Below are 288,358 nucleotides of genomic sequence, written 5' to 3' on the forward strand. Positions count from 1 at the left end.
GCAGTCAATAGAGCCTGCATCGAAACCAAAGCAGCAGGACTTGCCTGAAAACATATCAGATGGAAAATTTGAGGAAGCCATCTAGATAGGCAGACAGATCTGAAAGAAAGAGGACACAGAACCAGTTAGGAAGAAGGAGGATGCCCTGCAAAGGAGTGAGTAAGGTGTTGGAGAGAGGCTGGGAGTGTTCCTTTTTCCTCTGAGTGAGGCAATGTAACTCCCTACCCAATATGGAAACGTGAAGAGTGAAAAATAAGTGTCTCCATGCTCCCGCTTCAAGCCAATCTCTAGCTTTATTTTGTCTGTACTTCAAAAAGAAGTGAAGTCATTTCTGGCCATCTTCACTTGGAAACACCATATGCAACTAAAAGACCACAAAATGAAATCTCACTTTGCCCCCTTCAACATGCTCATCTTCCTATAGTTTTCTTGAGGAATGACATCATTGTTGAACCACGGACCCAAGGCAGTCACCTGGAGTTATCTCACTTTCTCTTTCTTTCTGTCTACTTGTAGTCCTCTTAAATGGTTTGTGGATTCCTCTTAAATGGCTCCTGAATCAGTTTCCCCTACTCCAACCTCATGGTCAGTGTTTTGCTACAACCCTTCATCACCTTCCCTCTGGATTCCAGCCCAATCTTCTTAACTGACCTCTCCACCATGTGCCATTCTCCTACATTGTCACCAGAGGGAACCTTCTAAAACCCCAATATCATCACAACAGGTCATAAATTCAAATCTTTTGAGCTCCTTATGCAGTCACTAGGAAATCTGCCTGTCTGGCTTCCTCTATGTCTTCATTGAGTCAAAATCAGGGAAAGTCAGAGTCCAGAAGCCATCATGAATTGGGGATACTAGGCTTAGACGACGAAGAAACAGAAGGCAAGTTCTGCACATGATTACAAGAAAGTCCCACTGTCAGTGAGAACAAAACCTCAGGTCTGTCTCTACCCCTCTCACCCATTCCTCCAGGGGGAGAGGAAGGACCTACTGGTGAAGAAAAGAAATGGGCCTGTATGTCTCTCTTTTCTCTCTGGGACCTACCTGCCCATAGAGAAAGGGCCATTCTCTTAGGACACGGTGTAAGTCTTCATTCAGAGGCTCTGTCCCCACAGGAGAAAGCCTGCATCCCAAGGAGTGACTGTGTATCAGTCAGTTGTTTTAATTGGGCAATCTAAAGAAGTCCATTTGACCCACATTCTCCTATGGTTTTCTCAGTACTAGAGATAATATTTTGATCTCCATCTACTGAGTCTAGAGTTTCAAATCTGAACCTGCTTAGGGAAAAAATGGATGTCATTCCAACCCATTCAAACCCCCCACACTTCTGAAGGCGCATGATTCTGCCCCTGGGTTATGGCTCTGTGATGTTAAGAGCTAATGAATCGACACGGTAAAAAAGGTCAGAGTTAACTACTTTTGCTTGTAAAAGAGGTGACTTATAGCAGAGGAGCCCTTTGCTTTTCAAGCAATTAAGGATCAACTGGCACAGGGGCAGGCAGTCTTATGGCTCCCTTCCTGTGGAGGTTCTTGCTCAGCAAAACACCTCCCATTTTAGAGTTCTCCATTTTCATGAATGATACCACTGTCTTGCTAATCACGGTCACATCAGAGCTCTGTGTCACTACTAATCCTCCTCCTTTAGCCCTTTACAACCTATTTATTAGCAAGCCAGGAAGATCCCACTATGTTAAGTCTCTCATGCCCACCATCTCCTCCCACTTCTTGACTGCCACCCTCCTTCATCATTTTCATCAGAATACTACAATAGCCTCCTAACTGCTCTCCATGAATTGTGTCTCTCTCTGCTACAATTCGTCCAATTCACTCCTGGCAGATTAATATTTCCAGCAGGCATATTTGGTTATATCTTTCCTCTATTCAAAACCTGTCAATGGCTCCCCTTTGGTTTCTAAATTAAATATGACTCCTCCTGCTGGAATTCAAGGAAAGTCCTACACAATAAGCTTCCAGCTTCCCTTTTCAGCTGCCTTCCACTGTTTTGTATTGTAGTCATGCTGCATTAATTAGTGTCACCATTGCACAACTCTACAGTTTTCTGCCTCCTTCCTTTTGCTGCTGTGTTCCTACTTCAAAGGATGTCTTTTTTTCCCCCTCTCTACAATGGACCTATAAGGATAAGTAGGAATCAATACGCAAACTACAACTATTTAATGAAATCTTTTATTTCCCCAACCTGACAAAAGATTGAGCCTTTCTCTCTTTGATACCATAGCATCATAGCACTTTGTGCTTATCTTCCTGCATTTTGTTTACTCTACACTGTGGACATACATTGATTCACCTTTTCCCTTGAAGAGCACCCACATTTTTCCTGGGACAATTGTTCCTGTCCTATTCTCAGCCATACGACTTGGGTGGACTTTACTCCTCTTTTGTTTTCAAGTGGAACATAAACCATCCACCAGTCCCACCCAAGTCTGAATCTTAATATTTTCTTTAGAAGAGAAGACATGATCTAATTAAGGTCCAGGAGGCATAAGAGCTATTTGCTGGGGCTTTGAGAATAGAAGTCTCCCTTATCTTCTGAAGGAACTCCAAGAAGACATATTCTTTCTTTCTCAGATGGTGTGCTGAGGGTGTGATATCTAGAATTGCAGAAGTCATTTTTCTAACATGAGGGGAGCCAGCCTGAAGATAAATCTGGCACAAAGAGGAGGGACAACTAAAAGAATCATGAAGAAAATGTGATATTTTGAAACTCTGGGAAGACAGTGCTTGGAGCCAGGCCTAATTTTATACTTTTCAGTTAAGTCAATAAATTTCTAAATTTGTTTAAGCCTATCTGAGTTTGGTTTTCTGACTCCAGCAATAAATTCTTCTCCCTCATACTAAACATATGGTATCTTCTTCTTGGGCCAGGTTTAAAGTTATAGTAGTGGATCCCATAGAACCTCACACAGCAGGTTTTTAATAGACATCTTTTAATGAGATAGATTTGTGCAATGGGAAAAAAATGTTCCCATGAATTTCCTGAGACAGAATTTTGAAAGACAAAATAGAACAAATATTCATTAAAGGTTTGCTGAACTAAACTGGATACACTGATATTTATCAAGCCCACGTTTTATCAAGGCTAGGGAAAGCTATGGAAAACAACTTTCAAAACCACTTTTTAAATTTCTGGTTGTTTAGGAAAGTAATCAGCAGGCTCTTTTGGTTAAACTAGAAATTTTTTAAATGAAAGATAATTCACAGACCTAGGGTACAAACACTAGCCAATTTTTTAAATCTGATTATCTATAGCTGAAAGTTTGTGCCCTTTTTTTTTTAAATTTTTTTAATGTTTATTCATTATAAACAGAGACAGAGTGTGAGTGGGGGAGGGGCAGGGACAGAGGGTTACACAGAATCTGAAGCAGGCTCCAGGCTTTGAACTGACAGCCCAAAGCCCAACGCGGGGTTCAAACTTACAAACCATGAGATCGTGACCTGAGCCTAAGTCAGACACTCAACCGACTGAGCCACCTAGGTGGTAAGTTTGTACCCGTTTACCAACTTCTCGTTATTTTCCCCACAACCACCCCAACCCCTGGCAACCATTTTTCTACTCTTTGTTTCTATGAGTTTGACTTCTTCGCCCCCCCCCCGCCCCGCCCCGATTCGACATGTAAGTAAGACCATGCAGTATTTGTCCTTCTCTGGTTTGTTTCACTTAACACAATACCCTCAGGTTCCATGTTATCCCAAATGGAGGAAATGTCTTTCTTTCTCCTGGTTGAAGAATATCCCATGGTATAGATATACCACATCTTCTTTATACATTCATCCACTGATGGACAATCAGGTTGCTGATTACCTCACAACTTTTGAGGCAAGAAATCTAAAATGGAACAACAGTACTGTGCTCCTGCTGGAGGCTCTAGGGCAGAATCCATTCCTGCCTTTTCCAGCATCTAGGGGCCACCCATCTGCACTTTGTCTGGTGGCACCTTCCTTGCATCACTCTGACCTCTGCTTCCATCATCACCCTTCTTTCTCTTACCCTCTCTCCCTTCCCTCCTCCAGGGACCCTTGTCATTACACAGAACCCACCCAGATAATCCAGATCCTTCATGTAATCACATCTGCAAATCTCTTGCCTTGTAAGGTAATATATTCACAGATTTGGGGGATTAGGATTTAAATATTTTTGTGGGGGGGGTTCATTATAATACTGCCTACCACACTCCCTTTTTTTTTCATTATAATGACTTTATATCCCAAAACATACTAAATAAATAAACCATAAGAAGTGATATTTTGAAATTATACTTTCAGGCAAAGACACATTCACTAATTTACTCAGGCCAACAGCTTCTGGTTAGAGAATATCATCTGGAACACATTTGAATTGCATACACATTGGAAGCTCAGATGCTTTGCTGTGTGCCTACATGGAGCAAGAAGATGGAAAGGTGGAAAGATTAGCCTTTATTTCTCCCTACAGATAATCATCGGTGCTTAAATTTATTTCTCAATATTGTTTGAGTTCCAGATAACCATGGGTTCTAAAATGGTTGAAAGATTGGTGAAGAAAACAGTATAAGAGAAAAAAAGCAAAATAAACCTCCATTACACTACATTTTGTGTGAAAATTCTGTTTTATGATTGTTGTTTATTAACTATTGAATTTCATTTTCATTATCCAATTGATATATTTCTCTCTTTGATAAAATTGGGAACCTCAGGTGAGGACGGAATTCATTACAACTAGTGGAAATATTTTCCATGTAGCAGCTTTTCACGTAATGGCAGGGGTTTCAGGAAAGAATTCAAATCAATAGAAAAGGATTAGGTATATTTGCGCTTAGTTGACTAGGGCAGCCCATTCAGGTGGTTCACCCAGAACAAAAGAACCATCTTGTTCAGAAAGGAGTTTCGACACCTCCATTGAACTAGACAACTGCTGGCAGTTTTTAAATGACAGGTTTTCCAACTCCTACCCATCAAGACTTCAAAAATCCTAGGGTTGAATTTCAACCAAAGCACCCTGATGTAGGTATAAAATATGTGTATGGAGCTTGATTTTGATTAAATCTCTTTCTGTATTGTCAGCTGTGAATAAGCGCTTTCCTAGGTGGTCAAATGAACGGCCAGAAAGCAAAGGCCAGTTTTCAGGTATTGCATTCTAGCGAAAGCAATCTGCCCCAGTGCTTCCAGGATGCTGTTATTGGGAAAGCAAAATTGCACTGTTAGAGGTCAGAAGTTCCCATTCACCTCTCTGTAGCCACATGAATAGAATTTTTCTTTGGTGGGACCATAATATAGTTGTGAACAGCATGATTATACCCTAAGGTGTCATGGGTTGAAATCAATTTTAAAAAACAAATCTTAGCTCATTCTCTGATTTTCAAGAGTTTCTACAAATCCTTTCAGGAAATTTGCCTGGCTGAACATTTTAATTAATCACACTAATTGTTGTTACCAGCCATAAATCAACTTGAACTGATTTGGGATCCAAATATATATAACCCTTACTTGCTTCTTCAGATTTTAAGAGAATGAACTTGATAGAATGTTGAAAATGCTTCTTTGCATATATTGTCTGAAGAAGTAATCAGGAGATGTCATTCACATCACTAATTCACCTTTCCCAGAATATTTCTCTACTCTTATGGCTCCATCAGCCCAAAAATAATAACGAAGGTTATTGGCCCGAGTTATCAGTACAAAAGTTACCCAAACTGGGAAAAAAAAAAAAAAAAGAGTGGTTTTGATGTAATTGTACAGAGGTCATGTGCTCAACGCTACAAGGCTTTGCTGGTCTGTTTCCTAGACCCCTATGAAGTCTCAGTCCTTTGTTCCAGGAGCTGTGTTTCCACACGGGTCAAATGACCACTGATTTTAGTCCTGACCCTCTGGCCCCTGTCTGTCAGTCCTCTGTCTATGTGGGGCCATGGATGAAGTAGGGGAAACAGAGAGTGTAACAGACTTACTTCTGAGGCCTCTAATTGGGCTCCGAGGATCCGATATGAAGGCCAAGTGAGAAAAAGATGATTAGTGGGCTAGAGTGCAAGCTAAATCCAATACGAGTGTGTGTGGTGGGGGGGGGGGGGGGTGCACACGCCCATGCGCACCTGTATTTATGCCTTAGAAACTGCTCCTAGTACATCTCACACAAGACCATTCAAATTCCACAATTATTATCTCACAGCTCCAACTGCTATGACACAACCTTTGATACAATCTCTCTCACAGTAACTGTTTTGAAAAGACTCCCTATCTAAGCTTCACATGTATTTGTCCTCCTCTTCTGTTTCCTGACTCATAATATCCATTTCCTAGTAGCCGGGTGGTTGCCGTATTTACCCATATAATATCCATTTCCTAGTGGCCGGGTGGTTGCCGTATTTACCCATACAGTCTAGGAATTCTTGCAGGGCTCTGCAAAGCCATTTTCTAGAGCATGATATTCCATATTCTTAGAAAACTTAAGTGTACTTTTATCTTTATTTTTTATTTATTTTTTCATTTGAGTGTAGTTGACACACAATGTTACATAAGTTTCAGGTGTATAACATAGTGATTCAACACCTCTGTATGTTATGCTAAACTCACCACAAGTGTAGCTACCATCCATCACCATACAACACCATCGATTGTATTTCCTATGCTGCTTTTATCTTTTGAATATATATTCTATTAGCATATACTGCTACAGCATATAGCACAAACACTCACAGGTTCATGATTATTTTTTATTTAGTTTAATTTATATCAAAGTAAAATGAGTATGTTGTAAGAATAAAAATCAAGTAGTAGAGCACAAATAATTATGAAAAGAAAGTCTTCTGCTTATCCCTAGTCCCTCTCCCAAGAAACAATTCTTTTTTATTCCTATACTTGTTACCTTCAAAACTAAACATGACTATGAAGTTTCTGAATGTATCAAATTTATATTTAGCGTATTGTCTTCCAGAAATGAAAGATGAGGATTTAATTAACTTTTACAACCATCCTCTCTCCTCTCCCACCTCTTCCTCCTTATAATATTTGATGTGCTATCATTTTTATTTATTTGCTTGTTTATCTGTAATTACTTTAAATAATATGCTTCAGTTTCTTATGTAGCAGTTTTGATTTTCTCAAGCCACGTTCTTAAACATAAAAAGGATTAACTTCATTTCTATAACTAAGAGATCCCATTGCACCAGCTGGCAGAAACCTTACTCATTACCAATTAATTCCAAGCAAACTCAGTCATTTTGCATGTAATCTCTTATATGGTCAGATTTAACTCCCCCCTTCTCCACATTCGCGGGAGTGCAGGTTGTTTCCCAGGTATTTATGTGGTGCCAGATCTCTGGGAATAGGTAGGCTTCTATCTATGGTTGACCTCCGTCCTCCTTGGCATCTCCTGACTTTTGGTCATCAGAATCTCTTTTGACATCCACTGAGCTGATCCAGGCACCAGCATGATCTCTGATTACTAGTTCACATGGACTGCATCATCCATGTTCCAATAAGAGATCCCTTTAGATCCACTAGCCATCCTGATCCTTTTTAGGGCCATGACCAGTTTTCTAACTCTCCTCTATGATGTATGAGGACACAGCAAACTCAGCAAGGCTGTGTCAGGCCTTCTTTACCTTGGCCTGTCCCCCTACAATTCCCACTCGCTAAGGCGTCATTCTGTTAGGCACTGGGGGGGACTTCTGTGAGGTCTGCTGTTTGGCTTGCTGCCTTCCAGGAGATGAATGCATAAAGGAATGCATTGCTCCTTTTCACTCTTAACATTTTCAAACCTCACCCTCTCCTGCCCCAGGACTCAGTGAAGAGCTCCGGGCAGAACACAACCAACTTCCTAAGTACAGTACTTGCTTTCCCTCTAATTCCCTGAACCTCTGGCCTTCTTCCTCACTTCAGACACACCTTCCTTTATGGCTTGATTCCTGCAGACATTTTTCTTCAGATTCTTAAAACCCAGCTTTTGGAATTTAATGACATATTCTTTCTCAAGAAGCCTGGCTCTTGCAAATTGAAAATCTTTGGATTTCAAGAAAATGAATTTCAAAAGCATACTTAGAATCTCAAAAGGCAAGAACTTGATTGATGCATATGGTTATGCCAGCCTCCTCCAGGTACTAAACTCAGAATAGGGAAAGGATCTTGAGATTAAAAACCAAAAACAACAACAACAAAAGGTGAGAGTAGATAAGGAACTACTAAATATTATCATGGACCAGGTTTCAAAGACAGAAGTCATTATTTCAGTTCCACTACATATAAGGCAAGGCTATTAGCATTCCTATCCTTCATTCCACCCTTTCTCCTTTACTCAACATTCTTTTACGTTGTTAATCAGTTCCTGTTCAACTTCAAATGACAGAATACCTGACTTATAAATTGCTCAGTTATCAGTAAGTCCAGAGTACTTATCAACAAACCAGAACTGATAGAGAGGTAATGAGGTGATGGAAATCCCAGACTCTGTCTTCCCATTGTGCCATTCCAAGCATGTTGACTCGCTGTCCCATGGCTGCAACATGACTGTAAAGCCAGGAATCAAATTTGGGATCCAGGCAGGAGGAAGAGGAAAAGGGAAGAAAGAGCTGGGCCAGCTGCATTTGTTTCCTTTATCAACAAAGCAAATGCTTCCTTAGAACAGTCTCCTCCATAAACTTCTGTTCGTGTCTCCCCGATCAGAACTGTGTCATGTGGCTACCACTAGCTGTGTGGGTGACTGGGTAAGTATGTACATTTACAACCTCTATAGTGAAATGTGTAAAGTGAAGGAAGTTGGAAATAGATGTTGAGTAATCCAATTTACAGTGTCTGCCAAAGTCCTCCCTTTGGCTCGTCAATACCCACATACACTAGCAGAACACACTCATCCCTTCACCAAGGGAGGCACACACACAGTCTCACTCAGATGCTTGAAGTTCTTAGTCTGTGAGTGATTATCCTCTGCCAGGTGTAGATGGTTCTCCCTGGGGTTAGATGGTGTATGCTAAGAAACAACACATCTGATATACAAGGGGGGAGAAGACACAGAATAACTGAAAAACAACCCAGCAAACCAAAAAAACAAGACAAAACAGGATGAACACCACTCATCTGGGAAATAGCAGAACAGGAAATGTACACAGGTCAGTGTTTTGCTGCATATATCAAATCCCACTATAGCAAAGCTGATCTTTGACTCTGCTTTCTATATGCAGCCCCAATGGTCCTTTTCCTACCCCTGGTTCTGCTCTCTAGGAAACTCATTGTTGTCCATTGTCTTTCATGGCCTACTGGAGACTGATCGAGAGGATACTCCTCTAGAATTCTATAGGACTTTGCAGTTCACTTCCTCTTGGTGTAAAATCAAAGGTCTGAGAATTACTGTCAAGTAGTGGTTTTGCCCCCCAGAGGACATTTGGCAATGTCCGAAGATATTTTTGGTTGTTGCAACAGGGTAGAGGTATTACTAGAATCTAGTGAGTAGAGGCCAGGGATGCTCCTAAACATTATACAATGTCCAGGACAACCCTCCATGGCAAAGAATTGTCTGTTCCAAAATGTCAATAGTGCCAAGGTTGGGAGACCCTGGTCTAGGCCATTCTCAACAGTCTCCTTCCCATTTCTAGTGATTTTATAGACATAGGTGTGAGACCCAATTCATGAGATCCAATGTGATCCTAGGGAAAATCTCCTGCAACATTTATGGGAAAGGTATAATCACTAATAATAAGTAACACATGGTAAAAAAAAAAAAAACAATTAAGAACTTTTAAAAAAAAATTTTTTTTTAACGTTTATTTATTTTTGAGACAGAGAGAGACAGAGCATGAATGGGGGAGGGTCAGAGAGAGGGAGACACAGAATCTGAAACAGGCTCCAGGCTCTGAGCTGTCAGTACAGAGCCCGACGCGGGGCTCGAACTCACGGACCGCGAGATCATGACCTGAGCCGAAGTCGGCCACTTAACCGACTGAGCCACCCAGGCGCCCCAAAAAACAATTAAGAACTTTCAAAAGCAATTTTATTCATATAATACCTCCTGCTGGCCATAACCATGAGGAAAGAAATCACTAACATGCTGAGGAGAGTGGAATAAAAAGATGAAGGCCCTAAGTCCTTGAAGACATTGTGGAGCTGCTCCATTTAAAAACCCTCCCATCCTGGGGCACCTGGGTGGTTTAGTCGGTTGAGTGTCCAACTTTGGCTCAGGTCATGATCTCGTGGTTCATGAGCTCGAACCCCTGCGTCAGGCTTTTCACTGGAAGCACTGAGCCTGTCTGTCTCCCTCTGTCTCTCTCTCTGCCCCTCTCTGGCTCACTTTCCCTCAAAAATAAATAAGCATTAAAAAAAAATTTAGGGGTACCTGGGTGGTTCATTCAGTGAAGAAGTCGACTTCGGCTCAGGTATTTGTCTCATGGTTCCTGGATTTGAAGCGCGTGTCATGCTCTCTGCTGCCAGTGCAGAGCCTGTTTGGGATTTTCTCTTTCTCCCTCTCTCTCTGCCCCTCCCCAACTTGTGCTCACTCTCTCAAAATAAATAAATAAACTTAAAAAAAAAAAACTTAAAAAAAAGAATCTTCCCATCTCCAGATTTTTCTTTATATGAGAAAATAAATATCCTCCTTGCTCAAGTCCATTTTAGTTGGGTTTTCTGTCACTCACACTTGAATGCATTCTAGCTGATACAGGTTACTTGGTCTTTCTTTTCCATGCAACTGGTTTTTGTCCTATGACTGATAGCTCATCCTATTTTGTCCTATGACTCATAATGTAAATTCATATTTGACAACAGAAACCAGAGTGGCTGGTGTGGCTTTCCTTTGTTGTTGCTTAAGTAGATCTATATCCTCAAAGGCCCTCTCCTTTTCTGAGGAATTCTGATTGGGAAGTCTGTTCACATGGATGACATGAGTCAGCTGCCAGTTTTACTTTACAATGAGTGAAAGGTCAGCTTCTGTTAGGCTGTAAGTCAGCCAAAGGCCGAATGAAGAGAGGTCTACTCTAGGCACCAACACAGCTGGGACCTTGACTTTTTCTCAGAGTTCATATTTGTTTTAGAAAATAGCCCTCTGCTTTTACTGATTGCTTGGTTGGTTTGGATTGGATGGTTGGTTGGTTGGTTGGTTTGGCTTACAGGTAAGTCCTAGCCTACATACAGAACTGTGGGACCCACCTGTGCAGTTGTTCCATAAGATTATCTTTGACTAGTGGCCTTTACTCCTGTTTTAACTCATGGTTTGATGCAGAACCTGGAGTCTCTTCAAGGTTCTTGGCTCCCATTTGCACTGCTACCTCCCATGGCATGTTCTGGGCTTCCTTCATTCCTCATAGTTTCATTCCTAGAAATTCACTGAACTTGATTATCCATTGGTGACCCACCCCTTTTTCCCCTTATCTTGGTCTTCTCACTATGGGTTAACTACTTCTGTCCTTTTTTCCCCAGTGGTTTTTGGGAATTGTGAAAAGACAAACATGTGTTAAATATTCCATCTTAAAACTGAAGCGCATAACTTCACAGAGTATATCCTATCATACTCCGGCATATCGTTTCCAAAAGAATGCATCACACACTAACTAGTAATATCAAACTGAGAATGGGGTCAAAGTCAAAATCTGAGATTGGGATTTAATTTACCAAAGCTCCAGAAATTTGAATGTATAATTTTTTTCTGGACTGGGGAGTTTTATGGCATCTGTCTTTATATCATGGCTAAGGGCAGGATTTGGAAAAATTTGGCCCCAAGAGCTTATATGAACTCAACAAAGAAAATACTGACTGTGTACAATAATGACGATGATCTTTCTAATTTGCCCCATATAGATAGCCTATCTGTCATAGTATTTTATTAACTTTTCATCCAGCTACATAGTTTGATGCCTGCCTGGAAGTTGCCTGGAAGTTTGATGCCAACAGGAAGTTGCAGAGGAGGAATAGCGTTGAAGTATATTTCAACTTGAAATATACTTGAAAGCTGAAGTTGAAGCTTCAACTATGAAGCTATGAAGCTTATATGTTGAAGCTATGAAGCTTATAAATCCAGCCCTTGTAATTGAACAGAGTTTGACAAATGGATCTCATGGAAACTCCCTTTCATTAGCAATGTTACTACAGCAACATGAACATTAGGACTGATTTTAGGAGAAACTCTAAATATGAATTCCCATGACATTCAGATAGATAGAGGCGATGTAAGAGATTTTCTGAATATTATTTTTAAGTTTCTGGGACTGTAATCTGAGTTATTCCAGCTTCCAAAGTCCATTTCACAAATTTAACTAGGAAGGAATGTGAGTATTGGACACTAACCATGGAACATGGAGGTCAGAGAATGGCACAGACCATGTGGCAACTCTATAGGACACTTACAGAGGAAGCAAAGAATGTTGTCTGGAATTGTAGGTGGACCGTTCTACCTCCTACTCTAATGAAGCACCGCCTGACAACACAGGATGTAGAAAGCCCAGCCGGCAGTCGGCCTCATCCCTTATACCAAACACTGCACAGTGAGCCACAGATGCATTCCTCCCACCCTAGAGGGTCAGGTCCCGGGTAGGGGCTACACACCCTCCTTCCTGCAATAAAAGCCCAGGGAGTGTCTGCTGCCCTGGTGGCTGCAGCAGACAGCTCTTCTAGTCAGAGCACCTCTGCCTTCAACCACCATTCCTCAGGGCTCTGAGCTGAGTGGCTGGTTTCCCCTTCAGAAATCTAGCATCTCTAGTCATTTCTGTGTTTTACAACCTGCCTGAAACATGCCCAACAGGAAAATCATTTCATATTCACTTTCTTTCTTCTATAAACACCCACGTATATTCATGATAAGTAGAGTTTTAACAAAGCTCCTATGAGAACAGTATAGATGCAGTACTAAGTAAAGATTTTTTTTTTAAGTCAGCCCTTTAAAATGTCTCCAGCATGGACATATTTTAAAGCTCTCCAGGTGAGAGAGCAACTACTTATTTGCAAGGTTGCGCTAGGCACTTATTCCCTGTAGTAACTTGATGGCACCTATTTATCTCATTACTCTTTAATGGATAATAAGACATATCTAAAAGAGAAAAGACCACAGAAGAGGAAATTCTGCATGAGACTGTCACAAAGCAACCTAGGCGGAAAATAACAGACTATTAGTGAAACGCTAAACTGGAAAATAACTACCTGAACACCACGTTTGCAATGTACATAGAGGACAACACTGAACTGTTTAAGCTCTAATCAATCTAAAAAGAACACTGAAAATATCCAAAACAAGGCTGGAGACCCATTAGAGTTTAAAAGTGTTTGCTTTCAGTTAGTTGAAGTATTTTCCAGTCAGGCTTAGATTTCTTCCTTCCTTCCTTCCTTCCTTCCTTCCTTCCTTCCTTCCTTCCTTCCTTCCTTCCTTCCTTCCTTCCTCTCTCTTTCTTTTTCTTTCTTTCTCTTTCTTTCTTTCTTTCTTTTTCTTTTTTTTGCAGATTCTTGTTGTAAGTTAGTTTTCACAGCAACTGATAATTATTCTGAAAGAGTGGTGTTTGTGTGTGTGTGTGTGTGTGTGTGTGTGTGTGTGTCTGCAAAGTGAAGAGCTTGTTGTAGTTCATGGCCCTGCTTAGACATGATCAGGATGGCAACAGCACATTCCTGGAAGGTCTCTGCTAACTATTGCCTTTTCACACTCATGATTCAAACTGTTCAGTCAGCTAAAATGGATAACAAGTGACCTGGTGCAAATTACAGGAATTTGCAGGACAAGCTCCAGAAAGCGCCGGGCCAAATGCCTGTGCAGTTCTATTAGACAACCCACAAATTCTTCTGGGAACGGTCCAGAGGCCACTTTGACAATGAGCATTTCTGATTCAGGGCATCTTTAAGCCCATCTTGAAGCAAACGCAGAGCATTACTTGAGAAGTGAGTCACTTCCAGGGCTGAGGAGTGGCTGTGTTTTTAATTTATCTATTGAACTTCAGTCATGATGAGTAATAATCCTATAAAAAATACCAGTTCTTCACAGGAATGTCAATACTTGAAGCAGAGTGAGTGGTTTGTGGGCTTCCTCGTAGGACTCAGAAACACCAGATTTTAAATGCCAAACAAAAAATACCCATAGACATTTTACAGCCAGGACAATACAAGAGAAGAGTGAGATTTTGTACCTGCATTTTGTTTGTTATTTTCATTTTCTCTGGCAAGCACGCTAAAATATAATTCATAAATATGTTCTTGATTTATAACAGCAAGGAAAGTTGAGTGTTCCTTGATTGCCTTTCTTCTCCCATAATTGAATTTCTGCTTGTAGTGATGCTCACAGGAAAAGGAGGGAGGGATCTGAAGTCCTCTGAACACTTAACTTTGTCTGATCATATGTACAGGGCTTCCCATATTTTATCTCATTTAATTCATAAGCCACCCTAGGAGATAGTTGGCATTATTGCCTCAGTTTTACAAAGAAGCTGAAGTTGAAAGAAGCCATTTAGCTTTCCAAGGTTACAGCATTAGCAAGTTTTATATAATCTATCTGACTTCAAAGACAATGCTACTCCCATGCCCGTATTTCTTTGAATCAACTCAAAGTATTAACCAAAAATGGTGACTTTTCTTCTTGACCTTCCTTAAAAATGAAACCAACATTGGTTGTACTCTTACAGATGACATTATATGACATTAAGTGGTGAAAAAAATCAAAGAAACTCATTTTCTTTTTTTTGTAGGTGCAGTTTGCTTGTTTTATAGATTGAATTCAAGATTAATTCTCAGTCTACTTCTGAGATAACCCAAAGTAATTTACAAGCTGAAGCATAATGTAAAATATGACACTTATTGCAGAAACAGGACTGAGTTGATCAAAAGGAACTAATCCATTCATTCAGTAATTCACCAAGTATATATTACCAAGCACTTCTCTAGAAGTCACCTTCCTAGGACTAAGATTAAACCATACTACAATTAAGTATCAAGTAATGCTCTAGCAATAAGAGGAAAGCGGAAAGAGGTTATATTACAAAGTTTGTATTTCCTAAAAAGTTAAAAGTATATATTTCACACTAGAAATAAAATATTCCCAGAACAAAAATCAAGTAAATGAGTCATGTGGATCTTTATATAGAGAACACTGAGTAGTGGAGAAAAGAAAAACTACCATCTTGCCAAAAAAAAAAGACATGTCGATCAAATAGACAATGCTTAAATCAACCCTCCACACACTTACGCTTTATAGAAATCGAGCCTTGGTCATCAAACAATGTGAATATGTAACTGGCACTGAGAAGCTTTTCTGAACTATCAGACAATAGTGTAAGTTTCTAGTGCCAACATGACACAGGGAAAGGTATCTTCAACTAGAAAATACATTTTTCAAAAATGAATTCAATAAAAGATGATATCAATCATCTATTTTTTTTAATGCTATCATCATCATTCAAGAGCAAATATACAGTAGTAGGTCTAAAATATCTAATATAAAGTACATGCATTACGTACTATTTAGTTTTTCTTTTGTGGGATTTGAGTGACAACTTCTCAAGACACAGAAAAGAAAAAAATGCCTCAGACATACACAAATAGGGGTGCCTGGGTGGCTCAGTCGGTTGAGCGACCAACTCTTGATTTTAGCTCAGGACATGATCTCACAGTTTGTGGGATCAAGCCCATGTTGGGCTCTGCACTGACACTGTGGTGCCTGCTTGGGATTCCCAACCTCTCTCTCTGCCCCCTCCCCACTTGCGCACTCTCTCTCTCAGAATAAATAAACTTAAAGAAGAACACCATTCATTTTAGGGGGATAAAACCTGATTCTTCTAGCCTCCTTCCTGACTGTACCCACTTTATTCTGGTTTAGAGTTGAGAAGGGATTGAATGTCATGAACAGTTCTTCACAAAAATGCAGAGATACCAAACACAGAGCTAATATAGTGATAACACGAGGTCTCTATTCCATGATTCTTTTCTTCTTAAAATATGACTCTCTTCCTTGGACCTCTTCCAGCTTGATATTCTGGTAGTATTGGGCATTTTTGACAACACCACTATTTTTTAGAGCCTGTCCTCACTGCTTTTAGGATACAAGTTCTTTAGTGATTATCTCCTTCCCTTTTGGACCACTCCTTTTCACTCTTACCCTGGCTTCTCTCAACCATGTGTGAGGACAATTATAGCTCAATACCTCCATCTAAAACAAAAACATTTGACCCTCTGCTCTGTTCAATCTACATTCTTCCTGAAGGAAACTCATTTGTGTCTCTTGTTTCCATTGTCACTTCAGTTATTACATGAACACTGTCTTTCAGAGAGTTAAGCTGAGCCTGTGCCACGTGAGACTTCTGCTTACTCAACAGATATTGAATGGGCTCTCAATAGCATCTCAAACACAACGTGGCAGAAACAACACATTTTCTTGCACTGTGCCTCATCCTGCACATCATGCATTAGGCAATGGCACCACCATTCTCCTAGTATGCAGAAAATTACCTGCATATATTATTAGCTTTACCTCAAAATGTTCTAAAAGGTAATGTTTTAACCCTATTTTAGTATGAACCTCCTTGGGAATCCAATAAAGGCTGTGTGCCTTGGTGATGGTCTTAAGAATGAACCTCTCAGGTCTCCAGCTGCAGAAGTGCCAGTGAAAAGCACCACAGCTTCTGTGCTTGGAAACAGAGCTGTTGCATTTGTGCCCCAGCTATGCTTCTGACAGGCCGTTCACAGAAAATTACTAAGCATGGCAGGGATACTCAGGCACAGCCATTCCTGGGAGAGTAGGGACTCCTCTCTCCAGTAAGTTGGCTGGAGGATTTGTCCATGGCTTTGCTGAACCTTCTTTCAATGGCAGGGCATTCTATAAGTCTTCCACCAAAACTTTCTTCCTGCTTTCCTTCGCTGAGGGCTCTCCCAGCCTCTGTCAATTCCCTCCCAGCTTTCTCCCACAGGCATTTTCCCTACAAAAATTCTTAAATGTTTAACAGCATGTTGGCATCTGCTTGTTAAGGGATATGGGCTAACAGAATCCTCTCCCCAGTCAAATTCACACTTGCACTCCCACAAAACTTGACACACAGCTTTTGAGGTTCATGCATCCCCTTAGGTCACCTGTAGGGCTTGTAGAAGCCCCTCGGCCACTATATTAAAAACTCTGCCCTGAAACCTGCCTTTTTCCTTCTACTCCCACTGTATTCCCTTTATATCTGTAGTTCAGGCTTTTCTCCATCTTTCACCTGATACATAACACAGTCTTATAATGTATATTTCTCTTCCCAAATGTCCTTTTCAAATTCATTATTCATAATCCTTTAACTTTTTTCTAAAATAAATAAAATCCATTTGTATCACTTGTCTGGTCACAAACCACCATTACAAGATAGCCCATTAGTCAAGGTCATCTCTGCTTCACCCAACCTTTCTCCTCTCGATATTCATCACCCATCTTCAGACACGAGGGGTTTTTGTCATTTCTTATGTTGCTCCCATATCTTAAAATGGCCTTTCCCTTAGTTCTGCCAGCTAAAGTTATCCCTCCTCTTTTAGGCCCAGTTTGAATGCCACTTCCTTCCTGAAGTCTACTTTCTACCTTTATCTGAAATGTTCATCATAAATGGTTTTGTGAGGAGCTGCCTTCCCTACTATACCATGGATTCCACAGAGACTATTAATTGAGGCTTTCCTCCCCCAAGGAGCATGCCTCTCCCAAAGCAAGTGCTCAGTAAGCATTCACTAATCTGAACCACACCCAAATGCCTACAGAATAAACTCAATACTCATCACAATGGCACTTAAGACCCTTCATAGTCATGCTGCACACAGCACTTACTCAACCATGGCAAGGTTATCCTCAAGAAACCTCACACAAAGATATTTTTGTGCCAGCAAATTGACCACCTTCCAGCATCTGATAGCCTCAGAAACCAAAAGTGGATCTTTTCCATTAGCCAAACTCATGAGTATAATGTAGGAAACAAGAAGATTTATTTTACAGTGGAAATTCTTGTGGTAGAGGCTAAAATACTTAAGATGTCTATGATCAGTCATTGTCTCTTTGCAGGCAAATATAAAAGAAGTGCTAAGTTATAATCAAAAGAATCCTTGGTGAGTATGAAAAGAGAAAAAAAAGAGAAGAATCAGATTAATTGAATATTTAATAAGATCATTTAATCATTTATTTGTTCATCTAATTGAATAGCTACTCAAGCCTTCTGATGCTGACATCTGCCCATGTGATGCTCTTACCAATAAGACCAGAAGACTAGAAATCATTTGGGTACAAAACTCAGACAGACTTTGATGAGGATGTCCAAATCTCATTTGTTTGGCTAACTCTCCTTTTTCTGATTGTTTTCTTTATATGTGTTAACTTTATATATTTTATCTTGTTACAGTACAATCCTCTAGGCCAAAAATACAGCTTGATGTTTAAGGTAACCTGGCATATCTAAGCTCTGGCACATTATGTATTGACAGCCTTCTTTCCTCCATGTTCTTGGAAGGGTACATCACTGTGGCCTCCTTGCTATCCAAGCATCTTTCATTTCCCCCCTTCATATAGTTTCCACCCTGGCTAGCCTACTGTATTTTTCCTGATAAAATGCCTTCCTCAACTCTGCCATAGTATATTCTTCCCACCTAAAACCCCTCTCTTCCAACGACTACCTCTCCAAGGCTTGCCCCTTACTTCAATATTCAGATCAAATTCCAGTTTCTCCATGTTGCCCCCTCCAATCACTCCATCTCATTTGTGAACTCTTTCTTTTTAGAACATCCATTCATTCTGAATACCATGTCACTTTATTCTGTACTGCTAGGTTTTTATTTAACCCTCCATTGAGTGAACATGATATATCATCAGCTGAATCGTAAACTCTTTGAAAACAAGGATTTTGCCTTATGAGTAACAGTTCGGATAGCTATTATGCACTTAGAGAGAGAGGGTAGAGGATAAATCCCCACCTAATATTACAGCAGGGGTCCCACCTGGCCAGCTAGAATTTATAGAGGCTGCCAAAAGCAGCTCTTCTCCTATGGGAGGAGATGCCCTCAAATGGCTTTTTTTTTTTTTTCCTTTCTGCTGTTTCCTTTCCCCAATTGTCCCTCCCTGGGACTCTCTGTCATGTATTATATTGCAAAATCTCAAAGATTCTTCCTAGCCAAGTACTCCACTCCCAGCCCTGATGCTTCTCCTAGTCACTATAGGTTTTTCTGCCATAGTCCAGGATTAAACCCTACTGGCCCCATCCCCTGACCCCTGTCTTCCACCTCTGCCTTATCCCATCCTTTAGCCTCTTTTGCTGCCTTGGTAGTCTCTATGGTCCTTCCCAACCAACTGTCTCCTGAACCTTAACCCCAAGCTCCTCATCCTCCACCTCATCCTACCCAAAATAAAACTGCTCTTGCTGAATGTGTTGCCTTTAAAGCACTTATCCCCCTCTCTCCCTCCCCAATCCCAGCTGAAGAGGGAATTGCCACTGGAGACCCCAGAAATGTAGTGATAACTGCCCCTCCCAAGTAGCAGGATGTTACTGGCTCATCCAATCAGGACAAGTTTCCAGCTCCATTCCCTTGCAGGAGTTGCATTGGCAGGAAGACTGGAGTTCTGCCTCCCACATGATCAGCACCTTGGCCAGCAACAAAGGAGCCACTTGCTAAGCACTGTGACACCATGATTTTCCATGGCCAAAGTCATGGGGTCAGACCAGAGATGACCGGGTCATCAGACGTGAGTTCCAGGATGTGAACAGAGTCATGGCAAACCACCAGGCGTTCCCCAGGAATGGAGAGGCTCTAGGAAGCCCAGATTCTCACACGTCCATCCACTGGTAGGAGCTGAAGACTGTGTCTGACTGGGTCTGAAAGGCCCAACTGCCTCCTGTTTCTGTTGATTCTGGCAGCAGCATTCAAGATTATGGACAATGAAAGGACAGATGAACTCAAAGAACATGGAGGCAGAAGGCAAAGTGGAGGCCCTATAGACCCCATCATGGAAGAAGAGAAACAGAGTAGGAGGTTGTCCACTTTCAGCCTTACTTACCTCAAGAAACACTCTCAGCCACGCCTACTCTCCAAACAGCTTTACTCTGAGAATCTAGGTGTGGCTGAATTAATGGGAAATCAACAGGAAATGGTCTTTATTTCTCATGCAGCTTGAGGTCTCTCTGAGTATAATTGTTGTGCTTTCTGGCCTTTTCCTTGGAAAGCCGAGACTGAGAGAGGATGAGAATTCTGAGAAACAGCAGAAAGAAACAATGTCTTCTGCCCACAGGAGAAGAGTTGCTTTGGCAGCCTCTGTAAATCCCATGGTCAGGTGGGGACTTATCTTCTGCTTCTCCTAACTCTGTCCCCTCCTTCAGGATTCAGATCAAATTCCAGTTTCTTCATTGCTCCCTCCAATTACTCCATCTCATTTGTGAACTCTCCCCCACAAGTTAGATGAGCAATGGGAAGGACATGACATGAGTCCTAACCATGAGTCTTCAGAATCATAGAAATTGGCAAATGATGGGGTCACTAGTGATGCCCCTCAAGTGGGACACAGGTATTCTCAACCACACCTCTGCCAATGGTATTTGTCATTTTGATATGTTCTGTTTCTTATTTTTTTTAAAGATAAGGTATTTAAAACTTGCCTGGGGTCATGCAGCTAGTAAAGGTATTTAAAATTTGCCTGGGGTCATATAGCTAATAAGAAGCAAAGCCAGAACTTGAACTTGTTTTGTCAGAAATATAACCACTATACAGTATTACCTCTGTAAAGATCAAATTTTATTATTTTAGATGTATTTTAATGAAAATCTTTCAGAAATGGAGCATACATTTCCAGATTCAAAAACAGAGAAAACTGAACGTGGCCCCTGATTTCTACTCTCTCATCACAGAGCAAAAACAGTGGCTGTCAGTTGTGATCCCAATTTAACTCTTACACCTTCAAATGAACTCCTCTAGCCCTTGCTGATGCGTGAACATGAGAAGGAGGAAGAAGAGGCTTTGTCTACCTGCACTGCTTTCCTTATGCTGACTTGGTTCCCCTCTAAATGTTCACAAACACGTATACTTGATCTTGTATATTTATACAACTGGTTTCCACTCAGCACACCCCCAGCACATCCTGTACCACCCCCAGGCAATTCCATGGTGCTGCTGGCTTCATGCCCATGTTTCACTTGTGCAGGCCCCTCTTCGCACAAATACATCTTTCCAAGAGCGGTGTTGTGTCCCGAGCTTCCTGGTTTGTGGCCTGGCAGTTACTCCTTGGTGAAAACCCTAATGCCAGTGATCTCTTCTAAGTAATGTGTGCAAACCACTTTGAGCTTCTGTGATCCAGATTTGTGAGAAGCCTGATGTTTGCTTTCTGTAACATCTGATGGAAAGTGGTTCCTGTTAAACCAATATTTTTTTCATTTTTCATTATTCTCTTATTTTTTGGTCTATCTTTGGTGCAAACTTATTTTCCTTCATATGGTAAAATCTGCTTCATGCTAAAATATTATTTTATTTTGAGCTTACAAATACATTTTATGGTCAATTTTAACATTTATTATTTTATGCCCTGGAAAATGGCATTTTGGTCAGGTCTCAATTCAGAATTATTATCATGAATACACAACAATTTATTCTTATATAAAATATGGTTCCATGTCTAGAATTGGATTTTTTATTATTACTCTGAACTTAACATTTCAACGGCTCTGACCACATCTCCAGCTATTATTGAGACATTCTCTTTCTCTTCCTGCCATAGTACACTGCTTCTCATCTGAAGAGCAGGATAAGCCAGATTCATGTATTTGTTAAGAATCTTACCCAGAAGAGCCAATAAATCTGAGAGAACTGAGGAAGCAAATACATGGCTTCATCTGGGGCAGAGTTTCCTAAGTGAGGCTTTTTAATACTTCTGAGTCAGAGCTGTATTTTGAAGTTGATATTTTGAAGTGGAAGATGTAAGGCAGATAAGTGGAATATTACATTCTTTTGGTAACCCCACAGCCTTCTAAAGGACAAAGACAACATTTGTTTATTGACGACAGAGTTTCCTGAAGGCTGCCATCTACCTGAGGCCCTTCCTTGATAAGCTCTCACTTCTAGTGCCTGAAGGGTGTCTAGTCTGAAAAGACTCTCATTTCTACTTATGTGACTGGTATCTTCACTGGGCGAAGATGTGTGAACAAAAGGGGCAGAAAAATAATATGTTGCCATTACAACCTTACTCTCAAAACTAGGTTCCCATCAGCAGAGTGGTTATTGACTTATTTGTGAAGCCGGATACTTCTGGACTTACTAATGTGGCATTCCAGTTCATTTGGGTAATGCTGGGCCTGGGACATGTTCCTTCACATTTGTGTGTGTGCGTGTGTGTGTGTGTGTGTGTGTGTGTGTGTGTGTGTTTCAGTTACCCCTTATGGCTTTTTGCACTGGTCCTGTCCATGAATGCTTGTCATTCAAACTAAAGACAAGGGTTCCATTTAGGGTCCTCTCCTATATATAGCAACTCCCGCTCTAAAACACCCTGACGGGGGGGCGGGGGGGGGGGTGTTTGGGTGGTTCAGTCAGTTAAGTGTCTGACTCTTGACGTCAGCTCAGGTCATGATCTCATGGTTCCTGAGTTTGAGCCCCACATCAGGCTTATCAGGCTTGGCCCACACAGAGTCTGTTTGGGATTCTTTCTCTCTCTCTCTGCCCCTCCCCCACCCATGCTCTTTCTCCAAATAAATAAACTTTAAAAAGAAAAAAAAGCCAAGGATTTGTGGCCAAAAATTCCTCCAAATTATATCTGATAACAAACAAACCCTTCTGATTCAGAGGGCCTCCAGTTAATTAATTATAGGACCCAACTAAAATCATTTTTGGCAGATATTGTCCAAAGTCTAATTGGTTCATATTCAATTATCTCATAAAATAGGTACATTTATTTAGAAGCTAAAGCAAGTACATCTTTAAATTAATTCAACCTGGCAGTTTCACCAGAACACTGCTTTGATCAAAACTGTGTTATCTGTCCAGGTTTTATATGGTCATTGAAGGGAACTAGTAACAACTGCTCCAACAGTTTACAGGCTCAAAGCTTCTTCTCATGCTCTATAGTGTAAAATTTTCAGGACTTAATCATTTTTTTCAAGTACCAGAAAAGCCCCAGAACTAGTTCCTAAGATATATGCTAGTTTTCTGCATTTGGCCACCACGTGATGGTCCAATGACTATCAATCCAAGTAGACAGCATATTTTGCCTACTCACATTTCATAAAATAGTATAAAATTGCCATCTGTTTATTTTTTATTTCCAAAGAACACAATTCCATCCTCAATTGCCAAACTCTCTTTAAAAGAACACATTGTCTAAAAATACAACACCAAACTGTCAACTGTCCAATTCTTATCAAAGCTTCAGGCTTAGAAAAGTGATGTTGATGGACAGTTATTTAGAATATATGACCCAGTGGCACATAAAGTCTATCATTTGATCGAACGACATCAGAAGGCACAGAACTGAACCAAGTGGTCTTGGCTTCTGCCGAACTCTTCCCAAGCTGTACTGTAGGTGCCAAGCCCTTGGCTTTGATCAAGAGACCCTAGAGGGAAAAGCTTATGAGACCAGATGCCACATTTGCTGTAGGAATATCGCCTGAAGACACTGCACTCTCAGTCACTCAGTGCCCCTTTTATGAACCTACCACGAAATGCATTTTGGAATCCATGCTAACATAATCTATAGCCACCTGAAGAGATATAAACCTTGTTAAAATCACGGGTGTCATTGACTCTGGGCTGCAATAATGGGTAGGTTCCTCCAGTCCAGTTATCAATATGATGGTGCCTAGAGGAGCTCCTTAACTCAGGACTTTATGGATCTATTAAAAAGACCAGTGGGAACTATATACTGTATACTATATAGTAAACTTGAACTTCATTTATTTATGATGACTGGGAATTCTGGACAACGGAGTAGTGGTATCAGTTACCAGGCCTTAATAAAAGGCTTGGCTGGTTGGGACTTTGAGAATCATTTTGTTTTCCTCCTCCTCTTGCCTTGTTCCCTTCCTGCTGATGAACAGGCTCTGCATTGCTCTTGGCCCATCCAGACCTGAGCGGAAATTTTCTCTTGTTTCTGAGCACTTTCTTATGAGATTCTGTGCTCTTGCTCATGTTTGTCACACGAGCCTTCAGCAAATGCTGACTGAGGAGGACACCTCTGCAAGTGCCCTCTACCAAATCCACTTATGAGCCCAAGGATAGCAAATTGCCCCTTACCTTGGGGCCCCCAGTCCATGCCCTCCATGAAAACTGGTTCTGCTGGCCCAGCAATGATGCAACAAGAAGGTTTGCTTTTGCATATTTTGCCTTGCACAAGTAATTTTCTGCAGAATCACACGTTGAGCAGAAAGTTGGGGCACCAAGACAGTCTCCAGCTAATTCTCTAGGAAACAGCATCCTTGGCTACTACAGCCCAGGAAGGCTCCTGTGGAACAATTTTACTTATAGTACAGTGGAGGGAGCAAGAGCTTTGGTGCCTTTGGACTTGAACTTTAATCCTGACCTTGCCTCCTCCTAGCTGTGTGATCTCAGGCAAGATAGCTAATAATGTCTCTGAGCCTTGGTTTATTCATTTATAAATAGTACTTACCTTGACAAGGTTGTAATAAAGGTTGCAAATTACTGCTTCCCTTGAAGAATGGAAGTGGGAGGGGAGAGGAAGAGAGGAAGGACAGGAGAAGGCAAGAAAGAGATTTTTTTTTTTTTTGATAAATCACCTCTCCTCTTTTCCCCCTCTGACTCTCAGAAAACTTAAGAGATAAATTGCATATTCAGTTTGAATTGTAGATAAAAAACTGACCTATAATTTTGAATGTTTATTTCCTACTTTTACCCATTCCTGGGTCCTCAGTCCTCATTTTTAAGTCATGTTTATGGTTCATTATTTTGTGTGGATTCTTTTTATTGATGTGGGTTTTGAGCCTTGCTTAAGGTTTGTAGAACGTCTCAAATCTTTTATGGAACAAGATGTGGGGTGTGTGTGTATAAACATTCTGTGTTTAGAGATGTTGCCATGAACACTTTGTGAAACTCTATAATAATATATGACGCAATCTCGCATCCCATCTTACTTAATCCTCCCGATGACCCCGTAAAATAGATATTAGTAACTCCATTTCTGAGATGAGGCAACTAAGACTCTGAGAGTGGCTTTCCTCAGATTACTTAACCTCTTGCAAGGGTCGGAATTTGACGTGCAACCCAGGTCTTTGGAATCTCAGCCCAGTGTTCTTTCTTCTGCCTCTGAGCTGCCTCTCCAGAGTCATTAGCCATTTCAGGTTTGCTGTTGGGCCTAATAAATAACACCCATAACAATAGTGCACATTTATTGTGCACCTGCTATGTGCCAGGCATTTTATTTGCATCATCTCATTTAATGCCCCCCACAAGCCAATGATGTAGCTACTGTATCATCCTCCCTTATAAACTATGAACAACACAGAGGCAAGCTCCCCAAGGTCAAGACCAGTAAGGGGAGGACTGAGGATTTGAACCCAGCCCTAGTGCAAGTTCAGAGCTCTCACTCTTAACCAGTACCCTCTAAATGCATCAGTTCTGTCTCCAAGTGACACTTCCTGAGGGCAGTGTTCAAAGGACTTTGGACTTGTGTGATGTCACCACGTGGCTGTGATAGAAGCAGACAGCAGCAGCAGGCTGTCCCTGCTTCCTTGACCTCTCTCCAGAAGGGAGCCAGCTATAAGTGGGCAGCCGGACAGCCTATATCACTAACCTGCCGCGGCTCATTAAAGTCTCTGGCTCTGTGATCTCATTCAGATCTGTGAGAAAGGGTCATGATCATTGCCTTTGTGTCCCCTGATTTATGCTTTCCTTTAGGGTCAACCTGTTCTCTGTGATTTTCTTAACATTCTCTTTGCTGCCTGCTTTAAGACTAACATATATGGTAATAACAAAACACACGTTCTAGGGACTGGCCCCCAGAAGCACCCTGGGAGTGTGTTTGGAAGTATAATTATTACCTTGAAGACTGTTCTTTTTATCTTTTGAATTTATTGTTTTAATTTTTTTTTTCAACGTTTTTAATTTATTTTTGGGACAGAGAGAGACAGAGCATGAACGGGGGAGGGGCAGAGAGAGAGGGAGACACAGAATCGGAAACAGGCTCCAGGCTCCCAGCCATCAGCCCAGAGCCTGACGCGGGGCTCGAACTCACGGACCGCGAGATCATGACCTGGCTGAAGTCGGACGCTCAACCGACTGCGCCACCCAGGCGCCCCATGAATTTATTCAGTTTTAGAGCTTTTTGCCTTCAGATATGCTTCTATGTTATAATAAACAAGGTTAAATATTTCTGGAAATATTCAGAGGGAGTGTTTTTGTTTTTTTTTTTTTCATCTTAATATATGTGTACCACCGCTTCTAACATTAGGAGGATTATTTTCTCTGTTGCTGTGGCCCTCTCAGCTGAACCTCCAACTTTGTGCTTGTCATTCTGTCCTCTGCTCCCGGCAACACCTGAGGTCTGATCCCTGCCCACTACCGGATGACTGATCTCAGGTAGCTGCACAACTTCTTGAAGACTTGTGTTTTTTTAGGTTCTTTTCAATCATAAAATGAGGATAATCACCCTTTCTACCCTTGGGTTGTTAAGATCTGATGAGATATTTTAAGTTAAAGTGCTCTGAAAACCATACATTATTGCCATAAAAATGTAAGCCCACCACCATGTCAAGCACCATGGCTGACAAAGGCCATGTACGTAAGGGACATGCCAGCATTCATTACAAAGGCATTTGGGCCTGTGGTGATTATCTGGAAGGAGACTAGAAGTTCTATAACTCTGTCCATTTGCCTACCTGTCATGAATCATAGGCAATGATTTTGGAACCGAGGTTCTGATGACCAACGTTTTTGCCCAGATCATCACAAACAAGTCTATATAGAGACAGAACAGGGTGTTTGAGTACAGCTTCCTTTTTAGTGACACTTCTCATAATGGGGGTCAGCAAACCACAGCCAGTGGGCCAAATCTACCCCATGACCTGTTATTATACATCCCACAAGCTAAGAATAGATTTTACAATATTAAATAATTGGAAAAATATCAAGAATAATGTTCGTGCCATGTGAAAATTATATGGAATTCAAATTTCAGTGTCTACAGTTTTTAATTTTACCAATAACAAATTTTGTAAAAATGTATTCTACAAGTACCTACCTAATATTCTTGATTTTTGGCTGTTGGCCTGTGAAGCCTGAAATTCGTACTATTTGGCCCTTTACACAGAAAGTCTGCTGGCTCCTGTCTTAAAGCATTCATTCTGCTTTTGAATCCAAGGGACTCAAAAGTCCTCATCAATTTGAATGCTTCCATGCCACTCAGGGACTTTATTTGTGCTGAGACCCTAAGGGAGAGATGTTCTGTAGGCAGAGAAGACTAAGGTTTGCTTGGGGACTGAAAGAGCAGATGGGTCCATTTAGGACTTGATCAGGATGGGAATGGCCAAACAAAGGAATGTGACAGAGAGAAGAAGAGATGTAAAATGCTAGCAGTGGAAGAAACTGGTTCCTCAGTCCCCTTGGAGATGTGACCTGGATACAGTGCGGCCCCATGTGTGGTCTCATTGCCCTGTGTGGGACGTCTGGGCATTGGACTCAACACTATTCATTCTATTGCCCTCCTCCATTACTGAGCAATAGGTATAAACGGAGCGAGCAATCGAGGGTTCTGATGCTCTGGGGGCGGGCGGGGAGAGAAGGGAGTCTGCGATGCGGAACACACAGCACTTGGGACCTCCTATGCCCTAGCGGATTTTCCTCCGGCCCCATCCCCATCCCTCTCTGCCCCTCCTCTGCTCAGCTGCCATCTTCCTTTCTCAGGTCAGGTTGCTCCCAGCCTCTGAGAACCACAGGCCCCATCAGCCTCACCTTCCTTCCAGGCCTTCGATTTCTCTCCTCCTGTATGACTTAGCTTTGTCCAGACCATCTCACATCTCTGCACTCACCACTGGACTCTTCCTTGAGGTCTACCAGCAGGTGCCCTCTAGGGGGCAGGGGTGGGGGTGGCGGCGTGGGTGGGGCTAGAAAGGACCTATGAGCTTTCCTGGCCCGTGGGACACTGGGGACTGTTGTGGTGCCATGTCCCCACTGGCAGTACTGACAAGCACCGTGTCTCTGTGTGGATTTCTAACACATGGGAAAGTGGAGCCAGGCCCATGACAGAGACAAGAGATCAAAGCAAGAGGAACAACCTTCTTTGCACTGGCCAAGACCCAGTGCATGGAGCTGAGCTCTGCAAAAACTGAAAAGGCGAGGCAGGAGTGTCCGTCTCCGAGCCAGGCTGGATAAAAACAGACTTGCTGTGGTTCCAGAGGGGACTGTCCAGTCATTATCAGGGCTTTCCCTAGTCTGCGGCTTACTTTTGCTGGGTATGTTGTGTGCACCGTTGCAACATCAATAAAGCTATTTAACGTAGCTCTGCAAAGAGCGATGGGTCCAGAACTGAGGAAGTGGAGGGCGCAGCTAATGACCTGCATCGAACAACCCTTTGATTAAGGAGGAATGGACTCTCCGGGGGAATGGGGGGATGACCGAGCCACCTGTGGAACCAAGGACAGAATGTCACTGAAGACTTCCTGACAAGTGCCCTTTCCTGGGAACACTCTACTGGAAGAAAACGAAAGCTTATTTCGCCACCAACTCCTTTAAGCAGAAATGAAGTCTTAGCGAGTAAAATAACCCTGATTAGCACAACACTGCAGAAAAGCCTCAAGGGTCTGATTTCACTGCCCCTCTGGACTTTCTCTTCAGGCAGTTAAGCGTTCACAAGAAAATCCCTTCTCTTTATGTGGCTTCTTCAGCCGCATCACTTTGTGAAACAATTTTTAAAAGACGAAACACAATAACCCCCCACACTTGTATTGCTCTTATCTGTGATGCCTCTTTCAAGTTCCAACTAATCTTTAATGGCTTAATTTCTCCCCACCCCCAAGCCTCAACCATTAAATTTAAAAAAATAATAATAATAAAGAGGGAGAGGGGGAAAAACAGACGTCCCTTGTGTTACTCAGCAAGAGTGTGTGATTTGTGAGATTTTAAAAATCCTTCCAGCCCTGCTTATTTTGACAAAACTACTTAACACTTCAAGCAATGAACTACAGGGCATAAAAGTATAATCTGCAGAGAAAACCTTAATCCTCTACAGTAACCTATTTGAATCTCCTCAAACACATTTCCGTGTGTAGGCCTGGAGAATTAAGTCAATTGTTTGATCTGAGAAGAAAGGCAATTAGGGCTCTCTCTTGATCTTTCTGGTTGAATTCTAGTCAGGGGCAGTCACTGTTCTCAACAGCTCCATTTGAGACCCCTATTATTATAATAATAGAGGTGAGCATTAGAATCGCTACAGTTAAGGGTCTTGCTGCATTTTCATTATGAGTTGTTTTATCTGGGAGTTTTCTATTGTGATGGGCTAATATTCAGCATACAAATGATTAGCTAGCTGTGGATTTTTGTTTGTTTTTGTTTTGTTTTGTTTTTTAAACTCCATTTAAAGCTTCCTCCTTAACCAGACAAGTATTTCAGGACAAATGGGAGAACATTTGGAGAAGCAGCTATTTGAGTGATGGGACAGCTGTGTTCACTCACCACCGGGTTACTGGCAGAGATCTGACAGGGGTCTCTTCAAAGGGACATCTCTGGGGCCTCTGAGGGTGCAAGACAGAGAGGTAGAATGTAGTTGGGGGGGGAATGTAGTTGAGGGAAAAGTAGGGGTTCTGCCCTCGTTTGCTTATAGCCGCTCCCAAATTCCCAAATAGAAGCCGCAATCTAGCTGGAGGTGCCTACCGGAGCGATGTTTACATAGCGCAATGATATGAGATGGAGTAAGATCATTAGACCACAGCAAAGAATATTGGAGAGGGAGTTGCTGCTGGAGATTATAAGGTCAGGTGACTAAAGCCTGTCCCAAGCCACCATCACTGATGACCACACCTCGGGCTTCTGTGGCTCTATCTCATGATCTAGAACAAAGCTCCTGGAGCTATTCTTTGTCTTGTCCACATATGTGAGCTGCCCGCCTTGGAGAGCAGTGAGAACATCAGCTCCGGGAAGACAAGAGGGGTCGAGCTGGTTCCTCTGCTTCCTGCAGGATCCCCGTGGGCTTGTGTTGTCCTGTTCTGGCCTCCAGCTCCTGACCAAGTCCAAGTGTAGGAGGTCCCAAGAGGGTACAGATGCCGTCTCCTATGTGTCATTCTTGTTGCCTCAGCCTCAGAGTTCCTGCAGGAGGGTGCTTGGAACAAGCTGGAGTTGTGCTTTAAGGTAGCTGAGGCTTGTGGAAGAATGGCAAGGAGGAGGCTGGTTATTTTCATTCAGTCGACAGTGACGGAGAGCCCACGGTTCAAAGGTAATTTCTGATGGTCCTGCCAGCCAGGAGCTGGTGGTCCAAGGGGGGCAAGATTGGCAAGTCAAGACATAGTAACAAGATGGCGTGACAAAGAAGATGAGGAAAGAGCCCAAGGATGTACACTTAAATTTAAGGTTCAAGGAAAGGCTTACAGGACACAGTTCCTGAGTTGGTGCCCAAAAAATGAGTAAGCCGTAATTAGCAAGGAGGTGGCCTATTCAGGCAGCACAAAATCCCGGAGGGAAACGTAAAATGTGTTTGAACATCTGCAACCTGTTCAGTCAGGATGCAGTCGGGGGGCGGCAGTGGGTGAGAGAGAGGAGGTAGCAGAGGCGCTAATGTCCAGTTGTTAGGAAATTTAATTCCCTGGTAAGGAATCTGGTCTTTATCTTATAGGCAATGAGGAACCCATGAAATATTTTAAACAGGATAGTAACATGAAGAGATTACCCTTTAGATAAAGAGAATATATTTGTTTTCTACTGCTATATAACCAATGTCCACAAACTTAGCTGCTTAAAAAATACCCCTCGCCTAGCCAAACTGAGACATAAAATGAACCACCACAGCCATCTATTACCCAAAAGAATTTGAGAACTGGCACTATTAAAATAATTATTATTGGGAAGGGAGGGCTAAAATTACATTTGCCACAAATTTTGAACCTAAATTTAAAATCAAGCCTTTAGATCTAATACGGAGGATAAAGGGAAAAAGCAAGCAAAACCACAAGAAAGCTTGTTATCACATCCAGAAGGTGGGGGATTCTATGGAACAGCTGACTAGGTTTCTTCAACTAGTTATGAAGAGAAAGAGGACTGGCAGGGTGTTCTAGATTAAAAGTGACTTAAGAGACATAAAAACCAAAGGCAATGTATGGATCCTGCTCAAATAATTGCTTGGACAAACCCAGCTGTACGTTTGAATATGGACTGGTTACTAGGAATTATTAAGGAGTTCTTGATAATTTTGTTAGGTGTCATGATGATGTCGTAGTTGAAAAAGAAAACAATACATTTGACCTGAAAAAAGGCTTTTTTGTCATGGGGAAGAGAGTCAACAGACATGGGGGCTGACATCATCTCCCAAGATCAAACTGAGGTTTGACGTCCTCTGATTCCATCCTTCCTCCAGAAGGAATGAGCCTCTCCCTCTCTCGGATCCTCTTTATGGTACCTTACATACACGGGTGTATGTGTTTCCTTTTCTAAAGAGCGAGCTTCTTGAGGACAAGGACTCTGCTTAAATCTTCCATGCCCAGGACATAGTAGATGCTACAAACACTAATAAATCTCAGAATGAATGCTCTCCAAACCCTAAGTCATAGATATGAATTTACTCTATTTCATGGTCATTACATTTTAACATTTTAAAATATGAGTTGGGCATTTATGACCCATAAATAAAACATATCAAAAGTAAATAAGGAACATTATCTAGTTCAGTATAGCATCTAGTAACAGGTGGGTGAACATGTTCTTTTTTATGTGATTGGGCTGGCAAATATTTAATTTGGGTTGTTCAGTGCCTGCCTCAGAAGTAGTTGTGTTAGTTAAGGTGACGCTAGCTGCTATAATAGATAAGCCCCCAAATCTCAAGTAGCTTAACACAGAGCTATTTGTTTTTCACTTACATAAAGTCCAAGTAGGAGCCCCCTATCAAAGGAGGGCAAGTGGTGGGATAGGGATAAAGGCTCTGTTCCATGCAGCCATTCACATTCTCACTGAAGGTGGCTTTCAAAGTCCCCCTCCCTGGATACCAAAATCTAGTCAGTAAATTGGAGAGGAGCTATTGACATTCAACGCATGGGAACTAGCCACTAAACCTCACTTCAATGCAAAGAAGCTGGAATGTTGGGCAGGGACTTCCTGAACACAACTCTACAGAGCAAAAACCCTTTGTGGCCAGTTATCTCCTCCACAGGTTGTTCTCTTAAATGTTCTGACATTTATGCAAAATAAATTATTATAACATCTAATTATACTTATTTCATCCCTCATAAGATAGAATAAGTAATAAGGGTCCAGTGAAGAATCTGGGGCTAATAGCTATAGGGAACTTGTGTGCCACGCTTTAGTAAATACATTGTTACTCCCAGTTGAGAACACTCTCATGTGAAACCTGCGTAATTCACAAAGGGTCTTCTTCACTTTGTGGAAGGTCATTGCAGAGAAATGTCACAAAACATTACAAAACTTAAGACGATTGAAATAATTCTCAAACAGCCCATTGGTTTAAGAAAATCTTATCTAAAGATGAAATAGCTCAGATGAGAGCGGAGTTCCTTCTCTGGTATACATGTACCGAATGTGTGACATCTATAGTTTCAAAGTGCTGCATCACTGGAATGGTGTCCTGTCTCCAACATAGGAAAACCAGTGTTCTCCTTTGCAGATGTACAAATGGCACTGAAGGTTTTAAGTCCATTTCTAATCTGTACTTCGGCTCAAATATCCTTATTGGGCTGCAAAACCATGTATCCAACTGTTTATTCAACATCTCCAGAGACATCCCTCAGGCCCCTCAAGTTCAACAGCAAACTCAACTCAACACCTTTCTTTCTAATTCTGCTTTTCCATAAATGGTCTGTAATCTGATTGTATAAAATTTAGCCTGGTGTTCCCTCACTTCACTTCTCCTACCTCAGTGGTTCTCAACCTGGGGTGATTTTGCATCTAGGGGATATTTAGCAATGTCCAGAGACTTTCAGTTGTCACAACCAGGGGAAAGGATGCTACTGGCATAATGGGTAGAGACTAGGAATGTAACTAAATACCTAAATACGGTCCCTCCTGCCCCCAAGGAAGAATTATCTAGCCCCAAAGGTCAACAGTGCCAAGATAGACACCTTGCTCTACTCCACGTCCTGAAAGCTCTACAGCCTATCTTTCAAATCTCTTCTATCCCAGCACCCCCATTCCCAATGTCTTGTTACAGGCCTTCATTACATCTCCCATGGTATACAGTGGGATCCTAACCCATTTTCTTGTTACCCAATCCTGTTGCTCCTTTGGAAAGACCTGTCCTCCCCCACCTTGCAAGTAGTCTCTCATCTTTAAGGTTCAGTTAACTCCCCAAATATTAAACCTTAATGCGAACATTCCCAGTGTGGCCTACTCTCCCTCCTTCCCCTCCAGTCTCAGTTGGAGACCCTCTGTCTATAGACACACCATTACCTGTTTCCCAAACTAGACCCAAGTGATTTATGAGAAGGAACTTTCATATTCAGCCTTCATAAATAATAATGCAGTTGAAATAATATATGAATGTACTCTCACTGGCACTTCTCATGATCAGAATAAGGTGAGAAGGCTGGGCTGGCTTGGGTAGGAGGCAGGGTGGACGCTGTGGTCACAGTGGCCTGCTATGTTGAGTTGGTCAACGTGCCTAGTCACAGAATGTGTCTGCTGGCCTCGTTATTGCTCTACAGAGCCCCTGGAGCTAAACTGCCCTGATGGTGTGTTTGATGTGTTTCACTGTTAGGTACTCTAATGGACTTCTTCAGGTTTCAAGAACTATTAATATGGAGAGAGTAAATGAAAAAGGCCAGAATATTAGAGAAAAAGTCAAAGTCCATTAAAAAGTCCCAAGCAGCATGTGGCTCTGGCATCATTTTAATGCATAAAGACTAGTCAAAGTACTTGTATAAAAATTTCAAATATCTTCCCTTGTAACAGTCTCAAGGCCACTGATGAATCCAGCATTCCTTCCCGTCCAGTCTTGCTATCTGTGTGGAGGGGGAGCACGAGGACACCCTTTTCTTACAGATACCATCTTACATTTTATGATTAACAAATTAAGAAGCCCTAGACAGGTCTTCTCTCACAATATGTGTGTGAATGTGTGTTTGTGTGTGCATATGTGCGTGCAACATTTACGACAACAGATTGCTTACAACCTACACATCTTTCATTAGTCAATAAATTACAGTGTATCTACAATTGGTACTTAAGATATGCATTAATATGCAGCCATCAATGTAAATGTAAATGTGGGTTCAACACAGAGATATGCATGATGTATTAGTTAATGAAAAAGGAAGTCTATGGAAACCATATGTATGGTATCTAATTGTTAAGGCATACTTGAGTGCATATGTGTACATGTGTTTATATACAGAAGGTCTGACAGTATACAAAAGTTCTTGGTGATGGAATCATGGGTGATTTATTTTTCTGCCTATGTTTCCTACTTTCTCCACAGAATTTCCAAAATAGCATATGTTTTTTTCTCCTGCTAATAAAAGTAATATATTCCCCAAATTTTCAATCTTGCATATGTAACATTTAATAGTTGTAAGTAAGAAACTCTCCGGATACCTGAAAAGCTCACTCACTCTCCTCCTTCAGATCTTAACTCAAATGCAACCGTTTAGGGGTCTCATGAACCACCTGATTGAAAACAGCACCCATCCCACCACCCTGCTTTATTTTTGGCCATCATCTACACCACCATGTGACCTATGTTTTATTTTCTTGTCTATTGTGTGTATTCCTTACTAGTACATTAGCTCCCTGAGGGCAGGGAGTTTTACTTTGTTCACTGCTGTAGCCCCAGAGCCTAGAACAATACCTGATACACAGTAGTCATTCACTATGTATTTGCCAAAATAATGAATGAAAACACATTTGTTTTAAAGAAGAGATTTTGCCTTTATTAATAAAAAACAAGTGATATTCAGTTTAAAATAACATTTTTTTAAAAATGTCATGCCTTTTAATGTAACGTTAGCCCATTATTGCAGGGACCGCTTTAAGCTGATGAAAGCCACAAGGTCCTCATCCTGACCCCCGCCCACTCCCAACTCCCCCCGATAGACACAAAATCCAATACAATTTCAGGAGCTTCTGAGACTTCCTTTAAGTCCATCTATAAACTTCTTAAAGCATCCACTGACCCCAGAGTTAGAGTATCTGATTTAAAGTGTCATCTGGCTTAGAGTCGTGATCTCTCCCCTATTCTGATGACTCAAAGAATATATGTCTATCCCCACTCCCACTAACCAGTTAAACATTAAAGGGATCCCTTCTACAAAGAATTCACTGCTTAATGAGGGGTAAGTTCAATTTCTGCAGTTGAGAAGACGATAAACATCCAGATGAAAGCTGAAAAATCTAGTTAATAATCCAGCGATTTCCAAAAGTATAGATGTTAATAGAGTGTAGCCCAAATATCTAGTGAGGCGAATTTTTCACTTGTCAGCTGAAAGTCTTGTGACACAATCTCAGACAGACATAGAAAAACATGATCTATTCCACATAGAATATGCTTTTCAAATTTTATTGTTTAAAGAACAAAATAAAAGGGAATATGCACATCCACCAAAGTAAGGTTTTCCATTAAACAGAAGAGAAACCAAATACTTTGTAATAAAGACCATCCAGCTAAAAACAGCGTATTAGATCAGTAAAACAACAAGAGCGATTTTGACTTTGTGTTTTATTTCAATGGGCACACTTCATTCATTGTCTGTAGGAAAACTAGGCTAGATCTCAATGGGCAACAGTCACAGTTATTAAGCAAGTAAATACGCCACCACTTCCGTGCCCGCCTTTATTTCTTTATGTCTTCAGTCTCATCTGGCTCTTTCTCTTGATGCTCTCTTTCCCACCTCATTTCTTTTAACTCTTGTCTGTACTTCCGTTCAATGAACCGCTTCTGATGGGCCATCTGGGGAAAGTTATCTGACACGAGGAGATACATTTTATACTCAATAAAGGGTAGCCTCTAGTGCAAAGAATGATGTAAACTAACCACACACACATTCAAGGGAAATGGAGACCTGCATATTCTAAGGCAAGAGGCAAGCAACTGCTCGGTGGGCTCCCTTAGTCTTTTATCATTCAGAAACACAGTGGAAGTCTGCACCAGGACCCCTAATTCTAGATTGCAATATCTGAGATGAACTTGAGTATAAAAGGCACCAAAACATATAGAAATGTTAGAACACAGACATGTGGTTTCAGAATGGTTCCAGGTAGGCAGGAGATGTTTTAACACAGTTCTCCTAGTAAGAAGTGATTGTCAGGGAGAGATTACAGAATACAGTCAAATGGACCTGTGTATTTTTGCAAAGTTAAAACCAAAAGCTTCATACAAATAAAGGTATTATCACACCATTAGTTACCAAGAATTAAAATTTCTGAAAAGAAGAAAAAGATTTGGTGGACAAACGGCGTTAAGTCATTATTTCTGATAATTCTATTTTTAAAAGTTTACCACGAGATACCCAAAGTTATGTCAGCAACAGCAACACAGGTAGAGCATTTTTATTTAGTTAAAGGAAACAGGTCACTCAGTGGTATAGTTTAAGCTACAAGTGGTTTGATATTTGACGCTGTGCAAGAGTGTCAGACACAGTGTAAACCTTGGTTAAGATTTAAAAATTTTATGACTCAGCTGTCATTTGTGGTATATAACAAGTGTAGAGATAGGATAAGAAATCAAGGATGGAATAAGGAAAAAGTCACTTTATACACGCAGTCAACAAACACTTATATGCTTCAACAACAAACATCACAAACGGATGCGTGCATGAATGAGAGCCACCCAAGATACCTGGTAACACAGAGGGAAAATGGCACTGTCCTGCCTAACTGAGTAAGGGGTCGTTCTATACAAGAGCTCCTACGTCACATTTAAAAATATGAAGATTCAGAGATGTGGGAGAGAGAGCACGGCATGTTTGGGGAAGAGCAAGTTTATTTTTTGTTAAAGTTGAAGCTTAATTAAAGTGGATACAAATAGACAGCAAATTCCTAAATTATTTCCCCCCCTTTTTTATATAGTGTTTCATCCTCAGCCCCAGGTGGGAGAAGGGACAGGAACACAGTGGTAGGAAAAACATCTGAGTGGCAAGCAGTGAATCAGATGTTGTATATCTAAGTCACTGGCTGATTTTGAACAAAAGACATATATAATGACATCTGTATTTTAGAAATAAAGCAGGAATAAAATCCAATTCCCTAAATGATATCAAGATGACCTTCTGTATTATATAAAACACAGGTTTCACACGCTGTAAGGACTTTAAAAAAAGATAGATAGATAGATAGATAGATAAAATAAATAAAAGTAAGCTATAAAGCATGTTTCTACAAAATGAGTCCTACCTTCCTCAGTAAATTCTATTCTAAAACTTAATTTGCATTAAAAAGATCCCACCACTCAGATGTAACCATTGATAAACTTTTAGAATATATCTTTAAGTTCCCTAAGAAGTAAAGTTATGCTACACACATACATACACAGTGCAAATGTGTATATATTACATAAACACATGAAGACTTCATCATTTCCCCACCCACCCTTACTTTGGGAGAGAACACCATAGGTACGTTTTTATGGGTACACTTTTGTTTTTAAATGTATCCTAGTATAAGCATTTCTCTATACCATTACTCTTCAAAAATACTGCTGTAATGATTGCAAAATATTACATTTGGGTAAAGCAAGAATGGGTCAACTACTGCCCATAGGCCAAATACAGCCCACCACCTGTTTTTGTAAATAAGGTTTTATTAGAACACAGACACATCCACTCATTTGCATATGATTCATTCCTGCCCACTACAATGGCAGAGTTGAGTAATTATGACAGGACGTTATGGCCAGCAAAGTTTAAAATATTTACTATCTGGTTCTTTACAGAAAAAGGTTGCCAATCCCTGGGATATACCATAATTTATTTAAACATTTCCCTACTGTTAAACATGCAGTTTGATTTACTTTTTTATTTTCTGACTATTATAAATCAAGTTGTCATTATCATCATGGCATGTGAACTTTAGCTCATAACTCCAGTTGTTTCCTTAGGTTTGATTCCTAGAAATGAAGTCTCCGGATCAAAGATCCTCTTTAAGGACCAGATACAGATGGTCAAATTGCTTTCCGGCTATTAAACAATTCACTTCTACCAGTACATGTGTAGAGGTCAGTCTCAGAACAGACCATCTCTCTAATACCGTGCTATTGTTAAAAGCAAACAAAAAGCTCCAAAGACAACCTTTAACAGTCTTATAGGTAGAAAACAGAATCTTACTTTTATCTCAATATGTGATTGTACGTTTGTATATAACAAATGAAAAAATTCCCAACAGAGTTAACTTAAAACTTTCAATGAAGATTCCATGGACACTGGAACCTGGAAATACTAGCTACTGCCCCGACTTCTCCTCCCTCCCCACATTGAGGAAGCTACTGTCTGCTGATTTCCACTTGGCTCTTGGCCCTCTTGCCTTTCCTGGAATGTCGCACAGCTGAGAACCCTGGGCCTCTTTACTTCTAGCTTCCCCCACTTTGCGCTCTCTCTCCCACACTTAGCAGGTACCAGTACTTGAAGCGTAATAGAATTGCACTGTCATGTTTAGCTCACAGGTTCTGCTGGGCAGCACAGTAAGTATATGTACCTCAGAAGAAAATCCTCTGCATTTAAGCCTTCAATTTACAAAAGACTATGCAATTTCCTACATGGCCAATTATGTAATTGCAGTGTCTTCAACCCAGCCATCCCACTCTTGGGAATCTATCTCACAGAACTAAAAGGACCAATATATAGTCATTTATCGTCAACAGTGATTCAAAAAAGAAACCAGAAAGAGTGTCCACCAAAACTAAAAAAGGTGAATAAAATATGGCAAATCCATAGCACAAAATACTGCACAGCTATTAAGAAAGAATGAACTGGGGAGAGTGCCTGGATGGCTCAGTCAGTTAAGCATCCGACTTCGGTTCAGGTCATGATCTCACGGTTCGTGAGTTCAAGTCCTGCATCAGGCTCTGTGCCAACAGCTCAGAGCCTGGATCCTGCTTGGGATTCTGTGTGTCCCTCCCTCTCTCTCTCTCCCTCCCTCCTCCCCTCATGCTTGGTCTCTCTCTCTCTCAAAAATAAACATGAAAGAAAGAGAGAAAGAAAAGAAAGAAACAAAGAAAGAAACAAAGAAAGAAAGAACTGGGGCTACACCCTACCACCTATAGAGCTGCCCATGATATGTTACTGAGTAAGAACAGAAAGATGCAGAAAAGTATGTAAATGTATCATTCTACTAAAACAGTGGCCAAAAACTAAAAAGAAAAAACTTTCACTTATATGAGATTTTAGAAATATAGAGAAATATGCAGAAAAAAATACACTAGGTTGTTCACACGGGCTCCCTGGGTCAAGAGTGGAACTCCACACAAAGAAGGAAAATGAAAATCAAAAAGCATTTGGAAATACTTAAAAAAAAAATTCTTCACCCATTTTATACATATCTTATATTCTACTACACTCTATGTGGAGAATAATTATGAAGAAAAGAAGATCACATTTTATCAGTACTTACCATTTTTACATTTCCTCATTTTCTCTCTATAAAATATACATTATGAACATACAATTATAGAAAAAGGGACAGGCTTACATTTTTCAAGTGCATCCATTGCTGCTCCCATTTCCGCTTGCTGAATACTATTAAATAAAATAAAGGTAAGGTGCAGTTTAAAGATTTTTTTCAGACACACGAGCTACGGCTACAAATTGTTCAGGCTGATTTTCATGTTCACTGCATAAAATTTTATCAGATTACTTCTGTCACATACTGAATTGTACAAGTCAGGAATATACACAAGGGCGTGCAGGAACATTATTTATTTGCACAAAGCCTATTTAAGTTATTTGTTCCCCATCTTTAATACTTAATACTGTAATAAAATGCCTTCCATATTAGGTCTGAAGTATTTCTTACTTAAGTTTAAACATCCTTAGCATGAAGTTTAAAGAAGCAAAGAGAAAAAAATATATGTATAGACAGACTTCTAATCACTTCTCAATTTAAGATATAAATTAGGTGGTTCAAAGAAAGATGATAATATACATAACTCTTTTTACCTGAGAGATGTAAGCATTTCCAACAAAGCTCAAATGAATAACGATAAGAAATCAAATGTCTAATGGCTGTTATCATGCACGATGTGTCCCATAAAATACTTGCAACAATGTTGGGTACCCAGCAATGTTGGGTAACTAAAACTGGACACAACTTACCTGCGCACCAGGTAATGTGGCTTTCTCAAGGTAGCCAAAGTCCCTTATCCAACGGTATTCGCACTGTCCAAGGCCAATCTCAAGTTTGGGGCTGAGCTCGGTGGGGACACTAATCCTTGGGATTCACTTTGCTATTACCCTTTAACATTCTATAATCGGAGTTTAGAAAGACAGACTGCAGAGAGCTTGGAAGTACCAAGTAAGGACTTCGCAGACACACAGGATGTTCATTCAAAGAAATTAAAAGTATCTTCTCTCGTACCTTGGTCCTTTCCCGCAGCCTATTCTTTCTCCCTTGAAGTACACTGCCACAGTGTAGGTTCTAGCATGGGAGGGTCCTACTGTCTGCAGAGTCCTGAAAGGAAAAAAAGGAACTTTAATTAGGGTACAGTGTTATTTAATTGTTACTGGTAATATATAACTCTAGGAAAAAACATGTACTTACCACTCAGAGAAAGGTAAAAATAACAAGAAAATTCAAGGAGTAAGTTTATTTGCTAACCTAACAAATATAGAGAGAGCTTTAAAGTAGGAAATTTTTTAAAATTCTACACTGGATTTTCATATTTTTTTTCCCCAAAGCATTATAAACAGTATCTAAAGGCTAGCACCAAAGTGTAAGATATTTTGAACAATTTCTAAGTGTGTATACTCCAAGTATCATAAAACTAACAAACTTTCAGCAGTGAAAAGGTAACTATTTCAGTCTGTTCACTGTTCTTCAGTGCTAATCACAACTGAAAATGATAAGTATCTGGGCAATACACCTCAAGCCACATCTGTATGGTTTCATCCTTTATGAATTCTTCCCAATGTCTGGTATCTTATCTAAAAGATCAGAAGATGTATTTAATTTCTGAAACACCTGAGATCATTTCAGAGGTTTGCTATGATGCCAATTATACAACACAACTGCCAAAACACAAAATGCCAGGTACTCTGGGTTTTAATGACATGGTGCAGATTTCTAACGCAGTAAAACCGATAACTTTATGGAAAAGGGAAATTGAAAGTAGCCAACAAAGATAATGGAATGAACACAGTAATCTTGAAAAAAATATGTAAAACAACCCCATCATCTTGATGAAAAAGAACAAGATCACTATGTACTTGCATCCGGGGGATTTATGAGAAGGGAGCAGTCATTTCCTTTGTGTTTCTACACTCTGTGGGATGAAAGCACACGGATGGCTTCTTCAAGGTGGCACTTATTATAGTAATCAGGCCTGGGCTACGAGTTTATCGTCTTCATTTTATTTATTGAACCTTAATTATCACTTTGATGAGGAAATAGCTTCAGCCTTTCATGTAATATGGTTTGGATATTCATTATGCTTATTAGGTACATATTAAAGTGCTATTTCTAAACATTTGGGGATTTTTCCCAACAAGGAAAGGAAACATTGTTTGGCGGTGACAGCTTCTTGGGACAATTTATAGTGGCTTGCTGTGGGGTGACTCAAACTTCTCTTGGCCTCAGTTCTTTTAGCGAAAAAGCCTGTAACGTGTTGTGACTATTAAATAAAGACATAAGAAAGGATTAAAATTCCCCCTGCCACTCTGGTGTTTCTCCTTTTGAAGTCTGAGAGAGCCCACAGAGAGGGGTTTTTATTCCATATGGAACATTCGCACCAACGTGCGTGCTTGCAACCATGTGTGTCCACGGACAGGAGGTAAACCAGTACTGAAATTCGATTTTTAAACATCCTTCAAAACATACACCCACGTAATACCTGGGGAGGCAATCCACCTATTTTGATAATTCTCCCCTTTTGCAATTCTTCTTTGAAAACACCTTCTGAATCAATGTATGAGAGTCTCAAGATAATTACTCTACGTCAGAGTCAAATCTCCTGTTTTCATCAAAACCAGTATCTTGTGTGTAGTGATCTGCATTCTTTCTGAATGACTTTTGGCTACCATTCAAAGGATAACGATTTGTCACTAAAGATATTCAAAATTACACAGCAGTGTGTGACACACATTCTAAGAAGAAAAACTCCAAACGTGAATAACGCAGTGGCAGTGAAGAGTCGCCTGTTTCTCACAGCGACTGCCCGACAGAGTGCATAGCTGTCAGGCAACAGGGACAAAGGCCAACAGGGCTTCAAAGCGGAGTGGGGACCGACACCCAAATACCGTGAGAAAGAAGCACAACCTTCTAATCTAGATGCATGGCCCCGCAGAGGTTACAAGAAAGAAAACAAACAAAGCACCGATAATCAAAGGTGACCTACTTTACTTAGAACGAAAACACGGAGATGCCCAGAGAGACTCCGTGTTGGGCCCAGAGTCAGTGTAAAGAAGTCCCAGTGCAGGACCCTTGTCATGATCACCCCGGAGCATCCAACGCCTGCAGGAACGAGTACTTACTTGTACAGAGGAATGTCTGGCTCCTTTCCTTCTGTCCTGAGTGTCAAACAGCACTGCTGAAGCTGGGATTTAGGGTCATTCCAGTCCTGATTCAAAATAAACTCCTGCAGCAAGTCCCCAGAAAGTATTTAGTAATGGGCTCTGGAATCACCGAGCGTAAAGCATAGAACTAATATATATTTTATATGAGCTTACTTTTAATCGTGGAAAGAAGCAAACATTCATGAAAGTATGAACATATTCCAAATCCTTATCAATGTACAGCGCGGCAATAAAGGCTGAGAAGGAGAACATTAAAAAATAAAACCACAATGTTATCGCCATTCCCCAGAAAGATCAGGAGACCCAGACTTTTAAGAAATGTTGTAATGAGGTTTTCAACTGCCAGACACTATTTTTTAGAATTATCATATCCTCTTTCTTAAAACAAGAATCACCCTTCATCACTGGTATTAGAAGCAATAGTATAGATGTGACTAAAATGCAAAAATCAGAGGGTACAAAGACCAAATTACATTTGGTTAAAGGCTAAATAAATAGTTAAAATGATACACAAAATGCTACTATATGGCAGGGAAAAAATGGTATCTGGGAACACAACTGTGTTAATAACAAATCAGAAGAAAACCTGAAGATCAGATAGGACATCAGAATGAGCACATTCTTGGGGCCTGCCATCCTCAACACCAATCCTGAGAAGACTAGCCATTTACAATGGTCTATGTTACCTTTCATGAACAGAAATGAAATAATTTATAGACTCAATCTGCCCAGAAAAAAACTTAATACTGGGCTTAATGACAATACAACAATATATCAAACTTTGGATTAATAAATGGTGACCCCAAAGATAACTTCATTAAAAGGTACTGTAACCAAGTAAAGAAACAGTGAGTTTTTAAAGGAAGGTATAAAAGTAGCTTTCATTGAGGAAAAAAAAAAATTCCAGTAAAACTGATTACTCAATTTTTTTTGTAATTTTAATCTTTAAGTTACTTTTCTTTAGTTGAAAAAGTTCTTTTAAGTTCCTTAGACTGCCTTTGCACTTTGTAAATGAGCTGGTTTTGCATGGTAGACTTTTTAATATATGTATATAATTCCAACTGTCAAGAATACTATAATATTTAAAAAAAAAAAAAAAAGGTCCAAGGCCCAGTGATTGGTCCACTTATTTTAAAGTAGTATCAGAAACAATAAAATGATGTGTAAAATCCTTTAGTTAGCTATAATAGGATTATTTATGATGCTTCCAGACCATATCAGAAACTGCCAAAGATGACAACATTTGTCCGTAGAGCTTTGAGCTCATTCAAAACAACAGATAATAGTTTTAGTATTTAGTGAATAAATTACCCTTCTTTCTTCTATGCCGCTATATGAAGGCTGCTGGGTGGCAAAAAAAAGCTGTGATTCACTATTACCCATCTCCACACTCTGCTACTGTTTCACACAAAGAATGTGATGGCTGAACAGTAGAATGGAGGGGTGTAGGGGCAGGGATGGGGGTGATACCACTGAACAAAGACTGAATATAAAATTCATTATTCACTTATCTTAATTCCAAATTATCCTCCTTCTAATTAACTTTGGAGAAATACATAAATAAAAATTAAAATGGAAGAGAGGTTTCTTTCGTTAGAACATAATAATAATGAGCAGTAAGATAAATGTGGGTGCATCTGATTTAAACTCTGAATCTGCAGGTTAAGAGAAAAGCTCTATTCCTAAGACTCACATTCCAAAAGGTCTGCCAAGGTCTTGGTCCTAAGGGCCACAGGTCTCTTGGTCTTGTCATTGGTGATGGCATATTCCTGCATGCCCAGCTCCTCTGCTACCTTGGCTTGAGTTCTGTTATTCACCAAAGAGCTTCGCAACAACTGGCCAAAAGAAAGTGAGATACGTTTAGAAACCATCTCACTGTGGTCTCTCTCCTGCTCCTGTGTTGGGCCCAACTAGCCTGAGACCCCTTCGCAGGCAGGGGCACCAAGGTAAGCAATGGTTGAAGTCCTCAACTGCTATCCCCAGGCTGCCGTGACAAACTCCATATGCTTCTAGCTTCCCCTTAATAGCTTACTCTGCTCCTGGATTTTACCTGACAATTTAAACAGTTTATTTAGTTTAGTAGCAGTAAGCTATGTTGGGGGGGAGGATACTGTACTATGATTAAAGAGCACAGCATCCATTAAATGTAATGCTACTAAGTGAAGGAGTATTAAAAAAATTTTAAGTCAACTTCACTGCAGCATAGTTTACAGACAGTAAAATGTACCCATTTTAAGTATAGTTAGATGAGTTTTGACAACATTCTACATTTCTGTCACCTGAAATAGGTTCCACGTGCCCCTCTGCAATCAATCAGTCCAATGCACCACCTACCAGGCAAACTTGACCTGCTTTCTGTCACTGTACATTAGTTTTAAGGGAGTATTTTTAGAAGCCTAAAATAAACTTCACATTTCACAGCACTGATGTTAAATTATATATTACAGGATTTGGGGAAGTAATGTTTTAGTAAGTATTATTTAAAAATCTTTCAATTATTTATTTATATTTTTACTTTTATTATTTTAAAAATGTATACAATATATCCTGAGTTATAGTTTATCAAATTGAGACTGTCTCTAATTATATTAAAATATGACTTTCATATTTCAACTTCAAGAATTCAAAACAAAAATTCTAGCAGAAATTTTAGTCAGCAAAGAGTCCTCTAAGCACCATCCTAAGCAATAACATTAAACAGTGCATGAAAATTATACAACAAACCCTTCACAGAGGTGCCCATAAAACAAGCATGGTTTAGGATTTCAGCATTCACTAACCACTCACTAGAGGAAGGTGGGGAGGGTGGCTAGGGAAGCAGGTAGAAGCCAAGATGGACCAAACAGAAGCTGAAAGTAATTATTATCCCCAAATCTAAGATTTCGGGGAATAACATACCTAAAGCTAGAACTCTTCTTACAACAGCTAGAACAAATTCTTGGTCTATTACAACAATCCCTTCCTGCTAAGGAAAACCGGTGACACCAGGGCCAAGGAGCAGGAAGCAGCTGTGGGCTGTGCTAGTATCACACCCCTACCATTCCACATCGCACTTTATTAGATGCAAGTTTTATGCTCTGTGGCTCCACAGTGTCAACTGAGCTTATGAAAATCAAGATTTATTCTCAATGCCTGAGATTGCATCCTTGACAATAGATAAATAAGAAACAATATGTTCTTAATTTGCCTGACAGTGATGCATGAAGTAGAAATACAACTTGATCTTCATAAGCCATGCTTGCTGCTGAGTTACAGACTATTATTCTTTGCCTGTCTCTGCCCCCTTCCTCCTCCTATTTCCCCCAACTCTATCTTTTTTCTCAATATAGTAAATGTTTCATTAAAATTAATATCCACAGAGAAGCTCAAAATTAAAAAGGTTTACCATATAATGTTAATAAAAGACCCAACCAATAGAAGCCCACTAGCCTAATATCTTGTAATTACAGAATAACTGAACTGGAAGAGAGAGATCTTTTTTCATTTGGATTCCCAGTTGGGAGGTGGAGGGGAGGCAGTTCTCAAAGTAGAGGACAGTGGGGAATAGAAGGGCTATTTTGAGAATACGGTTGTGCTGAGCAAGTTGGGTTCTCTCTCAGTATATGCTTTGGTGAGAAGACAAAACTCTAATTTAGGTTGCCTATACGGAGATTTCAGGCCTCAAAATCAACAAGCCTAATGAACACATGAGCATACACAAAACACCATACATCTCAGGTTACCAGACTGCCACGGCTGCCTTCCAGAGTCAGGGCTCATTCTTCACTATTATACAGTAATGCTGTCTGATGGATAAGGAGGAAAATAGTGAGGATGCTAACAAGTGCTTCTGGTTTCACCTAACATACGCCCTGACAGGTCTTGAAGCAGTAGGGTGGCCAGCAGAAAGTGATCTTCAAGTTCTTGCCAAAACTAAGAGCCTAAACCAGAACTCAGTGTGGAAGAAGGAAGCTATAAACCATCCATATTTTTAGAGTCAATTTAAATTTAGAAGATGAGAAGGACTTTCTCTTTACCTAAACCACAAAGTCTGAATGGCAGTTCTTTAAATGATAGCTTGTATCCTTGGCCTCTGCTGAACCCTACTTCAGAATGAATCATGCCGTTTGCCAACAAGTGGAATCAAGATGGGGTCACAAGGCAGAAAACCACCTGGAGTTATGGCAGTTCAGTGTTAACAGCTGTGGAGCCCAATTCTGTGCCAGGCACTATGCTGACAGCTAAAGACCCCAAGATGATTGACACACCATTGCTGCTACTATCCAGGGAAGCCACGCGAACTGGCCATTGTGATGCACTGTGGTAGCTGCTGGGACAGCACAGAGGTCACGGTGCATGGAGGCACTCCTTTCTACCTCAGCCTAAAGGCCTCCTGGAGGACCTGACCCCTGAGTAAAAACACTGCAGAGGCTCGCTGACCTGGCTGTTATATCAGAATCATAAGGTGCTTCTGAGATACTGGTGCTCAGGCCCCTTCCAAGAACCAAGGAATTAGTATTTCTGGGGATACAACTTGGCCATGTGCACGTAGGTGGATTCTGACAAACACAAAATCAGAACTGAACAAAGGAAAGAGTCTGCCAGAGGGTGGGTGCTACGGTCTGAATGTCCGTGCCCCCTAAAAATTCCTATGTTGAAATCCTAACCCCTAAAGATGATGGCATTAGGAGGTGGGGCCTGTGAGGTGATTACGTTATGAGGGTGGAGCCCTCACTGATGGATCAATGCGCTTATAAAAGAAGCCTCAGAGAGATCTGTAGCCCCTTCTCCCCTGTGAGAACACAAGGAGGAGTCTGTGACCTGGAAGAGGGCCCTCACTTCACCATGCTGGCACTCTGATCTTGGACTTCCAGTCTCCAGAACCGTGAGCAATAGATTTCTATTGTTCATAAGTGGTTCAAAATACCACTAGTCTGTGGTATTTTGTTGTAACAGCCTGAACAGACTGAGACGCTGGGAAAGGGTTTTCCAGGAAGAGGGAACAGCTTTGGCAAAACAAGGCACCATGACACAGCAAGGTGATCACTGGGTGGGACTGGAGGAGAGGTCAGAGCTTCCAGAGCGGAGTCGGGAAGCACTGATGCAGGTGAGGCCAGCTGGTCTCTGGGGAAGTCTTGCAGGTCATATAAGGAAGTCTGTACTTTCCTGTAGGGGAGGAGGAATCCCAAAAAGTGTCAAATGGGAACAGGGGCAAGGTAATTTTTTGATTTTAGAAAGACTGTTCTGATGAACAGATTTGAATGGGGCAAGATACGAGGTTGGAAAACCTGCCAACATCGATGCTATAGATCATTATTTTACAAAGAGGAAATATCTGCTTTTTATTTTTTAGTAGAATGCTAGAAAATTATATTAAATACCCAATTAAGCTTGAGACAGTTATTAGAGTGTTTTGTGAACAATGCCTTGCATTAGATGTGGTAGTGAAAAGCAAAACATTTGGCACCAAGTTTCCTGGGTTCCAACTGTGGCCCTACCACTTCCTGGCTCAGTGACCCTGTATAAATTACTACATCTCTCTGAGTTTGTTTCCTCATCTATAAAATGGAGCAAGGAGGCACCTGGGTGGCTCAGTCGGTTGGGCGTCCGACTTCAGCTCAGGTCATGATCTCACGGCTCGTGAGTTCGAGCCCTGCGTCGGGCTCTGTGCTGACAGCTCGGAGCCTGGAGCCTGCTTCGGATTCTGTGTCTCCCTGTCTCTGCCCCTTCCCTGCTCATGCTCTGTCTCTCAAAAATGAATAAACGTTAAAAAAAATATATTAAATGGAGCAAGTAGTACCTACTGCACATGGTTGTAATGAATCACAGTGCAATGGCTGACATGCAATAAACACACAAGAAATTTGTGTTAGCCGCTATTATTACCCACAGTAGCATCATCATTATTAGGAAAGATAAGCTCACTCTTTGGTTACAAGAAAAGGGTTCTATAAAGTTCTAGAAATTCCTCTGGATTTTTCTTCAACACAGTTGTTCTAGATACCTGTCTACTTATTGTCTTCAAAGCTTTCCATTTTAGCAAGTGCTAGGCTGCCCTTAAAAACTATTTCTTTAAACCCCACCCACAAAAGACAAAATTTTACTTGAAAAAAATTTTTAAGTTTATTTATCTTGAGAGAGAACGAGCGTGTGTGCACCTGTAAGCCAGCAGGGGAGGGGCAGAGGGAGAGAGAATCCCAGGCAGGCTCCACGCTGTCATCACAGAGCCTGACTTGGGGCTCGAACTCACAAACCACAGATCATGACCTGAGCCAAGATCAAGAGTCAGATGCTTAACCAACCAACTGAGCCACCCAGGTGCCCCACAAATTATACTTGAGATCAAGAGAAAAAATGAAGATGGAGTTAGGACTCTCTGTGAAGCTGAGAAGATGGCTGAGTTCCTGATGCAATGGCAGGCCCAGTATAAATATCACACACCTTGAATTCTGATTTTGAGAATCCAGGATGTTTTTTATTATCTCAGCACAGCAGTCTTTCATAATTAAACTTAACTTTTAATAGGAAAAAGGTTTACTGCTTTAAAACAAACAAAGAAACATATTGGCATTCTTCCTTCAACTTCTCTATTCACTCTCGATTCTAAAGAGGAAGCGACAGCTGTGGGACATGAGCAACCAAAGAGGGCCACCTAGTGTAAAATAAGTAGACTGTGATTTATTATTTTACGGGCTTTAATATAAGAGCATGGGTGAACGCAGAATATATTATTAAAAGTGACAGTGATGTGCCACACAGGTCTATTTTACCAAGAGTGGTAGCCAGATGGTCTCCATTTCCTATGATAACTAAAGAAAAGGTACACAAATGCTAGCAGGCAAAATGCAGGTCAGATACAAAGAGGCAAATTATGTCAGTGACAGAGAAATTCTCAAATAGGAGGCTGTGGAATCTATCCTCTCAAAGAGATCTTGTACATAAGATCCGTGTTTGTCCAAATGATTTATGTTTAGTGCTGTCTGGAGGCAGCAGAGAGGGATTAGATCACTGTTTCTCAAACTTTTTATTTGTAATCCTTGCTTTCTCATTATTGCAAAGCATTCCTCTAAAAGCAAACAGAATTTTCTGCACATTCACCTCACTGACACACACAAATGAGCACAGTACCTTGCACATAGTAGGTATGGGGTTAACCACTATTTTTAGCTCAGGAGCACAGAGGAAAGGCTAAGAGGGAGGAATGATCTAGAGGGAAGAACAACATGCAGGTTTGAAACTTGCAAGTGGGACAAGACAGGCATCTGGTCTGAGTTAATGCTCTTTGTTACCCTCTCACTACTTACCTAATCCCTACCCTGAAAAACAAATACTTCAGTCTATGAAATGACTCAGTCATCCTAGTACAACTATATATGCCTGATATTCCTTCCCACGCAGGACTTTTTGAATATCCAACTCCTACAACACTATGTTTTTCCCCATCAGCATCCAAAACTTCCCATTTCATTTGCTCAGCTGTCCTTCTTCTCTGTAAAACAAGTGTACAAAGAAATGGTTCAAAGCTAATGAATGCCTCCCAGTGTAAATTAATGTAGTTGTATGTTCTTTAATCCAATAATGAATAATTTGCTATTTCCCTCATACAAATGCAACTGTAGCAAGTAATCTTCAACAAAATTTTAAACGAATTTTAATCTTTAGACATTCATAAATAAGTTTTCAGCCTCCTTCTTTACACATAAGACAACATGCCACTTTTCCCTCCAGTGCCACTGCTACTTCCCTCTCTGTACAACTTAGCTGCCCACAAAACTCTCTTTTATTTACTCATCAAATATGTATGGAAAGCCTACCGTATGGCTTGGGCACACAGTGATAAATAAAAACATGCTCTCCCAGAACTTCCAGGCTAGTGGGACAGGCAAACTGAAAAAAAGTGCCAGGAAAGAAAAGAACGTGGAATTCTGAGTGGGCAGGAGGGCATCCAGGAAGGCTCTCCTTGCATCCAGAAGTCAAGCCAGAACTGACATCTAAGGGAAGAGTAGGAGAGACCACGCAGATGGGAATAAGGGCTGGAAGCAGAATATTCTCCAGAACAAGAACAGTACATGCAAAGCCTGATGGCAGGAGGGGGCTTGGAGGAACACAAAACAGGCCAGCATAGAGGTGCACAATGAAAAGAAGAATATGTGACATGAGGTGGACAGCTGGGCAGGCACCCTGGGCCTTGCTTACTCTTTAGTTACTATCCAAAGAATAAACAAAAACCGCTGGACTGGGATATGACAATCATTCATTGAGCATATTTGCAGAACAATGATATACCAACTCCCAAGGACCCAGGGAATCAGGAATGAAGAAAACAGACAAAAACTCTTGCCCTCAAGGAGTTTATACTCTGATGAGAGAAGACAGTAAACAAGTAAAATACATAGAAAATGCCAAGGATTAGGGTTAGGGTTAGGGTTAGGGTTACGGTTAGGGTTGGAAATGAGGTTTCAGGCTGGGAGACAGGGACTAGGGACAAGGGGAAGAGGTCACTATAAGTTAAAGGCATCACTAGTAAGATAGCATTTGAACCAAGACCTGAAGCAGATGGGGGATTTAGCCACAGCATGTGCAAAGACCCTGAGGCAAAGGCTTGCTTAGTGTCCTGCAGAATGGCACAGAAGCCAATGTGAAGAGTCTAGGAGAGACAGAGACAGCATCAGAGAGGCAGGTCATAGGGTCTTGTAGGTAACAAGGAGGTTGTAATCTGACTTCCTTTTAAAACAGTCCCTGTAGGGGCGCCTGGGTGGCGCAGTCGGTTAAGCGTCCGACTTCAGCCAGGTCACGATCTCGCGGTCTGTGAGTTCGAGCCCCGCGTCAGGCTCTGGGCCGATGGCTCAGAGCCTGGAGCCTGTTTCCGATTCTGTGTCTCCCTCTCTCTCTGCCCCTCCCCCGTTCATGCTCTGTCTCTCTCTGTCCCAAAAATAAATAAAAAACGTTGAAAAAAAAAATTAAAAAAAAAAATAAATAAAACAGTCCCTGTAGATGATGTGCTAAACACAGACCGAGGGCTGGGGGGCGGGGGGCGGTGGGGAGCGAGAGGGGGGATGGACCAGTTGGGAGGCTATGGTTATAATTTAGGGAAAAGGTATTAGTAGCCTGGTCCAGGGAGTTAACAGTTGAGCTGGTAAAAAGTAGTCACGTTCTGGACAGAATTTTAAAGTAAAATCAACAGGACGCTAGTGGCTAATAGGTATAGCATGAAGAAAAGAGGACAGTTATGGATGACTTCAAGGTTTTCCCCCTGAGCAAATACAGAATGAAACAGTCCTTACTGATATGGAGCACAGCTAGAGAAAAGCAGGTTTTGGGGTGAAAAATCAGTTTTGTTTTGGCCATGGAGATGGCCTAAGAGAAATCCAACTAGGGATTCCAGTATATCTTTACATCTAGGTAGTCAAGTGTATTTGGAGATATAAAGACCTGAGTGGAGTTAGGGGGAGAGGTACAGGCAGAAGTATTCAAAGCTATGAGATTACTCAGAAAAGAAACCAAGAGAAAAGAGAGGAGGTCTGAGAACAGGGGCACTCCAACATTTAGAGGCTGGGGAGATAACAGAAATGACCAAAGTGAACTGAAGATGAACAGCAAGCACGGTCACAGGAGGTCTGCTGTGAAAAGACGCCAGCCACCGCTACAGCATGAGAATGCATCACTGAGTGGGGGCAGGAGTGGATACAGGAAGGATACAGGATAAGGAAGCTATGACACTGTCAACAGGCCTGAAACCTGGGCTGACTGAAGGATTTCCTCTGAGACAACACGCACCGTGGGGGAGCACACAGCTGCAAAGGCCAGTTCTGCAGACAGCTGTGAACATCTCAGGGAAATCTGTACATGCTGCACCGCCTAGTGCTTGGTATAAACACACCCTTAAGATCATATCCTTTGTGGGGCACCTGGGTGGCTCAGTCAGTTAGGCATCTGACTTCGGCTCAGGTCATGACCTCACGGTTCGTGGGTTGGAGCCCCACACTGGGCTCTGTGCTGGCAGCTGGGAGCTCGGAGCCTGCTTTGGATTCTGTCTCCCCCTCTTTCTGCTCCTCCCCTGCTCATGCTCTGTCTCTCAAAAATGAATAAATGTTAAAAAAAAAAAAAAAAAAAAAAGATTGTATCCTTTGCAATTTAATAAATGCCACCTCTTCTAATGGGGTTTTCTTTGTCAAGCATATTCCTATACCATTTTGCTAGTGATGCAGAAGTTGCTACAGTGGTCCAGGTGACAGGCTGGTTGAGAGAATTTAAGTGATGAAGACGAGGTGGCTACTCAGGAAGTAACGACATCAGGACTCGTGATTGGTCTAGAATATAGGCAAATGGGTGGAGGGAGGAATCAAAGATGATCCCTAGGTTCCTGACTTGCAACACCAGCTGGCTGATGCTGCCATTCGGTTACTCAGCAAATACTAGAAGAGGACCCAGGTGCAAGAAGACCACACATTCTGTCTTGGACATGTGGAGACGCTGAGAGGGCAGCCACAACAGCTTAGACCAAAAAAACCAAAAAAATAGGACGAAAGAGGTCCCTGTGGACATCACTGCCCCTAGGGGGGACCTGATGGTGTGGACACAGAAAAGACTGTCTGGGAGAGACTCTCATGAGAAGAGACATGGCCTGGGAGGGAGCCTTTCAGATGCTGGAATATCCATCAGCTGCACAGGAGGCTAACAGAGTATGGCTAAGGAGGTGAGAGGAAAACCAGGAAATGCAGTGTCACAGAAGCCAGCAAAGGGCAGTGTTTCAAGCAGGGGCGGGGGGGGGGGGGAGCAACTGCAGCAGCACTGATGAGAGTTAATATCTTTTAAAATATGTACTCAACTGATGACAGATCATCTTTGTTTTGCCAGCAGATCTGTCAGTCCTATCGATTTCTACCAAAGCTTTCTGTGAATATAGTTAATAAAACCGTCATATCATAATTTTGTCATTTAACATCTTTCTAATAAGCTATTCAAAAATTCTCTAATTTTAAGACAGCAAGGCTGATAAACACACTTTGGATAAAACTATAGTTATGGCACTGAAGCACTTCGGGAAAGAACATAAAACTGGAGTCTTTAGTTCTGGTTTTACCTTCATCTAGACCTTGGGCAGGACTTGTGCCTTTCTGAGTTTTGGTTTTATCATATGTTCAATGTGTACATGTGTGCAATGACCAAGATAGGAAGCAGTAAACTGGTCTATAGCATCCCACTGCCACAAAACCCAAGAGTTCACAGTTAATTCTGCAGGAATACAAGGGTAAATGCGTGTGTTGAAGTCATACATTTTCTACATTTTGGCCTCTATGTGGCCAAAAAATGAATTACTACTTCAAGCCATTTGGCTTGGTTTGGTAATTTCTCAGACCGACCAGATACTCTGACAGCTATGAAGTCTATTCCCTAATGGAAGACACTGAACAAGCAGTTATTGACTCCCTAATGTAGAACAAGACACTAAACACTAGTTTATTTCTGCTAAATACTCCTATGTTCTTCAGAATTTAATATTAATTCAAGAGGAAAATACTTCCTTGTCCATCCAAAAGTAGTTAACTTCAAATGGTCATCAGACTGTTATTTTTTATATGTTTATATATTTATTTTGAGAGAGAGAGTGAGCGTGTAAGCATGAGTGGGGGAGGGGCAGAGAGAGGGAGACAGAAGCTCAGAAGTGGGCTCTGCATTGATAGCAGAGAGCCTGATGCAGGGCTCAAACTCACAAACCGTGAGCTGATGACCTGAGCCAAAACCAAGAGTCAGATGCTTAACCAAGTAAGCAACCCAGGAGCCCCTTAAGTTAAATTTAAAAGAAGTGTATTGCTGATTTCCCATATAATAGTACATGGGGCATAGTAAGAACACAATGCTCACTGAGTGAGTGAATAAAAGACCACATTTTGTTAGGCTTAGAAATTTCACTGAGAAATTATATCTAAACACAGTTAAATCACCATATTCTCCCTAATTCCAATATTTGTGTCTCACATAAACTATTTCCAGTGTTCACAGTCGCAAAGATAAGATCCAATTCTATTCAAAGCAAAACATGCATAAAAATTGTTGAGATGCAAACTATGAAAGACTTATTATTTCTTCAATATAATAAAGAAGAAAATCTACACTAACAAAATATCTTAGAGCATACTACTGTTTTTCTTGGCCCAGGAATATATTTGTTTTCTCAATGCCCAACTCTAGAGGGGCTTCCAGATATGCTTTGTTCACCATTCCAGCTATATTATTGATCAGTTTCATAGAGTAAAAACAGTATGCAACAAATAAAAAAGCTCAATACAATTTTATAAAATAAAATAAAAATGAGAGAAATGGGGGCTGTTTCACTTTGTTCATTAAATCAAACCTTGCCTATGTCCCTTTCAACTCCACCCTGGATCCAGCCAAACTCATTCCCTACTGTGTCTCTATCTTCTGGTTTTTCAGGTTGTGCCCTTATTTCAGTACGCCCATGTTGTGGCATGTCTTTGCACAGAAATTTCTTCCCACTAACTCCTAATGGCCCAATCCTATTCGTATTTAAAGGCTCAAAGATCATCATATCCACAAAGCCTTCTTAGAAATCACAGATACAAGGAAGCTTATCTTTTCCTAAACAGCACAAGTGCAGCAGTTTACCTATGCTCTTCATAATATTTCATATGGTTCTTTCCTGCATTTAGTTACAATTACTTACTTCTATTTTTCATAGTGCACATGTATGGGTATGCATACACATATAACACACATATACATCACGTATACACACATACACACACACACACACACACACACAGAAAGAGAAAGACAATTTGCAGTTATTGCCTTACATTTTTCATTGCTGCTACCAGTTTTTAAACTCCTTATGGATAGATTGGTGTCAACTAATATTTGCTCTTCCCATGAAGCCTAGCTCAATGTCTTGCACAGAGTAGGTAACCATTAATGAAGACGTATAAAATGAGTTCTTCTCGTAAACTGCTTTGTATACAATTTGCATAACGAAATGAACAAAGCCATATACTATGCTAACGTCACCAAGAATTAAGTAATCAATTACAGAAATATATATCTGGCTCTTCCAATCTTCACTTTATTATATAGCAATCTTACTGGAGGGAATGATTTAACACAAACTCACAGTTAAGTGTCCTTCATGATGATCTGGGAAATGAATAAACAAGTACTCAGTGGCTACCAGTTGCATTATGGAATCACCTAGGAATTCCATCCTCTGATTGTGGCCTCTGGAAAAAACAACATCAATGCAGAAGAGATCAATAGGCATTTGTATTATTAAAAAAAGAAACAGAATTTTTAAAAAGACATGATTGTAAAAGGCAATGTATTCACCTTGCTTTAAAGCACAAAATTAAATACAAGTCCCTAAGGCTTCTCAATTGAGGAGAGATCTGAGTCAATATAGATTGGGTCTTGAAGAAGAAAGTGAGCACCATTTTAGGATTACAAAACTGCTAAAATAAAGATTGGTAAATGGTGTCTGGTCAGAGGTTAAGGAATATCAACTGAAAAATATAGTACAGATTGTTATCTGCACAGAAAACCCCCATTCAGACGAAATAAAGCAAAAAGGTCCAGAAAAGATTTTTGTTAAATCTTTACTTCTTTATTGAAATATATACTCTATCTGGAATCCAGTTTAAGGACACTAAAAAAAACATCTATGACAAGAATCTTAAATCTTTACACTTTAAAGATAGCTGTGAATATTTGATTTGGGGGAGAGAAGCCAAAAACAGAATGAAAAACAACATGCAAAAAAATAACATTTTGGTTATTTTCCTAATTATTACATTAGCTTATCTCCAAATCACTCATCTAGAGCTAGGGTGGAGGGCCAATTTCAGCCCTTGGTCTGTTTTTGCAAATTTAATTGGGACACAGCCACGCTCATTCATTTACATTTTCTCTATGGCTGCTTTTATGCTACTAGAGCAGAGCTGAATCACTGAAACAGAGACCACATGGCCTGCAAAGCCTAAAATACTTAATATCTATCCCTTTACAGATAAAATTTTTACTTCCTTCATGCTTCTCTTCTACTCTACGAAGAAATAAGATGCACGACAACGAAACCAAAAATATTGTATTGGAACATATCCCAGTGTCTGGCTACTCATCATCTCCTGATGTGACCTTCCTGGAAATATGTTTGAAATCCCAATTCCTTTGAAAGGCATGCAGCAAAGGTTTGGGACTTCCTGTCTAAATGGTCACACTGGGATTACACGAGCAATTCTAACTTACAGGGTCAGATGGTTAAATCCCACAGTTCTCAATGTGAATGCTCTTGCCAGAAGTCGAACATGAGTAAAAATTACTCCAATTGCTTCTTCAAACTCAGTAAGTTTCTGTAGAACTGGAGAAGTCTCAATAAGTTGTCGATCAGTATTTGGCTCTTGTAGCTGCATGAGAAGAAAATAAATAAAAAACTATGTGCAGTGTTTGATTACAAAAGTAATTATCAATTCTAGGATAGTGTTTTATAAAATTCCTTCTCCTATGGGCAGAAATTTCTGAAATGCCAATAAAACATGGAAGCTTCTTTCTCAACCCTTAGAATGGCAAACAAACCTAATATTTAAAGAAGGCTCAAAAAATATTTTCCAATCTTCTATCAAATTTCAAGGCCAAGTACTGTACACAGATAGTTCAAAATCCCAAGTATTATACTAACTCCCCAAGGAAGAGGCTAAAGGAAGGCTGCTGGTGGAGAATATGTATATCTAGTAACACAGTGCTTCTCAAACTCTCATGTTCATCGGAGCTCTTGCAGGGCTTATTACATCCAGATGGCTGAGCTCTACCCCCCGAGTTTCTGATTCAGTACGTCTGGAGAAAGGACTGAGAGTCTGCCTGTCAAGCAAGTTCCCAGGAGAAAGAGACACAGTTGCTGCTGGTCTGGGAACTGCCCTCTGAGAACCACTGTATTAGAGGAACATGACCTCTGTGTGTCTTCTAGGGACCACCTATTTTGGTAAATGAACACCACTAAAACTAGATTCAGCTTACACTGGAGATTATCATACCACTAGGCAGGTGGCTCCACATAACAATGAGCCTTTAACAACTGGCAGAGAGCAAACACGAAAAGCATAATTAAAGTGAACATTTTCAACAACTTTGGACAATTTCATAGTCATGTTTCTGAAGTTCTTTGAATTAATGCCATTTATTACCATACCATAAAGCCTCTCATGAAAGTTCAGCCACTAGTGATTATTCTTATATATGTATAATGTACATATACACACATGCATATATAAAAGTATGTAGGTATATACATACATGTATACATACATTTGTATATCTCTAAGTAAAATAGAAATACAAGCAAATACAAAGAATTTTTAAACTGGGAAAAAGAGGGTTACCATACACACATCTTTTAAATACCAAAATCTTGAGCAAAAAGTCATCACATTGTACTAAAATTTTAATTTACAATGTTTTATGCAGTTTGAGTCAAAGCCTTCAATTTCCAAGATCCAAAGTAGGTTACAATTTAACAAGGTTCATTTAGTATTTGTTCTTTTTACTAAGCCCAGACTTGACTCCATATTACTTTCTCTACAATAGCATGCAGGAAGATATACTGCAATCAACACATTAAGCTTTGAATATCACTTTTTTGGGGGAGAGAGGGCACCAAACCACAACCACACAAGGAGATCCTCCTGATTTGAAGGAAGACGACTCCCAGGGCTTTCCCCACCCCATCCCAGAGCACAAATGTAACACAAATGGGTTCATTTTACTATTTGTTCCAAAGTTTTCCAATTCTGCCTAACACCCAGCCTAAAGTCATAGTGCCACTGAAGGGAATCAAAGGTTTATAAAAGCAGGAGGGGAAACAGGCAAGCTAAAATAACGTGAACCCCCACATTTCTAAAGCTCACTGCAGACAGGAAGGTCACACTTACTTGGAGTGGGTGGAGAGGATAATTGAGCCAGACTTCACGTAGGTCCTGGAAAACAGAGTGATGCCTTTAATGCTCGAGGGAGCCATTTAACACACTCTGGAGTACTAAATAAAATGCCATTATTTGAAATAGTGAACTATTTCAGATGCTGACTCCACTTATTGCAAATTCAATAGTGCTAGCAAACTAATTTTTTTAAAGTGTATTCACCACTCAAACCGCCTGTAGTGACTCTAATTAGCCTATTAAGCTGGGGAGGAAAAGAGCCACCTCCACCCCCAGAAGTCAAAGATACCTTTTAAAAGTCAGTTACACATTTGCTTAATCTAATACATGGGATTAAGCTGCTGTTTTAATCATATTTTTTAGTTTATCATTCCCTAGAAATGTGCATCAGCTGTGCCTTTTGTAATTAAAACTCATCTCAGATGTCTTTTATTTTAGGCACTCGTTCATTATCATTTGAGCTGCTTTAAGATGGAGTGGAAAACATCCATATCTAGTGCCTAAACTCTCAGATCTATAAGACCACACTTTTACTGTGGGTCACTACAAATGTTCTCTTGAAATATGGAAATGAGTGGATTTTACGGAGAAGCCCAGTACATTATTTTATCCACTGAGCTAAATCTAGAGGCAGTTATAATTAGAACTTCCTCAGGATTAAAGCGTTTTTCCTTCAGTTTTAGACTCTAGGGAGCCTCTGACTGAATCTACTTTCTGGCCTTGATGTTAGGTTTTTCAAACAAGTAACAAAAGATTTTTAAAAAGAGGGGAAAATATTTTTTAAAAACTGGGGGGGGGGGGGGGGGGCAGAGAAGAATAGGAAAATTTAGTATCACTGTGACACACATGATGACCATGTGAAATAAAATATTCAGTGTTTTTTTGGGCAACTTGCATCCCAGTAAAATACACTTAAGAGGTTTTGGGTTTGTGTTTTGTTGCCAATATTTAAAAAAAAAGAAAGCTTAAATATCAAACTGTTTTAAGGCACTTTAGAGAGCTTCTCTTAACCAATAACTTTTCCCTTGAGTTCTCTGTACCACGAATTACGCAGAATGTCACTCCCTTCTTACAACTTTCTCACGTTCTCTCATGCTTTTTTCCTCCTCAAAGCAACAGGCCCAGTGCTGGCACACAGAAGATGCTACTACTAATGTTGATCATATCAACAGTAACAATCAACAGCTAGCTCTTCTAACCGACTCTCGTCTCCAATATTCGAAACTCTCAGGAACTTAATTCTAATTCCTCTTTCCCCCCTTTCTCCTGTTTTTCACTCAGTGACACTGTGATTTCTCCTGAGATGTCTTAGATGTATAACCACTTAACACCTCACACCTAAATTATTTCCACTGCCTCCATTTCCTTTCATCTACCCTACTCAGAGATCAGGTTCTGCCATCCCTTGGTGTGAGAGAAAATAGCCTGTAAAATAAAAACTCCAGACTGGAATTCTAGCTCTACCATCTATTCAAGGCAAAAACCTCTTCCTTCAGTGTGTTCCAGAAAATGCTCACTGACTGCTGAGACATTTATTAATGCAACATTTTTTTTTATTTTGTTCATCGTGCTAAGTGTACTCTTCAATCTTCATCACCTATTTGACCCATCCCTTTACTCACCTCTGGTAACCATCAGTTTGTTCTCTATAGTTAAGAGTCTGTTTCTCAGTTTATCTTTTTGTTTTTCCTTTGCTCATTTGTTTTGTTTCTTAAATTCCACATATAAGTGAGATCTTATGGTATATGTCTTTCTCTGACTTATTTTGCTTAGCATTATACTCTTTAGCTCCATCCATCATTGCAAATGGCAAGATTTCATTCTTTTTTATGGCTGAGTAATATTCTTCTCTTTGTGTGCGTGTGTGTGTGTGTGTGTGTGTGTGTGTGTCTTTATCCATTCATCTATCAATAGACACTTGGGCTGCTTCCATAGTTTGGCTATTGTAAATAATGCAATAACATATGCAATAATGCAATAAACATAAAATAATGCAATAAACATAAAAGTACATGATTTACACTGATCCCTCCTTTGTCATTTTCACTTCCCTGACTCTATTTAAAATGCCCAGTCATTCTGTCCAAATCAAAGTTGGATCAGTTCACACTAGACCTTCTTTCTTATCACAATAGTATATTACTGATTAAAATCTGTCCTTACCCATTAAAAAAAAGATAGGGGTGCATGTATCTTTTACAATTAGTGTTTTTGTATTTTTTGGGTAAACACCCAGTAGTGTAATTAGTGGACTGTAGGGTAATTCTATTTTTAATTTTCTGAGGAACCTCCATACTGTTTTCCAGAATGGATGTACCAGTTTTCATTCTGACCAACAGTACAAGAGAATTTTTCTCCACATCCTCACCAACGCTTGTTGTTTAGCAACATATTTTTATCAAATACCTATTATGTATTAGCTTACTAAAACAAATGAGACACTATTCCTGTCCTCAAAGGAGCCTAGTGGGGGAAAATGAAGGTAAATAAGTATAATTTAATGAACTGAGATCAGTTCTATAATAGTGATATAAATCAATGCAAGGAAAATTCTGCTTGGGGGTATCAGATAAAGCTTCAAAGAAGAGCTAACTCTTCGGATATATCCTGAATGACATGAGGAATTTGGCAAATCAGCAGAGAGTGGCAATCAAAAGCAGGGCACCGTATATGCATAAATAATATGTCTCAAAGAAAACAGGCACAAAAAGGTAACTCCTAATAGGTAGAACATAGGATTTTAGGACAGTGAAAATACTCCATATGGTATTATAATGGATACATGGCATTACACATTTGTCCAAACCCACAGAATGTATAATACCAAGAGTGAACCCTAAGGTAAACTACGGGACCTTGAGAGATGATGATGTATCAATGTAGGTTCATCAACTGTAATAAATGTACCACTCTGATGGGTGATGTTGATAAAATGGGAGAGGCTAGGAACGTGTGGGGGAGGAGGGGGAGTATGGGAAATTTTTACTCTCAATATGTCTGTGAGCCTAAAACTGCTCTAAAAAATCAAGTCTAAAAGAAATTTTTAATTAAAAAAGGGAATTCCTAGAATGGCACAAAGGGGGAGAAGAAAAGAAACAAAAAATAGATGGGAATTAGATATGAAAACTATTAAATGCTCTGTTGTATAATATAGGCCTTGGCAGACAGTAAAGAAATCAAAGATCTTAAGCAAGAAAGAAAATAGTCAAATCCATACACTAAAAAGAAGACAACTCTAAATGTAGTGTGAATGATAGACTGGAATGGTTAAATACTTCATGTGAGAAATGAGGAGGGCAAACATTAAACCAAACAGGAACCAATTCAAGCCATATTAGACACAGGGGTGCCTGGGTGGCTCAGTCAGTTAAGCATCCCACTCTCGATTTCAGTTCAGGTCATGATCTCATGGTTCATGAGATTGAGCCTCGCATAGGGCTGCACGCTAACAGTGCGGGGCCAGCTTGGGATTCTTTCTCTCCCTCTCTCTTTGTCCCACCCCCAATCATGCCTTTGCACACACTCTCTCTCTCAAAATAAATAAACATTAAAAAAAAAAAAAAGACATACTAGGGACAGAACTGATAGAAGAGTCTGCAACTCATAGAGATGGGAAGGAAAAAGCTTCAGGACGAAAGAAGATCGTAAGGTTTTCGGTTTAGATGATAAAAATAAAAGAGGTGAAATACGTTTTAGTATTAAGGTGATGAGTTCAAACACTAAAAATGTTGAAACGAGGTATGTACCCACATGAAGTAGCCCAGGGGCAATTTGAAAAGACATCCCAATCTCTGGGGCTCCAGAGAAAGGCCAGGGAAGGAGATATTGGGACAGACACGTAAAGACAAAAAGGGGGTGGGAAGGGAATAGGAGAATATGAAAGATTACATAGTAATCTCTCCCTATCTTTCCAAGAAGCCATTGGGACGATCAGATTGCAACAATGGATCTGAATGTATTGAGAAACCATGAAGGGCTACACAAAGATGAAAACATGGAGCCAGGAAAAACAGTCTGGGATGAAAGAGTGAATGAACATCAGACCAGGCTGAGAATGCAGAAACAGTCCCGCTGTCAACAGGGCTAGGGGGGACGACAGACATCAAGCCTACTGCAAAGATGGCAGGAAACTATGTTTCCCTCAAGGTCTTACAGCCGCTGTAAAATGCCAGAAAAGACACCCTCTTTGAGGGACCACTGCTTTTCTGCCGATGTTGCCCTCTAACCTGCTTTGCTATGTCTTCTCCTCTGAATAAACATTACTGGGGACACTATGTTAACTTGCCCTTAGCTCCTGACAGCACCCAATCCCAAATTAATCCGTGGCTGCCTTTTTTTTTTTTTTTTGAAAGAGAGAGAGAGAGAGAGAGAGAGAGAGAGAGAGAGAGAGAGAGAGAGAGGTGGGGGAGAGAGGGGGAGGGGGAGAGGGGGATGGGGGAGGGAGGGAGGGGGAGAGAGAGAGAGAGAGAGAGAATGAATCTCAAGCAGGCTCCACACTCAGTGCAGTACCTGACGAGGGGCTCAATCCCACCACCATGGGATCATGACCTGAGCCAAAACCAAGAGGTGGTCATTCAATCAACTGAGGCACCCAGGCACCCCAACCCATGGCTTCTTCTAACTCAGCTTCAGAAAAGACTACCAACCAAGAACTGATCCCTGCTTCCCTGGCTCCTCCTTACAATCCACCAGCACCAGCCCTCCCGCCTCCCTCACTACATGGATTCAATAACTCTGTTTTGTGAGCCTACAGGTTTGTGTCTGGCTGCCTGTGGCTGATTAGACTTTCACAGTATCATTACTCAAGAAAAAATTCAACGGTTCACCCCCGTCTCTCACACATTACACCTAATAGATGTGAACCAATATGGAGATGTCAAATGAGTCAGAATGGCCTGGTGTGTGCACTTGAAAATGGTGAAACAGAAAGACCATGTATTACTAAGCACTGCTCAGTTTCATAAAGACACACTAAGATGAATTCTGAATCTCGGCCTTCCCATTTGTAAGATCATGTTCAGACTCTGCTTTTTCATTGAATCACTTATTCATTTTATTCTGTTAACAAATATTTATTAAATACTGCGCTTGCCAGCACTGCACTCGGTACTGGAAATATAAGATAAGCTTACTAAGTAGACAAGTGGGAGAAAGAAGCAGTTTAAAAAGAGAAACGAATCTAAACAAAAAACGATGCAATGAAAAGCACATGGTGTAAACCTGCACATAATTCAGGAAACCAGGAACACAGCATAGATTTGCGGGGGGGGGGGGGGACAGCAGGTACGATGGGAGAAGGGGACAGGGAGTAGCTGGGAGTGAGGGGACTAGTGTAAGGCAAGACTGGAAGGAGGAAGAAAGTAAAGAAGTTGCTGAAATTGCCAACAAAAGATAAAGGCCAAAACAAAGATATTTTAAGATTTGAGAAAAAGACTTAAAATACATGCCATCTGCTACAGATATAAATCAAGATGCACACTCATTTGTATGTGTAGGACAAAATGGGGGACATGGAACATCTGTAGATAACTTCCCCATCAGGAGAAAATTCACAAACATAAAATCATCACAAATCTCTATAAAAACAAATATAAAAAAATCAAATCCTCAAATATGAACATTATTGAGGTTACATTTTTCAAAACTATTGATTTTTTTTTTTTAAATATCCTAAGTAATTCAGTAATAACATCTGACAGCCATTTAAGCTGAAGGTTTCACAAAGGCTTAAAACACTGGCTTCCTATGTTCTTTATTGCTCCATGAGGGCTATTTCACTCAATTATAATGACATTTCAATTTGGAATACAGAGTTGCGTCTCCCTTTAAATGTTAAATTGACTTGTTTTGGTACAAAAAGCATCCAGTATGCTCTATTACATGCAGGATTTTAAAAAGTGGCTCTAGCAATATTAATAGCTTAATACTTTAGTAACAATAGGGACTATTTTAGAATCTATCATTTGTTCTTAAACTATAACTTGTTTAAGGAAGAAAAAAAAAAGTACCTTCATACTCTTTATTCATAGCCCTGTCAGAAACTCCCTATGAACTGACTTTCTAAAATAAATATACATTTATCTAGTCTACATAGTTTATATAAAAATAAATCCTAAACAGAAAAGCCAAAAGGCTATAGCTTCAAGTAAGCTTGCATGGTATAGGTACCCAACCATTATAAAACAGAAAATCATAATCAACTTCAAGATACTTGAAAATAAAGCAAAGTATTATTATTGAATTTGTTAAGTGGCCATGGGAGAAATGGGGTCTCAGGTAGAAGGCAAATTCCTAGTGCAAATGCCCACAGGACTTTCCCATTTGCAACAGGGTTGAGTAAGTTATTTTTGTTGTACTGAAACCTACCATCCATGGCATATTCGGGAACTTTGTTTCTCCTACACTCTCTTTAAACACAAACACTAATTGATATAAAATCTTCTATAATGATACTTGAGAAAAATCAAATGATTCAAGATAAATACCGGATCATTAAAGAGTAAGCGTCCAAATAACTGTTTGGCTTCCTCCAGGCTTCCCTCCAAGTAAACAGCTCCTAGATAAAAGGAAGAGAATGCCAAAAGGAAGGCTGCATTAATATTCAAAGAAAATTATATGTCTCTATAAATAAAGCAAAAAGGCAAGCCAAAACTCACTCACATTAAAGAAAAAAAACTGACAAGACCAGAGCAACTATTTTAAAGGTAGCATCTTCCCTCTCTTAGCCAGGATTTGTACTATAAATTAGACTGAAATGTGAAATTCAAGTTACTAAAACCTAAATCCAATATTTTAAGTAAAAAGAGGCCTACTATGAACTATCATGCGAGGTATGGGTATGAACTTACTAAGGGAACTATGCACAAATACCGACTTTACGAGCATGTTAGGTTTTATTTTATATTTATAGTTTATGTTTTAGACCATAAAAAGACCTGATAAAACTTGAGCTCAGATCAATGAAGGCTTCTGCAAATAAAAATCAGGACAATCTCAGGGGCACCTGGATGGCTCAGTTGGCTGAGCTTCCAACTTTTTTGGGGGGGGAGGGGGAGAATTCTATCTTTTTATTTTTTAATATATGAAATTTATTGTCAAATTGGTTTCCATACAACACCCAGTTCTCATCCCAAAGGATGCCCTCTTCAATACCCATCACCTACCCTCCCCTCCCTTCCACCCCCCATCAACCCTCAGTTTGTTCTCAGTTTTTAAGGGTCTCTTATGCTTTGGCTCTCTCCCACTCTAACCTCTTTTTTTTTTTTTTTTCCTTCCCCTCCCCCATGGGTTTCTGTTAAGCTTCTCAGGATCCACATAAGAGTGAAAACATATGGTATCTGTCTTTCTCGGTATGACTTATTTCACTTAGTATAAGACTCTCCAGTTCCATCCACGTTCCTACAAAAGGCCATATTTCATTCTTTCTCACTGCCACGTAGTATTCCATTGTGTATATAAACCACAATTTCTTTATCCATTCGTCAGTTGATGGACACTTAGGCTGTTTCCATAATTTGGCTATTGTTGAGAGTGCTGCTATAAACACTGGGGTACAAGTGCCCCTATGCATCAGCACTCCTGTATCCCTTGGGTAAATTCCCAGCAGTGCTATTGCTGGGTCAGAAGGTAGGTCTATTTTTAATTTTTTGAGGAACCTCCACACTGTTTTCCAGAGTGGCTGCACCAGTTTGCATTCCCACCAATAGTGCAAGAGGGTTCCTGTTTCTCCACATCCTCTCCAGCATCTATAGTCTCCTGATTTGTTCATTTTGGCCAGTCTGACTGGCATGAGGTGATATCTGAGTGTGGTTTTGATTTGTATTTCCCTGATGAAGAGCGATGTTGAGCCTCTTTTCATGTGCCTGTTGGCCATCTGGATGTCTTCTTTACAGAAGTGTCTATTCATGTTTTCTGCCCATTTCTTCACTGGATTATTTGGTTTTGGGTGTGGAGTTTGGTGATGAGCTTCCAACTTTTAACCCCAGCTCAGGTCATGATCTCACGGTTCATGGGACTGAGCCCCAGGTCGGGATCTACACTGACAGCGCAGAGCCTGCTTGTCTGTCTCTCTCTGTCTCTCTCTGTCTCTCTCTCTCTCTCTCTCTCTGTCTCTCTCATAAAAAATAAATAAATTTTAAAAAATCAGGACAACCTTTTTCTTTAATTTGAAATAACTAACATTTAAACTGGGTATCAAATCAAATTAACATTTTAATTGGGTATCAAATAACTCTGGAGTAAGATAGTCCTATATTTTTGAAATCATATTTTTATATCTGTCTTCAGAAAGGCATTTTTTAAGTAAAACATTAAGACACTTAGTCACCAGGACTTTTGATGAATAAATACATTTATTATTTGTCCATAGTTATAATAATAATAATGAGGAGGATAGTAAAATAATAACAATGAGGAGGATAGTAAAAGTAGCAGTAGTGGTTTGGGGACTACTCAGGCCCTAGGCAAAGTGCAAAGCATTTTTGCATTCTTATCTTCACCTTCATAGGACACCTCAGTAAAGAGTGTTACAAAAGATTTATAGGACTTGGGCTTATAGTAGGTGATTTGGGGAAGGTTTAAGGAAATGGAACTCTGAAGGGGTGGCTGCCAGGATTGCATATTAAGATTCTCACAATTCTGTGAGATAAGTGATCCTATCTCCATGTCACAGATGGGGAAACTGAGGCTCAAAGAGACTCAGTAACTTGGTGAAGACACAGTGCTGATAAATAAAGCAAAAAGGAATTGAATCATGTCTGCCTGGCCTGGGAGCCAACTGTAACACTGTCAAAATTATTATGTGTACAGAGCACAGTAATTCCATGTGACACATTCTCTGAAAATAGACATATTTGTGCAAAACAGACATAGCTGTGAAAAGACTGTGGATACTAATTATTAAACATTCTCTTGTTACCATCATCAGTACAAAACTATAATGCGATGCTTTTATACTCATTTTCAAAGGAAGAAGGAAAAATTGATAAGGAAGCACAAAGGCCTTTGAAACATAAAATGTACTCAATCATTTACCTAAAAAAAAAAAAAAAAAAAAATCAAGGAATTGTCAATCTACTGTTATATTTCACTGTAAAGCATACTTGCAATCACGAGCTCATTAACTCTTCCTAACTTTCCTGTGCCAATAGCTAACTATATTCTGGTTATAGTAAAAAAGAAACCGAGGAAGTAAAGTGTCTGCATCAGTCTTGCTTCAAGTGAGTAAGTAATAGTTACATAGACTCAAGCCCTGGGATTTAAAAAATGCAGTGTTTTCAAGATGTTGAAGTCAGAAAATCTTGTAAATAGTTTAAAATGTGATTAAAAACAGTGTTAGGGCCTCAGAAGCAACCTACTTACTGTTTATTTATGCATGTGGTCCTGAATCAAATCTGGAAAGTAATCCATCTACATATTAACTTACTTCAGTTCAATTCAGTATATACTAACCATGCACGTACATGACATCAGACACCAGTTCAGGCATGGGGAATGCAAGAAAAGAAAGCAAGACTGCTGCTCTGGAAGAGCTACAATAACCACAATACGTGAAGTTAGTGTTCTACTAGGGACCTCACATGCTTCGGAAACAACTAACTTTGTCCCAAGTTTCCACACTGAATTTTATATGGTCTCCAAACATTTTAAGCATACAAGAAATTAGATTATAAAAAGAGAAATTACCTATTAATGCTTCAAAACAATTAGCCATTGCATGTCGAAGGTCTGATTCCCTACAAAGGTCAGGTCCATGAGCATAAAGCATAAAACGATCCAGTTCAAGTTTCTACAAAATTCAAAATGACAATAAGAAAGAAAGAATCTGACGAAGTCATAACTGCAACAACTCAACATCTCCTGGGGGTAAGGGGTTATGGATACAAATTAATTGGTCTTATGTCAATAAAGAGAGTTTAGCTTGCCATTCATTAGGAGTCCTTACATATGGTTCAGATCTGACTAATCTCAACCTTTCCCCACCTAGGCTTCTATGAACTCTGATGTTTCAACTCTGATGGTTCAGAACTGATCAGATCTGAGTCTAATTCCAAGTTCAGACCAAGCACTAGCCAAAGCTGGAAAAAGACTATGCTATAAGACCATGGGCCTTTGGGGTCACCCAACATGTCTAGAGACACAAATCTAACCCAAAGTCAACCTCTTTGATTCCCAATTTATATGGTATTGATGTCTGTACTATACAGAACAAATTTGTATGTGGCAGAACCAATGGGAAGCCTTGGAAGATTTCAAAATGCCTTGTATCTCTCAATCTTTTTTTTTTTTTTTTTTTTTTTTTTTTGTAGTTTGGATTAAGGATTTCTGTGCCCCTTTATCTCTGTACTTGTGTCCACTCTGTGAGGTCTCTGTACTCATCTTTCAGAAGGCTCAGTGAAATCTGAGCAACAGGGTTGGATTCACCTTAAGGGCTCCTGGACTATTGTTTGTAATGAATTATGCTTCTTTTTTTTTAATTTGGCCTCAGAAAAGTTTAGAACCAAATTTGTGGCCAAGATCTGGAAATTGTGTAGGACTTATGAATATATCTGTGTAGAGTAACTTCACTTCTGGCTTCATTTATTTTCCTGCATATTTTCTCTTTACTTTGAGTTAAGTCCTACTGATTTCTTACCCTATTGTATTATAAGACACAAATCAAGTCCTTTTAGAACTAGACACAGTATGATTTTTTAAAATAAAACTCCTGAAACTGAATAAATGGAAATCACAATTCTTCCCATAAAAGGAGAAAAATACAAACATTGCATATGCATGCAATAAATCTGTTTCCATTACCCTATAATTCAGTTCAATAAATTCTTACTAAACAGGAACATGCTATGTACTATGGAACAAGTCACAAGTTAATGAACCAACTAGGACAATATAAGTCTTATCAGTCCTCAAATAGGATACTCAGATTTCGTGTGTCTCAGTGTATTTTAATATCCATATCCATTTACACTGGAAAAAGAGACAATACAAATCAGATATATGTGCTATCAGTATTCTGTACTGCTACGAATTCATGAGTACAAAATATATTCAAATGAGTTTCGACTACCACAAATGCAACAGCAGAAAACACATCTTTTAAAAAATTGATCCCTAAGTGCAAGAGCTTATGCTAGAATATGTAAATTTCACCTGTTGCACAACTTCACTGGGAAAATCCAATTGTCTGCTAATCTCTGGAGCCCTGTTTGAGAATAGACTGCAAGTCATGTTTTATATTACAAACAAGTCTGGAATGCTATGAATTTTCCAACTTTTCATAATCCCTGCTCTACATCTTTACTTTTTCCCGTAGGCATTAGTGGAACTTTTAAAAAGGAGAGTGGTGTTCAACTGGTGCTTGTGTTAAAAGTTCATCTGTCTGTGGAGAGCTGACCTGAGCTTTCATTAGATTCTCAGAGATTCTCAGCAATCCTCTGTCAAGTACTTCCCTCCCAAATGGTTCAAACCACTGGTCTAGACAGAGGGCAAGGCCACCACTGCCTTCTGGTGGAGCAGATGAATGTTGAATGCTATGGGAGTGTCAGTACTTGGGCATACAGAAGAGTATGTATGTATGTATGAAGAGTATGTATGAAGAGCATACAGAAAAGTGAAGGGAGAAACTGGGCAAATTAACTCACAGGTTTGTACATACCCCAGGTGTCACATAACAGTTTCTGTTTTCCTGCTATGGCAATTTTTCAAACTTTGTAAATATCCTGCCTACAACTGTTTGAAAAACAATCCATTATATCTTAAACTGAAAAAAAAAATTGGGAGGGGGTTGATAACTACTTATTAACATTTATTTCCAGTGGACATTTATGTGCCCTGTCAGGAAACATTTTGACAATTAAAGCAACGAAACACTGAAGTAGTTGTACGTAGGGTTGTAGAATTTCACTCATTGTGAAGCTCCTAAAACCAAGTTGGCATACATGTCGCCTATAGTTTTTCATTAATGTGTCATTACTTGCATTCTCAAATGCCATCATTATGATGATGGTGTTACATAAAATTAAATAATACACTCTTGCTAACATAAAAACCAGAGGCTAAAATTAACCATTTTGAATATATTAAATGCCTTGGCAAGATCAAATTAAGAACCAGGATGGGTTTAATCCAGTCTTTTCTATAAAATGAAGAAAAAAAAAAAAGAAAAAGAAAGCAAAAATCAAGGGAAACTCAGAAAAGTTTTTCCAGTGAATCAATGATTGGTGTTTGGAGATTTAAAAGCCACAGTTTCCCCTACTACTGAATAAACACACAGGTCTTTAAAATGTCGTAATTTATAATGAAAACAGTGGTAGCAACAATAAAAACAACAAACTCCTACTAATTTATTTACCTCTTTCTGTGATTACTACGAAAAAGGATTATGCCAAGTACTTTACAAAGTGAATTCTTCAAACTCAAACGATAATATTGGGGCACCTGGGTGGCTCAGTTGGTTAAGTGTTTGACTTCAGCTCAGGTCACGATCTCATGGTGTGAGTTCGAGCCCTGCATAAGGGCTCTCAACTAATGGTGTGGAGCCTGTTTGGCATTCTCTCTCTCTCTCTCTCTCTCTCTCCCTCTCTCTCTCTCTCTCAGAATAACTAAAGAAACTTAAAAAAACAAAACCACTCAAATAATTTCCTTTCTTACAACCACCCTGAGTGGCAGGCACTGATGCCATCTCCACTTTACAGATGAGAGAGCAGAGGCTTGGTGGAAAGACAACAACCTGCCTAGGTCCCCCTCACCCCACTGTTTGTAAGAGGGGCGTGGACTGGAATCCTGGTGGCCAATTCCAGAGCCTGAATTGGTTTGCTCTAATTTACTGTCCTAAGACACCATATAGAGACAGGAAGATCAGATAAGATAATGTAAATAAGTAAAATGTCCACCATGAATCTAAACTGAAAAGAGTCAAACAATGAAGTCAATGTGGCTGGCTGGACAACCTAAACCCTAAATCTTAATTACTGGGATTTGTGATATCTGGGAATTCTCAAACATCTAGAAAGTATCCCTTGTGGGTATAAATGGGCAGGCATATTTCATTCAAAGCTATAATGCTGCTTATTAGCGTAAAAACAAATGCCATACAGAAATTTTACACAAAGGGAAGATACAAAATATTTCATTTCTTTGCTCTGTTCTTGTTCTTTTTCCCCAAATGTTTAACTCTATTCACGCACATCTGTCAAATTTTTCCTCTTCTGTTATCAAGTTACTTCACCATGGAGTTCATTAGTTGCTGGTGAACTCACAAAGGTAACAGAACTAATAAAACTGAATCTTTAAAACCCAAACAAAAAAAAAATCCTTCCCAGTCTATAAAATATTAAACTCTTAATATACCCTAAAGAGTTACTTATTCAAATGCAAAATTATGCATGGAATGAAGAAGAAAACTTCCGACTTTACCACAAATGCTTCAGATGTTTGACATACCTTTGCTAACATGGCAAGGTGCTGATTCTGAACAATGGCGGTCCGGTAAGTTGCTAATCCTCCTTCTTCCAGACTAGGAAACAAGTAGTACAAATGGACACTGCAAAAAAAAAAAAAAAAAAAAGGTACATAAATAAATATGCATCACAACCTTCTGTCTGTAGCTCCAAGTTACAAAAACAGGCCTGGCACACAATATCTGCACAACAGATATCAGCTGTGCTGAACCAAACTGAAGGGTTTGATTAAAAGTCTATGAAAGTTAAATAGGAAGCACAGTATATCTGAATGTACTAAAACCCAAACAGCACCATTCACTCCTATTTTCACATCTACTTGTGTTAAAAGACTTCTCTGACAAATCTGATGACAACAAAGACCTGAGCGGTTGGTCATGGACTGCTAAGAGCAAATTTATGTGACACTCAGATACCAGGCCTGGAAAAAAATACCTTTGCTGGGGCTGAGTTATGAGTAGCCTCTGAAGACAAGCCTGGAAGCCCCAAGCAGGCAGCAGTGGTGGCATATCCTTTACAAATACAACAGGGACAGGAACAGAACCAAGACTGGCCCCAAGGAAAGCCAAAGGGGTTGATGGAAAGCATGGAGATTTGGAAGAAGGCCACATGGACAGTTGCACCATGACAGCAACTGCCGCTCCTAAATCTCACCCCAGTTTTTAGGATCTGCTGTTGATTGGGGCAGCTAGCTTGTTTAGTCCTATTGTGTCCAGTGAGAACAGGCTTGGAGAACAGCCCCCTCTGTCTCATTATGTCCTTTTTGGGAAAAGAAATGACCCAGAAAGAATACAAATAGCTCAAGATAGTTCCCAGAGAGGTACATGTTGTCTCCCTTTAAAAGAGAGACCCCGTGGGCTTTCCTACCCCTACCCCTGAATTAAGGACACAAACACACTTCTGGAGAGAAAATACATACAAATACACACATGCACACACACACATATATGCATACCAAAATCTGGTCGTTAAAATTACTTCCCTTGAGATCAGAAAGAGTGAGAAATGGATTAAAGACAAATCCTAGAAAATGAAATGACATTTTAAAATATCATCCCCTTCTCTACAAATTGAATATAAGCTCTGAAGCATAGAGACCAAGACAAGCTGGATCTCTTGTGGTTGTAGCAACTTGAACATAAACTTGACAGGACAAAGACACTAGCCTTTCATCTTATAATCTTGTGCATTACAGCATCAGTGAGTACAAGTTATCAGGGCAAGAGCCACAGACAGATAGCTTGCAAGCTGTACGGAAGAGACAAAATACATTGTGTTTCAATCCCTTATTTAGATAATTACAAAGAGGGTAACAGAGTAAGTATGTTACCTATAAAATGTAATTATTAGGGGACAGCAGAAAACCCTCCTTACCTGGTCAGAAATTCAACAACAGCGTCACCTAGGAACTCCAACCTTTCATTGTGATTAATCCTGTAGGAAAATTTTAAAAAATCACTTAAAATAGCAAACATCTACATTCCCTCCCTCTCTTCTCAAAGAAAAGACACATGAGAGCTCCTTTTGTAATTGAAACACTCTACCTTATTCTTCATAATCAAAAGCACTGACCACCATCTTAGTCGAAGTATGGCGCACCTACTGGGTAAGGGAGGGGGCATTCTATCGTACTCTGTACTTAAGGCCTTCCTCCTGAGGGCTTCCTTCCCCTGGGAATCAGATTTAAAGTGAGGAGTTATCACCCTAACAACTGTGAATCTTTCCACACTGCTAAAAGGTGAGTAAGAGAAAGGAGAATGCATTCTAATGAGTTAGAACTGAGCACTGAAAAAGATTTGGTACAATGTTCTAAGAACAGCTAGCTTCCCATTGCCCAAACTCTAAATTTAACTTAGCATCCAAAGTCCTTCAAAAGAGGCCTAACCTATTTTTTCAAGTCCCAGTATCCACTGCTATCCTCTCCCACCTATGTTTTGGGCTCCTGCCCCCAAACTGTGTGGTACTCTCTGAAAAGGGCATATGCCCTAAAGCTTTCCACCATCGCTCCTGTGCACTGAGCCTACTCATTCCTCAAGGCCTACCAAATGCTGCTTCTCTGTGAATGCTTGCCTGAGGGCTCTCATCTAAATCAATACTCCCCCTTCAGTGCATATCACACTTTATTTATACCTTCATTGTGTGATGAAGGCACATCTCCCAGGCTAAGTTCCTCATATCCAAGTGTAAGGCTGAATGACCGGGAAGGTAGTCCATAGGAAACCTCTGTCTGCCTCTCAGAAAGTCCAGCACAGCCACCTTCCCTCAGTGCTAAAGCAGATCGCTACCTTTGGCTGAGCAGAGATGTGACATGATCTGGTTCAGGTTTTTAAAAGGCCACCCTGGCTGCTGTGCGAAGAAAGCGTGCAGGGTGACAAGCACTGAGAGGGGTACTGTGGCTGTCTGGTGAGACATGATGGAGGCTCAAGCTGGGAGGAAATGGTGGGGAAGGCGAGAAAAGAAAAGAATGAAGGTCAATACCTAGATTTTGGCTTCCATAGCTGGGTGAAAGGTGGTGCCATTTACTGTGAGGGGAGGACCAAAAGGAACAGGTTTGGGCAGAAGCAGGAGGTGCATTTGAAGAATGTTTACTTTGAAATGTCCATGAAACATCCAAATGGGGAAATCCAGTATCTATGATCCTACTGTTCACGGGCAAGAACAAAGCTGGTAATAAATCTTTAGGAGTGGTCAATGTTTAGACAGGATTTTGGGCGATGGAACTGGATGATACTACCTATATAGAGAATTAAGCTAGCAAAAAAGGATCTCAGGACTGAGCCCAGGGGAGGGCCACACTTGAGGTCAAGCAGAAGAAAAACCAGCAAAGGAGAGGGGACTGGTTGGGGAGGTGGGCGGAAAAGGAGGCCAGTGTTATCCCTCAGCAAACAAGAACAAGCGTCAAGAAAGAAACGGATCCAGGTAAGATGCAAAGAGAGCACGGATGTGATGCTGAGGACACTGTTAAGGCCACTGGAGTGGGGGGCGGGGGGGAGCATCTCTGTGAAACAGAAAAGACAAACCCGATTCTGATTAGAGTAGGCTGCAAACTAACGTGTGTTTGAAGCCTCTTATGGGAAGAACCCGGGTTCCTGTTTCAGGGCTAGCGGCAGACACAGAAACTATGGGTCTGGAGGATTATAACAGAAGGAAGCCAGGAAGGATGGTGACGACAGTGACAGGGAAAGGAGAGCACACCAAATCCCTGGGACCTGAGCAATGAAGGGGACAGACCTGGGCCTGGGCAGGATCTCACCTCCCTAACTCCAGGGTTCTCCTCATCTTCTGATACTGACCCTCATCTTCTTCAAAAATTCAATAGCTGACTATCAAGTCCAAACCTGCCTGGTTTTCAAGGCGATTCTTTATCTAGTCCCACAGTAACCACCCGTTTCATCTACTTTCAACAGCAATTCACGACTCTAAGTTGACCAGACACACCACTGCTTCTCCCTTCCATGTTACCTCTCCCAAATCCTGCTTGTTCTTAATGTCAGCTGGGGGCCTGCCCGATTCACTGGAGCTCCCGGGAGCACCCCTAGCCCCACGTGACTTAAGCGTTTATCACTCAATTTATAACAAAATTATATACTATCTTTTATTGTTCACTGCCTCATGTATGCCAGTTTAGTTTCCTTATTTCCTGTTTATTTATTTTTTGAGAGTGGGAGTGCAAGTACCTGAGCATGAGCAGGGGAGGGAGGGAGGGAGGGAGAGAGGGAGAAATGATCTTAAGCAGGCTCCACGTCCAGTGTGGAGTCCAACACGGGGCTCGATCTCACAACTATGAGATCATGACCTGAACCAAAATCAAGAGTCACACACTTAACTGACTGAGCCACCCAGGCACCCCTAGTTCCCATATTTAAAATCACCCTATAGTTTCCATACATGTGGAAAATTTTTTAAGATAGTTATTTATAAATTAAATGACTCCTGGCTACCAAATCATCTACTTGGTAACTTGAGTTCAATTTTATATTATCTCACATATCTCATAATTTAATTCTTCCACCCTACCATGCCTCCACATTTTTTTTCATTCTTCCACATTTTAGAATTTTAAAGGAAAAATAAAAATAATAGGAGAAAACTAGAAAGATATGAGCAACAAAGATATGATTCTGAACTTTCATTTTAATATGCCCTTTATTTATGTGAAAAAGGCATTCTGGAAAGCAGTTAATAGTCAATAATGGAAAATGCAGGGGAAAAAAGTAAACAATTTATAGCTATGATGAAGAATTCATAATCTAATAGCTTACAGAAAGAGAAGAAAGAGAAAGAAAGAAAAAGAAAAGAAAAAAGCCCTCAAACATATTTTCCTCAGTCTTACCTACTTTGTATTAGATTTTAGAAGACTTTGTTGCTAATCCATTAGCCAAGAATAAGTAAACATTATATTTAAAAAGTATGTTTTAGAAGCTACTTGATACTGTGATTTTGTTTTCCAAATAAACCAAAACTCCAAAAGTGTCTGTCATCGTTCTTAGCGCATCAAGGAGTAGAGGCCCTGGTTAACATGGTAACTAGGCCTAAGACCTCTTGCTAACTTAATTTCATGAAACCTAATAAACTATTATCCTGAGAGATGATGGGAACAGCAAAAAGAAATGTTGAGTTTTTATAAAGAAAGAAATTAGTATTACCCTATTCTCTTCCAAAAGTCAGTAAAATGAGAATAGCATTTTCTGTGGTGGAGACTATTTTTTTTGCCAATAGTTCAAAGCACTGTACAGAAAATCTGCTTAACATAGAAAGTAAGAAACCACACCTGGGGTGCAGACAAACCATATTTGGATTGTCTTATCTTTATTAAACGGTGAGACATCTAGGAAAAAAATAAGACATCTGGTCAAAGAATAATAGCTGCTTTGAGTCATATACTATTTGAATGAAGTCATATTGGCATAAATTTTACTTTAATTTGTTTTATAAACTTTCAGGACAAGAACTATGTCTAGGATTTTAATAACCACAAAGTTAGACTATTATTATTTAATGTGTTAAAAATACAAGGTCACAGTTTCAAACAGGTTTATTCAATAGTGAGTCTGCCATCTACTAAATAATTTGCCCATATCCAGCGTATGTTTTTCTGTGTCTACACTGTGACTAAATGCTGGCCGTGAGTCACAAACAAAAATGGGGATTAAATACCACTTCAGTTCATTATTGTAACGGACAATTCCTAATTCAACGGTTTATCTAGAAAAAAATGGACACACCGAGCTGCTAGTCACTTGACTGCAGAGGCCAAGCTTTTGTTCCTTCTTCTATTGTTTCTACACTCTTTAATCACCCTCTTTATAAATGCTAACTAGTTCCAAGAGGAGATGTTTACTGAGCAATAAACACTCCATTTGTTTTTGAGAACTGAATCAGCAAAGGCATTATGAAATCTAGACTAAGTATATCATTTATACAGCACATTTGGCCTGAGGAATTCAAAGCACTTTATAAAACATAACGGTCTCCCTGTAACAGTAATTCCTGTAAGGTGTCATTTACTTCATGGAAAACCATCTTGGGATGGGCCAAGTCCAAGGGTGACTACTACAGTGACAGCATGGACATTTTCCCACCTTTGCATTTCAGGCCTTAACCAGTGACAGGTAAAGTGAAGCTAGAAGGGGTGCTAGAGATCAGCTGAACCTTCCACCCAATTCAGGAATTCTATTCATTACAACTGTCTGGACACTTAGGGAGTAGGGAGGTCAGAGAGCTACTAGATCTGAGACTCACTGGACATAGGGATCCCAGGATAAGCATCTCTGGGATTTTACTTGAAATTATTTAAGACAGCAAATCTACTCAGTAGAATTCACATATACTCAAGCATGTTTTACTGTCTTTAATGCGAGATACTTAGGTATAATTGATTGAAACTTTTTAACTACCACCACTTCTTTAAACACAGAGACATTAATAAATAGTCCATACCTGTCTCTACAAATCAAAAACAAAATAAAACAAGGCAGCTCATTTTTATTTTTGAGAGAATGTAAGCAGCGGGAGGAACAGAGCGGGAGACAGGGATAGAGGATCTGAAGCGGGCTCTGCGTGAACACCCAGCGAGCCCAACGTGGGGGTTGAGCTCACGAACCAAACCGTGAGATCATGACCTGAGCCAGTCAGACATTCAACCAACTTAGCCACCCAGGGCCCCGTGGCAGCTTATTTTTCTATTAACAGTCTTCTCGCCCCTCTTTCCTAAAGGTCTTACTGATAATATATGGATTACTTGAATGCCACCTAAAGTTTAATCTTTCAGAGACCCTTTCTGTGGTAACATTTCATTGCAATCTACAGAAGTTAAATATAATTATAGAACTGAGATTTATGTGGTTAAACAGTGACACTTCAAAAATTAAGGGTGGCATATTCACATGAGATGATGCCATCATAAGAGTTAATTATTTTATAGTTTTGATAGGCAGACATATTTTTATTTAAGTCTTCATGCCTTTTTGTAAATCCTAGCCAGTGTCAAATCAGGTTATATAAGATACTAACCTGCCATTTAAACCTCTACTGATGGCTCTGACCATGACCCTTAACATCAAGTTTCCCTATTTCTAGGGAAATGTAAACAAGTAAATAACCTGAGAGAAAAGTATTATCACGAATGGCATTCTTTCTTTAATACTTACTTACTGAGCTTCTGCTCTATGCAAGGCACTAGTTGCAAACAAAACAAAACAAAACAAAGAAAAAGGGTATGACCACAGACCTTCAAAATGCTTACACTAAAGAAAATAAGCCCATCACACAGAGTTCCAGGGCATTCCAGGGGGAGCTGTACAATGACTGCTGGCGTTTGGGGAAGGGAAAGGGTACACCAGATAGCACAGTAAAGTACCTCAGTCTTACTGGTGTGTAGGTAGCCACAGGGAAAAGAAATGTGTACCTGGAACACTGGCCTGGGGCCAGATCACAGGTGCTGGGATTGCCAGGTGGGGAGGTTCAGACTTATCCAGTAGGTGATGAGATCTCATTAAAAGCTTTCTAGCAGGTTACAGCTAAAAACTAGAATTGAGACGGGCATCTGGGTGGCTCAGTCAGTTAAGTGTCCACCTCTTGATTTCAGCTCAGGTCATGATCTCATGACTCATGAGATCAAGACCCACATCGGGCTCTGTGCTGACAGTGCAGAGCCTGCTTGAGATATTCATTCATTCATTCATTCATTCTCTCTCTCTCTCTCTCTCTCTCTCTCTCTCTCTCTCCCCCCCTTCCCCTTCTCTCTCTGCCCCTGCCCCTGCTTGTGTGCATGCTCTCTCTCTCCCCTTCCCCTTCTCTCTCTGTCCCTGCCCCTGCTTGTGTGCATGCTCACGATCTCTCTTTCTCTCAGAATAAATAAACAGACATAAAAAAATACTAGAAGTAAGGCTCCAGAAATAGCCAGGGGACTGAATGCAGAGGCAGTATGAGGGCAGAAGTGGCAGAATGTGGTCACTAACTGCAGTGCAGGATAGACAGGGGTGGGAGGAGTGGTTTCCAGGAGGATCAGGAGAAGGATTCGATCAAGAGCCCCTCCTCTCACCCTTCTCTTCTGCCTGTCCTGCTCCTCCACATTCCTATTTCCATTAGTACCTCACTCTTTCTCTTTTTCCTTTCTCAAGTTTAAGGTTCTGAGCAAGCTTGTTTGGGAGGAGATACAACCACTGACACTTGCAATTTGATAGTTTTTTTTTAATTAATTTATATGTTTTGAAAGAGAGAGAGAGAAAATGAGTAGGGAAGGAGCAGAGAGAGGGAGAGAGATCCCACGCAGGCTCTGCACTGACAGCCTAACACAGGGCTCGAACCCACAAACTGTGAGATCATGACCTGAGCTGAAACCAAGAGTCAGACACTTAACTGACTGAAGCACCCAGGTGCCCCAACAGGGTTTACTTTAAAGATACACAAACACTTCCAAGGAGCAGGGACAACTGCATCCCGTTTTAAAATAGCAAACTAAGAAATAAAAGGAGAGGGCAAATCATTTCAAGTGAACTCAATTATTCAAGTGCATAATATAAAACTGACCTATAATCCCTAAACAACCACCAGAGCTATCCTCAGCCCCACAGCAGACTATGTATATTTTGTTTTGACCTTGAGTGAAGCACTTAGCAGAGTATCTTTTACATTAAGTTATTTATGTTCATAGCACTCTTACCCCACCTAAGGTAGTCACACCTTCTGGTGAGTGGGGGCTTTGTCTCACTTGCCTTTAAATCCTCCAAAATACCTACAAATTACCTCAAACTCAAAAGGTACTAGATAAATGTCTGTTGGATTAAACATGTATGAAGAGCCATGCACAGCGGAGACCGCTGGACAACCACAGTCCAGCCGCAGCAGACGCTGCCACCAAAGAAGCAAGGAGGCTCTCACTGAACAGAAACCTGGGGTCAACCCCACATCAGCAATAAGCAATAATCAGGAGGCTCTCGACACAAGCAGCAAAGGACACATGATATCTGTTTATTCTCTATCATTTTCAACATGGTTGAGTTCAAAATGAACACGGTTTCTCAGATATCATTCCTTCTGCCACGGAAAGAAAGCCCTGTTCTTTGTGACGGAAAAAAAGAAAACAAATCGTGAGGTCTGAACAACGCTATCAGAGACAATTTACGTACCAACAACGATGGTTGGGGTAGATGAGACAAAGATAATTTAAGCTCATGCTTTCATCAGTGTAAAAGTACACGTGTAGGGCATGTGTAGCCTTGCCTTTTTCAAAGGGGCCGCAGGGAACTCAGGGTCCCACTTATCAAAACACAGAACTGGTCATCTGGAGACTCTACAATATAGCAGGGTAAAAGGAAACCATGGCCACCCTGTCCCTGAGGGTGTGATTAAGGGCTCTTTTAATTAGACAGCTCTTTTCTGATCTTAGGCTCTCACAGAATACCATAGTAAGGCGTATGATCATCTTCAAATGAAAATTTTAAAGTTTCATCCTGCCTTTCTTTTCACCTCTTGATTGAAGAGGAAGATAGTATGGTCTATGATAATTTCAAAAGAGAGCAACTCAAGGCAAGCCAATTTAAAAAGAAAAGTGACAGACGAAGAAAGAGGTAGAAAAGGAAGTTATGCTAGCTATGGCTGGCCATGCTCTTGGCTGTGGAAGCCAGTTATGAGCTGCAGCAACGGTCAACCCTGTCACTTCTATCCCGGCTCTACCCACCTTTAATCCATTTAAGTCTGGATCCAAGAGGGATAAGCCTGGCTATTTAACTTCTCAACTGTCCATTTTAAAAAGAAATCTGCCCTCTAGCAATCTCTATTGGCTTTCAGAGCATAACCCACTGTGTTTTACACACAAAGAGAAGCTTCCTGAGGGCAACATCAGAGACTCTTCAGCCACTAGGCAATTGCCTCCATTAGTTTTCCAGGGGTGTTAATGAGTTTAGACCCAGTCCACTTCCTTTCCAGATTCTTCAGGGGCTTAAGGCCACACAAAATTAAGAATGTTAATATATGAGAGTATCTCTTAAAATCAAGAAAGACAATAATGAGAATTAACATATAAAAATTTCCAATCCATTATATAAGACCAGTATTATCCTAATAATAAAACCAAACAAAACATCACAGAAAAGGAAAACTACAGACCAATAACTCTTATGACTATAGACATAAAAATCCCCAACAATACTAGTAGACTAAATTTGTAGCATATAAAAAGGATTATACATCATAACCAAGTGAGATATATCCCAGGAAAGCAAGGTTGGTTCAACATCAATGAACACAATTAACCACATGAATAGAATAAATGAGAAAAAAAAAAAAAAAAAAAAAAAAAGATCATCTCAATAGCAAAAAAATAAATGAATAAAAAACAAAAAGAACATTTAACAAAATTCTACATACTTTCGTAATAAAAACATTCAGCAAACTAGGAACAGAAAGAAATTTCCTCAGCCTGATTAAAAGACATCTACAGGGGCACCTGGGTGGCTCAGTCGGTTGAGCATCCGACTTTGGCTCAGGTCATGATCTCACAGCTCATGAGTTCAAGCCCTGCGTCAGGCTCTGTGCTGACAGCTTGGAGCCTGGAGCCTGCTTCCGATTCTGTGTCTCCCTCTCTCTGCCCCTCCCCCACTCATGCTCTGTCTCTCTCTCTCTCTCTCTCAAAAATAAATAGACATTTAAAAAAAAAAAAAGACATCTGCGAAAAACCCACAGCTAACATCAGACTCAACAGTAAAAAAATGCTTTCACCTAAAGATTTTAGGAAGAAGACAAGGACCCACTCTTACCACTTCTATTCAGCATTATACTGGAAGCTCTAGCCAGGGCAACTATGTTTAAAGAATGAAATAAAAGGCATCCAAAGTGGAACAGAAAAACTAAAACCATCTCTATTTGTAGGTGATATGATCATATACACAAAAAAAATACTACACAATCCACTAAAAAACTATTATAGCTAACAAAGGAGCTCATCAAGGTTGCAAGATACAACATCAATATACAAAAACTGATTCTATTTGTCTACAATGGCAATGAACAATCCAAAAATGAAATTAAGAAAACAATTCCATATATAATAGCATCAAAAAGAATAAAATACTTAGGAATAAATTTAGCAAAAGACAACACGTACTCTTAAAACTATAATATAAAGTAAATTAAATTAATTAAAGATGACTTAATTAGGGGCACCTGCGTGGCTTGTCGGTTAAATGTCCAACTCTTGATCTCAGTTCAGGTCATACTCTAATGGTTCGTTGAGATCAAGCCCCTTGTCAGGCTCCGCGCTCGCTGATAGCATGGAGCCTGTCTGGGATTCTCTCTCCTCTCTCTCTGTCCCTCCCCCCGCTCAATGTGTCGCTCAAAATAAATAAACAAATATTATAAAAATAAATAAATAAAAACACAATAATATTAGTATTTAAAAAAAAAACATGACTTGGGGTGCTTGGGTGGCTCAATCAGTTAAGCATTCAACTCTTGATTTTGGCTCTGGTTATGATCTCACAGTTGGTGAGTTCAATCCCCACATCGGACTCTGCACTGCACGGGATTCTCTTTCTCTGCCCCTCCTCCATTCATTCTCTCTCTCTCTCTCTCTCTCTCTCTCTCTCTCTCTCAAAATAAATAACCTTTACAAAATAATTTTTTTTTAAATGATTTAAATAAATGTAAAGATATATAATGTTTAGGGATCAGAACTTAAGATGGTAATCATTCACAAATTGATCTACAGATTCAATATAATCACTACCAAAATCCTAGCTGGCTTCTTTGCAAAAATTGATAAGCTAATCCAAAATTCCATGTGGAAATGTAATGGTTCTGGGATAGCCAAAACAAACTTGAAAGAAGAAGAAGAGGAAAAAAAAGTTGGAGATTTTGCATTTCTTATTTTCAAAACTTACTATAAAGTTAGTTATCAAGACAGTGTGGCACCAGCATAAAGACAGACATAAAGATCAACAGAATAGAACTGAGAGTCCGAAAGGAATCCTCACATATACCATCAATTAATTATCAACAAGGGTGTCAAGACAATTTAGTGGAGAAAGATTAGCATTTTCAACAAATGATGCTGGCACAACTGGATATCCACATCAAAAGACTGCAGCTGGACCCCTACACCACGCCACACACAAAAATTAACTCTAAAATAGACCAAAGATCTAAATGTAAGAGAAAAAAACTATACAACTCTTAAAAGAAAAAAGATGTAAATCTCTGTGACTCCATATTAGGCAGTCGCTTCTTAGACATGACACCAAAAGTATAAGCAACACAAGAAGTAACAGAAAAATTGGACTTCATCAAAACTTTTCTTTGAAGGACATCTTCAAAAGAATGAAGAAACAATCCTTAGAATGAGAACAAATTTTTGCAAATTTGCATCTGATGAGACTTATATCTGGAATATATAAAAATGATTCTAAATCAATAACTTAAAATAACCCAATTAAACACAGGAAAAGATTCCCAACAGATAGTTCTCTTAGGTAAGATATACAAATGGCCAATTAAGCACATGAAAAGATACAAAACATCATTAGCCACCAGGGAAATACAAACAAAACCACAAATGAGGTAATACTTCCTACCTACTAAGATGGCTAGATTCACAAAAGACAGATGATAACAAATGTTGGGAAAGATGTGAAGAAATCAGAACCTATTATATACTGCTTCTGAGAACATAAAATAATGCAGCCACTTTGGAAAACAGTCTGGCAGTTACTTAAAAGGTTAAACAAAGTTACCATATGACCCAGAAATTCCACTCCTAGGTATATACCCAAGAAAATCAAAATATATATCCACACAAAAACCTGTACACAAATATTCACAGCAATATCACTCATAATTGCCAAAAAGTGGAAACAACCCAAACACCCATCAACGATGAATAAAACATGACATACCCACACCATGGAGTATCACTTGACAATAAAATGAAACAAAGTGCTAACACAAACTAAAACATGGATAAATCTTGAAAACATTGTGCTAAGTAAAAGAGGCCAGTCACAAAGGACCACATTGTATGATACCATTTACATGAAATGTTCAGAATAGGCAAATCCATAGAGATTGAAAGCAGACTAAAAGCAAAATATGGTTGCTTGGGGATGGGCAGGCTGAGGGGAAACAGGAAGTATGGGGTTTCTTTTCAGGGTGCTGAAAACATTCTAAAATCAAGTAGTGTTGCACCATTGTGTAAACATTCTAAAAACCACTGAATTGTATACTTTAAATGGGTGAATTATATGGTATGTGAATTATATCTCAATAAGGCTGTTATTAAGAAAAGTTACTTTACCTTGAGGGAGTTGGATCATCTTGTCCAAGACGTGACATAATATTTATTAAGGTGTTAATTCCTATTAAAAAAATACACAAATACTGTTAGAAGCATTCTAGGATCATGATATGACAGATAGATAATTATCTACTTTACCCCAATTTGATTTCAAAAGGTTTAATATCTCATGTCTGCAAGTGTGATCAACTAAAGTTACTTAAAGCACTTGAAAAGGAGCAACAAATTTTTCTAAAAATTTTATCCATCCTTATAATAATGCTCAAAGTGAATGCTGTTATATATGGGTCATAAAGCAGTAAAGAATGAGAGTATAAAACAGTCATATCATGAGGATTTAGTTTACAATAGAGAACACAGGCCAAAATACAATGATAGAATCCAAACATACCTTTTTTCCGCATGTGCATGTGATGAACTTTTCTATCTCCATACTTGGGCTGCCGAATTCCACAGTTAGATAAAGAATTCCTGGCATGATCAGGATTCATTCCAAAATTTAAGTGATGACTTGGATGAGTCATGGCCAGCTAAAATTTCAATGAAATAAATTTAGTTTAACTCAGAAGTGCCATCATTTGAAATGGTTTTCAAATGAAACAGGAAAGAGATCTATGTATCCAACCAAATTTTAAGCCCTCATCTTTCCATCTTCTCTTCTCTCTTCCAGTGTCAGAGCTTGTACCAGAGCTCTAGTACAAGTCCTCTTCTGAAAAGAAACCTAAAAATCCACATCTTTCAAAGGAGAACTAGGATAGTCATCACCTGAAAAGAAGAGCCATAGAGAAGGGAAGGCTGAAAGAAGGGACTCAGGTTTGACAGGCAAATTTTAGCCTGTTTCTTTAAAGACAGTGTCAAAAAAAAAAAAAAAAAAGGTGAGAAAAAGCGTTTAAAAGTGGCAACCAGAGACCAGAGTAATGGAGAGCTATGTTTCTAAACGTCCTCATTATCTCCCAGAACGGAGAATCTCAATGTTCCATTTGTAACCTGCAAGATGAATTACCCCTATTTTGTCATTATGAGTGTACAGGAGAGTAATTCTTACCTGTAACAGACAACGATCTTGGAAAGTATATCCTATTAATTTGTCCAGATGCATTAGGCATTGGTGGTAGCGGATATGATGGGTCAAAACAGGCAACATCATTGCATGCTAGGAAAGAAAATTTCAATATGTTTAACTCTATAAAAACTTATAAAAATGCTTCATCTAACTTACAACAAACAAGAACCATTTTCCATCCCAGATTGCATCTTTGCGAATCCCATATGAGGGGTGGTGGACTATAGTTACGAAGGGTGTAGTCTCAGGAACCACAGTGCCCCGGTCTGATTCCTGCTGTCACTCATTAATTGTGGGACTTGACAGGGGAGTTATTTAACCTCCCTCTCTCAGTTTTCTCACCTACCGAATGGGAATAATCAGTATAGCTACTTTTTTTTTTTGCTGGGGGGGAGGGGGCGGGGGGGTGGTTAAAAGGATAAAATGAGCAAATACAAAAAAATGCTCAGCACAAGGCCTCTCAGCCTCACTCAGGTAGGAGTAGCCCGGCTTCAACAGGATACAGCAGGGCAATCTCAGCAAGTCATCAGAATTTCTGGGCCTCCTGCCTTTAATTCCAAGAGAATGGATTAGGACTTACAAATTCTGAAACTTTGTCACGGTCAAGACTTTTTTGAGAATCTAAGGAAATGACTGTTTCCCCAGAAAAATGCCTATGTGCATAAACACGTAAAAAAAAAAAGGTATGCAATTTTAACGGGTTCACAGACCCCTAAAAGCCTATCACTATCCTCCAGGTAAGAACTTCTCAGCCAGATGATCTCAAAGGGCCATTCTAGATTTAATACTTAATGATCTAATAATCTGAGGACGACTTTTATAAAACCACCAATACAGGTAAGTCACCTGAGGACATGGAACTTTTACTTTGGTTTCAATCACTTCTCATTTGGCTAAAGATGCCTTATTGGGAAATAATTTCATAAAAGGCATAGCCTTCTCTTTTTCTTAATAATATTTCCCTAGAACTTGAGAGAAAGGAGTCATTCTTATTCATCTTATTCATCAGAACCTAGAGGATGGGCAACAGCCCACAAAATGACTGACATACGCTTTATATCATTTTACTCTTTGAAGTATTTTCAGATGGCATTGTTTAAAAATACATGAAAATGGATTTGCTTGAAAATGCAGAAATCAGTTTCCTGTATTATTAACTTATAAGGAAAGATCAATGCTCCCAATTAGGAATTCCAATCAACAGGAAGTCCTTTTTTCCATTTCAATTCAATAAATACATATTGAACACCTCCATGTGCAAGGCTTACTAGGGTTGTGGAAGAGAAAAAAGATAGACACTCTCTGCCCTCAAGGGCTTCCCAGAGATATGCCATTATGATCAGAAGTATTGGCATTTCCTCCATGTTGTTCTGATAAGTGCTGCATTAAAGAACATTGTAATAGGGAAACAAAATTGTGACCAATGTCTGGTATCACTTTCCAGGCATTTAAATTGCAGAAAGCTCAAGGGAGTTGATGCTAAAAACTCAAGGTAGAAGGGTCATGAAGACTACACAGTGCAACTATCTTCTTTAAGTATGAACTCAAACTGATGAATTATTTTTTTAATACCTCCAGTAAGAGATCATCCCCTGTCAAGAAAATGACACCCTCTTCAGGGTATTATGCTAACTGAAATAAATCACTCAGAGAAAGACAAATACCATATGATCTCACTTCTATATGGAATCTAAAAAAACCAAACCAAAACAAACAAACAAAAAAAAACCAAAACAAACAAATGAAATTAGTACAGAGAACACCCTGGTGGTTGCCAGAGGGAAAGGGGGCGGAGGATGGGTGAAAGATTAAAAGGTATAAACTTTCAGTTATAAATACATAAGTCACAGAGATGAAAAGTACAGTATTGGGAATACAGTCAATAATGTTGTAATAACGTATAATGACAGATCATGACTACACTTATCACAGTGAGCACTATGTAATAAATAGAACTGTTCAATCACTATGTTGTGCAGCTAAAACTAACATAACACTGTATGTCAACTATACTTACTAAAGAAAATGCTGGGTCGGGCTGGACTTGGGTGGCTCAGTCAGATGAGCATTCGACTCTCCACCTTGGCTCAGGTCATGATCTCACAGTTCATGAGTTCAAGTCCCGCGTTGGGCTCTGTGCTGATGGCACAGAGCCTGCTTGGATTTCTCTCTCTCTTTCTCTCTCTCTTTCTCTTTCTCTCCTCTCTCTCTCTCTCTCTCTCTCTCCCTCTCCCTCCCTCTCTCTATGCCCCTCCCCTGCTTGTGCCCTCTCTCTCTCAAAATAAACTTAAAAAAAATTAAAAACAATAAAAAATAATTTTTTAAATACTTACTTATTTTGAGAGAGAGAGAGAGAGAGAGAGAGAGAGAGAGAGAGCGCGCGCAATGGAAGAGCAGGGGAGGGGTAGAGAGAGAGGGAGAGAATCCGAAGCAGGTTCCAAGCTGTTGGCACAGAGCCCAAAGCGGGGCTTGGTCTCACGACCATGAGATCATGACCAGAGCCAATATCAAGAGTCAGTCGCTCAACCAACTGAGCCACCAAGACACTCTAATAAAAAATTCTTTAAAAAGGAAAGAACACCCTCTTTAGAGTACTCTGGTGATTAGAAAGTTATTATTAACATTTAATCTAAATCTATCTCTTGGAGGTTTATCCCTTGAAACCTAGTTATACCCCTGGGGACAAACAAAACAAAACAAAACAAAACAAAACAAAACATTTAATGGTAATGTCTCCACATCTTTTCTTCATTAACCTAAGTCTTATTTCCTTTAACCTTTACTCATGTCAAACAGCTCTGATTCCTTTCACTACTTCCTCTAACCTTGCTCCAAATACTACTAGTTTATCTTTACAGATATGAGTGTTTCTTGTGAATATCACTAAAAGGTATATATGATCCATGTCCATCTTGTAACCTAGACAACAAAGTCTCAACATTATGTATAAGACTGTTAAAATCTCTAGCTCAGTTGTTTTTTGGTTTTTTTTCATTTTATTTATTTTAGAGGGAGTGAGCAAGAATGAGCAGGGGAAAGGGGCAGAGGGAGAAAGAGAAAGAATCTTAAGCAGGCTCCACACTCAGCACAGAGCCTGACGTGGGGCTCAATCTCACAACCCTGGGATCATGACCCAGGGCAAAAGCAAGGGTTGGATATTCAACCGACTGACCCACCTAGGTGCCCTTTTTTGTATTATCAATCTTTGTGGGGCACCTGGGGGGCTCAGTTGGTTAAGCATTCATGACTTCAGCTCAGGTCATGATCTCATGGTCTGTGGGTTCAAGCCCCACATCAGGCTCTGTGCTGACAGCTCACAGCCCAGAGCCTGCTTGGGATTCTGTGTCTTCCTCGCTCTCTGCTCCTCCCCTACTTACACTCTGTCTCCATCCCTCTCAAAAATAAACATTTTTTAAAAATAAAAAAAATAAAACTGTGACCAAAACTGGAGAGGGCTCTGCAGATTCCAATCTACCGGGTGAGTACAAGAGGACAGTGTAATGCTGCCAGAGAAGCTAAGGCCCTATAAATGCTCAAAATTAAAAACTGAAGTTCCCTTCGAGGATAAAGTCCCATGGTGAAGCAAGTACGGAGAGTAAAAGCCACATTTAAGCAAGAGAGGAAGAATAAAGGGCAAAAGAAAGAGAAAGTCCAGATAAAAGTAGGGGAGGAAAGCAGAGAGGGCAGGTCTCAGATATTATGAAGCCATGTCTTTTATCACTTTGCAAAAGCAGCAGGAGGGGCTCTTTAACCGTGAAAAGTTAATCTGACTTCTACCTCCCTCCTAAAAGTACGAGAAAATATTTCACTTACTTATCTAACATTATTTAACTTGAAGAGCAATACAAAATCATGATCATACCCCATCCAAGGATTTTATCAGAAAATGGAAAGAATAGAATAAGATTCCTCAGATAATTAAAAAATAAAGCCAGAAAAACATGCCAACAAAACAGATGAAAGCTGTAGCCTAACATTTCAAAATGAGATAAACAAAATTAAGAAAACAAAGGAAGCTATTAAAAAAAAAACCCTACAAATAAGTATTACATTTACATTAATTCAGAAATGAAATGACTGGAGGAAAGGAAGATTTGAAAAAAAGTGACAAACCTCAGAGAAAAGACACAAAAGGAAAAAATCATTTTAAGAATACAGACTAAAGAGAATGAACAGCAAATTAACCAATGGATAGTGCCTTTGAGAAATAAAAGATGGAAAAAGGCAAAATTTTAGAGAAATAAAAAAATCAAAAAGAAATGAAGGATTCAAAAGAAAATGATAGATACAGAAGATAAACAAAGAAGGTACAAAGTGCATATAACATGAATCCTTAAAGAAAGTCAATACAACAGGACAGAATAATGAAATGTGTAATTCAAGAAAACATTTGAGATAAAAGACAACTTGAAAGTATATACTGAAGGGTACACAGCATATCTGAAAAAATTAGCCAAAAAAGCTGAGACATATTCTAGTATGGCTATTATTAGTTTTTAAAGGAAAAAAATCCTTTAGGCACTGAGACAAAAGGGCCAAGTCACTTATAAAATTCATATTATCACACTTTTGACAACAGAGCTTTACGCCAGATAACAAAGAGAACATATTTAAGATGTTAAAAAAAGAAAACATAACTCACAAATTTTAAATCCAGTTTAAGTGGCCTTTATATTTAAAGACAAAGGGTTAGGAACATGCAGGACCTTAAGGATAATTGTTTCAATAAGCCCTTCTTAAGGAATCTGCCAGAAAGGAGCTCAGACAATCAAAACAAGGGGGATAGACACTGCCATATAAACTAGCAATTACCTTCAAATATATTTTTAACTACAGATAATCAATAAGTGAGTCAACATTATAGAAAATGCCTAATACTCTAACAGATTACTACAACTATCAGAAAATGAGGGGAGAACATGAAGTCCATGAAGAGTAGGGATGAGGCTGCTGTGTGTCTCATAAATACTAACTTGCAGCAAAAGGATAATCACTTGAGGGGCACCAGAGTGGCTCAATTGGGCATTCGACTTCAGCTCAGGGCATGTTCTCAGTTTGTGAGTTCAAGCCCCATGTTGGGCTTTGGGCTGACAGCTCAGAGCCTAGAGACTGCTTTGGATTCTGTCTCCCTCTCTCTCTGCCCCTCCCCTGCTCGTGCTCACTCTCTCTCTCTCTCTCTCTCTCTCTGAAAAATAAACAAACATTTTTAAAAAAAGGATAATCACTTCAAATTAGGTGCTGGATGAGAGAGAGAAGCACAAGAAATAATAATCATTTATTTTCAATAATGGGCAACGGGACACACATAGGAGGGGAGGGAGAAGTTTCATTAGACTACAAAGGTGTTAATAAAAAGATAACCATTCATACAGAATTATGAACCTTCCTGAATACAAAGAGATGTAAAAAGAACAAACAAACAAACAAACAACGAAAATGGAGCTCACAGGGACCACATAACAAAAAACAGTTTGACAGCGGGGAGGCCAAACATATAAAGAATGTATGCATGCGTGCGCGCATGCATGTCTGTGTTTTCTTATATTAAAGGAAAAAATTAAACCATTTCTAAAAGATGGCTACCCTTAGGGGTGCAGAGGGGCAAGAAAGGAGTAGAGGAAAGAGATACAAGTTAGATTTTTTTTAAAACAGACTTGGCTTTATAAACCTGAGTTTGGAAACATGGAAAATATTTTACAGATTTACAAAACAATACTTTCTTTTTTTTTTTTTTTTTTTCCAACGTTTTTTATTTATTTTTGGGACAGAGAGAGACAGAGCATGAACGGGGGAGGGGCACAGAGAGAGAGGGAGACACAGAATCGGAAACAGGCTCCAGGCTCCGAGCCATCAGCCCAGAGCCCGACGCGGGGCTCGAACTCACGGACCACGAGATCGTGACCTGGCTGAAGTCGGACGCTTAACCGACTGCGCCACCCAGGCGCCCCCAAAACAATACTTTCTAAAAGAAACACTTTAAATCAAAAGTCAAATGAAATAAATGAATCTGTGTACCCAGTTTGTGATATAAGCACAAGTGACCAAACCACAGTAATGTGTGTGCATGCCTTGTGTCATATCTGTAGATAATCACAGATAAAAAGGAATACCCCCAAACAACTGCTTCCCATAATCGGTGCCATTAATATTGTTATCCTGGGACAAATGTTAGTGTATTAAAGAAAAATGAGTACTTTTTTTGGTATGAATATCAAATAGTTGATGAGGGAAAGATTCTTTTTTAAAGTATTCTAACTAATAAATGCAGAAAGACAGAATTAAAATATCACTTGGAAGCTCTTAGTGAATTACTGGGTCTAGGTCATAATTCATTAGTGACTAAAAATGCTACACACAAAAGAGAGACCATGGATGGATCCAGAAGGTATTATGCTAAGTGAAATAAGCCAGACAGAGAAAGGCAAAAAACCTTATGACTTACTTACATGTAGAATCTAAAAAACAAATGAACAAACTAACAAAAGAGAGAAAGACTCATAAATATAGAAAACAAACTGGAGATTGCCAACAGGAGGGGATTGGGAAAATGGACGAAATAGGTAAAGGGGATTAAGAGTTACAAACTTCCAGTTATAAAATAAATAAGTCACAGAGGTAAAAAGCATACCAGAGGGAATACTGTCAATAATACTGTAATACACTTATTGTGGTATTTCATCATGTATACAGTTGCTGAATCACTATGTTGTATACGTGAAACTAATTTAATTTTATGTCAACTATACTTCAATTTTTAAAATAAGGTATACGACTGGGGAGAAATACATTCCAATTCAAAGACTTATTTCTTCAATTGAAAAATGGTCTGATTAAGTCAGATTTCTATGAACAGAATTTACTCTCTAAAAGAACTATTAAATGTTTGGACAATCCACTTACAATTTTTTTTTAATGTTTATTTATTTGCGAGAGAGAAAGAGACAGAGTGTGAGAGGGGGAGGGGCAGAGAGAGAGGGAGACACAGAATCCAGAGCAGGCTCCAGGCTCCAGGTGTCAGCGGTCAGCACAGAGCTCAACACAGGACTCGAACTCAAGAACCATGAGATCATGACCTGAGTCGAAGTCAGATGGATGCTTAACTGACTGAGCCACCCAGGCACCCTTAAATAATCCACTTACAATAAAAAGAGACAGGGAGAGAGACACCACACTACCACTTAAGAGTAGGCTGCGCAAAAAAATACACTTACAAGTGAACAGTGCCATTCAACAGAACGTCCTATGATGATGAAAATATTCTGCATCTCTGCTGTTATAACAGGCAATAGCAAGATGTGTCTAATAAGGGCTTGAACTGTGGCTAGGACAACTAAGAACTGAATTTTTAATTTCATTTAATTCTAAAAAAAATATTTTCATATTTATTTATTTTTGAGAGACAGAGCACAAGTCAGGGAGGGACACAAAGAGAGGGAGACACAGAATCCAAAGCAGGCTCCTGGCTCTGAGCTGTCAGCACAGAGCCCAACATGGGGCTCGAATTCACAAACCGTGAGATCATGACCTGAGTCTAAGTCAGACCCTTAACAGATATCCAGGCACCCCTAATTTCATTTAATTCTAATTAATTTAAGTTTATAAACCCATGTGTAGCCAGTAGTATTGTATTAGACAGCAGTTTATAACAATGTATAGGATATACAAGGGAGAGAAGCACATGTTAAATGATACCATAAAGTTACAATCAGCAAAATTCAGATCAGATCAGACCGCAGGAACACTACCATTACTGAACACGGGATTTGAGTTTCTTCAACAACAAAAATTTGCAAGGAAAACAAAGGGAAAATGGAATGAGAACTTAGGGTAAAGAGACTTAAAATACATCAACTCATCGCAATGTATGAATCTTGTTTGAATCCCAATTCAAGCAGACTGACACAGATCTAACAGACAGGAAAACATGAACACTGGCTGGTATTTGATATTACAGAAATGCTGCTGATAACCACTGAGGCCGTGTGAGGACTACAGAGTTCATTACACTTTTCTCCCTGACCTTTTATATGTCTGAAATTTGTATAATAAAAATGTAATTTTAACAGTTCTCTATCAGGCCAGTCAGCCATCAAGCAAAATCTCCTTTTCTTCCATTACGAGAAGCACGACATCTCCAGTTCAAAAAAATAAAATAAAAAAATCAAGTACCTCTCATTGTCCAAAAATTTGTTATCAGTAACTGTGAAGCCATATGTCTCTCAGAGGTATAAATCTCCATTTTCTCTCCCAAGTTCAAACTTAGAAAATGATTCCTTCAATGTGTTGTCCAAAACTCTTAATCCCTAGAGATATTTCTTTACACTGTTCAGTCCCCTTGATAAATCATGAAGCGAGAGTATCAGTTATTGTGATCCAGCAAGGCAGCCCTCCATTCCATTCCAGAGTTACTATGGGAAGACAGCACAGCTATTAATGCATCCAAATATAGCCCTGGATCTACCCAGTACAAAGACCAACCACCACAACTCAGCTTGTCTCCCTAGCACCAACAGCAATTCTCCATGCACCTGTGCCTCCTTAGTTTTCTCAATGAGTTCATCTCCCCAGTTTGGGATAAGCCTTATATGGGCTATATAACCATAATGGTGGCAGATTCCTTGCTTCTTTTTTGATGTCTTTGTTTGTCACACTTATCCATTCTCCATTCTTATGGTTCAGTTTATTGATTCCCATGGACCATCTACCTCCTTACCATAGCAGAGGGTACAGGCACCTACTCCTATAAGATACCAATTCAACCTCAGTGGGCAGAACCCCACTCTTAAAATACAGATCCTGTAGCAACATGCTGCCTTTCTTCCTTTTCTGAGTCCTACTGTTGAATTTTTCAGCCTTGGTTTCAGGTTTTAATTCTTGCTTTTTTTCCTCCCATGTTACCTAGAATTCACTCTAATAAACAGCAACACAGAATAAATCTTTCAATAGTTTGTCTCTAAACACAGTTTCAAGTCTGCATTTAGTTCACATGTAATTATAGGTTACAGGCCCACACCTAGCTTCCCATTCCTCCTCACATTGGTTGGAGCATCAGATAGAATTTTCTAACCTCGTAACAACCCTGTAACTTCTCTGGTGGGAGGTTATACATCTAGAATAAAGGGCTGGTACTTAAGTTTCTCCACCTCAGATGTGTGACAACAGTTTCATCTCAGAGGCAGCAAGATAACATCAAAAGGCTTTTGCCAGCAATCTAGTAGCAATTATTACTTATGAACAGTGGGTTCTACATCAATGTGTTACCAAATAGAGAATCCTTCCCCTGCCCAACCCCTGAGAATTTTAGAGAAGTGTTTTTTTTTTTCCCCTTAAAATTAAGTGTGAGGGGCGCCTGGCTGGCTCAGTCAGTTAAGCATCTGACTTGGGTTTCGGCTCAGGTCATGATCTTGTGGTTCGTGGGTCCAAGCCCTGCATCAGGCTCTGCACTGTCAGGGCAGGGCCTGCTGGGGATTCTCTTTCTCTCCCACTCTCTCTGCTCCTCTTCTGCTTGTGTGCTCTCTGTCTCAAAATAAATAAATAACTTAAAAAAAAATTAGGTATGAGTCTACCTATTCACAGGCTTCAGGATTACTCAAAGTATTCAGTGTATAATTTCATTTAACTGCTCTTTCTCAGATTCTTATTCTTCATTACCAAACATACTAAATGCCTTTAGTTTGAATGTTTTAAACTGCATTATTACATGCCACCTGCCATCTGATTTCAGGAACACACACAAAAAGAAACATTTATTCTAGGATAAGAAATTAAATAAAGCCAACATTACTTGTAAAAAATAGGATTGGAGACTGGAAGCATGGCTTCTAAACAGATGGCAGTTGTCTTTGGGAGAGTGGGAGTCCTTCAGAGCAAAGGACTATTATTAGATCAAGGAGTACTCACCTTGGCAGGAGTTTTAATCAGGGTCCAATTTCTCTGACCAGTTAGTAAAAGGAATTAACTGAGTGCTTTTGCCTGCCAATCTCCAGACAGAAGGTTAAATATAATACATAAAGAGATGATAACCTAGTCCTCCAGCTACTTCTAATCTAGCTGACAAGCCAGAATAAGAAATCTGTGACACAGCTGAAGAACACAGAACTGCAGTGGAAAAGATTATTCAGCACCCATATGCACGCATTTCACTGAAAGAAAGGGGGGGGAAAGGGCTCTTTGTTTTATTTTAATTTTATTTTGTATTTATTTATTTATTTATGCACTTATGTATTTATTTATTTATTTATTTTGAGGATAGGGAGAGAGGCAGAAGGAGATGGAGAGAATCTTAAGCAGGCTCCAAGCCCAGCACGGAGCCAACTGCCCAGCACAGAGCAGAGGTGGGGCTCAATCTCACAACAAGTGAGATCATGACCCAAGCCAATCAAGATCAGATCAAGAATGGATGCTTAACTTAGTCACCCAGGTGCCCCAAGGGCTCAATACTTTAAACAAAATTGTGTCCAGTGGAACAAAACTGCCTTAGGGCCTGCTACAAGGGTGGAAATCAATACAACAGGATACTCCCTCCACTCCCACCACCCCTTAGTTATTTTCTATCTTTTTACAAATTAGGGCTCTATAGGGTTTTGTCAAAAAAAAAAAAAAAAAACCACACACACACACACAAGTTTAAAACCCACTGAACTGAAAGATCTCTAAGGTTCCTTCCAGTTTATAATGTTCCACAATTTTATGATGTCTCTATCAATTCTGACTTATCACTGAAAGCACCAGATTTTGAACAGATTGTTGAACATTCCGCATATTGTTCTTATAATGTCTACCTTAGGATGACGTTATGTTGGTTTGGGAGAAACTGAAAACCTGGGTATCATGGCTTCAAGTGGCTTTAAGAAAGAATCAACAGAGATACTCACTCCTGAAAGTACTTATGGTAAAAAAAAAAAAAAATTGGTCAGTTAACAAAGTAACTGAAGACTTGGTAGATATAGGTGGTTGCCACTGTTGGCAACTATTCTCAAACTATTTAGTAACACTGCATCAATAGCAATTAATCTTAACACAAAAATATGTAGCTCCAGACATCACAACATAAATGAATTACACAGCAATACATTTAATGATAAGATTAAATCCCACTGTTCAATATAATAATTAAATGCCAACACCGACTTAAGGAAAAAATAAACCTCATTATGATGAAATAAATTCCTAAGACTGCTTGAACTGATTACAATATATACTACCATCAAAACAGAATTAAGTGGAAGCCTGTAAGTATTCTTCCAAAAGCCTGAACACAGTGAACTACATTACTTGATCCCTGCCTGTGTACTCATTTCTGCTACTGTAATTCCCATGGAGCATAACCAGTACCAATTATAACAAAAGAATCAAGTGAAGAACCCAGGGAGATGCTCGGTTTTAGGAATCTCTAATCTGGTATAAATTCCACTCATAGGGAAAACAAAAATAGTTACTAGTGAGACAGTCATATATAGCTGAATTATTCTTCTATTAGTTCACCCATCAAAAACTATTATCATTTGGCTCAAATATGAAATTTACACTGATTCTGTTCATTAATGCCTTCAATTCTCTAAAGTATAAGTTTGAGTCATCCGTCTGGGAAGTTTGTACACACCACCTTCAGGAGTCTGCCTGGAGAGCTGCTGGAGCTCTTTTCAGAAGCACCCACACAGGTGCTGCGAACAGGCGGGGGCATTTCAAGAACAGACTTGCCTTCACGCAACATGCAGAGACAGAATTTAGTACTACTAAGTAACTGCCCACCACTGCGCACATGCACACGTGTACACACGCAGTGGCACACACATACACGTGCACACACACACACACACACACACAAAACTGAACAAGACAACATGAAAATGGACACAAAAACAAAACCCAAACAGAAAACAATTTATGGTTGGTGTTCCATTTAGCTATAAGACAGTATGTTCTACGGAAATTCATGGAAATTAGGGAAACTTCAGTGGCAGATGTCTTTTAAAAAAAGAGATATATAGGTATAATTGTGTTCTCAGAGGCGTCATCACCTGACAGACATCAGAACGGATGCCAGTTTTCCAAAATCCTTGACTACTCAGCTCCACTGTTACTTCTCGCCTCATTGTATTCTTCTGTCGTATTTTTTGGAGCGCTTCCTAAAAAAGAACTCATTACAATAAGTAACCTGACAGTTGTAAGGTAATATTAAGCCAAACATCAAGCATTAGACTATAAGCTGGATTCACTGAATATCACCCTTATATTCAGGTATTCAAACCTCTTTATGCCAAATTACAATATTTTATTTGAAATGAAGGCCAGGATCCTCAAAGCCTTGGGTGTAAGTCGGTCTTTCCTGGTAACTACATAAGAAAAAAAATCTAAACCAAATCGACTATTCTGGTGAGTTCAAGTAAAAAATGACCTTGTACTGATAAACAAAATGTGATGTTTGGGACTTAAAATCATCATGTAAAAATTATATTTCTATCAAGCCTTATGTTAAGCATTTACATCTAAGAAAGACAATCAGTAAATTAACCTGCAACCCACCTAATTCTAAAAGTTGCTTCTAATTTGCAAAACCCTTACAAAAACTCTTGCAGGGGTACATTTTATTTTAAAAAGACAATGATTCAAAACTTTTGCAAGACATAATCAAGACTTTGCAAGACTCTTCCCTTTTACTTCCCTTCAAAAAACTAATTATAAAAAATAATTTTATATTTGTATGCTTACTCAATAAGAATCTCACAGGAACTCATCTCACAGGAACTCATAACAACAACTACTGCACCACTCCCACCATTAAGTGCCTACCACAGACCAAATACCATTGGGGGGAAAGTTCAATGGAGTATTTCAGAAGTCCACACAAGCACCTATTTCCCTGGGTCCACCAACAGAGAGAAATTTGAGTCAGCCTCTCTTAGCCTTGTTTCCCTCCTTTTTAATGAAGATGTCTGGCTCAAATCACAGGAAGTGGACAAGACCAGAATTCAAACGCTTTTCCCATCTTCAAAGTCTGGTTCTCTTATACTACCAAAGCAGAATAAAACTTCAATGAGATAAAATCTATGTTGACATTGAATCCACTTATTCTTAAAATTATGAATTAAGAATTAAAACATAAATAATCCTGGAATACAGGGATAATACTACCCATTAGTAAAAAATATGGAATTTGGGATATAAAACCTTAGAAGTTCACCCTACTAAACTAACAGACATATGGAAGATAATCTTTTACAACCTTAAGATGAAGAAACTTGAGTAAGACCCACGTTGTACTATATGCAGTCTAATTAATGATAAAAAACTGACCTAGCAAGTTTTAAAATTTGGAAAATTTCTAAAAGATACATTTATTCCCAATCGTAGAAATCCATGAAGAAACTGGCCTTTTTAGGGGGAAAATGCTTAGATACTGAAAGATGGAAAAGAAAATCAATCTATATACCAATGTGAGGAAAAAGTATGATATTTTTAAGTGTTTTTCCACCTTATTCTAGAAGAATGGTGTAATGCAATAATCTTGAAATAAATCTGAAGCACATCATCATTTATCACAGAACAGGATTTGATACCAACCTCCCTTTGTGCCAGCTTCTGTTTGTCAGTTTGTTTAACTTTGGGACTATTTGCTAGGAGGTGGCGAAGTTTCACATAACTCTTCCACAGTTTCTGGTACCTAAGGAAAAGGACAGACAGACATCTCAGACAAGGAGTATGAGAATCTGAAGTGCAATAAAACCAGTTGTTTTAATAGGCCTGCTGAATCATAAATTACATTCTTTTGGAGATCCTTAATGGTAACAAACCTTCATTCTAAGGAAGGATATGATTTGGGGGCAGTGGGGCAGGATGACCAAGAGTCATCTGGAACCTAGTAATTAAGTTCATTATTATAAGTCTGTGTTGAAAATGAGGTGTCACTATATGCCTGAATCTCTCTGGAAAGAATTCCAAAGAAACATAAAAACCAACAGAAATATGTATCATTTCTCATCATTACCTATTTTATTTAAATATGTACTTTCTGAGGTTGTTGAAAGAAAGATCCCTTACCTAACAAGGATACTGTCAGTCTCTGAACTGCCTACATTGAAAATAAAAGCTGGAGAATATTAGAAAAGAGAACCCCATCCATGCCAATACCCAAGCTACACAGATGTCTCCATTTCTCCACTGGAGAAGGAAAAAGACGAATGGTGTGCACCAATTTGTATTTACCATGACAAAAATAAGCTTATTTGTTGCAGCCAAATATGGGATAAGCTGGCTCAGTGTAAAGGATCCTGTTAAAGCGTCCTGGGAATGAAGAGAAATGCGGTCCTTTAGCAGCACACAGTCCTGCCATCGGAGAGTCCACGACAGCCTATCACATTCTACTAACATTTTTGACAAGAAGGGACTTTCAAAGAATTTTGTCATATTCAAACTGCTCCTTTCTTGGCCTTAGCTGGGTCTCTCCTTTTTGGTAACAATTTTTTAGAGAATGGAGGAAAGAAAGAAGTACTTACACAGTGCCTGGTTCACTGCTTCATACTTTTATCCAAAGGGGGGAAAAAAAGAACAAAACCCTTTAGCCTCTTCTAATGTATCAGCCAGAATTGTATTTATGAATTGAAAATCTCCCATGCCCTTTTCTCCCATTATGAATCCTTAAAAAAAAAAATTAAGTCAGGAAACCATTTTTTCGTTTGTTTAACGAGGTAGGAAATCCAAACACTTCTGAAGAATATAATGGAACTATTTCTATTCCCACACATCCTCAGCTTCTCCCAGAAAAACACTAACAAGCGAGTTGGAAAAACTCAAACGTGGAAAGTAACATCAATTCTAAGAGTCAGAAGTCATGCCTTCTCCTTAGAACACAACCTTTGACTTTGCATAGGATCCTGAGCTTATTAAGATGCCTCCCAAAATAGAACTCTGCATAAATCCGGCAGTGCTAGGAACCAACATGGTGTTACTTTCCTCTAGAGTACACTGGAAAAGTAAATAATAATAATAACAATAAATATTATAATGATGAATAAAGGAAAAGTTCCTTAAAGGTTAAAAACATACAGGACTCATGTTGACCAAAACTGCCAAGGATAATCCTATTGAATAATAATTACCTACAGTCAAATCAATAGAGAAAATAATTCTTCAGGAGCTACCAAAACGTGTTTCATTTGGTAACCTAAATTTGGAAACATGGCTCATTTCAGGTCTTAATTTTTTACAAAGAAAGCATCCACTAAAGGGTATTCCTCTGCTAATTCAGCTGTTAGTAGAAGGTGAAATTGGCTATGACAAACACTGAGAAATATCTTACTGTGGATCTCCTGCATAACTCAACTGTGCAGGGCGTATCCCAAAATGGACGATAATCGGAAAAGTAATCACATCAGGGTTGAACTGTTCACGATCCAGTTGATCAATGCGGACAGAGCTAGGTTTCTAGAGAGAAAAATCAAAGCCGTTTATTCCCATAAGAAGACTTTCAATATTGACTTTAACCTAAGTAAGGAAGAAATTAATCGGGTTTTTTTCTGGGAAAGCCTCATCCCCCAAGGGAAAATGTCATTTAAAATACTTTAATCATAGCAGCTATTCTATATAAAAACTATAATGTCATCCCTGTAAATGAGTCTATGCTATTTGGCATAATGAACAATGAGTCTGTCCTTTTTTGTAATCCACATAGAAACCTTTAAAAATTAAACTTTTAAAAGGACACCTAGTCAGATATAACTTTTCCTTAACCTCTCTAAAGACACAGGGGAAATATTCCACATTACAGGGAAGAAATGTGCTGGCTTATTCTGTTTCATTTCACATATCAAATGAATGGCTTACTTCTACTCAGGGTACACAGATGCCTCTCTCCATATTTTTTTCCATTAGTTCTCTATGTACCTTGTTTTTTCCTTTCTTTTGTTTAAATTGCAGAATTCATATATATCATTATATTGGTTTCAGGTATAGGACATAATAATTCAATATTTGTATACACCATGAAATGATCACCACAGTCTAGTTAGCAACTGTCACCATACAAAGCTACAAAATTTTTTCTTATGATAAGAACCTTCAAGATCTTTTCTTGGCAACTTCCAAATATGCAACACAGTATTACTGACTTATACTCACTATGCTTTACATTACATCGCCATGACTTATATATTTTATAACTGAAAGTGTATACCTCTTGATCCTCTTCACTCATTTTGCCCACTCCCCTTCCTCTCTGGCAACCATCAATCTGTTCTCTGTATCTAAGTTTGGCTTTGCTTTGTCCATTCATTTTGTTTTTTGATTTCACATGTAAGGGAAATCATACAGTGTTTGTCTTTTTCTGGGACTTATTTCACTTAGGGTAATACCATCAAGGTCCATTCATGTTGTTGTAAATGGTAAGATTTTATTCTTTTTTATGGCTGAGCACTATTCCATTGTGTGTGTGTATTCATCTACTGATGAACACCGATTTTTTTCCGTATCTTGACTACTGTAAATAATACTGCTAGAACATAAACGTTCATATCTTTTTGAATTCGTGGTTCTGTTTCCTTCAAATAAATACTCAGAAGTGGAACTCATGGGTCATGTGGTATATTTTCAGTTTTTTGAGGAACCTCCATACTGTTCTCCACAGTGACTGCACCAATGTACACTCCCAATAGTATACAAGGGTTACTTTTTCTCCACACCCTCACCAACACTTGTTATTTCTTGTCATTTTGGTAATAGCCATTCTGAAAGGTACAAGGTGACAATTCATGATTTTGATTTGCATTTTCCTAATGATTAGTGATGTTGAGCATCTTTTCATATGCCTGTTGGCCATTTGTATCTTCTCTGGAAAAACGTCTATTCAGATCTTCTGTCCATTTTTAATCAAATTATTTGGGTTTTTTGGTTATTGAACTGTGTGAGTTCTTTATATATTTTGGATATTAACCCTTTATTGGATATCTGATTTGCAAATATCTTCTCCCATTCAGTAGGTGGCCTTTTCATTTTGTTGATGATCTCCTTCACTGAACACAAGTTTTTCAGTTTGATGTAGTTCCATTTGTTTACTTTTGCCTTTGTTGCCTTTGCGTTTTTGGAGTCCGGTACGAAAACATCATTGCCCAGACCAATGCCAAAGAGATTCCACCTATGTTTTCCCCTGTAAGTTTCATGGTTTCAGATCTTACATTCAAGTCTTCAGTCCATTTTGAGTTAATTTTTGCATATGGCATAGGTAGTGATCCAATTTCATTCTTTCACATGTGGCTGTCCAGTTTTCCCAACACCATTTATTGAAGAGACTTCCTTTCCCCATTGTATATTCTTGCCTCCTTTGTCATAAATTAATTTACCATATATGCAGGAGTTTATTCCCAGGCTCTCTATTCTGTTCCACTGATCATTGTGTCTATTTTTCTTTTTGCTAATGCCATACTGTTTGATTACTATAGCCCTGTTGTATAGTTTGAAATCAGGGAACATGATGCCTCCAGCTCTGTTCTTTCTTAAGACTGTTTTGGCTAGTCAAAATCTTTTGTGGTTCCACACAAATTTTAGGATTGTTTATCCTATTTCTGTGAAAAATGCCATTAGAATTTTGATAGGGGTTGCACTGAATCCACAGATTTCTGTGAGCAATATGGACATTTTAATAATATTAATTCCAATCCATGAGCACAGAACACCTTTTCATTTGTGTCTTCAATTTCTTTCATCAACGTCTTACAGTTTTCAGAGGACAGGCCTTTCACTTCCTAGTTTAAATTTCCTCCTAGGTGTCTTATTCTTTTGATGTAATTATAGATGGGACTGTTTTCTTAATTTCTCTTTCTGATAGTTTGCTGTTAATATATAAAAATCCAACAAATTTTTATGTGTTGATTTTTTTTTACCCTACAACTACACTGAATTCACTTACTGGTTCTAACAGTTTTTTGGTGGAACCTTTAGAGGTTTTCTATATATAAAGTCATATCATCCACAAATAGTGACAGTTTTACTTCTTCCATACAATTTGGATGCCTTTTATTTCTTTTTCCTGCCTAACTGCTCTGGTAGGACTCCCAATACATGTTGAATAAAAGTGAGCATCCTTGTCTTACTCCCGATCTTATGTATTCCTTTAATTCTACACCTTTAAAATAGAAGGTATGGTAGTACAAAAACCAAATGGTTAAGCTTCTCATTATGTCCATGGAGAACACTTTTTAATTTTAATAGAAGCCTCATTTTTTTTATTCTAATACAGGAAGAAGTGAACAGGTGCTTCCTTCTTCAGTTAACATACTGTTTGTGAAATACCTTTCTTTCATCCTAAAAGGTGAAGTTTGTGAAAAGATGGTAAAAGCTATTATATAACCTCCTTGCTTATAATCCAGCTCTCACAGCAGTCCCTAATTAGAAACTAAACTCTTTGACTCAGCTGCTTTAGAGCCAAATGCCACAGAGTTGATCCACGTGGAGGCCAATAAGATTCATTCTGCCATACAGCAATGCCCACAGTCAGAGTCTGGTTGGTGGCCTGGTTTAACCAGGACAGAGGAGTTTCAATGGTAAAACTGAGAAAACGCCCAGCAACTGAAACAAGCTGGTTACCCTACCCATAATTGTAGCCCCACTCAGCCATCTGACAAATCCAAGTAAGTGACAAAATAAATACATCTGTGTAAATTCATACACATTGATTAGAAAACAATGTATACTTAAGTTTTAAAAGAATATTTAAATGTCACTTAACAGTCAAAAGTTCACTAGAATTTGGAAAAGTTGAACTCTGCTCTCAAAATTAATAAACTTCTTGGAGAAGATTTTCTAGAAACAGGTAACCTAATATGAAATTATTTAAACGCCCATCATCAGTAGCAACATGTTATTTATGTCTAAGAAATGTTACCAAGATTTTGTATATCTAAGCAGCAGGATACAGTTTTAAAAGAGGAATCGCACAACTGAAAATGCTAGTGAATTATTCATGTTTTCATGATTTTAAACACCATGCTATGGCATCAACCAAAGAAATTGTGATTTAAAATATCTATAGCATCTCTAAATTTACAGAGGGGCAAGATGAAATAAGTTCTAGACTTTGGCCACACCCTACAATATCCATCATACCAGCTTTGAGGAAGAATAAAAAAAAGTTCTTGCTAATGACCAAAGTATTCCCTGGCAGAGGCAAAGTGCCTCAGGAGGGAGATTAATTCTTTTAAGTTCTGCAGCAATAAAGTACTTAATGTGACCATAATGGCTTGAAAAATTTAATAAAGTCTCCAATATTCTTACCACTGGGTAATCTTTCAAAGCAAGCACTGCAGAGGATAAAATGTGATGCCATATCTACTCTGCTCTATTCGCAAAAGATATAATGAAATGATGTTTCCATGATACTGAATTTCAGAATATTTTCCTCCTTTAAACATATTTTTATTAATTTTAACATGTCACCAAGTCTGGCACCCAAACTTATCTTTCTTAATTTATTTCTGATTACTTCCCAACATAAACCTTTCATCCTGATTAATCTGGTTTCATTATCTTCAAAACTGGCCATTTATCCTTCCAAGTATATGAATTTATTCATGCCAATAAATTCTACAATTTCTCGATTCCTTAAAGACCTCCCTGTAGCCTTTATGAAGTATCCCTGGCAGCCTGGTCCAGGGATCCCGCCTGAAACTACAGGCCTTCTTGATTGGCTTTTCGACTGACTAGTCCACTGATTCAACAATTCATCGCAGACTACTTTCACATGGCTATGCCACAAGTTTGTGCCCGGACAAACAACATATATAATCTATGTACTTCACTAACACCTAGCTCAAACAGTAGTCCCTCAACAAAGGAGCTAAATGATAATCATGGCAATGGAGTAAATATCCTCAATGCCTTTGGCTCAAAAACAAGCAATGGATGAATCAGAAAAGCACTGCGGGATTTTTTTTTAAACTAGAGATCCTTGGGCCCCATACTTGAAGTATATATGGATGGGGACAGTCAGGGCATTCTTACATTTTCAAAAGCTTTCCAACTGATTCTAGGATTTTAGGAAATGTTAACCATTCTGTGGAAGGAAGCCCCAGGGTGAAAGTGTTCCCAAAGTGTCTACTACAGATCATGAGACTCTTCAGGCAGACCCACCAAGATGAAAAGGTGTGTCTCCCACCACCGTCACCCCCACCCATCCTCTGACCCCACTTTAAAACTGGCAGAAGAAATGTAAATTCATGCAACTATTTAAGAAGAAAAACCAAATTCACAGTTATATTGTCATAATGCTATGACTTATAGATTTTAGAGTTACTTTAACAATTATTTATGTGGCCTAACAATGTAATTGTAAAAACTGTATGATTAAGTTTTAAACAAGTTTTATGTTTAAACATATTTTTATTAAGCACTTTCACTGTCTAAATTTGTTTGAAACAATCAGTATTAGCTGGAATGTTTGATTTGTAAATAGTAACATTTTGTCTGTACAGATGTTACTGTCATGCTAGAAAAAGTTGATCCAGAGTTTTTATTTTTATGAATCAAGGCTATTAAACAATTTGGCAGCCTTTTAAAAACAACAGCTTTGTTTAAATAGATTACTGTTTCTTTACATAAAAATATTTTAATTCTCCATTTCTGGAAAACTTTATCCTGATAAGAAGCCAATATATAATTATTTTATGATTACAGTAACATACTTTAGAGAAAAAACTTTTAATTCATATAAATATACAAAACAGCATTTTCTTTATAAGAGAATCTATTTAACTTTTGACTTTCTGCTCTTAATATTTTCATTTTTACTTCAAGAATTAACATTACAGGCTAATTTTTAGAAAAAAAAATAAGAAACAAAGAAATGGAAATATTGGTAATAAGCATGGCAAAGGATCAATGAAAAAGGACAAGTATCACAAAAGAAAATTAGACAAGAGATAGTAATAGGTCATTATCAAAAGAAAACATGAAAGGCCAAGAAACATTTAAAATACCAATTTTTGCTAGAAACCAAAATACATACTGAACTACATAATTTTTCCCCCGGGTAAATTGATAGTATTTTTGTTAATCTAGTACACTATAACCAATATGGAGACATGGGCATGCTCATTTACTCCCGGTCAAAGTGCAAATTTTAGAACCTTTCTAGAAGGCAATTTACAACATGTATCAAAAGCCTTAAAAACGTGCGTATCTTCAGGGGCTCCTGGGTAGCTCAGTCAGTTGAGCATCCAACTCTTGGTTTCAGCTCAGGCCATGATCTCACAGTTTCATGAGTTTGAGTCTCCTGTTGGGCTCTGCACTAACAGTGCGGCGCGTGCTTGAGATTCTCCCTTTCTCTGCCCCTCCCCTGCTCACACTCTCTGTCTCTCTCAAAATAAATAAATAAAAACTTTTTAAAATGTGTATATCTTCAGCCTACTAATATCATTTATGGGACTTCCTCCTAAAATATTAAACGGACACATAATCAATGATAAATACATATTTATGTATATATGTGTTTATACATGCATATACAAATTCACTACAGCACTATTTGTGACAGCAAAACTCTGGAAGCAACCTAGGTGTCCAATAATAGGGGGTAAATTAAATAACTTAGGAGCCTTTTCAAATTATACTCATAAAGAAATTAAGACTATGAAAAATTAATTTTGTGGTTGTTTCTGGAAGAGGAAGAAAAGAAAAACATCTGAATATTAATATTTAATTGTATGATGCCAATTTTGTTTTAAAACAATATGAAAGTCTCTAAAGAGGTTAGAAAAGTAAATAGTAATATCTCTGGAAAATGGAGCCATGGATAATTTTTATTGTCTTCTCTGGGATGTTTTCTCTATTATCTTAATTTTCTTTTTTTTTTTTTTTCAACGTTTTTTATTTATTTTTGGGACAGAGAGAGACAGAGCATGAACGGGGGAGGGGCAGAGAAAGAGGGAGACACAGAATTGGAAACAGGCTCCAGGCTCCGAGCCATCAGCCCAGAGCCTGACGCGGGGCTCAAACTCACGGACCGTGAGATCGTGACCTGGTTGAAGTCGGACGCTTAACCGACTGCGCCACCCAGGCGCCCTATTATCTTAATTTTCTATACTGAAGTATGTTACTTTTATACTCAGAAAAAAATCAGATATGAACATATCTAAAAACTTTTAAATTCTCCATAATGGGCAAAATTTACTAATCAGAGAAATTTACTACTCAATATGACTACCTTGTCAATTTTTTTTTATTTACTAAATATTTAAAAGGAAAAACTACTTGGGGCACCTGGGTGGCTCAGTCATTAAGCACCTGACTCTCGATTTCAGCTCAGGTCATGATCTCATGGTTTGTGGAATCAAGCCCCACAATGGGCTCTGTGCTGACAGTGTGGAGCCTGATTAGGGTTCTGTTTCCCTTTCTCTCTGCCCCCCCCCCAAATAAATAAATAAACATTAAAAAAATAAAATGAAATTTAAAAAAGGGAAAATTATTCAAAAGACAAGAATGAATACTTAAAACTTTTAAAATGTTTTGTTACTGTTTTTGTCAACATTCAAACCTGGAAAGAGTCTCAGAACATGTAATTCAGTCTCAGAACGTGAAAGCACCAGAACATACCGTTCCAGGGTTGGTGACGATCATGCCTTTGCATTCTTCTGCGTATTTCTGCCATTCAAGTTCTTCCCACTGAAGCATATTGGCGATCTCCTCTTCGGGAACCAGAGCTTTGCTACACCGTAATAAGTAAAGGAGAATCTGGTGCATGGACAGCACTTCCTTTCCTCCATCTAGAGTAGGAGTGGAAAGAGAGGGAAAAATAAGGCTACTTAACAGCCAATCATCAGCCGAATAAGGAAAAACAAAACAATAAGGGGAAAAAAGGACATTTATAAAAAAGTAATTTAGAATTTACATTGTTTAACCAGGTGCCAAATAATACAAAAGCCATTTGTTTCACTGATGAACAGTGCTCATAAACCATCTCATTTACTAAAATGGCAACAACAACATTATAAATGATAAAAGGCTCCATTTGTGAGGCATGAATATAAAAAAAGTGCCTACCTAAATAAATTTAAAACCACCTAGCATAAAGAGCCACAGTTTATAATATACAGAACTATGTCATGTCTTAAATATTTTATCATTCCTTCTAAGGTAACAGATGAAAGCTCTTTAGAAGTGATGTTACTGTCTTAAGGAAATTCTAAGCTTTTATGGGGTATTTATGGATGTTTCCAATAAGCTATTGTTGCATTATGGTCTAATTTTTTGGTGCTAATGTGCTGCACCTGCCGTGATGAATAGCACTAAAAAGCCTGTACTAATATCATGAAGATCATTATGGAGTTAGTACACGGAAAAAATACCAAGTACTCTGAGGCTTACAGAAGCATATATTACCAAGTACAGAGCATAAAAACAACAAAGGACATAATTAAAGTACCTTGGAAAGAGCCAATTAATCTGGTACTTGATGAACCAAAGACATTAATATAATGTGGCCATTAATTTTGTGTTCACATGCTTCTGCCGTCTCTTTGGGCTTAACTTCTTGACCAATGTATGCAACCACCTTGTACCCCTTTTCTTTGCCTAATCTCGACCCAAGGAAGGACAAGAGGTCTGAAGGTATGGGGAACAATGACCACCCTCCCCAGGTCAGGAGATATGCTAGGAACTGCAACATAGGGCCAAACACTTCATGGAGAAACAAGGGGACCAAGATGATGGGGATGGGTGGGCACAGATGAGAGTGTCCTATTTGTGCTAGAGGGATTAGTGGTACCCAAGGAATTTGGGTTACTAGAAAGAGGATAAAAGATCTTTATATAAGTTGCTGTGAGATAAGAGCCTGGACAGGATTACACATCTGAGAAAGAAGAAAGTAAAGATCAAAATTCCTTTTTGACCTGTATTTTTTTTTAAATCTCAGATGCTGTTATGGAACTGGACAGCATTGCTGCTCTAGAGCTACTATATATGTAGGCATGCATTCATTCACTAAATACTTGCTTATATGCAGTAAGTATTTACTGAGCACCTATTATGCAGCAGGCACTCTTCTAGACCCTGGAGACACAATGGTGACCTAAACAGCTAAAACCCCCTATATTCCAGAGAAGGGAAAGAGACCATAAAAAACAACTACACGACAGAGCAGGTCAAGATGAACATGCTTCCGTGAAGCAGAATCAAAATGGGCAAGGCACTACAGCTGTATTTAAAATGGTGGTCAGGAAACAAGTCTTCAAACAGGTGTCATGTGAGCAAAGACTAGAAAGAAGCAGAGGAACCCACCATGCAGCAATCTGGGAGAAGAGTGTCTCAGACAGAAAAAAACAGCAGAAGTCCTATGGAAAGCGGGACCGATATGTTCTAGGAACTGCAAAGAGGCCACCGTGGATGGAGTGAAGTAAGGAACAGAGTACGAAAGAGGTGGCAGGGAAGTCAGATCTTGCACAGCTTTTACAGAGCACAGTAAGAGCTCTGCATTCTATTCTCACAAGGGAGCAGGGTTTTTACCATTATGTGTCAGGCACTACGAGTGGTCCCCTGTCACAGCCATGGAAAAAAACACAAGCTCCAGGTCCTCAAGACATATATGTAAGCTAATAATGATTAATCACAACAGTTCCTAGAGGAATCTTCGTAGATAGCATTCTGAAAACAGAGTCCCCTTAATCAAAGATACAGAGTCTCCAAAAAAGAAAAAAGAAAGAAAGAAAAAAGAAAAAGTCCAAGAAGTGACTAAAATACAATCAACCCACATGAGGACATGCTCCACCTACTGATTCAGAATACTGCTCACAGCAGCGAAATCTTTTTATGCCTCATGACAAAACATCTGCTTTAAATCCAAGAGTCACCTTTGATTAACAAACTTCCACTGTTAAGGGCATATTTCTCAGAGTCTGTCCCAAAAAAACATTTCAATCTCCCTGCATATAAGATGTCTTCCTCAATCCATGATGTTCCCCTCTTTGCTAAGGAGCCCGGCAAAGCCACAATGCCTCTCTGTCTGAGCCCCCAGTGGTCTCTACTTCCAGGGGGTCTGAGGCAAACAGATGGACAAAAGAACTTTAAAACCAGAATACGCTGATGTATGCTACATGTGTATACATACTGAACAGCAGAGAGAAAGGAACCCTAGAGAGCCCCGAGAAGAACTACCACACTGACTAGATTCACTAGGAACCAAGAAAAGAACAAAATAATATTTGGCTCATAATCTCTACATTTGGTAGTACCCCTAAAGAGAACTCTGAGCCTACAAGGATCCAACAGAAGCCCAGGATGCCATAGGAAGGTGGAGAGTGTTGTTCTAAGGATTAGAAAAAAACACTCAGATTTTATTTGGGGAGACTGGTGTACGGTGGAAGGAGCAAATACATGCAACGCCAGGTATACATACAAAAGAGCACTAGAACCTCCCTACTAGCAGTTACGGAGGGCTGACTTCCTAGCCCCGCAAAGAGAAGTGAAATAGAATTTGCAGCTACGAGCATGGAACTAGAGGGTATTATGCTAAGCAAAATTAGTCAGTCAGAGAAAGACAAATATCATATGACTTCACTCATATAAGGACTTTAAGACACAGAACAGATAACACAAGGGAAGAGAAGCAAAAATAATATAAAAACAGGGAGAGGGACAAAACATAAGAGACTCTTAAATATGGAGAACAGAGGGTTACTGGAGGGGTTGTGGGAGGGGGGATGGGCTAAATGGGTAAGGGGCATCAAGGCATCTACCCCTGAAATCACTGTTGCACTATATGCTAACTTGGATGTAAATTTAAAAATAAATAAATAAACAAACAAAACAAAACAGAAATGAAATAGACTAAGTGCTATGAATTTAAAGCAAAAAGTCTAAAAAACCAAAAAGTATTGGAAGAGGGGAATACCTGAGCCTACAAACCAAGGGCAAAGCCCAATTTAGGAGAATACCAGCAAGATAAAGAAAAAAGGCTACCAAATGCTCCTAAGAATGCTTTTACCTAGTTCACATACAAAGCTGCTAATGAGAAAAGAGAGCTTTATAGCAGCATCAAAACTAGAGCCATGTAAAAACATACACATCGGTGCAAAGTCGGTGATGCTGAAGGAGAAATTGTAAATCCATGCTGAAACCTGCTAAATATTTTAAATGGCAACTAACACCTAAAAAGATAGGTATTTACCACTGTGACAAAGCAGAAACTCAGGACAGATAACCGGAGATGAAAGGTTTACCCAGGGGAGGATCAAGGCACTACTCCAGGTCCAGTACTGGGGCACAATCCTTGTGGAATGTAAGAAAAGGAAGATGAGACCAGAGTCCTGCCAGAGCCTGCAGGGCAAGGGCTGCATCCCTCACACCCAGCCCGGTAAAAAAGTCACTCCATAAATACTTGTGGAATGATTTTCTGAAGCAGATAAATAACATGGCCACTTGCTCGCAGACTGCCATGAATTTACTAATGTTAATGAATTGGCTCTTTTGGTTTGTCTGTTTTGCTACATGTTTATGTTGGGGATTTATGGAACTATGTCACTGAGGGCTAGGAAGTAATTTTTATCTCATTGGCTGAGATAAATAGGACATGATATAAATGAGAAATGAGAGCGGGTAAGCTAAGGTTAGCAGGAATTCTGCCAGCACTGGGACTGGAGCTGTGACAACGGCTCATTATTCGGGAAGAACTGGAGTTTGTGTTTCGGGGAATGAATCTGGACAGTCATTAACGAACTGACAGACTTTATAAACTGTTTCTCAGAGACCCAATTCTCTCAGCTTATATTGCTTGATTATTTATATGGGGGGGGGGGCAATTTGTTAGGGAATCTGTGTTAAGAATATGGCTGGTTAAACAAGTATTTTTCAATGGTGTAATAGTTATTTTAAGAACTATAAAAATACCTTCCTCTTTCCTACATGGAGAATAACTGTATAACTGCATTATTATGTTTCCTGTATATTCCTGCTAACATGTCTTCACATAATCTCAACTTTTGAAAATGTGTATTAACAGGTATTTTCTAAACTCCCCCCTCAAAAAATCACTCTCCAAATAGAAAGTTATATTAAGATGCTATATCAATTGATGTTTTTATCTCACTACACTTGGCCCCCTGGGAATTTTGAGATAGTCTCCCCCTCTGGCTCTCTCTCAGCCATGCCTTGAAAACTGCTTCTCCAGAAGGGGGCAATTTCCAGAAATCAATTTGCAAGGTAATAAACAGATTTGCAAAACGGATTCAGGAATTCCGAGGGTTTACTACAGTGATGATGTAAGCAATGACCAGGTTTCCCAGAAGTACAGCTTCCTGTCTTGAGTTATACCCTGCCTTGGCCCCAGGTAGAGCAAGAATAAAACCTTTAATTCAAGAAGAGCTCTTATCAATAGTCTGGCTACCAAAGGTAGAGGTAGGGATTGGAAAGAAACAAAAACTTGAGAAAATCCTTAAAATCTCAATAAACTAGTTGCTCTGTGATTTGACTCCTGGTAAACTGGCCTGCATTAAATAATCCTTGGTTTAAACTATAAGCTTAACTTTGGATAAATCTGTATGGAGCAAATGAAACCGCTGTCTTCAAAACTGTGTAAACTGGGGAACTAAAGAAAAATTATGATGACTGATACACTGTCAATTAGATATAATAAATTGATATAAATGAAAAGTAAATGAGAATGAGAGGATCATGAAATACGTGAAATATATGAAAGCTGCTCTTTCTCATAAGAGTTCAAGTAAGATGCAGATAATCACCATGAGATTACATTTTGCCTGTCAGATAGGCAAACTATAAAAGACATAATATCCAATGTGGACAGATACATAGAAAAAGGATACTGTTAAAAATGTTGGTTAGAACTACCTATTATGTCCTTTCTAGAGAACATGTGGGCAACATCTTTCTAGATTTAAAATGTGCATACTGTCTTAACAAATAATTTCACTTCTAGAACTCTAGCTCATAGAAGATGTACAAGACTATTGTTGAAGTATTTATATGTACTGGAGAAAAGAACAGAGATCTCTAAAATATTCGTCACTAGAGGAACTGTCCAAAAAATTAATGTCCATTCATACTACAGAATGCTATGAAGGTGTTAAAGAATAAGGCAATGTATTTTTATAGCGGATGTCTGAAATAGTCAAGTAAAAAAAGGCAAGCTGTATAACATATTTAGTGTTATCCCACTTGAAGAAGAAAAGCATAATTTTCCCTATATGGATTAAAACGAATACAAACCAAACCATTTATAGCACCTACTCATTTTCACCCTTCTAGAAGGGGATGTTTACTTTTTTGCTTTACACACTTTTGTATTATTTGTGTACATACACACACACACACACACACACACAGTTGAGCCAATAAAGGGTAAAGGTAACACTTCAATTCTGTGAAGAAAGAATGATCTTTCCAATAAATGGTGCAGGGTCAACTGGATGTCCATATTTAAAAAAAGGAATCTTGATTCTTATACCAATTAGAGAAACAAATTTTGAGACATATTAAAGATCTAATTTCTAGAAAATACAGGAGAGTATCTTGATGACCTTAAGATAGGCAAAGATTTCATAAACAAGATACAAAAAGCTCTAAGCATAAAAGGAAAATTGGGTATAGACTATGTTAAAATTAAGAATTTATGTTCATCAAAAATCACCATTAAGATAATTAAAAAGCAATCAACAGAGGAGGTATTAGCAATCTATACATCTCACAAAAGTCTCATCTATAATCCATATACTATATACCTACAAATAAATGAGAAAAAGGCAGACATCACTGAGTAGAAAAATAAGCTAAAGACTTAAACAGACACTTCAAAAGACAATATCCAAATAGTTAATATATGAAATGATGCTCCATTTCATAAGTCATTAGGGAAATGAAAATTAAAACAATAATGTGATACCTCTGAACACTCAACAAAATGGCTAACTTGAAAAAGAAAGAAAAATGCCAGGTGTTGGTGAGAATGCAGAATAACTTGAAAGGTCATATAATACTACTGGTGGGGATGGAAAATGAAACAACCATTTTGGGAAACTGTTAGAAATTATCTACAAAGCTTAATATAAACACAACCAAAGCTTCTATTCCACTCTTAGGTATATATCCACAATGAGAAAGCAAAATACACACTCACCAAAAGGCATGTACAAGTATAACGATGAACATATGTATGGTATCTGAAAGAGCCAAAAACTGACAAAACCCAAGTGCCCATCAATCACAGATAGGTTGAATACATCTTAGTCATACCATATAATACTATGCAGTAATGAGAATGAACCAACTACAGTTAAGTATAACAGGTGTCTCAAAAACTCTTAATGCAAAATAAGACAAAAATAAAAAGGAACACACAATTATAGCTTTTATCATTAAAAAACAAGCAAAGCTAACATGGTGATTTTAAGTCAGAACAGAGGCTACCCTTGAGGAGCAGGGAGGTGACTGCAAAGGGGATCTTGGATGCTGATAATCTTGATCTGGGTGCTGAGTACACAGTCATATTCACTGTGCAAATTCACTGAAGTCTTATATTTATGATATGGGCATTTTTCAGTGTTTGTGTTATACTTCAACAGTTTACTTTTTAAAAATGAGAGACAATACAAGGGGCACCTGGGTGGCTCAGTCAGTTAAGCATCAGACTTTGGCTCAGGTCATGATCTCACAGTTTATAGGTTTGAGCCCTGTAAGCCTGGAGCCTGCTTCAGATTCTGTGTCCCCCCCCTCCCCCCCCCCCGCCTCTGCTCCTCCCCCGCTCACACTCTGTCACTCTCTCTCTCAAAAATAAACATTAAAAATTTTATTTTTAAAAATGAGAGACAATACCAGAGAACATTTGAAAGTACATTCACTCTTATTAGTAACAAAATACAGGAATAATTAACTAAGGCACTACTGTGATCAATTAAAGTCAGTAAACAAATATTTATTGAGTCCCTGCTATGTGCCAAGTAGTATGTTAGCACTGATACAAGACAGACACTGCTTACTCCTTAGCCTCATGAAGTTACAGGAAGGAAGGAAGGAAGAAGTGAAGAAAAAAGGAGGGAGGGTCCAAAATGTGAAGATGACTAATAATGCATTTTTCATGGCAGCATAAACTGATGCTATTCTTTAGAGAAGAAATTTGGTACTATATACCACATTCTTTAAAAGTGTCCATCTACTCAATGAATTAGTAAAAACTAGGATGCAAATCATACATTAGTATGATGACAACTATGTAGAAACAGCCTCTGCACAAACAACAATAAAAATATATATTCAAATGTTTATTCACCATTTTCTAAAAGATTTTAATGAAATCGTATTGTGGAAAACAAATCAATCATAATTTGCCACCCAATACCAAAATGCATTTTATATGTTAAATATTTTTCTGTATCTTTCAGGGCTTTTTAATATATATATTTCCAAAAGGAAGTCCAAGGAAAAGTAAATCCTGCTTAAAAATAAATCAATAGACCTTTTTCTTTATGACAAACTAAATGTTATCCCTACATAGTTATAGGAAACATTTTGTAAGAGTTCAAATCCCACAAAGTAAATATCTGACATAAGATTTTTCTTTAAGATGATTTTAAAACTGTCCACTTTCTCTTAGAATTTGTTTGGTTATAAAGTGCCTAGAGGCAGATAGAGAAAGGAAAGGCTTTCAACAAGCTCACTCTAACACCATTTTCTAATAAGTTCGTTGCTAAAGTTCCATTATAAAATCAGAGATACATTCACATGAAAAGAAAAAAGGACTTCTCAATAAAATAAAACCAGCTGTACAAAGGAGAAAAGCTTTTGAATGCATTTTCCAAATGAAACTTTCCAACAAAATAAGCATTAACAATAATACCAAAAATATAAGTAACGCTACTCTAAAATAAAAATAAGCCATTGTGACTGAGTGTCTCAACTAAGGGAAGGGTATCAAGGACAAAATCTTGAGGAAAATCTAAACTAGAATGAGTAGACAAGAAACAAAAGCCATAAAAGACAAATCAGAGAGCTAGGAGGAAAGCGAAAAGAGCTCAGCACACAGAAGAGAGGGTCAAGAGCCCAGGTACCACATCAGGGAAGAGACTGAAACTGATGTGGTTTTTGGGAGGATAGCTTTGGCATCAGCAGCTGCAAGGGGGTGGGGACAGAGTTAGAAGGGGTAGGGCGCCCACGCAAAGCCAGGCTGTGTATGGACCAAGGTCTGACAGGCTCATACGAGGGTTCTGAGGCATGGGGAGGCAAGGTCTCCAGCACCCAGGAGGACAAGAGGCATGAGAAGGAGAGCATGAACACAGGGCTGACCTCCTGAAATTGCTGATATGCAGATGTGGGCAGAAAGTTTACACTCTGAAAAGCTCCCCAGATGAAACTGTAGACCACAGATCTATTGCAGCAGCTAATTGTTTTTCTCCAGTATCACTGAGTGGCCCATATACAGAACAAGAAAAGGCAAATGGTCAAACTGATATTTCAATGGAGGTTGGTGGCTAGCACAAGGGGCTGAGGTCAGTAGAGCTGAGAGATAGACATCAGAACACAAGACTGAAGAGAGAAGGCAAAGAAAGGTGGCTCCACACAGGGAGAAAAGGGAAGACAGATTCAGGTAGAAGCAAACAGACTAGGGCATAAGAGGCTGGAGGAATAGAAAGATGTCACCAGAAAGTGTGACGCCACAAGGAGATTCTAGGGATGAATTCATTTAGGTAAAGATTTTGCAAACAAAAACGCATCCAAAACGCATCCATTGAAAACCTTGCCATTTTTAAAAATGCTAAATAGAATACCATATCGCATAGCTGGACTCTTGAAAAAAAAAATGTAAAACTTAAAATACTGCTTTAAAAAAATTAAAGGGTCTCCTGGGTGGCTCTGTTGGTTGAGCGTCTGACTCTTGATCTTGGCTCAGGTCATGATCCCTGGATCTTGGGATCAAGCCCCACATCAGGCTCCACACTGGGCATGGAGCCTGCCTGGGATTCTCTCCCCCACCCTGCCACCCCTCCTCTGCCTCTTTCCCCACTCGTATTTTGTCTAAAATAAAAAAATAAATAAATGAAAATTAAAAAGTAATACACTTACTTAGTGAGAAAATAACTTATTTTTTCACTATAAAATGCATAAAAGCATGTGTCAAAAAAAATAGGAAAAAAACCACCTATAATACAGTATATTAATATACCTATTATTGCAGTAATTTTTGCCTTAGTTATAATCATAGTGCATATAAAATTTTATACCAATTGTTTTCCAACTAACTATATGCATTTTTTAGAGTCATAGTTTTCCCATATTAATTTTAATACTTTCATGATATTTTATCTAGATCTTCAAAATTTATAAATCGCTTGTCCACTGCTCATCTAATTTGGGGCTATCATATATTATACAGGGGTACAAATCAGAATGTGTAATTTTACATTTCATTCCTGACCTAAGAAGTAGATAATTAACAGTATCTGAGATGGGAAGTTGTCCATAAAGATTGAAAGGAGAACGGCAGGCTTATTTTCAGATGCACTATCACACTGGGTCACTGACAAGCCAAAAGATTTACCTGGAAGAAACCTCACAAACCGTGGCATGAAATGAAATCTTGGGCAGCAGGGAGGACTGTCTTCAAACAAAGGGCCTAAAGCAAACAAGTGAAAAGGAAAGAAAAAATAAATAAAACAGCCTTAGAAAACAAACGCTGCGACTTAATTCCTAAGATTTATGACAACCACAACAAAACACCACCAGAGAAGTAGGGACATAAAAAACACCATCCCTTCTTCTCCCCAACGGCTCAATCAATCATGTGGTAACTGCCACAAACACCCAATGAAGACTGCAGTTAGGGGAGTCCCCAAAGTCAGAGGAGAATAAAGGCCCCAAGGATATACCTAGTATATGACATGTACAGGAAAGCTATTTTTAGAAATCCAAAAATATAAAGACTTGTTATAACTGAACTACTGCATGATATAATATGCTTGTATTTTAATTCTGTTCTACTTTAATCAATACAACTGGGGGGGAAAAGAGAGAAATGCCATTAAAAACTTGGTTTGAAAAGCCATCCATCAATACACTGTTTTAAAATTAGGTAAGTCAATGACTGATGGAATACAGATACTTCCAAAGGAATGAACAATTATCTAAGAACTAAATTTTGGGGGTGCCTGGGTGGCTCAGTCAGTTAAGCAATCATGAGCTCACAGTTCATGAGTTCGAGCCCCACGTCCAACTCTGTGCTGACAGCTCAGAGCCTGGAGCCTGCTTCAGATTCTGTGTTTCCCCCTCTCTTTGTCCCTCCCCCATTCACACTCTGTCTCCCAAAAATAAATGTTAAAAAAAAAAAAAAAAATTTAAAAAGAACTAATTTTAAACTGATACAGCTCAAAGTGTATGTGTGTGTTTTGAAGGCTAACCAAAATTCTGTTTTAGTAAACTGTCATCTTAGAAGAAGTTTATTACAGTAAAGGTCAATAAATTTAAAATATTAACTAATGAGATTTTCCCTAGTGTACATAAATCAAGGTAGTTACTCATAGTAACTGGTATCATCTTCTGAGGTATCATCAGATAATGGATAATGGTAATTTTAGCTAATGAACATTGTCAAACTGTATTAAAATAAGAACTTATTCACATCAAATGATAACAACTGTTCTTATGAATAATATACTTTTCCCTGGGTATTTCAAAAATAAGGGAAATTTCAACTGTTTCCCCACTTTCATAAGTTTTTACACATATTACAATATTCTTTTATAAGCACTATACTTTTCTTTATATCCTATTATTTACCTTTAAGATTCCAGTCATACAATTCCAAAATATCTCTGAACAGGAATAACGAAAAGAGCTCAAGTCCTTTCACACAAAAATTCTGAAAAATAAACCAAAATCAAATTACTATACTACAGCAAATATATATCAACGAAAGATTCAACTTGTCCTAGTCAAGTGTCTTAAAAAATGTGTATTAAAACTATACTAAAATCATGTAATTTCCTAAAAAATATGGCCACTGTCCTACAAGAGCTAATTGGCTGGCTATATAAAGTAGGCAATAATGCCATTAGAATTCCTACAAAAATATGAACTCAGCCCTTCCAAACGTACAAATAAAATGATGTGAAATTTAAAAATTAAAACCTTGTATTTTCCTAATCCACTTATAAATCTCAGAATTAGAATCTCCTAGGGACTTTTTGTTAATTCAAACTACACACACACACATACTGACAGGCTCTAATAGGTTTGTCCCCCAACCCTACCCCTGCTCACCCTTACCCTTCAAACACCCAGAATCACTATTATAGAGTTACCATAAAAAGAGGTCTTTTGTGCCCAAAAAAGTTCAAATTCTTAATGAAGGCAAATAAAGGGCTAAGAAAAACTACAAAACCTAGTACCAAAATTTCTCCCATCAACAAGCTTAACAGACGATATATTTACAAGTGAGACTTGTCTCCTAATTCTTCCCACTTGTCTTGCTCAGGGTTCACAAATCACCCTGTGTGATATCACGCCAGAAGTCATCAACCTTTACAACAGCAAATGAAGGCTTATGACCTTAAAAATCAAAAGGAAGCAAAAAAGCCCTTTTAAGCTGGAGAATGAAGGGGTGGCCCCTTCTCTTTACTTTTTTTGAAAGACAGGTAGAATTCCCAGGACTCGCTCAGAATGAAGCAGGTACAAGCTAAGCATGTGTGTCGTGCTCGTCAATCCCCCTCAGTGCTCCACTGCCCGTGACAAAGCCGCACTGTTAAACAAGGTTCGCAAGAAGAGCTGGGGGCTCAGGAAATCGACCCCGACTCAACAAATGTTAAGTGCACAAGCTTGTTTGCTGTCTAGTTGCTATTTCTTAGTGTGATTTGTTGACACCACTAAATTCAAGATCAGGCAATGAATCATTCTGAGATTCGCATTAATCTTGCTTTGGAATTTTAAACCTCTTGCATATATTTAGATAAATCAGCTGCTGAGCATCCGCAATGAAAAACAATTAGGAAAAATATGTAAATATATGGGAAGAAAAATGAATCAAGCACTGATCTTGTCACTGGAGATAATGAATAAGATTATTCCAACAGCTATCAGATTCAGTTTCACTGTTCTAATTTCCTCTCCGATAACGACCAATAACCAAAATCTGTCCCCTTTTCCAAAACAAACTGGAAACAGATGTAAAGTTACCATCAGTAAATGCAACATGAGGAGAAAGAAGTTCCAAAATAGGTCAGTAGAAGTTGAAAAAGGACCCAAATTTTAACCTTGCTCCTAGAGCTACATCTCACTGCCCTTTCAACAGTGAACACCACACTTTAAGGGCATTCCTATGGCAAATAGCCAGAGCTGACCAAGTTCAATGCTTTAAACAAATGAGTGTGAAATAAACAAAAGAGCAAACTATATGAAGCTATTAAATAACCTTTTCTCTTACCTCAGGCATCATCTCCTCAATGAAATGAATTGTGTAGTCTATGTTGAATCTAATTACTTTACACAGTGGAATCTGCAATAAGAAAAATGATAGGTTCAGTTCTTCCTTCACAGTACACATGCACTTGCTATCTGACCCAGAAGGCCATGAACCAAATGAGAAAGTTTCACCTTAACCTAAGCTGCTAACAGTACCATACACAGAGCTTTGACCACAACTGCTGGATTTTAATGGCAAGAACCCAGATAGCCTGGCCTCTATAGGAAGCCTGCAGAATGTTGGTGCTTAATTAACTATCATGTTATATTAGCAGCAGCATAAATATGATAAGAACCCATTTAAACCAAATATATTGCCTCTAAAGTATTAATAAAACCACAATTAAATATTTCTTTTACTCAGGTTTTTAAAATCCTTCAGAAGCTTTAGCTCTTCAGGTACATCAGGGACAGCTAGATGACAACCCACTGGTTATAGATTCCTGTCACCAAAGTGCACATAACTCACTTTGCCCATGTGGCTCTGGAGCAAAAGCATACACAGTAATAAAAATAATAATAGCTAACAGTTATTGAGCCAGGCACTGTTGTATTACTTCACATACACCTATAAGATAGGCACAGCTATTATCCCCACTGTACAGTGGAGGAAACTAAGGCAGGGTCATCAGCTACCTTGTCTAAGGCAAATGGGAGCTGGTAAATAAGAAAATTTTGCTCTAGACCACAGCTCTAAGGCACCAGAGAATACACCTTTCATTAGGTGTTCTAATACTCAGGGTCTGTGTGAAAATGAAGGAAGGCTCAGGTGAAATAAAACCACATCTATTTTGTTTGGTCATCAGACACTAGCCAAGGGCCTACATATAATAGGTTTTCCATAAGTATATTTTTCAAGGAAGGAAGGAATGAGAGGGAAAGTGTGAGGTCACTGTAGTGTGTTAGCTGACTAGCTGGGGAAAATAATAGACTCAGAAGCCTAGAGATGTGTTAAGTAGGCTTTTCTGGCCATTCAATCTGTCCACAGATGATTTTATATAGATGCAATCTTTTTAGAAACCATAGCAACCAGAAACAAACTTTAATTCTACCACCAAAAAGAATGATAAGAAAAACAAAAATAGTCTTATAATGCCATCTGCTGGAAATGTGTTTCGCAGAAAAGAAGTTTAGTTCTTTGGTGCTTTTTCATTTTTTTTTTTAAGGATAGTGGCTAATTTGAGTGAAATTTATAGTTAACTCTAATAAGAAATCCAACTTATACTAAGGCCACTATTATTTTTAAGCTCTTTATTCCTATAGCATATAAAAATATTTGAGTTACAAATGTGTGTATTACTCATATTTTTTAAATATTTATTTATTTTTGAGAGAGAGAGAGAGAGAGAGAGAGAGAGAGAGAGAACGCGAGTGCGAGTTGGAGAAGGGGCAGAAATAGGGAGACCCAGAATCGGAAACAGGCTCCAGGCTCTGAGCTGTCAACACAGAGCTCAACGCGGGGCTCAAACTTACGAACTGTGAGATCATGACTGGAGCGAAGTCAGACACTTAACCAAATGAGCCACCCAGGTGCCCCTATTCATATTTTTAAATATCTATTCTTTGCTAACAACTATGCTAGGTTCGGAGTTACTCTAAAATAAGCCACAGCCTTTTTTAAAAGCAAGAATCTAAAGAGGCAAACAAGCATGTAAACAAGTACAAATAGAATGTATACAATGTAACATGTAAGTGCACCTGAAAACAAATAAGCAAACAAAAAAGTATAAAGTACAAAAGAACCAAAGAGGAGGTAACATCTGAGTTGAGTCTGCAAAGACGGGGAGAAATTTTCTAGGTCATCCAGAAAAATTAAGTTGGGAAAGAACAGGTGTTTAGTTTTTAGCAAGAAAGAGAAAAGGGAGCTGGGGAAGACTAAGTCTTTAAGCAGTTCAGGCATGAAATACATGGAGAGAGAGAAGCAAGGAGATTCTAGACAGGAAAAGTATAAACTGTGTGCTACAGACTGTATAAACCATGTTACCGATCCAAGGCTTATCCTTATGGCAACGAGAGGTTACCCAAGTACTTTAAGTGAGAGAGTTTTACATTTTGGATGGGCTGCTATGTAAACAGTGTGGCAATGGTTTATAGTAGAGCAACGCCAGACACTGGAAGCCCAGACTGGAGTCTGATGAAAAAAACAGTCCAGGAGCCAAATGAAGAGAAGACTGGAAATAAAAGAGCAAATCTTAAACAAGGGAGATGTTAGTGAAATATACAATGACTGTTCTGATGTGGAAGTGAAAAAGGAAAGAGAGAATAATCTCTAGATTTCTGGCCTAATGAACAGATAAATCACAATGGCATTAATACAAAGAAATTCTTAGGGTGTCCTCTGAATACCTCAAATTCAGTATGTGAGGAAGAGGACAAGTTCAGTTTTGCATAGGTTGAAGGTGAGGTACTTGAGGGGATATCAAGGTGGATATGTCCAAAAGGCAATCTGAAATGTGAGTGTGGAGCACACGTCAAAGCCAAAAGTATCAATTTGATCAGAAGATGCATGGGAGGAAAAACCGTGGGCGAGACTACATTACTCAGGAGAGAGCATCCAGAAGAGAAAAGGACCAGAGCCCTTGGGAATAGCCCAAGAGGCAGTCAGAGAAAGAGCAAAAGTGTCAACTTGATTCCTCCTACCATGCGCAAAAGCAACTCCACTGGTCCTTTCCCATATCATTTCAACTAAAATCACTTCCTGGGATTCCTTCTTTGAGCTCTTCTCTTCTACATACTTTATTTTCTTTCTTTCATTTCTTTTCTTTTTTTTTTTTTTTTTTTTCGAAAGAGAGAGAGACAGAGAGAGAGAGAGTGAGAGCAAATGTGTGAGCTGGGGAAAAGGGCAGAGGAGGCGGGGGGGGGGGGGGGGGGAGGGGGGTTGGTGGCAGCAGAGAGAGAGAATCCCAAACGGGCTCCATGCTCAAAGCAGAGCCAGACACAGGACTCAATCTCATGAACCAGGAGATCATGACCTGAGCCGAAATCAAAAGTCAAACAACACTTAATCAACTGAGCCACCCAGGTGCCCCTATACTTTATTTTCTTTTGGGCTCTCACCCACACCACTAGAGTTCTTGTGAGATATACAACTCTGGAAAGGCAAAGTCTCCTTTTCTACTCAAACCTTCATCTCTCTCTAAGACTCAGAGAATTTGTCATTTTTCTACATATGGCAAGCTCAATTTATTTCAAAGCCAATGGCCAATCAAATAATATAAATGCCTACCATTTCTTAAAACATGTTTGAATACTGACTGACACCAACTCTTATTTCATACTACCAAAAAGAAACAGAAAACACTCCCTAAACGTCTACATTCTAACTCTACTACTTCCAGGTGCTGGACAGCTAAATCCAGGGCAGTAAGACTACTAGAAATGGAAAGCCAACTAAAAGCAGGGGTTTTCTTGTGTTTTTGAGGACAGGACATGATGTATCTAATACATATATCTTTATAACTTTAGTTATGTTGTCAAAATCTTTAATAATATCAGGTATTGCAAGTAATAGAAAATGTACTACATAAAAGGATAAAATTCTCCCAAATGCTCTATACTTAGCCAACAAGGCTTTCAATCCACTTCAATTCAAGAAGATCTTAAGAAAACTTGTCAGAACTAGATTTGCTGAGATTCTAATGTTACCATCATTTGCATGCCCTTCTTGCTGATATGTTCTCTCTAGCAAGAAAATGAATCCGATCAGTAAAGCGATTTAATAATTCTTTTTCTGGGAGGCTATTTCAAATTCAAGAGGCCTTTGATGGATCTAATCCCTATGAACTGTACAACATTCAGCTTAAAACTCGATTTATTTTATCAACATCTCTAACATAAATGATGAGGCTTATCTTCTCGTTACAGAGTTAAGTTCTCAAATTTGGAGAACTTGAATATTTATATAAAATATATGCTGAAGCCAGGAATTTTTTCAGACCTATCTTTTATTGCATAACAACAGTAAACAACTGCAATTAATGAAGCATTAGCAGCCTCTCAGTGCCAAACTCTGTGCTGACAGGCTTTTTAAAAAGTACAAAGAATCACTCATCCAAGGTCACATAAATATTAAGAACTGGCTTAAAAAAAAAAAAAAAAAAAGAATTAGAAGAAAGACACAAACCAAGGTCTGACATACTACCCGAAATAAGAAATGCCAACATGTATTATGTGCCAAAAACCATGACAAACACTTTTCATGTGTCCTCTCATTTATTTTTCCCAGAAGCTGGTAAGATTGCTACAACTAATACTTCTATCTTACAGATAAGAAAATCAAGGATTATAAAGATTGAAATGTCAAACCATACAGCTAGTAAGTGGAATTCACTAATGTTTAAACCCCTGGTTTCTCTGGAGCCACAATGCTTTCCTCCTTTGATTAAGGTGAGCCTGAAAGTTAAGATGAGATTACTTGTTTTTTTAAGTTTATTTATTTTAAGAGAGACAGAGAGAAAGAGAGCAAACAAGGGGGAGAGGCAGAGAGGGAGAATCCCAAGCAGGCTCCGAGTGGTCAGTGCAGAGCCCTATGCCGGGCTCAAACTCACAAAACCATGAGGTCATGACTTGAGCTGAAATCAAGAGTCAGATGCTTAACTGAATGAGCCACCCAGGCACCCCGGAGAGAAATAATCTTAAGCAGGCTCCATGTTCAGTGCGGAGCCCGATACGGGGCTTGTTCCCCATGACCCTGGGATCATGACCCGAGCCAAAATAAAGAGTCGGATTTTAGCTGACTGAGCCACCCAGGCATCCCAAGATCTATACTACTTCTAAGGAAATAAGAGATAAGATAGATAACTTTAAATATTTTCATAGTAACTAAATTATTTATATTTACAAGCCCAGTGAGGGGAAAAAAGAAATGTATTATTTTGGGGGAGCTGGGCTATAGGACTTCCAATGGCCTTTCCTACTCTGAGACTATGAGGTTTGGTGTAACAAAAGGTTGGAGTGCCTGAGACATTAAAAAAAAAAAAAAGTAAAGAAACCATCAAAATTCAAAATCCTTTTAGTGGCTTTTCATAAAGACTATTAAAGAATGGTTCAATGTAAAATTTTGTAACTGTGTTGTGATGGATGTTACTAAACTTCCTGTGATCATCTCACAATATGTACAGATGTTGAATCATTACACTATGCACCTGGAATTAATATAATGGTATATGTCAATTATATCTCAGAAAAAGAATGGTCCAACATTACATTCGTTTCTATATTATGGTCCACAATGAAGGTAGATGTTACATATATTATCAAATGATTTTATTTTTATATTTAGAATGTAACTATCTTCTAAAGAAAATTCTCTAGGATAAAATATATGGTGAGGAAAAATTCCATTAAAAAAACAATCTGATTTGGGGCGCCTGGGTGACTCAGCCAGCTGAGTGTCCGACTTCAGCTCCGGTCATGATCTCATAGCTCGGGAGTTCAAGCCCCATGGGCTCGTACTGTCAGGCTCTGTACTGACAGCTGAGAGCCTGGAGCTTGAAAATTCTCTAGGATAAAATATATAGTAGAGTAAGAAAAATTCCATTAAGAAAACAATCTGCTTTGGGGCACCTGGGTAGCTCAGTCAGTTGAGCATCCGACTTTGGCTCAGGTCATGATGTCACAGCTTGGGAGTTCCAGCCCCACAGCTCGCAAGCTGTCGGGCTCTGTACTAACAGTTGAGAGCCTGCAGCCTGCTTCAGATTCTGTCTCCGTCTCTCTCTCTGCCCCTCCCCTGCTCTCTCTCTCTCTCTCTCTCTCTAATATAAATAAATATTTAAAAAAATCAAAAAGAAAAGAAAAGAAAAGAAAAGAAAAGAAAAGAAAAGAAAAGAAAAGAAAAGAAAAGAAAAGAAAAGAATCTGCTTTAAATTAGTATCACTACTGGGGTACCTGGGTGGCTCATTCAGTTAAGCATCTGACTTTGGCTCAGGTCATGATCTCGCAGTTCAAGTGCTCAAGCCCTGCGTCAGGCCCTGTGCTGACAGCTCAAAGCCTGGAGCCTGCTTCAGATTCTGTGCGTGCGTGCGTGCGTGCGTGCGTGTGTGTGTCTCTGCCCCTCCCCCGCTCGTGCTCGCACTCTCTCTCCCTCTCGAAAAATAAACAAACATTAAATAAATAAATTAGTATCACTATTATAGAATCATGTCTACTTATAAAGAAAAAAGAATGACAGAAAGGAACAAAGTTAGGCAAATTTTATTCTTTACGCTCCAGTGGAACAGAATTTCACATTTTGAGTAAACAGCACTTAAATAACTCTTTAAACTGCAAATGTAACTTCTTATAACCAATTCAGAAAGGATTTAAAGAACATTGTATTTTAATGTAGGCACATCACGGCTATAATTTAGTAAGTTCTACAACAGCATCTAGACTGGGTAAAGTATACTGCTGTACTGCCTTTTCGAGCTGCCAGCAAATTGTACTCTATGTCCAACTAGAATACGGAAGAAGACAATTACCAAGACTGTTAGCTTTGAAAGAGAAAGATTTTGACTCATAGATACAGAACTTCCCATTTGAACCAATTACCAACAAAGCAGCTTTAATACCTATATAAAAATATCACAGATCTGTATGTCAGACCAAATCTCTTAAAGAAGACATAGTCCTGGGATTTGAAAGCAGAAACTTGTATGAAATTAATTCAGGGTCCAGATGTCCTGTACACAGCGCTATTTCTTTTTCTATAGCTCCAAGACTAAATAGCCGCTCCTTAAAACTTTCCAACCTTCTTCTGAAGGACACCCAACTCAAAATAGCTTCAACACATTAATCCACAGTTTATCCTTCTTTTTCAATCTTTCACACTCTCAAAATGTTATTCTGACACATGTTTACTTACACCATTTAATGTGGACCAAACCTGTGACTCATTAGCACAGATGTCACACCCCCACCTGACACAAACTGCTGCAGACTTCCTGCAGCTCATGCAGAGGAACACAAAGTAAATGTTACTTAGAAGCCAGAAGAAAAAAATTTATTTTGACTTTTAGAGGGAAAGAATGAAAAGAAAGAAGAGGGTACAGGAAAGGAGAAAGCCAGTCAATTAGCACGTACTTACATTGGTCAGGGGGGCATGTGCAAACATAGAAAATCCTTCAAAGATATACTCATGATCATCATATTCTATAACAGTTGGTCTGTCAGTCTGAAAGCAAACAGAAACACAAAGCATGAACTAAATAATATAATTTGCATGTGCAGAAATCCATAAGAATACAAAGCTATCAACAATGGACTCCACTGACATTTTTCTAAACTCCAAGGACAACTTTATACAAAAGTTTAATTTTAGGTGGAATTCTCTTGGTTGGTGGAATTCTCTAGCTTCAATAATATTTACATACTGAGACTATCAAAATGTTTATTATGGGTATCATAAAGGAGAAAAAGGCTATATGGCTTCATTTTCTAGGAACTTGTTGTATTTAATCCCACAATACTACCAGATCTACTCTTACTGAACTATATTTCTGACCTAACAAAAGTCCTAACAAGAACAAGATAATAGCACAGTCAACTCAAAGCTCAAACTGGAAAAAAAAACTCAAGATCACGATAGTCAAGACTAGCAACCACCTGAAAGTCTCCGAAAGACATCAGGGTGCCACAGGCACAACCCCTCACAGCGCCATTTCCAGGCCCTCCAAAGAGAAGCTACCCACCACACACAGTTACAAATCAATTCCCACATAATGTCAAAAACATTAATTATCTGAAAATTCAATCTGTGATTAAAACATACAATTGTTAATCTAAGTGTATGAGATTCTCTTCCTTATGCTATTCTTGTAACCCACCATTTTTAATACTAGATGCTAACTATGGAACTAATTATCAAGACTGGTAACTTAAAAGACAGTTTTTAACACAGGTATTGAACATTATTCTTTTAAACATTATATATACGTGAAGAACGGAAAGAACACGCTAAAGAATATCCACATGTACATTAGTTGTTTTGTACATTAGTAACATAATATTACTGTTAACTTTCTATTCGGATATCTCTAAATAAAGCTGGTCTAAATTAAATATAATAGAAAGAACTTCTGACAAGATAATAAGGTATAGCCACTTTGGAAAACAGCCTGGTAGTTCCTTAAACATACTTACAACGTGATCCAGCAACTCTAGTCCTAGGTTTATACCCAAGAGAAAAGAAAACATACACCCACAGAGAAACGTCTACAAATTTACAGCAGCATTATTCGTAAGAGCCCCAAAGTGGAGACTAGCCAAATGTTTGTCAACTGGTAAACAGGTAAATGTAGTATATCCATATAAGGGAATATTATTTGGCCATAAAAAAGAATGGAGTTTTATGTTACAACATGGGTGAATCTTAAAAACATGCTGAGTGAAAGAAGCTAAATCACATTTTCTATGATCCCATTCACATGAAATATCTAGAACAGGCTAATGATAGAGGCAGAAAGTCTCTTAATAGTTGTTGAAGGCTGAGGGATACAAAAGAACTGACTACATTAAGTACAGGGTTTCTTTTCAGGATGATGAAAATGTTCTGAAATTAGATTCTGGTGATGGTTTCACAATTCTGTGAAAAGAATTACATCATGAAGTATACACTTTAAATGGGTGAATTTATGGTATATGAATTATCTCTCGATAATGTTAAAATATATAATCACTAACAATCTAATTTTGAAATTGAAATCTCTGGACACAAGTAACCAGAATTAATAAATTATGCACTGTGAAAGACAACACAGCAAAGGGCAACAGCCAACAGTCATGCACACTGCAGTCAAACTGTCTTAAATCCTCACTCCACCCTTATTATCTGAATAATCTTGAACAAGTTACTTAACCTCAGAGTAAAACGTGGACTACTGCTCCATCTGTATAGTGGGGATAATAATTCTACTTCGTTGGTTTGTTGTGAGAAAAAGGTTAACATATGTCAAATACTTAGAGTGGTTCCTGGTACCACAGTTGATAAATATTAGGTATTACTACTATTGTCATAAATACAATAGACCTTCTTGATTGCTAGCTTATATTAGCTATTCACGGATTTTTAAGAGATGCAAAAGTGTTCTGTGCATTCTTCCAACTCCCATAGCTCCAATGAATAGCTTCAAAAGTCATGGCTATTATGTATGTGGCTACTATGTGGTACTGACGACATAACTGAAAAAAAGGTACAGAAGGTAGTACAGTGAGAGGAAGCAAAATAAAAGTCATTATGATAAAGGCCAATTTTATCAAAAATAAAATATTTTTTAAAGAAAATTTAAAAAATGAATCAGTACTGAATCTATTCACATTTTAACTTATTTGCACACAACCTATTTACATTTTAAAATGAATGAAATCCGGGGCGCCTGGGTGGCTCAGTCGGTTGAGCGTCTGACTTCGGCTCAGGTCATGATCTCGCGGTCCGTGGGTTCGAGCCCCGCGTCGGGCTCTGTGCTGACAGCTCAGAGCCTGGAGCCTGTTTCGGATTCTGTGTCCCCCTCTCTCTCTGACCCTCCCCCATTCATGCTCTGTCTCTGTCTCAAAAATAAATAAATGTTAAAAAATTTAAAAAATAAATAAATAAAATAAATAAAATGAATGAAATCTGATTTTGTTAGGAACTTACCAAAAAGTTTGTAGGAGGGGAGACTGTAATTCGATAGTGGAAAAGCCTGCCAGCATTGTTGGTCATAGGGCGACAGGGCTTGATGGCCTGAGGGGGGAACCAAAACTGAGTTTAAAAGTAAAGTAGCAAATTATTTTTATTCAAAAATAGACTGTATTTTCTAGATTCACATCTGACAAAAGAGGTTTTAAATGTGTTCCTTCACAGGTTGGTAGGAAGAACAGTATTAACAAGATGAAAAAGGACTGCCCGGTCACCAGTATTTAACCTATTTCCTCATGTGCAATAACAGGAGTTCAGACAACATAAAGAACTTTCTAGATCTAAATTTCTCTATCTTCCTCTTATTTGTAAAATAACACAATAATTGACCTTTGGCTAAACTCCCAATATACTAAAAAAAAAAAAAAAAAAAGGGAAAAATAATCTCGAAAGTAATAGCAGGTTTTGATAGGGGGAAAAAAACAGTAAAAGGATCAAATATGCTGAGTAAAATTAGAAGGTTCCTGAAATGAAGAACACATGAGAGGTGGCAGAATAGGGTATGCATGGAGGTCAAGATGGGAAAAGGAAAACATAAACTGATGCTTTTTTTTTGCTCTCCTTCCTTGGATCACCATGAGGTTGACAGGGGCTGTTAGGACTGACTCATAGTCCAAATAATCCCTCTGTCCAGTCTTGCTTACACACTCTTCCCCTCCCAGGCAAAGATCCCTAAGAAACACTGGGCACCCAAACTTCATCTTAGCATCTGCTTCTGCAGAATCCAGTGTGTGTAGCTCCAGGTATGAACCAAGAAAACCAGAGACAAGAAGGGATTTTGGATCTGAATCACTTAGCACCCACTGGCAATGAGGACCCCATCAAGGTGGTAGGTGGAGTCCCTGGCACCAGATGGCCAGGCCAACTGAAACTTTCAAAGATGGTGAATTGGGAGGGTATACGAGCGGAAGCAGATGCAGTGTACCAGGTACTTAAGACTATGAGAAAATGCGTGCTATAAGTATAATGGGATAGACAGCTACTGCTAAGCACCACTGATGCTGCACTAAGCCCCTCAAACTTTAGTGTGCTTTGAGATCACCTGGACAGCTTGCTAAATCTCAGATTGCTTGCTCCCCACCCCAGGGTTTCTGATTCAGCAGATGAAGAAGGCTACAAACCTGCATTTCTAAGAGGTTCCCAGGTAAAGCTGATGTTTGGAGAACCAGTGGTCCACAGAAATGTAACAGGAGATGGGGAGGAAAGGCAAGTGGAAGCCAGACGGACTGTTGGAGGCACACAAAGAAGCTCTTGTTACCTGCAGGGATCAGTCCAAGAGCACCAGGACCAAGTGCAGGGTCAGAATTGGATGGACCCTAAAGAAAATTGACGGCCAACCAAGGTACTGACCAAGGGAAGAGACCTGGAAACCTGAGATGAGGACATACAGGTTTAACTCCTCAGACTCCCTGAAACCTTTTGCCTCTTCAGAAGTGGCCCATCCCTGTCTACTAAGAGCAAGCACTCACCTGTGTCTGAAGGCAATGTCCCTGTAAGGCAACACTACCTCCCTCTGTCCCAGCACCCATCAGTCTCCCCTCCCGGCCAACAGACCTATAATTAGGTCACAGCATAACCCAGCTGGGGAGGTGCTGAGAGGAGAGGTTATATCCCAAAGGAACTGCAAGAACTAGTCAGCATGTGCCAGCAGCAAGAGTCTGCACGGGACCAGATGAGAGTGGTTGACCAACAGGGCCAGAACAAAACAGTAGTTAGGAAAGAGTTAATTGACTTGGGAACATTCAGGATTCAAGGACACCAGATGTCAGGAACTGCCTACTAGGATGTCTCCTAAAAGCATGAAAAAGCAATGGCCCACGATGGTGAAGTTAAAATGCCAAAATTGCTGTAACAGAGAAGGAAGTAGTTCAAAGACTCAAGGAAGTGGGCACATTGGAATAGATATATTATCTGTGACTGAAAAATACACCAGATTCTCATATTCCGTAGGAAGGCCCAGAGCACATGCCAAAGGCCAAAAGGAATGTGTTGGTGAAGGGGCACCAGCCTCACTAGGAAGATCAGTGGTGGCCTTCTCTGCAGGCCAGGGCTGACTGAAAGAGAGGTGGTCACAGAGCAGAGCTTGCTGATAGCAATGTGGATGACAAGACTCTGAAACAAGGGAGGCAAGATGATGGGACTAATTGTTAGAAACCAGGTCTCATTATAACCAGCAAAATCAAAGTAGCAACCAAAGGGGTCTGGCTCACAGAGAGTCATGGAAGTAGTTAACAGAACATGGTGTCCTTAGGTAAAATGAATGGGTAGCTAGCAAAAATGATACTTAGTGTGTACCACCAGAAGAATCTAGAAAGGATAACCAAGAGGCTGAAGGTAGGCTGCCCCAACAGAAAGTCATGATCCCTTACCCAGTTCCAGGCCTACAGGAGGAAGGGGGCCCTACTAGACCTGGACAGGACAGGACAACCCTGTCCTTCCACCAAAGGGTATACAGTCATTTACCCAAATAACTGTACGTTGGGGAAAGGGGAATCCAGAGTGTTCAAGGAGTGTTGGACACAGCATCTGAATCAACACTGATACTTGGAGGAGACTAGATAGATCACCCTAGTACACATTAGAGTGGGTGATATAAAGCTAAGGTAACAAATGGAATCTTGGTCAAGGTCTGGCTTACAGTAGGTCCACTGACTACACAGATCTGCCCAGTGAGTGTTTCCCCTTGTCCCTGAATGTTTCATTGTCTTTGACAAAACTGGCAGATGGCACCACTCCACACTGGGTCCTTGCTCTAGAAGAGGAGTAAGAGCCATTATAATGGGAAAGGTCAAGCAGGAGCCACCGAAGTTACTGCCATTCCCAACACAGGTATCAAAAACAGTATCACTCTGGGGGGATGGTGTAGATTAGTGCCATCCTTAAGGATCCAAAGGCTCAGGAGTGACAGTCTCCATCATAGCTTTGTTTAACAAATGGATCCTGGAGGATGACTACAGACCACCACAAGCTCAACCACGTAGTACCTCGGACTGTACCAGCTGCGCCAGGTGCTACGGCGTAGAGCTGATTAATATGAGCCCAGGTACAAAGTGTATAGGAACTGATTTGCTGAATGTATTCTTTTCCATCCCAATCGGAATGAAGATAAGAAATGGTTCGCATTCTATGTTCATTCACACAGAAAAGACAACATTTACAGTTTTGCTGCCAGGCTGTATTAACTCTCCCACTCACTGTCACAACAGTCCAAGGAACTCTCGACCTTCTGGACATACTGCAGAACATTGTAATGTTCCACTACATCTATGACATCATGTTTATCATCTAAAAGCCCTGGCAAAGCACGCATGCTCTGGAGGGTGAGAGATAAACCCCACCAAGACTCCAGGGTCTACCACAGCCACACCATTTTTAAGAGTCAATGATCTCAATACCAAGATATCAGTCCAAAGTAAAAGACAAATGATTGCATCGTCCACCTCCTACAATGAAGAAGAAAGCACAACACCAGGCGGGCCTCTCTGGGCTCAGGGGGCAGTATACCCCCACCCAGGGATATTGCTCCAGCCCATTCCCAGAGTGGCACAAAAAGCAGCCAGCTTTGAGCGTGGCTCCAGCGACAAAGGCTTCGGCAGTTCCAAGCTGTAGTGAGAGCAGCCCTGATGCAGGGGCCACAATACTCAGCAAATCCTACATTGTTGGCAGGAAAGGATGCTGAGGGGAGTCTGCGGCCATACTGGGAGAATCATAATGCTGGTATGTGGTGTTCTGGGGCAAAGCCATGCCATCTGTAGTAAAGAATTATATGCCTTTGAAAAACAACCCCCAGTGTGCTACTGGGCCCTGGTGGATATGGAAGGCACGGCCAAGGGACAGAAACAGACGTGTGGCTGAAGTGCCCATCAGAAGCTGGGTTCTGTCAGTCTCACCCAGGCAGAAGTTTGGAAGGGACCAGCAACATTCCATCTCAAGACAGAGGCCATACGTCCAGAATCAGGCACACACAGGAGCAGCAGGCACAATCAAGCTGCGCAAGCAGGTGGCCCACCACTGCTGCACGAGCGCCCCTCCCTCAGCCGATGGCTGAGGACAGAAGGATGAAAGCAGAGGGAAAAGCCCAAGCTTGGTTTGCAGATGAGTCTGTCAGGGATGGGGGAGCAAGCCAAAGACGGACTGTGCCGCAGCATCGTTCAGGGAGGAATATGAAAGACAGCGATGAGGGGAAGTCTTCCCAGTGAGCAGAGTTTCAGGCAATGTACCTGGTCATCCACTTTGTGGGGGAAAAGTAGCCTGAGGTTAGAATATAGATGGACTCATGACAGAAGCAAGTGGCCATGCCAGCTGGTCAGAGGCCTAGAAGGAAAAAGATTGGAAGATGAGGGATAAGAAGGTCTTGGGGTAGAGGTGCCTGGCTGGCTAAATCGGTGCAGCATGTGACTCTTGATCTCGGGGTTTTGAGGTTGAGCCCCACGCTGGGTATAGAGATTACTTAAAAAATTGTTTTAATCAAAAAAAGAAAGGTCTTGGGTAGACCTGTGAGTGAACAAGTGGGAGTGAGTGATGTCAAGTGTACATCAGACAGCACACACCACAGAAGAGGTACTAAACCACCTGACTGACATATGACTCGGTCAGATGGAGTCAGCCAGCCTCAGTTGTCAGCTACCCAGAGTTGACAGTATGGGCACATGAATGAAGTGGCCCCAGTAGCACATGAGCCCAACAGCATGGACCTGACTTATCAAGGCTAAGCTGGCTAAGCTGACTGCCAACGCCCAACATCCAACAGGCCATCTACAATGACCAATGATGGGCCCCTCAAATGGCACCATTCCTTGAGGAGACCAACCTGCCACTTAGTATGCACTTGACGACATAGGCCCCATCCATCTTGAAAGGGCCAGGAGTTTGCTCTCACAGGAATAAACATGTACTGAGTATGGGCCTGTCTTCCCACAGGTCTTCAGTCAGCACAGCCAGCCACCTGGATCTTCCTTCAAGGAGGGCCTGCTGCCCAGCTGTGAGGACAGCAGACGGCCTATAGCTACCAGCTCTTTCAGGGTCTGCCTCTGCTACAGAGCCCCCTCCCCCAAGATCATGCCCTTCCTGGGGCAGCCTGCTTTAGAGACAGAGGGCCGTGGGGGTGTGAAGGCTATGCCAGCCTGATGTAAGACAATTCCAATAATTCTGGCTTTAAGACACCTGTCCATCACTGGTGAACTTCTCCCTTTGCTCAATCCTGCCTCCACTCTCTTCTTGCCTAAACCCCATGAAACATCTCACATCGCAAACTCTACTGCAGCACCCGCTTTCAGAGAGCCGCGTCTGAAGCACAGGTGTGGACACTCACAAGGTGCAGATCCTGTCCCTCAGTTCCTAGCTACACTTGCTGGTACTCAAAGACAAATGAGGTAAAAACAAGGAAGTGGTTAAAAATATCCATCATTGTCTCACAGTCTTGATTCTAATTATTATTATAGCCCCAAACAAGTTTTAAATAGTAATTAAGGATTTACACATACTATTTTTAAATATAATGTGCTGAATCATTAAGTGACAATCTGGGATTAGTAAGAGTAACATAAAAGATGGCAGGGGGAAATGATGGAAAATCATTGAAAGGGAGCAACTACATGTAACTCTATGATATAAATAAAGTATTCAACTCATTCGGTTCGACATATCTGGAGTGTCCTTGATGAACCAGAGGATGGGGCACAGGGTAAAACATTCCACACACCACTCAGTCAGTGAGGACAACAGACTAACAAAGACTAACGGAGACAACAGCAGACCCTTACATACCCCAAAGGTAAGAGAACACGTGCCTTAGTAAGATCATTTTTCCAAGGTAACTCATAACCATTTATAAGAAAACATGAAAAATTTCACTGTATGCACAGTTTTAAGATATGAATAACAACAAAAACCCCTCAAATACACCCCGCCTATTTCAAATAATGAAACTTCCAAACGTTAAGTTTCCTTGATAACATTCCCTACTCCCACCCCAAAACCCAAGTACTTTTCTTCTCCAATTATCAGTAACAGAGACTATTAGGGGAAGATAAAAAGACTATTTTGATGGTATTATTTCATTTATGGGAAAAGAACAGCAACAGCATCTGTCTACTTCTGGCTTCTCAGCACTTACAAATATAATAACCCAAATCAGTTACCTCTTCTCCAGGATAAATGCTGTGCCTAATTCCTGTGCGTCTCGCTTTGGCGCTGCATTTGCAGAGTGGCCCATCATTCATCTGTCAGAAACAGAATGTAATTCTTTTTTATTGGGGGGAAAATCCACACCATGCACAATGATGCCTCAGAAACTGTGTGGGTTTTAATGTCATGAGTACGGAAGCTCTGAAGAGGCTGTCACGGTTAGAAGATTAAACGGATGTTCCAAAACCAATAAAGCTGCAAACTGTCTATATTGTCTGATAAAGGGAAACTGTATGACACCGCTGGATTCCCAAGTTATTTGTGCAACCAAGCAGAAAATATCAATGTCACTGTACTGTTTGCCCCCATCTTCTCTTACCACTTTTCAGTGTGTTTCTCCTATTTCTTATTTCAGGAAAAATGACTCTTTCACAAAAGAAAAGCGTATTTTATACCCCGAAGGAACACACAGAATGCTTTGAAGGTGACCTCCAGATTTAATGTTTCCAAAAGAGAAACCTAAACGTATCTAAAGCAGAGGGGGAAAAAAATGCCACTAGAAGCAGAGTAGCATTAGCTCAATGCTAATCAGGTGAGTCAACATCTGTTTTTTCACCTGAATTCGTTTTACTGCCATGAACTGCACCCACATGATAAGATGAGTGGATAATTCCTGAGCGCCTCTTGGGCAGAAAGATGGTTGCTAAGCATTGTGGGGGGAAGGAGGGTGACAAATAACTCAGGTATTCAAGGAATATTTATTCTATACAGGAGAGATAACATACATATGATATACTTAGTAATTTAAAGAAAAAGGAAAACAGTCCAGGTGGAGATACCACTGGCTTCAGAAACAAAATGTGAAAGGCAGAACAGGACAGGAGAAGATGGCTATTCTACACAAGGCACCAGCATGAGAAAAAAAGGGAAGGAAGAAATCCTATGTTATGCTCCAGGGATATGAGACCCATCTAAACAGAATAGATCATTTACGTCAGCAAGAAGACTACAGAAGCAGAACTGAGGTCAAAATCATCAAGGGCTTTAAAAGCCAGTTTCGTGAGTTTATTCAATACAGATGGTAACAGTGAATCAAAAGAGAGACCAGAGAGCATCAGTTTGGAGAAGGGAGAATCCATCTCTCACTTTCTCGGTATTAATTATAAAATATGTATGTGTTAACATGTATATGTTATATATATATGTATATATATACATATGTATGTACACAACACACACATAACACACGTTTCTTTAAAGTTCTAGGGATTTATAACTCACATCCAAGGAAAATGTCTCAATAAAACTTTGAAAAGTATTAAAATGAAAAACTATAACTTTCTTTATCCTTTTGTGAAATCTAAAGCTTCAGGTAGCACAGCAGAGGAATAACACTGCTATGTAAAAAAAAAAAAAAAAAAATCACATTAAGATATTATTCAGGGGCACCTCAGTGGCTCAGTTAACCGTCCAACTTTGGCTCAGGTCATGATCTCATGGTCTGTAGGTTTGAGCCCACGTCGGGCTCTGTGCTGACAGCTCAGAGCCTGGAGGCTGCTTCAGATTCTGTGTCTCCCTCTCTGCCCTTCCAGCTCATGCTCTCTCTCTCTCAAAAATAAACATTAAAAAAAAAAAAAGGTATTATTCAAAGTAACAGCTGGCAAACAGTGATGTGATGGGATTCCCTCAAAAATCACAACACACTCCTAATGCTGGTCAGTAGAAAAATCACTTCATCCTCACTGATTTGCAAGGATGTAGACAGACATCCTAATTCCTGCCTTTTACCAGGGTCTTGGCCCCAGTGCAAATCAGCATTTTACAAGGTTCGACTGTACAGAGGACACGAAACTAAACAGTAAACAGAAGAGTGAGACTATCTATATTGGAAGCCTCTGTAATCTCTAATAAAAATAAGAATGGACATAAACTGAGGGATAGGCTTCCTGATAGAACTATGTGCATTAAAAAGACCACACACGAGGAAAGGGGAGGGACAACTAATGGACACAGGATTTCCTTCCAGGGAAACAAAAATGTTCTAGAATTAAATTGTGATGATGACTGTTAAATCTTGTGAACAGAAACACAAAAAATGAATTGTATACTTTAAGTGTGTAAACTGGATGGTATGTGAATTATAACTCAGTAAAGCTATTCACAGAGATCATATACATGGTTAATAAATCAAAGTAAGTTTCAAAACACATTTGCAATTTTTAAACATTTCTGCTCAATTCCAAGAGAGCAAAAAACACCACAAAATACATTTCTGTTCAGGTACTCCAACTATATTAATTGTATAAAAAAAACCCAACAAACCACTTAGATAGCAGTCATCTAATAAGAACCAGAAAAACGGGGCGCCTGGGTGGCGCAGTCGGTTAAGCGTCCGACTTCAGCCAGGTCACGATCTCGCGGTCCGTGAATTTGAGCCCCGCGTCAGGCTCTGGGCTGATGGCTCGGAGCCTGGAGCCTGTTTCCAATTCTGTGTCTCCCTCTCTCTCTGCCCCTCCCCCGTTCATGCTCTGTCTCTCTCTGTCCCAAAAATAAATAAAAAACGTTGAAAAAAAAAATTAAAAAAAAAAAAAAAAAAAAAAAGAACCAGAAAAGCATTCAAATTAATATAAAGTATCTTTTTATGGGTGTATGTTTTATTAAGCTTAATAACTTCATGTGCATTAAAGATACTATTTTTGCAGGTGTTGTATATTTGTAAAATAAATCTTTTATAAAGATACTATTTGGTATTAAGTATTACTTCATAATAAAACAGTAAGTAAAAATAAAAATGATTATGTCCAGCCATGACATCGTTAGCTCAAAAATGCTTAATAGGAAAAGAACTTATAAGTAATTGTGACTATTACCAGCTAAGAAATATGAAGTCTTACAGGACTTATTGTTTACTATATTGCTGCAAGATACCTTCCAGATGAATTGCTTTTAAAAAGACCTACAAGTGCTCTCTCCCTCAGCCTACCATTTGTCTCTTTCCGTTTACTGCAACTTTAATGAGGCAGCACCATTATCCTGCTCCCTAACATGGAATTTACAAACATCGTCAAACATGATTCAAGAGACAGTTGCTCTGGTACTTATGCTTTGGTGCCGAACTCTGAAGCTGAAGAGGAATAAGCTCTGAGGGATGACACACAACCCTGAGAGTAAAATTCAGTTTTCATACTAGCCAACATGCATCTTCTGAGCCCGGAGTCATAAATGTGATGTGTGGGTTTGCAACCTTTGTAGCAAGAACACGGCATAAAAACATGCGCACCTGGCCTGGGTCATTGTACCAAAGTTCATCGTGAAGTCGGTCAGGGTGGGCTTTTTTACGTTTGATTTCCGCAATGACATCAAAAACTTCAGAGTCTGAGCTGCTAGAACAGGTGCTGTCCTCATCAGACTCACATTCGGATTCACTGGAACTCTCTAATAGAAGGCAAGGGAAAACAGAGAAGATGGAGAAATTTACAATTGTTTTTTCTTTCAGCAAACATTTGGGAGCCTATTCCACACCAAGCACTCTGCTAGGCAATACCAGGAAAATAATGCAGCCCATACTGCTAAGTCACAATCTAGTTAAGGAAGCAATGAAAACAAGAGTTTTAGAGAAAGACCTAATGAACAATGCCAGGGAAAATGCAAACCACAGCAGCGGTATGGAGTCTCACATTTAAAAAGGTGTAGTAGTAAAATAATAATAATAATAATAATAATAATAAATAAATAAATAAATAGGTGTAGTAATTCAGAAAAGGGCGAGTCTACCCTGACTCAGATCATTGAGATTTCCTGGAAGAGGTGCACACGAACCAGGCACACGGATGGGGTGGAGTTCAGCTGATGAGCGGGTAAGAGGAAAAGAATGCAAAGGGGGCACTCAGGCAAAAGCATGGAGGGAGGAGCACAAGCACTGGACAAAGGCCCCACAGAAAAATACCAGGAGGTAAGGGGTTTAAGTGTCACAAACGCCAGACTGAAGGTTCTGAGTACCAGACTGAAGATTTTAAATTATTTTCTCCTCCCCATAGTAGCAATAAAAGATTTTAGTCCTTGAAAGTGACTGGATAAAAACAGACTAAGGATTATAATAAGCGATATAAACCACTCACAAAAAGACAAATACTACGTGAGTCTACTTCTATGAGGTACCTAGAGTAGTCATATTCATAGAAATAGAAAGTAGCATGGTAGTTGCCAGAGGCTAGGTGGAAGGAGGGACTGGGGAGTTAATGGATACAGAGTTTCAGCTGAGCAAAATGAGTTCTGGAGACAGCACACAATGTAAATAGTCTCAATACTACTGAACTGTATACTTACAAAATGGCTAAATGGTACATTTACTGTTCTGTATATTTTACCATAATTAAAAAAACAGACCTAGGGGTGCCTGAGTGGCTTAGTCGGTGACTCTGATATCAGCTCAGGTCATGATCTCATAGTTTGTGAGTTTGAGCCCCGCACTGGGCTCTGAGCTGACAGTGCGGAGCCTGCTTGGGATTCTCACTCTCTTCCTCTCTCTGCGCCTCCCCTGCTCATGTTCTCTCTCTCTCAAAATAAATAAATGAACTTAAAAATATATATATTTATGAAAAAACAGACCCAGAACTTACATTACTCCTACAAGAGATTAACAGTACATCACAGTTATAAAACCCAACCCCGACATGGTTGGATTCTTGAGTACTGCATGAGATAGACGCTGTTCATCCTTCTTTTATAGATGAGAAAAGCAAGGCATGGAGAGAATGAAATCACTTGCCCAAGGTCATATAGCAAGTGGCTGAGCAGGAGTCTGAACTGAGGTTCAGTCGGTGCTTTTACCCACCATGGACACTGCCTCTCAGCTGGGAAAATGAAGGTGGCAGATGAGAGCCAGAAGCAGATGAGAGCCAGAAAACAGGGAAAAGGCACAGGGAGTGCCTGATCTATGAATGGCTTTCTGTTAGGGGCTAAGGCTGCAAAGTGGTGAAAAACAGTTTCTATCCTCAAAGATCTCAGCATCTACTTGGAACCTCACAATACACATGAAAAAAAAATAGATCACCACATGATAAAGTTATGGAAACTATCCATATGAGTTGAGAGAAACCTTCAATCAGAACTGACCTACAGCTGGCATTTCCTCATCAAAGCAGGAGCTCCCTGGCAGTGGAGAGAGCCACAAGGGAATGCCTGCCCATTAGAGGCACAGGTGACAGGGAATAGACTCCTGCTTCTGGTGGAGAGGCTGGACTATGGTGCTGATTCTAAGACTGGACAGTTCTACAAGGGACACAATTGTTACCATGCCTTACAAATGAGATCACTTATGTATTCTGCTGAATGCAACTAAGGAAAAATAAGATCAAAACAGAGAAAGTTCTACTTTTATATATATTGTTACTATAGTTAAGGAAAATAAATGAAAAAGAGGAAATTTCAATATACAACTCTCACGAATATATCCCCAAAGCTGAGGTTTAAGCAGTAACAGGAGCACAGGGCCTTGGTCTTGTAACTTCTAACTCACCCAAATCTTCATCTAGCTTCGTCTTAGGAGGCTCCCACGGAGGTCTAGCAGCTTTGGCCTTTTCTTGCCTACTCCCCAGTTCTTCCTCAAATTTGTCGTATAAGTCACGGAGCCTACTTGTTCCAACCACAGTAGAATCTCCCTTTGAAAAATAAAGAATCAATATTAGGAACTACATTAGTAACAGCCATACCAAAGACACATACAACCTCACAAATAATGAAGGATTTGTAACAGCAAGATGCCATTTCCTTCAATTTAACAAACATTTAAAAACAAAATGGCCAATGCTGGCATGGGTGTTCTGAATCACACACAACATTTATGGCTAACACAATCCTCAGGAAAATGTACTTGCCAACATTCAGAAGAAATATAAAAACTGTTCACCTATGCCTTTTGATCCTTTTGATATGAAAAAATAAATCATGACCCCCGCCACCCAAGAATTCATGATATCTGACACTCTCCTAGGGAACATACATTTCCCCACTACTGAAAATCACTGATAGTCTACCTTCCACATCAACCCAATGATCAAACATAAATATCCTTATGGAATGAAGAAGTCACAGGAGTAAAAGGCACAGCATAGGGAATACAGTCAATGACATTGCGATGGTGACACTGGCATTGCATGGTGACAGATGGTAGCTACACTTGTGAGCACAGCATAACAAAGATGTTGAATCACTATGTAGTACACCTGAAACTAATGTAACATTGTCAATTATACTCAAATAAAAAATTTTTTTCAAGAAGAAGCATAGATTCCCCCCCACACACACACAAATACACCCTATAAAACACAGGAACACAGACACACACACACACACACACATACATGCACACTCACGTGCGCACACCCATACACCAACACACCCACACTCCACAAACACAGGATTCTACAATGCATTCCTAGAGGAAACTCTCCACTTTCCCCCACTCTTTCTTCCCAGGATGAAATCACTTTAAATGTCCATATTCTTCAACTTAGTAATTTCCAAAATGTAAAGACCAGACCTATCAGACAGAGAAAGGCAAATTAAAGCAAATCATAAAATCTGCAGTTATCCCAAAAGAGGGTAATTGCTTTTCAAAGCCCCAGCTCATTACTGACACTGGCAATGCGAGGACAGCTGACATTCTTGCCACCTCTCTGCACCAGATGACAAAACACAAAGGCAAATGTTGGGCTTACAGTTTATTAGTCTTCCTTCTACACCAATTTTAATATACCCATAAAATATATAAGAAAAAAAAAACTGCCTGTGTAAACTCTTTGAACCTTTGCTATTTTATTTTAAGAATAATATCCATGGCAGCCATTCTCCTTTTCTTCTTTGCTAAAAGAACCATGATTCCCTTCAGATTTGGGGTAGAGAATTCCTGGTCTTAGGAAAAGTGGGTTCAGAGTCCCCCTCTGACCCTCAAAGATGTCCCTGCCTTAACGCCCAGGAACTGAGTACGTTACCTTATGTGGCAGAAAAAACTTCGCAGATAGTGATTAAGGTTACAGACTTTGAGAAGAAGATATTATCCTGGATTATCTGGGTGGGCCCAATCTAATATGAGCCCTTAAAAGCAGAGAACCTTTCGCAATGGAATCAGAGGTGCAAGGGAAGGAGAGGCTGGAGATCCTCAAACCACAAGAGACACGCGACCTGCAGTACTGGTTTTGAAGATGAAGGAAGGGACCTATGAGTCAAAGGATGCACATGACCTCAGGATGGTGAAAACAGCCTTCATCAGCCAGCCAACAAGGACACAAGGACCATCCTATAGCCACAAGGAACTGCACTCTGCCTACAACCTGAATGAGCCAAGAAAGCAGATTCTCTCCAGAAAGGAGCACAGCCTTGTTTGATTCAGCCAGCAACACCTAAGTTTGACTTCTGACTTACAGAGCTGTGAGATAATAAATGTGTGCTGTGGTAAGCTATAAAGTCTGTGGAAATTTGTTATGGCAGCAATGGAAAATGAAGCCCTGGGAAAGACATATGATACAGTTCTGGGGAAGGAATAGAAGGAAAGATCCATGGGTACGCTGGCCCTACACAGCACTGCCCTTGCATCCTGTGTCTGGACAGACGTGTGTAAGAACATGACACCTGCAGTCACCCTGCAACTCACAGTGGATGATCCAAAAGCTGCAGATAGCAAAGTAGAGCCAGCTCTGCCATCACTGAGCCACTAAATGTACACCAGCCACCACTTCCTTCCAGACAACTTGTTGAGAAAAACAAACCTGGCTCACAGTTTAAGTCACAATTCGTCAAGTATTATAATTTACAAACATGCTTAACCAACAGATACCTTCTTTCCAGGACTGTTTTCAGAATTAAGTAAGATATGAGAAGCACGAGTAAAGTTGCACCATAAAATGCTCAGCATGAGCTTTCCCTTTCCTGTATATCACATGAACCATGACTTAAAACCCTGCTCTAATTTATCAAGTAAAATATCACAGCATCATGAGATTTCTCAAATTCTTTTTCCCAAAGACAAGAGAGTCTACTTTTACGTTCTCTACAGATAAGAGCCCAAGCCAAGTAGAAACTATTTTCACAAAATTCCAAACAGAACGTTCTTTTATCTAAACCCCACACACAAAATCTACCATCTCCAACCACTTACATCTCAGACTTATAGACGATCATTCCTTCACTCATCCATCTAATCAATGAGCGTCACTCTGTGTCTACCCTGTGGCAAATAGGCCTAAATTAATGGGATGGAGTCCTAACACCTACCTGGAGAAAGACAGAGACTAAACAGAGAGTGACCAAAAATAAAATGAAGATAAAAGATAAAAAAGGCAAAAGAAACAAGCATACGAAAGAGGAAGTCATGGAGTCTGATACAAAAAAGACTCCACATGGGCTGCGGAGCCCAGGAATCTCCCCTTGAGCAGCCTGTGCACAGGCTCTCTCAAGAGCCCATGAAGGGTGATAACCCCTGCCATTCCACAAAACCAGCCAATATGCATGGGAAACTTCCTGTGGTTATCTCTGGTCAAGGTCAGACTTCTAAGAGACAAACTCAAAGTCTTCCTTATTTCCCATTTTGGGGGGGAAATGTACATACAAACACAACCACAAACTGCATAAAGCAGTTATGTGTGAGAACTTAGAAAACCACCATTATCAAGACTAACAGTGTTATAAAAATGCAGAACGAAGAGATACTTTAATCTACCGCACTCTTGCCTTTGGTTGTGGAAGACAGCTTTGGTCTACAGCAGTGATTCTCCACTGGGGAGAGGGGTGGAGGGCATTTGGCAATGTCTGAAGACAGCTTTGGGTTCACAACTGGGGAGTATCCTGTGCACAGAACTCAGAGAGGCTGCTCAACATCTTACAATGTACAGGATGGCACCCACCACAAAGAATTACCCAACTCCCAATGCTGAAGGTGCCAAAGTTGAGAAACCCTGGTCATAGCTTCTCAGACCTACCACCTGATCCATGGGGTCACTCGAGTAGTAGTTTTCTGAGTGGGTGCATCGAATCCACACCGGCTTAAGAAGTTCTTCTTCCTCCTCCTCATTTTTGTCAGGCAGTGTCTCCTCTGGCTCTTTTTCCTTGATTGAGGTATAATTCTTCTCTTTGCCAGAGCTCTGGCTGTCACTCCATCTGTCTTTTTCTTCCTCCCAACGAGCTCTCTTTTTCTCCCTACTTGGGGAGCGACTTTAAAAGGAGGTAAAAGAGGCTAATTATTTAAAATGTTCTTATGTTGTAAGATTATTCTATTTCACCTGTTTAGTTCATTTTTTCACCTAAAATAAAAATGCCATACCAAATCAACATATTTACTTTTGTTAAACCAGTGATTCCCAAACACTAGTCTGGTGGCATCAGAATCACCTGAAGTTAGTTGTTTAAAAATACAAATTCCCAGGCCCTACCCCAGATCTACTTACTGATTCACAGTCTCCGGGGGTGGGGCCCAAGAATCTGTATTTTTAATAATCTCCCCAGGTAATTCTGGTGTGCATCCAGCAGGTTCAGGGACAACTGGAAAACCATAACTCCTAGAAGAGAAAGATATTTCAGAAATATTTGAAAATCTCCACATATGGACAATCTCAGCAATGAGAATACTACTTTTGAATCCTCCACAGCTTGCTTTGCCAAGGGGGAAAAAAAAGGCTTCACAAAACACAGTCTCAACTTGGCCATAAATTTAGCCTGAGGACCATAATCTAAGAGAAAATCAGTTACATCATCCCTAACCATCTCTCTGGAAGCTCACACTTGGGTTACTACTTAGTGAACCACCACTCTGTCTAATTCTGATCCCTGCAAATACTGATATTAATTCATTTAAAAAGGATAAAAACAACTTGATCTCCTTGAATTTCTAGGGCTTAACATGTGCAAAGGCCTATCCTATGGATGTGTTTAGAGAGAAAAACCTAAAGGACAGGTTTTAACTTGACATCCAAAAATTTAAATGCAACCATACACACCCTGAGAATCTAGCCAAGGAAAGAAACTGTTGTATTAGTATTATGGTAGCATCCTCTGCAGCAACACTAACAAAGTCACTATTATCCAAGAAAGCTCACATCTGGATCAAAGTCACAAATTAACTATCCTCATCAACTCTACCACTAACTTCTAACTTTATGACAGGGAAAGTGTGAGTATGTAGGTGTGTATACATCGAGGGGGAAACGGTGGGTAATTAGATTATATATTGATTACTTATTGATATAACTTCTAAATATTACATTTTGTTACCAGAAAACTTACTGTAAAGTAAAATATATATACGCCCACTGTAGAAAAATAAAGCATTAACAAAAATAAAACAAACTCGTCATCCATAAAACCACTAAGAAATAACTGCTATATTTAACAAATGGGTTAAAACCTATAAATATGACGATATACACATAAAAATACACACATTTAACAACAACAAAACACACAACTCTATAGCCTGCCCTTCTCAAAAGAAAATCAGGAATACCCTTCAATAAGCATCCATTCCTGAACCACTTTTAATAGGTGCGTATTATTCATTTACACATGTATGCCATAATTTAACAAATCTGATCATAGTCATTAAGGTTACCATTTATTTTTTTTGTCATCATAAACAATGCCACTGTGAACACACTTGCCTTCTCTGCAACCTGTCGAATTATTTCACACAAAGAATGTGTACTTTTTTTAAGGCTTCTCTATAGATAGGTAGTACTAGTCTAGACTAAAATCAAAACCATATGGGAGTTCCCATTTCCACACATCCTGTCAACATGACTGTTTTTAATCTCTGCCATTCCAATGAAAGAAGTGTCTTATTTAACTTGCAATTTTTTTTATCACTATTGAAATAACGTTTCATGGTCACTTCATTTATGAACATCTGAGTCATATGCTATGCCAGTATTGTTAAAACTAGGAGTACAGTCTTTTTTATTTATTGAAAAAGTTTTTTTATTAAGATAACTGCCCTTCTGGGGTTCCTGGGTGGCTCAGTCAGTTGAGCATCCAACTCAGCTCATGGTCTCATAGTTCGGAGTTCAAGCCCCACATCAGGCTCACTGCTGTCAGCACAGAGCCTGCTTCAGATCCTCAGTCTCTCTCTCTCTCTCTCAAAAATAAATGAACATTAAAATAAATAATAAAAAGATAACTGCCCTTCTGTCAAATGTAATGTAACCTTTTTCCTTTTAATTCTGTTTATTGCTACATATGACTTACATGGCCAAACCTAGAGATCTTGTTTATACTGCCTGCCTTAGTGGTATGTTTGGAATCCTTTCCCATCCCAAAATTAAATAAATATTTTCTATTTTCTTCAGTTACTTTTTAACGTTAAATTTTTTTATTCTACCTCTCTAAGATATAAGGCATAAATCTAACTTTAGTTTCTTCCTCCATATGTTTTGTCAATTGTCCCCACATCAGTTTCTCCTCTGATTTGAAACAATTTTATGACAGAGGTAAATTTTTTTATATATACTTGAATGTTGCTCAATATTTGGAATATTTTATACCCATATCAAATTGTTTTAATAATTATGGGTATAGAACATTTTAATTTTGCTCAAATATCCCTGCATTATTATTTTTCATTATTCTCACTTCTATTTTAAATCATTATAAAGTTTAAAACCCACAGTTCAACTGAAGTTACATTATACTGTACATTATTTTGAAGAAAACTGGTATTTTTACAACACTGTCTTCTACTTCCACTATGGGAATACAGCATGCCCTCCATTCATTTATGTCATCTTGTCATCAGCTACATGGATAGTTTTCTTCACACTGATCTGTATTTTTTAAGCTTATCAAGATATTTTATTTTAATTAAAATTTCTGTAGTGAACGTATATTTTTTCCCCATTACATTTTCTTAGGTGTTTCTGGTATTTAGGAAGGATATTAATTTTGATTTTTTTGTTTGTTTGTTTACAACTGTCAACTTCAGTGAATTATTCTCATTGTTTCTTAGCTGATCCTCTTGAATTTTCCTGCTAATACCATTAGCTAATAATGGCAACTCTTACCTCCCACTGGTATGGCTTGGTTTGTATGTTTATTTTAGTGCTTACTGCAAGCCTGACACTCTGCTAAGCACTTTACTGACACTCACATTTAACCCTTAGAAGAATCCTACGAGGCAGATATGAACATCTCCTACAGAGGAAACAGAATTAGAAAGTGCATCACTTACCCATATTCCCAAGCTATTAAAGTGGTAGTTTAATGCTAATATGGTTGTCTAACACAGACATTTTGACCTGTACTAAAAGCCCATGAAATGTTTATTATTATTGTCAAGAAACACGGGCAAAAATATCCTCACTCCATTTCTCTTAAGGCAGGTGTCTTGAATGATGGATGGCCAGGGTTGTCTGTTGTGAATATCAATTAATGTTCTTTTTCTTTTTCTTTAAGATTTTGAGAGGGTCATTTTAAAACAGGGGCAAAACATCTTTTTTAGCTAAGTGTCTCAGGCACTCCAAACTTCAAAATTCAAACTACAAATTGTTTCTTAACAATAAGCTATAGTACAGGCTATGATAACTTTTCTTCCTTTGCAGTATGTACATCTATGATTTTAATTTTCTCATCCACTGCATTAGTTAGAACTCACAGAATCCAAGTTTCTGCCTTCCCCACAAGCTACTGGGCACAGGAGAAGAAAACCACTAGACTGAAGATGTTTCCAGCACTCTACATTAAAAATCACCAACCTGAAATGGGTCCTCAGAAATATCTACCAACACAGTGTCTGGCTTTTTTTCCTACCCTTATCTCCTCCTCAGGCCGTTTCTCACTGAACAAACTCTAGCTAATCTCATCTATCCTTGGCATTTAGTATTTCCAGCTGGGATCTCTTTTCTGGGCTTTACACCTGTGTAACCAATAAACTGCCGCACAACTTCACCTGGTTGTCTCACAGATTCTTATATTCCACATGCCCAAACTGTACTCACCTTGCATCTTTCTTAGTGCTCCCCACCCCCAATGGGGGCCACCAGATCTCAGGTGCTGACTGCTCTTCCCTCACCATCAGTTATCCTACTGACTCGATCTCACAAACACCTCTCAGTTATTTCTACCGTTCCCCGTTACCACTGTCACTGAGCTGATCTAGGCACAATCCTTCTTGTACGGATCACTACAAAAGCTGTCTAAACTTATTTCCCAAGCTCCAGGCTTAACCCTCTCACAGCCACTTCTCCATATTGCAACCTTCCCATGTGCTCTTTTCTCTCCCTTCACCATCCCCTTCTCTAATACATTCCTACACACACTTCAAGTACCAATTATAAAAAAGGTAATATACCAATTTCTCTACCAATTTCTCTGACTACCCAAGACTGAGCTTTCGCTGCTGTGTTCCCAGAACATGTAATTGTTCTATCAAAAGTACTCCTCATAGCACTTAACTTTCTCATGCCTGTAAAGTGGGGACTCTTGTGAATGTTTCACTCACACCAGTACAATACCTGGCACACACGAGAATGCACTGTTTTTCATTCACTTCAAGAAGAACTGAATTGTATAACATTCAGTTATACAATGTTAGGTGACACTGATAGGCAATGGAGCCTCAATCCTTTTTCTAACTTGTATGGGAAGGCCTGAAAGGTTTCAACATTAAATATGACTCTTCTGAAATGGTATCAATCATATTCATCATAAGATAATATTCTATGAGTATTCTAAGAATATTCTATATTCTTTTATCATGTTAAAAAAGTCTACTTTTATGCCTAGTTTACCAAAGTTTCTATTTATAAAAGGATGCTGGTTCTATTTTAAATATCTAATAAACAGGTACAGAGATAACTCTACAGATTTTGACACAAAGAATTAATTATAGATGTCCTGATACTAACCTATTTATCCATGCAATCTTGGAATAAACTCTGTTACTTTAACGCACTACTGAAAATTTTCATAGCCATATTCATAACAGATTGTTTTACAGTTTTCTACATTGGGTTAGGTTTTGCCATCTCTGTTTTCCCTTCCATCTTCATCAGTATCCTAGAACAGTTTAATACATTTTTGGAAGTGGTAAAAATCCAACTTTTTCCATTTTTTCCACAGTTATTGGCCTATTAAAACTTTCTGCTTGTGTGAAGTTTGTAATTTTTGCTTTCATAGAAATCAACCCATCACATCCAAGTTTTTAAATTTTGTAAATATAGTATCTGTACTTATACCAACATATTATACTTTTTAAATCCCCTTCATTCTTATGATACATTCTTTCTTATACCTAATGGAATGTATGTTTTTCTTTTCCAGATTTGCCACTTTTTGAACTGTATAACCTTTCAAAGAAGTCTTGCATTCATTTTCAAATATTGCTACAGTATTATAGTTCTTTTTCCTATTTCATTAATTTCTTTTTATCTTTAAATCCTTGTTTCTGCTTTTCTTATACTCTACCAGTTTGTAGAGCCAAGTGATCAGACAGTAATTAGATATGCATATTTATACATATTAATATAACTTTAACCTATATATATATATACACACACACACGCATATATATATACACACATACATAGTTACCATTCATTTGGCACTAACTTTGGACCCAGTTCTAAGTGTTTTTACATGTATTCTCTCAACGTCTCCTTACCATGCAAAAAGGCAAGTAAAACTGCTCTTATTTTAGACAAAGACATTGAGGCTTAAAAAGGTTAGATAACTCTGCCTAATATCCAAATTGGGAAAATAACTGACCCCAAATCTGTCAGATTCCAGAGTGCTGTTTTTAATTACCATTACATAAGACCATGATTTTACCTCTCAGTATAGAACTGGTTACACCCTGTAAGTTTCAGTTTACAACAATGTCAATGTCATTCTTCTAAATAAAGTATGGCTGCAGTTTTACTCTTTTTTTTCTAAAACAAGTAAATTTGAGAGCATAATTATGAATTTCCAAGGTTTCTTTTTAAAGCCTTGAATTACTGGAGTGCCTGGGTGGCTCAACTGGCTGAGCATCCAACTCTTGATTTCAGCTCAGGTCATGATCTCACGGGGGTTCATGGGTTCAAGCCCTGCATCAGGCTCTGCACTGATAGCACAGAGCCTGCTTGGGATTCTGTCTCTCCCTCTCTGCCCCTCCCCAACTCGTGCTCTCCCTCTCTCAAAAAAAAAAAAAACAAAACAAAACAAAAACAAACAAAAAAAAAAACTTTAAAAACCTTGAATTATTAACATATACAGTTTTATAGCAACTGAGGTCAGAAAAAGTGGCCTGTATAATTTCTAATTTTTGGAAATTTATCAAAATTTTCCTTGTACATCATCAATACATCTTGAAAGTAAAGGTTTTTAAGTTACTGGCTGTTTTAGCTTTTCATAGGGCATTTTGGACAGACTCTTAGGCTATTTTGAAGACTTGGTGATGTTTGCAGAAGCACAAAACCTAAATTCAAGGAGATAATCCTATGACTTCTTTCAGTGTCAACTCCTTGCTTACCTTCCAGATCTCTTATACTCTTTTTTGTAGGACCTTTCCAGAGATGGTGATCTTCGGCTGTCCCGGTGCCTGTGTCTCTCCCGTTCCCGCTCTCTTAAAGGAATTAATACACAGAGCTGTTTTCAACAGAAAGACTCAAAAACACCATCTCTTTTCACTGAATAAATTCATCTTCTAAATAAATGGACCTCACCTAAGAATTTTTCTGGCACTATTCTCGATGGGACATTTTTATTCATCATTTATTAAAGGATAACGGAGGTTTTTTTCTTTACAGAAGTTAACTAACTTGGACATTTTTTGTTGTTTTCTTTGAAGAAAGAAGTCATACTTGATGCTAAGCAACAAGGGGATTTATCATAATCTTCTCTCCAGACCTTCCAAGCAGCCAATTCTTTTATTTAACCTATAGGGAAAACTTTAAAGGACTCTACTACCTAGTGACTGCTAGAAAACTCTAAATCTCATTCATCAAATAAATGTAAATTAAAGCTTTTATAGTAAAAATTAAGCTAAGGTTCTAAACTCTGGGGGCGCCTGAGTGGCTCAGTAGGTTAAGCATCTGACTTCGGCTCAGGTCATGATCTTGCGGTTTGTGAGTTGGAGCCCCACATCGGGATCTCTGCTGTCAGCACAGATCCCACTTTGGATCCTCTGTCTCCTCCTCTCTCTGCCCCTCCCCCACACGTGTTATCTCTCTCTCTCAAAAATAAATAAAAACATAAAAAAAAAAAAAAAAGGCCTGAGTTCTAGTTCTAGGTATCATTCATTAACTGCCATGAGACTGTAAGTCACTTTACCTTTAAATAGTGTTTTAATCTGAAAACAACTCTAAATAGAGACAGAGTTTACACAATGTAAAACAGAACAGGGGATTTTAAAACCTTTCAATGTAAAATGGGAATTTAGTAATAACAATAATAATGTCTGAGTCTATTTAATAAGTACAATGAAGATCTTGAACAAAACTGGAATTCTAGCGTGTGTCAATCACAACTAAGTCTAAGAGAAATAACCACCCCATTTCAGCATGTAAAAAAAATGTATTAGCCTGAGTCCAGCAAGAAGACTATAAAAATGTCTGAAATCAAAAATATCCCCCAACCTATAGCCAAATAGAAAAAATGTAAATACACTGAAAATCAAAACTTACAAAACTGATAGAAAAATGTAACTGTTTAGATATTAAAACAGGAAATGTTTTTTCACTTAAAGGTCACTCCCTCCTCAAGAAAGATTCCACTGAATGATACTTTTACCATATACATAAGCCTCAGGGACACACCAGCTGTCTAAAATAAAGTGGCCAGAGCTTGGGATTCTACATTCTTTATCTGATACACTTCTAAAATTACAGTTTACTGGGGCGCCTGGCAGGCTCAGTGCGTAGAGTATACAACTCTTGATCTCTGGGTTGTAAGTTTAAGCCTCACAGTGTTTGCAGAGGTCACTTAAAAAATAAATTTAAAAAATTACAGTTTACTTTTAAGCAGTAAAATCCCAACTAGTGAGTGGTAACACACAACAGATATGTGTACTGATGGCAGCGGAGAATAATTGCCAATAATAATAATTTCCAAATCAAACTCTATTGAAAGGACACTCTTGATTTTTGTTTGTATTTTAACATCTAGGCAATAGAATTTTGCATTTCAGAATGACACTTCTGATGATGACTGCTACCTCTGAGTTGGTATGGACTGAAAAGGCCAATTTGGTTACAAACCACATTAGTTAACACTATGTAATGAACACATTTAGAGCAAGAAAAACAATGTTTGGGTTACTCTTCCAAAGACTCTTCCTTAGCTGCAGGCACTGAGATATATAAGGTATATAATACTAGCTCCCTGATGGCTACACACTGTACTCAACAGGACAGCTATGGGGATTGTTGTGCTCTGACACCACTCAGTTATAGGAAGCCATTGCACCAGTCCCACCACACTGCAAAACAGCGTGCTCAGTGCACTGCATCTATGGCTGTTTCTTTTCCCATTCCCCATAGTAATTTTGATCTTTCATAATAACAAATACATAGATCCACTTCTTCACAAACTTCCTCTAAAAACAGTTTGTCCTAAAACAATCTGGTAATTACTATTCAAGCACATTTTGGAGGGGAAGAAAAAGAAGAAAGATGGAATCTGAAAAAGGATAGACTGACTTATCCTAAGGAATAAGGGGACAAGTAGCCAGAGGACAGACTATAGAATTTGAATAGACGCAACACAATTTAATGCACAAATTTGTGAAGTTTTGGTTTTCTCCAATATACTTCTAGCAGTTACACTGGGACTTCACACACCCCATTTTTATTTCACAAAAACATTCCATAGAAGACAGGTGACTGGCACTCTACGTAAGACCTCAAAGGGAGCCGATTATAATGTGGCCATGACACTGGGGCAGCTCCAGGACAAACACCCCCAAGGATGTTACAGAACAACTCCAACATAAATAAAGGCCATTTAGAAAGATGAGCTAACTGCCTAAACAGGTCCTTCACAGTAAAGGAGTTATGGTTTAGGATAACGAAGATTGGTGGTAATTCTCAGCACTTAATTTCACTTACTGATAGAGATCCTCAGTTGACAGGACATGAATTTCTTTAAACAAATACATAGCCCCAAATTAAAACCTGATGCAAGAATTTTTTTACGGAAGAATTTTACAGAATGTTTTACAGCAGAACCCTAAAAACTCCTCTAAGTGCAGCACCCCAAATAGGAAAAAAAAGTGCCTTCTAGAATGCTAAAGTTTGCAACAAAGTGTGTCCCCAGAAAAAAGATTATCACTTTAAGGTTTACAGAAAACTATTAACAAACACTTTTCAGATCAGATTTTTGCCACAAAATTATAAAATAAACTATCACAGCCTCTGCTAATTAACCCATCACAGAATAATTAAGGACAAAATTGACCAGAGACATAACTCATGCTGAAAATATTTTTTAAAGTCCACCAACTTCAGTCAGCTCTGGCCCACCAGAAATCAGTCATCCCTGCAGGAAGCAAGTTCCCTTCCATCTTCCACTGGGCGTCAGGGAGAGGACACAACACATTTTCTTTCCAACCCTCCAAGCATTAGTAACTCCCTTCAAGACTGAGAATGACCACCACCACTTACTGGCAAAATGTTCAGTCAGAATCAAGCCAACAGCCACGAGAAAAACATGGAAACCAAGAAGCAAAGTGATGCCACAAGAGCCAACACCAGCTCTCTAGACCCACATAGTGAAGTGACCTGGTTTGGGGAGCTCGAACATTTTTATTAGCACAGAAGTGCCACAGGACAATGAGGGTAAACACACCATAAGGGACATAAAGAGAAGCACCACTACTAGCTCCACCTCTGGAAAACTTCAATGATACAAAGAGTTTGCCAAAGGTACAAATTAATTGGTACGATCGTTATCTACAAAAAAATATGTAGATTTGTATTTTCCATCTACACCAATAGTTCTTAGACTTTTGAAGAAATAGATTCACACCACCTCGAGATTCTGCTGTAAGCTACCAATTTAATTACAGAAAAACATGCATACACATAAAATGCTGCATATTAATTTCAGAACATTTCTACAAACCCATCTATGAATCTCGGTTTAGAAATGCCTGCTGGAGGGGCACCTGGGTGGCTCAGGAGGTTAAACATCCAACTTCGGATCAGGTCATGGTCTCACAGTTCATGGGTTCAGGCCCCACATCAGGCTCTGTGCTGATAACGTAGAGCCTGGAGCCTACTATGAGTTATGTGTCTCCCTCTCTCTCTCTGCCCCTCTGCCGCTCATGCTCTGCCTCTGTCTCTCAAAAATAAATATAAAAAAAATTTTTAAACAAAAAAAGAAGTATCTGCTGGAAACCTTACTTCCTTATATATGTACATATTTGGTCTTTTGGGGGAAAAATACATGTAATCTGGAATAAAACGGTATTTTTAAAATATAACTTTCTTCAGTATGAATACACTTCAATGCAACAAAACAGGTTAAAAGCTATTTTGAAAACTTTGATGTGTAACCAATGTCATTGCACTTTACAAGGAAACAAGAAGGCAATTATGTACAATAAACTCCCACTTATCCTAAAAACCAGAAAGCAAGTTCCGCTTCACTACTTTGATTCCTAATTGATAACATACACAGATCAATTCCAAAAGAACTCAGGTGCTGTAAGCTGACACGGTGATCATACAACAAAAGTAAATACGATAATGCAAAAAACATGCGAAAAACCTAATGAACTTTCATTAGATCACCATTAAAATGTCAGCTGTATTATACAGCGTAATCAGCTTACACTCATTGAAATGAGTTTACATTAATTTTGAAATGCTTTTCAAAAGTGGCTTTTTCTGACATGTCAGTTGTCTCTCCCTCTTTAAAACAGCCCAGAACATGTATTCTTCCCTTTATAAATCAAAATGCACTGCTGAACTTTTTTGGTCTGGTTTGCAGAGAAACCCAAATGGCCCGTGTCTGGACCTCTGCAGTTCATTAAAAAGACACGTGTTTGTGCTTTACCTGCTCCGCTCATAGCTCCGGTGACGCGACGGCGTCCTCCCTCGGTCATAATCGGATCTGTAGCGGCTATCTTGTCTTCTCCTGTCAGGACTTCGGCCTCGTTCCCGCCTATCCAGGGACCGATGCCGCTCACCTCGCCCGTGACTGTGATCTCGGTGCCTGTGATCCTCGTAGTGCTTGAGCCTTTCTGGGGACCTTCTCTCACTGGGAGCCTTTGGGAGTGGGTATGGAGGGAGGTGCCTAAAATGAGGACTATTGCTGTTATTAGCACTGGGTGGGAAAGAACTGGGGTTGTTCTGGAAGCTGTTAAAATTGGGAGGTGGGAAATTATGGTGTGAGTATCCTGGAGGGTACTGATAATTGACCTGCTGTGGCATGACTGGAGGTGGTGGGGGATGGGGCATGGAAGGAGGGGGCATCATGAAGGGGAAAGTGCCTTGTCCTGGAGGTGCTCCAGGGACTGGGGGGTTATTAGGACAGGGCATCGGAGGCGGCATAGGAGGAAAACAGGGAGGCACTGGGAAGGGGGGCCTCATCTGGTGGTTGGGGAAGGGGGGTCGTATAGGGCAGGGGGGAAGAGGGCCTTGTGCTGACGGAGGCATGGGTGGAGGGAAGGGTACAAAGTCTGGTCGTGGAGGGAGAAAACTGGGAGCTGGAGAGTTCGAGAATGTGGTGGAAGGGGCACTTGGAGGTTCGTATTGATATTGCACAGGAGGCTGCTGAGGGTGAAGTAGTCTCAGATTTTGGGGCCTGAAGGCTGGGGCTGAGGGTCTGGCTCCATGTCCTCCTCGCCCTCGGGGACACCCTCGTCCTGGGTGGAACGACATTCTATGACTTTGTGGGAGGAAAGAAAAAGAGAAAAGGGAAAAAGAACTAAAAACTCACCATAAGCTGGGTTTCACAATGCCTGATCATCTTCAAGAGCAACTGACAGACCCCTTCAGCCACAGGAATATTCCACCCATCTAACGTTGAGTTCTCTGTAACACCTCAGACTCCTCAAGGCCAATAAACTCCTCTTCCCCTGTCTCAGTCCCTGGACTCCGTCACTCCCTAAAGCTGTTCCTCGAGAATGACCAACTCAACATCCCATTGTTTAAACGTTTGCTATTATGTCCTCGCTCAGGCTCCCCAAAAGTGTGAACTGTGCCATGTCATCCCACCCACACACCCCACATTTTCTCCACCTGCACCAGTATCTCCCTGTCTTCACCTTCCTCCACACTCAGCAGAGACTCTGCAAATTCAACATAACATGTCCCAAAAGGAATTAATGACCTTCCCCGCCAAGACAATACCACTGGCTCCCGTTTCAGTGTTGCCTATCTCAATAGATAATAACATGTATTGTTCCTCAAGTCATACACCAGGGATACATCTGACATACATCTGACAACTTCTCCTCCCTTATCCCCCTTAGCCAAAAATTTATTTTAAATTCCCATCACTTCTACTTCATAAATACTTCCGGAGTTCATCCACTTCACATCATTGTTTCTCCCCTGGCTACAATAATAACGCCACTGCTGGCCTTTCTACAATCACTATTACCAACCTACCAGGCCTTTGTCAGGCTCCCTGCTCTCACACTCTGTGCTTCTTCTTGGCAGCTCCTACAGTAATTCCAATTCACAATTAATTCCACCTTTCATGTTTGCCTGCACCTCAGAACTGTAAGTTCCATCAGGGCAGTCTGGGTTCCTAACTATGTACATGGCCCTCATGAACACATTTCTTCCTCTCCCCACATATATAAATCCTTCCCACTCTCAGGGCCCAGTGCCAGTATTTCTCTTCTTCTCTCTGTTCTTCCAAAACCCCTGCCATGACTGTCACACTACTCACCACGTATTGCCTTGCATCATGACGTACTGTCTGGATATGTCACATCTTCCACAGAGAATATAAACTCTAGAGAACAGAAAGAATAAAATACACATAAAAATGTTTCCCAAACTGCTAATGTCCGCAATTATCTTAACATTGATTTTTGCATTCTCTAATGCACTTAGCATACTAACAAAATAACTTTGTAAACACAACAGTTATCCTTGATTTCATTCTCAACTCTTTCCACTGAAGAATTCTGTGAACATGAACAGCTTTCCAAATACTTAAGCTTCAGCAAAAGGTTTTAAAAACTAAATAAATAAATATTAAGTGCAAAGAACTTTAATGCAGAAGCATCCTCTTAAAGTCTATCTAACTAAAAGCTTTACCAATAGGCTTAAGGTAGATTTTCAAAAGGCTCACGAAAATAATTTCAGATTATATAGCAGTGCCAATCACTGTGCTTAATAACTAGTAGGCACCAAATATGGTCTGACTTATGATTATTATTCAGGCTAAGACCTTCATGATAAACCCAGGACCTACCCAGTTGATCTTGCCACCACAGGCTACTTATGGTTCACGGCCAATGGAATCAAATTCAAACTCCATGTTTGATATTTAAGGCCCTTCACAACCTGGACCCAACTTCTTGCAGGCTTATCCTCCACTACCTTCCCTGTGAAGTGCCTATGATCCCAGATTTCCCCAGTTGCCTAACCTACCAGGTGCTATCAGCCAGCTTGTTCTTTGCTCCCACTCTTCTAAAATTCCCTACTCATATTAATCTGCCCACTGAATTTTCATCTACCTACAAATGCCACCTTTTCCGGGAAGCCTTGCCTAGTTCCCTTTAGAAAATAACCCCACTCCCCCTAGACTACCATTGCTTAGTCCATACTTAGTTCTTTTACAGCACTTACCAGAGACTGCCTCATATTATAGTCATGTGTGTACATTTCTAACTTCTCCACTAGGTTATTAGCTCCTTGAGGACATGGGTTGATTCATAAGTCATTTCTGTATCCTTCACAGCTCCTGGCAGAACATCCTGCACATAGGTGGTCAATAAATGTTTACTATCTCACCAATGGCATGTTTCTACTTGCTACTGTACATTTCCCTTTCACATATATCCAGCACAGATTTGCATTATCAAAACCAAAGAGTGGACCTTTTCACTGATTCATACAATATTCAACGAGCCTATACATGTCACAGGCCCCACAGACTCGAAGTTGAGTAAGACACACAGCCTGCAAGACTCAAGCTCTCAATCCACTTACAAATACATTTTCCTTAAATAAAGCAATAAACAAGAGAAAAGATTTCAACACAGCGTCTAGAGGAATACAAAGGAGTGTACTGAACCTAGAGGTGCAAAACAGGAACACTAACACTGTTGGACAGTGTGTAATAGTTATACTTTCAGGATTAGATCCTCATGGATGTTTCTATGGAGAGATTATCTGAAAACACTAATTACGAAACTGACATATTAAAGGCATAGTCGGGCTATCTTATGGATGCAAATTGTAATTCAAAAGTCAAGGAATTCACTGCAACTGGAAAAGTAATTGTTTGCGGCGTAGGTCTACTCCTAGACTGCTTGTCTGGAAGCAGGAAAACTGAGGGAACTGCTTTGTACAGTTAACACGACCAGGAACATCAGCCTATGCTCAAGGAGTTGCAAAGTGCGCCACTACGTCATTAAGAACACCTTTCCCCCCACTTGCATCTGCAGGCCGGTCACCTTCGTCGAGCTCATCTGTAGTTGCGGTTTCCCCTGTTTGCATCTCCCGCCAGACTGTGAGCCCCACGAGGCAAGCGCTGGGCTCAGGGTCTCGCGGCACTCCGAGACCCCGGCAGCCCCGGGCCTGGACCACCGCCTGCGTTCCACAAATGAATGAAAGGTCTCATTTTTCATTTCTATTTGCGGGATTCGGGCCTAGGGTCGCTTTTTTTGCCCTTAGCTGCAGAACTGAAGAGGGGCTGCACGACCAGAACTCAAAGGCGCCTCTCGCCCCAGCCCCGGGCTCTTAGCCCCGTTTAAACCCGGACACTCAGAAACGCTCCCTCTTCCAACACCCGCAAGTTGCCCTTTTTACCTACAAAAGGCTCTCGCGCCGCGAGGTTGCCGTCAAAGCAAAGCTAGGATTATTCTACAGCCGCCAGGACTGTAGCGCCTCCCGCGCCTCCGGAACAGGAAACCGAGGAAATTAAAAAGCAAACCGGAGAAAGCTGGACCTCTACAGAGAAAGCTTCTGGGCTGGCCACAGCGCCTTGTGCGCAGTGATTGGTCCGTCAACTAGAGCGATGGATAATTAAGCCAATAGGATTTGTAGAACCCCTCGGCGCCCGCCCCCTGTCCTCTACATCTTCCAATAAGGAACCACAACCGGGTGAGCGCGCGTTTCCACCCGGGAGGGTCTGTGAGGCCGCAGCTCCCGCTTTCGGGAGTCCTAGCCTCGGCACTGCGGCTGGCGAGGACGCACACAGGGAAACCATGAGCGCAGACTCTGTGGGAGAGCGCGCTCGCCTCCGGCGCTACTCCAAACTCCCAGTGTGGGTCGTGGAGGATCACCAGGAGGTGAGCCGGCGACTGCTGGGTCCTGAGGCAGAATCGCGTGAGGGCCCGGGAGGCGGCGGAGCCTCGGCATCGAAGGCCAGAGATAATCGGAATTTGTTACCCGCGCGAGTTCCATTGCTGTGGGGAAAAAAACACCAAAATGACTAATTGGGAGGAACAGGCCCTGACATTTATGGTTCGCTGAGTATGCGTCGGGCAATTCATTTAACCCTCGCGATTTGCCCAGAAATCCCACAACCAACAACTGGTGGCGTCGGGCTTCGAACCTGCGCATTCTGACTTCAGAGTCCCGTGTCCTTTACCTACCTGCTTCTTAACGGAGGCTTCCAGCTCTCCCTGGCGTCTCCAACACAGTCCTGCCGTGTAGGTGGGAAGGTTTTAGCAAAGAATGTGGGCTGTCATCTGTGAAACGGGACTATCACCTTAGCACCCGTAGGGCCGCTGCTATTATTTTGTGCTGGGTGTGTACATAAATCCTTTAATATGGGGTGGCCCGGGTGGCCCAGTCGGTTAAGCATCCGACTTCGGCTCAGGTCACGGTCTCGGGGGTTCAACCCCGCCTGGGGCTCTGTGCGGGCAGCGCTGAGCCTGGAGCCTTCTGCGGATTCTGCGTCTCACTCCCTCTCTGGCCCTCCCCGCTTGCGTTCTGTCTCTCGCTCGCTCTCTGGCGCGCTCTCTCTCTCTCTCTCTCTCTCTCAAAAATAAACATTAAAAAGCTTCCTTATAAATCTTTCTAACACAGAGCCCTGCGTTTGTAAACACTGAAGGTGTTTTCTATTTTTTATGGCAGGGCTACTTTGGAGTAGCTAAAATGGTGCCTTTATCTGGTCTTCTGGAAGCCTATGAGGGAGGATCATGCATCTAAGACTTTTTTTTTTTTTTTTTTTTTTAAAGTAGTAGACCTTGGGGATTGTCCGGATATGAAAGAGGGAAGGAGTGGGCTCTGGATTTATGGATGGAGAAAGTTAAGAGGAGAGGCGGGAAGTTGGGTTTCCCAGGACCTAGAGATAGAGTGCATGGACCTGAGCAAAAGCCAAGCGTGGGTTAAGCGGTGCTGTCCATTTCCGGTTTAAATGTAGAGCCACAGAGCTTGACAGACTACCTAGCCCGGCTGCACCATCCTAAGGTGTGGAAAAGGCCAGGAGACCCAGGGTGGCTTGAACACACCCTTAATGCCAGAATGTGTCTTCATTACCCGGTCTTTTCCTGAGAGCCCATCTGTTTAGCCGCTTCATCTTCTGAGTTTGTGTTGGGGGCAAGATGGCAGCAAGAGATGCCCATTAAGGCCTTTGGAGGTGCAACCTGGAACTTCTGAGGAAAAAAGCTGGAGAACGTTATCTAAACCCACCTAGGACGAACAGATTTCGTATTTGCCTACCGTTTAACGATTCGGTGCGCTTCGAACTCCGGGCGGCTACGTTTAGCATTGTTTCTCAGTCTGCAGCTGAGCGGATGCTCATGATTTCAGTGCCAATTCTGAATGTGTGCGTGTGTTTTTACAGGTCCTGCCTTACATATACCGGGCCATTGGCTCAAAGCATCTTCCTGCCAGTAATATAAGTTTTGTGCATTTCGATTCACATCCAGACCTCCTTATTCCTGTGAATATGCCAGCTGACACTGTGTTTGACAAGGAAACACTTTTTGGGTAATACGTGATTTTTGTTAATGATATTTTGTTTTGTTTTGTTTTTAAGTGAACTCTGCCCCTGGTGTGGGGCTCGAACTCAAGAGCTTGGGACCAAGAGTTTCATGCTCCACCAACAGCCAGCCAGGCACCCCTGTTAGAGATCTTTTATTTGCTTGAAATACAATTTGCAGATGTGATGAACTATTAAGGGAACTAGACTTTGCCGAGCTCGTGTGTTTTCTTTTTCTTTTCTTTGCCTGTTTTATTTTAATTACACCAATTGTTGACTTTTTCATAAAGAGGCAGGTATTAAATATTTTAGGCTTGCTGGCCATACAGTCTGCGTTGCAACTACTTATCTCTGCCCTTGTAGTATGAAAGCAACGGTGGACACTATGTAACAAGTAAGTGTAGCTGTGTTCCAATAAACCTTTATTTACAAAAACAGGTAGCCTGGGGCACCTGGGTGGCTCAGCCCATTAAGCATCCAGTTTTCGGCATAGGTCATGATCTCCTGGTTTGTGGGTTCAAGCCCCACATTGCTGTCTGTACTAATAGCTCAGAGCCTAGATCCTGCCTCGGGTTCTGTGTCTCTCTGTCTCTCCTCCACTCATGTTCTCTTTCTCTCAAAACAAATAAACATTTAATTAATTAATTAATTAAATAAAATCTGATTTAAAAAAAAAAAATGTGGCCCAGCCAATGAAAGAAGTAGAAGAGACTTTAAATGTTACTTGAGCCAGTTCTCCCTACCCCTCCACTTAAAAAGTCTGAATACTAAGGCACAAGATAATGTGTCTTAAACACATTATTCAATAATTATATAGGCAACACATCTTTAATTTGTATATCCTTTCTTCCAGTATTGTCCTTCCAACCTTGCAATTTGTACCTCAATCCACAGGAAGGATCATACCTAATGTATCTATAAACATTGACTTATAAGCCTTTCTTTAGTAATAAAGTTCTCTGAAATTCTGCCACTGTTTATGTATGCATTTTGTTAGAATGTAGTCTACTCATATCAGGTAAAAAGTGACATAGCAGTAACTTTTATTTATAATATAAAATTAAGAGATAGATGTTTACATGAATTAATTTTAGCCTACTACATTTCTTTTAGTTAACTTTTTCCAGAACCCCATTTTAGAGCACTATTTATTTTATTTATTTATTTATTTATGAGAGACAGAGTACAAGTGAGGGAGGGGTAGAGGGAGAAGGAGACACAGAATCCAAAGCAGGCTGAAGGCTCAGAGCTGTCAGCACAGACCCCTACGCAGGGCTCGAACCCACAAACCATGAGATCATGACCTGAGCCAAAGTCAGATGCTCAACCCACTGAGCCATCCAGGCGCCCCTAGAGCACTAATTTCTAAAGAAATGTGGTAGCGCTACCATTGTTGTTAGTCTCTTTTATAAATTTAGAGATTTCATATTTTAGAAATTGAAAAAAGTTATAAGTATGCAGACTGTACAGTTGTAGAATAATTCTTAAACTTTTTAGTCTCAGGATTCTTGTATATTCCTAAAAATTACTGAGCTTTCTTCTAAGTGTAGGTTACATCTATTGACATTTACCATATTTGAAATTAAAACTGAGAAATGTTTAAAGTAATAATTCATTCAAATTAATAAACCTGTATGTGTTAGCATAGATATGATATTTTTATGAAAAATGTATTTTCTAAAGCAAAGTATCTGGGGAGAAGAATAACAATATTTAAGTTTTTTTCCCATGTCTTTAATATTTGCCTTTGTAAGAGACAGCTATTTCTCCTATCTCCTTCTGCATTCAATTTGTTGCCATATGTTGTTTTGGTGGAACTATATGAAGAAAATTTAGGAACAGTATTTTCATAGCTTTTTCAGATAATTATGAATATTCGGTACCATACCAAAACTTGACAAGTAGTGGTTCTTAAAGCTCAGTTCGAATGTGGAAATCCAACAATTCAATTTCAAGTCTGAATAACCATTGTATGTTGATCAATCTTTCTTTCAGGAAAAATGGTGTTTTCAATTCAGTCACAAGTACTTTTCCTTGAAACAACCATGGTACCTCAAAGTATGTAGCAGAAATACTTTTTGTGCATTTCTCATTTTACTGCACAGACTATTTAAAATGTATATTCAGGATCAAGGTTTAGTAAACTAGTGAACTGGCTTTTTTTTTTTTTTTTTTTTTTTTTTTTACATGAAACTGGCTTTGGGAGGGGTCAGTGGTGTTTGGTAGTGAAGAATACAGTGACTACTAGTAGAGTTGATGCTGTTGCCTTGATTAATCTCAGGACATCAGCCCACCATTGCTTTGCACTGTTAGTGCAAATGTCAGTACAATGAAAAAGGGAAATAAGCCCTTGATGTCATTACGAAAGTTGTTAAAATCTTGTTCTGGGTGAAATTACATTTGGAAAACCCACTCATGCTTTCTATTCTTTCTTTCTATTCTTTCTATTTCTATTTCTTTCATGCTTTCTATCTCTTTTCCAGAGAATTAAGTATTGAGAATTGGATTATGCCTGCAGTTTATGCTGGCCATTTTTCTCATGTTCTATGGCTTCATCCCACGTGGGCTCAGCAAATCAGAGAGGGAAAACATCACTTTTTAGTAGGCAGAGACACTTCTACCACAACCATCAGGTAATTTCATCATATTTGTGAGTGTGAAAGGGAATGAATTCTTCTTTTATCTTACTTTGAATCCCCATAATAACTTGTAAGTTCTCTACATACAGATAGGGTCAGATTAAGCCTCAACTATTTAAATAGTTCTCAAAACACCAGGAACCAAGCTTTCATGTCTCTGGACCTTCTTCACATGTCATTTATATTTTGTTGCTAGTCAAGTTGGTTTTGAATAATATGGTCTCCATCTTCTGGAATTCGGGCTCCATTGATGACTAATTCCGTTAAATCAGTGAAATACCTTATAGATATATATATATTTAATGATTTATATATTTAAGGAAATGCTATTTCCTTACAATATAACTATTGTCCACTGAATTTAACAGTTAGCAGTGGAAAAGCAAAATTATCTCATTTTGGGTTTTTTTTGTTTTTGTTTTTGTAAATCCAATAGCTAAAAAGTAGATTTGGAGTTTTCATTTTAGTACTATGACTAACTTTAGGTAATTAACCTAAATTAAATTACAGCATTCTCTGACTTGAGTTACATGTGCAACTATTTTTGTTGTATAAGCAGTTTAATCAATGTTTTATGTGTATTGCAATACTGTAATTGTCTTTATAAATATCAACATGTTCTTGACTTTCTACATTCTCTTGTGATGAGATGAATGTGAAGAAGAATGCAGGGGCGCCTGGGTGGCTCAGTCGGTTAGACGTCCGACTTCAGCCCAGGTCACGATCTCGCAGTCCATGAGTTCGAGCCCCGCGTCGGGCTCTGGGCTGATGGCTCAGAGCCTGGAGCCTGCTTCTGATTCTGTGTCTCCCTCTCTCTCTGACCCTCCCTTGTTCATGCTCTGTCTCTCTCTGTCTCAAAAATAAATACACATTAAAAATAAAATTAAAAAAAAAAAAAGAAGAATGCAAATTTAGTTTGGAGGATACAGGCTTTGTCTTTCTTAGGATGGCATAATTTATAAGAAGCCTGGATATTAGCTTTATTATGTCATTAATCTTATTTTGGAAAATTAATACCTTTTTAAATTTAAGGCTGTATAACTGGAGGAGGGGGAGTAGAAAATAAATATTGACCTTTATTTTAGTTGGATAGAGCCTGCCTCTGGAAGAAGCACTTAGTTTTGCTTTTCAAAGTATTTACTAAGGCATAAAATAGTGAAAAGCTAAGAACTTACTGAGTAGAAATCTGTAACTTGTAAAATGCATTCTGCATATGTATAACATTTTTAAGTTGCTTTTCATATTAAAATATGTTCATATAAAATTTGACAAAGCTTTGAAACACATCGGAGGGAGTTTCTGTTAACAGAAATTATTTCCAGATACAATTTTTCTTGTAAGTGATTATTTGGTTAAAGTTTCAGCTGATTTGAGCTCCAAAACACTAGCTTAAAGGGGCCCCTTGGTGGCTCATTTGGTTAAGCATCCGACTTCGGCTCAGGTCATGATCTCACAGTTCATGAGTTCAAGCCCTGCATCAGATTCTACTGACAGCTCCGAGCCTGGAGCCTGCTTCAGATTCTGTGTCTCTTTCACTCTGTGCCCCTTCCTCGCTCACGCTCTGTCTCCTCCCTCTCTTCTCTCTCAAAAATAAATATTTTTTTAAGTTAAGAAAACACACACACACTAGGTTAATTAAAGAAGATCATTTATTTCTTTCTCATATGAGAGTTTACCACATGCAGCCCAGGGCCTTTGTGGCAGTTTACCAGTTCAGCAACTCCAGTTCCTTTTATCTTTTTGCTTCATCTCTAGAGTATTGCCTTTGTCCTCATAGTCCAAGGTGGGCTTGCCACTTCCATGTTCATATGCCAGTCAGTGAGGAAAGGAGAGCAAGGTTTTATACACTTCTTTTCCATTCACAGCCTTAGGCCAGAACTTAGTCAACTGGCCACACCTGGCTGCAAGGTAGATTATGAAATCTTTACTTAACAGTCTTTACTTTGGGCAGTTGTGTGCCCAGCTAAAAATTTGGGGAATGCTATTTCTGCAGAAGAACAGGAATTACAAAAAGTAGGGATAGCTCTTAGCTTTTGTTAAATATGTTCTTTGTTATGTTTCTGAGTGCTTTGGAAATACTATATGAAATGTCAGCTAATTTGTCCATTTGTCTTTAAAATAGTTTTTTCCTCTAATGCAGGGTTACAAGTACAGATCATTACTTTCTAAGTGACGGTCTTTATGTAACTGAAGACCAGTTAGAGAACCAAAAACCTTTGCAATTGGATGTGATTATGGTGAAACCTTGCAAACTCTGTAACAATCAAGAAGAAAATGATGCGGTGTCTTCTGCTAAGAAGCCAAAGCTAGCACTGGAAGATGCAGAAAACACTGCCTCTACTAACTGTGACTCTTATTCAGAAGGACTGGAAAAGGACACAGTGACACAGAAGAAGGGCCAAACTTGCCTAGAACAGTCACATCCATGCTTTTCTGAAAGCCAAGAATGCCAGACAACAGTCAGCACTGGGGAAATTCTAGAAATTTTGAGGAAAGGGGATGCATTTGTTTTGGATATTGACTTGGATTTTTTTTCAGTCAAGAATCCCTTCAAAGAAATGTTCACTCAGGTAAACATGTGGCATTTTTAAAATGTAGATCTTGAGAATTGTATGACATTTCTCTAGATCAGGGCTCAGCAAATTTTCTGCAAGCAACCAGATATTAATTACTTTATTGGGGGTCCCATATGGTCTCTATCACACATTCTTCCTTGTTGTATTTAAACATTTTTAAATTATACATACCTTTTTTTAAATTGAAGTTTATATGTACCTTTCTTAACTTGAAGGCCATACAAAAACAGGTTGTGAGCTGTGGGTTGCAAATCCCTGCTCTAGATAGTATTTATTTTGTGTTTATTGAGGTAATACGTACATGGGTAGTTGAAAAAACTAAGAAAGAAACATCACCAGTTTCTTGGTGTATCTTTCCAGAGATATTCTATACATGTAAAGAAAGCCCTGTGTGACAGATTTTTCACTGAACAATCAGGTGCCTGATCACACATGTACTATTTGCAGCTAATGATTCAGGCCTCTACTCCGCAGGGCACCTCATCAGATCTTAAATGCAAATCACCAGACAATATTAGTATGCACAGATCTGAGATGGAACTAGGCATTTAAGAAACTGGTAAATTCATGATCCAAATGAGCATTCCTAGGTGCATTTTATGGGCACAACTGCTTTCTTCAACATTTGGGAGGTTATTCAGACCTATTTCAGTGATTCAGATCAACTGTATTTTTTCTACCCAAATTCAGTGTTTGATTATAACAACGATGTTGCACCTTACAATCATAATATGTATGTATAAGAAGCCATGGTGGTTTATCTAAGTTATTAAAGACCTCTAAGTAGGTAATGATTAAAAATAGGTAAGATTTGAGGATTTAGTGTAATCTGGAACAAGAATGGGGGGGGACCTAGAGTATTTTCCCAACTTGTAAATAAGGGAGAAAAATTGCTCTCTATTTCTTCCTGCTGTTGTATTTGGAGCCAGTGACTATAACCACAAGTTCTTAGAATTATGAAATGACCTTAGAGCTATTTAGAAAACTTGAAGAATAGGCATGTCTGAAAGCTGAAGAAACTGACTTTAGGAATTTATTTTACAAATATACTCATCAAATATTTTTAATGAAAATTTCTAAAAAGTTACATAAGGAACTTAATGGCAGGTATTCCTTTTCCAGTACTATCAGGAAACCTGGGTAGTGGAGATTTTTGTATCCTTTATACCATTTGGTACTATGGAACTTTTGGAAAAGAGCATGTAGTGTACTTTATAATTTAATAGACTTTTTTTTAATGTAGTTAAAGTCACTTGTTTACCTTTTTTAAAGAGCATGTGCAGAAGTCCAGAGTGAGTTAAGTTCTGTTTGTTGCTTCTGCTTATCGCTTCTTGGGAAAGTTACTTAACTTTCACACCCAAGTCACAGGATTATTACAGTGAGGGTAGTGGCACAACACTGTGCTTTGTGAACTTCAGCTCTTGCATATAATTTCTTCTCAACAATACTCCTAAATGGGATTTTGGAGCAGATATACCCATGTATAATGGGGCTATTTAGTGTGCTGAATGAAGAGAGACACTCTCCTGCAAAGTCAGTGCTTAGAAAGTATCCTTCTTCCATTGTAACTGCCTCCCCTATCACCTTTAAATTTCAGGGTTCTCTTTTGCAGCTAGGGAAAGGGCTGCAAAATGAACATGGAGCGTTCTTTTGTTATTCAGGACATGTATATTTCCTGTAAATAGCGAAAACCTGTTTAGATCCTAGGATGTACCAATTTGTAGAGTAGAATATTAAAAATCTTCTTTCATATCAAGTCTTTTCCATAGCTATTTCATACATTCTTGTCAGTATAGAAATGACAGTGTTTATAATGATATCTGAACTACACATTTGCTGGATTTTCACAGACTGATTTTTAAATAATTATCTATCTTCCTAATATCACAGCCATTTTTACTTAAAGAATATCATCAAAAAAAATTAGGTTTTTTTCCCCTACTATATGGGTTTTTGTTTTGTTTTCCAGGAAGAATACAAAATCTTACAAGAGTTGTACCAATTTAAAAAGCCTGATACCAACCTGACAGAGGTATCCTTCATTTATTTCTTTTGCGTTTTGTGTGTTACATATCTAATAATATCTTATAGCCCATTAGAGTGCTCTCGGACATCTCACCAGAATCTTTGTGTGTTTATTGGGTAAACCCATGGTTAGTACTTACAAGTCATGGTTTAACTAATTGAACTGATATTTTCATTGTAATGGAATTTCACTTGTTTTTTCAAAGAAAAATTATAATCTTGGCTTTTCAATGTACTTAAAGGAAGATTTGGTAGATTGTGTTGATACTCGAATTCATCAGTTAGAAGATTTAGAAGCTGCTTTTGCTGATTTGTGTGATGGTGATGATGAAGAAACGGTACAGAAATGGGCTTCAAACCCTGGGTAAGACCTTGAAACATTTTTTACCCAACTTTATTTCAGTCCTAGATATATTGTTAAGTTTGCTAGATAAATTACTTTTTAAAAATTAGTATTAAATGGCAACACAAGGATGCTGGGTGGCTCAGTTTGTAGAGCATGTGATGCTTGATCTCAGGGTTGTGAGTTGGAGCCCCACATTGGGTGTAGTGCTTACTTAAAAATAGTATCTTAAAAAAAAAAAATGCCAACACAAATTTACTAGCAATAGCTAGCCTTTACTAGGTGCTATCTATATGTCCAGTTGTAAGATTTTTTTCTTGCATTTATCTCATTTATTCCTTCTAATAATCTTAAGACTTTGTGTTCATTTTATAGGTGAGGAAGCTAAGACACAGAGGTTTAAGTTGCTCTGAGTCCCATAGTAAGTGGGTATGCTTTTAATCATTGTGCAGTAGCTGCCCCTATAAGATGTGGTACTGGGTCTTACAGAAGATTAATGATTTGTAAGACAGCCCCCATTCAAAGGAGAGTAAGAAAAAAAAAAAAAAAAATTAACCTATCAATAAAAAAGTAAATTACTAGATTGGTAAATTAAAATGTGAAAATTTGCTTCCTTTTAAGGATAACCCAATATGAGTACAAGGTCAAAACTGCCCATCATATGAGGAAGCACGATTTGACAACTGGATTCTTCATCAGGTCATCTATTTGGCCAATTGTCTCAGCATTAACATTACCTTGAAAACATGAAGAGAAAGTTCTTTTCGTGTGATCATTTGTCGATTTATAGGGTGGGGTGAAGAGTGCCTTTAGTGTTAAAAAGCAGGTTTGAAAGAATGTTGACATAAATAGTGTAGTTACTTTTCTTGGAACTAATTCTATTTTTTTCTAGTGAAGTGTAGTTGACGTACAATATTATATTAGTCTCAGGTATACAACATAATGAATCGACAATTCGATATATTCTATAGTGCTCACCACAATAAATGTGGTTACCACCTGTTACTATACAATATTATTATACCATTGACTGTATTCCCTATGCTTTAGTTTTTATTCCTGTGACTTATTTTTATAACTGGAAATTTGGACCTCTTAATCCCCTTCACCTGTTTCACCTGTCTCCCCACCCCCTCTGGCAGCCACTGGTTCTCTGTATTTATGAGTCTGTTTCTGTTTTTGTTTGTTCATTTGTCCTGCTTTAGATTGCACAAGTGAAATCATGTGGTACTTATCAAACTTACTTCACTGAGCATGATACTCTAGGTTCATCCATGTTGTCATAAATGTCAAGATTTCATTCTTTTTTATGTCTGGGTAATATTCCATTGTATACATAGACATGTGTATGTGCATGTATCTGTCTTACATTTTCTTTATTCATTTGTCTATCGTTGGACACTTGGGTTGCTTTCGTATCTTGACTATAACAAATAATACTGCAGTAACAATAGGAGTGGATATATCTTTTCAAATTAGTGTTTCTGTTTTCTTTGAATAAATACCAAGTAGTGGAATTACTGGATCATATGGTATTTCTATTTTTAATTTTTTGAGGAACCTCCATACTATTTTCCATAGTGGCTGTACCAGTTTACATTTTTACAGACAGTGCACAAAGGCTTCCTTTTCTCCACATCCTCACCGACACTTGTTCTTTTCTTATTCTTTGATACTAGCCATTCTGACTTATGTGAGGTAATTTCTTACTGTGGTGTTGGTTTGCATTTCCTTAATGATTAGTGATGTTGAGTCTTTGAAATAATTCTTTAAATCATATAGACTCAACAAAAAGCCTGAAAACTAAAATGGAACCATCAGACATCAACTTTTTTGTCCCCATGAGCATAGGAAGACCAGAACCAGCTTATTTTCAAATTGATCTCTCACAAACAGATTATTCTCCACAGTGTAAATGTAAGAAATCAGTCATAAGATACCAACATAAATTAGAAAGTTAGAATCATAGTACTTTGGGCCACTAAGGCTTATTATGTCATTGTTCTTGGTAATAATTCATCAGATTTCTAGAAGAATACATAGGAAACTGGAATAGAGGTTGCCTCTGGAGAGAGGAATTGTATGGCTAATAGATGAAGTTATGAGGGAGAAACATCTTTTGCTATGTGTATGTATTACCTATTCAAAATATTCAGTGTAATTTTTGTTTCAAATATTGGGAGACCTCCCTGAAATATAAACATTATAAAACTTTATTATCTCTAAAAAAAGAGTAGTATGGAATAAAAACCATAATTGTATTCATCACATCAATAAATATTGACCAGGCACTTTAACATCAGTTAATGCTCTTCTTCTTCAGTATAGGGAACTCATTCAAAAAATGATTCCCTCCTTCTTGAAATTATGATGGAAGAGGGAGATCTAGAAATATCTCACAGAACATGATTCTTCCTAGAAACATTGAAAAGTACCTACTATTTTGTGAATTTGTGATGTCTCAAGCCGAGTTTAAAACTTAAAATAGCATGAAAACCTTGGATTCCTGGATTTAGCCTATAGATGGGGCCACTTTCACTGAAACCCACTGTGCCTGGTAAGCATGCCCAGTTAACTCTTCAGCACCTGCAGAGTTCTGTCACAGAGTTGAAGAAACAATGAGGCTACAACAGAAATGAGTCCAGACCATGATTGGAATGGAGGGAAAATAGAATAGCACAAAGGAAAAGTGGGTGAGACAGCAAGAAGAATCTCCCCAAATTTACCATGCCCCTGAAGAGCCAGACCCTCAGCATGAAGGAGTCTTCACTGTTCCTTAAGAAGTACATAAAGTAGATGGAAACCAATTTGACAATAAATTTCATATTAAAAAAATAATAATAAATGGGCAGGGGTTCCTACCCTCAGAAAGAAAAAAAAAAAAAAAAAAGAATTAAATAAAGTAGGTGATTAGGGTCTAGAAGACCAGAAAGTTTTTTCATAAAAAGAGAGTAACAGAATGAGTGGATAGATAGGTCTCCATGACCCCCTCTTGCTTTCTTTTTTCCCTCCTAGCAGTTGCATAGATATTGATGGGGAAGGCAAAATACTGGAAACATCAGTCAGGCCTCCCAAAGAGTTCTATTTAAATTTAATAATGGGCACCTGGTTGGCTCAGTTGGTTAAAAGTCCGACTTCTGCTCAGGTCATGATCTCGTGGTTCACGAGTTCAAGCCCCATGTCAAGCTTTGTGCCGACAGCTCAGAGCCTGGAACCTGCTTCAGATTCTATCTCCATTTCTCTCTGCCTCTCCCCCGCTTGCTTGCGTGCACTCTCTCAAAAATAAAAAGCATCAAAAATAAATAATAAATAAAATTTAAATGACTTAAAGGCACTAGTGTTAGTATACTAAATGGTATAGAACTTTCCCAGGTGTAATTGTGTATGTCAATAAATATATTCTTAATTTTTTTTTGAACTTTTGGGTAACTTTTTCAACACCATGTGCTCAAGGCACTTAGTTTTCTTATTGATCAAAATAATTTTAAATCACAGTAGAGCTTCTATTTTTAAAAAAGAGGAAAATCTTAGTTTCGTGAGTGTTAATTTTCAACGTTTAACACAATGTATACTTTTTTAAGTAAGAAAAAACAACATTTATTTCTTAATATTTTAAGATGATATTTGAATGTCTTTATCTTTCATTTCTCAATTATGTGAAATGTATTGTTAAAGATATACTTTAAATGTTACGTATCTATCATTTGCTTCTGTAATTTTAGTTGAGGTGGTGTGATGTTTAATTGAGGGGTGGCTTTTTTCCAGAATGGAATCACTAATTCCACTTGTACAGAGTTTGAAAAAACGGATGGAAGTACCAGACTATGAAATGGTAAATATATTGCAGTATAAAATTGACCCTTTAGAAAGACATTTTTCTGGGTAGAAAAAGTACTTTTTATTTAAGTGGTTTGCTTTTATTTGTGTACCAGGGAAGTGTAAATGAATTCTTTTTAAAAAATGAGAAGAAATGAAAAAATACACACTTCTTAGAAGTCAGAACATTGGAAAAGTTTTCCAAAAAAATAAGCTTTCTAAAGGTGTCCCTTCTTTATTGATTCATTTTTATACTCCCTTCCTCCTTCTTTCTTTCCTCCCTCTAAAAACTTTCCTGATTATAAAAACCAAGCAGGAAGATAAAAGAAAGTGTTCTGACAAGTACATCTCAGCCGTATCAGCTGTATTGCTGACTTTGTTTGCCAACAGTGACCTGAAAGCTATGACAAAAGTGAATACTTCTAGTGATAATTTCTTTTATTTTTATATCATTTTTCAGTATTTGAGGCATAAAATTTCCTATTTGAAGTTCAAGTGCCTTTTCTCAGATTTTGTGCTAAAACTAAGACCTCTAAGTCTTCTTCTTTTACTCCTGCTGCTGCTTTTACTTCCAATAAATTGTTTTGTTCTAGTGTTTTATTTAGTTATGGAATACAATTAAACCACCTTACTTGAACTGTAGTTTATGTATTGATTTAATGCCAACTTTATAAGAATAAAAAATATTAGCAAAAGAATATTTTGCTTAAATTGGAGCTAGTCCAAATGCCTTAGTCCACCCCTTTTTTCATGGCAGTTATTAAGAGTGATAGAGTTAGAAGATCCTTAGGATTTAAAAATGTTTTGAGGGGCGCCTGGGTGGCGCAATCGGTTAAGTGTCCGACTTCAGCCAGGTCACAATCTCGCGGTCCGTGAGTTCGAGCCCCGCGTCAGGCTCTGGGCTGATGGCTCGGAGCCTGGAGCCTGTTTCCGATTCTGTGTCTCCCTCTCTCTCTGCCCCTCCCCCGTTCATGCTCTGTCTCTCTCTGTCCCAAAAATAAACAAAAAACGTTGAAAAAAAAAAATTTAAAAATGTTTTGAGTTCACATGACATTATTGAATGTGTCTTCATGCAGGTCTGCTATAATCATTATATTACATCTGGATTTTCCACTGGTTGGGAGTGGTTTGTACATTGTTTGTTGAAAGACAGAAGGGATGGCATGGGCTTGGTTGCAGATAATGTAATCAAATATGATGTGCCTATAGCTGCAGGGTTAGAACACTAAGTGTTTTGATCAGTTCAGTAGAAAAGAACATTCGTATCATTTTACTACGTGGATTGTTCCTAGTTAAATTTTTGATGTGTATTCAGAACCTCCAATAAAATATCAGATTAATGGTTTTTTTCCATGCTTTGCACTTATATACAGTAGGCAAAACAGTGACATACTTGAGTTCCAGTTTTCAAAACTTCAAGCAAAGGATATAAAATGTTAGCCTGTGAGCCACTTCTAGCTTTCAGGCACAGTTTAGTGCTATGAGACTGGAACATCAGTCATTTACATTTAAGACACATAAATGGATGTCAGTACTATTTGATTGTACATAAAGGGTATATAAGGAACTGGTGACAGGAGGAAAACTCTCCCTTGTATCCTCTTAAAACTTTGAATATAGCACTACATGCATGTATTTTAAAAATAAAATAATATGTTGAAAGAAAAGGTAAAACCAGAATATTATGTACAATTTTATATCAGCTTTTAGAATCTAGGTGTAATAGATAATTTGCTAGATAATATGAATTGTCAAAATAGACTCAAGTAAAGACAGAAACTGAATTAATCCATAATTATAAAATTAAAAAAAATAGTTAAGGAGTTATTCCTATAAAAGGCATCAGGCCCAAACAAATGTACAGGCCAGTTCTTTCAAAACTTGAGAGAATAGGTAACTTCTGTGACACAGAAGCTGTTAAGGAAAAAACAATCCCAGTCCACATATTATTAAAAAATGTATCAGCAAGTCCTCTAATGGTTAAAGAATTTTTTAAAAACAATAAAGCCTTATAGTGTAATTCTTAATTTTCTTATTTTCAGGTTCACCAGGCTGGTCTAACCTGTGATTATTCAGAACTTCCTCACCATATCAGCACAGAACAAGAAATTGAGTATCTTATTCAGTCTGTATATTATTTACTGAAAAATTTACCAAAACCTACTCTCGTGACAATTGCAAGGTAAGTGTGGTAGCCTGAATAGTGGTACGCCAAAGATGTTCACATCCTAATCTCCAGAACCTGCGGATATGTAACCTTCTATAGGAAAAGGGACCTTGCAGTTGTAATTAACTCAAGGATCTTGAAATGAGAATACCTTGGATTATCCAGTGGACCAGTGTGATCACAGTGGTCCTTTTAAGAGGGTCAGAATTCGAGAAATTGGAAGATGCTAGGCTACTGGCTTAGAAGATGGAGGATAGGGCCTCAGGCTAAGGAATGCAGACAGCCTCCAGAAACTGGAAAGACAAACATTCTCCCCTAGAACCTAGAGAAGAATGCAGCCCTGCTAGCCCCTCTATTTTAGGACTTCTCATCTCCAACAAGACTGTAAGGTAGTAATTTTGTGTTGCTTTAAGCTGCTAAATTTGTGGCAATTTGTTAACAGCTGCCATAAGAAATTAATACAGTTTCCACAGGTTAATCTAATGATTACTATTACTAACCAATTTTTTACCTACTCAGCTCAAAATTCAGATGTTGTATTTTCTCTTTCCTCTTAGTGATGGTTGGCAAAAAACATACAATTCTTATTATCTTGTCTTTGAAGTTGGTGATACTATTCAGATGAACACAGGAATTCCTATTTCTTTGTCCTACAAATGAATATTTAGCTGCTGCCATTTTTTTAAATTTGAACATAATTGCTGAATAGTTACAACAATTTAATGAAACTTTTCTGTGTTCATCTTTGGGCTGGTTTTGTATGGAACTATGAGGTTAGTACTTTATATATTTTATGATAAATATTTTGTAACATCCTTTTACCATCCTGAAATGAAATTCATAGGTGATCTAACCTACATAGTTCATTCAGGCTGCATTAACAAAAATACCATAGACCAGGTGGCTTATAAACAAGAGAAATCCATTTCTCACAGTCCTGGAGGCTGGGTGGTCTAAGATAAAGTTACTAACAGATTCAGTGTGGTAAAGACCTGCTTCCTGGTTCACAGCCGTCTTCTCCCTGTAAACCTCATGAAGGAGGTCTCTGGGGTCTCTTATAACAGCACTAATCTCATTCATGAGGGGTCCACCCTTGTTATCTAATCAAAATATGATGACATTGAGGATTGGATTCAATATACGAATGTGGGGGGGGACACAAACATTTATTCTATAGCAATAATATACCTGTACACATAATTTAAACATATGTTTATATGTGTGTACACACAAGAAAATCCTAACATAAAAGAAATAAAAGTAATTGATAAAATAATATGTATTAAAATGCCACACAAGACTAGCATCTTTACAAGGAGTCTCAAAATGTAACAGTTACAAATGCAGACAGATAATCACGTGATGTATTGGCCAAATACCCTAACAGCACTGTCATAGTGACATGTTTTTTTTTTTTTTAAGTTTATTTATTTGTTTTGAGAGAGGGAGAGAGAATCCCAAGCAGGCTCTGCACTGTGAGCACAGAGCCTGATGTGGAGCTCAGTCTCACGAACTGTGAGATCATGACCTGAGCTGAAATCAAGAGTCAGATGCTTAACTGACAGAGTTACCCAGGTGCCCCATGTGACATGTTTTTTCTGGTCATAACAATTTCCTGGTAAAGTTCTAAACTTAAAGTCCAATCTTCCCTCAATATACAGAGTAGTTGCATTCTTGGGAAATTTAGTTTATATTTAATTCATTTTCAAAAATACTTTGTTCTTATGTAAAAGAGTATTAAATTCTAGGCTCAAAAAATTAAAAATGGTTTTCACTTATGTGAGTGCTCCATGAACTTTGGAAAAAAGTATGTAGGACACAGGACAAGTATTCATATTCACATTCATAGTGCAGGACTGTCCTGCATGTTGCAAGCATTTTAGCAGCCCTGTCCTCTCACCTTGGCCCTTCGGTTGTCATTGTGACAATCAAAAATGCACCAACAGATTTCCAAAACTACATCTTGGGGGTAGTTTCCATCAAGAACTACTCTAACTGTTTTAAAGAAGCCAGAAAGCTTTGACTGATTGAGGCTTATAAATTAAACTTTTATATATGATACTTTCTTGAAGTAGGTCTTTATCCATATGTATATATTAGGTAGTATTTAATAATTTTAATCGCTCTGTCTTATTTATTGTGTGTTAAATATTTACATCTAGTCTCAAAAATAACCTGATCACCAGAGAATAGAGTTTATCAGAAGTCTCACAGATTATGTCTCACAGATTATTTAGGTCTAAAATACTTGTGACAAGGACTAGATAACTAATTCCATTTCCTTCTTTTCTTTTTAAGTTTTTGTGTTTTTTTAAATGTTTTTTATTTATTTTTGAGAGAGACAGAGCATGAGCGGGGAGGGGCAGAGAGAGAGGGAGACACAGGATCCCAAGCAGGCTCCAGGCTTTGAGTTGTCAGCACAGAGCTAAAGGTGGAGCTCAAACTCACGAGCAGTGAGATCATGACCTGACCCAAAACTGGACATTTAACCAATTGAGCCACCCAGTCACCCCTTTTTAAGTTGTTTTTAATTTTTATTTATTTTGAGAAAGAGAGAGAGTGGGGCGGGGGGGGAGGGAAAGAGAGAATCTCAAGCAGGCTACACACTGTCAGCTCAGAGCCCAGTTCAGAGCTCAGTCCCACAGCCGGGAGATCATGACCTGAGCTGAAATCAAGAGTTGGACACTTAACTGACTGAGCCGTCCAGACACCCCTCCATTTCCTTCCATAAAGATTTCTATGCCACTCTTTCCATTCCATCCTCCTCAAATGGCTTTCCTCACCCAAGTCCAGAACCTGGAAACGCTGATCAAGTCATTTCAGAACTTAATATGGCTGTAATTGTCAGTGACATTGTAACTAGTTGGTAACTAAAGTTGTAGTTGGTGATTCTATAAAGAGTCACCAAGATACAGATTCCTGCCTTATCCTACTTTGCTCTTTTCTCCTTAATACCATCTAGGAAACTAATCCTAATACCAGCACATCTCCACATTTGATTCTGGATAATTCTGTATGCTTGTTAACAAAGTTTGTAGAAGTAGAAACCTATTATCAGTTGGGAAGACTCTACCCTTGTAATTTCTAGCCCTAGTGTACCCATAATAAAAGGATAGGAAAGATGTCCACCCACTTAAGAACCCCCAGTATTTCCCATATCTCCCTCTAAGGGAAACAGCAGTCTAATGATAAAGCACTGAGGCTTTGAAGCATGCTGTGTCATTTTGAATCCTGTCACTAGCACTTACTAGCTATGTGACTTATACAGGTTAATCTTTCTGTTTAGATTCCTTTAAAGGGATAGTAAAAGTACCTATTTCATAGAGTTGCTGAGAAGATTAAAGAATATAATGTAATGTACCCGACATAGAGTAACTATTTAGTAGCTTCCAACCGTTATTATTCCAAAATTCAGTACACCTTCGTTTCTATTTTATATTGAAATCAACACATGCAAACTTTTCCTCACTGCACAGTATGATCACATTTATGTGTATTTTTCTTTTTCTTTCCCTTCTTGGTTCCAGGTCAAGTCTGGACGATTACTGTCCTTCTGAGCAAGTTGACACCATTCAAGAAAAAGTCCTTAATGTGCTGAGCTCCCTGTATGGGGCTGTAGACATTCACCTGGTGTATTTAGCAGAGTGTTCTCCATCTTGAAACAACAAAACACTAGGTTCCTATAACATCTTGATGTAATAACAAGGTTTTCATTAACTTATTATAAATGAGTCTTCCAGAGAAGACTTTTGTTTTTATATTAACTTTGTTAAAATCTTTCAGATAGTTTGAATCTCAAACAGATCTTATCAGTTGTTGAATGATGACAATTTTTTTTTTACATCAGTTCTACCCTCCCCCCCTCCAACTGATTGTTGCTTATTTTTCTTCCTTTCCATCATAGTCTTCCTCATTTTGTGCGGGTTGTTTTTTCCCCCTAGGTCAGTTGGACTGTACAAAATTCATTCATTTATTCACTCAACCAACTGACATTTATTGAGCATTTACATGTGCCAAACATAATTAAGTGCTGGGTATATGGTGATGAACAGGATAGACAAGGCCCCCTGCCCTCTTTAGGGGATGGCTAAGAAACAAATTATGGATTACGAGAAGTATTATGAAGGAGCAACCACAAACATGTCTTAGGCATCCTCTTAGTACTCAAGGCATCCTGGCAGAATAAGAAAGTAACATTCTCAAAAGCTACCAAAAAAATAAATAAACTTGCTAGTCCATGAAAATGTTGCAGGAATCCTACCTTTCCAAGACTGTCAGGGTTGTGGTGCAGCTGTTGTGGCAAACTCACATTGTTGGTATGGAGAAGGTCTATTTGAGCAGTCAACAAAACAAAAATTTTCTTTGCTAATCAGAAAAGCCCTTCAGGGTTTTTGGTGCCTCCAGGTGATCAGTATTGGCATCGATTATCATTACAGTTCCTAAGTGCCACTTTATTGGCAGTCTGGGTTGATAATTTCTTCAAATAAACTAGCTTTTAATGTAAATAGTAGAAAAAAAGATAAATCCTTAATTCTGACCTACGGTAAATACCCAAAGACATAACTGCCTTCCACCAGCCTCCCCGTGAGGAAGAGACCCTATCTGAGTCCCTCTAAATCATAGAACTTTCCATTTGCTTAATTTACCAAAGTCTTCCCGTCTTCAGCATTCCCCATGTTCAGCAATTATTTTTCACTACCTAATTTCTTCTTCTTTAAAAGGTAGGATGGCATTTAAAGGGGGAAAAAAAACATCCATCCATTCCTCAGTCCTAACATAGCATTTGTTTTCATTTTGCATGTTACTGTCAGGCCTTGACCACATGTGTACATGTGCAGCTGCATGTAACTGCAATTGTATGTTACCTAATTTGATGGCTAATACCCAAGATCACATTACCATTGCCACTCAATAGATGGCACCAGATCCCATTTTTCCAATGATGCTATTTTCCTGCGAATTTTTCTCGTCACCAATTTCCCAAGGCTGATAGCGTGAATGCCTATTTCTGTTGTGAAAAGCAAAGCAAAGTGATTCAGCTTTCTATTTTGATAGAACATTATGTGCCAAAAAGTTTTCTCTGTAAAATCAGAATTGCAAAAGAGTGCTATTTATTTTTAAGTTTTGAAAAAATTTTATTGGAATTCTATAAACGGATGTTACTTTTATGAGTAAATTATTTTGTGTGCTAAAATAAATAAAAAGGTATGTTTTGAGATTTTAAAGATTTAAAACAAAAAACAAATTAAAAAAATAAAGATTTAAAATCAAACCGTAGCACTAATTGTGTATGATCTCAATGTGTTCATAGCACTGATCTTATGAGTCTGCTTCAGTAGTCATTTGTTATAATTCCCATGAACTAGGATGTGACTCAAGCATCGTTTTAATTCAGGTGGAATAAAAGGGCACCAATTTCTATTTTAGGAACATTCAGATCATTTAGTTCTCATGCTCTGTAATTCTGTTTGAATGAAATTCAGTCCCTGTCTATTGACTACCACCAATTTGGTAAATTATATCACCGGCATTTCAAATAAGGTGTTTAGTTTAGGGGCACCTCGGTGTCTCGTTTGAGCGTCTCCTGATTTTGGCTCAGATCATGATCCCAGGGTTGTGGGATCAAGCCCTAAGTCAGTCTCCGTGCTGAGAGTGGAGTCTATTTAAGATTCTGTCTATCTGCCTCTCTCCCCTGCTCACATGTCTCTCTGTCTCTCTAAAATAAAAAAATTTTTTTAAAGATTTAAAAAAAAACAGTTTATAAAGACATCCTTCATCTGTGTTCTAAATATCAATGAGGAATACCACAATACAGGGTTTTGGATTATATACACATATCACTGACACATGAGATTTTGGCAAGTTCTTGAAAATGGACTTAAATGTAAGCATTGACTATAGCTTTGGTATTAACAAGTATATATTTCTCAGTATTGAGGAAGAAAAGTTTTTCTTTAGAAATATTTTCTGTATGGCCAACAGGCACATGAAAAGATGCTCAATATCACTCCTCATCAGGGAAATACAAATCAAAACCACACTGAGATAATCGCCTCACGCCAGTCAGAGTGGCTAAAATGAACAAATCAGGAGACTATAGGTGCTGGAGAGGATGTGGAGAAACAGGAACCCTCTTGCACTATTGGTGGGAATGCAAACTGGTGCAGCCACTCTGGAAAACAGTATGGAGGTTCCTCAAAAAATTAAAAACAGATCTACCCTATGACCCAGAAATAGCACTACTAGGAATTTACCCAAGGGATACAGGAGTGAGATGCATAAGGGCACTTGTACCCCAATGTTTATAGCAGCACTCTCAACAACAGCCAAACTATGGAAAGAGCCTAAATGTCCATCAACTGATGATAAAGAAATTGTGGTTTATATACACAATGGAATACTATTTGGTAATGAGAAAGAATGAAATATGGCCTTTTGTAGCAACATGGATGGAACTAGAGAGTGTTCTGCTAAGTGAAATAAGTCATACAGAGAAAGACAGATACCATATGTTTTCACTCTTATGTGGATCCTGAGAAACTTAACAGAAGACCATGGGGGAGGGGAAGGAGGAAAAAAAAAGTTAGGGACAGAGCCAAACCATAAGAGACTCTTAAAAACTGAGAACAAACTGAAGGCTAATGGGGGGTGGGAGGGAGGGGAGGGTGGGTGATGGGTATTGAGGAGGGCACCTGTTGGGATGAGCACTGGGTGTTGTATGGAAACCAATTTGACAATAAATTTCATAAATATATATATATATATATATATATATATATATATTTTTTTTTTTTTTTTTTTTTTTCTGTAGGCCTCTATCTTTGTTCTATGTCCTCAAGGAGCTCTTAGTCAAAGTTCTTCACCTTTATATGATACTCTATCCAAATCTTTATTTTGTTTCAGCAGTAGTGGCCCTGGATTGCTGGCAATGGGTGCATCATACTGCTAATGGTTTACAGTCAGTGGTGTGTTTCTTACTACAAGATTATCTCATTCACCAGACAGCTTAGGAGAAAGTACTTGCATGAAAGTAAAGGAGTTTTTGTTGGACATCTTTTAGAAATGCCCGAGATACATGAGGATCAGCTGTGTAAATACTCATTATTAGGCTGTACTTGGTTATTCTGAGTCACAGCGCTCTCTTGTGCTTGTTTCTAAACTAACTGGTCCTGCACTGCCTCTGTGGTTTTGTAGTTCTAGCTGCACTTCTGGGATCCCAAACCCCAGTGCCATCCTGTCCCTTTATTCTCATTTGAGTTCAACAAATGAAGTTATGGCGACAAGGTTTCTGTGAACCTGGATTCTTAGGAGGGAGTTCTCTGCACAGTAAATATTCGTCACTGGAAGGGTATGTCTCACCACCGCAAATTAGTAAGTTGACATTCTATACATTAGTATCTTGTGAGTTTGGTTCCTGTGATTCAGAAGCAGGGGCTCATTGCAGAGGCTGAAGCAAGGCTGAGGCTGCACAATTTCACGTTCTCTGAAGACCTTGTTGAATAGCCATCCTCCAGCTACAAGCATCCCTAACACGTCTGTAACGTCAAAATGCTCATCAACAGCAGACAGATCACTGAAGCCCGTCCGTGGGCCACCAGCACTGTTTAGGAGCCTTCGCACCCTAGTTGATGTGAATCATGCCAAGACTGAGACAAGAAAGAAGTGTTATGACTGAAATATAGTAGAGCATAGTGGTAAAACTGTGAGCTTCAAAGAGCTACTGCCTGGCTCCAGTGTCCCCTGTCCATGTTCCTGCTGCGTGACCTAAGTCTCAGCTTCCCTTTTACAGTAAGAGAACTTAACTCATTGGGATATTGTGAGGAATAACACACACAAAACCCTTAACACAAGAACCATTCAGTAAACATTGACTGTTATTTCCAAACTCAGCCCTACTTAGTGTCTCCTGTGATGGCTATTCCAAGTCTCAACTGCTCTTCTTATGCCTTTCCTAAACACGAATTTTTTTAAAACCCTACATTAGCTTCCACTGTATTTCTGTGAATAATGGATTTTCAAATTTTTTTAGTCAAAGAAAGCTGGTCCTTGCCCATAAGAAAAGAAGTAATAGCTATTTATTTATTTATTTATTTATTTATTTATTTATTTTTGTTTTTTTTGTTTTTTTTTTTAATTTTTATTTTTATTTTTATTTATTTATTTTTTTTTTTTTAATTTTTTTTCAACGTTTTTTATTTATTTTTGGGACAGAGAGAGACAGAGCATGAACGGGGGAGGGGCAGAGAGAGAGGGAGACACAGAATCGGAAACAGGCTCCAGGCTCCGAGCCATCAGCCCAGAGCCTGACGCGGGGCTCGAACTCACGGACCGCAAGATCGTGACCTGGCTGAAGTCGGACGCCTAACCGACTGCGCCACCCAGGCGCCCCTATTTTTATTTTTTTAATATATGAAATTTACTGTCAAATTGGTTTCCATACAACACCCAGTGCTCATCCCAAAAGGTGCCCTCCTCAATACCCATCACCCACCCTGCCCTCCCTCCCACCCCCCATCAACCCTCAGTTTGTTCTCAGTTTTTAACAGTCTCTTATGCTTTGGCTCTCTCCCACTCTAACCTCTTTTTTTTTTTTTTTTTCCCCTTCCCCTCCCCCATGGGTTTCTGTTACGTTTCTCAGGATCCACATAAGAGTGAAACCATATGGTATCTGTCTTTCTCTGTATGGCTTATTTCACTTAGCATCAAACTCTCCAGTTCCATCCACGTTGCTACAAAAGGCCATATTTCATTCTTTCTCATTGCCACGTAGTATTCCATTGTGTATATAAACCACAATTTCTTTATCCATTCATCAGTTGATGGACATTTAGGCTCTTTCCATAATTTGGCGATTGTTGAGAGTGCTGCTATAAACATTGGGGTACAAGTGCCCCTATGCATCAGTACTCCTGTATCCCTTGGATAAATTCCTAGCAGTGCTATTGCTGGGTCATAGGGTAGGTCTATTTTTAATTTTCTGAGGAACCTCCACACTGCTTTCCAGAGCGGCTGCACCAATTTGCATTCCCACCAACAGTGCAAGAGGGTTCCCATCTCTCCACATCCTCTCCAGCATCTATAGTCTCCTGATTTCTTCATTTTGGCCACTCTGACTGGCGTGAGGTGGTATCTGAGTGTGGTTTTGATTTGTATTTCCCTGATGAGGAGCGACGTTGAACATCTTTTCATGTACCTGTTGGCCATCCGGATGTCTTCTTTAGAGAAGTGTCTATTCATGTTTTCTGCCCATTTCTTCACTGGGTTATTTGTTTTTCGGGTGTGGAGTTTGATGAGCTCTTTATAGATTTTGGATACTAGCCCTTTGTCCGATGTGTCATTTGCAAATATCTTTTCCCATTCCGTTGGTTGCCTTTTAGTTTTGTTGGTTGTTTCCTTTGCTGTGCAGAAGCTTTTTATCTTCATAAGGTCCCAGTAATTCACTTTTGCTTTTAATTCCCTTGCCTTTGGGGATGTGCCGAGTAAGAGATTGCTACGGCTGAGGTCAGAGAGGTCTTTTCCTGCTTTCTCCTCTAAGGTTTTGATGGTTTCCTGTCTCACATTCAGGTCCTTTATCCATTTTGAGTTTATTTTTGTGAATGGTGTGAGAAAGTGGTCTAGTTTCAACCTTCTGCATGTTGCTGTCCAGTTCTCCCAGCACCATTTGTTAAAGAGACTGTCTTTTTTCCATTGGATGTTCTTTCCTGCTTTGTCAAAAATGAGTTGGCCATACGTTTGTGGGTCTAGTTCTGGGGTTTCTATTCGATTCCATTGGTCTATGTGTCTGTTTTTATGCCAATACCATGCTGTCTTCATGATGACAGCTTTGTAGTAGAGGCTAAAGTCTGGGATTGTGATGCCTCCTGCTTTGGTCTTCTTCTTCAAAATTACTTTGGCTATTCGGGGCCTTTTGTGGTTCCATATGAATTTTAGGATTGCTTGTTCTAGTTTCGAGAAGAATGCTGGTGCAATTTTGATTGGGATTGCATTGAATGTGTAGATAGCTTTGGGTAGTATTGACATTTTGACAATATTTATTCTTCCAATCCATGAGCAGGGAATGTCTTTCCATTTCTTTATATCTTCTTCAATTACCTGCATAAGCTTTCTATAGTTTTCAGCATACAAATCTTTTACATCTTTGGTTAGATTTATTCCTAGGTATTTTATGCTTCTTGGTGCAATTGTGAATGGGATCAGTTTCTTTATTTGTCTTTCTGTTGCTTCATTGTTCGTGTATAAGAATGCAACTGATTTCTGTACATTGATTTTGTATCCTGCAACTTTGCTGAATTCATGGATCAGTTCTAGCAGACTTTTGGTGGAGTCTATCGGATTTTCCATGTATAATATCATGTCATCTGCAAAAAGCGAAAGCTTGACTTCATCTTTGCCAATTTGGATGCCTTTGATTTCCTTTTGTTGTCTGATTGCTGATGCTAGAACTTCCAGCACTATATTAAACAGCAGCGGTGAGAGTGGGCATCCCTGTCGTGTTCCTGATCTCAGGGAAAAAGCTCTCAGTTTTTCCCCATTGAGGATGATGTTAGCTGTGGGCTTTTCATAAATGGCTTTTATGATCTTTAAGTATGTTCCTTCTATCCCGACTTTCTCAAGGGTTTTTATTAAGAAAGGGTGCTGGATTTTGTCAAAGGCCTTTTCTGCATCGATTGACAGGATCATATGGTTCTTCTCTTTTTTTTTGTTAATGTGATGTATCACGTTGATCGATTTGCGAATGTTGAACCAGCCCTGCATCCCAGGAATGAATCCCACTTGATCATGGTGAATAATTCTTTTTATATGCTGTTGAATTCGATTTGCTAGTATCTTATTGAGAATTTTTGCATCCATATTCATCAGGGATATTGGCCTGTAGTTCTCTTTTTTTACTGGGTCTCTGTCTGGTTTAGGAATCAAAGTAATACTGGCTTCATAGAATGAGTCTGGAAGTTTTCCTTCCCTTTCTATTTCTTGGAATAGCTTGAGAAGGATAGGTATTATCTCTGCTTTAAACGTCTGGTAGAACTCCCCTGGGAAGCCATCTGGTCCTGGACTCTTATTTGTTGGGAGATTTTTGATAACCGATTCAATTTCTTCACTGGTTATGGGTCTGTTCAAGCTTTCTATTTCCTCCTGATTGAGTTTTGGAAGAGTGTGGGTGTTTAGGAATTTGTCCATTTCTTCCAGGTTGTCCAATTTGTTGGCATATAATTTTTCATAGTATTCCCTGATAATTGTTTGTATCTCTGAGGGATTGGTTGTAATAATTCCATTTTCATTCATGATTTTATCTATTTGGGTCATCTCCCTTTTCTTTTTGAGAAGCCTGGCTAGAGGTTTGTCAATTTTGTTTATTTTTTCAAAAAACCAACTCTTGGTTTCGTTGATCTGCTCTACAGTTTTTTTAGATTCTATATTGTTTATTTCTGCTCTGATCTTTATGATTTCTCTTCTTCTGCTGGGTTTAGGCTGCCTTTGCTGTTCTGCTTCTATTTCCTTTAGGTGTGCTGTTAGATTTTGTATTTGGGATTTTTCTTGTTTCTTGAGATAGGCCTGGATTGCAATGTATTTTCCTCTCAGGACTGCCTTCGCTGCGTCCCAAAGCGTTTGGATTGTTGTATTTTCATTTTCGTTTGTTTCCATGTATTTTTTAATTTCTTCTCTAATTGCCTGGTTGACCCACTCATTCGTTAGTAGGGTGTTCTTTAACCTCCATGCTTTTGGAGGTTTTCCAGACTTTTTCCTGTGGTTGATTTCAAGCTTCATAGCATTGTGGTCTGAAAGTATGCATGGTATAATTTCAATTCTTGTAAACTTATGAAGGGCTGTTTTGTGACCCAGTATATGATCTATCTTGGAGAATGTTCCATGTGCACTCGAGAAGAAAGTATATTCTGTTGCTTTGGGATGCAGAGTTCTAAATATATCTGTCAAGTCCATCTGATCCAATGTATCATTCAGGGCCCTTGTTTCTTTATTGACTGTGTGTCTAGATGATCTATCCATTTCTGTAAGTGGTGTGTTAAAGTCCCCTGCAATGACCACATTCTTATCAATAAGGTTGCTTATGTTTATGAGTAACTGTTTTATATATCTGGGGGCTCCGGTATTTGGCGCATAGACATTTATAATTGTTAGCTCTTCCTGGTGGATAGACCCTGTAATTATTATATAATGCCCTTCTTCATCTCTTGTTACAGCCTTTAATTTAAAGTCTAGTTTGTCTGATATAAGTATGGCTACTCCAGCTTTCTTTTGGCTTCCAGTAGCATGATAAATAGTTCTCCATCCCCTCACTCTCAATCTAAAGGTGTCCTCAGATCTAAAATGAGTCTCTTGTAGACAGCAAATAGTTGGGTCTTGTTTTTTTATCCATTCTGATACCCTATGTCTTTTGGTTGGCGCATTTAATCCATTTACATTCAGTGTTATTATAGAAAGATACGGGTTTAGAGTCATTGTGATGTCTGTATGTTTTATGCTTGTAGTGATGTCTCTGGTACTTTGTCTCACAGGATCCCCCTTAGGATCTCTTGTAGGGCTGGTTTCGTGGTGACAAATTCCTTCAGTTTTTGTTTGTTTGGGAAGACCTTTATCTCTCCTTCTATTCTAAATGACAGACTTGCTGGATAAAGGATTCTCGGCTGCATATTTTTTCTGTTTAGCACACTGAAGATATCGTGCCAAGCCTTTCTGGCCTGCCAAGTTTCAAAGGAGAGATCAGTCACGAGTCTTATAGGTCTCCCTTTATATGTGAGGGCACGTTTATCCCTTGCTGCTTTCAGAATTTTCTCTTTATCCTTGTATTTTGCCAGTTTCACTATGATATGTCGTGCAGAAGATCGATTCAAGTTACGTCTGAAGGGAGTTCTCTGTGCCTCTTGGATTTCAATGCCTTTTTCCTTCCCCAGTTCAGGGAAGTTCTCAGCTATAATTTCTTCAAGTACCCCTTCAGCACCCTTCCCTCTCTCTTCCTCCTCTGGGATACCAATTATGCGTATATTATTTCTTTTTAGTGTATCACTTAGTTCTCTAATTTTCCCCTCATACTCCTGGATTTTTTTATCTCTCTTTCTTTCAGCTTCCTCTTTCTCCATAACTTTATCTTCTAGTTCACCTATTCTCTCCTCTGCCTCTTCAATCCGAGCCGTCGTGGTTTCCATTTTGTTTTGCATTTCGTTTAAAGCGTTTTTCAGCTCCTCGTGACTGTTCCTTAGTCCCTTGATCTCTGTAGCAAGAGATTCTCTGCTGTCCTGTATACTGTTTTCAAGCCCAGCGATTAATTTTATGACTATTATTCTAAATTCACTTTCTGTTATATTATTTAAATCCTTTTTGATCAGTTCATTAGCTGTTGTTATTTCCTGGAGATTCTTCTGAGGGGAATTCTTCCGTTTGGTCATTTTGGATAGTCCCTGGAGCGGTGAGGACCTGTAGGGCACTTCCCCCGTGCTGTGGTGTATAACTGGAGTTGGTGGGTGGGGCCGCAGTCTGACCTGATGTCTGCCCCCAGCCCACCGCTGGGGCCACAGTCAGACTGGTGTGTGCCTTCTCTTCCCCTCTCCTAGGGGCGGGATTCACTGTGGGGTGGTGTGGCCCGTCTGGTCTACTTGCACACTGCCAGGCTTGTGGTGCTGGGGAGCTGGCGTATTAGCTGGGGTGGGTAGGCAAGGTGCATGGGGGCGGGAGGGGCAGGCTTAGCTCGCTTCTCCTTAGGTGATCCACTTCAGGAGGGGCCCTGTGGCAGCGGGAGGGAGTCAGATCCGCTGCCGGAGGTTTGGCTCCGCAGAAGCACAGAGTTGGGTGTTTGCGCGGAGCGAGCAAGTTCCCTGGCAGGAACTGGTTCTCTTTGGGATTTTGGCTGGGGGATGGGCGGGGGAGATGGCGCTGGCGAGCGCCTTTGTTCCCCGCCAAGCTGAGCTCTGCCGTCCGGGGGCTCAGCAGCTCTCCCTCCCTTTGTCCTCCAGCCTTCCCGCTTTCTGAGCAGAGCTGTTAACTTCTGACCTCCCAGACGCTAAGTCGCGCTTGCTGTCGGAACACAGTCCGTCCGGCCCCTCCGCTTTTGCCAGCCCGACTCGGGGGCGCCGCTTGGCCGGCGAGCCGCCCCTCCGCCCCGGCTCCCTCCCGCCAGTCCGTGGAGCGCGCACCGCCTCGCCGCCCTTCCTACCCTCTTCCGTGGGCCTCTCGTCTGCGCTTGGCTCCGGAGACTCCGTTCTGCTAATCCTCTGGCGGTTTTCTGGGTTCTTTAGGCAGGTGTAGGTGGAATCTAAGTGATCAGCAGGACGTGCGGTGAGCCCAGCGTCCTCCTACGCCGCCATCTTCCTGAATGCTATTTATTTATTTTTGAATGAGAGAGAATGCAAGAGAGGGAGAGGGAGACAGAGAATCCCAAGCAGGCTCCATTGTCACATTCTCAGCACAGAGCCTGACCCAGGGCTTGATCTCACAACCCTGGGATCACAACCTGAGCTGAAACTGAGTCAGACACTCAACCGACTGAGCCACCCAGGTACCCCAAGAAGTAACAGCTTTTTTTTTTTTTTTTTTTTTTTTACGTTTTATTTTTGAGACAGAGAGAGACAGAGCAAGAACGGGGGAGGGGCAGACAGAGAGGGAGACACAGAATCGGAAGCAGGCTCCAGGCTGTGAGCCATCAGCCCAGAGCCTGACGCGGGGCTCGAACTCACAGTCTGTGAGATCATGACCTGAGCTGAAGTCGGACGCTTAACCGACCGAGCCACCCAGGCACCCCAAGAAGTAACAGCTTTAAGCAGAGTTACTCATAGTGTAAAAGTGTTGTCTTGAAACTGGTGCAAGCATCTATTTATTCGTAATTGTAAAATGTGTATTCATGCAATTGGGGGCAGGGGTGGGGGCGATGCATGTCAGAGAAGTCAAAGCCTGCCCCAGCTTTTGTTCCTCTTCACACTCCCTCCTGCCTGCTTGTAGATAAAGCTAGAATTTGTGATGCTAAACCCCTGATGTAGACATTGTTTGGAAGTTGCTACCTGCCCCCCAATTTAAAATTACCTTCATAGAATCTAAAATTACCTTCATAGAATCTAGAATTTTCATCATTTTTTTTAATCTTTATTTATTTTTGAGAGAGAGAGAGAGAGAGAGACAGAGTGAGAGCAGGGGAGGGGCAGGGAGAGAGGGAGTTGCAGAATCTGAAGCAGGCCCCAGGCTCCAAGCTGTCAGCACAGAGCCTGATGCAGAGTTCGAACTCATGAACCGTGAGATCATGACCTGAGCTGAAGTCGGACGCTTAACCCACTGAGCCACCCAGCCGCCCCAAGAATTGTCATCATTTTTGATGTTGCCGATGTATAGGTGACCTGGTACCAAAAAAAGTCCCTCATGTATCCACTGGAGCATGACAGGGAGGTGGAGGTGGAGTGAGTACCTCCAACCAATTCACTATTATTTCCAGACCCCTCACACACGTCCCTCCTCTGGGTCTCAGCCTTACCACAGAGCTGCCTCTGCCTGGCGACTGTTAAGGAAAGTGGGCTCCTCAGAGGAAGAGGGAATGCCTCTGTCCGCTTGGCCTCACAAGGTTATGTAGCAGCCCATCAGACGTGACCCTGACGGCTCAAGGAGGGACATACCTCATTGTCTCCCTTGAGGCAGAGTTGGAGCTAGACTGGAAAGTCAGCTGTTTCAACAGAAACTGCCCTGAGAATGGCGTGGCAGCACCATCCACCTTCTGCAGCATTGCCACATCTGGAGCAGCACAGGCACTGAATGGCACCATCATCACAAAGTGACCCTGAGGTATTGGTGGCTTTAAAATCAGTCCAAGTTCAAATACTACCTCTGCCTGCTACTAGTTATATGAGCTTGGCAATCTAATCTTGTGTTAGTCATGAATCCCTGTGTTCCTAAGGGACTCTGTACTGGGCTCCAGGATTGCACATTAGTTAGCTGTTTACATCTGCCCTCCCCAGTGTACTGTGAGCTCCTTGAGGTCATATCGTACATCTTTGTAGTCCCAGGCCTTGCCATAGTCTCGGTCATCATAAGGCCTCAAAAATGTTTAATGAGGGGCAGCTGGGTGGCTTAGTTGGTTAAGTCTTGATTTTGGCTCATGATCTCGAGGTTTGTGAGATCAAGCCCCACGATGGGCTCTGTGCTGTGCAGAGCCTACTTGGGATTCTCTCCCTCTCTCTGCCCCTCCTCCCCTGCTCATTCTCTTGCTCTCTCAAAATAAATAAACTTTAGGAGTGCCTGAATGGCTCAGTCAGTTAAGTGTCCCACTTCAGCTCAGGTCATGATCTAGGGGCTCATAGGTTTGAGTCTGCCCCCCTTCCATCAGGCTCTGCTGCCAGCTCAGAGCTTGGAGCCTGCTTCGGATTCTGTGTCTCCTCTCTGTCTCTCCCCCACTTGCGCTCAGTCTCTCTCAAAATAATAAATAAACATTAAAAGAAAATTTTTTTAATGTCTAATGAATTAATGAGTACAGAAAATATCAGTGGTCATTGGAAGGTTGGCAGTAATAAACATTGTGTGCCCTATGTTGTACATCCTCTTCTGAGCATGCTATTTTTGACAGCAAATTGGACAAATGCAGGCATTACTAATACAAGAACATTTACCAAGGATTAGGTATGTCAAAAACATGAGTCCAAAAGAACTAAAAGATAATACCTGTAATCTAGTGATCATATCCATAGAATAACTGTGTTATAAATGAGAGAAAGGCAATCGTGTCAGTTTTCCAGCTCTTCTGCACTCTGTTCTCTTAGAGATAAAACCTGATTAGAAGTAGGGGCGCCAGGTTGGCTCAGTCGGTTAAGCGACCGACTTCGGCTCAGGTCATCATCTCACAATTTGTGAGTTCAAGCCCCGTGTCTGGCTCTGTGCTGACAGCTTGGAGCCTGGAGCCTGCTTCGGCTTCTGTGTCTCCCTCTCCTCCTCATGCTCTGTCTCTCAAAAATAAGTAAGCATTAAAAAAAAATTAAAAAACAAAACACCTGATTAGAAGCATGTTCCACAGTGCTCATGTTAATGTAATGTGAAAATACATGTAGTTTGGGGCACCGGGGTGGCTCGGTCTGTTAAGCATCCAACTCTTTATTTTTTTTCTAAAGTAACAATTTATTTTAAATTTATAGGTTCTTTGGTTTTCATAGAAAAATGAACGCATCACTCAGAGTGTAAGATGCCAATAAACAAATCTCAAAACATGATCAAGAACAAGAATGATACATTTTCTATACAAAATTTTGGCATGCTTGGAAACTTGTTTCATTCCCTAGCAACTAACTATCCTAGTGGAGTCCAAGGTTGTCTGAGATTAGATCAGCAGCTCGCCAAGAGAATGTGGGCCACAATCTTGCAGTTCTGCTGACTCTCAACTAAATAGTTTTTAAATCAGCACAATATTTCATGGGTTCATTATATTCCTTAAATTAGAAGTATGGCAGCCTTGGGGCACCTGGATGACTCAGTTGGTTAAGTGACTGACTCCTGATTTCAGCTCAGGCCATGATCTTGTGGTTCACGGGATCGAGCCCCACATGGGACTCTATTGACAGCCCAGAGCCTGCTTGGGATTCTTTCCTTTTCTCTCTGCCCCTCTCGCTGCACACACTCTCTCTTTCTCTCAAAATAAATAAATAAACATTTAAAAAAAGAAGAAGTATGGCAGGCTCTTTTGTTATGGGTCTTAAAAGTTCTTATTTCTTTTTTTTTTTTTTTTCGGTTTAAATCACCGTAACTATTTGCTACCTATCATGTTCTCCACCTTCTCTATGCCTCTATGCTGATTCACTTTTTCCACTGACTATTGCACATCCTTGAGTATTTTTCTGAGAGTCTATGAGTTTATAGTATACTTTGAGTTAAGCGTCCAACTCTTGATTTTGGCTCAGGTCATGATCTCACGGTTCTTGTGTTTGAGCCCCTCATCAGGCTCTCTGCTGTCAGCGCAGAGCCTGCTTCAGATCCTCTTTGCCATTCTCTCTCTGCCCCTCCCTGCTCACGTGCAAGAGCACGCGTGCGTGCTCTCTCTCTCTCTCTCTTTCTCAAAAATAAATTTAAAAAAAATTTTTTTAATACATATAGTTTGAATTTGGCCTAAAATTAAAATCCTATATTGGACAGTACCATCAAAAACTGTGGATATGAACTTTGGGTCCCTAAAAAGATTATAGCTTTGCTGAGTGTTGGTGGAGAAACACTTTTCCTCACTTCTGATTTTCCTTCTATAGGAGGCACCTTCCATTAGAGTCCTGACCTTGCTGTGCCCTTTTACTCATTCCTCCCCAGGCAAGGAAGAGTGAAAGAAGGGAATTCTCGAATGCCTTCTATTGGAAGTCTGTATATGTTCTGCTTTGTCCTTCATTCCATAGTTTGTAAGAACAGGCCCTGGGAGAGAGAGCTTACATTGTGCAGTGGTGCCCGTGGGCGGCAAAATTCGTCTGGGGTGCTATCCAGTTGTTGCCCCAGACTTAAGCCGTGTTCTCTAATATCAGTTTTACTAGTAATCATGACCTTTTTGTCTCCATCTGCCTGAATGCCTATGCATATTTCTAAGTTGTTTAGAAACTTATTGGAGAACAGTTATGTCTATTGGGCCTCCTCAAACTGCAACATGACAATGCGTGTCTGTTGAAGAGTATGGAAAGTTTATAAATGCAGTAGCTCTTTGGAACTTCAGTCAAAAAGGAGGACATTCTATGACCATTCTGAATCAACCCACAACCACATACCTTCTGTTTATACAGTCTGTTTTTCTGCTGTGCAGTAGAGACATCTACAAAAAATTTTTAAGATTTATTTTGCTTTTAAGTGCTTTTCTTGGCTGTCAGGCTGGTGTTTGATTTTTATTTGACATCACGCTAAGATGGGCAACACAGCCTCCAGTAGGTTTCCTATATAAGCAACAACAATTATAAAATATAACAGAAGAAAAGATCTTACTTACAATAGCATCACTTCACTCAAAAAAAAAAAAACAAAAAACCTATGAATAAACTAAATGAAAAATCACCACCTATACAAAAAAAAGTTTTATGAAGTTATGGAAGAATATAAATGAAGGTGTAAATATCTATGGAAAGATATGTGTTTGTAGAGGAATATTCAATGTTATAAAGATGTCAATGTTTTATCAATGTATATATCAAGCTACATATAATGCAGTTTCAATAAGCATATGAAGGAGATCTTGTTTTAAGTAGTGAGGCTAATTCTAAAGTTCATATGGAAAAACGATCATGCAAGGGAAACCAAAACTGTAAAATAAAAGTTAATGAAGGGATTAGCCCTATTATGTACCAAAATACATTATAAAATTATATTAATTAAAACTGTAATACCAGCATACGGGTAGTCAATGGAACGGAACAGAATAGAGTCCAGAAATAGATCTATGTTAGTTAAAGTAAGGATATCTAGTTTAAGGGAAAAAGAAAAAGCAAATGGCTCATAAAAAATGAAAGTTATTCCTCATTTTCATAAAGTCCAAAACCAGTGTTTCTGCTTTGCAGGCTCTCATGCAAACGAGGCGCCTGGGACTCCTGCCCCTTGTATCTGTAACTCTGCCATTGTGAACACGTGGCTTCCTGAGTTTTCCTGGAGGATAGCTCCATTCCACCTACAGGAGGCAAGGAGGTTAGAAGGTCACATGCTGAAGGCTTTTAGGTATCAGGCCCATCATTTCCTTACTGCACTGGAAGCTGAGAGACCACCCTGTTGTGTCCCCAGAAAGAGGAGGGAAAAGGTTTGGTGAATACTTAGCATTCCCTCCCACAAGACCCAAGTACATACTGGAATGTATTAGACAGTCAGGGTGCATTTTATATCAGTGGGGATAGATGAAATATTCAATAAATGGTGCTGAAAAACTGGATAGCTAGTTCAAAAAGAAAAGGTCAGATTCCCAATTCACTCCTTACAACAAAATAGATTACAAGTGGATCAAGTTTGAGAAGAAGGAAGGGAGCAAGGGAAGGAAAGTATTAGACAACACAGGAGAGAAAGGCGGCCTGTTTACCAAGAAGCATGCCTGTCTGGAAGATTCAGAGAAATATTGGGTTTGGACTGTGTAGTGCATTCACCTAAATAAAACCATCCAGATTTCACAATCCTATTTCTTCCCTTCCAGGGCTCTGAATTTAAGATGGGACACCTGCTCTGGCTGTGCATTAGATATCCATTAGAGCTCTGACATTTTTATGATTGTATTCTGAGGCTAATATTCAGCACAATCTGCCCTCCTGCTGCAAGAGATGAGGGTCAGATTAATTAAAGTTGGCCATGAGAGCCTTCTAGCATGCCCTGAGTTGACAGCTGGCCAACCTAGTGTGCCATTCTCCGAGGCTTCCAGGAAAGTTAACGAAAAGTCAGCCTCCTCCACAGTCCTTAATAATTACCTTTGCCCCATGTCTTTCAAGAGCAGTAACTATTCCCTAGCCCAGACCCTCTACCTGTACCTCATCCTAAACAATCATACATGAGAGTCTTAGTAAACCCAGCATGCCATGGATTACCACAACCCCCACTTAAACCAGCAATGAGATTCTCGTTGCTCCCTGACCAGGAAGTGAACAAATTCTGTAGTCCGATTCTTGAGGGTCAACTTTCTAGGACCAAACCTGGTCATCTATTTTAGTTTAAGTCCTCCTCAAAGCAGGTATTGAAGGGATTTGAGTGCATGTGGTTTATCTTGGAGGTGAAATCAGGATGTGAAGAAGCAGTGAAAGTAAGGTAGGAAGGTGGAAAAGTTAACAACAGATCAATGAGATTACTGCCATAGTCAACAGGCGCTCAGTTCCCCTCAGGAATCAGTAAGAACATGGCTTAGAATTGCCTGCTGAGGGGCGCCTGGGTGGCGCAGTCGGTTAAGCGTCCGACTTCAGCCAGGTCACGATCTCGCGGTCCGTGAGTTCGAGCCCCGCGTCGGGCTCTGGCTGATGGCTCGGAGCCTGGAGCCTGTTTCCGATTCTGTGTCTCCCTCTCTCTCTGCCCCTCCCCCGTTCATGCTCTGTCTCTCTCTGTCCCCAAAATAAAAAAAAAAAAAAAAAAAAAAAATGTTAAAAAAAAAAGAATTGCCTGCTGAGGGAAGAGGAAGCTTGCACATTTATCCACTGGTTCCCATTCCCCATATGTTGAAGGTTGCCTCTGAGAGCCTGATATGCTATTACTTACCAGCCACCCTGGAAAGCCTGCCCTTGCTTGGACTAAGCAAATTCCTATGGCACCTAAAAGCGATTCAGGAAGAGAAGCAGAGAGATCCAGACACAAGTTGGGTGCTGTCGGAATGTTTAGGAACTATCCTCTACAGCTGCAGGTAAAGTTGGTGGGACGTCAGCAGCATCTTCTACAAAAAGAATAAAGATACTAATTCTCTATATTTCTTTCAGACAATTGTAAACAGCGTATGTTGTGTTGCTAAAGGTGTGAGAAAACAGCATGCTGATATGCTGTTGTTGAGAATGTGTATTGGTACAGCTTTCATGAAGGCAGTTTGATGGTAGCTATCAGTATTGAAGATGAATATACTCTTTGATCCAGGTTTTAGGATTTTCACTTCTAGGAATTTTTGATCCTGCAGATATTTGTGCAAAGACTTTCATACAAGGATTTTCACTGTAATAGTAAAAGATTGGGGGAAGGTTTCCTCAGCACGACATAGTAAGTTATTGTACATCCTTATACCATCACCCTTAAATAGGAAGAGGTCCTCTCTGTGTACTGATATTGAACACTAGTAGGAGGGAGCAGAAAATATAAAATGACTAACAGTGCATATAGTGTACTCTCATATTGTGCACATGAAAAAAGAGAAAGTGTGGGTATTTCTTCATGCTATGGATTTTATTCTTTATATGACTTTTCTGTCATTCCTAGGGATTTGAGGCTCCGGGGTAGTATTAGTCTACCAAATGATAGACTGTGAAAACGAATATGATGAAAACTGGCAAATAATAACAGAGTTCAACAAAGGGACTGGATAGCAACTAGACATTCACAAATTGGTAGTTTTCCAGTTCACCAGCAGCAGACAGTTAGAAAATGCAACAGAAAGAAATTCACAACAGAAACCTAAGTATAAAATACCTGAGAATAAACATTCAAACATACATTCAACATTGTATAGTAAATATAAAAGATCTTTATAAGATAAAAGGTAAACATTATAGGCCATAGAAGAAAACCTAAGTAAATGGAGAATATTATTATTCATAGATAGGAGGTCTCAATATGATGCCAAATCTCTTCAAATTTATCCCTAAAGACTTTGTATTGTACTTGATCAAAATTAAAAACTCTACTGCATCAAAGAACATTATCAAGGGAGTGAAAAAGACCTCCCAATGAATACAAGAAGATATTTGTGAATCATATATCTGATAAAGGATTAATATCTAGAATATATAAAGAATTCTTTAAAGAAGATATACAACTAGTCAATAAAAGAAGCCAACACATGAAAAGATGCTCAACATCATGAGTCATTAGGGAAATGCCAATCAAAACCACAATGAGATAGCACTTCATACCCCTTCGGATGGCTACTTTTTTTTTTTTTTTTTTTTTTAAGGAAAATAAGTGTTGGCAAGGCTTTGGAGAAATTGGAACCTTCATATATTGTTGGTGGGGATGTAAAACTGGTGCAACCACCATGGAAAAGAGTTTGACAGTTCCTCAAAAAGTTAAACATGGAATTATATAGTCCAGCAATTCCATTCCTATGTGTATACCCAAAAGAACTGAAAGCAGAGATTCAGATACTTGTACAGCAATATTCATTGGAGCATATTCATAGCAGCCAAAAGATGGAAACAACCCAAATGTCCATCAACAGATGAATGGATAAACAGAATGTAGTATATACATATAATACAATATTATTTGATCATGAAAGAGAATGAGACCCTGATACATACTACAACATGGATGAACCTTGAAAATATTATGCAAAGTAAAATAATCCAGGGGCACCTGGGTGGCTCAGTAGGTTAAGCATCTGACTTCACCTCAGGTCATGATCTCACGGTTCTTGAGTTCAAACTCCACATCAGGCTCCACGCTGACAGTGTGAAGCTGCTTGGGATTCTCTTTCCCACTTTCTCTGCCCTTTCCCCACTTGCATTTTCTTGCTCTCTCAAAATAAATAAACTTTTTTAAGTTTATTTAACACAACTTACAAAATGATACAAAAAGAAATCGAAATCTGAATAACTCTATTTTTAAAGTTGAAATGCTAATCAAAAGCCTTCCTACAAAGAAAACTGCAAGTCCAGATGGTTTCTCTTGGGAATTCTATCAAACATTTAAGAAAGAAATAATACTAATCTTACACATTTTTAGAAAACGGAAACTATTTCCAACTCATATTATGAAGCCAGTATAACCCTGTCAAAACCTTGACAAGAGACTACATGAAAATTTGTGACCAACATCTCTCACGATACAACAATCTTCCACAAAATATTAGCTACTTGAAAGCAGCACTAACTACATCATGGTTAAGTGGGTTTATTCCAGGAGTACAAGGTCACCTTAATCTTTGAAAATTGAGGTTATTTGTCACATTAACAGAACAAAGGAGAAAAACTATATGATCATACCAATAAATGTGAAAAAAGTGCCTCTGATAAAAGCCAATAGCCATCATAATTTTAAAACTAAAGGCTCTGGGGGCACCTGGGTGGCTCAGTGGTTGAGCATCTGACTTTGGCTCAGGTCACGATCTCTGGTTTGTGAGTTTGAGCCCCGCATTGGGCTCTGTGCTGACAGCTCAGAGCCTGGAGCCTGCTTCAGATTCTGTCTCCCTCTCTCTCTCTCTCTCTCTCTGCCCCTCCCCTACTCTCACTCTGTCTGTCTCTCTCTCAAAAATAAGTAAACATTAAAAAAAAATTTTTTTTAATAAAATGAAAATAAAAATGATTAAAAAAAAAAAGCTCTGGGGAGCCTGGGTGGCTCAGTCAGTTAAGTGTCTGACTTCAGGTCATGATCTCACAGTTTGTGGGTTTGAGCCCTACATTGGGCTCTCTGCTGTCAGCACAGAGCCTCCTTCAGATCCTTGGTCTTCCTCTCTGTCTGCCTCTCTCCCTCCCCACCCCCCCCCAAAAATAAATAAACATTAATAACAACCTAATAAATAAAATAAAATAAACATTAAAAAAAAAGCATCTAGAAAGGACCTGATGCTAATACCATATTGCCCATGAGATATTAAATACTTTCCCCTCAAGACAGTGAACAAGGACAAGATGTTCACTTGGACCACTTCCATTCAACACTATCCTGGAAGTCCCACCTACGGTGAAAAGGTAAGGAAAAGATACAAAAGTCGTATATATCACAAAGGAAGAAATAAAACCATTATTATGTTTTTTAAATCATTACTATTTTTAAAGAAGCATTATACTTCACAAAATACTTAAGAGGAAATTTAACAAAAGATATGTAAAACCTCTACAATGGAAACTACAACAGGTTATCACCGAGACTTACACAGCAGTTTAATGACTGCTAATTTACTGAAATGCTTTGTAAGGAAATTCTGTTGGAGATGCTTTAATGTTTTCATGAAGCTTTCCTCAAGCTGGGCAGAAGCCTTACATGGATGGGCCCTGGAGAGATGTGCAGGTCAGTCCTGCTAATAGCTGGTAACAATTTTACAACAGAAAAAGAAGTCTGCAATTATTATATTCTTCCTCATCCTACCTGCATAATATTGATGTACCCTTCCCATAGTACACTATATGTGACATTCCAGAAAAGGCTGGGGAAGCACTATTGAAAACCCAAGCATTTAAAAATCAGCAACACAAGCAACAACACATATTGGCAAGGATGTAGAGAAAGGGCAACCCTCCTGCACTGTTGGTGGGAATGAAAACTGGTGCAGCCACTCTGGAAAACAATATAGAGATTCCTCAAAAAGTTAAAAATAGAATCACCCTAGGATCCAGCAATTGCACTGTGAGAAATAAGCCCACTGCCCCAATCAAAGGAAGGACGTGGGGACTCCGAGCACAGTAGAGCAAGGCTTTAGTCAACAGTGTTGCAAAAGCAGGTGTCTGGTGGACAGGCACACTTGGGGCAGTTACAGCAGGCAATTTATCTCCTAGCCTGCAAGTCCCTCCCCTGGTTCCTCATTGGCTGAGCACTACAGAGGTTACAGCCTTACCCGACATTGCCTATGCCCATGCAAGGCAAGGAGTAGTCTGATTGGAACAAATGTACATTCCTTGAGGTGATACAGAGACTTCAGTTCTTTGGCACATGCTCACTGCAAAACCTGTGAAAATAAGGCCAAAAACGGAGAGGGGAAGAACCAGGAAGTGAAGTGTCTAAGGGTTTGAGACTCCATTGTGGTGGGGGGGTGGGGGGGGTGCTCATACATATTCCCATAGGTTGTAAACCTATTGTTAACTAGACAGCACAGCTTTGATTTGGTATTTCTGAAAATGAATCATCTCCCTTACATCTCACAGCACTACTATGTATTTACCCAAGGAATACAAAACACTAATTCAAAGCACCCTGATGCTTCTAGCACCACTATCTACAATAGACAAATTATGGAAACAGCCCAAGTGTCCATTGACTGATGAATGGACAAAGGTGTGGCCATAAAAAAGAATGAAATCTTGCCATCTACAATGACATGAATGGAGATAGAGAGTATTATGCTAAGTGAAATAAATCAGTCAGAGAAAGACAAATACCATGATTTCACTCACAAGTGGAATTTAAGAAACAAAATAAGTGAAGAAAGGGACAGAAAGAGAGGTAAACCAAGAAACAGACTCTTATTTTTTTTTTTTTATTTTTTTTTCAACTTTTTTAATTTATTTTTGGGACAGAGAGAGACAGAGCATGAACGGGGGAGGGGCAGAGAGAGAGGGAGACACAGAATCGGAAACAGGCTCCAGGCTCCGAGCCATCAGCCCAGAGCCTGACGCGGGGCTCGAACTCACGGACCGCGAGATCATGACCCGGCTGAAGTCGGACGCTTAACCGACTGCGCCACCCAGGCGCCCCAAGAGACAGACTCTTAAATATAGAGAACGAACTGATGGTTACCGGAGGCGAGGTGGGGGTGGGGGGGAAGGGATGGGTTAAAAAGGTGATGAGGATTAAGGAATGCACTTGTGATGAGCATCGTGTGATGTATGGAAGTGTTGAATCAGTATTTTGTATACCCAAAACGAATATTACACTGTTAAATAACTGGAATTTAAATAAATAATAATAATAATAATAATAATAAAAAGAAAACATAAGTGATGTGGGAAACAAAGGCAGAAAGAAGTGTAGATAAAATTAAATTTCCTTATAACCCTCAGCCCATTGACAAACACTTGAGATAGGCAGAGTATGGCATTCTTCCAGGAACTCCTGACTATCTTAAAGTTAATGCTTTGCTAGAGGGAAAAACAACTTTAGCTTGACAATAGCTAGGCCTTCAGGATTCTGAGTCTTCTTTAGCATATGAAAGTCCTTTTGGAAACTTCCCCTTATCTCTACTTCCCCCAGCTCCAGGGTAGTTAATCAGTCACTCATAATCCTAGTGCTGCTCTTTCTGCCCACCTGCCCTGTCCCTGTGCTTTAATAAAACCACGTTGTTTGCACCAAAGACATCTCAAGAGTTCTTTCTTACCTGTCAGCTCCAAACCCCAACACTTCAAACCACATCACAAGTATTTTATCTTGTTGATTTTCCTGTGAGGCTTGATTAGCATACCCTGCCTTACCTCATCTCTACTCTGAAAGCAGCCCATTAAATCCTGGTGGGTGCAGAACAGTCTCTCTTCCCCTGGCTGGAAAATAACCAGTACAAAAGTGGGGTGCTCATCTGCTACGGTAATGGAGGTAGATACATGTAAAGAAACAAAATCCACCGGTTCCCTTCTTCTCCTCTTTTAATCCCTTCAAAATTTTCCAATTATGAGTTTTTGTGAACTTGATTCTGTTTTGTGAACTTGATTCTGTTTTGTGAACAAAGCCATTTGCCCGGTAAACAAACAAAAAAGACCCTCTACTTGTATACTTTGTATATGATCAAACAGTATTTGGGCTTACACCTGCCTTTGCCAAGTCAAAATAATTTTATTATTTTTTTAAGTTTATTTATTTATTTTGAGAGAGAGAGAAAGAGAACAGGGGAGGGAGGGCCAGAGAGAGAGGGAGACAGTGGATCCCAAGCAGGCTCCATGCACTGTCAGCACAGAGCCTGACACAGGGCATGAACCCACAAACCCTGAGATCAAGACCTCAGCCGAAATCAAGAGTCAGACACTCAACCAACTGAGCCACCCAGGCTCCCCAAGTCAAAATAATTTTAAGATGAATTTAACAATATTTTAATGTTTAGTTTGGGTTTTTCTAGCTAAGATTAGTAAAGCATAAGTAAAAATTCACTGGAAGGATTTCTAAGTGCATGGCTGTGAGAAATAAGCCCACTGCCCCAATCAAAGGAGGGACGTGGGGACTCCGAGCACAGTAGAGCAAGGCTTTAGTCAACAGTGTTGCAAAAGCAGGTGTCTGGTGGACAGGCACACTTGGGGCAGTTACAGCAGGCAATTTATCTCCTAGCCTGCAAGTCCCTCCCCTGGTTCCTCATTGGCTGAGCACTACAGAGGTTACAGCCTTACCCGACATTGCCTATGCCCATGCAAGGCAAGGAGTAGTCTGATTGGAACAAATGTACATTCCTTGAGGTGATACAGAGACTTCAGTTCTTTGGCACATGCTCACTGCAAAACCTGTGAAAATAAGGCCAAAAACGGAGAGGGGAAGAACCAGGAAGTGAAGTGTCTAAGGGTTTGAGACTCCATTGTGGTGGGGGGGTGGGGGGGGTGCTCATACATATTCCCATAGGTTGTAAACCTATTGTTAACTAGACAGCACAGCTTTGATTTGGTATTTCTGAAAATGAATCATTTCACTTCTCACAGTGGCTAATTTTACAGACATTGGCAAAAGATATGTTTTTCCTGTTTATGAATTCCAAGTTACAAATAAGGACAGAGAAACAGTTTAATGTCTTTATCATTTGAAACATAAAAAGTAGCATATCCCCCCCCCAAATAAAACCTAATAGATTCTGTGGTATACAGAATAATGCCCCCCTCCCAAAGATATTTTCATCCTAATCCCCAAAACCTGTGAATATGTTATGTTCCATGGCAAGGGAGAAGTAAAATTGCAGATAGAAGTTTCCTAATCAACTGATTTTGAGATGGTGAGATTATCCTGGATTATCCAGGTGGGCCCTATGTAATTACAAGGGTCCTTAAAAGTGAAAGAGGAGAGGCAGTGTCAGAGAGATTTACCATGAGAAGACTCAACTGGCCATTGTTGGTTCTGGAATGGAGCCACCAGCGAGGGAATCCAGGCAGCCTCCAGAATGTGGAAAAGGTAACAAAACAGAGACTTCTGTAGGGCTTTGAAGGCACACAGCCCTGCTGACACCTTGGTTTTAGCTCACTGAGATACATTACAAATTTATGACAAATTTGTGGTAATTTGTTGTTTTTCACAAATGTGTGGTGATTTGTTACAGCTGCAATAGGAAAAGAATACAGAATCTTGACTGTGAAATCATGTAATTGAGTAATTGGGACACACGGTGGCACTAGATCACCACGTAAGTGCTTTCAGTTTCATAATTCCGTATTACTAGGGGCAATGCTAAATTTTCTTGTAATAAATTTAAAAATTTTTTTAAGTTTATTTATTTATTTTGACAGAGAGAGGAGGAAGGCAGAGAATCCCAAGCAGGCTTTGCACTGTCAGCACAGAGCCTGACTCGGGGCTCAAACTCACAAACTGTGAGATCATGACCTGCTCTGAAACCAAGAGTTGGGCACTTAACCAACTGAGCCACCCAGGCACCCCTCTTGTAATAATTTTTTAAAAATCACCTCCTCACATTTGCATCTAAGTATCTGCAATATTCTTGGTAAATCCCTTAAATTGGCCTTGATGAATTTTTTTTAAAGTTTACTTATTTATTTTGAGAGAGAGAGCATGCACATGAGCCGGAGAAGGGCAAAAGGAGGGAGAGAGAGAATTCCAAGCTGGCCGTGCACTGTCAATGCAGAGCCCCATGCGGGGTTTGATCTCACAAACCATTATATCATGACCTGAGATGAAATCGAGAGCTGGATGCTTAACCAACTGAGCCACCCAGACGCCCCAATCTTTTTTTTATTTTTTTTTTTAATTTTTTTTTTTCAACGTTTTTTAATTTATTTTTGGGACAGAGAGAGACAGAGCATGAACGGGGGAGGGGCAGAGAGAGAGGGAGACACAGAATCGGAAACAGGCTCCAGGCTCCGAGCCATCAGCCCAGAGCCTGATGCGGGGCTCGAACTCACGGACCGCGAGATCGTGACCTGGCTGAAGTCGGACGCTTAACCGACTGCGCCACCCAGGCGCCCCTAGACGCCCCAATCTTGATGAACTTTTAAGTTGATTTCTGGCAATTATTTTTTTTTTAATCTAGAAAGATGAACTATAAATATAAAGAAGCCCCTGAATATGTGTCACAAACGTTAAGACCTTTTTTTTCCCAGTGTCTTGAACACTGACAGCAGCCACAGCAGGCACCCAGTAAATAATTGTTAAATGAAAGAACATCTCATGTCCAATTTTCAAATATAAATTGTCAAGTCATTTCTCACCTGAACCTGAATAATCTGGAACTTGAAGAAAATCCTTTTGTTCAAGAATTTCAAATTTAGTACTATTCATAGAGCACTCCTTTATTCAAATGTGCTTACAATGCATTCTCCTTCATGCCAGGAATGAAACAGCCATTCCCAGTTCTATAGAGCCCTCCTTGCCCTCCACCCTGGCGTGTCCAGTTCTAACTCAACAGCCTCGGGCTTCTTATTCCCTTCCCAGTGTGTGCAGGTGACTTTGAGGGAATGAGTGTTCAGGGCAAAAATGGACCAGAAGTTAATCACCTTGGGAGGCAGAGACACTGGGTACTCTGTACCTTTCACTGTTTCCTTCTGTGCCCTTGGATGCTTTATGCCTGCTGCGCCCTCTGCAGAGGGCATCACCTCTCTCCCTTAGCTTGTCTGACTCTCCAAGTCAAAGCAAGAAAGTGTCCTCTTTGGAGAGTTTTTCCCTTTACATTCTGTCCGCAGACACCCTGCAAATTCTGATTCCTCTCTGTTCTCATAATACTGTGTTCTTTCCCTTACACCTTGCTTTATGGCTAGTTGTGTAAAGTGGCACCAGATTGTAATTTCCCTGTAGAAAGGAGTTTATTTTACTATTTTTTTGTGTTCTCAACACTCAGCTAGTACTGGGAACAAAGTAAATGCTTCTAGAAAGAGGAAAGAAGGAAAAGAGGGAAAGAGGGAGGGAGGGTAGAAGGGAGAATGGCTGTTCCATCATTGGGCTCAGACTACAGATGCGTAAAATAACTGTTGTCAATTTCTTAATGTTTATTTAAAAAAAAAATTTTTTTTTAACATTTATTTATTTTTGAGACAGAGAGAGACAGAGCATGAACGGGGGAGGGTCAGAGAGGGAGACAGAGAATCTGAAACAGGCTCCAGGCTCTGAGCTGTCAGCACAGAGCCTGACGCGGGGCTTGAACTCACGGAGTGTGAGATCATGACCTGAGGTGAAGTCGGCTGCCCAACCGACTGAGCCACCCAGGCGCCCCAATTTCTTAATGTTTAAATATGGGTGTGTACACATATGTTTAATCCAGAAGAAAAAGTAATCAGGATTACATTCATGATTTGGGTATAATTCCCATTTGCAAACTCTTCCTGGGGTAGTAAATATCATGAGGCCTAAAAATCAGTGCTGTCTTTACTCTTTTTAAAAGATAAGGAAGGAATTTGAATGCAAATTATAATGTTTTTCTTCAAAGGGGAATGATTTACCACTCTTTAATTTGATAAAGTTCTTTATGCTTCAAATACAGACTTTTAAATATTAATAAACCTCAGAAAGTAGGAATCAAATCCTCAACCCTTCATGAATTAATTATCACAATTTTAAAACTCCAATTCTACAAAGCAAATCATAAAGTGCAAAATGGCTTTTCCAAATCAAATCTTCTTTTTGGTATTAATTCATATGATTAAATACAATTTTATGCATATTAAATTGAGTATTGATACTATAATTTGAAGTTTCCTATTTTTGATATTGAATAATTTCAAATATACATTTTTTGCTTTTTTTTTATGTTTATTTATTTTTGAGAGACAGAGGAGAGAGAGACAGAGCACAAGTGGGGGAGGAGCAGAGAGAGGGAGACACAGAATCCAAAGCAGGCTCCAGGCTCTGAGCTGTTAGCCCGGAGCCTGATGCGGAGCTCAAACCCACGAACTGTGAGATCGTGACCTGAGCCAAAGTCTGCTCCTTAACCGACTGAGCCACCCAGGTGCCCCTACATTTTTCCTTTTAATAAAATAACTATAATTATAATTAAATCCACTTATTTTTATCAGCATGCTACATTTGAATAGTATAAAAGATCAATTATTACTAAAAGTGATTTTTATAAAAGAGCAGTCCCTTCTCTTCAACCCTCCTACCCCATCATCCACCAAGTTAACAGTTCCAATTTTTTAGCTATTTTCTCTGATTTTGCTTCTTTATTTTTTTTTAATTTTTTAAAAATGTATTTATTTTGAGAGAGAGAGCATGAGCACGGGAGAGGCAGAGAGAAGGAGAGAGAGAATCCTAAGCAGGCCCTGAACTATTGGCATAGAGCCAAATGTGCAGCTCAAGCTCAGTGACTGTGAGATCATGACCTGAACCAAAACCAAGAGTCAGATGCTTAACTGAGTTGCCCAGGCTCCCCAATAATTGCCTCATTTTAAAATATTTTCTGGGTCACCTGGGTGGCTCAGTCGGTTGGGCGTCCGACTTCAGCTCAGGTCATGATCTCATGGTCTGTGAGTTCAAGCCCCATGTCAGGCTCTGTGCCGACAGCTCAGAGCCTGGAGTCTGCTTCAGATTCTGTGTCTCTCTCTCTGCCCCTCCCCTGCTCATGCTCTGCCTCTCTCAATCTCAAAAATGAATAAATGTTAAAAAAAATTTTTTTAATATTTTCTTCATTTTCTTTGAACAACTGACTAAATATTCCCACATCCTCAACAGCTCTATAAAATACCTGTAAATTGCACTTTATACAAATCATGTTCAGTGATTGAAGAATTATATCCTGGCCCTCATGCCTCCCGCATCCCCTGACTCCTGTCCCAGAGAATCCTCCTAGTGTCTCTCCCTGCTTTCCAGTCTGCAAGGTTTCACTGCGGGTGCTTCACTCCTGTTTTGTTGGAACTCCATTTGCTGTCACTCTGGGAATTCTCTTTGTCTCCATTGGATCTTCTGTCTCCTCAATCCCATGTATCTCAATATCCCAATATCTTTTTTCTAAATTGAGCCCTTTTTGGGCTCAATTTAGTGTGCGTGTGTGTGTGTGTGTGTGTGTGTGTGTACGTGCAAGCATTCATCCACGCTCGAGCACATCCTCAAATAGCTTCCTAGGAAAGATGTCTGGGAAGTACATTTTTTGAGCCTCTCCATGTCTAAATTGTCTCTTTTTGGGGCACCTGGGTGGCTCAGTCAGGTAAGTGGCCAACTTTGGCTCAGGTCATGATCTCAGTGCCTGAATTCGAGCTCCGCATCAGGCTCTGTGCTAATAGCTCAGAGCCTGGAGCCTGCTTCAGATTCTGTGTGTCTCTCTCTCTGCACCTCCCCTGCTCACACTGTCCCCCTCTCTCTTTCTCTCAAAAAATAAATAAATATTGGGGCGCCTGGATGGCTCGGTCGGTTAAGCGTCCGACTTCAGCTCAGGTCATGATCTCGCGGTCCGTGAGTTCGAGCCCCATGTCGGGCTCTGTGCTGACAGCTCAGACCCTGGAGCCTGTTTCAGATTCTGTGTGTCTCTCTCTCTCTCTCTGCCCCTCCCCTGTTCATTCTCTGTCTCTCTCTGTCTCAAAAAAATAAATAAACGTTAAAAAAAAATAAAAAATAAATAAATATTTTAAAAAATTTTTTGAAGATTGTCTCTTTTCTACTCTTTCACTTGATGGAGAGTTTGGCTAAATATGGAACACTTGGCTAAGAAATAACTTAAAAATAAATTTGAAGGTCTAGCTCCATTATTTTCCACTTCCCATTTGAGATGTTTGATGCCGTTCTGATTCATAATCTTCTATTCATTATCCGTCTCACCATTATCTGCGCCCCGCATGTCTTCCTCCCCTTCCAGAAGCTTTTACTATCCTCTGTTTATCTCCAGTGTTTGAAACTTCACAATAATGAGTCTTCTGTTGTTTTTTAAAATTGTTTGTTGAGGTTTTTGTTTGCTTTTGTTTTTTGTCTTTTATTCATTGGGCTGGATACCCAAAGGTCCTTTCTGAGAAGAAGCTCATGTTCTTGAGCTCTGGAAAATTCTTTTATGTTATTTTACCAATACTTTCCCCCACCATTGTTTTTAGCCCTCTCTTTCTGGAGCTCCTATCATTCAGCTGTTAGGCCTCCTGAATCAGCTATCTAATTTCTTATGTTTTCTTTCTTATTGTCCAGTTATTCACCATTTTGCTCTACATTTTGGATTCCTTATATCCTCCACTTTTCTACTCAGTTTTTCATTTCTGCCATCCAATTTTTTATTTTTCTAGTTTTTGTTGTTGTTGTTGTTATCCTCTGAATGTCCTTTTTAAAACTATCATCTTGTATATGGATACATATCATCTCTTATTTCTCTGGGGATAGCCATGACCTTTTTCATTTTTCTTCTCCCTCCATAGTTTGTTTCTCTGAGTTTCTTTTTTTAAACAAGTTTATTCAGGTATAATTTTTTTTTAAGTTTATTTATTTTTGAGAGAAAGAGCTAGGGAGGAGCAGAGAGAGAGGGAGAGAGAATCCCAAGCAGACTCCACACTGTCAACACAGAGCCTGACATGGGACTTGAACTCATGAACTATGAGATCATGACCTGAACCAAAATCAAGAGTCTGATGCTTAACCAACTGTGCCACCAAGGATATAATTCCTATGTCATTAAATTCACTCATTTTGAGTGTCTAATTCACTGATGTTTGGAGTATTCATTGAATCATTCAACCATCACTACAATCCAGTTTTATTATTTTTTTCTTTTTTTTTAATGCTTATTTATTTTTGACAGAGAGAGAGAGAGAGACAGAGCATGAATGGGGGAGGGGCAGAGAGAGGGAGACACAGAATCCCAAGCAGGCTCCAGTCTCTGAGCTGTTAGCACAGAGCCCGATGTGGGGCTCAAACTCACGGACGACAAGATCATGACCTGAGCCGAAGTCGGAGGCTTAACTGACTGAGCCACCCAGGTGCCCCATACAATCCAGTTGTAGAACATTTCTACACCCCAAAAAAATCTCATGCTCCCATTTGCAATTCATCTCCATTCCCATCTCGTCCCAATCAGCCAATAATCTGCTGTCTCTACACATTTACTTTTTCTAGATGCTTCATACAAATAGAATAGTACAATAAATGTTCTTCTGTGTCTGCTTTCTTTCACCTCACATGCTGTGTGTGAACACCGTTCTCACTGCAGCAGGCATCAGCAGGTCATTCCCTTTTCTGTCACTGAAGAGTGTTCCATTCTAGGGCAATTATAAACATCTTTTTGTTATTTTCATATTTTATGTTGAGCTCTGTGTTTCACATTAGAGGGGTTTTACCAAATGAATCCACTCCCTGGCAGTCTGTTCATATTTAGAAAGAGAGGCCCAAAAAGTTATTTGGAAACTATGTGTGTTCATGATGGGAGGTGGTGCAGTGGGGGCTTCATTATACTTCTTTGAGGAAATTCTCTTGTCAGTGTTTTTCATTTTTTTCTGTTGGGCTGGTAGAATTTTCCAGAGAAGACTCTCCTAATGTCTTGGCTGGAAGGTATAATCCTAGCTTCCAGAGTTCCAGGAATTGAGAGGAAGGAGAAGGCTAAGATGTCACAAATTTTAGGACATAAACTTTTCTTTGATCCCCCTGTTTTCAGTAAGAGATCCCTGCCTCCTTCGACTGTGTCTGTGTGCCTGAGTCCAGAGACCCTCTGTTTTGTTCTCTTCTACTAGGCTGGCTGCACAGAATAGATGAGAGGATCTGGAGGTACTTTCTAAAAAGACTTTCAAACAATCTCTCTATTTTTAGCCCTACCATTATCTGCTCCTCCACCCGTGTTTCCACAGCTGTCTGGTGCCAGTTTCTGAGCCTTGGGGATCTGCAGTGTAATGTGGGTTACCTCTCTGCTTTACCCACTGCCAGTTTAGGATTCGTTTTCTTGGATCGCTAATCCATCTACCACGTTTCCACTTACTTTGCAGTGTCTAAAATTTTACTGCTATTGTTTTCTTTACTAGTCTCATAGGTTTCTGCCTCCATAAAAGTCCCTCTGCTCTCATTTTCATGGCATTTTTGTCAGGAATAGAGTACTTATTCAACCAGCCATCTTTAATGTGAATCTCAATTAATTCTTTTTTTAATGCTTATTTATTTATTTTGAGAGAAAGACAGAGCTTGTAAGAGGGGAGAGGCAGAGAGAGGGAGAGAGAGAATCCCAAGCAGGCTCTGCACTGTTAGCACAGAGCCAGACGCGGGACCTGAAGCCACAAACCACGAGACCATGACCCGAGCCAAAGTCAGATGCTTAACCACCCAACTGACTGAGCTACCAAGGCACCCCTAAATTCAATTCTTTAATGAAAAGTAAAACTTTCAATTTCAAATAATTTATGTAAATACCTTATCCTCAAAGAAGTGCAGCATAGCTCACCACTCCTTTTATTTATTTTTTTTAATGTTTATTTATTTTTGAGAGAGAAGGAGACAGAGCACAAGCAAGAGAGGAGCAGAGAGTAAGGGAGACCCAGGATCTGAAGCAGGCTCCAGGCTCTGAGCTGTCAGCACAGAGCCTGACATGGGGCTCGAACTCACGCACTGAGATCATGACCAGAGCTAAAGTCGGACACTTAACCAACTAAGCCAGCCAGGCACCTCTAGATCACTACTCCTTTTTTTTTTTTTTTTTTTTTTTTTTTTTAGTTTTTTTAACGTTTATTTATTTTTGAGACAGAGAGAGAGAGCATGAACGGGGGAGGGTCAGAGAGAGGGAGACACAGAATCTGAAACAGGCTCCAGGCTCTGACCGTCAGCACAGAGCCCGACGCAGGGCTCTAACCCACAGACCGCGAGATCGTGACCTGAGCCGAAGTCGGCCGCTTAACCTACTGAGCCACCCAGGCGCCCCTAGATCACTACTCCTTAAATGTGTGCTGCACAGAGTGTCTTCCTTTCAAGAGTCCAGAATGAAAAGGGGCAGGGGCTTTGGCTTTATGATGGAGAAAATTGACAGATATCTCAGCCAAGGGACCAAAGACAACACTAACAGTGATAAGTCATGTTCATAGTGTCCATCCTTGATATTATAAGAAGAGAATGGTACTTGACTTTTGTGGTACCCCTTCCAAAAACCTTTAATTGCAGTGTAATCAAGGGGAAAACATCAGACAAATCCCAATAGGGGGACAATCTACAAAGTACCTAAGTAGTACTTCCCAAAACTGTCCAAGTCCTCAAAACAAGGAGGAACTGTCAAAGCCAGGAGGAGCCTAAGCAAACATAATAAATAAATGGAATCTGGTAACTTGGACAGGATCCAGGAACAGAAAAAGAGTATTAGGCAAAAACTTAAGGAAATCTGAATACTGTATGAACTTTAGTTAAGAGGAATGTACCAATACTAGGTCATTAATTATGATAAATGTACTACACTAATGGGAAAACTAGTGAGGTGTGGGACAAACTGGGTGTGGGGCACATGGGAATGCTCTACTATCTTCATAACTTCTCTGTACATCAAAAATTATTCTTTTAAAACGTTTATTTAAAAAATTAAACCTCTCTCATTTATCCTTTGGCTATTTAATTGACAACTTCATGCCAACTGAAATGTGCCAGAATTTGGCTCATTTCTACCTCATACTATTAGGCATCTATTCTGTGTGTTGGAATAGTTTATTCGTTCTCTTTTACAGATACTTACTGAGCAAGTACTAAGTTTCAGGAAATATACCTGGTGCTTGGGGCTACAGAGATCAATAAAATATGATTCCTGTCCCATAAGAAGTTCAGATTCGAGGAAAACAGACTAACATAAAATACTTTCTGTGTTCTACTTCTATAGAAACACACCAGCTACCATGAACACATTTTGCTATTCATATTAAGAGTGGAAAAAAATAAGGCTGAAATTCTCTAATTTTCAAAAACTTTTGTTTAGGTGAGATGTGGAATCTCTTAGAATTGTATCACCAGTTAAGCAATATGCAAGAATGATTAAATACCTGGTGTAAAAGGGCATATTGAAACAGAGAAACAGAGAAACAAGTAGAAACTTTCTGCCTTTTTTTTTTTTTTTTTGAGAGAGAGAGATACTGAGAGAGAGTAGGGGAGGGGTAGAGAAAGAGGATCCCAAACAGGCTCCACACTGTCAGCACAGAGCCCGTCGCGGGGCTTGAACTCACAAACCAGAGATCATGACCTGAGCCGAAATCAAGAGTTGGACGCTTAACTAACTGGGCCACCCAGATGCCCCCAAAACTTCCTACATTTTTTAAACTTTATTTATTTTGAGAGAGACAAAGAGAGCATGTGCAGGGGGAAAGAGGGGTGCAAATAGAGAGAGAGAGGATCTCAAGCAGACTCCAGAGCAGTCAGCTCAGAGCCCATCATGGGGCTTGTACCCACGAAACCATGAGATCATAACCTGAGTCAAAATTAAGTGTCAGACACTCAACCAACTGAGCCACCCAGGCGCCCCAGAACTTTCTACTTTTTGATGTGATGACACATCCCCTCACCAACCACAATATCAAGCAGCGCCTCATCAAGAAGGTACAGACGGCTGTTCTTGACAAATGGGTGAATGACCCTCACCGCATGGACAAATGCTTGCTGGCCCTTATTTACCTAGCCCACACCTCCGACGTCCTGGAGAATGCTTTCGCTCCCCTTCTGGACGAGCAGTATGATTTAGCCACCAAGAGAGTACAGCACCTCCTCAACTTAGATACGGTCTGAAGGCCAACACCAATGAGGTCCTGTGGACGGTGGTGGCAGTGTTCACCAAGTAACTGCTCAGAATGAGGTGTTCTTCTTTCAGGTAAGCCAGTTGCTTCAATTCTATTGACTTCTGATTTTTTATAGTTTGTACTTTCCTACACTATAATTGGCTTTTGTTTTATATAATAATAGGTAGCTTTTCTGTGTGTGTGTGTGTGTGTGTGTGTGAATGCAAGAAACTGCTGGTATGAGGGAACTTTCTGTTTAAGTTTAGAGAAAAATCTTACTGTCATTGGCATTTCGTTCTTTCTTGAGTTCCAGAGAGTTGCCCTTCTCAACAGTCACAGGTTTGGGTTTCTGTTATGTTTATTTCAAACTACCTCCAGGTCCACATGCACTTCATTAGCATCTCGTCAGTTGCAAACTCTCCACAAGTACAGATTCTTCTGTACTTCTCAAACCCTGAGGGAGAAACCACACACACACAAAGTCAGAAGCTTAACCGACTGAGCCACCCAGATGCCCCATGGGAAGAGGGGATTTTTATGCCAAGTCTCAAAAATGATGTTACCAGACTCTGGTATGTGGGGGAAATAGAGAGATGTTGGTCAAAAAGTACAAACTTACAGTCATAAGATGAATGAGTTCTGGTGATCTAATGTACAGCATAGTGTTGCAAAATGACCAGCACACTAAGTCTAGTTAACATCAACCTCATCTATTTTCATTATTAAATCATAAAGGTGAATTGCTCCATTAAGCCATTTGGGATGTGATACATCCCACGTATGCTGCATGTAGTGTGGGCTTCACATGAATTGCTCTTTGCTCTGCACACCATTTAGGAGGTAGGGAAGTGCTGGAGGAGTTAAATGAATAGCTCAAAGACATCCAGAGTCCTCTGTCTTTTTTCCTCATTTTCTCTCTGTAATTGTCAGGATATTGCCTTTTGATTCCAATACTCTCTCATGGTTGCAAAAAGGACAGTAGCTCCAAGGATCCAACTCTTGCACAACAATTTCCAAAGACAGGAAGAAGTGAAGAGGCTCATGTCTTTTCCTCATGTGCCTTTTAAAGAGTTATAAAACCTTATTCAGAACCCCCAGCAGGTGAACTCTCATGTCTCATTGGCTAGATTTATATCACATGCTCACTTCTAAACCAATCATGTATTAATCAAGATTCACACCTTGTGGCTCTTCAGGACTGTCTCTTCTGGAGTACATGGTTGTTGGATGTGGGAGAGGAGGGACAGGACAGTCTGTGAGCAAGAAAGAAGGAAAATTTGTGAGCAATCAGTATCTGTCTTCCATAGTCGCTGACAATGAACATCTTTTCACGTAGTTATTAGCCATTTCCACTGGTCAATTTTTGTATTGTTATACCAATACCCTGTTGTTCAAATAGCTTTATAATAAGTCTTGATATCTGTGAAGACCAGTCCTTCCTCAAAATTATGTTGGTGATGCTGAGCCCTTTGCTCTTCTATATGATTTATTTTTATTTTTATTTAATTTATTTTTTAAATTTACATGCAAGTTAGTTAGGATATAGTGCAACAATGATTTCAGGAGTAGATTCCTTAGTGCCCCTTACCCATTTAGCCCATCCCCCCTCCCACAACCCCTCCAGTAACCCTCCATTTGTTCTCCATATTTAAGAGTCTCTTACGTTTTGTCCCCCTCCCTGTTTTTATATTATTTTTCCTTCCTTCCCTTATATTCATCTGTTTTGTATCTTAAAGTCCTCATATGAGGGAAGTCATATGATATTTGTCTTTCTCTGACTGACTAATTTTACTTAGCATAATACCCTCCAGTTCCAACCACGTAGCTGCAAATGGCAAGATTTCATTCTTTTTGATTGCTGAGTAATACTCCATTGTGTATATATAGATAGATAGATATATATATATATCTATATATACACACACACCACATCTTCTTTATCCATTCATCCATTGATGGACATTTGGGCTCTTTCCATACTTTGGCTCTTGTTGATAGTGCTGCTATAAACATGGGGGTGCCTGTGCCCCTTCAAAACAACGTTACCTGTATCCCTTGGAGAAATACCTAGTGGTGCAATTGCTGGGTCGTAGGGTAGTTCTATTTCGAGGAACCTCCAGACTTTTTTCCAGAGTGGCTGAACCAGTTTCCATTCCCACTAGCAGTGCAAAAGAGATCCTCTTTCTCCTCATCCTCGCCAATATGTGTTGTTGCCTGAGTTGTTAATGTTAGGCATTCCGACAGATGTGAGGTGGTATCTCATTGTGGTTTTGATTTGTATTTCCCTGATGCTGAGTGATGTGGAGCATTTTTTCATGTGTCAGTTGGCCATCTGGATGTCTTCTTTGGAGACGTGTCTATTCATGTCTTTTGCCCATTTCTTCACTGGATTATTTGTTTTTTAGGTGTTGAGTTTGATAAGTGCTTTATAGATTTTGGATACTAACCCTTTATCTGATACGTTGTTTGCAAATATCTTCTCCCATTCCATCAGTTGTCTTTTAGTTTTGCTGATTGTTTCCTTCGCTGTGCAGAAGCTTTTTATTTTGATGAGGTCCCAATAATTCATTTTTGCTTTTGTTTCCCTTGTCTCTGGAGATGTGTTGAGTAAGAAGTTGCTGTGGCCACGGTCAGAGAGGTTTTTGCCTGCTTTCTCCTGGAGGATTTTGATGGCTTCCTGTCTTACATTGAGGCCTTTCATCCATTTTGAGTTTATTTTTGTGTATGGTGTAAGAAAGTGGCTCAGGTTCATTGTTCTGCATGTCGCTGTCCAGTATTCCTAGCACCACTTGCTGAAGAGACTGTCTTTATTCCATTGGATGTTCTTTCCTGCTTTGTCAAAGAGTAATTGGCCATACAGTTGTGGGTCCATTTCTGTGTTCTCTATTCTGTTCCATTAATCTGAGTGTCTGTTCTTGTGCCAGTACCATACTGTCTTGATGATGACAGCTTTGTAATACAGCTTAAAGTCCATCTTCCACATGAATCTTAGGAACAACTTCCCAAGTTTCCTGAAATACTCTTTTGGGATTTCGGTTGGTATGACATCATGCAGATTTATTTGAAGGAACTGACATCATTAGGACACTGAGTCTTTCCATCTAGGAACATGGCATAACTTTCTGTGGTAAATATGGCTACAGATTCTTTGCACCTCCTATTAAATGGTGGAGCCTATTTCCCCACCTCTTATATCTGGGCTGGCTTTGCTCTTTGCTTTATCCACTAGAATGTGGCAGAAGGGGCATTTTGCAAGCTCCAGAGCTGGGGGTACATGAAGTGATATGGTTTCTGCGTTCACTCTCTTGGAATGCTGCCTTGAGACCACCATACCATAATGAAGCCCAGGGTAAAAGAGCATATGGAAAGAGAAAGCTGAGCAGCTGTCTCAGCTAAGTTCAGTACCCAGCCAGCTGACCTGCCAGCTGAATGCAGCTGTGTGAATGAGCCTGCGTGAAAGCAGTGGAGAACTGCTTAGCCAACCCATAGAATTACAAGAAATGATGAATTGTTGTTGATTTAAGCCATTACGTTTTGGGGTATTTTACTCCACAACAAAGACTAGCTGAAAGAGAAATTGGTACCCAAAAGTGGGGTACAGCTATAATAACGACTTAACATATGTGGCATGGCCTTGGGACTGGGCAGTGGATAGAGACTGCTGGGGGAGCAAGGAGACTATTAGTGGAAGCTTGAAAAAACAGTAGGGAAACTACTATTAAAGTCCAGAAGGATAGTAAGCAATGTTTTGTGCTAGTGAAAAAATTGGCAAAACTGTTATCAACACCACATGAAGCAAAGGAACTACCTGGCTAACCCATAGAATCTTGAGAAATACTGAATTCTTTTTATTATTATTGCATTGAGACAATAAAACAGTAAGTTTTGGGATGGTTTTATATAATATATAATTGAAATACTAATGAACTGGTGAGTCTGATTGTTATGGGCTGAATTTTCCTCAAAAAATGCATATGTTGAGGGGCGCCGGGGTGGCTCAGTAGGTTAAGCATCCAACTTCAGGTCAGGTCATGATCTTGTGGTCCATGAGTTTGAGCCCCACGTCAGGCTCTGTGCTGACAGCCCAGAGCCTGGAGCCTACTTCAGATTCTGTGTCTCCCTCTCTCTCTGCCCCTCTCCCACTTGCTCTTTCTCTCTCTGTCTTTCAAAAATAAATAAACATTAAAAAAAATTAATGTATATGTTGAAGCCCTAACCCCCAATATAACTGTTTTTGGAGACAAGGCCTTTAGGAAGGTAATTAAGGTTAAATGAAGTCATAGGAATGAGGCCCTAATCCAATGAAACTGGTTTTCTTATAAGGGGAAGAGACACCAGAAATCTAGTAACCCGTCTATAGATGTTCTTGGATTTTTTTTAAAAAAAAATTAAGTTTGTTTATTTTGAGAGAGAGAGAGAGAGTGCACACGCGTGCATGATTTGGGGAAGGGCAGAGAGAAGGAGAGACAGAATCCCAAGCAGGCTCCACACCATCAGCACAGAGCCCGGTGCAATGCAGAGATTGAACCCACACAGTGAGATGATGTCCTGAACCAAGATCAAGAGTCGGATGCTTAACTGACTACGCCACCCAGGTGCCCCTTGGATTTTTTTATACAGATAATAATATTATCAGGAAATGATGGTATTCATTTCAAATTATTATAGTTTATTTATTTTTTTCTAATCTAAGTCAGCAACACTTATTTTTGATATTGTTTTCATTTAATTTTGTAATAGGTATTATATTCACATGCTTTAAGAAACATGAAAAGGTGGGGTGCCTGGGTGGCTCAGTCAGTTGAGCATCCAACTCTTGATATCAGCTCAGGTCATGATTTCCAGGGACATGGGATTCTCTCTCTTTCTCTTTCTCTGCCCCTTGCCTGCTCGACCTTTCCCTCTCTCTCTCTCTCTCTCAAATTAAAAAAAAAAAAAGAAAAGAAATGTTAAAAGGTGTGTAGTAAAAAGTTGTGCTATATTTGTCATTCTTTTGTCTTATTACAATGGCAAATACAGTATTGACCAATTTGGCTATCAGCAGATGTCTCTGGCTTTGATAAAAATGTTTCTAAATTTCACTATATTTTGATGTTTTCAATAGGCCTTTTTTTCAATAGGTTTTTGAAAGAAATACTTAATTCATAATGCTAAAGAAGTTATTTTCATCTTTATATCTTTATAAGCTTATATATCATGATTAAGAATTGAATTTTATCTAATTTTTTGCCTTTTAATTTTGAGGTATAACTTATATACAGTGAAATTCACAGATCATAAATGTATATTTTAATAAGTTTTGATACACATATGTCCATGTAACCCACACCCCTCTCAAGACAGAACATTTTCATCACCCTAGAAAATTCCCTTGTGCCCTTTCTCGGTCAATCCCACCATTCCACTCTCCTGGGACAACCAAATTTCTGATTTTTCACATTATATTAACTATGTCAGTTCTAGAACATGATATAAATTGAATCATTCAGTACGTACTCTTTTGTTTTATCAGTAGTTTGTTTCTTTTCTCCTCCATTTTTATTCTTTTTTTTAAATATTTATTTTGAGAGAGAGAGAGAGTGTGTGAGCATGAGTGGGAGAGGGGCAAAGAGAGAGGGAGACACAGAATCCAAAGCAGGCTCCAAGCCCTGAGCTGTCATCACAGAGCCCAATGTAGGGCTTGAACTTATGAGCCATGAGATCATGATCTGACCCGAAGTCAGATGCTTAACTGACTGAGCCACCCAGGCACTCCTCTCCTTTTTTATTCTGAGTAGTATTCAATTATATGAACATACTGCAATTTACCCATTTTCTTGTTTTAAATGGTTATGTATGTATGTATGTATTTTAATTTTTTAATGTTTATTTATTTTTGAGAGAGAGACAAAGCATGAATAGGGGAGGGGCAGAGAGAGAGGGAGACACAGAGTCTGAAGCAGACCCCAGGCTCTGAGCTGTCGGCACAGATCCCAACACGGGGCTTGAACCCATGAGCCATGAGATCATGACCTGAGCTGAAGTCAGATGCTCAACCGACTGAGCCACCCAGGCACCCTGTCTATTTATTTATTTTAAGAGAGAAAGAGAGGGCATGGGGGAGGGGCAGAGGGCGAGGGAGAGAGAGAATCCCTAGCAGGCTCCATGCTGCCAGCCCAGAGCCCAATACAGGGCTTGATCCCACTAACTATGAGAACTTGACCTGAGATGAAGTCAAGAGTTGGATACTCACCACTTGAGCCACCCAGGTACTCCTACCCATTTTCTCTTTGTGGGAGTCTTTGGGTTGTTTCCAGTTTTGAGTTACACAGATCAAGTTGCTATGAACATATTAGAAGTCTTTTAGAGGAATTAGGTTAAAAATATAAATATTGGGGAAAAAAACATATCTGCACTTTTATTGTTTTTTTTTTAATTTTTTAATGTTTATTTATTTTTGAAAGAGAGAGAGAGCGCATGAGTTGGGTAGCGACAGAGAGAGAGGGAGACACAGAATCCATAGCAGGCTCCAGGCTCTGAGCTGTCAGCACAGAGCCCAATGCAGGGCTCAAACTCATGAGCTGTGAGATCATGACCACAGCTGACATTGGACCCTTAACCGACTGAACCACCTGGGTGCTCCAGCACTTTTATTGTTAAAGTATATTCCCTGTAGACAGAATATATCAGGTCTTGTTTTTTAATCCATTTTAGCAATCTCTCTTTTCTTTAATGTTTATTTGTTTATTTTGAGAGAGAGAAGAGAGAGAGAGAGAGAGAGAGAGAGAGAGAATTCCAAGCAGGCTCCATGCCCAGCATGGAGCCCCATGCAAGGCTTGATCTCATGACTATGAGATGGTGACCTGAGCTGAAATCAAGAGTCTGACACTTAACTGACTGAGCCACCCAGGCACCCCAGCAATCTCTTTTAATTGATCTGTATACTACATTTATGTTTAATTTACTTATTAATATGATTGGCTTTTAAAAAAAAATTTTTTTTTAATGTTTATTTATTTTTGAGACAGAGAGAGACAGAGCATGAACGGGGGAGGGTCAGAGAGAGAGGGAGACACAGAATCTGAAACAGGCTCCAGGCTCTGAGCAGTCAGCACAGAGCCCAACGCGGGGCTTGAACCCACGGACTGCGAGATCATGACCTGAGCCGAAGTCGGACGCTCAACCGACTGAGCCACCCAGGCGCTCCTAATATGATTGGCTTTAAGACAATATTTCTTGTATTTATTTCCCTTTTTCCCCTATGTCTTTGTATCTTTTCTCCTTTTTCTCGCCTCCTTTAGGATTCACTGAATACTTTTTAGTAATCCATTTCATTTTCTATCGCTAATTAGCTAGACCTTTTTGTTTTGTTGCTTTCAGTCGTTGCTCTAGGGTTTACAACATATAACTCTAACTTACCACATTCTATCCTCAAATAGTATTGTATTACTCCACATAAAATAAGTGCAAATACACTGTAATTTCCTCTCATTTGTTCTTCATACTATTGTTGTCATATTTTTACTCCTACATGCATTATAAGCCCCACAAAGTATTATTATTTTTGCTTTCAACAGTCAAAAATCCCTGAAGGAAATTTAAAAAACACACACAAGAGAAAAATTCATTTCTATTTGCCCACAATTTTTTTTTTTACCATTACTGCCACTCTTTGTTCCTTTGTGTAGATCTGAGTTTCTACATAATATTGTTTTCTTTCAGCCTAAGAACACTTTCTTTAGCCTTTCTTGTCATTTGGAAATACTGATAATGAATTTGCTCAACTTTCATTTAACAAAAAGATGTCTTTGGTTTGTATTCATTTTTGAAGAATTGTTTTCTGAATATAGAATTTCAAGATTATAGGCATTTGTGTGTGTGTGTGTGTGTGTGTGTGTGTGTTTTAGCACTTTACAGATGTTGATCCTCTCTATTACAGCTTTCAGCATTTCTTTTCTTTTTAATTTTTAATGTTTATTTATTTGTGTGTAAGAAAGAGAGACAGACAGACAGAGTGTGAGTGGGGGAGGGGCAGAGACAGAGGGAGACACAGAATCTGAAGCAGGCTCCAGTCTCTGAGCTGTCAGGACAGAGCCCAACATGGAGCTTGAACTCACGAACCATGAGATCATGACCTGAGACGAAGTCAGATGCTTAACTGACTGAGCCACCCAGGCGCCCCACAGCTTTCATCATTTCTGACTGAGAATTCAAGGCCCACTCATCACTGTGCCCCTCTGTGTAATGTATCTTTTTTCTCTGGCTGCTTTTAAGATGTTCTTTTTATCTGTGATTTTTTAGTCATTTGACTAATTTGACAATAATATGCCTAGTATGGGTTTCTTTGTGCTTATTCTGCTCAAAATTCTTGGATTTTTAAGCTGATATATTTCATCAAATTTTATCTTCAAATATTTCTTTCTGTACCATTTTCTTTCTTCCCCTTCTAGGTTTCCAGTTGTTACACAAGACTCTGAGACTACTCCTTTTTTACATACTACTGGTTTTCTCTGTTTTTCTAGTATGGATAGTTCCTGTTTTCTTCTCTTTTAATTTACTGATCTTCTCTTTTATAGTATCCAACTGATTGCAATCTCATCCAGTGAATTTTTTATCTCAGAAATTTTCTTGCATGTTTAAGGAGCTCAAATGCCTGGTGATCCCTATCTATTCAGATTTAAGAATGGGACACAGAAAAGCTGGACTGGGAACTCTGTGTTTGTAAGCAAGTTTTTCAGTTTTGCTGAAGAGTGATCATGTGGAAGCAATAGGCTTATCTCAGAGAACCCAGAGAGTCAAAAAAAAAAAAATGCAGGTCTTTTCTTTAGGACCATTCAATTTCTCCAGGGAGAAACTTCTAATTGTTTGCCTACATAGTACATCCCCTGCTGTGGGCATTCTCCAGGAGAGACGGTGACAGAGACAGAGACTTAGGCTAGGGTAGAAAGAATAATAGTCATCTTCTATTTTTTTTTTTCACCAGCTGAGGGCTACTCTATCTTTTATTTCACCAGCTGGTCTTACATTTTTCATTTGTTAACTATAATTATAGAAGAATCTCAAGAAAGACAAAAAATAGCAAGTGTGATCAACTGTTTTAATAAAAAAATTAAGCAAAATAAGATTGTTTTGCAGAGCATCAAAAGCATCTGAAGATTGTGGCCAAAACAAATAAAAATACTTTGCAATAATACAAAAAAAGCAATATTCTATATGAAATCATACTTGCTAAGTTATTAATTCTGGCTAACCCCTGCTTGCTATCTGATTCTGGGAAAATTATTTGCTACCTCAGAGCCTCAGTTCCCTCTTCTCTAAAGTGAGATTAATAATGCCTTAAGTAGGGGTTCCTGGGTGATTCAGTCAGTTAAGAGTCTGACTCTTGATCTCTGCTTAGGTCATGATTTCACGCTTCATGGGTTAGAGCCCTGCATTGGGCTCTGCATTGATAACATGGAGCCTGCTTTAGATTCTCTCTCTCTCTCCCTCTCTCCCTGACCCACCTCTGCTCATTCTCTCTCTGCCTCAAAATAAATAAATAAATTTAAAAAAATAAGAAGAATGATACCTCAAAGTATTATCAAGAGTTATAAGCACACTGTATGTACTCAATAAATAGACGTTTCATTTTCGCTTTGAGATGAATAAACAAAAGATGGTAATTAGTGAAATATTTATCAAGACTGGCTTTTGTTAAAGGCAAAGTTGAAGAGTAGGTTGGTGACCATTTTACTAAGTGACCTCTCACTTAGGGCACTAAGGCATCCATTGCCCTCACCTAGGGCTCACTAGGGCATCCATTGCAAAGAAAAGAGCATTTTCTTTTTGATGAGTTTCAGTTTTGCTGTTACCTGGTTAACTCTTATCTTTAAAACCATATTGTTTCTTTCTCTTCCTCAAGCATTTTTCTTCTCTTCTTTCTGATTCACCTCTTTGAAAAGAAGATGGACTGGGTGCCTAGGTGACTCAGTTGGTTAATCATCTGACTTTGGCTCAGGTCATGATCTCATGGTTGATGGGTTGGAGCCCTCCTTGGAGCCCTCTGCTGTCAGTGCATAGCCCATTTTGGATTCTCACACTCTCTCTCAAATATAAATAACCATTTAAAAGAAGAAAAAATAGAAGATGATTAAGTGGGTCCACAATGGTCCTAGCAGAAAGAAGATTTTATCTTGACCTTACCTCAACTAGTTCCAAAGAAGGGACTTCAATAAGGAAACTCCTTCAGAGATATAGATAAGGGAACAAACAAGGGATATTGAGGCACCCAGAGGCTAGCAATGGCCACCAGCCATTACCACAAGGGCAAGAGGGACATGGAGGAGGAATAGAATGGAGCGCAGTGAGAACTAAGATATGGAGGAGGGGCCACCCAGCAGAATCTCTAGCTTTGGAGGGATGCAGCCTATGGGGGGAAATCAAGATGTGTGAACGGTGTAAACATTCTCTAGTGGCTGAAACAAAACTGCAGGCCATCTTGCAGGAAAAAAAAAGAAAAACTTCTTTACTATACCTTTGGTGCCTGTCAGACATGGAATTCAAATTAGTAAATAAGATTGTTTCATGTTGCATGTTTATGCCTTAAGGTGACTCCTAGTTTATCACTTCAGTGGTGGAACCAACTGCTACCCAGGGGGAAAGAAAAGGAGCAAAATAGTCCACTTTGAGTTAATGGAACTGACCAGGCTAAGGCATCAAGCGACTCTCTCTCCAATGTGTGCAATTTTAGGAAATGTCTCCGTTCTTGTCATGGATGTCTCTAAGGATTTGTTTAAAAATTCAAATGTCACATATTTATTGTATGCTGAGAAATCCACTGTGCCTTTAGCTATACGTTCTAGATGACAGTTTTACATGATCCTGGGATGGAGACTATTTATTCCTTGCATTTTATTTAAAGCCTAATGGTATTCCTTTTTGTTAATAATAAAGCCTAATCATAGTATTTGATTCAAAATGATGGCAGAGCTATGGCTGACATTTTGGTGCTTTGTATCCAGTATAAGTATTTATCAAGTAGTGTGTCTTATTTCAGGTGGATAGCTTTTTCTACTAGGAATCAGTGGATGGGATTCAGGGACCTGTGAAACTCCCAAAATTGATTGCAAAATGTTTGACATCCATGTAGTTTTTGCAGAAAAGATCTACTGTTTCCACAAATACTCCAAAGCTAAGCCTCCTCTGCCCTTCTAAATTAACACTCCTCTATCTAGTTTTCCTCAACTAATGGCTCTTTTACCTTGTATCTCATTGTTTGGGCTTATGTATTTTCATTTATTAGCTATTATTATAGGGGATTCTTAAGAAAAATAAAGAAAAACAAGTGTGATTGGCTGTTTTTTAATGCTGAGAAACCATGGCTGAACACAAACATATTGAAAAGGAAACTGGATGAAGGATGGGAGAGCCATAAAATTTTTTATATATATATAGAGAGAGAGATAGGAATTTATAACAAAGATGTCTTGGCTCACCTTAGGGAGCTCTAGGTGAGAGTATTCAGGGTATAAAAAATAAAAAGTAAGACCATTTTTTCCTTCAATTTAATGATTTGTCTCTGAACAGTATTACTCTCATGGTCCTGGGGTGGGGGGGGGGCATTCTCTTTTGAGAATTCTATCATACTTACTTGGGGTTTTACAAGATGGTGGGATAATATTCTTGAGCCTGCCAGGATGATTATAGGCAGCCCCATGGATAAAATAGTTGGTACTTCCTCCTAGGAATGGTGCATTGATATAAAGGAATTTCTGCCTGTTTTGGCAAGTATTACTTAGATTATGGAATGAGAAAGGGGTCTCAAACCAAATGTCTGCTGGGAGCTGGGCCAGTACAAGATGGAAGTAGTATTGAACCAAAGTTATGCTCTATATCCAAAGGGGGCAGCCTTTACTCAACTCCACTTTTTTTTTTTTGATAAAAAAATACAATTTGTAGAAGTTGGCAACTAATTCAAAACATTTTAAAACACTGTGTGGGATGAACATATGTTTTGAGGGTGTATTTGGCCCCAGGGCTGCTGGTTTGGGATCTCTGGTGTAAAGGAGTCGTTCCCAAGCCTGGCTGCAGATCAGAATCATCTGTGGAGCTTAAAAAACACAGATGCCCAGTCCCCTTCCCAGGCTTGCTGAATCGCATCTCTGGGGGTGATGCTGATGCACAGCCAAGTTTAAGAACCACAGAGCAAAGAATTGGTTGATGGAACAGCATTAACCATCCTTAAAACTACAAAATTAAAAAATGATCACAGTAATGGAAGTTCAGATAAATGAATAAACCATCCCCCCAGTGGGAGAGTAAAAATGGTGAAGACTTATAGGAATGCCTTTAAATGTGTTCTCCTATGTTTCAAATTTTGTTTTTCTGATCTTTTTACAGGGTCGTGGCCTCGTGGCTACTTACATTTTAATTACAATTAGATAAAATTTAAAATTCAATTTGTTAGTTGCACTGGCCACATTTCTTTTTTTTTAAGTTTATTTATTTATTTTGAGAGACAGAGAGAGAGAGAGAGAGAGCAAGTGGGAGAGGGGCAGAGAAAGAGCGAGAGAGAGAATCCCAAGCAGGCTCAGCTCATGTGGAGCCTCACAGGGGCTTGGTTTCATGACCGCAAGATCATGACCTGAGCCAAAATCAAAAGTTGGATGCTTAACTGACTGAGCCACCTAGGCATCCCAACCAGCCACATTTCAAGTGCTAAGGAGCCACATGTGGCTTGTGGCTTCTGTAGTGGACAATGCAGATATATTCCATTTCATTGCAGAAACTTCTATTGGTCAGCCTAGGTATAGAGATTATACATGGAAATTAAGAGAACTTTGTAGGCCTTTTAAGCCATTCATGTGGGATTCTGCTTTTTCAAGGAAGTGGTAGTTATTAGTACTGAAGAAAACATTTCTGAACTGGCCACATGGGTCTATGCCCTTAAAATGTGTGATACTTACCCTAATGCAAATTAATTGGTAAATATGGAGGGTTTTTTTTTTTAATGCAGAAGTATTCATGAAATCATTGGATAAATATTTATCCAGTGCCTTTTATGTGTCAAGCACTCTGCTCTTTGTGTTTTTAAATTATTCATGGAATTGAGTAAGGTTAAAAATTGTTTCAGGCAGCTTCCGAGAGTTATACTCCCAGGTATATACATTACCCTTAGTTTTAAGTCTACTTTTCCCCTTTTAATTCTATTGAATTCCCTTTAATGCAACAGCTATCATTAGGTTGAAACATGTTATTTGGAATATGCAATGGAATTTGATGGTTAAAAGGAAGAACAGAAAGGCAGCAATAGCTAATAGCAGAGAAGTATTCTCTTTGCCGAAAAGTATAGCTGCCTGGTGATGGGTTTTGATCTGACCATGACTAGGTGAAGATGTGACACTCTACCCAACAGTGTGACACATCTAACCAGAGAAGCATTCTACACAGCCATTCAACCCCAGTCAAGGCATGCTTCTTACTTCTACTCAGATGACATTCAGTGGGGTAAAAATCCAGAGAGACAGAGAAGACAGAAGGAATCTTAAAGTTAAAGGCTTTAGGCCTTGGGGTTAAGTGCAAACTTTTAACTTTTTACAAAAGTCTGAACTCTCGGGAATCATCATAAATAAAAAAAAAAGCAGACTTTGGGTACAAAACTCATAAAATAATTTAGGAGAAAGCATTGTTGGATAATGTCAAGAATTGTTTAATCCAGCTTTATGGAGATGCTGATTAAGATAAGACTAAGCTGAGTGACTAATTGTCATCGGGCACAAGATGGGAGTAAAGGTGACCCCATAGAAGATGGAATGGCTTGGTGCCTAGAAGCTTCTTCTTTAATCATGAACAGTTAGTGAATTCCTCAGGGACATGTGGATTGGATTTTAAAATGGTCCAACAAGTTAACTTATATTTTGTCTGTAGTATAAATCTGGGTATTTTATAGTCTCCATGTGGCTCTTAGAATAATAAAGCCTGGGGCTTCTTCTGGAATGCAATAAATACTTGAGTCCTTAACTTTATAGTGGTTACATGCCCCTGATAGTGTTGAGTCATTACTGAGGGACTTGATTCTGGGAGTTTTGCTGTTAGTCTCCTTGTAGGATTAGAAACTCTGGGTACCTAATCTTATCTCATAGCATGAACTACCTCCTTTATGAAAATATCAGCCAGGCCACTTGGTTCACCATCAATGAATGACTTGGTACAAGTCAAAGTACTTACAAAATAAGTACCAAAGTGACCTGAGTTTCTCTCTTCCATACACATACATACACACCCCATGTTTATAATTCATATGACATGCCAGGCCCTGTGTTAGGTGGTAGGGGGCAAAAGATCAATAAGGCACATTCCCTACCCTTGAGGAACCCGTATTCTGGAAGATGAACAAATAACTACAATATGATGTAATAAATGCTGTTAAATAACAGAGATACAAAATTAAGAGTGACATGAGTACATGCAAAAGAGATTGTCTAGGGATTGTGAATAAGACTTCTTTTATTTAATGTTGATGTTACAACAAAGAAAGAGCAATAAGGGTAAAGAGCATTTTGATATGTTGTTAGATCCAAGGCTATAATATTATTGTTTTAATTTTGGTCATCATCCTGTGTTGAAATAGTCCCTAAACTTCTTACTTCCAGATAAACCAGCTGAAGGATGAACTTGAAATGAGGTCAAGTACTAGATGGGAAATAGATTCCTAAAACCTAGAAATGTCTGAGATATGAAACACCAGCAGGTAAGTCTATTATTTGGGCCAAGCAAAAGAGGGTGAAAGATATGGCAAAGGAGAGCCTTGGCTCAATGTCAGGAATAGTTTGATAGACTTGTCTTTCAAAATAGCATGTGTGGAGCTGACTGGTTAATTGTGAGGAACGGTGATTCAGAACAACACAAAATGCAGCTAGATTGACTAAATGAAGCTTATACCAATGTAATTACCTAGAGAAATAGAAGAGAACTCCTGGGTTTGGGCTAAATTGCTAGGTGACTACATATGTTAGGTTGACCTAGCCATGAGGGAGCAGTCATCTTTGCATCAACGTTATGAAAAGCAGAGCCATCAGCTATAATAGCAAAATATCATTATGAGTGGGGTAATAACCTTAAATAAATCTTTAATATCTGAAAAGATCCTAAGCCCTTGGACTGCTTTTTCACTGGATAGAAAGCAAGAACTCTCACTGGGAACAATTTGTTCCTTGAGTGGTCTTGTTCCTGCCCCAGTTCATCTGAGTTTACCATATATTCTAAGATCAAGAGTTCTCGAAGATAGAATCTGTCCTCCATCCGTAGTACTGGGGTTTAAATATCCCAGACTACTCAAGGTATGTGAATCGTTTTATCTATTTTACTGCCCGATAGTCAGCCAGCATGTCCTGGCACTGCATTCAGGCTGGATCTGTTCCAATTGGTGGGTGCACTAACTGTACCAGTTGTTAAATATTTTGAATATTAACAAAAGATACAGATGTACATAATGTTGACAAATAAAATAAGGTGACTGATTTTAGTAGACACCCTCAAATTAGTACTTTCAAACTGACAAACTTAAAAATAGTCTTCTTGGATAAGTCCTCTTCAGAACATTAAACTTTTTCCCTTCAGATATTTCTAGAAGGAAAACATTCATTTGGATGTGTAAAATAACTCATTTCTGGTATCTAAAGTTATACATGTGTGTGAGACCGCATATTAGACCACCATCGTCAGATCGGGTTATTCAACAATGCAAATACTTTTGAGCTGTGCTCACCACCACCAGCCCCCATTAAAGGTGGGAAACAGATCACACAATGTGACAGTCTTAAGTTGTATCTAAATACAAGCAGCAAAACAGAACAAAACACCAGAAGATCTGAAAGCATGTAATTTTATGTCTTTGTGCCGCCTGGGCGGGGGGTAATGGTGATATTTGTAACTGATGAAAAAAAATCTAAGAAGCTGCACTAACTCACTCTGTAAGGTCAGATCTCTGCTATGTCAGGTGAAAATGTACCGTGAGTATCTGTGCTCACATTGCTATCTGAGGAAGTAAACATGGGCCCCATTTAGATTAAGAGAGGGGCAAGAAGGATATTCAAAACCCTTGTAATGGGGCTCCCTAACCTGTCTGCCCTTGGTATTTATCTGTGTGGAAAATGTTATGAAAAGTGCTTGTCCAGGGACCAGACATGTATTAAATGACAGGATCTATTCAAGTGATGAATCTATATCTGTGTAAAACTATAGCTATACAGTGCTTTACAGTTGTAAATACTGTTTCCCATACTCTTTCCTAGTATGGGGCCCAAGATATTTTTCACCCTCTGTTTATAGATGAAGAACCTCTGACTGAGGGAGTGTAAGGGGTTTTGCTCATGACCACACATTCAGTGAGGAGTTGAGGACACACCCAGGTTCCTCAGCTCTCAGTCGTTCTACAGTGTCCTCCAGCAGTTAGCAAAGACTTTGTGGATGGAGAGGTCACCCTCAGGGCCTATCAGGTAGCATGGCCGCTTCTATACTTGGTCTGTGGCTACTCTGGCAACCAACTGAGCCACCCTTTGGCATGAAGAGTCCCATTTGTCCAGATGGAGCTACTACCTACCTTGTTGCATAATCAGGACTTAGGGCCCTCCTGGTTATGCACCCTCATTCCTAGTTCAGTGCCTGGCAAATACAAAGCACCTTGCAGATGAGCAAGGTTATGCTGATGTGCAGATTGAAGACCCTGAAATGTTGCCAGGGCATAGAAGAGCTGACCTAGCCTCTTGGCTCACCCACTGGTATGGACAAAAATCACGATCTTTGGCTGTTAACACTCTATTGGGAGACCTACTTTTTGCCAACCCAAGAGGTCTCATTCCTGGCACACAGGGGCAGGAAAGAGAACTGTCCTATTTAACTGAATGAAAGTGTTTATGACTTGTCTAATCACTGCCCAAGTACTGCCAGCCACGTGGAAAATGAAGGACATTCATTAAGATTTCACTCATTCAGAAATCTGGCTTTGTTTAGGAAGTCCCAAGGGTCCTATTGCAAATATGAGATGAGAAAGCGAGGCCTCTCCAGGAAGTCACTTGACCTACAGTTGGCTGGCTGTGTGTGTTTGTGACAGAGCCTGTGACTTAGACCCTACCCTCTGTCTTATGGGACAGCCTGTCCTGGGTGCCCACATGTGTCTACTTCTGCTCACCTAGCTCAGCGAAGAATGTCAAATTCAAGAAAGGAGCTCCAAACAATGGGGAGAATTAATTCCCTTCATCACATAAGACTTCTCTTTCTTGTTAAAGTTTATTAATTTATTTTGAGAGAGTGTGTGTGTGTGAGGTGGGGAGGAGGAGGGAAGGGCAGAGAAAGAGGGAGAGAGAATTCCAAGCAGGCTCCGCTTGTCAGCACAGAGCCAGATATGGGGCTTGATCTCACAAACTGTGAGATCATGACCTGAGCCAAAATCAAGGGTTGATACTTAACCGATGAGCCACCCAAGCACCCCAAGGCTTCTCCGCGTGGCTACCCAGTCCTAGACCACTAACTGCCAAGCCAACCTAATAGAATATGCCTGTGTCATCAAGCTGGCCTCGCTCTGCGTAAGTAGGAAATTAGCTGGATGAGAAGCTGAAACACAGGCCACGTTCCAAGTTGCAGAGTGCTTTGACAACCTTTCTCCTGCTTCAAGAGTGTTCCCCCTCCACACCCTCATACAGCATGGAAAACTCCTTTAAGACATCATTCTAGTTATTGAGGCATTACCACTTGTATCTTCAGACTGCAACAATTCTTAGCAATTACTACCGGGATACAATTATTGATTTGAGCATTTCCACATAGATTACTCATTTCCTCCTTTTTTGTGTGTGTTTTTAATCCCCAACAGGGCTCTCATGTGGAAACAATGGGCACAGAAAGCACTTTGAGGGACAGTTACAGGAAATGGACAGGCGGAGGAAGAAATTGTGCATTTTTTTTTTTTTTTAATTTCCCACTGTGCTTGTCTTAATTTCTGGGTCAGCAGTTTTCCTTTAGGGAGCCTTAATTTTTAATTAGTAGAAAAGTGTAAGCCTCAGCCAAGGCCCTTAGTGCATACATGATCCACTGTGGGAATATCTCATGAAAATCAGTGTCAGTGAATGTTGTAAAGCACGTAGCCACACAAACAAACCACACACTGAGGGCTTCATGAAAGCCTTCTGGCGTGGGCAGATCGAGATGTGGCCTCAGCGCAGGCCTGGGTCACCGGCCCTCCCCTCCGCGACTCCCGCTCCAGCTGGAGTTCTTTGCACATCTATAGTTGCACTGGGGGCTGTTAGCCCTGGCGACCTCCAATATTTCTCTTTCTCTAGACGCTCTCTCAAAGCTCAGGAGCAAGGAAATCCCAAGGTTATTTTTTGAGAGAACCAAGAGCAAATTGCGACTGAGTGGTGCTGTACACCCTGGTCTTGGTGGGAGTCGTTGTGGGCAAGATTCCTGTGGCATGGTGTTCTGTGTTCTTCGTGGACATGGCACGGCCAGAGCTGCTGGGCTTAGCTTTGTGCGTCTCCCAGGAAAAATACGCAGGGCCTTCCAATCCCCATGAGGAGTGTAAGATGTCTCTTCGTTTCCAGCAGTGAGAACTCGTGTCAGGTCTCAGCACTTTGTGATGGAGACTACTGATACCCTGACAATTGGGTGCCATGAGAAGGTGGCATCTTGGCTGAGGCTGTCAATAATGAGCACCTTGTTTTGGGTTTGGAAGATCTGTGGAGTTCTTTGTATTTAGAGTACCTCAGAGGAGTTGCCCACACCTAGCAGAATTCGTCAGAGGATCTGGAAGAAAGAAAGAAAGAAGGAAAGAAAGAAAGAAAGAAAGAAAGAAAGAAAGAAAGAAAGAAAGAAACTCTGTTTTGTGGCTTTGGTTACCAAACCACCTGACCTAGCCCCTGTCTTGTCTTACTCTGACCTTCTAACCCCTCACCTACAGTGCTCTCTTCCCTACCTCCCCGACCTCGCTGCTCAGAACCTGCCCTCACCTCCCCTCTCTCTCAGAGGCTGCCCTCACCTCCTCTCTGCTCAGTGGCAATCTAGACTCTCTTGCCTTTTGAGCTCTGTTCTCCTCCTGTCCATACTGTCATTCTGACTCCCAGAGTTTACACACCCTAAGAAGATTCTAAATGCGTAACTTTCTCTGGGCCTGTTTGCTCTCTTCTCTTCGCATTAGAACTGATCCTCACAGGGACACCTGGGTGGTTCAGTTGGGTAAGCATCCGAATTCAGCTCAGGTCATGGTCTCGTGGTTCATGAGTTGGAGCCCCGCATCGGGTTCTGCACTGACAGCTTGGAGCCTGGAGCCTGCTTCAGATTCTGTGTCTTCCTTTCTCTCCGCCCCTTCCCCTGTTTGTGCTGTCTCTCTTTTTCTCTCAAAAATAAACATTAAAAAAAATTCTTAAAAAAAAAAAAAAAAAGAACTGATCCTCATGAATGCAATGCAGCTGCCCCTCAATTCTATTCTGATGCCTCTCCAGGTACTAGCAACTGCTACATTCAGGCAAGAACAGAGGACCCACAGCTCTGGCTTGCTGTGCTCACCTGACACTGTTGCCCAGTTGGGTAGTAAAGCATCTTGGCCATATATATACAATAGAAGATGCCTAAGAACTTGTGAACCTTTGGCCCAGGGATGACTAAAGTCAGGATATCCCACCTTCCAGTAAGTTGAGAGCTCTGGGATGGGATGAGCCACTAGAAAAACGAAGCTTGCATTGGCATTAACCTCCCCAGCCTCCACCTAATTCTGACTGATCCCTGGGAAGCTGTAGGTGAAGGGGGATGGATATGCATGGTGACAACAGGCCAGGTCTCTCTTCCCTTTGGCAGAATACAGTGGCTAATCATGCACAGAGGAATGGGGGACTTTTCTCTGGTAACTAGAGACCACAGTGACCAAGTCCCCAGAATCAGTGAGACTGGGAAGTCAATGTAGAGAAGAAATGTCAAGAGAGCCATTGACAAGGAGATTGTAGCAAGCAGTGCGTGGAGGTATCCACACTGTGCAGTTCAAGGGATCATAGGCAGGATGCCCAGAAAAAGGGAATCTCCAGAAGGTCTGTGAAGAATTAACAAAAGCTACAAGTATCATGTGACCGAGACCAAGAAGGGGTTTGTCATCACCCTTACCACCACTCCCTCTCCACCCATCCCTTTTCTACCTTGGTAATTGGGCAGGAGCACTGTGGTTGGGATGAGAGAGGCCCTACCGGGATCTTAGTCCACCTAGCACCAACAGGAAGTAACCAGATCTTTTTGCAACTTTCAGGAAAAAGAAGATCGGTCCACAAAGCTTTTGCCTTTGCAATATCCTGATCAGGAAGTTGCTCCCTACTGCCTAGGTTTCTGACGTTGGCTTGGCCCCAGTATGAAATCTCTCCAACTGTTAGCACAATAGGTTACTAAAAGACTAGCCAATTTTCAATTGTTTTGAGGATCATTTTGAGATAAAGATGAATCTGAATGAACTGATGTGGCAACTTGTATGCCTAGAGAAAACAGTCATTCCCAAAGACTGAGAGCTTTTCTCTAAAACAACCTTCTCTCCCAACCTCAGGTGTGATCAGGGCCAGAGACAAACTGATAACTTACAATATTGTATTTTAATGATGACCTCACTGTTATCATCTAAGTTTCAGTCATGTGGGAGTGTTTGTGTGAGTGTGAATGTGTGTACGTGTGCACTTCCCTCTAAAGCAACGCTTGCTCCAGATATTTGGGACCCATTGGAGAATGTTTTCTCACCTGGCTTCTCCAAGTTTCTTCCACCTATTCTGTACTTGCATCCTCTTACCCTTCACTGTAATTTATTAGTCTTCTGTCCAAATCATTTGCTACTGGTAGTTTCAAATTATGGAAGCTCCTTTCTGATGATGTATATCTCCTTTCTTCAATCTTTCAAACCTTTTCCAGTCTCACTTAAAAATATCATGGCTCATCATTTTGAACACTGCAGGCACTGTGAACGATTTCACTGGCTAAAGATTTAGTTTCTGTGCTAAGATTCAGTGGTTTTATTTAAAAATAGATGTCATCTTCAACAGGTTTGATGGGTGTTGGAGATAAAATGTGGATATTTCATAGACGCCACACAGACATAGCTGATGAAGTTCATGTGATCATTCATATCCACTCTCTTCTTTGTCTTCCATTGATGTATGGAAGTTGCCCATTCTCAGTAAGTTCCTAAAGTGATAGAGAAGAAAACGTTCCAGGGTGCCTTGTCCTCACAAAGGGCATGAAACTGTTGGATGACTCGGAGGAAGTTTTATCAAGTAATGGAAACAAAGAGAGTGTGTATGCTCACTGCATGAGACTCCAGCATGGACTGGAGGGGCAGATTACTTGGGTTTGAGTCCTGGATCTCTTAAATGATAGGAAGTGAACATAATCCAAGAATAACTGAAGCTGGAATAGATCAAAGTCAAGGCATTTAAGATGAATTAAAAATTTTAAGTGAGACTTTTTAAATATAAAAAAATGGAACTACAAATTATGAAAATAAAATTTTATATTATTCAACAGAACATAGATTGTAATTGCAATTGTAATTTACATTTTCATTTCATTCTAAGCATGAACACAGATACATTTCTTATAGCTAACTTGGCATAATTTTTAAACTAAAATGATATGCAGCACGATACAACAACATTTATTTATTTATTTATTTATTTATTTATTTATTTTTGAGAGAGAGGGAGAGAATGAGCAGGGGAGGGTCAGAGAGGGGAAGAAAGAGAATCTGAAGCAGGCACCACACTGTCAGCACAGAACCCAATGCAGGGCTTGAACTCATGAACTGTAAGATCATGACTTGAGCCAGTCAGTCGCTTAACCAACTGAACTACCCAGGTGCCCTGAATGGCTTTCATTTAATGTATAATTTTACAGCAGGAAGTTTTTGGCAAACATATTAGAAAGCTCCATTCACTTTTCCAAGGATCTTTCATAATTCCTTGACATTTAAGTCATTGTTTTTTGAAACCCACATCCTGTGACCATCCTTGTTGATTTTTCTTCTACAAATGTTAACTGCTTTACCTTGTTTGTCAATGTTTTTTCATGCATTTTTAAGCATTATTTCAACACTTATATCAGCTTCACAGACTCTTGAGTCTTTTTATTTTTTTAAATTTTTTAATTTAAATTTTAGTTAACCGAATCTTGAATCTTTTGAAATAATTGCAAAGGTATTTGTAATCAATTTGCATATTCATTTGCAATGCACTGTGTTCTCTTATTTTTTATTTTGAAATAGTTTCAGACTTACAGAAAAATTACAGAAAGAGTAGAGTTACTCTATATTCTTTACCCAGATTCCCCCAAATGTTAACAACTTACATAACTAGGATAAATCATCAAAACCAGGACATGAACATTGGCATATGATTTTTAACTAACGTATAGATCTTATTCAAATTGCACCAGTTTTTCCATTGATGTTCTTTTTCTATTTCAGGATCCTGTTCAGGACCCCCCATTGCATTTAGTTATTTTATCTCCCTAGTCCCCCTAATCAAGTCCCCCTAACCAAGGATTCCTTGGTCTTTCCTTATCTTTTATTCCCTTGACATTTTGGAAAAGTACTGACCAGTTGGTTTATATACTGTTTCTCGATTTGGGATGCTTCTGATGCTTTCTCACAATTAGGTTGAGGTTATAGATTTTTGGTAAAATCTCAGAAGTGTGTATCCTCTGTGCATCCTATCTGGGGGTACATAATGCTAATATGTCCTATTAGTGATGATGTTAATTCTGCTCACTTTGTTGAGATGATGCTTGCAGGGTTTCTCCACTATAAAGTTACTGTTTCTCTCTTTGAAAGTAATAAATCTTGAGGGATATGAGTGTACAAATATCCTATTTTTCCTCAAATTGTCATTCTTTAATTACAGCATTCATAGATCTTGCATACAACAATTATTACTGGGGAGTTTGACACGTGATGAGTTTCTATTCCCTTCATTCCTTCTACATTTATTAATTGGAATTTGGATTTTGAAGACTGACTACAAAAAAAAATGTCAAATATTTCCTTAATAACTTTTATATGGATTACATGTTGAAATGCCAATTTTAAAATACATTGGGTTATATATGGATTACATGTTGAAAAGCTGATTCAAAAATACATTGGGTTGAACAAAACATATTTTTAAAATTAGCTTCCCTTGGGGCATCTGGGTGGCTCAGTTGGTTAAGCGTCTGCCTCTTGATTTTGGCTCAGATCATGATCCTCATGGTCATGGATCTGCGATGGGTTTGGAGGCTGCTTGAGATTCTCTCTCTCTCTTCTCCCTCTGCCCCTCTCCCCTGCTCGCACTCTCTCTGTCTCTCTCTCTCAAAAAAACTAGCTTCCCTTGTTTCTTTTTTACTTTTTATTTTTATTTATTTTTAATTTTTTTTTAACGTTTATTTATTTTTCAGACAGAGACACAGCATGAACGGGGGAGGGGCAGAGAGAGAGGGAAACACAGAATCAGAAGCAGTCTCCAGGCTCTGAGCCATCAGCCCAGAGCCCGACACAGGGCTCGAACCCGCGGACCGTGAGATCGTGACCGAGCCGAAGTAGGATGCTTAACCGACTGAGCCACCCAGGCGCCCCTCTTTTTTACTTTTTATAACGTGTCTATTAGAAAACTCAAAATGACATATGTGGCTACATTCGTGGCTCAAATTACATTTTTTTTAATGTTTATTTATTGTTGAGAGACAGAGAGAGGCAGAGCATGAGCATGGGAGGGGAAGGGAGAGGGGGAGACACAGAATCCAAAGCAGGCTCCAGGCTCTGAGCTGTCAGCACAGAACCGACGTGGGGCTCAAACTCACGAACCACGAGATCACGACCAAGCCGAAGTCAGACACTCAACCGACTGAGCCACCCAGGCGCCTCTCAGATTACATTTCTATAGGCCAGTGCTGCTCTAGGGACTCAGATAATAAACTTTTGTGCTATCTTATAGGATGATTGTGAGAATAAATGAGAATGTTATATAAAGTGTTTGGCATAGTGCCCAGCATACAGTAAGTACTTAATAAAAATTGTCCACTATTAGTGAGTTATGAAAGGACAGTCACTTTTATGAACTCTTGACTTCTCAGGGGAACTGAAATGTTTTCATTAAACACATCAGTCAATAAGGACTTCCGTAAGAGGAGGAGATCCTGCTGTAGAGAGCCTCTGCTGAGCTCCTCCTCAGACCTGGAGGACTTGTGCTTTAATTGAGAGCCAGTAGAGAAAACCAGAGCTTACTTATGGAAAAATGGCTTGGTCACTGATTTCCAATAGGAACTCTACGAAGACAGGAGAGGGAAGAGCACACAGTAATTCAGCCACTAAGAAGCACAAAAATGTGTTGCCTTGTGAGACAGAGGCCCAAATGAAAAGACTTTTGTGAATGATGGATAGGGACTCATACCAGCTCTTCAGTTATCAGTGATGGATGGCCTGCTTAAAAGGCATTTCATCATTCTGGCTCAGTCCTGCAGGTAAGGCCACCTGGTGCTCCCCTTTATTCTTGGGGCATAACTGATGAGCTTGCCAGGCTGAGTCACATAGCAGAACGTGCTTTTCCAATTATTAGCATCCCAGGTATATTCTCTTCCTGATGACAGTTAAGACACAAGCCAAATTCCTTTGATCTAATGATTGGCAGTGCTTAACAAAGCTTCTTTAGAGTTTGTTATTTCATCCTAGAAGTTATTCGGGCCACAAGCAAAAAAAAAAAAAAAGATAAAAAATCATGGACTGGTCAGTACTCCAGATGTGTCTATCTAGAGATATATGGATAATTACTGAAACAACTTTATTCAACTACCTTGTATAGATAGTCTTACTAGGCTATGTTCAAAGTGCTTTCCTTACAATCATTCATTTAATCTTCATGTCAACACTATGAAGTAGATACTATCATTATTCCTACTTTACAGATAAAGAAACAGAAGCACAGAGAGGTTAGGTTAAATTACTTTCCCAAGATCACATCACTAGTTAGTGGCAGAATTGAGATTCAAACCCAGGTAGTCTGGCTCCAGAGTCTATACTTTTAACTATGACTCATACTGTCTCTCTATGGGACCTGCCTCTTCTCCCCCAAAAGAGAAAAATCAGTAATAGTTTTGTATTTGAGGTTTTAAAATGAAAGCCCATGGAGATTTTTGCTCACCTTAATGGGTAATTGCTCCCCTTTTAAACAACTTTCCAGAGAAGGAACCTCCATATTCCAGAGGAGGAAATTGAGAGGATGGAATGAAGGGTTGTCTGTGATGTGCTCAAAGACTTGGGCACTGGCTTGCATGAAGAAGAAGATAGAGAATCTTCTACACTGGCTGTCCCTTAGCTCTAAAGAGCAAATTAGTTTAGCCTGGTAGATATGTCTCTCTTTAGTCCTTTGGCTTTCTGTGTTTGTGTGCTATCATTTGCTAAAGATATGACAGTGTGCTCTTTGCTTGGGTTTGCAGCTAGGAGACCTATGTGTGTTTCCCCACCTCCCCCAGGAATGCAGCCAGAAAAAGTAATGGCATCCAAGAGCCATCTGGGAATGCTTCCCAGACCTGCTCCAAATTGGGGCACAGAGCCAACTGCACACCCACCAGCTTCAGAGTTCACCTGGATTAGACTCACTGCAGAGAGGTTTGTCACTAAGAGTGATTTATCTGGGATCCTAGCTGTACAGATCCTGGCAGGTGGTCCTCTGGGAGGGAAGTAGCCAAGATACAGCTCTGAATTTGATGTGTAAGGTTCAGAGTTGATGTGTAGCTTTGACTCTGCCACCACCAAGCTCTGGAATTGTAGATCTATCTCTTACTTTGATTGCTTCCAGACTCCTGTTATCTACCTGAGAAATGAGGATAATGGCACCTAAGCTCATATCAGCCAAGTGTGCAGACTGTCTGAGAGGTAGCTGAGAGATCCAGAAAAGCACATGAAAATGTCTTGATGTGATTTCATTATATTTATTTAGGCAATGGAGTTGTGTGAGTCAGGGTCCTATCAGAAAACAGACAGCACACTCACACAGGAATAATTGGGGAGATTTTAATTGACAAAGGTGTGGACAAGTTACGGAAAACAAAAAAAGGATAATGATGCATGCCAAGGTTAGCAACTGCAGTGAGCTGTAATTACCGTAGGCCAGAATAAGCGAGAGGAAGGAGTTCCTACAGAGAGAGGGCCTGGTAAGAGTGATGGATTAGAGCAGTCCCCTGATAGGAGCTATGAAGTTAGGTAGAAAAGGAGAGTGACTGTCACCCACAGCCCAAATGAGGAGCCAGAGAAATCAATGCCTTCTTGCTATCCTGCCTCCAATGTCCTGTTGGTGGTGCCCTAACCAGAAAGCAAGAAACTGGGAGGAGCACAACAAGAGGTCAGGTTCCAAGGCACAGAGCAGAATGAATGGTGGAAAGTGGATCTGGAGGGCAAGCAGGGGCTATCTAGCCTAGGAAACACAAGTTAGTGTGACTTTTGGCTTCCAGGATTGGATACATTGGTGTTTTGTTTTGTTTTGTTTTGTTTGTTTTGGTTTTAGAGTTTATTTATTTAATTTGAGAGAAGAGAGTATTCGAGCAGGGGAGGAGCACAGAGAAAAGGAGAAAGAATCCCAAGCAGACTCTGCACTGTCAGCTCAGAGCCTGACATGGGGCTCAATCTCACAACTGTGCTGGATTATGACTTGAGTCAGATGCTTCACTGACTGAGGCACCCAGGCACCCCAGATACATTGGTTTTTAGAAGTCTCACACTTATGAAAAATCAAATGTGCTTGTGATAGCCAGCCAGATAGAAGAAATCAATTGAAAAACAATTCATGCTGCATGCTACAAGAATAAAATGCTTTTTAGGTACTTCTTTTTATTAAATAAAGAAGTCCAGAAGCAATTCAAAGTGAGAGCATAATAATACAATTTTGCCAGTATGAGGCAATTAACTAAATGGTATGTGTATATTACCTCTCAGTATCATGAGCACTGTATTATGTGTTTGCTATTCATCCATTTATTCAACAAATATTTTCTGAGTACTTATCTTGTTCCAGGCACTATGTCAAGAACTAAATATTACATTTCTGAACCAGACATACAAAGATTTTCTATCATAATACCTGCAGTCTGTATAAAAAAGCAAACATTAAAAAAATAATCTCACAAAGAATGAAGAGCAATTGAGACAATGTTTTATTTTATTTTATTTTTTTCTCTAGTATCACTTTGGTTTTTTTTTTGTTTTTTTTTTTATTTATTTTTTAATATATGAAATTTACTGTCAAATTGGTTTCCATACAACACCCAGTGCTCATCCCAAAAGGTGCCCTCCTCAATACCCATCACCCACCCTGCCCTCCCTCCCACCCCCCATCAACCCTCAGTTTGTTCTCAGTTTTTAACAGTGAGACAATGTTTTAAAAGAAAAGTACATAGTGCCATGAAACAGGGCACCTGACCTGGGAGAAAGAGAAGACTTCCTAGAGGAAGTGAGGTCTAAGCAGAGCCCTGAAGAATAAATAAGAATGGGATGAGGGGCAAATTGAGGAAGGAAAAGAGCCTCTAAGGCAGAGGAAACAAAATTTTCCAGGTTCTGTGGAATGAAAGAGCTTGATACATGGATCTGAAAGGCAGATAGCACTGCTGGGTTTGGCAAGCAAGAGGAAGAGTAGTACAAGATGTAAATGACAGGTAGACAGGGGTCAATCACATGGGGCCAAGCAAGCTAGGCTAGGGACACTGCATTTCATCCCAAGCATGATGCTCATGCAGTGAAGAACTCCAAGCATGGTGATATGAGGTTTTTAAAAGATGACCAACTGTAGTATGGGTCATGAGCCTGAAAACAGAATACGAGGCCTGATGCAAAGTGCATTTTTAGGAAGTTCCTGCAATAGTGTAGATCAAGGGTTGGATTGGCAAACTTTCTCTATGAAGGACAAGAAAGTAAATATTTTCTGCTTTGTGGGCCATATGGTTTCTGTGGCAACGACTCAGCTCACCCTTGTAGTGCAAGCAGCCATAGACAATCCATAAATGAATGATCACGGCTGTGTCCCAATAAAACTCAATTGCCAGCCCCTGGTGTAGACAAAAGATAAAGGTAGCTTGGATCAGAGTGATAGAGCCTACAGGTACTTGAGAAAAAATTGATACGATGTACCTTTTGGAGGTGAAGAGTGGGGGACACTGAGGCTTTTGATTTGGACAGTAGGAGTATTAGAGCTCTGTTTACTGGGATGGTTAACAATAGAATAGAATTTTGGGGGGAAAGAACATTAAGTTCAGTTCATACTTACAATAGTTTGAGGCATCTACAAGATATCCAAGTGGAGAGATGCTCCTTGAAAGAAGGAAGAGGAAGGTGGGTGTTGATCTGAGAAAGATTATCAATCATGAGGTAGAGTGTTAAAGGAGTCCTTATCTCATAACTTTTATTTTATCTGAGAATTAGAAAGCAAGGCCATCTTCAGTTAAAAAGAGGGTAAGACAAGGATAAGACAGGAGGAGTCAGGAATTTGAACATGGTGAGGAAGGTTTGAAATACTTACTGTATCAATGGGAGAGTGGGTTGACTAGAGAAACGGTAACTGGACACTGTGTAGAGCCAGTTGTGATAGGCATCCAGGAATTCACCATCTACCCAGGTCTGGTTTTTTTCTCCATCAGTTCTTCAACTGCCAGGTATTGGTTTCGTCCTGGATTGGACTTTTCCAGGTAGGTGCAACCAAGGCACAAGACACTTTAGATAAGAGAGTGATGGAAATGATAGACCATAGAGCAAAGGCACGGGACCTTGCACCATTCCTGGCCTTGGGTCATGAGGTAATGTTTGTGGTAACCAAACAAACAGACTCCACTGGAAAGAGCTGCAGGGGAAGCTGTGTCTTCCTTGGAGGGTGAGAGTCTGGAGGAAAGAGTGTTTAGAGAAGAGGGTGAGGAAATGGAGAGACTTGATGATGGAGTGCCAGTTGGCGGTATAGGGGAGGAAATTGTGTTGGAGTGGAAACAGAATATCGTGGATCTGAGAGCACGGTGAGTGGCAGATCACCAAAATAGCCTCATAGTAGGGATGGACTAATGCAAAAGTGAAGAAGGCACACTTACATTTCCAATGTGTCTTGGAAGCTTCTGAGCATTCAAGCTTACCATAATTCAGTTGAGATGTAGAAAATAGAAAGTGGACGTGGTAGTGCCAGGCCTGCCTCTGCGGGTGGTCTGTGAAGTGTTGGTGGTCGTGCTTGGCATCAGGTGTGCGGTCGGTCACCTATGAGACGGGAGGCAGGGCGGCGAGTGTAGCATTGCATCATGGGGCTGCTATCTGGCCCCAGCTGGCCCCAAGTCACCCCTGCGAGATGTTGGCAAAACCGAAACCACTCCTCAACGGTTGTTCTATTAATCACCATTGCTGCACTTCTCCCTGCCGAGTCAGCATCCAAACCTCTCAGGCGTCTTCTGCATTCTGTGCGTCCTGTCAGAGAACCAGGGCCAGGGCTGGAGCGAGGCAAGAGATGTGCCGAGGGCACTGTCAGGATTAGGCACGCCCCAGAGAGTGAGAGCCCAACCCTAAGAGCGAGTGCTTCTCTATATTTTGTATCCTAGGCTCCTCTCGTACCTTACCCTGGTGCTGGCCCAGCAGAAGACTCTAATGTGAAATGGTATCATCTATGGGACCATTCACTTTAATTTTATTTAAAAAATTTTTTTCAATGTTTATTTTTGACAGAGAGAGAGAGAGAGAGAGAGAGAGAGAGCAGGGGAAAGGCAGAGAGAAGGAGGGAGACACAGAATCTGAAGCAGGCTCCAGGCTCTGAGCTGTCAGCACAGAGCCCGACACGGGGCTCAAACTCACAAACTGTGACATCATGACCTGAGCCAAAGTCAGACACCTAATCAACTGAGCCACCCAGCTGCCCCCACTTTAATTTTATTTTTTATTAAAAAAATTTTTTTAAATGTTTATTTATTTGTGTGAGAGAGACAGAGTGTGAGTGGGGCAGGGGCAGAGAGAGAGGGAGACACAGAATCCGAAGCAAGCTCCAGGCTCTGAGCTGTCAGCACAGAGCCCGGCGCGGGGCTCGAATTCACAGACCGCAAAATCATGACCTGAGCCGAAGTTGGACGCCTACTGACTGAGCCACCCAGGCGCCCCAAATTTTAGAAAAAAAGATTTGCAATTAATTCCAGAAAAAAAAGTTCAGTTTTGTAGTAGATTGTGAGGCCTGGTTAGAAAAATATATGCATGCAAAGAAGCAAACTTGGGGGAAATTCAGCTACATAGATGCTCTCTATTACTATATTTTCTGTGAACTTTTTTGATCTCTAAAAGCACTTTCTTGCAAATTCATGCTGGAGATACAATATTGATAAGCCCTATGACATTCTGACTGATGGTACATGTCTCAAAAGACTTTAATAAGAAAAACATCATTCTTTAAGGAGTATTTCGAATTTATCATAAGGAATTAATTTATAGGTCTGCTGCCTTCTTTGGAGAATATTTCCTCTACTCTGGCACGACACAGAGATATGTGTGCACCCTTCGATGACCAGGGACTATGGCTGTCCCCAGTCTTTGAAGTCAGTCTCTCTATCCTCACAGCCCATAGTCCTGAGATACATCCTCTTGATTGTGAAAACCAGGCATTAAATAGGCATAATTAGCATTTGCAAAATGATGGGCAGATTTCCAAAGCAGGGCAAGTTGATTCCTAAGGAGTCTCCTTTGGGCTCTCAAATTCTGAGATCTTGTCGTCTTGTGTTGGCTTTCATTCTCTTGTTTCTATTTCTAGGTGGTCTGATTGTCTAAGTTACAAAAACAAATTATTTAAAAGCAATTTAGGTTATTTGCTTTGCTGTAAGTACATAGTAAAGCAGAAAAGATGATTCATTGCTCCCTGGATTCATGGGAAAACTTCACAAATAGAGAAAATGAGCATTTAAATATTTTTTTAATGGTGTCCTATTAAACAGAAATGAGAAGGACCCCGTGACTTAAATAAAGGCCAACCAAGAGCATGATCCCCGGGGCTCTTTTAAGGAGCAGACTTAGATGAACCCACTCAGATGAGCAATTAGAAAGAAGGAGGTCACTGGGTGGCTCAGTCGGTAAAGTGCCTGACTTTGGCTCAGGTCATGATCTCAAGGCTTGTGAAGTGGAGTCCACATCAGGCTCTCTACTGTCAGCAAAGAGTCTGCTTTGGATCCTCTGTCCCCGTCTCTCTCAGCCTCTTTCTCTCTCTCTCTCTCTCCCTCTCTGCCCCTCATGGGAGTCTCTCTCTTTCCCTCTCTCTCTGCCCCTCCCTGCCAAATAAATAAACATTAAAACAAAGAAAGAAGGAGGTCACTATTAGCATTTGCTAAAACAAACAAAAATGAACTGTTCTTATATATTTTCCAACAGACAATGACTGGCTTTTGAAGTCCATTGTATCATTTCTTCAAGGTTCTACTTTCTGTGGGTTTCAATGACCAGTGCATCACTCTTGAACACAGCAGAGATACAAAATTCATTTCTTATGTCTGGCCCACTAATTCATATATCATGCAAATAAGTCGTTAATGATGATTTATCGACTGCCTTATCTATTGCCCTTGGTGATTCTTGCTGGACACTGAAATGAAATGTAAATCATCTTAGTCATGTATTTTCTGTGACAAACTGAAATTGTCATTCAAAGAACTATTGCTCTCACCTTCTCTCACATGAAGAGAACTTTAAATTTTTTCAAAGTAGTTTTGCATCTATGATTTCACTGGGGACTCAAGACCCGAATGAGATCTTTTTTTTTTTTTTTTTTTTTAACGTTTATTTATTTTTGAGACAGAGAGAGACAGAGCATGAACGGGGGAGGGTCAGAGAGAGGGACACACAGAATCTGAAACAGGCTCCAGGCTCTGAGCTGTCAGCACAGAGCCGGATGCGGGGCTCGAACTCACAAACCACGAGATCATGACCTGAGCTGAAGTCGGACGCCTAACCGACTGAGCCACCCAGGCGCCCCCCCCCTCGCCCCCCCGAATGACATCTTTAAAGGCAGGTCTTATTGTCCCCATCTGAAAGAAGCTTGCCTGAGATAACCCCACACTGGGCTGTGTTACTGTGATTGGCCACAGAACACAGCACTGGTCTGTTGCTTTTGTAGGCTGGGTATCATTACAGGACTTTTATTTCCGTGTCCATTTTAGCTGTTCCAGTAAAGACAGGTGCTGAGATTGGCAAAAGACACAATAAGGAGTGAACATAAAATTAGAAAAAGAAAACAACAACTACATAACAGAAGAGAGACTAGTAATATGTTTATTTTTATAATTGCTCTTTTTTGGAGATCATTAACTGAAGATATCTGGAAGTCAAAGTATCTGATGAAGGAGCAAAAATAGCATATGATTGACTTAGAATGATGCCTTTTCATAAGTAAGTAGAGCAGAACAGAACAAGGAGAATAATCAGCAGGGGAGATAGGAGTTAGGAATGAGAATGTGTTGTGCACAAAAGGAGGAGTTAGGAAATACCTTACCTAAATAGTCTACCAATTTAGAAGCCTGGTGATCTGATTGAATTGGAACACCCAATGGGGAGGACACAAGCTTCCCAACTTCTGGAAGGAAAATATCTTTTACAACTATACCAGTATGATAGACCCAAGAAGAGCCCCATGTCTTATCTCCTGTGCAAATTCAAAATAAAGACACCGGCCAACTAGAAAACAAAACCGATGTGTATGTGGAACTAAAATAGCTTCTCTTTAGATACGCTGATTGCACAGTACTGGTTATGTTAATTAAAGCTGAACCTCTCTCTCTCTCTCTCTCTCTTTCTCTGTTTCTTTAGTAGCCTGGTTTTACAGGTGCCTTGAGCATATAGGGTAATTCACCACTGGACAGAATTATTGAATCATTGATATAAATTGTGAAAATAATAAGCAATATCTGGTCTGTACTTGCTAGTGTATAATTCATTTTTTCCTGCCAAAAATTTTATTAAAAAAAAATTACCCTGGCAACCATGCTTACATAGTATAAATGGAAGGCTGAGTCAAAGATAAAATAATGGATGATTTAGCTGCCTAAATAAATAGAAGGAGAGATAGTATATTCTGCATGGGGGAGCCCCCTAGGAGAAAAATCATAAATTCTGCATGTGCCATAATATTGCACAAAACTGAAAATAAGAAAACACATTTGCATAAGTTCCAATGTCATGCTTGTGGACACAGTGAAACTCATCGCTTTCAATATACACAGGATGAAAAGTACTTAAACCTTTCCCCTAAACAAGTATTTTAAAACAGGATGCATCAAATGGAGGCCCATTTTGTGTACTAGCTAATAAAAGATGTGGTCTGAGACAGAATAAATACAAAATTTTCATCAAGGTTTAAAATAAAATCTATCAACACTATACCAAATACTAGAGTGTGATCTAACTCAGCCTCCCTCCCATTTTTTTTAAAGTTTATTTATATTTATTTTGAGGAGGGGAGTGGCAGGGAGAGAGAGGGAAAGAGAGAGAAGAGCAAGCAGCCTCCATGCTGTCAGTGCAGAGTCTGATGTAGGGCTTGATCTTACCAACTGAACCGTGACATCATGACCTGAGCCATAGTCAGACACTTAACCCACTGAGACACCCAGGTGCCGCCGGCTCCCTCCCATTTTTCAAGTCACTCTATCTCAGTATTTTTACAAATATGTTCTGTGGGCCACCCACATCACAATCACAGGGTGCTGGTTAAAAATACAATATCCAAAGCTGCCCTAGGACTCAGCATACGATGATCTCAGGGGCTGAGGCCAGGGTATCTGAATTTTCAAATCTCCTGGTAATCTTTAAACACATTCTGAATTAGAAGCCAATGAATTAAAGTTTTAGTGTCATTGTTCCTTATTTGTTCTTCTTAAACCCTGCCTTGGCCAGGGGATGGCTCATTCCAATGAGAGTTCCTGAATGGAAGAAGTAGTGGCCAGGAATTTCCAGGGGAAGAAAAGGAGGGTAATTAGGTGGGTAAACCGGAAGCTGGAATCTGTTTTGGAGATAAAATGAACCCACAGAGGCTGGGAGGAGAAAGGGAACTGATCCAGTTGTTGACTAAGGCTCCTTCTCCTCCCAACACACTTGGACAAGCAGCTGAAAAGAAAAGATGGAAGCAATCTATAAGATTTCATTTGACTTGATGATGAAAAGTTCCAATTCAGTTACAGCTGCCTGGTGGGGTAGATTCTTCTTCACAGAGGGGGAAAGCTCAGAGGTAAACCAAATGCCTCTGCAGCCCATGTGAATCTCCTTGGACTCACCTAAAGTACGCTGCATTCTTTTACCTATCATTGACAGATGATGTCCCACTGTTTTCTTGGTTCATTATTTTAATCTTCTCTTGCCCTTAACTAAGCCTTAGATTTTCTAAGTCCAACCTCCTCCTCCAAATCATGTATATTATGACAATAAATTAAAATGGCAACTTGGACAGAAGTACTAATCTGTGACTAAATATTTAACAAGGGGGCAGGAAAAATTTACATTTTGATCTTCAAACACTGGAAAATAAATGCCCTCAGTTGCGAGCTTTCCAAATTGGCAAGACTGCAAGGGCAAAAGAAAATTTCCATGCATTTGATTGACCCCTTGAGAGGTGAGCTATTATTAGCAGCAGGAACTTACCCAAAACTCTCTGGAAAATATTGGATGAAAAGTGATTGAAACTAGAAGTATTTTAAGCTGGTCAGCAGAGCCATGTCTGAAGGAGACAGATGATAAAATATTACACATGCATAAATAATATTGATATGTATAATATTTACGCCTGCATATAACACGTATAACATGTCATATATATCTATATATTTAATAATTTATTTCAATCTAGCAAATATTTATTGAGCGGCTATTGGGGGTTGTACACTATCCCATGCTGGATTGGAAGCACACAAATAACAAGATCTAGGTTCTCCTTCCTCCAGGAACTCACAAACTGGAAATGTGTGAGGGAACACTACAATTCCTCCCACTTAATACAACCTGACAAGGGTTATACTAGCAACTTGAAGGAAGTGCTACTGTTGCAATAATTAATAGAGGAGTAGAAAACTGATGGTGGTGCCAGCGATCAGAGAAGCCTTCCCAGAAGAGGTGACACAACTCTTTGGGATTTCAGCAGACACAGGAATGTGAGAACCTCCTGCCGGCAGAGGAAACCACGTGCAGGTTAGGAGTACATGGCCAGGGGGATGCCTGGGTGGCTCAGTCGGTTTAGTGTCTTCATCTCTGCTCAGGTCACAAGGTCATGGTTCCTGAGTTCAAGCTCTGCGTCAGGCTCTGTGCTGATATTGCAGAGGCTGCTTTGACTTCTCTCTCCCTCTTTCTCTGCCCCAACCCCACTCCTGCATGCATGCTCTCTGTCTCTCTCTCAAAATAAATAAACTTAAAAAAAAAAAAAAGCATTTTAAGAAAGGAGTACATGGCTGGAATGAAGGAGTTGGGGGATGGGTTGGGTAAGGAATAGCAGTGCTTATGGTTTGAGTAATAAATTCATTTACATATTCATTTATTCAGCAACGTTTCAATGGGTGTCAAAGGAGGTAGGTGCTGGGTACAGATGCTGAGGAGACAGGCTTTGTCTTTTCATGGCTCATGTGATTGGAAGACAGTGGTAGAATATGGCACTGGGACTGTGAAATAAACAGAAACCACCAGTCCTCTTTGATTCTGGAAGGACTTGCTGTGGTGTCCCAATGATACCTTTCTGGGTAATAGCTGCCACTTCCTTGAGCACCTCCTAAGAGCTATGCTGAGTAGTTGTGTTACTGCCAATGTTTATGATTCCGAGTGGTAGGTATTTTCTCTATTACAGACAGGAAGAGAGGACCTCTGGGTACTTCAGATTGCACAGCTTATATTATAGGAAGCTTGGATTTATGCAGACTTTCATCTCAGTGGCCTGGTAATGATAAAAGCTGACAAACAGCTGAATTCAAGTTCTTCCCCACCCAACCCCTGCTGAAAATCCCATCTCAAGATGCCTTGGGACTACCCTGGCCTCTGAGGCACAGTCAGTCTGTGCAGGTGCAGTCTGTTTGCTTTTCCAAAAGACCACTGCTTGTTGCCTTGCTGGGCAAAGCTGCCGAAGATCGCTGCCCCACCCCATCCCCATCCCCCCAAAGCAAAGATTTCCAATTACTGCTCTGCAGAAAATGTCAAAAGCATTATTCAACTATTCATTATCCCAGGTTTTGTAATTTTTCATATGTTTTTAACTCTTATCTGCTAGCACTTGAAAAAGACCAGCTTTTTCCTCTTAAGAGAGCTTAATTTGCAGAGCTGTGCAGTCTCCCTATTATGTTCTTATCATCCTCTCCCTGTGGTAGGCAGAATGACAAGGATGACAAAAAAAGAACCAAAAATATTTGAAGGCCTTCCTGAAAATCCACGGGAATGAAGGATCCAAACAGCCGGAGGCTTCTGTCCCTCAACTGACCTGGAATAAGGCCAAGGGCGATTGGCATTGGCTCTCACGGTCCCCTCAAACAGGGGCTCTTGGCTAGTTCTCCCAGGAACCAAACCCTCCACTCCAGGGCCATAGGACTTTGTCTCTGAGGATTTCTCTCGGGAGCTTAACTAGGGGATTTAGCAGCTCTGAGGTGCCAAAAGTTCCCCCCGAAATTCTCGAAATTCCCATACGGGTGTTAAATCAACTTTGCTATCAGAAGAGCCAGAGGCCAAAGGTTTCTTGGTGCGGGTGGTTAGTCCTTTCCCCATTTCCTTTGGCCTCCCCACCCCATTCTTGTATAAGGCAATTGACATTTTTCTTGATGCTATGCAAAGGCGACTTCAAGTCCCCGAGCTCTTTTTCCACCTAGATGGCGCCCCAAGCCCCGCCATCTGGAAATTCTGAGCTGCCATCTCCCCGGATCCTCTCCTCCCAGGAACCCCGGGTTTCTGAAGACAGCGCACCCGGACTCGGGTTCACCGGGAGAGACACGGCACGCGGTGTGCCTGGCTCTGGGGGGGGGGGGGGGGGGGGGGGGGAATCCCCGCCCACCCTGTCATTCCTGCAGGGGAATCCCCGCCCCCCGTCCCTGTCACTCCAGGAAGGGAGTTCCCGCCCCTCGAATCTACCAGAGGGAGGGAATCCCCGCCCATCCTGGAGGCTCCGTGAATCCCCAGCGCCGCGCAGCTGGGAGAGCTGGGCGAGGAGCGGGTTCCCAGCGCCGGTGCCTGCCGGCCCCGGGCAGAGGGACGCGGTGGGGCGGCGGCTGCGGGGACCCGGCGAGCCGCGGGCTCCCGGGGTTGAGCCTCCCGCGGCTGAGGGCGGACCGCGGCGCTGCGGCTCCGGGCAGGCGCGGCGGCGACGGCGGCGGCGGCAGCAGCAGCAGCAGCAGCAGCATCGCGGGGACCCGCCGGGCGGCGCCCGGGTCCGGACGCGGGAGCAGCTGGAGGCTCGGCGGAGCCGCGCGCAGGTGAAGCGATGTTCCGACTGCGGCCGGGACGCGGGGCTTCGGACGCGCGGGGGAGGGGCGGTTCGGCACCCCGGAGACCCAGCGAGCCCGGGAAAGTTTAGTGACAAATCCCGCTGCGGGGACCCCAAGCCGGGCGAGGCGGTGAGGAGGGCTCCGAAGCCGGGTCGGGCGGCTCAAACTCCCCTCGTATCCGGCCGGGGGTGGGGAGGACGCAGCCGCGGCGGGAAGAGGGCCCGCGACCGCGGGACAACCCGAGCCGCGCTGCTGGGCACACTCAGGACGGGGCCAGGAGCCCCCGCGGGAGCCCGCTCCCGGGGTCTCCGTACCTGGGCCGTCGCCTGGTCCTCTCCTCCAGGGGCGGAGAGGACTCAGGCGCTCCGGCCTCAGGTGCTGCCTTGGGGTCCGTGCTCCCGCGCTCCCTCATCTCTTGCGTGGTCCCTGCCCGGGAAAGAGACGCGCGGGTGGAGGGAATGGAGGGGGCGCGCAAAAAGCAAGGACATCTTTGGGGCAGTATTGGCATCTCCCAGGGAGATGGGGAACGTACACATGGGGAAATCCTGCTTTCCCTGTGAAGTCGAGTTCCTCCTGAAATCTGGCCTTGTTCCTTTCCCTCCATCTCTCTCTCTCTCTCTCTCTACCCGTCTCTCCCTCTCAGGTTTGCGTTGACGTTTTAGGTCTTTGGGTTGCTTGTCTTCCTGCAATGCTAAATTGAGGAGGGGGAGGGTCCAGGGTCCCCGGCTGGAGTTTGCCAGAAGCCGGTCCTCAGAGGCCTGATCAATGCAGAGACCTTGATAAGAGACACTGGAGTGTGAAGAGCACACGGTCTGGCACGGGCTGGTCTCAGAGACTGGAATGGCAGGCACGAGGGCATTCCAGAGCCGTGGCCCTGCCGCCCTGCAGGAGGACTGGAGGTGCAGGACTGTTGGGGGAAGGGGCTGCACCCTGTCTCCTGCAGCCGACCTGGCGTCTGCCTTCCACAGAGGTAGGGTGCTTTGGGTGCATGTGTTTCCCTTGACAAAGCATGATGCAGCTGCTGGAGGTGGTCCCCGAGTGGCTACAGAAAGTGATACTGTGGACCTGCTTTTACAGACCCCCAACACCCCCCTTCAGTGCTGCTAGTCCTTCCTCAGTGGGGTCTTTCACATTCAGCCTGCTCTGGACTTGGGCTCCAGGGGTCTGCTGTTTCTACAGGGCCAGCTTTTCTGGTCTGTGGTGTGTGGGTGGGGGTCAAATAGGTACAGGTTGGCAGGTGTGGTGTGGGAGGGTTGCTTGCTGGGACAGAATAGAATGTCTCAGAACACACCCCTTCCTGTAGGTGGTTGCTCTAGCTTCATCAATTCCTTCTTGCATTAGAATGGGCTTAGAACTGCTGCTTCACTAATAACCACATAGTGGTGTGAGTGTGTATGGGGGCGGGGGTAGACAGGGAAATGTGGGGGGGGGGTGCTGGCAGGGGAAGAATCAGAACCATGTAAAGTATATAAATGTACCTCCCTTGACATAGTTAATATGGTCCTGGAAAAATATTGAATTATACTGTAAATCTCTGTCATTAAAATTGATTTTGCATGCACTTAAGGCAGTTTACTATTTAAGGAAACTTATGATAATTTCTCTATTCATTTCAACCATTTTATTTTTGGAGTACCTGTGGTTTGCTGTGCATAGGCCCTCAGACGTTCCTGGGGATGTGCGGAGGCTCCCTCCTTGCTGTCAGAGTTTCAGTCTGTCGGGAGAAGTGACAGGAAGTATACTGACAGCTTGGATCCAAATCAGTGCGCTGTGTGGTATGTGACAGGCTCCCTGTATTTACTGCATGAAGAGATGATCTGATGAATAAAGTACCTGAAGAGTGGTCCAAAGAAAACAGTTCAGGAGTCCAGAGGAGAAAGAAGTCACTTTAGACCCAAGAGACCAGAAAGGCTCTGTGGAGAACAGGAGAACAGAGGTAGAGAAGCGGTGGGCTGAGAAGTTGATCCTGAGGGCAGATGTGGCCCGAGGGGGATGGTGGAAGAAGAGGCTGGGCTGAGGTTTGGAGGAGCTTTGTTCTGCTGCTGATAGGGAAATATTTGGGATTTTTGAGTAAGGGATTGTCACTCTGTGCAGTAGGGAGATTAATCTGATCTCTGGCAGAAAGAAGACTGAGAGCTGGGGGGGTGAATTGCCCAGTGAGAAGGTTATTGTAATGAGATGGGCGCAGGGGGTAATGGGGGTCTGGCAGCAGCTTGTGGGAAGAAAGGAAACGTTAGTCAGACGTGGCCTTGAAGTATGGGCTTGCTTGCATTTAGAGTGAAGAAGAAGCAAAGATCACCTGCAGGTTCAGAGTGTGAATACACAGGTGACTGAAATGGGGAGCTTAGAGTTTTAACATTCAGCTAACTGGAAATCTGGAGAAATCCTTCCAGACTTTACCTGTCCTCTTCCCACTTCTAATCAGTCTCCGAGGTCTGTTGATCACCTCTTCTTGTAAAACCTATCAGTGGCTCCCAGGACCATGGAATAAATTCCAAATTCTATGTGCCTCCTTAGACTTCTTTCCTGCTATGTCTCCCCCGCACCAAACACAAGCTATAGACCCTCCTGACCTGTCTTACTCTCTGCCTCTACAATGCTGATTTTCTGGGGGTGGTAGTGGAAGGAATGATGTCCTGGAATATCCTTTCTTCCCTGGTCTTCCTGATGAACCACTTCTTACTTGTCAAGATCCAGCTCAGGGGCCTCCTCCTCTGTGATTCTCTGTTTCTCCCTCCCAAGTTGAGCAGTCCTACCTTTGTACCTCACCCTACAGAGCCTGTTGGCACACTGCCCTGGGCCTGTTCCTGTAGGACCTTATCTTATCCATGTCCCGATAAGACCTCCACCAGCCACCCACCAGCTTCCTCTGGGAGAGAGACAGAGGCAACACCCATGACCTTCCCTGCCACCCCTCCCCACCACCAGCTGTATTGGGTGTTGTCCCAATCCTGACTTGGAATCTCCAGGCCTGGTAGGCTGGACAAGATAATATACAGAGCTGCAGATCCTCCCTTGGCCTAGATCATGTGGGCTTCAGTAACTTAGACTATGGTGTGTATGTGTGTGTGGTGGGGTGGGGGTGGGGGTGTCCCTGTTGGAACATGGCCTCGGGTCCCTCTTCCTGCACCAACCACAAGGGGAGGCATTTCAGGGAAGACGAACCCACAAAAGGTCAGGCAGGACCAAACTCAAAGACAGGCTGAATCTCTGAACAGGACAGACAGACTTGTTGACTGGACAGTTTTTAACCTCTTTCTTCTGCCCTCAAGAGTATCTCCATAGTGTCATGTAGGATGTGACAGGCAAGCCCCTGAGGGAGGTGGGGAGACAGGTAGAGGCAGGAATGTCTGAGAAGGGCCAGCATCCCAGGGGATGGTAGGAAAAGGCCATTGACAAAGACTGAGAACAGTGTCTGTAAAGGATGGTCATGGGAGCCAGGTTCAAGGGACGAAGGAGAGAGGGATTGCCAAGACGTTTGAAGTTGGGGGTATGGAGACTGGATCCAGAAGTGTGCCAGGTAAAAATAATCTGGAGAGTATTTTGAGGAGGTGGTAGTGTTGTGGGAAGGTTTACTCGGGAGTGTCCCCCAAATCCCCCTCCCAGTCGTGTTTAACAGAGCAGTAGGAGAGAAGGAAGACCAGAGAAGAGATGTTGGGGAGGGAAGAAGCCAGAGATGAACAGGAGCAGGTGCAGGGGAAGGAGAAAGCTGGCCTCTGTCTTCCTGGGAAGATAGGAGGGAAGCAGAGGTTAGGTGATGGACGCACTGGAGAGGGAGCCTGCAGTGCACCCAGGGAAGTGTGGTCTTGGTAAAACAGGAGAGGCACCCCGCTGCTGGGGCTGGGGCAAGTCGAAGTGCTGCGGATGGCCGGCAGGTGAACCTGGTGCTCAGGCACCAGCTGAGGCAGCCAAGAGGGGAAGGAGGATTTCTGGAATTGGAGTCAGAGACTGTGGCTGGAATCCTAGCAGTGCAGAAAGCTTCTCACTGACCAGGTCTTTCGAAACACTGGAGCCCCCATCTCCTCATGTGCAACACTGGTGCAATAGCCACTTCGCAGGGTTGTTCTCAGGAAGAATTAGATGCTGAGGTATGTGTGCACACCCCTCAGTGACAGTGTCTGCTACCAAGTAGGTCCTTCTGATAGTGTGCTGAGAAATCAATAAGCCTCTTGTCAAAGTCAGTGACAGCACAGTGAGTGTAAAAGGTGGGACTCTTTAGTGGACCCCGCCGAAGCTTGCTTTCAGCTTTGGATGAAAAGCTCTGGACTGCTGGGAGCAGCCTCACCTCCCTGTCTCCTCTTTAAGGAATCTTTCAGGGTGTCTGCCTTTTTATCTGTTGACTTGTTTCAGTGGATAGATCTGTTATTTCCCAATCCTCTCCTTTGCAAAGGTCAGGTTGCCAGGGCTCAAAGCAGGGAGATCCTACGGAGTTTCCCGTCCTCTGTGCTTTGGAAGGGGGATGCATTCAGACTTGCTAATTTCTGCATTGGAGGGAGGGACTTGAGGCCCTGACTGAGCACTTGCCTCATTCGAGTACAACTGGAGCTAGAATCACATCTCTGGTTGCTAGATCTGCGAAACTGTTATCTTCCATGGCAATAGTGCAAGATGCAGAGTAAAGAGGAATTGAAAGTCTGTGTACCCCCTTGGTTTTATTAATGGATCAGTGATTATGCTTGGATTCAATAAATATTCTCCTCTATTAGTGAAAAGCAGAGGAAAAGGAGCATTTAATTTGATTTACTAAACCCTCAGTAGGTGTGTGAAAAATTAAATGATATTGGGGGAAACGTGTACAATGTTTTTTAAAGGAGATCAAAGCATAAGAATATTTTCTCATTATTCTTCGTTGATTTTTGTTGTTTGTTTGTTTTTTTTTTTATGTTGATGGTCCATATATAGATTGTGGTGTTCTTGGGACCTAAGCATAGGTTGCATATACAATAACAGATCCTTTACGGCACCTGGGTGGCTCAGTCGGTTAAGCTTCTGACTTCGTCTCAGGTCATAATCTCATGGTTCGTGAGTTCGAGCCCCACATCGGGCTCTGTGCTGACAGCTCAGACCCTGGAGCCTGCTTCAGATTCTGTGTCTTCCCTTCTCTCTGCCATCCCTCCCCTGCTTGTGCTTTCTCAATCTCTCTCTTTCTCAAAAATAAACATTAAAAAATTAAAAAACAACAACAGATCCTTTTATAATATCCATGTGCTAAAAATGGAAAAAAGATGGAATTGGGAAAGAATTCATTTCCCGTGGGTTCTGCAGTTCTGGGCAGAGGCAGGATTGGAAGCCAGGTAGGTCATCGGACTCAGGCTTGAATTGCCTGTGACCTAAAGAGCTCTGCATTCAGTATATAAATGTGTTCAAGAAAACACTGGGAGCATTTACGGTTTGAAAACTCAATCGTTGAAGAGGCCCTTTGTGGTCTGATAAGGAGGCTGAGCCTGGAGATGGCTTGTTAAGGCACTAAGTGTGCGGAGAAGACACATTTGTCTTTCAAGTCCCTCCAGCTCCGGGAAGAGGCCTGCCCCGGCTTTGGCCTCTCTCTGATGCCAATAGAGCGTCCTTGCCACCCCATATTCTCAATGGGGCCAGGAAACAACCCCTGTTCTCAGAGCGCCTGGCTCTTTCATGCAGGCATTACCTGTGTGAATACATTGAGTGAAGGGTGACTAGGCTATTTAACTTGCAGAAATCAGAAACTTAAGAATTAACTCTTTATGAAGTAATCCAGTGAAAGCAGATAGCGTTGAATATCTGGCCAATTAAGTTACGCTTGGATTATTTGTTTTAAGGTTTTAAAGTGTTTCTGTGGCCTGTAAAAACACTCTAGGATATATGAAAAGGTTTTGGAGAAGCAGGGTTTGGGGAACTGATTTTACAGCAAAGAGGACTAGTTTTGCACATACTTGTCATAAGCTTCTGATGAAATGATAGCAAGGAAATAGGGGAAGCAGCTGAAATGCCTCGCTGTCCACATATTAGGATCAAAAATCACAAGCTCCTATGGATTTGGAACTTCTTGAAAGTGCAATCCAATCCTTTGCTTTCAGATTGAAGTAAATTTAACTCATTTCAGGTAAGATCTATGGGGTGTTAACAGCCTCCTGAGGAGGGGCTTCCACAGTATATGTGGCCCTTAATAGAATGATTCCCAGACTGTGTCTTTTGAAGTTTTTAGCAAGAGTGGAATTGGGTTTCAGCTGAGCCACTCATGGTGTCCTTTGTATCAACATCTGAACAGTTCTAGTACTTGGCTTTGCATGCGCTAGACTTTAATTCTGGTATTGCCACCAAATCGTCCATACACACTCTGTTGTTCTGGCCTCTGAAGAGTGATCATCTGCTTTGCTAAAAATAAAGACATACTGATACAATCCAGAATAGGACTCCTACCATGAACAGGGGTCCTATGTAGTGCTGTGAAAATGCATAGTCAACCCCCTGACTGAAACCTGCTTGCTGAGGAAGTAGAGGTTGTGCTGGGCAGAGTGGGAGAGGGGGTAAGTTCGGATCATGGTGTAGTCAGTAGAGGGTGGAGGGACTGGGCTGCCTCATGGAGAGGCCCCTGGGCATCCAGCAGAAGCAGGTGGGAAGGGAGCAGGTGGCTGGGAGCTTTGCTTTCTGGGGCCCTGTCCGACTACAGTCCTCCTAACAAGATCTTGAGATACCTAAGGGGAAGACAGAATAAACACCGGCTTTTTTGTCCCTTTCACCAAAAGCCAGCACTTTGCAGATGCCTATCTAACACGAACCTGCTTGTCCTGTGTACGTGTCCTGGGATGGTACTATAATTCCGATATTCCCCAAGACTGTTTCTGGAGCGGAGAGAGGCCAGTGTGTTTCAGGTTAGTCATAGTATCTTGGGTTGCTGCCTACAAGTTTGAATACCCAGTAATGCTCCTCACTCCTGACACTTATATTTGTGTGCAGGTGATCAAATATAATCACTAACTCTTTTCAAGGGTTTGAATGTTTTTTTCTCCACCCATGAGGATGAGAATAGAGCAAAATTTAATAAAGCAAGATGTCAATAAACTCTTTACATTTCTGTGTGTTGGCCAGTGGACACTTATAAAATGTCTGATTTCAGCTGTGTTTCAGTTGAATTCTCCATCACCCGCCTTTTGGCACAGTGTATTTTATAGAGATTTGGGTAAAACTAGATTGTGCTATATGGGTCTCTTGGTGAAGAAAATTAACTTCCCAGGCTAAAGCATCCATGCAAATATTATTACAGAATCACTCAGCATACAAAATCAGCATCGTTTTCCTCCACGGTTTTCCAACTGCCCACTCTCTGCCCTGGTCACCCTTATTCCCAATATCATTAGGCTAAAGGAAGAGACAGCTGTCCCCAGAAAATGTGCTCCAAGTGTCCTCATCAGCATGGATTCTCATGAGAGAGCAGGCAATGAGATGCTGTGAGCAGAGAAAGATACGATAAAAGATTGCATTAACCCCTCTCTGAACCTACTACTCATCTTCAAAAACCTGAGCAGATGTAAGACTTATTTATTTCTTAATTGGGGAATTCTGGGAGGCAGTGTTCAACAATTTATGGCATCCGACTACCCTTACCCCTTCTGGTCCCTCACCTGCTCAGCTTCTGGGTATCATTTTTACTTTCAGGGTTTCTCAACATGATCTGTCTTTTCTTCCCATACTCTTCAGGATCCTGCACAATGTCCAGTACATGGATAAAAATTAAAATTGTTTGGCTGTTCCCTATTTGGCAGGTACTGTTCTAGATGCTTTACACATGTTGACTCACTTAATTCTCCTCATGAGTCCGTGAGGCACACACTGTTATTACTCCCCTATTCATTTCCTAGGGCTACTATAACAAATTATCACAAGCTCAGTGGCTCAAAACAATAGAAATATATTCTCTCATAGTTCTGGAGGCCAGAAGTCTGAAATTAAACCATTGTCAGGGCCATGCTCCCTCTGGATGCCCTGAGGGAGAATCCTTCCTTGTCTCTTCCGCCTTTGGGTAGCTGTTGACATTCCTCCTAGCTGTATCATTTGATCTGTGTCTCCATCTTCACATTGTCTTCTCTGTGTGTCCATGTCTTCTCTTATGTCTGCACGTTTCTATTTTGTGTGTCTCTAATAAGGACACTTGCCACTTAGGGCCACCCAGATAATCTAGGATGATCTCATCTTGAGATCCTCAGTTTAATTACATCTGCAGAAGACTCTTTTGCCAAAGAAGGTCACATTCACAACTTCTAGGACATGGACATATCTTTTTAGGGGACATGATTCAACACACTACATTCCCTTTTGCAGATGGAGAAATGGCGTTGCATGTGGTTAAGCAAATTCTCCAAGGTTACAGATAGAGCTGGGATTTAAATAGAGCAATCTGGCTCCAGAGCTTACATTCTTGACCTACCATTACATTCTTTTCTCTACTTCCTCTCATTAACGTGCTCAGTGATTGTTTATGGTATGAATGGATGGTGCGATACATGAGTAGATGGATGGAGAAAATGGTATATATGACAATAATTGGCCAACATTCTCCTTCCTAGTGTACTGAAAATAATAACAACTATATTCATTGTTTTATGATGTTGCCCAAGGACTTGACTTTGGGTCTTCTTCTCTAGCTATTCTCCCTCCTAGGGAGATCTTATCTATCTCAAGGCTTTACCTACCACCTATGTGCTGTTGCCTCCCAAATTTATGTCTCTAGCCTTGACCTCTTCACCGAGTTCCAGACTCATGCACCCCACTGCCAGCTTGACGTCTCCACATCTGTGTGTAACACAGATGTGTCTCAGACCTAGCTTGATCAAAATAGGATCGTTGATATTTTTTTCAGCTAGTTCTCTCCTCCTCCTCCTATCTCAGTAAATAGCACCACCATCCACCTAAGGACTCATTCCAAAAACCTCAAGACCTTCATTCTTCTTTCCTCACACCAGCAACTAAACCTGTAAGTCCTGTTGGCCCTCCCTCCACCTGCACCGCAGCTGTCCTGGTTGAAGCTGCTGCCACAGTAGTCTTCCACTGGGCCTCCTGAGAGTACTCTCGACTCCTAGTCCTCCTCAGACAAGCTAGAGGGGTCTTTTATTCATTCATTCATTTATATTAAAATTTTTTTTAACATTTATTTATTTCTGAGGGGGGGGCAGAGAAAGAGAGAGAGAGAGAGAGAGAGAGAGAGAGAGAGGATCCGAAGCATGCTCTGCACTGTGAGCATAGAGCCCTATGTGGGGCTCGAACCCACCAACCCTGAGATCATGACCTAAGCCAAAATCATGAGTTAGCCGCTTATAACTGACTGAGCCACCCACGCGCCCCCAGATTTTAAAAACACAAATCAAGTCCTGTCACTTCACAGCTTACAGCGGGGGATTTCTCATGGCCATTTTATACAACCAAGCCCATTGCCCCAACCTGCCTCTCAGATGACCATCTCTGCTACAATTCATTACCCTTTTTCTCTGTGTACAGACATGCCATCCTTTCCATTCTGGAACATGCAAAGCCATATCCCTACTCTGGTAAGACCCCAGAGAAGGGTCTTACTTCTACCTGGAAGCTGCTGACCCCAGACCTTCATAGGCTTTCTCCTCCCTAGCCATATAATGTAAAATGCACACCCCACCCCCACAGGCACTCTATCACATTACTCCTATTCTGTTTGAAATAGAGTTTTGATTTGTCTTTTTATTGGTTGTCTCACATGTTAGAATGCAAGCGCCATCAAAGCAGGGACCTTGTCTCATTTACTGTATCTTTAGTGCCAACAACAGTGCCTAGTATACAGTAGGTGCTCAATAAACAGCTGTTGAACAGATTTAGCACTGTTCCCAGTTATCCTTATTTTACAGATGATGAAAAGTAGGCTCAAAAAGTTTAAATTCTTTGCCTGAGGTAGCACATGTATTAAAAGACTTCGAGCAAGAATTTGAATCCAGATCTCTCTGCCCATGCTCTTAACCATTACTCTATATAGAACCTTGGAGAAGCAAGAACTTCCCAGGATCCCTAAAGTCCCTACAGAGCTCTGAGTTTTCTGATTCATTTTTCTGCTCATAAACTCAGGACACAGATTGGTAAAGCACAGGGAAGAAATATTACTTACTTAGATTCCAAATGTGCTATATCTCTGAAAAGTTGGCCCTGGAGCTTAAACTTGAGAAGCTAAGAAGTTATTTATTTTTTCTCCATTTGGGCATTTAGGCTCATGACTTTTTCTGATCTATCTGGAGACTTAATGGTTTAAACCCTCTTCCTTGAACCCTTACACGAAGGGCAGAGATGACCATGTCCTTTATGCGTCCTTTATGCAAGGGTGGAATTTGCATTCATAAGAAGCCCTGCGATATTTGTCCTCCTGGTTTTCCTTACACACCAACATTCCCCTAGTTTGGTATTTTCTGCCTCCACATCTCTTCCTAGTTGATAGAGCGCTAGGGTGAGAACATAGGTTCCATATTTAGATTGGCTGGTAGCAAGACCCTCTCAAGAGACTGATTCATTTCTCTGGGCCAGCCGTGGCAGAGGCCAAAGGACAGGGTCTTGCCAGATATGGGGCTCAAAGGAACTTCTTCCAGTGTTGCAGAGTGGGGAGAGTGAGAAGGTGGCTATTTGTTTCCCTCCCTGGAGTTTGACCTCCTTTTAAAAATAAGTTCCATCTTGAGAATTACATCAGCATCCCAATAAGTAAACATCAGACAAAAGCTACTATTTCAGGCAAATAGTAATTGTGAGAATAGCCAAGACCCACAAATGTAGGTTGGGCTTTTATTTGTAGAAAGGGCTATGGTGGCTGATTAGTGTATCTGGCAAATATAACTGCTGTCCTGCAGGAAGGCAGAACTCTGGCTATTTGATATGTCATGAGCTTTGTCTCTGCTGTCTGTCATGAGTGGAGTTTGCTGTGGTAACCAGAGCTTTGCCTGGAGGGTTGTGTGTGTAAAATGTCACTCATTGGCAGTCTCCTTTATTTTTATCATAAACCAAAGAGAGACTGCTCACAGTGCTTGCTAATAGGTAGGTGGGTAGTCATTGTGCAGTCCAGGTTGAATGCTGTGTGCTATTCTGATGTGGGATATCACCACCTACCACTGTTCTCATTTGCTGGATCAAGAAGCACTTCTGTATTTCCTTTGGTAAAATCCATGCTAGAACCTGCATGCTAGGAGAGTTGGATTTAGTTACTTTTTTTTGTTTGTTTATCTGAAAACCTTTTTAAAGTTCATTTATTTGTTTATTCTTAAGTAATTCCTACTGCGGGGCTCAGACTCAGGACCCCAAGATCAAGACTTGTAGGCTCTTCCAACTGAACCAGCCAGGTGCCCCACACTTACTTATTTTTTATAAATCTCTCTCAACTACTGTTCCCCATCTGCATCTTGACATAGCATGTAAACTTTGCTAACGATGGTGGTCCTGCAGATAGGAGGTGGGTAGTTGCCCATAAAATCACTGACAAACATGAGTGTTCAAACATTTGTAGGAGGTCATATTACTGGTTATGCTCAGTTCTCTCCTAGAGCTTAACTTTGTCCTCACTGCTGCAAACTTTTTTTTTTCCTTTTTCCATTCAACTAATATTTACTTAGCATGTGCCACATAGAAAAGATATATACATTTCATATTCAATGCATGGGGAATAAAAGTAAATAAAATTCAGATTGCCTTGCATTACCAATCCTATCAAATTATTTAACTGTCTTTTGGGACAAGGGAGAAACTATGGAGAAAGCATTGCTTTAAGAACATGGTGAGATTCATTAACCCCACTTCTGTTGGACACTTGGAACTGGCTTGCAAGGCTATCAGGGTTGCTAATAAGGTCCACATTGCTAACTCCAAGGACCAATGCCCAACCTTTTCCTTCGAAACATTTGATGCACACACTTAATCCCTTCTTGAAATGCTTACTTGCCTTGACTCTCTGGACACCATAGTCTATAGGCATTCCTCCTTGCTCACCAGTTTGCATTCCTTCCCAGTTTTCTTGGCTGCCTGTCTTCTTCTTTTAATGCGGGAGGTTCCCAGGACTCATTACTTGCACATCTTATCTTTTCTTTCTGTGATTGTTATCTGATGTCAGTCATTCTCCTGGCTTTAAATGCCATCTATAAGCCAAGAATTTGCACCAATATATCTTCATCTTGTACTGCTTACGTATATAATTATCTACCTGAATCTCCATTGTCTAATGGTCATCTCGAACATTAACATCTTTTTTTTTTTTTTTTTTTTTGAGCAGCAGGCAAAAGTTTATTAGAGTATAAGATCAGAAAGTAAGAATAGTAGGAAAGCTCTCTTTACAGAGAGGGGACATTTGAAAGTGAATGCCTGCGACTCTAGGCAAGGGTCCTTGTTTTATAAGGTTCTGGTCACCTCCCCCGGTGGTCTATGGCCTCGAATATTATCATCTTTTTACATTTACTTATTTTTGAGAGAGAGAGAGAGCAGGGGAGGGGCAGAGAGAAGGGGGAATAGAAGATCTGAAGCAGGTACCATGTTGACTGCAGAGAGCCCGATGTGGGGCTCAAACCTAGGAAATGTGAGATCATGACCTGAGCTGAAGTCAGATGTTTAACCAACTGAGCCACCCAGGCACCCCTCAAACATTAACATCTAAAATCAAATTCCAGATTCCCACCCCTGCCCCTTCCAGATACTTTGTTTCTGGCTGGTTTTGCAAAATAAGCCCAGAATCTGACCATCGCACACTGCCTCTCCCCTCATCCAAATTGTCCTCATATCTCTGTTGGACTATTCTGAGAATTGGTCAATTGCTATCTCTCCCCTTTTCCCCATAGTCAGTTCTCAACAGAGCAGTCGGAATGAGTATTGTAAGCCTAAATCAGATCACGTCCCTTCTCTGTTCAGACCTTCCCACTAGCTTCTCGTCACACTCAGCGTAAAAGCTAAACTCATTATATACCCTTCCCTTTTTAATAGTAGTCTCTATTACTTTCCCTCTCAGCTCCAGCCACACAGGCACGCTTCTGCCTCAGGGCCGTTGCACCCGCTGTTTCCTCTGCCTAGTGTGTTCCTCTTTCTTGTAGCCCACTGACTTGCTCCCTCACTTCTGTCAAGTCTTGATTTAAATGTCACCTTCCGTGGTGCCACCCTACTCCAGCCTGAGACTTCATATTCCCCTTCTCAGCTTTATTTTCTCTTTAGCACGTTGTCAGCTTTTTAACATATCATATATTTTACTGACTTAATTTGCTTTTCTGCCTGCTCTACTTCATTATAATGTAAAATCTATGAGGGTAGTTTTTTGGAAGGGGGGGGTCTATTTGATTCATGCTTGCATCCTTAACACTTAGAGCAATGCTGGCATACGGTAGGCACTCAGAGAATAATTTGTTGAGAGAATGAAGTAGAATCACTGGTATTTTTAATTTAAAGGCTGATACCCCAGGGATTGTGATGTAATGGGTAGTAGGTACAGCATAAACATTGGTGTTTTCTGACCCGCACCTCCACCGCCCATCCCCCCCCCCACCCCCCCCACCCCCCCCCCCGCCCCAGGTGGTTCTCATGTGGAGCCAGGGTTGCAAACCACTCCTTGTTTTTCTCCTTCTTGGGATTTTACCTCTGTGGTGTATGTTTTGTGTTCTTAGAAAATCCATTAGCCTCAAAACTGAAATTGCAGTGGGTGATTTTAGTGAAATTTGTGCTGTGTATAACAGTTTATTAAGTTTTCATAGGAGCATCTTATTAGAGTTAATGTAGTGGACATTGATCCCTGCATGACCTGAGCTGAGCTCTGATGGAAGGCACAGACCCTGTATGCAGAGTCAAGTGTTTGTTAATTTCCCAGCTGAGCATCAGGCTTTTCTCTTTATATTTGAGAAGTGAGAGGGATTTGGATCCGACTTAACTTCTTTCGTCTGCGTTAACTATACACGTTTATTCCACACCTCCTACCCAGAAGCTCACCTACCCATTGCTTAAATTCTGCTCACTCCTTAAGACCCAAGTGAAGTCTCATTCCCTTTAAAAAGTGTCTCCCCCGCCCCCCGGCTGGCAGCCTCTTCCAGAAGGTCTGGCACACCTATTGCCTGGCACTTCATTTGGCATCCATTACATGCTGTTTTGATTGGTGAACCTTTTGGTGAAAGTGGTTTTTTTGTTTTTGTTTTTGTTTTTGTTTTTGTTTTTTCTACTCCCTTAGAAACTAGACTGCAAATTCTCTGAGGTCATTTGGCCATACTTTTCACCTCTTTTTGTCCCCAGCAGCAGGCGGTAAACAGATGTTGATGGATTTGCTAAACTATTCCTGTTTAATGTATTGGCAGCTTCTAAGAAGTGTTGCCTAGGGAAAGAGGTGTCACTCTTGGTGTAATTAGGGATTATACCCTTCATAAACACCATGGCATTTTCCACTCTGAGTTATTGTTCATCTCTGAGCTCCATGTTTCTCATCATATGGTTTTCTCTTAAGTGACTAAATACTTAGTTTGTGAGATTTAAAACCCCAAGATTTCAGTACCCTCTTTGAAAATGATGTATTCAAGAAAGCTCAGAAACAACCATATTTGGCTTTATTTTCAAAATGAGATTCAAGGAAATAAATTTAGACTGCCTTGTAAGGTTGCTGGGAGGAAGCTCCAAGATAGAGCAAAGGGGGGCCCCATATAGGGCCCCCTCTCTCATTTGGAGTAGTTACTTTTCTATTATAGTCTCATTATTAAGCTAACATTCTTCATTTCAACCGCCTGGGAGATCAGGTGACCTGATATACTGGAGTAGGAGGAAGGTTTAGAAACTGAGTTCTTAACACCTTTGTGGCCTTTTGAAGCTCTAGGCTTGGGGAAAAGTGATGTCATGGTGAGACAGGAAATGTTATAAAGTCGTAAAATGTCATAAACCAATTTCCATCTGGTCGTAGGTGTATAAGACATGGTAAAGAAAAGCACATTGTGTTTTTATCCAGTGGGGGTAAGGTTACTACACCAGTACATCATGGGAAAGCTGTTGACATAGCGTATCTGGACTTTTCAGCAAGGTGTTTGGGTGATCCCTTGTGAGATCTTTGTAGGCAAGATGGAGAAATGTGGACTGCACAGTAGCAGATTTGGTGATGTGTAGCTGACTGGCTAAATGCTGTGCAAAGGGGTTGAAGGATTGGTGTCCATTTAGAGACAGAATTCTAGTAATGAGAGTCGGACACAGTTCTGCCATTGGATTTATCTTTCTCCTGTTCAACATTTTTCTTGCCAACTTGAATAAAGATATGGATGACATGTTTATCCCATTTGCTTATGACCCAGATCTGGAAAGCACTGTGACCTCATTTCACACCAGTATCAGAATCTAGGCTTATAGGATATACCAAGTCTTGCAAGAGTCAGCCAAGGGGCTCAAGTGAAGGTCCTGTACTTATGCCTGAAAAAACCAACTGCATTTATTATAGGATGGACCTGCTTTAACAGAGCTCTCTGTGTAGATGATTTAGGCAGTTCATTTGACTCTACCATCAGTTTGCATCAGCACTGGGGTGTGACTGTTAAACAGACCCAGAAACAGTGTTGACCCTCTCTCCTAGGCCCACACATCCGGATTATTGTGTGCTGTTCCAGGCAACACATGGTAGCAAGCAACATATCCCAAAGCAAGGGCCCAAAATGGGGGAGTTAGTAGGAGAAATTTGCAGGAAAGGCAAATTTCCTTCTTCCCCTGTGGACCACAGCTTTATCCATTCCTTTGCCAATACCCTAAACTTCCTTATCTCCTTTCCTTTTGCTCTCCCCGCCTTTCAAAATACCTACTCCAAGTAAGTTCAACCACCTCCATTTTCTGCCCTGTCTCCAGGCTGCCAAGCATTTATATGAATGAAAAAACCTACCCATCTATTGAGTTGGGGCACCTGCAGAATGATGGTCTCTAAAAACTCATCAGCCTGTCTGCCTGATAGTCTCCGTAGAGGATCCCACTCACCTTCCCCATCATTCCCTCACCAATGTCTAACTCCTCCCTGCTCCCTCCAACTCCTACCTCGGGATTTGCTCCCTCCAAGCTAAGGAGCTTAATGTTTTCTTCACAGAGACAATCACTAGCAGCTCCCTCGGTTCTGCTCCCTCACAGACCACCTACTTCCACATCCAGTCTGTGTTGTTTCTTCGCTTCCTGCCTCTGAGAGAACTCCCCCCACCTCCCCCATCCCCAGGGCTCAGGAGACTGTTTATTCTTGTGTCCTTAATGATCAGTTTATTCTTGTGTCCTCAATGATTCTTGATCAGTATCCCCACTCCCCTCTGTTTTAAACCTCTCCTGTCTGTAAGTGTTTTCCCTCCACCATGTGCATACCTCACCCCTTTTTAATTAAGACCCCTGCACCCTCATGTCCTAAAAACCAAATTACCTGAAAACTTGGTCTGTATCGGCTATTTTCACTTCTTTAATCTCTCATTAATTCCTCAATGGACTGTGCAGTCTGATTTCCATTCCCAGCGCTCCACTGAAATTCCCTTGCCATGATCACCAGTGGGCCTCTGCATCTGTATCCAATGGAAACTTGTCAGTACTTAATTCAGCTGACACTCTGACCAGTTCCTCCTTTATGATACACTGTCTCCAGCTCCTCTGACACTACTTGTCTCCTGGTTTTCTTCCTGCCTCTTTAACAAACACTTAGTTTTAATCTCTCTGAGCTTCCTCTCTATGGAGTCCTTTAATATACATTCGCTACCACTTTGATCCCCCTTTACTTTTTTCATTAGATTTTATTTATTTTTATTTTTTTTAATGTTTTTTTTTTTTTTTTTAACATTTATTTATTTTTGAGACAGAGAGAGACAGAGCATGAACGGGGGAGGGTCAGAGAGAGAGGGAGACACAGAATCTGAAACAGGCTCCAGGCTGTGAGCAGTCAGCACAGAGCCCGACGCGGGGCTCGAACTCACATACCGCGAGATCGTGACCTGAGCCGAAGTCGGACGCTTAACCGACTGAGCCACCCAGGCGCCCCTTTTCATTAGATTTTATACTTTGCCTCTTAAGCCTTGATGTTCTCATTCGCCGCCACCCCTCCCCCCCCCACCCCCCCACCACCCCCCCCCACCCCGCCGGACAATGTCAGCCACATTTTCAACTTCGACCACCACCTATGTTCTGATCACTCCACAATCTGTACCTTTAGCCTCAACGCCCCTCCTGAGCTTTGGACTCACACATCCACTGTCAACCTACCGTCTCCATCTGGGCGACCCATAGCCACTCCAAAGCAATACATTCCAAACTGAACTCATCACCTTCCTTCCCCATACAGACCTGCTCTTCCTCTTCTGTTCCCTATCTTGGCCAATGGCACCCCCCTCAACCAGCCTCCCAAACAAGAAGTCTGGACCCATGCCTCATTTCTCTGTGCTTCTGTTACTTGTACACAGGAGGTTTGCGACTACAATCCATTGGATGGCCAAATAAAGTATTTCGATGGCTTTCTTATGCAGGACTGCTAAGACTTATCATCATTTCTGGTGCAGAAGCCAAAACAAGGACCAAAGCACTGAAATTAAGGGAAAGATATTCAGCTTCATGCTAGGAATGTTTTTGTAACCATTGTAGTCTCAGCGTGGCAAGGACTGCCTTGAGGGGTAGTAAGTTTCCCTTCACTGTGAACATCAAGCACAGGCTGGGGAGCTGATGTTGCAAAATTTGGCTGGGTGAATTCTAATGCCTTTACCAACTAATAAGCCCCTCCTATATCTTTTGTCCACATCATCTCATTTATGCTTCCTAATAGATTATTAGCCCCATGTAATGGATGAGAAGCCAGGAGCTTGGAGGGTCAAGTAATTTTCCTGAAGTAAAACAATCAGTATTAGGGCCAGGCCTCCAAAGCAGACCTGGTGTCCCTAAGTCTCGCTGTTTTTGTTAAACCACTGCCTTCTATTCAGCATTGGAAACAGACTTCAATTCGATAGAGAACAGTATAGTCAGCTGTATACCTTCACTGGTATAGGTAGACCTTTGAGGATAAGAGAAAGGAGCAATTCTTTGAACCAGACTTTAAATAAATACATTTGGAGCTTAAGTTCTTCTTAAACATGTCCCCATATTTGCTGGTATATTACCCTTCCTCTCCATTTTTATGGATAGTTTATTATTATTATAATAAGCAATTCTAATAAAATGTAATTTTCTTCATGGGGCACTACTTCCATTTTCCACAGGCTTGGAAGGGAACAAGAAAGGGTTAAGTCTCCCATTTACTTAGAATAGCATTCTAAGTAATTAATGAAATGCAGGTCCCAGCATCAAAGGTGATGGATGCTAATGGGTGAAATCTTGGGTTTTCTTTTACAAACTTGAAAGAAAAGGAGATACCCCCTGTTGCAGAGATGGGGTGGGGCAGGGTAGGATTGGCTTCAAGTATAGAGAGAATATATAAGCCAATTATTTACCTCATTTTCATTGTTGCCTCTAATACATTGTGTTTGAAGGAACCAGAGGTCTGATTAAAATAGCAGATAAACATCAAAATGGGAGGCAGTCAGTCTAAGGTAGCACTTGGGTGGGAGGAAGGAGTTTGAGGGGGTAACTGAGTCAAGGATCTGAAGTCCAAGCTGTAGAGACTGTACTTGCAGATAAACTGTGATGGTTATTTATCGTCCTGGATAGTGGCCATTCCCAGAACCCTGAGTTATCCTCTTACATGCTTGAAGGTATGTGATTACTTCTCCATCTTTCACCTGATCCATCTTTTCACTGCATTCAAACAATGAGCATTCATTGTTTGAATACTCAGACAGCATTCTTAGTCTGCAGGCTTGAGGGTTAGGTAAGTCTCAAGGAGTTAAAAGCCAACAATAATTCTCCATCCTTAGGACAGATAGAATACCCAGCTCCTCTGTCAGTCCCTTTTTCCAAGAGGCAAAAATGTAAACGCTGTCAGTTCGGCAGGTGCAGAGCAGGATTGGGAAGGAGTGTGGCAGCAGCGAAGAGTGACAGGTCAGCAGCCGACACTCGGTTCTGGTCTAGATACTGCCACCATCTAGCCGTGGTAGCTAGCATCTTTAGGTCCCGCTTTCTCCACACGTAGAGCGAAGCAATTGTGTTTAATGATTCTTAAAGTCTCTTTTATCTCTAAGAGGAAAATGTCCTGACACACAGTCATAGCTCAGTAATGCACACATTGCTGATTACTTGAGAACGGATCATCCCGTTCCTGCCTCTCACTACCGGAGACCAACTCACGTCTGCTGTGCCTTGGACCTCACGTTCTGTCCTAAGCGAATAAATTCCTCTAAATTAAGCTACCCATAAAAAAATACCCTGTTTCTGTTAGGAGTAAGTTCCATGAATATGAAAAAGACTTGCAAGACATGAAAAATTCAGTTTTACTTCCACTGACAGTTACTTCTTCTGCGGACTGTTAGAGATCATCTATTTTAATCTCATGTTTTATAAATGAACAAATCTAGGCCCAGAGAGGTGGGGCAGCTTTCTTTCTTCTTCTTCTTCTTCTTCTTTTTTTTGTAATGGTATATTTTTAAAAATAGTGTTTATTTATTTATTTTGAGAGAGAGAGAGAGGGAGAAAGAGTAAGCAGGGGAGGGGGAGAGAGAGGGAGACAGAGGATCCCAAGCAGACTCCACACTGTCAGCACAGAACCCGATGTGGGGCTTGAACTCACAAACCATGATATCATGACCTGAACTGAAATCAAGATTCAGATGCTTAACCTACTGAGCCACCCAGGTGCGCTGAGGTGGGGCAGCTTTCTAAGTCCGCATAGCAAAGACTCTTCTGTAGGACTTTTCCCCCACTGCCCAAAATGTCAAGATGCAGGTACTTGGCAATCAGTGTTTAAAAGCAAACTATAGTTTCATGTCCAAGAGAGTTATTTTTAAACAGGAGGCTATTTCACCTAGAAAATTTTTTAAGGGAAAAAAATAATAAACAAGTGCACTAGATTTGTCCTTTTAAGCCAATTTAAGAAGTGTGCCTTCTCTGTGCTGTTGAAATTGGCAATCCGACATCTTGCAGACAGACTGTTCTGGTCTACTTGGTTCGTTGTTATCCCAAATGCAAATCTGACTCACGGGTGAGATCATGAGAAATCTGGACTATTTTTCTTGATGACTTTTTCTTTCCTAGTCCAATTTTCTTTTGCGGTATTTGGCCCTGTATGTTACCCATGCTGGGGAACAGAATCTTGAAAGGGTTGTTCCTAGGATAGTCTCTGCTGTCATATGAATCTCCAAACAGCCAGGCAGGTTTTGGCCATGAACTGTATGTGGCTTTGGTGTGGAAACTCGGGTTGTGTGTGTGCAGGTATTTGTGTGTGTGTGTGTGTGTGTGTGTGTGTGTGTGTGTGTGTGTGCTGGCTTTATGGCAAAACAGGAAGATTTTTGTTTACTGGGATTTGAGGGATTCTGGGAAGGCCCTCCTTCTAATCAAATGGATTATTTTCATTCAACAGTTGTCTATTTAATATCCACCTTCTGCTATGTGCTGGCGATATTATGGGAACTCCTACCATCTAGAGAAGGTAACCTATAATTAAATAAGTAAACATTACCTAGTCTGTGTATTAGGGTAATGTTAGCTGCTGTGACAATTAAGCCCCCGAGTTGTAGTGGCTTCACATAACACAAAATTATTTCTCCTTCACATAACAGCCAAGTGCAATAATAGTTCATGGTCAGCAGGTAGTTCTCCATGGGGTGACTTAGGGCTGCATTCTCTTTCCATGTTGTGTCCCCACAGTTTTCTAGGGCTGCAGTGTATTCTCCTCCAAGGGGTAGAAGGGAGAAGGCATGTTTAGTTCTGAAATGCCTTGGTTTGAAAGTGGCACGTATCTCTTAGCACATTTCTTTGGTGAGCACTAACCACGGAGCCCCACCTGGAGGCAGAGGGGACTGGGAGTGTAGTCCATGGTGAGTGTACACTTTGGAAGGGAGCATATGGGATTCTGGTGTTTGGCTGGCCGTCCCTGCTACTGTCTGGTAAGCAGTTTACGGGAGCAGGGCACTGAGGAGGCACAGAGGGAGGCACCTGACCAGATGGGGTGCAGGAGTCACCCAGCCACTGGGCTGGCTTCCTTTCCCTCCCAAGCTTGATTTCAGGTCTCCATTGTGCTATTCTGTGTCTCTCACAAAAGCTCTTTCCTCTCTCTAGAACTTTCCTCCCCCCTCACCTTGCCCTTCCCCTGGCTAACTCACTATTCCATCAGGTTACAGCCTTGCAGTGCCTTTCTCCAGGAAGCCTTTCCTGGACCCACAGGCCGTGTGGCTGTGTGTGTTCTGGCCTTATATGAAGACAGAGCAAGAAGATTATTATTTATTGGAATTTGATTGCCCACAGGAATGCACTCCTGCTAATCAAATGGGAGTTTTATAGGGTATAAATTTCAGGGGGTCAAGGAGCATTTAGGGAAAAAGAGGGAGGGGTAAGAAAGGCATAAGATGATGAGGGAGTGAGGAAGGGACCTTTACAACCTCCCAAGAGCTTGGAGATGAGAGCAGGAACCCTTTGGAGGTGGAGAGAGCACCGGGCGCCCAGGCCACTTTAGCTTTAGAACCTACGCTTCTAATAATAGTGACTTTCAGGAGTTCTCAAGAGTACTTTTCTAGAGAATACACGAGAAAATTTTGCAAATGCTAGTGGATAAGGAGTGGGACACCCAGCCAGGGCAGAGGCTCTCCTTGGGGAAGCATCCCCTGTGACCAGGAGGAAGAGATGGTTATCCAACCGGCCTCAGTCTCCAGGTGGAAGCCGGAGGGTGTGCTGAACCTCCCAGGGTCGGAGCCATCGTGGAATGTATCTTCCTGTTCCAACAGGCCCAGGACCTTCTAAAGGAACATGGGGTTTTAATTTTTTGGATATAAGAAATGAGCATGTTTCTCCTGCAGCTGAACTTATCTCCTTATTCAAAAAAATATTTTCTTACTAATTGTTTTTAATGATCTCAAGGAAAAGTGCCTTTTGTGATTATCTTGACAAGTTCATACATGCAAGAGGCCTGCTGATCCTGCATTTATGAGGTGATGGCTGCTTTTACTGTTTAGGTTACCATTAGAGTGACCTAAAAATAGACCGGTGAGCTGGGTGCTCAGAAAAAAAGTTGGCAGGATGGTTTAGGAGGGATTAACCCCACTGGCTCTCCACAAGTGTTCTCCATTTGTCTGTTCTTCCCCACTGTAGCTCAAAGTCTTGGTTTTGGGAAGCCTGGGAGACTATACTATGGGAGAATAGTCATAGATGCAGAGACTGAAGGCAAGGAATGCAAGGGATGGGGCAGAAGTTTAAGGTGGAGCAGTACTGGAAGAGCAGCCTTTCAGGAGCCTGCAGACTCAGCCTCCCAGGCGGGGCACTGTGTTTTGTATGACCTCTCAGCCCGAGAGCAGACGATCAGCAGCCGATCAGCCAATTAGCCGATCAGCACAAATTCAGGGAGCGGCCGTATGCACTCTTCTGGCAGTAGAGAGGTAGCGGTGAGCAAGGCCTTCGAAACCTCAGCCCCACGTAGTGCTTACATTTTAGGAGAGGCAAGGACAGACAGGAAACAAGGGAACTAACGAGTATGCAGTATAACTTCAGGAAACTAATGCTTCTTGTAGAAAAACAGCGCAGGTACAGGGGCTGCAGGGTCATGGAGGGGCCTGGTTAGAGAGTATGGCCAGGGAAGGCTGCTCTGGGAGAGTGACCATTGAGCAGAGGCCTGGAACACGAGCCAGCCAGGCGCCGATGTGAGGGAGGAAGGAGCAAGTATAAGGCCCTCAGGGAGGAAGAGGGGCATGGGCAAGGGGGCCCGGAGTGTGGCATGTGCGCAGCAGGCCTGCCGCGGTCCCGCCTGTCAGTTTGCCCGCCTGTTGGTTTGCCAGTCGCTGCCGGCTCGCCGGGAAGGGTCGTCTGGACCACCAGACGGCAGGAGGCAGTGCAGGTGATGATACTTGAGAAAAGTTGGAGCACTGCTTGAGGAAGGTGAGGGAGGTGTGCAGAGAGGAAGTTCTCTAACCAACTGACTTCATCGTCACCGCACTCTAGTCTCTAGTACATGCAGACGTGTAGGTCTGGTTTCCAATCTGTACAGGAATTTGCTTTTTGGTAAAAAAGGAGTTGGTGAATAAATACAAACCACCTTGTTGTGCCCCCTTTGGAGAAAGCCATCCTTGTCCCTCAAAACCCCGGTGCGTTCCCGCCTGCCCTGTGAGAAGGTTCTGACGTGGAGCAGAGAACTTTGGGTCTAATTGTCCATTGCAAAGCAACTTTGACCATTGCTTGGAAAACTCCTCAGATACAACCAGTGAACAGCAGCTCTGTTGCCACTAAATTCTTTGAAATCTTCTGCTGTTGTTGGGTTTTTATGACACATTTGCATGTCAAGATCATTTGGGTTTTGGAGTTTAGGTCTCCTGCTGTTCCTGATGTCATAAACGGATGGTAATAACCGGGAGGGGATTACATTCTGGGGCTGCAAGTAGATGAGCTTTAAAAAACATCAATCTTATTTGCGGGCAAATATAGCTAATGATAGGCTGGAGAAAAAATATTTCAAAATCTGCAGTGAATGCTTGGTGATCTCCAGAGGGCCTGCTTTTTAATGAAGTGTAGTAGAGAATGAAGGATAAGGGGAAAAAGGTAGAAATAGCATCTCAGGAGTTTCTTGGGAATTTGTGTGTGGGGGGTTGTTTTTTATTTTTTTAAATGTTCACTTATTTTGAGACGGGGGAGGAAGGAAGGGGGGGGGAGAGAGAGAGACTGAGAGACTGAGAGAGACTGAGACCCAAGCAGGCTCCAACTATCAGCCCTGACACGGGGCTTGGTATCATAAACCATGAGATCATAACCTGAGCTGAAGTTGAGTCGGATGCTTAACCAACTGAGCCACCCAAGGGCCCCTTGTTTTGTTTTTTAAATAAAAATAAAACCAGCCTAACCAAGACAAGGGAGCAGTGTTGGAATCCCCCGGCCTTGGGAGGCTGGGGCTGAGCAGCACTCCGCCCACCTACTGCTCCCTGTTCTGTTCTGACCTCCAGGTGTGGAGTGGCTCCTGCCACCCTTTCCTGGAGTCATTTCATCTTCAGGTGAAGGCCTGGAAGAGGCCTTAAAAATAATCTGTTACTAATCGAGGGGTGCCTGGCTGGCCCCATTGGTAGAACATGTGATTCTTGACCTCAGGGTTGTGAGTTCAAGTCCCACATTGGGTGTAGAGGTTACATACATACATACATCATACGTAAATCTTAGAAAGAAAGAAAGAAAGAAAGAAAGAAAGAAAGAAAGAAAGAAAGAAAAGAAGGGAGAGAGAGAGGGAGAGAAGGAAGGAAGGAAGGAAGAAAGAATCTAATACTAATCCAAGTTTTACAAGTAGGGCCCACAAAACTTCAGACAGGTTGACTTTCCTGAGTTCACACAGCTTCTGAGTAACAGAGGTAGGATTAAAGAACAGTAAAAATTATTAGGAGTTTTTTAATTTTTAATTTTTTATTATCTAAGCAGGCTCCATGCCCCGCATAGAGCCCAATGCAGAACCTAATGTGGCCTTAAACTCATGACCCTGAGGTGACTTGAAGACTTGAACTGAGATCAAGAGTTGGACCCCTAATGGACGGACCTACCCAGGAGCCCCAGGAGTTTTTGCAGGCTTTTTACATGTTCCTTTCGGATAATCATTTCATTCATTCATGGAGTAACTGATCGTTGAGTGTCTATTATGTACTAGATACTCTGCTACTGTCTGTCATCTGAACAAACATGAGCACAGCCTTAAACAGGCAATACAATAGTAATGGTAACGATAATGATGTTGAGGCTGTTTATTGAGGGTTTATGCTTGGCCAGGACTATACTAAATCCTTTAATAAATCCTTTATCTTATTAAATCCTCCCCACAACCCGGCAAACAGGTACTATTATTATTCCCCTTTGACAGGTGACCAAACTGAGGCTCAGGACACTTAGCAGCTATCCAGGCTAGGAATTTAGGCCTCATTCTACCGGACCTTAGAGCTGGAACACCTACCCACTGAGCTCTCCTCTTTTTCTACATGAGGATGAGATTCTATTGTGTTGTTATTGTTGAACTTATTTTGAGAGAGAGAACACGCATGCACACATGCATGAGTGGAGGAGGGGCAGAGCGCAAGGGATAGAGAGAATCCCAAGCAGGCTCCATGCTGTCAGTGCAGAGCCTGACACTGGATTCGATCCCACAAACCATGAGATTGGGACCTGAGCCAAGATCAAGAGTTGGACATTTAACCAACTGAGCCACCCAGGTGCCCTGAGATTTGATTGTTACTGTAGTTAGGTGACTGTTGCTTTAGAGTTGTGACCAAAACTCGAGGAGAGGAAATGTAGATACATTCTTCTGGATTATATATCACCCAGGCCATCAAGTAGGTTTTTTGGTAATTTTTATTTGCTATTGTTTTTCAATTTTCCAAGCATGAAAAGACTTTTATTTAATTTCCATAAATATTTATATTTGTAAGCATTTACTGTGCTAGGGAGGTGACTGAATACTAGGGATTCAGCAGTGAGCAAGATGTTTGTCTTATTTGGGATTCCCTAACAGCAGACTCTGAGGCAAGGATTTGGGTGCAGAAATGGTGGTGAGGAATGGGGAGGTGAGAGAGGAAGGGAGAAAAGTTGATCAAGAGTGTGCCAGTGAGGCTACTGGAATGACAACGGCAATGACAGCTCAGGTCCTCTGTGGGTCTCTACGAGACTGTGCAGATCACACCTCAGAATTGTGCCACAAGGCAATAAATAACGAGGGTTATTTATCCATCAACTCCCACTCTTATTCCTTCACTGGACATGGGTTGCTTCTGGGGGAGTAAACTCCTTGGCACTTCCCTCAGGCAGAGAGTCAGAACACTAAAGCAGGTTTGAGAACTACGTAGGTGATCTCCAGAAGGGTGGGCCAGGGGCTGTGTCCCCAACCTTTGCTACAATACAATTCCTGTCCTCAAGGAACTCACCCTGCTATAGGCAGGAGAATTAGCAGAATTCTCAGTGTAGGAAGACAATGAAAGGATGAGGACAATGAATGGAGAATAGCAAAAAAGAGGTGATGACTCCATCAGAGGAAATCAGGGAAGGCTTTCCAGAGGAAGTGGCATTGAAGGTCTGAAAACATACTAAATATAATTCCCTATCACTAAAAACCTCCTTGCTTTCATCGCTAGGATGTCACATGGTGCAGTAACACCATTTTGAATGTTGTCTGGCCTTTGTTGTCTGATAGCTCTGAATTCTCCTTTTCCTGTACGCCGTCATGCCAGGATACTCTTGAGGTCAGCGTTAGGACCATGAACCTGGCACACTGCTCATAGCAATGACCAAAACCTCTAAGCCATTGTCTCTCAGTCGTGTAGCAAAGAGACTGGTGCCAGCCCCATCACCTCCACAGCCACCAGAGCTGGCCCTTCCTCAAATCCTGGCTGCAGTTGTTACTGGTGGGAATCCTGGACAAGTGGAGAACCTGGCTGAGCCTACCTTTTCTGATTGCTGTCCTGAGGGTGGGGGCCCATGGCCCATGCTAATACTTCTCAGTGCAAAATTTGAGAAGCAAAAAGCATGCATGCAGTTCCAGGAAGAGCTTGTTAAAATACAGATTCCTGGGCTCCACCTGGAATGTCATAGGTTCTGATGCCATAGGTGGGGATCAGGTCAGAGATTTTGCACTTAATGGTCTCCTCCTCTGCTGCTGCCACTGGTCTGCGATCCACACTTGGAGTAGCAGGGATCCAGGTCCTCTTGTCCAACTCTCTCCTGATTTTCATCCAGATCAGGGTTTCTCAGTGTCAGAACTGTTGACATTTAGAGCCAGGTAATTCTTTAAGTGGGAGGTGCCTTGTGACTTATAAAATGTCTAGCAGCATCCCTGGCCTCTACCCACTAGATGCAGTAGTGCCTCCCAGTAGTGACAACCAAAAATGTCTTCGAACATTGCCAGATGACCCGGTGGGAGGCAAAAATACCCTAGTTTGAGAACCACTGACCTAGATATTCTAGAACACTGCTTCTCAGACTTTAATGTACAAACGATTTTGCTAAAATGCAGATTCTAATTCAGTAGGTCTGGGGAGGAGCCCTAGAGTCTGTTTCTGTTGGGCTCCAGGGTAATGCTGCTACTGTGGGCTGGGGTACCACCTGTGGAGCAGCAGCGGTCCACAGCAGCAGTTGGGACCCAGAGGCTCAAAGGTGTCCCTGCAGTTGCTGGGTTATGTTCCAGCAAGTTTGGTCTGCCCCTCTGGTTCCATTTTATTCCCTCAGGTTGATTAAAGGGGTGGCTGTTGCGTCCCCTCCCTCTTCAATCCTTCCTCCGGCCCAGGGGCCTCCTGTCCTGCTTGTCCAGGAAGAGTTAGCCTTCCTCTGTCAGTGACAGCGGATCTGAGTTTGCTTTTGATACGTACTAGGATCTCACTAGGGCCCTCTCAGTACCCAGAGAGCCCACTTTGCACTTTAAAGTCTTTGTTTTTTTAAATAGGAGTTTAAAAGGGGTGGGGGCGTGTAGGAGAAGGTATGAAGCCCAGGTGTGCCAACCTGAAATTCTAGGAGGTTCAAAGAAGATAGTCTCTGGGGTTAGGGTTTAGGGGATGGTTCTTTTTTTTTTTTTTTTTTTTAATGTTTATTTATTTCTGAGACAGAGAGAGACAGAGCATGAATGAGGGAGGGGCAGAGAGAGAGGGAGACACAGAATCAGAAGCAGGCTCCAGGCTCTAAGCTGTTAGCACAGAGCCCGACGCAGGGCTTGAACTCACAAACCATGAGATCATGACCTGAGCCGAAGTCGGTCTCTCAACCAACTGAGCCACCCAGGCGTCCCTAGGGAATGGTTCTTGGAGACAAAGAAGCTTCTGCAGTTATGGAGTAGAGAAGGGCTAAGGTGGATGGGGTTGGGCAGTGGGAGGATTCGTTTCCTTTATGTACCACTGAACTTAGTTATTATTCTGCTGATGAACTCTTTGTAGACTTCTAGAAGGGCTATCACCTTGCCTATTGTGATTTTTAGCCATTGTCTGTTTCCTATTGCTGGTAACAGTAAACAATCTTAGGAGTCCTTTTCTGTGTGTTTTAGTAAGAAGGTTTGAGATGGTGTGGGGGGCGGGAGGGGAAAATGGCTGCTGGACCAGGAAAGTCACCCAAAGCAGGTGTCCCCATGTGGGGAAAGGAGAAGAGTGGCAGGAAACTGCCAACCTGGTCTTTCAATTGGTGTCACAGGGTTCCCCACTGGAGCTTCTCAGGTGGGAAATCTGGCTCTTTCCCCAGAGTAGCTCTCTTACCTGTGGCTGCTGGTTCTGTAGGGCTGTGAGGACAGGGCTGTGCTCCCTTTAGTACAGACTGTTGGGGCACAGGGGTCTCCCCACTGCACATTTCCATGTTTCTATGGGACAGTGCCTTCCGGGTCTAAAATGCAAACTGTTGCACTGGGGACATGCCCTGAGATGTTATGTTAGGTGAGCCCTACCCAGAAAGACAGGGTATGACCCTTGGATTTCCAGCAAGAAGGTCATGTGCATAGGGTGTGTTGTAGGAGGATTTGTGTGGGATAGAGAGGAGAGAGATCAGTCAGAGCCCTGGACTGAATGTTTGTGTGCCATCCCCTACCACAAAGTCATCCCTGTTGTGATGGTATCTGAGATGAGGGTTTGGGGCAGTAATTAGGTCATGAAGGTGGAGCCCTCTGGATGGGATTAGTGCCCTTAAAAGAAGAGCGCTTGCTAACTCTCTGTCTGCCATGTGAGGACAGAACAAGGAAGAGAACCAAATCAGCAGGCACCTTGATCTTGGAGTCCCCAGCCTCCAGAACTGCGAAAAATAACTGCTGTATAAGCCACCCAGTCTATGGCAGTTTGTTACAGCAGCCTGAGCTAAGACAGTCAAGAAGATGACTTAGACCAACAAGCTTCCAAACTCTGTCTGAAACAGCAGCTGCTGGTTGGTGCTGGAATCTCTATCGGTCTGGGGTAGCTGAGGAGAATGAGGTCCGTGCAGTGAGTTTTTCTTAAAGCTAAACATATTCATTTTAAAAATAGCTTGATGCTGCACTTGTGGCCTTCCTACTTTGGAAGAGGTTAACCTGTCTTGTCATTAATTCAATTATGGTGTTTCTCAATGATATTTATTTAGTCTGTTTATCGGCAAAAGGAAAGTAAGAAATGTTGTAGTTCCAAAAATAATTTGTAAATTTTTTATTGGCCTGTGAAATCCAGATGTCTAGAAAGCACTGAACTGGGCAATTATAAAAGGGAAGGTAAGAGATGATAGCAGTCTGGACGAGGGTGGTGGTCAGAGGACAGGGAGGGGAGGGAAGAAGGAGGACAAGACAGAACTTTGTGGCCGACTGAATGCCTCCAGACTGGGAGAGTCAGTGATAATGGGAGCCTGTAGAGGAATGTGGGAGTTGGAGAGGGAAGGAGTCTGAGCCAGATGAAACATTTGGGATTCATAATCATAAAACATTAATGGCTGCAATTTGTCGAGAGCACAGCACTGTGAGCTTGATTTCCATTATTTCATTTAATCAATGCAACAGCCCTTCGAGGTTGGTGCTATTGTTGCCTCAACGTGACAAATGAAGGCAGAGAGAGGTCAAGTAACATGTTTTCTGCCAGAAGCTGAAAGGTGTGGAGAATGCAAATGTGGGACTTGGGGAGGCTAAGCCCAAGAAAGCACCAGATTACGGTCTGTGTTGCACCAGCATCTATGTGAGACCCACCATCTAGGTGAGAATCCTTTTAATTGCTATGTGGTTTCATGGGTATATACATATGTTAAACATAATCAACTTGTATGCGTTAAATATGTGCAGTTTATTCTATGTCAGTTATACCTCAGTAAAGCTCCTTATACAAACCCAAGCAGATAGGAAAGGTGGTCAACAGGCATTCCCCTAGGGCCCGTGTGTGTTGCAGGTTGGGTTTCCTTGGAAGCCGACTCTGAGTGGTAATACCACCGGGAAGCTTCTGGGGCATGTCTTGTGATCAGATGCAATGGGGGAAGGGTGGGACATGGAACTGGGCCAGGGGAGAAGCTGGGATGCAGTGTGGTCTCAGCCAAGGACTTAGGCAACCCCCAGGAGCTCTAGACTAATACCAATAGGGGAGCCAGGCCTTTGTGCCTCACATTGGAAGCAGCTGCTGAGAGCAATTCATCTAGAGAGTGGGCAGCTAAGAGCTGTGTGCTGGGGGCACTTCTGCAACTGGGGCCTTCAGTCCTGCATCACAGCCCCCCCCCCCCCCCTAGTCTGGGCATTTTAAACCATGTTCCTTATTTTTGCTTTCAAGCTATGTCATAGGGAGAATTAGTTAGGGTCCTTCATCATTAAGGAACCCCTTCTCCTCCTTCCCCTGCTCCTCCCCTTCCTCCTCTTCCTCCAGCTCCTCCTTCTTTCTGGATTCATGGTGATGTCCTATACCCTGTTTGAGGGGAAGAGAGGTGGGCAAGATGGTGGTCTCTGGTTATAAGCCATCCTCCATTGAACAAACCAAGAAGAAGGGCCATCTTGTCTGGTGTGGGAGACATGCTTATCAGAGCATTATCTGCCTATTAAAACGACTTTACAGGTGCTTCTTCTTTTCTTTGCACTTGACTGAAAGATCCATGCTGGATTGGCACAGATTCCAAGTTTTTGTGTGGAAATCAAAATATTTTTTCACTTTCACAAAGCAGCTTATGCTTAAAGACATTTCCAGGAGCTTATGCTTTCAAAAGTTTTCCTCTTAAAAACTGAGGATTTTAAAGAGTGGGTTAAGGCAGCTGCTTGCCTTTCATCTTGAGAAATGTTGTCTCTGAGAAGGACACTGAAATTCATCACAGCTCTCTTGTGGAGTGTTTGTGACCTGATAAGATACTTGTCATTGTATTGTGTTGTACTAAATTGTGTTTTTTGTAACAGACTCTTAGGCAATGCTTACGCTGTGCCAGGCATCGTTTCCATGCTTTATAAATACTAGCTCATTTAATTTACTCTGTAGCATCCCAAGGAAATAATACCTTTTTACAGATGAGGAAACAGAGGTATTTCTGACATCTCACCAATGGGCTGAAAATTTGGAAAGTTGTGTACTTGTGTCTACTTATCCATTTTTAATTTACTTCCTTTCAGGAATGAATTTTAGATTTTTGAAGGTTCCTTTTTTTATTAAGTTGCTTAGATTCTGTAGTACTGAGACTGTACCAGCCAAGGACTATTAAACTCACCTGCCAGGGCTCTATGGAATGCCTAAACTTATATAAAAATACAGAGCCCATATGTAGAATTTTATCAAATCCTCAAATACCATTAACCCCCAAATATTCAGCTCCAAAGATTTTAAATGCATCTAACACAGTATCTTGGTAAGATATCAAATACGGAATTATTATATGTTTATGTTATATTTTGTACTCAGGGAATGATTCACAAGGCTTGCCAAGTCTCCATTCATTCATTTATTCCTTCCTTCATTCTTTCATTCATTCACAATTGGGGTATGTGTCATGGAAAAGCTGAATGGAGGGTGAGCTTGGAGAGGAAAAGTCTCTGCACTGGCCGCCTGTCACCAGAGTTTACCCAGATCCTAGGAGACAAGTATGATAGTGACTCCAGCTTCTCTTCACAGCAAAGGCTCTTGTCGGAGGGAACCAGTAGTGCAAATATTAGGAATCTCCAAAACTTTGCTTGCAGACTGTGCAACAGAAAGCCTTTCACCCACCCATCTAATCAGAGAGGAAATCAGAATACTGCTGGGTACAAAGAAAATCTCTGAGGCAACTGCTAATGGGAGGTACAGAAGGCTGGCTATGGATTCAGCCTCCTGAGGATTGGGAGGAACTTTGCCCTTTGAAAACCTATTTTGAAAAATATTCCTCATTTCATGACAGCCTTAGGAAGATAAGTCTTCCTGTGCTGCCTGGAATCGACCTGCGTGTTGCTCTCATTTCTGGGGCCAGACTCTTGGTGGTGAACACACACAGGCAGCCAAGAGCAAGCCTGTTTGGCTCTGCAGCCCGGGCCTGCCAGGCTTCTCGTCTGGACATGTGAGCTTAATTACTCTGCTGCTCTCTGGAAATGCTGCTGGCTTGTCCTTGAAATCCCTGACCAGGCGCCAGGTCCTGCTGGGTTTGTAAATACCTCCTGTCGTGGGTGCAGGGAGCCTGTGCCCAGTCTGGCAACTTGTTTCCTAACTGTAGAGACTGGTCTAGCTTGTGCTTCTATAGCTGGTCTTGGCTTCTCAGACAGTAGTCGATGTCCATTTGGGAGATTGGCCAACTCTGAACTTCTTCCCGGGATTGCCCCAGCCTTCTTGCCCTCAAGGTCAACACCTGCAAAATAATTACCACCATATATGTGAATGTTTTCGCTTTTTCCATGAATGGAGACCTTTGCCAGATTATCACTAAATGGTTCTGAACATGGAGTCACAACTTGGGTGGAAAATTACTTGTTTCCTTCCTTTAATATGTGATAAACATTAAAGGTTTAAGACTGTTGGCTTATTGGTACTTATAATGTGTTTATTTTTAATGAACTTTCTATTCTGTAGTAATTTTAGACAAATAGAAACATTGCCAAGATAGTAAGAATTCCTGCTTACCCTTCACTCCTGTTCCCCCTTTTGTTAACATTTTACATAACCACGGTACATTTGTCGGAACTGAGAAACCAACATGGCACATTTCTATTAACTAAACTCCACACTTCATTCAAATTCAGTAATGTCCTTTATCTGTTCCAGGATCTGATCCAGGATTCCATAGTGCATTTAGTAGCATCTCTGTTTAATATCTGAGTATCTTAACTCAAGGCATTAAAAAAGCAAGACAGTGAATTGCACTGACTGGGTTCTCTTACAGGAGTGCATTTTCCTCTCTAATGACAACTCAAACTTGACTGTCGTGTGTCCTCTTGGGTTGGGAACAGCAGATGGTGTCGACTTATTTGATATCACAGATCGCATAGATTTTCTGCAGCATTTATTGTCCAGTTTGGGTTTGAATCCAGGGACTTCTATTTATTGGTTTTATGGCCTCAAGAAACTAAAATGCCCTGAGGTTCGTGTTCCTCATATAATATATATGCAAAATGTATGTATAACCTATAATGTATATAATAATAATATATGTGTAAAATACATGTGTGTATGTATCTATCTGCCTATCAATACTTGCCTCTCCTACCATATTGGATCATAAAATGCTATGTGGAAACTATAAAACCTTTTCAAGAGTTAATCCTTACAATAAAAAGTTTACCTTAAAAGTGTTTGATTAGGGGTATCTTGGCTGGTTCAGGCAGTAGAGCATGTGACTCTTGATCGCAGGGTCATGAGTTCAAGTCTCACATTGGGCATAGAACTTACTTAAAAAAATTGCTTGCAGGTGCCTGGATGGCTCTGTTGGTTAAGCATCCAACTCCTGATTTTGGCTCAGGTCATGATGTCACGGTTTGTGGGGTTGAGCTCTGCATCAGACTCCAAGTGACAGTACAGAGCCTGCCTCAGATTCTGTCTCCCTCTCTCTTGGCCCCTGCCCCATTCTCTCAATAAACTTAAAAAAAAAAGTGTTTGATTAGACATTGTTTTAAGATATTTACAAGCTGATTTTAGCAACTATTTGAATCAAAGGGTATATATTTTCTTCGGTTCTCCTTTCCTAATGATTTTGACTTCATTAAATCTTGAATCCTTGTTTTCCTGTCATGGGACTGTGTGGATAAGCTTAAGTTAATCAGTGTTTGGCCAGCCCTCTCTTCCTAGAAGCCTAACCTAAGGCTCTGTTGCTCTCAGGGCGTGTCATGCTTTTGGTGAATATGGAAACTCCACTTAAAAATCCCCACTCCCCTGAGCCACAGTTTCTCCCAAGAAGGAAGTAGTAACTTGAAAGAAACAGTGCTGGAGAGGTGCTTACTCCTACTAAATATATTGTAGTGGCATAGTTTAGATTCCTTTCCCAGGGGCAGAAAATACAGAGTATAGGACCAAAAGAGGGGTATAATTTTTTTTGGAACACCATATTCTTTCTTCTCCCTGAGACCCATGGAGATAATTATACGATTGGAAAATTAGGCCCAAGAGGGGAGTTTAAAGGAGCTGGGACTGGCTAAACCAGAGGAGGTGAGGGTGAGGGTAGATTTGTGGGCCTGAAGCAGCTGTTCTGCATTTCCGGTAGGAGGGGAGTGGAGGGAAGGAGCTGCTGTCTTTGCCAGAGAGGTGTAGGTTAGACTCGGCCATGAGAGGGGGTCAGTATTCGAGTGGGATGCTCTGATGTCTGTGGTCACTTTTGAGTATGCAAGGCCAATGCTCCGAAGTTTATTTCTGCCAAGGCACTATGTCCACAGTCAGGGCGGACTGCCCCCTGAGCGGTCTTGGTGCCTTAGCGATAGCTTTGAGTTTCCTGCAGCCCGGATTGCCATAAAAGTGCTTAATTGGAAGAGGTGGAATTGTACACTTTTGCTTCCTGTTAAAAACAAGGCTTTATTACAACAAATAAGCCTAGCACTAACTGATTCTATTAACTTTGCATTTAAATAAGGTATATAATTTTAAAGGTTAAAGCAATGTAAAATTTAGGGCTAATTGGGTACCTTCCTTCCTCATTTAAAATTCTTAATAACCATTTAATTAAATTCTGGGTTTTTTTTCTTCTCCAGGGTTAAATACAACTAGTGCATTCTCAGTGTTTAGGCTGTGTGTGTGTGTGTGTGTGTGTGTGTGTGTGTGTGTGACGTACGCGCATGCGTGCACATGTACATAGTTCAGACATTTTGGGATTTCAGCTAAGACACAAAGGTCCTGCAGGTGAATTTCACACAGGCCAAGACACTCCATTTCTACCACAAGCTGCCTTATTCCTTTGCATCATCAGCTCCTGCCTTTCCCCAGCTTCCCATCCACAAGTTGCTGTAGAAAAACCCCTCCTCTTCTGCAAGCTGCAAGAATCCCGTGCTACTCTCCTGCTCTCCCAGTCAGATGGGAATTGTTCATCTTTCTCCAGACCTGACCAGTGCTCTGACTTTATCTCTTTGAGGTGATCTCCTGCATGACCCCTGCCATCTGGTGTTTGTGAGCAATTTGCATCGACCCTTAAGTTTTGTTCATTAAACACCCTGTTTGGCAGCTTTGTAGGCCCCCTGCAACTTTTACAGCTTGGCTTTGGGGACAGGCTGCTTCCAGCAGAGCCTGGAGGTACAAAATCTCAGATCAGAACGCTAAAAAAAAATAATAATAAAACAAAAAAAGAATTGGAAAAGAAAGTCGTAAGATTTTCATGGAGATTTAAAGTGATTTGTCTACAATCTTAGGAGGTGGGATGGTCCCATATCCCACTCTTCAACTTCTTTTTTCTAATAACATTGCTAGGTTGTTTTTAAAAAAATACACCTAGAAGTATAAAGAAAAATAAAAAGTGACTGATAATTTTACTGTTTGGATAATGCTTTTTGGTGTTTTTTTTTTTTTTTTGATAGAAAATACATGCTCACAAAATTCAAACAGTGCAGGATGATAAAAAATGAAACTGAAGGCCTTTGTACATAAACATACATGTATTTTACACAGAAGGATGATGAAACACAAGAGGTTCTGTACTTTGCTATTGTTCATTGAATGTGTCTTAGAGATAGTTCGACATCAGCACATAAAGTCTCCCTTCCCCTTTTGTCTCATCTACAAAGCAGTCCATTGTGTGGACATACGATCATTTATTTAGCCAGTCCTCTGCTGAGACACATGGCTTGTTCCTAATTTTTATACTATAGTGAGTCTGCAATGGCCATTTTTGTACATACAATTTCTTCTATGTATATCTGTGAGATAAATTAATACAGATAGTAAGATTACTGGAACAAAGTAAACCTGCGTTTTAAATTTGATAAACAATGCCATATTATTCCTAAGAAAGATTGCACACATTTACACTCCCAGCAGGAGTGTAGGAGGGCCATTTTTTATGTACACTCACCAATTTTAAACAAATTTTTGACCAATTTGGAAATTATTTTGCTCTGAGCCTGAATTTGGAATTCAGTTGAGCTTTTTTTTTATCCCCAAATGCAAAAAATTGGTTGTCCCAACACCGGTTACCAAACACTACACTATTTTCCCCTTAGATCTGAAATGCTACCCTTA

General features: G+C 40.5%; 3 protein-coding genes, 1 long non-coding RNA gene, 1 other non-coding gene and 1 pseudogene across 16 annotated transcripts in view; 5 read left to right on the forward strand and 1 right to left on the reverse strand.

Annotated features, from left to right (window-relative positions):
• Window positions 1-35,553: 35,553 nt before the first annotated feature.
• On the reverse strand, window positions 35,554-161,280 carry DROSHA (drosha ribonuclease III). Of its 7 annotated transcripts, none has more exons than XM_058716491.1 (35): window positions 161,131-161,280; window positions 159,942-160,069; window positions 159,034-159,099; window positions 157,189-158,022; window positions 152,663-152,755; window positions 146,613-146,723; window positions 146,148-146,379; window positions 142,691-142,832; window positions 140,453-140,607; window positions 137,187-137,267; window positions 131,005-131,091; window positions 128,458-128,544; window positions 121,357-121,428; window positions 119,715-119,796; window positions 118,480-118,554; window positions 108,534-108,703; window positions 101,278-101,378; window positions 99,519-99,618; window positions 97,976-98,083; window positions 85,938-86,045; window positions 85,284-85,422; window positions 84,893-84,953; window positions 73,477-73,536; window positions 72,086-72,185; window positions 68,330-68,432; window positions 65,131-65,201; window positions 58,640-58,684; window positions 56,964-57,121; window positions 55,837-55,942; window positions 44,422-44,563; window positions 42,882-42,964; window positions 42,687-42,790; window positions 40,576-40,668; window positions 39,691-39,737; window positions 35,554-35,973 (listed from the first exon to the last, which is right to left on the reverse strand). In XM_058716491.1, exons 3-35 carry the CDS (start codon window positions 159,051-159,053, stop codon window positions 35,843-35,845), a joined length of 4,101 nt encoding a protein of 1,366 aa, XP_058572474.1. In that variant the 5' UTR covers window positions 159,054-159,099; window positions 159,942-160,069; window positions 161,131-161,280; the 3' UTR covers window positions 35,554-35,842. The 7 variants fall into 7 exon arrangements, with proteins under 7 accessions (XP_058572474.1, XP_058572452.1, XP_058572458.1 ...); XM_058716469.1 differs by having other exon boundaries at window positions 101,254-101,378; XM_058716475.1 differs by having other exon boundaries at window positions 101,254-101,378; window positions 161,127-161,249.
• Window positions 130,743-130,827, forward strand: TRNAR-UCG (transfer RNA arginine (anticodon UCG)). The gene has a single exon. It is a non-coding gene; the product is annotated as a tRNA-Arg (tRNA).
• A 144-nt stretch (window positions 161,281-161,424) lies between the features above and the next one.
• On the forward strand, window positions 161,425-182,091 carry C1H5orf22 (chromosome 1 C5orf22 homolog). Of its 3 annotated transcripts, none has more exons than XM_058716517.1 (9): window positions 161,425-161,608; window positions 163,111-163,256; window positions 165,732-165,881; window positions 168,028-168,457; window positions 170,433-170,495; window positions 170,731-170,852; window positions 174,597-174,663; window positions 176,690-176,829; window positions 180,342-182,091. In XM_058716517.1, exons 1-9 carry the CDS (start codon window positions 161,525-161,527, stop codon window positions 180,472-180,474), a joined length of 1,335 nt encoding a protein of 444 aa, XP_058572500.1. In that variant the 5' UTR covers window positions 161,425-161,524; the 3' UTR covers window positions 180,475-182,091. The 3 variants fall into 3 exon arrangements, with proteins under 3 accessions (XP_058572500.1, XP_058572511.1, XP_058572521.1); XM_058716538.1 differs by lacking the exon at window positions 161,425-161,608 and adding an exon at window positions 165,244-165,306 and having other exon boundaries at window positions 163,150-163,256; XM_058716528.1 differs by lacking the exon at window positions 163,111-163,256 and having other exon boundaries at window positions 161,495-161,608.
• A 1,548-nt stretch (window positions 182,092-183,639) lies between these two features.
• LOC131504366 (uncharacterized) lies at window positions 183,640-199,012 on the forward strand. Its single transcript, XR_009257950.1, has 3 exons — window positions 183,640-184,185; window positions 196,311-196,543; window positions 197,937-199,012. It is a non-coding gene; the product is annotated as an uncharacterized LOC131504366 (long non-coding RNA).
• A 6,104-nt stretch (window positions 199,013-205,116) lies between these two features.
• LOC131514595 (Golgi phosphoprotein 3-like) lies at window positions 205,117-214,940 on the forward strand (annotated as a pseudogene).
• Window positions 214,941-251,973: 37,033 nt separating this feature from the next.
• Window positions 251,974-288,358, forward strand: part of PDZD2 (PDZ domain containing 2) — a 366,979-nt gene continuing 330,594 nt past the window's right edge. For all 4 annotated transcript variants that reach the window (XM_058716556.1, XM_058716576.1, XM_058716586.1 and 1 more), the window contains exon 1: window positions 251,974-252,287. The gene's annotated coding sequence lies outside the window, so the exon portion shown is untranslated. The remainder of the gene's footprint in view (window positions 252,288-288,358) is intronic.

The sequence above is a fragment of the Neofelis nebulosa genome, chromosome 1 (assembly GCF_028018385.1).
Source record: "Neofelis nebulosa isolate mNeoNeb1 chromosome 1, mNeoNeb1.pri, whole genome shotgun sequence".
NCBI lineage: Eukaryota > Metazoa > Chordata > Mammalia > Carnivora > Felidae > Neofelis > Neofelis nebulosa.

Bases quoted from the DNA above. Each gene is read 5' to 3' on its own strand.
- DROSHA (XM_058716469.1), bottom strand. From the start codon at position 159,053: ATGATGCAAGGCAATACGTG. The intron at 158,023-159,033 runs GTGAGTAGTGTG...CCTCCCACAAAG, and splicing joins ATGATGCAAGGCAATACGTG to TCATAGAATGTCGTTCCACC. The intron at 119,797-121,356 runs GTAAGAGAAAAG...TTTATTTTTCAG, and splicing joins TTGAGGAGATGATGCCTGAG to AATTTTTGTGTGAAAGGACT.
- C1H5orf22 (XM_058716517.1), top strand. From the start codon at position 161,525: ATGAGCGCAGACTCTGTGGGAGAGCGCGCTCGCCTCCGGCGCTACTCC. The intron at 170,496-170,730 runs GTATCCTTCATT...ATGTACTTAAAG, and splicing joins CTGATACCAACCTGACAGAG to GAAGATTTGGTAGATTGTGT. The intron at 176,830-180,341 runs GTAAGTGTGGTA...TCTTGGTTCCAG, and splicing joins ACTCTCGTGACAATTGCAAG to GTCAAGTCTGGACGATTACT.